The 265,730-nt window shown below is 51.2% G+C and overlaps 14 protein-coding genes across 27 annotated transcripts; 10 read left to right on the top strand and 4 right to left on the bottom strand.

The window, feature by feature from the left end:
• Positions 1-23,392: 23,392 nt before the first annotated feature.
• On the top strand, positions 23,393-28,578 carry ZFP36 (ZFP36 ring finger protein). Its single transcript, XM_081962708.1, has 2 exons — positions 23,393-23,461; positions 27,434-28,578. Exons 1-2 carry the CDS (start codon positions 23,426-23,428, stop codon positions 28,439-28,441), a joined length of 1,044 nt encoding a protein of 347 aa, XP_081818834.1. The 5' UTR covers positions 23,393-23,425; the 3' UTR covers positions 28,442-28,578.
• Positions 28,579-46,636: 18,058 nt separating this feature from the next.
• On the top strand, positions 46,637-105,077 carry PLEKHG2 (pleckstrin homology and RhoGEF domain containing G2). Of its 4 annotated transcripts, XM_081962444.1 has the most exons (20): positions 46,637-46,930; positions 63,734-63,849; positions 83,478-83,555; positions 84,080-84,516; positions 85,016-85,116; positions 89,375-89,441; positions 89,916-89,962; positions 90,352-90,502; positions 91,452-91,583; positions 92,018-92,200; positions 92,435-92,527; positions 94,243-94,329; positions 94,667-94,700; positions 94,831-94,932; positions 96,061-96,162; positions 97,384-97,422; positions 98,484-98,500; positions 99,424-99,708; positions 100,516-101,890; positions 102,808-105,077. In XM_081962444.1, the coding sequence occupies exons 3-20, from the start codon at positions 83,507-83,509 to the stop codon at positions 104,667-104,669; spliced, it is 5,163 nt and encodes a 1,720-aa protein (XP_081818570.1). In that variant the 5' UTR covers positions 46,637-46,930; positions 63,734-63,849; positions 83,478-83,506; the 3' UTR covers positions 104,670-105,077. The 4 variants fall into 4 exon arrangements, with proteins under 4 accessions (XP_081818570.1, XP_081818569.1, XP_081818571.1 ...); XM_081962443.1 differs by lacking the exons at positions 46,637-46,930; positions 63,734-63,849 and adding an exon at positions 72,060-72,472; XM_081962445.1 differs by lacking the exons at positions 46,637-46,930; positions 63,734-63,849 and adding an exon at positions 72,060-72,472 and having other exon boundaries at positions 84,083-84,516.
• LOC309396900 (transmembrane protein 229B-like) lies at positions 46,924-49,487 on the bottom strand. The gene is made up of 2 exons (XM_081962448.1): positions 49,294-49,487; positions 46,924-47,623 (listed from the first exon to the last, which is right to left on the bottom strand). Exon 2 carries the CDS (start codon positions 47,611-47,613, stop codon positions 47,128-47,130), a length of 486 nt encoding a protein of 161 aa, XP_081818574.1. The 5' UTR covers positions 47,614-47,623; positions 49,294-49,487; the 3' UTR covers positions 46,924-47,127.
• LOC309397005 (transmembrane protein 229B-like) lies at positions 52,223-59,025 on the bottom strand. 5 transcript variants are annotated; one of them, XM_081962666.1, is made up of 3 exons: positions 58,909-59,025; positions 54,286-54,376; positions 52,223-52,842 (listed from the first exon to the last, which is right to left on the bottom strand). In XM_081962666.1, the coding sequence occupies exon 3, from the start codon at positions 52,830-52,832 to the stop codon at positions 52,341-52,343; it is 492 nt and encodes a 163-aa protein (XP_081818792.1). In that variant the 5' UTR covers positions 52,833-52,842; positions 54,286-54,376; positions 58,909-59,025; the 3' UTR covers positions 52,223-52,340. The 5 variants fall into 5 exon arrangements, with proteins under 5 accessions (XP_081818792.1, XP_081818793.1, XP_081818794.1 ...); XM_081962667.1 differs by having other exon boundaries at positions 54,286-54,394; positions 58,909-59,011; XM_081962668.1 differs by lacking the exon at positions 58,909-59,025 and adding an exon at positions 58,873-58,895 and having other exon boundaries at positions 54,286-54,394.
• Positions 105,078-108,028: 2,951 nt separating the features above from the next.
• Positions 108,029-124,552, top strand: LOC309397107 (cytoglobin-1-like). The gene is made up of 7 exons (XM_081962830.1): positions 108,029-108,074; positions 108,951-109,006; positions 110,830-111,076; positions 117,886-117,993; positions 119,413-119,533; positions 120,116-120,196; positions 123,560-124,552. The coding sequence occupies exons 3-7, from the start codon at positions 110,853-110,855 to the stop codon at positions 123,791-123,793; spliced, it is 768 nt and encodes a 255-aa protein (XP_081818956.1). The 5' UTR covers positions 108,029-108,074; positions 108,951-109,006; positions 110,830-110,852; the 3' UTR covers positions 123,794-124,552.
• An 863-nt stretch (positions 124,553-125,415) lies between these two features.
• On the top strand, positions 125,416-137,753 carry LOC309397084 (uncharacterized protein). Of its 3 annotated transcripts, none has more exons than XM_081962808.1 (7): positions 125,416-125,501; positions 128,684-128,853; positions 132,667-132,839; positions 134,395-134,442; positions 135,620-136,093; positions 136,757-136,927; positions 137,548-137,753. In XM_081962808.1, the coding sequence occupies exons 3-5, from the start codon at positions 132,684-132,686 to the stop codon at positions 135,965-135,967; spliced, it is 552 nt and encodes a 183-aa protein (XP_081818934.1). In that variant the 5' UTR covers positions 125,416-125,501; positions 128,684-128,853; positions 132,667-132,683; the 3' UTR covers positions 135,968-136,093; positions 136,757-136,927; positions 137,548-137,753. The 3 variants fall into 3 exon arrangements, with proteins under 3 accessions (XP_081818934.1, XP_081818935.1, XP_081818933.1); XM_081962809.1 differs by lacking the exon at positions 125,416-125,501 and adding an exon at positions 137,313-137,454 and having other exon boundaries at positions 128,578-128,853; XM_081962807.1 differs by lacking the exon at positions 125,416-125,501 and having other exon boundaries at positions 128,578-128,853.
• A 1,686-nt stretch (positions 137,754-139,439) lies between these two features.
• On the top strand, positions 139,440-160,951 carry SUPT5H (SPT5 homolog, DSIF elongation factor subunit). 4 transcript variants are annotated; one of them, XM_081962521.1, is made up of 30 exons: positions 139,440-139,569; positions 140,617-140,756; positions 140,898-141,051; positions 141,544-141,609; positions 142,450-142,461; positions 143,150-143,219; positions 143,802-143,870; positions 143,981-144,046; positions 144,232-144,262; positions 144,903-144,971; positions 145,790-146,041; positions 147,215-147,304; positions 147,716-147,786; positions 148,364-148,469; positions 149,082-149,175; positions 149,393-149,529; positions 150,458-150,613; positions 151,242-151,388; positions 152,559-152,705; positions 153,301-153,426; positions 154,053-154,137; positions 154,943-155,047; positions 155,552-155,654; positions 155,822-155,940; positions 156,343-156,439; positions 156,538-156,696; positions 157,938-158,106; positions 159,018-159,221; positions 159,914-160,009; positions 160,458-160,951. In XM_081962521.1, exons 2-30 carry the CDS (start codon positions 140,676-140,678, stop codon positions 160,599-160,601), a joined length of 3,225 nt encoding a protein of 1,074 aa, XP_081818647.1. In that variant the 5' UTR covers positions 139,440-139,569; positions 140,617-140,675; the 3' UTR covers positions 160,602-160,951. The 4 variants fall into 4 exon arrangements, with proteins under 4 accessions (XP_081818647.1, XP_081818649.1, XP_081818650.1 ...); XM_081962522.1 differs by having other exon boundaries at positions 139,461-139,569; positions 140,567-140,756; XM_081962523.1 differs by lacking the exon at positions 142,450-142,461.
• Positions 160,952-161,903: 952 nt separating this feature from the next.
• TIMM50 (translocase of inner mitochondrial membrane 50) lies at positions 161,904-186,970 on the top strand. The gene is made up of 11 exons (XM_081961500.1): positions 161,904-162,173; positions 163,105-163,246; positions 163,801-163,832; positions 173,905-173,926; positions 177,890-177,948; positions 178,319-178,438; positions 178,779-178,883; positions 181,222-181,320; positions 184,877-185,033; positions 185,549-185,655; positions 186,364-186,970. The coding sequence occupies exons 1-11, from the start codon at positions 161,940-161,942 to the stop codon at positions 186,463-186,465; spliced, it is 1,179 nt and encodes a 392-aa protein (XP_081817626.1). The 5' UTR covers positions 161,904-161,939; the 3' UTR covers positions 186,466-186,970.
• A 9,309-nt stretch (positions 186,971-196,279) lies between these two features.
• Positions 196,280-218,046, top strand: DLL3 (delta like canonical Notch ligand 3). Its single transcript, XM_081962336.1, has 9 exons — positions 196,280-196,426; positions 198,243-198,488; positions 200,831-200,891; positions 201,599-201,856; positions 203,970-204,331; positions 211,333-211,549; positions 213,049-213,697; positions 214,901-215,012; positions 215,495-218,046. Exons 1-9 carry the CDS (start codon positions 196,361-196,363, stop codon positions 215,498-215,500), a joined length of 1,977 nt encoding a protein of 658 aa, XP_081818462.1. The 5' UTR covers positions 196,280-196,360; the 3' UTR covers positions 215,501-218,046.
• An 818-nt stretch (positions 218,047-218,864) lies between these two features.
• On the top strand, positions 218,865-226,423 carry LOC309396901 (calcineurin B homologous protein 2-like). Its single transcript, XM_081962449.1, has 7 exons — positions 218,865-219,128; positions 219,831-219,903; positions 221,530-221,610; positions 222,471-222,580; positions 222,872-222,933; positions 223,358-223,480; positions 224,714-226,423. Exons 1-7 carry the CDS (start codon positions 219,059-219,061, stop codon positions 224,765-224,767), a joined length of 573 nt encoding a protein of 190 aa, XP_081818575.1. The 5' UTR covers positions 218,865-219,058; the 3' UTR covers positions 224,768-226,423.
• Positions 226,424-228,637: 2,214 nt separating this feature from the next.
• On the top strand, positions 228,638-236,203 carry LOC309396894 (ras-related protein ORAB-1-like). Of its 2 annotated transcripts, none has more exons than XM_081962436.1 (7): positions 228,638-228,938; positions 230,518-230,645; positions 231,639-231,711; positions 232,400-232,495; positions 233,633-233,728; positions 234,391-234,522; positions 235,168-236,203. In XM_081962436.1, exons 2-7 carry the CDS (start codon positions 230,623-230,625, stop codon positions 235,387-235,389), a joined length of 642 nt encoding a protein of 213 aa, XP_081818562.1. In that variant the 5' UTR covers positions 228,638-228,938; positions 230,518-230,622; the 3' UTR covers positions 235,390-236,203. The 2 variants fall into 2 exon arrangements, with proteins under 2 accessions (XP_081818562.1, XP_081818563.1); XM_081962437.1 differs by having other exon boundaries at positions 228,638-228,821.
• Positions 236,204-239,946: 3,743 nt separating this feature from the next.
• ADAD2 (adenosine deaminase domain containing 2) lies at positions 239,947-252,428 on the bottom strand. Its single transcript, XM_081961646.1, has 19 exons — positions 252,246-252,428; positions 251,776-251,881; positions 251,642-251,699; positions 250,562-250,629; positions 250,328-250,385; positions 250,056-250,120; positions 249,353-249,466; positions 248,325-248,373; positions 247,522-247,596; positions 247,287-247,446; positions 247,134-247,200; positions 245,779-246,209; positions 244,660-244,779; positions 244,408-244,558; positions 243,340-243,504; positions 242,674-242,888; positions 242,333-242,567; positions 240,893-241,025; positions 239,947-240,084 (listed from the first exon to the last, which is right to left on the bottom strand). The coding sequence occupies exons 1-19, from the start codon at positions 252,388-252,390 to the stop codon at positions 239,974-239,976; spliced, it is 2,526 nt and encodes an 841-aa protein (XP_081817772.1). The 5' UTR covers positions 252,391-252,428; the 3' UTR covers positions 239,947-239,973.
• Positions 252,429-253,028: 600 nt separating this feature from the next.
• Positions 253,029-255,418, top strand: COX7A1 (cytochrome c oxidase subunit 7A1). Its single transcript, XM_081962204.1, has 4 exons — positions 253,029-253,184; positions 254,233-254,319; positions 254,830-254,914; positions 255,146-255,418. The coding sequence occupies exons 1-4, from the start codon at positions 253,170-253,172 to the stop codon at positions 255,199-255,201; spliced, it is 243 nt and encodes an 80-aa protein (XP_081818330.1). The 5' UTR covers positions 253,029-253,169; the 3' UTR covers positions 255,202-255,418.
• Positions 255,419-255,423: 5 nt separating this feature from the next.
• Positions 255,424-263,004, bottom strand: LOC309396778 (synaptosomal-associated protein 25-like). The gene is made up of 7 exons (XM_081962203.1): positions 262,472-263,004; positions 260,078-260,119; positions 259,883-259,931; positions 258,854-258,971; positions 258,232-258,360; positions 257,737-257,881; positions 255,424-256,504 (listed from the first exon to the last, which is right to left on the bottom strand). Exons 1-7 carry the CDS (start codon positions 262,541-262,543, stop codon positions 256,436-256,438), a joined length of 624 nt encoding a protein of 207 aa, XP_081818329.1. The 5' UTR covers positions 262,544-263,004; the 3' UTR covers positions 255,424-256,435.
• Between the last annotated feature and the right edge of the window lie 2,726 nt (positions 263,005-265,730).

A 265,730-nucleotide genomic window follows, 5' to 3' on the forward strand; every position in this document is an offset into this window, starting at 1 on the left:
CATGATGATGGTTTGTTGCACAGTCAGCCAGATGTTTAGACTGGATCTGGCGTTTTTATCCAACTCTCCAGTCTTTCCCAAGGACCCGGCAGGGGCAGATGTGGCCGTTTGTTGGTCGCAGGATGGAAGCTGTCCGAGTCAAGCTGCCTTCTGCAATTGACTTGGCTTTGTCAATGCCGACGGTTCTCAGTTATTATTGGGGATATTTTGGTTTTCTTTGGCCAGATCATTATTAAATAAATTTAGGGGGGGGGGGGCAAACTCACACATGTGCACCTCCAGACGGCTTACAACATGACCAAATAGGCAGTCCTCAAATTAAAACAATTAATTTAGTGACCATTCAAAGTTACAATGGCACTGAAAAGGGTGACTTATGACCATTTTTCACACTTATGACCGTTGCAGCATCCCCATGACCAGGTAAATTCTGATTTTGGCAAGTGGCTCATATTTGTGACGGTCGCAGTGATCCCCATTTGCGACCTTCTGACTAGCAGAGTCAATGGGGAAGCCAGGTTCACTCAACAACCGTGTTGCTAACTTAACAACTGCAGTGATTCCCTCAACAACAAAGGCAAGAACGGTCGTACAATGGGACAAAACTCACTCAACAAATGTCTCTCTCAGCAACATAAATTCTGGGCTCAGTGGCGGTCGTAAGTCAAGGACTGCCTGGAATGCCAAATGTCAGCATGGCAACCACAACAGTGTGATGGAAACCCCACCCGGCTGTCATGCTCAGGGACAAGGCGTGCCAGCGGCTGACCCCCTCCTTGGGCAGCTCCGGCAACACGCAGCAGTTGTGCAAGGCAGCCTTTGGTGGCGCCTGCCCTGCCAAAGGATCTGGGGGGGGGAATGGTGGGCCCCTTGGGGACAGGAGCTCTTCCCTTTGGGGCCCCGATCAAAGAGGGGGTGTGTGTGCTGGGCCTCTGACGGAGCTTCTGTTTGTCTCTGGGTTGTTGTGTTTTGAAGGGTGTGTGGGATTACGCAAGCGAAAGCCGTGTGGGTCCGTCTCATGCTCCCGTGTGCTGCCTTTGCCAGCGCAATTTCCTGTCTGCATCGGCCGCTTCCCCACCAGGCAGGGGAGGAAGTCAGCAGTCGCTGGTGCGATAGTCCCTTCTGCGCCGTCACCGGCAGGGCCTTACGCAAGAGGCACAAAAGGAGAAGTGAGCGGGAGGAAGAGAGGAAGCGAAAGGCGCCTTTCCCAGCATTCGGAGGGAAGTGATTTTCTCCTTCCCAGAATCCTCCAGTGCTCAGCCGGCCAGCCTCCCTTTTCCCAGAAGCCTTTGCCTGTCGGGTGGGGAGGGGGGGTGTCCCCTTCTGGAAAAGTCAACGGGATCCACACTGAATTTCAGGCTCTTCTGCTCATTTCATCCATCCATCCATAACGATGAATCTGCTTTACAGGTTGCCCTCAACATACAACGGTTCATTTAATGACCGTTTGAAGTTGCAACAGCACCCAGAAAAGGGACTTAGGACCATTGGGGCATCCCCGGGAATCACACCATCCAAAGTCGGAAACGGTCTCATATTTATGACGATGGCAGTTTCCTGGGGTCCCCCCAGCCCCCTTGATGATTTTCTGTCAATGGGGCAGGCCAGATTCCCTTAACGACCGTTTCACAACTGCAATGATTGACATAACGATGGCGAAGAAGGTGGTAAAACAGGGCAAAGTTCAAAATCTGCATTCATTTTGTGAATCCAACTTAAAAACTGCCTCGCTCAGCGGCAGAACCTTTGGCCTCCATTGTGGCCATAAGTTGAGGACCATCTGTGTCCCCCTCCCTCGCCAACCAGTCCATGTTCCCCACATCACTATCATCCCCCCATAAAAAGGAAGGGGAGAGAGGCCAAAGGCCTGGGGGAAATAGATCCGAGCAGAGATCGGCAACCCAACCGGGATCCGATCCGGATCCAGCCGTGTTTTTAGAATCAAAATCAGGAGAAAGCTGGAAGGGACCTTGGAGGTCTTCTAGTCCAGCCCCCTGCTGTTGGTGGTGGCATAGCTCTGGTCATTGCCCAGAGGGCTGCCTTGCGGTCCCTGGGTTCGGCCCCTAAGCCCTTAACAAAGGGGCCGACCTCTTTTAAGTGACGCAACACCTACGACAATTTTTTACAGGCGATGACACATCCCCTCCAGGCCAGCCTGGCTCAAGGTGCCAGCCTGCTCCATCCAGGGGCTCTGAACGTATCTCGTGTGGGAACAGAAAACCCCCCAAAGTGAAAGGCCAGCCAAAGTTTTTGGCAGTTGGGAACATCCGTTGCGCTTCGAAGGAAGCCAACGGTTCCATTTAAGCCAGGTTTGCCCAAACTTGGCCACTTTAAGACTTGTGGACTTCAACTCCCAGAATTCTCCAGCCAGCAGAGCTTAAAGTGTAGCTTAAGCCACAAGCCTTAAAGTGGCCAAGTTTGGTCAGCCCTGATGGGAAGCCATCCGGGCGGGAAAAGCACCGTTGAGAAAGGACTGGATCAGCCCCTTCCTGCAGGAAGCTACTATAATTTCCAGCTGGGTTTTATTATTCCTGCCTCCTTTTCACGTGTCACGTCCAGCATTTTGACACCAACATTTTCCTGTTGCACACGGTTTTTATATTTGGATGTTTGATGGTTCCCTGCCCAGAATTCCCACTTTGGGTGGAGAAGGGCTCTTCAGAAAAGTGAATAATAAGCGGGCAAACAAATAAAAATTTCTCCAGGTAGTCCTCAGCTTACGACCACAATTGAGCCCCAGAATTTCCACGGTTAAGTGAGACATTTGTTAAATTTCACGACCTTCCTTGCCACCTTACTTGTTAAGTAAATCAGCAGTTGATAAGCTGATAACATGGTTGTTAAGTGAATCTGATTTCACTGTTGACTGCTTGTCGGAAGCTCTCAAAAGAGGATCATGTGACCATGGGACACAGCAATGGTCATAAGTATGAACCGTTTCCCAGGCGTCTGAATTTTAATCACTTGATTACAAGGATGTTGCAAAGGTTATAACTGAAAAAAATGATCATAACTCCCTTTTTTAGTGCTGTTGGAACTCTTTCTTGCGATTTCTCTCTCTTTTTCTCTTTCTTTCTCTCTGTCCTTCCCTCCCTCTTTCTCTCTCTCTCTGTATTTATGTATTTGTTTTCTTGTGTTTATGTAGTATATATACTGGAGGGGGTGAGCCTTTGAGGGCTGCATGCAAGGAAATTTCATTTTGACCTGTGCTGATCGTTGTGCATTTCAAAGTGAGAATGAAGTTATTATTCCAGATCAACCCGGCTAAATGAAGCAAGGCAGGATTCCTTCCCGGGCCCACCTTTTCCAGGAAAAGCTCCTTTTCCCCCTATTTGGCTCAGCCCGAAGCACGGAAGGCTGGCGTGGGAACTTGCCGTTCCAGCGTGCCAAACCCTCCTTGCAACAGGCGGCCCAGGCAATCCCCTCCAAATATTCCCCACTCTTTTGACGCTGCCGGGAGCCTGGCTCGCCTCTCCCCTCCGGCAGCAAAAGGGTTTTTCCAACAGCGGCAGAGCAGCCTGCCAGGGAATTCCCCAGTTCCAAACTGGTCCTCCTCCCCTTCCTCCGAAGCTTTACCCCGCCTGGGACTCAATTCCTGGCAGAGGCTCAGCACCCGGGAAAAAAGCACCCACCTCCCCCTAAATGGGGGAGATCCAGCACGGAATGTAATTATGCTGCTTATTAGCAAGCCAGGAGCCCCCTCCTCCCACCCACCTTTTTGTCCAAAGCTGCAATAGGAGGAGGTGTCACACTAGAGTCCTCGGCTGCCAGGCTGCCAATTCCAATCCGCTCAGGCCTTGGTGGTTACTAGAAAAATGTGTTTATTTAGAAAATGCTCACCACTGCCGGTGCGAAATGATTCTGGGTAGCTAACAACCAACGCACAAGGAAAACACAGCACAACACGACCTCCCCATAAACTGAACACAAAGGGGTCCCCGGTGTGGAAACCCCCCCACTCAACCCCCCCCCCCGTCTCTCCCCTTCTCTCCTTCCCAGAAATCAGGTGGCTTCTTGGCCCTGCTTCCCCCCCCCCCAAAGAGAGACCTCTTACACACCCCAAAGGCTTCTTTGTGCCCTCTTGGGCTCTGGCAGTCTTAAAGCAATACAGGTAGCTTGCAACAGCTCACTTAGTGACTGTTCAGAGTTACAATGACACGGGGAAAAAGGGAGCAATTGTCACACTTAGGATCTTTGCTGCGTCCCCATGGTCAACTGATCAAAATTCAGCCACTTGGCCATTGACTCACATTTATGACGGCTGCAGTATCTCCGGGATCACGGACTCCCTTTTGTGACCTTCTGACAAGCCAGGTCCGCGGGGAAGCCAGGTTCACTTAATGACCAGGTTGCTATCTTAACAACTGCAGTGACTCCCTTTACAAGTGTGGCAAGAAAGGTCGCAAAATGAGGCAAAATTCACTTAACAAAAGGTCTCAGCAACAAAAAATTGTGGTCCTACATTGAGTGTGAATAATTGCGTAGTGGAGGAGGCCGCCCAGATCCCCTTCCTCACCTAGTGGGGCATGACCAAGGGCAGAGTTTGCAGCCCACCCCCTGGGGATTCAGCCCCCCACCATGTCATAACGTTGTTTTTTAAAAAATAAGCTGGGGTAACACAGCCTCACTTCAAGCAATTCACCCCTGCAGAAGGCGTGGTAGCTGCCCCACTCCAAAGTTTGAGGAGGGGGCAGCAGGAAGACCCTCCTTCTGAGCTCTATCAGAAGACTTTCCACACTGTGCTTCTATCTGCAAAGGAGGGGCAACTGCACCTCATCCTTGCCCCCCCCAGGGCTGCCAGAACCTGGAGCCCCAAGTAGCATTTTCAACCTGACCAAAGAGAAGAATTAAGCAGGAGTAGAGAATCGAAGGATTATACCATTGCACTGATCAGAGGTTAATCAACTGAACCCCAGTTTTTATCCTGGCTGACCCCTGACCTCACGGCTCTTCCCCCAATCCCAGAAAAACGGGGTTCCTCAAACCCCTGGGCTGATTATTTGACGCATGCAACACGGATTTGAATTGCATTTAGTTCTTTATTAAATGCATATGCCGCTCGTCTCACTGCCATAATAATATATATCTTAAAAAACCCATTAAAATTGACAACCATGAAATGCCCATCTCCGGGAAATCAATCAGGGTGGCACCCAACAGTTAAACCCGGCGGCAAGTGCTCGGCCAGCGCACGGCTCTCCTGCTGAGCTGCATCCCACATGGACCCCTGGGCGCCCTCTCAGCTCCTTCTTTTCTTGCCGAACTAGGAAACATCCTCAGTGCTGGAGGGGAGTAGAGGAAAGGGGAGGAGGAAAGGGGAGGGAGGGCTGTGGGGTCCTTGGTGCCCTCTGAGCTTGGTGGCTTTCTTGCAGACGTTTCATGACCCAACTAGGGAAAATCATCAGCGTTAGAAGGGAGGGGGGTTTAACCTAACACTGATGATGTTACTTAGTTGAGTCATGAAACGTCTGCAAGAAAACTACCTAAGCTCAGAGAGCAGCCAGGATCCCACAATAATTGTCCTCCTCCGCCTTCTCCTCCTCCTCCTCTTCTCTACAAACTCTCTCCCTTCTAGACTTGATGAGGTTACCTAGTTGGGTCATGAAACGTCTGCAAGAAAACTACCTAAGCTCAGGGACCACCAAGGACCCCACAGTTTAGCCCAGAGCCACCAATACTCTCTTCCATCGGTGAGTATTACGTCTCCAGCGTTCCTGCGACTCCCCTTTGAAGATAGGTGGGTTGGTGTGCACCCCAAACCTTTCACGAGAAGCTACGTCCCCACGGAGACCTTCCTCTACGACCCCCAACTCTCCCCCTTCCTCCATTCCAGATGTCATCTCAACATGGGAAGCACAGGACAACGTGGCAGCCGGAATATCCGGTCAGGCTTAGTCTAGAAAAGATTTACTCAGACTTGAACCTGTGGTTTTCTCCGAGGTCAGTGGGGATTTGGGAAGTTAGGGATTTTTGGGGGGATGTGGGAGTGAAGACGCAGTTTCTCCTGCGTAGTCAGGCTGGTTGGAGCGATGCGGGGAAGCCCTAGGCTCAGCGGGTGACACGTCAGACACGCCTGCCTTTACATGACAAAGGAGACACGTCTGTTGGCTTATGAATCAGTTTCAAGAAAGCTTCAGAGCAAAAGGAAAGCGCTGGAAAGAAGAATAAAACAACAAAACACAAGAAGTGCGATAAATAAAAGGGTTCTCAGGTATTGGACTGTTGGACTTTCGGCCGCAATTGAGCCCCAAAACATATGTTATTAAATGAGAAATTTGTTAAGTGAGTTTTACCCCATTTTATGACTTTCTTGCCATAGTTGTTAACTGAATCACTGCAGTTGTTAAGTGAGGAACAGGGTTGTTAAGTGAATCTGGCTTCCCCCTTGAGTTTGCTTGTCAGAAGGTTGCAAAAAGGGATCACGTGACCCCGGGAACCCTGCGACCGTCATAAGTACGAGTCGGTTGCCAAGCGTCTGAGTTTTGATCACGGGGAGGCTGCAATGGTCGTAAATGTGGAAACCATAAGTCCAATTTTTCAGCGCTGTCGTAACTTGGAATGGTCCCTAAGCGAACCGTCGTAAGTCAACGGCTCCCTGTACCAATCCCTGTGTGATGTGACTCCCTAGAGCCGAACGCTGCATCAGATTTACTCTTCATGGCAGGCCAAGGACCCAAAAGGAAAGTTGGCAGCAGGCCTGACAGGCGGCCTCTCCTCAGAATAAACATGTATCCTGGAAAGAGAATACTATGGGGGTTAACATGAGCATAACTAACCAGACAGGCAGGCAGGCAGGCAGGCACACACACACACACACACACACACAACCCAGATTAGGGAGGGGGCCTCTGGACTCCCAGCCGCCCCTCCAGGAGGCCCAGAAACAGAAAAGTTTTCATTTCAAAATTTGGGAAGTTTCAGCAGAGCCTCCTTTGACTTCTGGAGTCCCACAACCGACTTACGCAGTGCGTGGTTTGCTGTGTCAGTGAGTTCACGTCCCTTTGCTCCTGGGAGTGTCCCAGAGTAAATTCCCTTGATTGGGAAAACCTGTCTGGATCCTTTGGGGAGCTTGTGCCTTTGCGCTTGCGTTAAGTCTGCCTCCCTGTTCCAAGGTCAACCATTTGCTGCCTAAGCAAATTTCCACATAATCTTTACTGACTCCCTCTCGGGAATTCCTTCCATGGCACCTGAAAAACCAGTCCCACCCTGGGCTGCTCCCTTCTTTGACGGCGGTGCCAGCTCCAAATACAGCCAGTCCCCGACTTATGACCAGGCAATGGAGCCCAGGCACCTGAAAGGACGGACACACACACACACACCCCGCCACAGGTCCAAAGTTAAAAGACTCCACCAGGCGAATCCCGAATTTCCATGGCTAAGTGAGATAGAAGTGAATTTTGCTTATTTTGCGATCTTTCTTGTCACGGTTGTTAAGTGAATCACTGCCATTGTTAAGTTGTAACCTGGTTGTTAAGTGAACCCGGCTGCCCTGTTGGTTTTGCCAAAGCTGGCTGAGGAATTCTGGGAGTTGAAGTCCACCAGGGTTAAAGTTGCCATGGTTGCAGATCCCTGCTCTACAGAATTCTTACCTGGGCTCATGACAGAGAAGATTCAGTAAAATAACCGAATAACCGAAGGGACCTTGGAGGTCTTCTAGTCCAACCCTCTGCTCAAGCAGGAGAGACCTAGATGAGGGGTGTCCAACCTCGGAAGCAGAGCTGGCTGGGGAATTCTGGGAGTTGAAGTCTACAAGTCTTAGCATTCCCAAGTTGGATGCCCTTTTTCCTGCACGATTTCAGATGAATAGTTCTCCAATGTAATGCTTCTCTGAACTAAGGAGAAATTTCCTGGCAGGTAGAACAATTAACCAGTGGAACAGCTTGTCTCCAGATGTTGGGAAGGCTCCAACACTGGAGGCTTTCAAGAAGAGATTGGACAACCATGGGTCTGACATGATATAGGGTTGATATAACCCCCTGAGCTGGGGGTTGGACTAGAAGACCTCCAAGGCCCCTTCCCACTGTTATTCTATATTCTAATCTCTTCTTCAAGACCTCCAGTGTTGGAGCATTCCCCGAGGGGGGGCTTAGCCAAGTGGCCCCCAAGTGCACCGTCCCAAAACATTCTGCAAGGAACCAAGTCCCCTCCCTGCCTTGGGATGTCTTCCCTCCCCTTCCCTGCAGCCAGCAGGTAAACAGCTCACCTGAGCCTCCATACACCCTGACCTCACTCTTTGTTCTCCCAGCAAAATCCCCTGGCAGGCAGGCAGGCAGGCAGGCAGGCCGGCCATTAACCCTTTGCTGGCATTCAGCCTGGGCTCCAATTCTCCGCCGGAATCGGTTTGAGTCCCGTCAGCAGAGGAAACATGCGGAGGAGGGATGAGTCAGCCTGGGGCTCCAGCCCAGCCCCCTGCCCTGCAGTTGTTGCAAAACGTGTCCAGCCTTGTGTAAGCCACCCTGGACTGGACGTCCTGTGCAAAGACACACATACACACTTCGAGGCTTTGTGGAAAGATTCCCCAAGGGATATAGGCAGTCCTCGTTTTAGGACCATGATTCAACCCAACATTTTTGTTGTTAAGTGAGACATGTGAAATGTTGATGGGGGAAGCCAGATTCGCTTAACAACTGGGTGGGTCGCTTAAGAACTGCAGGGATTTGCTTCAGATGAAGTGGCAAGGAAGGTCGTAAAACGGGGCTTGAACCACGGTCTCACTTAGCAAGGGGAATTTGGGGGTCAACTGTGATCTGGGCCTTCCCAGACCCCCCTGGCTTTGAGTGGGGATCGGCAGCAAAGGGAGACCTCCTTTCCCCGCGTATTCTGAGGAGGGGGTCTGGGACCAGCAGGGATTCCCAGTCCCCCTTCCCTGCCTTTGATGGGTTTTCCCCCTGCTCCAGCATACGGAAGGTGCGGCATGATTGGGGGTGGGTGGGTGGGTGGGTGAAGGTTCTTCTGAGCGTGTACAGAGTGCCAGTTGAGTAAATGAGGAGCCCTGTGGGGGAGGGGGTTCTCAGCCCCTCATGCTCCTGCCAACAGACCCACGGCTGAGGGGGAACGAGCAGACCGTGTCGGAATGGCAGCCGTGCCCAGAGGCTGGGGAGACCCCTGTCGCTCCCCTGCAAAGTGATGCGATGCTCAGCCGGGTTCCTCCCGGAAGGCTTTGGGCAGCCCTGCGTTACGTCAAGGCTGCAGGCGGAGGAGGATGAGCTCAGGCTCACATGCTCTCCGCTGCCCCTGTCGTGTGCACAAACACACGGGCCACACGCTCAGCCGGTTGCCAGAGGAACCCGGTGCCAGGCAACGTGGCTTCTGCCGAGTCATCACCAGGGAGCCAGCCTGGCAGGAGAAATGGTGCCCTCCTTTCTGCCCGCAGGCAGAAGACTCGCTGCCCTCTTGGGGCTGGGGGCTGAGACCCCCCCTAGGCTCAACTCTCCCACCTTGGGCCACAGAACGGTGGCACTCTGTTCATGCTCAGAGCAATCCCAGCCGTGACAGAACGTGGGCTAGAAAAGAGAGTCTCCTCCACTGACCGCTGCAAACTGAATCCCGAATTTCCATGGCTACGTCAGACAGAAGAGAATGTTGCCTGTTTTGAGACCTTTCTTGTCACGGTTCTTAAGTGAATCACTATCGTTGTTCAATTGTAACCCCGGTTGTTAAGTGAATCCAGCTCCCCTGTTGGTTTTGCTTATCAGGATGCAATAGAGCAGGGGTCTCCAACCTCGGCCACTTGAAGACTGGTGGACTTCAACTCCCAGAATTCCTCAGCCAACCTTGGCCAAGGTCGCAGATCCCTGCAAAATAGATGATCACATGACCCCGAGATGCTGTGGCCGTCTTAAATATGAGTCAATTGCCCAGCATCTGAATTTTGATCACATGACAGCAGGGACCCTGCAATGGTCGTACGTGCGAAAAACAGTCATAAGTCCCTTTTTTCAGTGCCACCATAACTTTGAACTGTGGTCGCTAAAGAGATGCTTGTGAGTCGTCTGAAGAAAGCAGAGAGACTCCACCTTGCAAGCCCAGCCCAACCGGGGGTGGGGGGTGGGGGTGGGGGGTGGGGGTCATCCTTGGACACTCCCAGGCTGGACGTGGCCCCTTCTGACCGCCCGGCAAGGACCCTGCAGTGCCGGCGTGACTCATCGTTGCCGGGAATCCCTTTTCCGTGAAAGCAGCCGCAACCTTGCCCTCTGATCCAGAGGATGTACAACAACACACCGTCACACCTGCCAAAGTCCAGCCTTGCGTGTTGCTGCATAGGGAGCCGTTTCCCTTCTCTCAAGACATGTCTGCAAGAAAACCACCAAATTCAGAGACTCTTCATTTCACACTTTAAGATAAAGTGCCCCTCCACGCTAGGGGTGACATTTTTTTGCCCCTGGTTCTGTGCCCGTGGCTTGGTGGGGAGGTGTCATGTGACCGGGTGGCCATGGCCAAGTTTTCCCCACTTTTTAAAGCATTTTTTTCCTTGCCGGTTTGGGCAAAATAGGTGGGGAAAAAATGCTTTAAAAAGTGGGGGGGAAATGAGGTTTCTTTCTTCACTTTTTAAAGCTTTTTTTTTTTTAACCACCTTAGCATTTTTTGCTACCGGTTGTAGCGAATCGGCCAGAACTGGTAGCATTTCACCCCTGCTCCACTCCCTGTGCATGTCGTTTCTATGACTGGTTCCCAACTGAGCTTCACGGCTTCAGCCGTCTTTGTCCTTTTGCACCCCCCAAGGAAGGGCCACTCACCCTCAGGGCAGGCCCCTCTGTCTTTTCCAACCTCCTTTGAGTAGCTTCCCTCTAACCTCTGACACGAAGGTAGACTGCCTCTCCGCCTGGAGGTTCTGCCCTTGACTAAGACAGGAGAGACCCTGCCAGTGCCCTGAGCATTTTGGCAGCCACGGAGGCACAAGGCCAGCCGAGTGTTCTCCCCAAAAAGGCTGGGCAGGCAGGTGTTTGATGTGGGCGAAATCTCTACCAAGGAGAACTGGCAGGGGTTTTTTTTCTGTGTGATCCCTGGATCCCTTCCAGGCCCGGCTGATCCACCCATTGGGTAACGTGGCCGTTGTGCGGGGCCACCCGTGGATTTCCCCAAGGGAGGCCCCCACCTTGTCTGGCCAGGGAAGTGTCACAGCAAAAGCCTGGCTGGCTGCCAACCCCCCTGGGGTATCTTGGCGGGTGGAGGAGAGGCGCCACTTCCTGGTTCTGGGCACATTCTGGAGCGCCCGGCTGCCACCTTGCCAGGTGTTTGCAACCAGCCCCCGGCATGCCCTGACGCCTCTCTGGGCGAGCTCCGATCGGGATGGCGAGATAAGGCGCAGGGATCAATTGCGAGAAGGGCGGGGGCCACTGGTGCCCTGTCTCTGCCCCTGCTGGGTCAGGAGGAACTGGCGGTGTCTGCGACTCGGGAAGGCCTCTGCCATGGGGCGCAGCTCTGCATGCAAAGTGCCCCAGTGGTTAGAGTGCAGTCCTACAAGCTCCTTCTCCTGACTGCCGGCTGCCTGCAATTTGGCAGTTTGAATCTCACCAGGCTGAAGGTGGACTCAGCCTTCCGGCCTTTCAAGGTGGGTCAAATGAGGAGCCAGGTTGTTGGGGGGCCAGAGGCTGACTCTGTAAACCGCTTAAAGGGGGCCGTAGGGGGCTGAAGCGGTCTATAAGTCTTAAGTGCGATTGCTCTTGCAATTGGGGTGTGACCAGGCAGATCTTTGTTCCTCGCAAGAGACTCCTCATGGCGTACTTGCTTATTCTACATCAGGAATGTCCAGCCTTGGCCACTTTAAGACTTGTGGGCTTAAACTCCCAGATTTTTTTTATATTTTAGCCTGTGGATACTTTGGTCTCGTTTTTGGGACCTGGTGGATTTAAAGTGATCCTTTTCTTTTTTGCCCCTTTTACCGATGATCATTTTGCTATGAGCATCAAAAAAGGCAGTGGGACAAATGGTATAGAAGATGGTTAGAAAGGGGGAGAAAAAGGTGGGACAGAAAAACGCAGACAAATTAAGAATTGCAAAATAGGGTGTTAAGATTATCTGATAGGTAGGAATCGGATATGTGTTATATGGTTAATAACCAGTTAAAAAAGAGGGGGATTAATGGACAGGTAATCTGACTGACTACACATACTTATGTAATGGATATAAAATGTAATTGTTGTAGAATCCAAAAACTATATGGAAATATTTATGCCAGAAATGGCGCACTATGTCCAATGTTTTTAATGTTTCTCTAATAAAAAACTTTTTAAAAAAAGGCCCTGGTGGGGTTCAAATAATTTAACAACCAGTTCTTTGCCCTTTTCCAACCACCTGTTCACCAAATTGCTCAGAAAGTTAACCACAAAGTGGTGCAAAGTGGCTAAATCCCACCACTGAAAAGGGGGGACCTTCTCTGCCTCCTGCGTCCAGGTTTCCCTAGAGAAAACTCTCCCTCTTTCCAGACCCCTAAAAAACCCCTTTCTTTCTTCTGCCTTCCTTTTCCGTCTCTCTCTCTCTACTTCATACAACCCCAGAGTCAGGCCTGGCTTGCATGGCCAGATGCTCCGAATTTAGCACCTTCTTCTCGGTTTTTCCCGAAAGTCACTCCTCCCGCAGCTGCGGCCAAGCGGCCCGTGCAGGAGAGGGACTCTGGCCAAGTCAGGGCGTCTCACAAGAGCTCAGCCACATTCTGGGGGTTATCCAAGCTGGACCAGCCCCAGAGCTCCCAGCCAGCAACCGCAGAGTAACCTGGTTGTGCAATTGCACTGAACCGAAGTGAGGGAAGATGAGGAGCAGGCTCAAAAAATACGAAGCTTGGCCTCTTCTTCAGGATGACGGAGCGGGAAGGGACCCTGGAGGTCTTCTAGTCCAACCCCTTGCTCAGGCAGGAAACCCTTAAAGTTGCCAAGTTGAAGACCTCTGCCCTTAGACCAGGGGTGTCCAAACTTGGCAACTTTAAGACTTGTGGACTTCAACTCCCAGAATTCCCCAGCCAGCAGAGCTGGCTGGGGAATTCTGGGAGTTGAAGTCCACAAGTCTTAAAGTTGCCAAGTTTGGACACCCCTGCCTTAGACCATTTCAGACAAATGGTTGCCCAAACTACTAGTGTTGGAGTGCTCACAGCCTCTGGGGGCAAGCCATCACACTCATTTTCCTCCCCGTTAGGAAATTTCTCCTTTGAGGAACTCTGGCAAGAGGGGTTGTAAAACGGGGCAAAAACTCACTTAACGGCTGTCTGGCTGAGCAGTGGAAAAGCTGAGCTCAATTGTGGTCCTAAGTCCAGCATTGCCTGTCATTTGGAAGCATCTTGCTCGAGCTCAGTTCTTGGGGAGGGGGCTTGCAATGGGTGGTGGGGAAGGGGCAGCTGACGGGGAGCTTGGCGTTCAAAGGGGGCATTTCATTCTTTCTTCCCCTCGGGCGAAATACCTTGTCAGGATTAGCAAACGTGTCTCTGGAGGGAATTATTTCCACCAGAGGAAAATTCAGATCAAAGTTCTTCTCCCTTCTGCCTTGGGATGGGCAGAGGAACTCCTGACTTCCAGCTTCAAGTCCACGTGGCCCGGGGAGGGGGGGGAAATGGGGGAGGGTCTCACCCAGGCCACCAACAGCGCCCCCATCCCTTCCCCACAAAACCATCGTTCTGCAACCTTCCTGCCCCACTTCCTCCTTCCCCTTCTTTTAAAGAAAGCTCTTCCGATCCTCCCTTCTCTTGGGTGTCAAAAGTTTTATCGCCAGCAAGTCTATTTAAGGTTAAGAGCGAAGCTGCTCTGGATGAGGTTGGAAAAAACCCAGACAAGGCTTCAGGTCTGCACTGAAGGCGGCGAAACAGAAGAAGGGGAGGGGGGACCGGAGGCCTGCGTGGGTGGGTGGGCTTGGAGGGGTCAGGAAAATACAGCTTCCCCTGCCCACCCGTTCAGTTCAGGGCGGAAAAGGTTGAGGTTTATATGGTTGGGCTTTTGAAGTCACCTGTAACTGCTCCCCTTCCTTCTCTGGCGCTCAGCCGGCTGCGAGGGTGAGGAGGGGGGCAGAAGCGTTTGGGGAAAGTCCCCTTTGGAGACCGGCCTTATTTTCACCAGGCTCTGAGATTCCGGGGGGGAGGGGAACGTGGCCCCCTGCTCACAGTTGTCTTACCGACACCCCCGCTCTCCCTGGCTGCTGGCGGCTGCTTTGCCGGGGTGGAGAACCAGCGCTGCGGGTTAAGGTCCAGGACTTATGACCACCTTCGAGACCCAGATTTATGCTGCTAAGTGAGAAACTTGTTAGGCCAGTTTTGCCCTATTTTATTCCTTTTTTTTTTTTGCCACTGCAGTTGTTAAATTAGTAACACGGTCGCTAAGTGAATCTGACTTTCCCCTTGAGTTCGTTTGTCAGAAGGTCATCAAAGGGGCTCGCGTGACCCCAGGACACTGACCGTCAGAAGTGCGAGACGGTTGTCCAGTGTCTGAATTTTGCTCATGCGACCGTTGGGAGGCTGCAACGGTCGCAAGTGTGAAAAATGGTCACAATTCACCACTTTCAATGCTGTTGTAACTCTGGACAGTCACTAAATGAACTGTTATAAGTTGTGGACTACCTGCATTCCTACACAGATAGTCCTCGACTTACAATCTTTCGTTTAACGACCGTTCCAAGTTACAAGGGGTCTAAAGCGACGTAGGACCTTTTTCACACTTATGACCAGGGTCATGTGGCCAAAATTTGGAAGATTGCCCACTGACTCATACTTATGACGGTTGCAACAAAACCAGACAAATGCCTGCCCAGAGTTTCCCAGAAGGACTAAAGCAGAGGTGGGGCACGAGGGCCCCTCCCTGATCTGTGGACTTCAATTCCAACCGGCTCAGGAATTCTGGGCGTTGAAGTCCACAGGGCAGGAAGGGGCCATAATACCTCCTCCCCCCTCAACTAAAGCAACTAAAGTTCCCGAGTGTTTTGATAGGCTTTGATTGACACCCATAAAAAGTCAGCTGAAGGCTCCTTTGGCGCCAGGCGTCTTCTGAAGGCGGTCAAAGAAGAACGGCCATAAAATGGGCCAATCCTTAAGACCCGTCTAAGCGAGAATCAGGCCTTCCTGTGTGTGTTTCGTAGCAGAGAGAGGAAGACCTTCCCATTCAGACCAACAATGGAATCTCTGGAATCCTTTGTGGAGGTTGGAATCCACCAGATCAAGATGAACATCAGACCAACAATCCAGAAGTAAACAACTGCCCAATAGGCCCACAGCCTAATAGAGGAATCTCTAAGGAAGACACACACGCAGAGAGGGCAAGAGACCAGAGTATAAACTTGAGAGCAAACCACCCTCCTTACTAGCACTGATGATGTTACCCAGTTTGGCAATGAAACGTCTGCATGGAAACTACCCAGCTCGGAGAGCCCCAGGGACCCCATCGCCCTCCTCCTCTTTCCCCCCACAAACCTCTCCTCTCCTCTAACATGACGTTACCCACTTAGATAACGAAACGTCTGCATGGAAAGGAGCTCGGAGAGCCCCGAGGGCCCACGGGGGTGCAATCAGCCGGGAGGGGGATCTCAAGGGGTCTTGGAGTCCCCCCCCCACCCCCAACGAAGAGCAACTGTCCTGACGGGGACTGCTGAGCCCTCTCTTCTCCGCTATTCTTTATTTACTTCCCTGGTTTTGGGGATTGCCCCATATTTCTCCACACACCGTTGGGAAGAGAGAACGGCTGAACGGGAATAACCTCCAGCTCCCTTCAGAGTATGGCTGCCATCTCAATTTCCTTCTCCCAGAGCTGAGCTGTGGGTTTTGGGGGGGTTTTTTGTGTGTGTGTGTCAAACAATGACCTCTTTTAGGCTCAGGACAAGGGCAAATGTGGGCAGAGAAGCTGGCTTCACATCGTCCCCTCCTCTCTCTCTCTCTCTCTCTCTTTTTTTGCTGGGTAAGGATTTTCCACTCTCCGCTTCCCATGAGTTTGCTCTCTTTTGCCAGATGTGTGTTCTGATTCACCCCAGAACTATGCCGAGAAGACTCAAACGCCTGGCTTCCTCTGTATATACAATATTTTTATTTGCCTTCCTAGGAACGCAGCAGGGGAAATGACCTCTGTGATCGTCAACCCCCTTTTCAGCCTCCTCAGCCACTTGGTGAAATTCCCCCAGGCACCTTCTTTTGCCCCTCCCTTGGGTGGCCCTCTGGATCCAGCTGTTGGCCCTAACCTGCCTTCCCCAAGGTGGGGTCCTCCAGACGGAGCCCTTATCATTTCTTGCTGGTAGGAATCAAGAAATGTGGAGCGGAGGAAGGCAGGAAAACGGGAAAGAGAAAGAAGAAAAGAAAGAAAAGAAGAAAGGAAAGGCGCAGGAGGGCAAAAAGGCAATGACAGAAGGAAAAGTCAGGAAGAAAAAGAAAGAGAGAAAGAAAAAGAGAAGACAAGGAAGGAAGGAAGGAAGGAAGGAAGGAAGGAAGGAAGGAAGGAAGGAAGGAAGGGTGTAGGAGGGCAAAAAGGTGATGACAGAAGGAAAAGTCGGGAAGAAAAAAGAGAGAGAGAAAGAAAGAAAAAGAAAGAAGAAAAGGAAGGAAGGAAGGAAGGAATCCTGGGCCAGGCAGGAAATCTATTATTCAGAACCTGAAGAAGAGAATGAAATCTCCAATCCCACAAGATCAAAGCTAGAGAGAAAACCTGACCCGAATTCAATGTTCTTCAGAGATAAACCCAGACAAATGGCTTAATCCCCCGAAAGAGCCTCTGGCCTCCTTTGAGTTCCCCATAAGGCGAAAGGAGATGCCTTGGGAAGCCCAACCACGGATATCCCTCCACGTTGGTTCCTGGCTTGGCAGGAACAGACCGGCAGCTCTTCTGCCCTTGAAAGGTTCAGGGAGAGAGCAGCAGAGAAGAACCCAAAATGATCCTAGGGAAACTCCTTGACCCAGCAGAGGAGAAAAGGGAATATTTTGAGCCGCCTTCTTAAGGGTGTTTGGTCATAACAGTGGATCGCTGCCCCAAGAGACCCCCCCCCCTCCAATGTCCTTGAACTCTGCTTCCCAAGGAAAGTGGGCAATTGCACCAGGATCCTTTCCAGCTCCTGCTTCACATACGGCACAGCCCCCCCCTCCCTCCCCAAGGCAGCAGCAGCCATCTTCTCTTTGGCCCCCCAAAGCCGCGTTTCAGGAAGCAGAAATGGAGAAGCGCCTCCCCCATGCATCTCTTCCGGGCCGGCGCAGCTTCGGGGACTGCCATTTGGTAGAGAAATGCCTTGCGTGTTCCTCCTCTGAGTCAACTGAACTTTGTTGCTTCCTAAAAATAGCAGGAGCCAGTTGGCCCATGGGCCCAGAGATTTTCCAACCAGGCATTTATCTCCTGGCTACAAGGCCCATCCTTCCCAAGCCGCGGTTCCCTCTCGTTCACGCACCGTGCTTGCTCCAGGGGCCCCTCCGGAGAGCCGGCATGGAAAACAACTTTCCTGGAGCCAGGATTAGGCTGGACTTTTCTTAACCAAGACTCAAAAAAGCTTCTTTCAAGATTGACCAGAGCGGGTTGGAGGTTGCAGCCCACTCGGCTGAACTTGCTGGGGGTATCCTGGGGGTTGTCAACCCATCGAGGTAGGCCAGGTCAGAAAACCAACATTGTGTGAACTCAGAACATCGGAGTTGGAAGGGAACCTGGAAGTCTTCTGTTCCAACCCCAGGAGACTCTCTCTCCCATTTCAGATAAAGTCTATCCATTTTCTTCTTGAAAACCTCCCGTGATGAAACACCCATAACCTCTGGAGTCCCACTCATCCATTGTCCTCATTGTGAGGAAGTTTCTCCTTAATTCCAGGTTGCTTCTCTCCTTGATTAGTTTCCCTCCATCGCTTCTTGCCCTGCCTTGGAGAATAAGTTGTCCTCCCTCCCTCAAACTGCTGGAACTCTATTGTGTAATCCCAGAATGGGGCCTTCCTTCCCCTCCCCGCTCTTATACTTAAAAGAATCAAGGTAGCATGAGCTTGAGTTTCTTTCTCATCAGTTACTGTTTCCTGGACTAAGTTTAGTTTGGTTTACTTTATTGCCATTGCCCCTCCTACTTCAGTGTTCCTATATAACTATAAAAACAAAAACACAAACACACGTCCTTCATATGCTATATAATTGAAATTGAAAACCCCTGATATTGCATTAATATTGCACGTTACCGTAGAATGCAATGTAGTTACTGCCCTGGGATAGAAGCTGCTTTTTCAGCCTATTGGTCCTTGTTTTTATTATCCTGTACCGTCTGCCAGATGGTAATGGTTCCCCAAAAAGAGTGCCCAGGATGAGAAGGATTGTTAAGAATGTTTTGAACTTTCTTAAGGCAGCGGGAGCTATAAAGCTCTTCCAAGGAGGGGAGAGGACAAGGATCCTCTGGGCAACAACGTTGACCCTCTGGAGCGCTCTCCTATCTGCCCCTGTGCAATTGGCAAACCAGACACAGGGGCAGTAAGGTAAAATACCCTCTAAGTCAGCATTTATTTCGCTGTCTGTGCATGCCTTCTTCCAGACCAGGTAATCTCTGCATTCCTGTTCCCCCACCTACCCAGCTTCCCTAGAAGTAACACTCCCCAGTGTATTTTGCCTTTTTTCTTTCACGAGAAGCCCTGCTTATCCAACCCTCTTAATCTCCTCTGCTTCCAAAAGGAGACTGGTCAATAAGTTGGTGCCAACCACCCTCTTAATGTTCATCAGTGTTTTTTCCAACACAGCTACTTTAAGATGTGTGGACTTCAAGTCCCAGAATTCCCCAGCCAGTTTTGATAAGTTTCCATCCGTTCCTTCTTGTCCTGCCCTCTGGTGCTCTGGGGAATAGGCGGGGGTCCCCTTCTCTGCAACAGCCCCTTGAATATTGGAAGGCTGCTACCATGTCACCCCAAACCTCTGTCAGATTGGGTAGGCTGAGGTTGATGGGTTTGCTAAGAGAATAATGGAGTTGGAAGGGACCTTGGAGGTCTTCTAGTCCAGCCAGACGACCTTCTACTGTTTCAGAGAAATGTCTATGGAGATTCTCAGTCATCCAGATCCTGCTTGTCCCAAAGGTGTTTTTTTCCAAGAGGCAACCGGACTTGTTTTTCTTTGAAGACGTTTCACTTCTCATCCAAGAAGCTTCTTCAGCTCCAACTGGATTCAGAGAAATGAGTTCTTCTCAGGCACTCATTCCACCACCAGCCACCTTCTTCCCACAAATACATGTGGAAACTGAGTTTCAGGGATTTTCTGCATTCCAGGCCGTGCAATCAGCTCACCCCCCACCCCCTTTCCCCAAGTCCCCTTCTGGGCCATCCCTGAATCTGAATGTTGCCGTCACCCTCCAGGCCTTTTGCGCTAAGGAAACCATAACAAGTCTAATGCTTGAAGGATATCTCAACCGTTGTGATTCAGGAGGGAGTTCCAGGATGGGGAAGAGTTATCAGGGTGAATCATCCCTTCAACTCAAGGTATGACTCAGACGGCGGAAGCAGAGGTGCCTGCCAGCTCTTGGGCCATCCCACCTCTTGGGTAGGACATCCAGGCCTGCTCCATCACTCAGCCAAGCCAGCAGGTCACCAGGCTGCCCAACGGCTTCTGGCCCCAACAAGAGAAGGAAGTTATGGAGATCCAACCTAGAATTAAGGAGAAATTTCCCAACGGGGGGAGAATGAATCAGTGGAAGGGCTTGTTTCCAGATGTTACAAGGGCTCCATCAGGCCTTCAAGAAGAGACTGGACAGCTATTTGTCTGGAAGGGCAGAGGGAAGAGGGGTCCAACCTTGGCAACTTTAAGGCCTGTGGATTTCAACTCCCAGAATTGAAATCCACGAGTCTTAAAGTTGCCAAGTTGGACACACCCACTCACTAGCATCAGGGGGTTGAACTAGAAGACCTCTAAGGTCCCTTCCAACTCTGCTACTCCCAATTTCCATGTACTTCCTGTGGGCCAGAGTGGACATTCTCTGCTCTACCAGGCTATTCTCATCTTTTTCCTCTCTCTGTGTTAGCCACAGCTTATCTCCCCCACCCCCACCATCACACCCCCACCCCATCCTTTTCTTCTGCCTCTTGCTGGCCTGGAAGCCCCTGGCATCAATCAAGCTGCCTGGCGTATCTCAGCCTGCCCACTTGGGCTGAGCCCTGGCCCGCCAGGCCCCTGGCATCCTTTTGCTGTGGGGCCTCTGCAAAACCCACCACAGGCTCTCTGCCAGGAATTGGGGTGATGCACGTGGAGGCTCCCATTGGGGCAGCCACGGCCCCCTCTGGCCGGCTGGAAGGAAACATCTGCGGAGGCTCCCCATTCTCCAGGCCACAGTTGCCCCAAGGGCGGTTTTCCAAAGAGGCCACTGGACTTCCTTGCCTTTTCCCTCGAAAACATTCCGCTCCTCATCCAAGAAGTTTCTTCAGAACTCGGCTGGGAGACGTTTCCAAGGAGGGACGAAATAAAAGAAGGAAGTCCAGCTGCCTCTTGGGAAAAGCACTTTCAGGACAGGAAGGGAAATGGAAGAAGACGAGGGAAAGCCACCCAGGGAGTCCTCGACCTACAGCAGTTCTCTTAGTAACCGTTTGAAGTTAACAACGGCACTGAAAAAAGGGACTTATGACCATTTTTCACACTTACGACCATTGCAGCCTCCCCCTGATCACGTGATCGAAATTCATACGCTTGGCACCTGGCTCGTGTTTATGACGGTCGCAGTGTCCTGGGGTCCCTTTTGCGACCTTCTGACAAGCCAAGTCAACGGGGAAGACGAATTCACTTAACAACCATGTTACTAACTTATCAACTGCAATTCACTTAACAACCGTGGCATGAAAAGGCGTAAAATGGGGCAAAACCTGCTTAACAAACGTCTCACTTAGCAACAGAAGTGTTGGGCTCAATCACGGTCGTAACTCGAGGACTAACTGGATTACTTTCTTCCTCTTTGAAAATATATAGGAACTTGTTTTGCCCAGCAAGGTGGGCCCTCCAGGGGGGCAGCTCAGGCTGTAAGGCAGAAGGCTCCCCTCCTCCTCCTCCTCCTCCTCTCCCCTTCTTCCCCCTGCCCAAGAGCAGAGAAAGGGGGTGGTGTGTTGGAGAGGAAAAAGGAGAGTTTTCCAAGGAATTCCCTGAATCCCAGAGAAGGCAGCCAGCTTGGACTTACCTTGGAAAGGGTACATTATATTATACAATCGTCGTGATACGTCATGACGCCTTCGGCCAGCCAGCTTTCGTGCCTAAGGCAGGACTGGGGCTCCGGGTGCTTGGCTTCAATTCACTGAGCACTCTTCCCTGCGTAAATCAGGACTAGAACTCACAGCTTCCTGGTTTCTAGTCTGGTGCCTTCTGTAATAAATAAATAAATAAACAAAGAAAGAAACAGACCTGGCGTTCGGTTTCCCAGATTCCTGCCTTCCTAGTCAGGCAGTTTTAATGCTTGAAAGTTAATTTAAAGCAGGTTTCACTGTTACACAAACATCTGACTCACTATTTCTTGATTGCAGATGGAGTGATACTCTCCCAGTTATTGGTGCCCACAATGGTGTGTGTTGAGGTGTGTGTGTGTGTGTGTTTGTGTGAGAGAGAGAGAGATCGCACAACATACCTCCACGGGGTTGAGTCATATTTTCTGCTTCCTGGAGCCAATACACACACACTGTTGTGAGAAAACATTGCAAACGTGCTGAGAAGCGATAGAGAAAGCAGAGTCATCAATTCCATCACAAACCACAAACAAACACTCTGTTTTTCACCCAGAAATAGAAAACCCACCGATGGCCTGTTTTTGTTTCTATCCATCGGGTTCCACCCGCCTCGCCTTCCTTACCGACAACGTTGTGCAAACTCGAGCAGGGAGCCTGAGATTTCGGTGCTCTGGTTCCACGCTTACGGGAAGCCATCGGTTCATGAATCATCTCAAGTCACCTGAGAAGAAGGCATCATCTAAAGGGACTGCAGGCGTTTCAAAACTGAAAGTCCTGCCAGTAACTTTCGGGAAAGGCTGGATTTCCCTCCGGGCATTGAAACCGACTCGGAGGAGGCCGCTTGGCAACACCGGCACCAAAGGCTGGAGGGAAATGAAGGCCGCCCACCCCCGTCTTCAAGCTCATTACAGGGAATTGTGGGAGTTGAAGTCCACCTGTCTTAAAATCCAAAACAGTACCTACCTACCTACCTACCATCTGTCTGTCTGTCTGTCTGTCTGTCTGTCTGTCTCTGTTTGTCTACCTACCTACTTACCTACCTATCATCCAGCTCTCTATCTACCTATCTATCTCTCTACCTATCTGTCTACCGACCTGTCTAACTACCTACCTACCAGCATCTATCTACTACCCATCTACCTATCATCCATCTCTCTCTCTCTCTCTCTCTCTCTCTCTCTATCATCTATTCACCTACCTATCATCATCTATCTCTTTATCTATCTATTCTGTCTATCTATATTCTGTCTGTCTGTCTGTCTATCTATCTATCATCTATCTATCTATCTATCTATCTATCTATCTATCTATCTATCTATCTATCTATCTATCCTGTCAGTCTATCTATCCATCCATCTATTTATCTATCCATCTACCTACCTATCCTCCTCACCTATCCCCCTCTATCTCAAGACGGGGTACAGATTCACAGGTGACCTTCCCACCTACTTCTTTCCAGATATGGACAGGGGTCCCAGAAAGTGAGGCCAGCATATCTAGAGGGAAGTCAGGATAAAACTTACGACTGTTTCAGTGTCCCCAGGGTCACGAGATCAAAATTCAGAATGCTTAGCAACTGGCATGTACTTACGACGGTTGCCATGTCCCCCAATCACGTGATCCCCCTTTTGCGACCTTCTGACAAGCAAAGTCAATGGAGAAGCCGGATTCCTTTAGCAACAGTATTACTAACTGAAGAACTGCACTGATTCACTTAACAATAGCTGCAAAAAAGGTCGTAAAATGGAGCAAAACTCACAGAAGCGGTCTTGCTTAGCATATTTTGGCCTCCATTGTGGTTGGAAATCGAGGACTACCGTAAGCTGCTCGGTGGGAGGCTGACCCAAGAGACCCTGGCAACCTCACCCGAGGGTCTCCTCCAGCCCCTCCAGAAGAGTCTGAGGCCGCATCTTCCCCCCAGGTCGTGGGGGGGGGCTTCGGGCCACTCACAAGTCTGGTTCAGAGGGCAACCACGCCCCCCCCCCGCACTTCCTAGCAACCTGTTTTACAGAGGAACCTTGAGGTCATCTAGCCCAGCCCTCTGCCCAGGGCAGGAATCCTCAGACCATCCCAGGCAAAGGGCTGCCCTGCCACCTCCCACCCACCCCCAGCTCCTGGTGGGAAAGACCCGGCAAGGTAGCAGCTGGAGGGGTGGCGGAGGGGGCCCCGGGGAGGCAGCGCGGGGGAGGGAAGCGCCCATTGCCAGGGGGAGGAGGCGGGGGAGGAGCAAGAGAGGGGCTGGCCGGAAAGCCGCGCCTATAACTGGCTTCTCCCGGCCGCCGCGCCTCAGTTGTCGGTGCTGCTTTCGGTGAGCGGATCACGAGCAGGCGGCACCATGAGCTCCATTCTGGACGTCCGGAACCTCTACCAGGTGAGCGCCCGACGCCTTCCTCCTCCCGCGGGGTCCCAGGGGCGCCTCAGCTCCTGGCCGCCACTGGATGCGCCCATCCTCGGCGTCCTCGTCATCCCGGGCAGGGGATGGGCGCGGCTTTGGATCACGACCGGGAGCTCCGTCGGACCGGGGACGGAAGGCGGGGGGAAAAGCACCGGCGGGCCCCTTGCGAGCCCCCTGGCAGGCGGGCTCCCCGGGGGCCCCGTTAGAAATGCCCCCTTTGGGGCGTTCTGAAAAAGCGACGTTTCTTGCCGAAGCTCAAATAAGGGGCGCAGGGTGGGGGGGGGGGTAGGCAGCCCTGTTGGCTGGGGATCGCGGCCTTTGTAGTCTTAGGGGCAGGGAGGAGGGGAGTGGGGCTGCCTTAACAACGGAGCCGCGGGCTTGGAAGGAGCGACGGTGCCCGACCCCCTGAAGGGAGGGCAATCTCCAGGCTTCGAGCGCGTGGGGAGGGTCGGGGGGGGGAGCTTGGACAGAGGAAGAGCCGCTTCCTCCTTTCCTTTCCTGCCCGGCCGAGGAAGAGAGAAAAACAGGAAGCTCCGCTCGGCTTTTTTTTCTAGGTCAAGGAGTTACGTCGCTGCTGCCGCTTCTCCCCGCCCCGACTCGGGCAGACCGGGCGCAGCCTGCGCGGGGCGGGGCGGGGGGAAGCGGCCCGACTTCGCAGCTCTCCCGAGCGCCCAGCCCCCTTTCTCCATCGGTGGGCCGAAAAAAGGCAGCCCCCAGCGGATTCTCCCCCCAATTTCGTAGGCTGGGGAGGAGGGGGGCAGCAAGGACCCCTCCCCGGTCTGGCGTCTTTCGGGGGTCTTTTGGCGAAATCCCCTTTCGGGATTCAGAGATGCTGGTGATCTGGTATTCCAGCGCCGGCAGATGCTATAAATCAGATGTCAACTCTTGCTCTCCTGCCGTAAAAGAGGAGGGGTCCCACTGTTGAGCCGATGTGGGGCGAGAGCTTGGGGGCCAGTGAAGGAGTCGCTTAAAGCGGGGAGAAATGACCGGGTGTGTGTGTGTGTGTGTGTCTGTGCGGCCCTTTCTCTCATTGTAGCTTTTTCCAGCGGTTGAGGGTCTCGCCTTCTTCGCCTGTCAAATCCGGGTATTTGGGGCTTGTGGGGAGGGGCTTGCTCTCCCCCGAACGGCGCCCCACAAATAGCGGCGTGGGGCGAAAGGCACTCAGACAGCTTTTTAAAAACCAGCTTCAACATAAATCCAGGCAACTTCAGGTTGGATGCCTTTAAAACAGGTTTAAGATTCCTCCAGGAAGTTGGTTAGCGTTAAAGGTGTTTTGGGTTTCGACACTCGCTCGGATGGCCCTGGTGTGTGTGTGTGTGTGTTCCCCCACCCCGTGCACGTTGTGTAAGGTGGGAAAGCACCTAGCAAGAAGCTTTTGTTGTCAAACAGGATTTTTGAGCAATGAGTATGTTTTCTTATTTGCGCGGGGTGTGAAGCCTTTGGCCTTCCGCTGAAAAGCGAATTTGTCGGCGGTGGAAAGCTATTTTTAAAGGCTTCATAAAGTGGGGGGGGGGAAATATGTTTTGGGGGGTCGGCTGGGGTCTTGCGTTAGTTTTGCGTGAGTTTTGCCAGAGCAAGACCCCCACCGCCCCGCCTTCTTTCTGCAGGAATCGAGGAAGGGTTTCCAGCTATCTGTTGTCACCTCCTTGGCAAGCGGTCGGCGTGCCCGTCAGAGGTGGAAGTTTTGTAATAAAATTTTATTGGTTTTTCAAAATTTATAGGGAAAAGGGTAAATGGACAGGTATACAAATTTTGGCAGTTGCAAAGTGTGTGAGGCCCCCCTCCCTCCATACCCATAGCGTACATTTATATATAATGCATTAGTATATAATTGATTATAATCAGCATATTAGTTCTATTATTAAATTCAATCAAATTAAACGTTACAATATAAAATCCAAATATAATTCCATTTTCACTTTCGGTCAATTTATAATAATATGATTTTCATATTTATTTCTGTGATCTGAGTCTTCTTGCTATTGCCCCATCTCCCTCCACTGGCAGAGCTCTGGCCCCTCCCGTGTCCTGCGTGTCCGTTGTAGTGTCTGGTGGTTTCTCTAGGAGTGTTTTATTTTTTTCCATAAAGGCCTGCGCCTCTATGGGTGAATTAATTCTGATTCTTGTCTCCTCCCAGAATATCAGCATACCTTCAGGCATCAACCATCTAAACCACACCCCTTTCTGGTATAATTTATTCGCTAATTGCGAATAATTTTTTCTTTTTTCTCTAATCTTCTTAGGGATCTGCTTCAGAATGGTTATCTCCATATCATGATATGTCAATGCTTGCCCCCTTTGTACACCCAGAATTTCATCTCTTGTGGTTTTTCTAAGGAATTTAATGTGAACCTCCCTGGGTAAATTGTGTGTTCTAGCATAAGCTGAGTTCACTCTATAAACCAGATCTATATCCCACCCCATCTGTTGTTTTTCTTTGTGTGTATAGTCAGCCAGAATGTTTGTCATGATGTCCCTTATATTTTCCCCATCTTCTTCTATAACATTTTGAAATCTAAGATAATAGGACATTCTCTCAAATTCTAATTTCATCTGTTGGATGTCAAGATCTTTGTTCCCTTTCTGCACGGCTTCCACCCCCCCCCTCACCTCCTCCACCCCCCCTTCCACAAGATTCAGTCTTTGTGAGTTCTTATATATTTGGGCTTGATTTTCTTTAATTTCATCTTTCATTTCCCTTAACTGTTTCTTGATTTCCTCCTGGCCCTGTAGAATTTGTTGAAGCATTTGTTGAAAGTCCATCTCTGTAGTCTTATGTTGCATCAGTTCTGTTATCTTTGACTGTGTGGCTGGACTGGATGTTGCGGATGTTGGAGCAGAAGTGGCAAAGCCAGGTTTTCCAGGAGGGGGTCTTTTAGATGCCATCCTTTATAACGTTAAAAGTTCAGTCCAAATATGAAGTAAGCAATTAGAAAAGAAGGGTAGCCAGGTGAATCCGGGAGCAGAATAACCAGGCAGAAGAGAATCTCTCCAATAAGTCTGGCAATAGATAGAAAATTTCCCCTAGAAGGTTAAAAAAATACCAATCCACAAGAGGTTCCTCTGGGAGACACGGAGACAAAGACCGGAAGCCTGAATTTTAAAGGTGGAGTCAGGTTTCAGAGTTCATAAAGACAACGGAAGTGTGCCATCTTGCCCTGCCAGTTTTGGGCACAGAGGCGTAACAAAGTTTTAGAAAGTTCCAAAAGTCCTCAAATCATTGTAATATGTAAAATTAAATTGAAAAGAAAATCATCTCAGCCTAAGTGAGGCTTCATTCGTTGGCTCTCCCCCCTCCTCCTTCCCCGGGGGCTGAGAGCAAAATTGTTTCTTGCCGCTTGTCCAAGGGGGGTCTCACTGAAGTTTTTATGCCCCCTCCCTCACCCCTTTCTCCCTGGCTTGGAGTCGCCAGCCAGCAGCTGTTCCTCTCCGCGGCTCTACCTCGGCCACGGGCCCCTTTAAAAATAACTCCAGCCCAGCCCACCTGCGCTATATTAAGGCTGCTGACGTCACACACACATATACCTCTTGCCACCGACCGACCCCGGCTGCTTTCTGAGCTTCCCTGCCAGCCGGGGGCTTCCAGGGGGGTCTCACTGGACTAGAGCGGGTGGAAGTCCAAAGCCCCGGGATAGGTACTCCCACGGGAGGGGGCCCTGGCTTAGGAAGGAGGCCGATGGCCCCCTGCTGTGGTAGGCTTCAGGGTCTTGAGGCTTGGCGAGGGGGGTGGGTGGGGGCACTGGCCCCCCAACAGAGTGCTTTTCTCCCGCCGCGCTTGAAGACTCTACGCTGCGCAGACGCAAAGGTTGCGCGTTAGTTTGCCAGTTTCTGCCGAGGGAAAGATCCTGTACTCGTGGGTGGGATTGGCTTGGACTTTTGCGCCCGATTCGAGCTGGGGCCGTTTGGCAGGGTCTCTAACCTCTCCCTCTCCTCCTGTCCCCCCCGCAGAACCTGATCAACCTGTCGCTGAGCGAAGAGCTGGACTCGCCCGCCTCCGCCTTCTCCTGCGGCCGCTCGGCCTGCTCCTCCGAGGCGGCGCTGCCGGGCTGCGGGGACTCGGCGGTGTGGTCGCTGCGCAGCCCCTGGAGCCCCAAGGGCGAGCAGCCGCGGCCCCCGCTGCGCCCGGACCGCTCGGTCAGCCTGATCGAAGGCAAGGCGGCCCAGGCGCTGCCGCCCCCGCCGCCGGGCTTCCCGCCGCTCAAGCCGCCCGGCGCGCCCGCCCCGTCGTCCCGCTACAAGACGGAGCTGTGCCGCACCTTCAGCGAGAGCGGCCGCTGCAAGTACGGCGCCAAGTGCCAGTTCGCCCACGGCTCGGCCGAGCTGCGCTCCGTCAGCCGCCACCCCAAGTACAAGACGGAGCTGTGCCACAAGTTCTACCTGCACGGCGAGTGTCCCTACGGCTCCCGCTGCCACTTCATCCACTTCCCCGAGGAGGCGCAGGTCTTCGGCAGCCACGCGGGCGCCTCCCCGCACCTCCTGCGCCAGAGCGTCAGCTTCTCCGGGGTGCCCAGCGCCCGCCGCACCTCCCCGCTGCTCGGCCTGCCCGACCCGGCCTCCTTCGCCCGGGCGCCCTCCGTCTCGCCCCCGCCCGCCTCTGCCGAGCTCCTCTCGCCCGCCTTCGAGCACCTCAACCTGGACCCGCTCGCCCTGGTGGCCTCCTTCGGGGACTCGCTGGCGCCGACCCCCGCCGGGGGCTGCTGCTCCTGCCGCTGCGGGAAGGCGGCCGTCGGGGGCGGCTCGCTCCAGAGCCCCCGGGACTACTTCTCGGCCGCCCCCGGGACGCCCCCGTCGGCCCTGCCCAGAACCCCCTCCTCCAACTCGCTCTCGGACTCCTACAGCAGCTCCAGCAGCCTCAGCGGCTCCGACTCCCCGGTTTTCGACCAGCACCCCGTCGGCGGGCCGGCGGGGACCGCTCACCGCCTGCCCATCTTCAACCGGCTCTCCGTCTCGGAATGAGGGCCCGACGGGACACGTTTCGGCGCTGGCTCTCGGTTGCAACGGAGAGGGCCGCCCTCGGGATGAGATTCCTTCGGAGGGGGGGGGGACTCAAGGGCCACCCACCCTCCCAGCCTGAACTAATGTTTTTCGGGGCTTCTCCTGCTCTTCTAAGTCCTCCTCTTGCCTTTGGGGGAGGGGCTTTTCCTGCCTCCCACCCGCTGGCCTTACTGCCCTCAAGAGGCCTGGGGGCAAAATGGGGGTCCAGTCCATTCAGCTTCCCTTTCACCACTTAGTGCCTTTAAGCAGAGTCTGCAAGGGGACACCAGAGGGGAGGGGCAAATCCTTACCTCCCTCTCCCTCCCTGGGAGTGCCTTATGGGTGTGTGTGTGTGTGTGTGTGTGTGTGTGTTGGGCAGTTAGATAGTTGGATCTTTTAACTATCTCAAAAATTACCATTCAGGGAGCCAGGGAACCAAGATGGGGAGGGGGGGGTCAGTTTAATTTCTCTCTGGTTTTGCACTCTGGCTGGGCTGAGCTGAGAGGGACAGTGGGGTGGATCAGCCTCACAGCCCACCCACCCCAGTTCCCTTCCCTCATCCCTTCCCCTTAAGGAATTCAACTGTAAGGAGAATGTTCCCTTTTTAGGAATTCCCACCTAGAAAAGCCCAGAGAAGTGCAAACAAAGGATGTTTATACTCTTTATTCTAACAGGGTGTTTGCAAGCTTGGTCACTTGAAGATGGTTGGACTTCAACTCCCAGAACTCCACCCGTCTCCAAGAGAGGTTCTAACACCTGAGCATTATGCCAAAGATGAATTGTCCCAGGGAGAAAAGGAAGTGTACTTCTATGTAGCAGCTTTATTTCCTTTTTTTACAAATTCTCCTCCAGTGGTAAGGAGGGGGGAAAAATCTCACACCACAGAAGCCAGATCAAGCCCAGGAAATAAGACTTAGATGACATCCTGGTAGCTCTTAATGTACCTTTTTTAAAAAAAAAAAAAAGCTTTATACTGTGAATATTCTCTCCTTATCTAGTCCTCCAGCAAGAATAGGTTGAGAATTAAGGAGAGATGCTGAATTTTATCTTTTTTTTTTAAATATCTCCCATGTTGTGCCCTCTGGAGCTTTTGAAATAATGGAAGTGTTTTCTCCTTGGGGTGCTCTGAACCCCAATAATTCTGCATCCCCTTGGGGCAAGAGAGAGGTGGTTCTCTCTTCCTCTCCTCCCAAATTCCTCTGCCAGCTCCAGAGGTGTGAAATTGTACCATTTTGGAAAATTGGAAACCGAGTGACGTGTGTCTCCTACCCACCTCCTTGTTCCAGTGGGGTGAAATTAATATTAAGCTTAACCTTGGATTGATCAAACACAAAATCTTGCCTCAATTGCTGTTCCATGGGAAACTCAGATCTGAACCAAACTGGATGTCCGATCCTTCTCCCCTATTCCAAATTGACAAACGCCAGAATTTGTACTTTCTTCCTCGGTCAACCAAGGAAATATTTAGCCCACTCTTCAATTCCATGAAATTAAATCTCTGGGAATGCTGCCCCTTCGTCCCCACTTAGGGGAGGGTGTGGGACTGGCCAATCAGAGGCCAAATGTTCTCTGCCAGCATCAAGAATGAAACTGGCAGGAAGGTTTATTACTTTTTATTACCCACAGCGTGGAAAATGGTGTCCTGTTGCTTCAACGTCTGTTCAATTAGACATTTTGCACTGATGGAGACCAGTTGGGGTGGGGGGAAGGAGGGGGAGGAAGGGTGCCTTTTGTTTCCACGCTGGTCACACCTGCGTGTCATTTTTGTGGTGGGTGTTATTGTTTTTTTTTAATCCTGAAATGTTTACCATGTAATAAGGCAATAACCAAAACCAAACTATTTATAGAGTCTATTTATTCAAACAGAATTTTATATTGTATTTATCTTTTTTGTAATATTCCAGAATAATATATATATATATGTATATATATATAATATCTATATTTTTGTGTGTGAAATATGAAGCAAACAAGATTGTCCTACAATTTTAAAATGGTTCCAAATGCTAGCTTTTTTTCTCTGCTGGAAAAAGAGACTTTGCTACTTCTTCTCCGAATCTCCAAAAGATAATGGTGCAACCAATGAATAACTCAGTTAATAATAAATCTGAGGATCAGAAAATCTCGTCTACTCTTGTGTCTTCGTTGCTGCCCTTTGCATTTTCTCCAAAGTCTCAACATCTTTTTTATAACCTGGTGATCAAAACTGGGTGCAGGATTCCAGGTGTGGCCTTACTAAAGCGGTACTAATACTTCGCATGAATACTTCAGAAAGAAACTTCAGTCAAGTAGAGCGTGTGTCATATTCAGATGGGATTTAAATCCTGACAGCGGAAAAAATGGAGGAAGGGAATCCAGCCAGGGACCCACCCTGAACGGGAATGGAGGAATAGGGAGGGAGGGTGGGGGGAACTCCAGTTTTAGGTGAAGCAGGAATTGCAAAAAGGAGCACATTTCTCCACGCTGGTTTGGCTGCCAACACTCTCCAACACTCTCCGCTTGCAGAGAAAAGAGAGATGCGCCACAGCCTCCCCAGTTAAAGTGAAACAGCTGCGAACTGCAGTAATAAGCAGTTGTGTTTGGCACCCGATGCCTCCTGCGTCAGCAGCTCTCAAGGCAAAGCAGGGTGTGGCGCGAACACATTCCTGCACCCAGCATCGAGCCAGCTGACAAGGGCGCCTGAAAAGGAACGCCCGCATTAGGGTGGCTGGACTGGGAGAACCTGTTGGGTGGCTTTCCTGGCTGCTGGGTGGGCCTCCAAGGTGGCCCCTCCCGGGCAAGAGTGCCTTGTGGCTTGCCAGGTAAAGAAACCGTGCAGACCCTGGATACAGTTGGGTTCCAGAGTGTTCCTTTTTCACTTTTCAAGTCCTGCAGTACCCAGCGGGCACAACCCATCCAGATGAGGCCCAAAGGTGCCTTTCAGCATTACGGATGTTTGTCCAGCTTTGGTTTTCTTGTCTGTGCCCCATCACTGGAGGTTTTCAAGACAGTCATTTGTCCCCAGGCTGAGCAGAGGCTTCTGTCCCTCCAGCAGAAGGAGGTTATGGAGAGCCAACCTAGAATTAAGGAGAAATTTCTGACAGTGAGAACAACTAGCCAGTGGAAGGGCTTCCCTCCCTCACTGGAGCTTTTGAAGAAGAGGTTGGTAAGCTATTTGTCTGGAGTGGTGTAGGGAAGGGGGTCCAGCTTTGGCAACTGTAAAGACTTGGAGACTACTGGGGAATTCTGGGAGTTGGAAGTCCACGGGTCTTAAAGTTGCCATGGTTGGACACCCCAGCAAAGGGTCTCCTGCTTCAGCAGGGGATTGGATTAGTAGACCTCCGAGGTCCCTTCCAATCATGTCACTCTATGGTTAGTGGGGGAAACAGATGGGGTCTGCACCAAATCCATCCAGTATTGGCCAGAGGAGGAGGAGGAGGTGTTTGTCCTACAAAATTCCCATCTCTTTCCTATCTGGAAAGACATCAAGAATTGAGAGTCAATAATTTAGCAAAGGGCACCTTCCCCCAAAGTTAAGCCAAGGTGTTCCAATCTGGCATCCGCACTCTGCATGGCACAAACTCCCACAATCTCTCGGCCAACAGATCCAAATCCCCAAATCCAGAAGGTACCAGATAGGGAAACGCTGGCATGAGTCATGTCAATTCAAAGGGGGTCAATATTTAGATCTGGTCCACACAGAACACGGCCAAGCAAACCATAATTTTACTTTCATTAACAGATTACAGATTAACAGAATAACGGAAGGGACCTTGGAGGTCTTCTAGTCCAATCCCCTGCTCAGGTAGGAAACCCTATAAAATGCCAGACACCTTAGATGCTGGTCCAGTCTCTTCTTAAAAACCTCCAGTGTTGGAGTACCTACAACTTCTTGTGGCAAGCCGTTCCACTGCTTAATTGTTCTCAGTTTTAGGTAATTCCTCCTTAGTTCTCTTCTTGGACAGTTTCCATCCACTGTTTCTTGTCCTGCCTTCGGGAGCTCCGGAAAATAGGTTAACGCCACAATTCGTTTGGTTCTGGGGAAAGGTTAGGCCCAAAGCAAGCGGGACACCCTTGCGTTTCAGCCTGGTGTTAGCTGGAGACACAGCTGGGATTTCAAGATGGGATTTCACAATGTAAACAAATCAAGCCGAGCTGGCAGCCTTGCGTTGGCCAACGTCTCCTTCTCCATCCTGCTCTGAGCTCATTTCCCAGCATGCTGAAGACAGACACAGTGTAGGAGGGATGGTGGGAAATGAGAAGAAAGAATCCATTTCCGCCTTGAAGAAGAGCACGGCGGCATCAGGGATGGGCTTCTGGCCAGGCCAGGAAGAGAAGGGCAGGGTTGGCACCGGCTGGCTTGGGCATTCACCTGAAAATGGGTGGCAGGATGCGAATGGAGGGAACTCACCTGGCTCAGGTGGAAAGCCCAAATCCAGCCCTTTGGGTGTTCTCTTTTGGGGGGAGGTCAGAAGCAGCCTCTTCTCCAAAACCCCTGCAGGCAGGACGAGAAGCGACGGATGGAAGATGATCAAGGAGAGAAGCAACCTGGAAGTATGGAGGAATTTCCTGCCACTGAGGACAATGGTGGTTCAACTTCCCTCCAGAAAGTTGTGGGTCTTCCATTGCTGGAGGATTTTAAGAAGAGATTGGACAACCATTTGTCTGAAACGGTAGAGGGTCTCTTGCCTAAGCATAGGGTTGGACTAGAAGACCTCCAGGGTCCCTTCCAAAGTCCACAAGTCTTACAGTTGCCGAGGCTGGGCAGCCGTTCCGGAGCCTCCTCTGAAGGTGTCCCTTAGAACTCTCCCCTCTGACCCCGTCTGTGCAGCCTCCTTTCAGGGAGAAAGTCTTCCGCAAGGGGCTCTCTGTGTGTGTGTGTACTGAGTTCACACATCACGCCGAGCCACAATGGGGTTGGTTGGCTCCTGGCTAGGTGTGACACCCCATTGTGGCTTGCAGGCTGTCATTTGTGGTTGAATGCATTGAGTTAATCCATCATATTGTGGTCTTCTCGGTGATTAGTGGCAGAGACGATGCTAATGGCTTAGCATGACGTGGGGAACGGGATCCGCAACTAGGATTAACCCGGTTTGCCATCCTTGGAGAAAAATTAACCCACGGATGGATCTCCTGAGTTGAGATCCATTTCTTGGCCTCCCAATTTGGGACCTTTGTATCCTGGATTCAGAGGATAGAAAAATTAGGAAGGGACCTTAGAGGTCTTCTAGTCCAGGGCTCTCCAACCTTGGCCACTTTAAGCCCGGGGGACTTCAACTCCCGTTGGCTGGGGAACTCTGGGGGTTGAAGTCCGCCAGGCTTAAAGGTTGGAGAGCCCTGTTCTAGTCCAACCCCCTGCTCAAGCAGGAGATCCTATACAAGTAGTCCTCAACTTACAGCCGTTTGTTTACTGACCAGTTACAAGATTGAAAAAAGTGACTTCTGACCATTTCCCCCACTTACGACCACGTCACGTTGCAGCCACGTCACAGTGACCTAATCAACATTCGGCTGACTCAGCTGGGAACTGACTCAGAACTTATGACGGTTACAACGTCCTGGAGCCACGTGATCCCCTTCTGCGAACAAGCCAACCCTCCCCCCCCCACCCCCCGGGAAGGCCGGATTCATTTAAGGAGCGTCTTGCCAGCTTAACAAGTGCAGTGATTCTATGCAAGAAAGGTCGTAAAACAGAGCAAAGCTCTGCTTAACAACCATCTCACTTAGTAGCAGCCATTTTGGGCTCGGTTGCGGTCAAACACGGCGGACTTCCTCGCTTGGGGTAAAGTCCGAGTCGGCCAGAGTTGGCTTGTTCATCTGTTATGAATTCTGGAATCGGCATTTCCTCCTCCTGCAAACCGGAGTTTAAGCCTTTCGGGGCCCTTCCGGTTGTGACGCAGGAAGCGGAATCGAAGGGGGGTGGGCTGCAGCACAGGCACAGGACACTCTTTATCTCAAGCTGGGCAGGGGGAGGGAAGTGGGGGGGGCTGGGGGAGGGGAGAGGTGGTGTGCTGGAGAGGAAGGACGGGGTGGGGCATGGGGGGCTGGGAGTATCGGTTGTGACCTGCCTCCGATGAACAGGTCTGGCCAGCCTCCACCCCCACCCCCCACCTGGCACGTTTCGTTCCCAGTCCTCAAGAGGAACCTGTTTGTGCACACAGCGGATGTGTGTGCTTCTTTGTGTGTCTTGCAACCACAAAGTCACTTGCATCACAGCTTGGAAAATATGTGAGCTGCCCAAACGGAAAGGGTGGGGGACAGTGCAGAGTTATTGGGGGGGGGGCTTGTGCCTCAGACAGGTAGCCTTCCACTTCACAACCGCAACTGGAAGCAGAGTTTCCACCGCTAAGCCGGGGGCTTCTTAAAGTGAACAAACAGTGCCCGGTTTTAGAATCGTTTTGCCACGAGTCCCTATGGTTGTTAAGTGAACCACACGGTCGTTAAATGAATCCCACATTAGTTTTGTTTGCCAGAAGGTGACTGGGAAGACGAAGAAGGTGACTGGGAAGACGGGATCCCGGGAGGCTTCAGCTCTCGCCGTAACTGTGAGGACCGATTATATGTCACTTGTTTCAGTGTCGCTGTAACTTCGAGAGGTTGCTAAATGGATGGTCCTATATTGAGGACTACCTGTTAAGGGGCAGTGGGTGGCTGGAAAGGATGCAGAGGGGGAGAGATGGGACAAGAAAATGCCAACAGGGATGGAGAAGGGGGGTGGTGGGCTGGGTGAAAGCAATTGGCCATCGCAGGCAAAGCCAGGTGAGGTACAGGAAATCTAGCTCATTTTGTGACCGTTTGAAGTTACAACGGCACTGGAAAACGGGACTTATGATTGTTTTCCACTTTTGACTGTGGTGGCATCCGTGGTCACGTGATCAAAATTTGCGCACTCGGCCACTGGCATGGCCTCCTGACGGTTGCAGCATCCCGGGGGGGTGGGGGGGGTGGAGTGGTCAGGCGATCCCCTTTTGCAACCGTCCAATGAGTGAAGTCGACAGGTGAAGCTGGATTCCCTTTCCAGCTGCAGCGATTCACTTAAGAACGGCAGTGGTGTGCTGAACAATTGTGGCCAAAACAGGTCGTCAAACGAGACACAACTCATTTAATGCCTCCCTGGGGCTCAGTTGTAGCTGTAAGGTGAGGACTTCCTGTAGAAAGCAGACTCAGCCCCCTGGCTGTCTTGGAGGGGGTCTGCCTGAGCCCCCCTCCCACTGTCCTCCTCGGGGCTTATGCCCAGGGCTCTTCCGTTTCCGGTCCAGCCGAGGCTCCACATTCCGGCCTTGAAAGGAGATCCGGCCTTCAGACTGACCCGCTGGCTGGACAGGAATTAGCACCACATCCTGCCAGGTTGCAGGCCGTGCCAAGGCTGGCCGGCCCTGGAGCAGGGGGGGGGAGGAGGGGGGGAGGACAAGCCGGCCAAGGCTGTCCTGCGTCAGCTGCCTCCCTTCGAGGAATGCAGAAAGTGGGTCAGGGGAGGGGAGGAGGGGGCAGCCGGGCTCTCCAAAGCAAACAGCTGGAGTGCTGCTGCAGCTGCTGCTGCTGGACAGAGAAATGGCCCAGGACTAGTGTCCAGCTTGGCACCAGCCAGATCCTGGCAGACTGGTCCTGGGAGGGGGGGCAGGGGCAGGTTGCCGCCAGGAGGAGGCGGAAAAAGAAGGAAAGAGAAGAAGAAAAGAGAAAAATGAGGAGGGGGAGGAAAAAGAGGAGACACAAGGAGGAGAAAAAAGAGAAAGAAAGAGAAGAGGAAAAAGAGAGACAACAGGAGGAGAAAGAGGAGGAAAATGAAAGAGAAGAAGGAAAGAGAAGGAAAAAGAAAAAGGAGGGGGGAAGATGGGAAGTCATTCTTCATATATGTTTTTGTTTCCCTTTCTTTTTCCTTTGTATCCTTCTACACTTTCGTTTCTCTCTTCCTCTTCTCTAGCTTTAAGTAATACTTGGGACCCTGAAGAAGAGCTGCCCCCCCCAATCCCCCACCCCGCCTGCAAGAAGAGCAAACAAACCAACGGGCTGCGTTTAGACCTGACTTCCTGACGGCTGTTGAGGGTCTCTGGCTGAGGTCCTTGAGGGGAGGGGGGTGCAGGCCACCCTCTCGGCTGCCACAGTTGCCACCCCTCACTGGGGGCGAGAAATGGTTCTTGTGGGCCTTACAAAACCTCCTGTGGGGGGGGGGGCAGAGGGCCGGGGCTCCGATGTTGCTAAGGCCGCTTGAGCAATCTTTGAAATTCAGCCTTGGCCCTTCTTGAAAACTTCCCTGGGCCTCAGTTTTGTGCAACGAGTGTGATAAATTTAGCCGGGTGTTTCCTGGATTGTTGTTTTTTTGGTTGGGGGGTGGGGAGTCCCTGCAGCTGGATTTCTGCTAAGGGAAGCTGGGGGGGGGGGTGCAGAAAGGGAGGGGTGATTAGAGTCGGCTTTCATGGTGCAGCAAAAAGGAAGATTTCTGCTTCTCGGGTCAAGGGGTGGATTTACAGCAGAGGATATAGAATAGAAGAGAGAATGGAAGGGAAGAGAAGAGAAAAATAGAAAAGAAAAGATGGAATGGAATAAGAGAGAACAGAATAGAAAATAGAGAACAGGACAGGACATTTCGCCAAGTGTGATCAGAGACACAAGGAATTTGTCTCTCAATGTCTGGAGGTCTTTTGGGGTGCCAATGGGGTGACCTCTGGTCACAAAGCTTCTCCCGTGGACCCCCAGGGTGGGTCTTTGTGGGGTGGGGGGAGTCGACAACCCTGGCTGTGCCATACAGGTAGTCCTCGACTTGCAACAGGGACAAGAATTTCCACGGTTAAGCAAGACGGTAAGTGAGTCAGGCCCAATTTTATGACAACGTTTGTCAGATTTCTTAAACAGACTGCCACACTCATTAAGTGAGTCATGCGGTCATTAAGTGAGCCCGGCTTGCCCCATGAACTTTGCGTGTCTGAAGGTCTCAAAAGGGGCTCACACGTCCCCAGGACACTTTGACCGTCATAAATAGGAGCCTCTTTTTTTAAAGTTTATTTTTATTTTTAGTCTTATACACACGTTTACAAGTATACATTCTCTTAGTTATTATCCTTATCACATTTCAACACTTTTAAACATTCATTTTTCCATATAAAAAATTAAAATATATGATTGGTATTGCTTTGCTTAGCATCCCATCCACCTATTTTGTTTCCCCCCCACCCAACTTTCCTTTCCTCCCTGCCTCCCTTCTCTCCTTTCTTCTTTCCTTCTTCCCCTTCCTTCCCTCTCTCCTCCTCTTCCTATCCATCCCGTCTTCCCTTCCTTTCCTCTTTCTCCTTCCCCTCTCCTTCCCTCTCTTCCTTTCCTCTTCTAGTGTTCTGGTTGCCTATTTCCCTCTTCCATCTGGTGTATTTTGGGGAGCCTCCAAATTCTGATCACGTGGTCGCTGTGAGGCTGCAACAGTTGTAAGTGTGGAAAACGGTCAACGGTCCCTTTTTTCAGTGCGGTTGCAATTTCACACGGTCACTAAATGAACGGTTGTAAGTCGGGGACCGTCTGTGTTTTGTCCCCCTCCCAATCAATCTCATTCTGGCCGTGCAAAAAGGAGAAACGTCTCCGGAGAGCTTGGCTTTTCTTTCTGTTGTGACAAGCGGCAAGAAGAGCTTCCTGTTGACTGCATAGTGCTGCCCCCCCCACTGCCCCCCCTCCCCCCCTCCCCTGGTCCTGTGGTCCTGCGGTCAAGCCCCCCCGCCCCCCGCATGTGCCAAGCCTTCCGCCGCCTTGTTTTTGCGAAGGATTTTGCTTTGCTGATCTTTGCTTTCGGTTTCCTCCCAGCCCCGACAACGATCAGTGGAAACCAGTGCAGGTTGTCACAGCACATCGTCACACGCACACGCGCGCACACACACACACACAGACGCTCCCGATGAGCCCAGCCACAGCAGAACAAACTGTTCTGACCTGGGGGGGAGGGGGAAAAACCCGAAAAGGAAAGAAAGGAACGCCCAGGGCTGACACAGGCCTCAACCGGGAGCCCCTCCCTCCCTGCCATGCACCCAGCACATCGATGCTGCCCCCGCCTGGTGCCAAAGCCAGCCTGCCTGGCCCTCCAGGGCTCCACCTCTGGCTCCCTCACCCCCTCCCTCACCAAGACCCCGCTTGCGTACAACCGTTCGTTTGGTGACCGAACTTGCAACGGCATTGACTTGGCTTCATCCTAGGAAGGTAGACCAACAGGAGATCCAGGGTGGAGAACTGGGGGGAGGGGGGGAACCCATGTGAAAGAAGGCAAATCTGCCCAGGTTTTCAGGGAAGGCCTTTCAGTGGCACCCCAGATGTCATCAGGAGCCAAGTCACAACCGAGCCCCCTGGCAGCCCTGAGGGCAGGATCCGCATCTGTTTCCTGGCTCAGCAAATGCCACTCTTTGGAACGGGGCTTTTGCCAAAAAGCCAACAGATATTTGGACTTCAGCTTCCAGGATTCTGCCTGGGGAATGCTGGGAATTGAAGTCCACACCTTCTGCCTGGGGAATTCTGGGAGTTAAGTCACCTCTTAATGTGGCCCAGTGTGTGCGTGTGGGGAGAAACCCACTACTTTGAAGCAGCCTCTCCTCCTCCCCCTGAAGTGGAGGAAGGCCCAGCAAGCAACCGGCTCTCCCTTTGGCTGCTCCATCGGCAGCCCGAGAGGATGCCTGGCCCATAGGGGGCGCTGCAGAGAGGCTGCAGGGACGGCACTGCGGCACTAGGTGGCGCCCCTGACTTCCGACCGAAAGCGGCTCGTCTCCGAAGGCAGCAGAGGCGGATTTCAGCGCCCAGAGCATCTTCCCAGCTGCGCCAGGCGCCCCGCCCTCCTCCCGCTCACACGACCCCCAACCCCAACCCGGGTCTCACACCGCCCGAATGGCCCGTCCAGACAGCCGTGCGAGGGACCCACCGCCCCTAATAATCATATGTATCCCTTGGGTTTGGCTGCCGCCCGACCCCCGGGGAGACCTGGAGGGGCTGCAAAGAGGCTGGGGGCAGTTTGGGCCCTTCCTCCCCCAGCTGCCAAGGCCCCCCACCTTCTGGCGCCAGGAACCCCCCCCCCCGGAGCAGCCCCGGAGCCCCCGAGGCCCTGTAGAGAAAGGGGGGAGAAAGGGGGGGGTCTTTGCCTTTTCATGTCTCTGTTGTGTCCGGGCAGATGACGTCAGGGAGTTCCCTCCGTCTGCCGGCATCTGCGCTAGCAACAGCCAGGTCGCGTCTGATTGGCTAAGACGCGACCTGGCTGAGAGCGGGGAAACTCTGGCTTGGGGATTGGCTGGTTCATCTGACAGCTTCGTATAAATAGCTGTCAGATGAACCCTGCATTGATTCTCTCCTGTATTTAACTGTGAACTGTCCTGTTAATAAAAGTTGGTTAATTCTCCTCACGGCTCGGCTCGCCTTTCGTTCGCATCTAACACTGGCGACGAAGGTGGGATACAGCCACTAACCCACCGAAAGCCACCGAGCGTGTCTTCTTGTCACCATCGCACCGGTGACCTGCTTCCTGGCCGGTTTTTCTCCGTTCCTGAAGGAATCATGTCGGCAATGCCAACCTTTGTGCCTTTTGGCTGCGACGGCGAGACGTGGGAAGCGTTCATGGAGCGCTTCGAATGTTACCTCATAGCCAACGGTCGTCGCGACGCTCCAGACGACGAGAAGTGCAGTTTCTTCTTGAGCTGTTGCGGCACTCCAATGTTTAGTGCCGCTCGCTCAATAGCCGCCCCACAGCCCGTTCATTCTCTGGACTGGGCGACACTAACCGAACGCCTGCAGCGCCACTACGCCCCCACTCCGTCCTGGGTGGCGAGGCACTACGCTTTCCGGCGCTGTGTTCAGAAGCCGGAGGAGTCGGTGAGCCAATTCCTCCAGTCGCTTCGCACCGCGGCGATGAGGTGCGAGTTTGCCGACCTAGATCGCAATCTGACGGAACAGTTCGTCAGCGGCGTAAAAGACCTGCGCCTCCGCCGGCGGCTCTTGTCACAGGCGGACATCACGCTGACTGGGGCCATCGAGCAAGCAAGGGCGGCTGAACTCTCCGACGAGTCAATGGCGGAGATGTTCAATCTGCCGCCCCCGCCAGGCCGCACTTGCTTGGTAGACGAACTAGTTCCCTTGCCAAGCGACTATCCGGAGGAGGGAGCGGTGGCGCGCATTGGCCAGTCCGCCAGAAGACGCGCTCCTCAGCGAGCCCGGGAAGCTGTGCCCGCTTGCCTTGGCTGTGGAGGCAACCACGACCGCTCGGGGTGCCCCTTTAAAAACGCTGTTTGCCGCCGCTGCCTGAAGAAGGGACATTTGGCTCAGGTCTGCCGAGCGCAGTTCCCCTTGCCTCAGAGAGCAGAGGACGTCCCGACCACAGCCGCCGTTAAACAGCGACCTGGAGGCCGTGCTGGACGACAGCAGCAGCAGCAGCAGCAGCAGCCTTCGCGCGGAGGCTGCTACGCCGTGGACGCGGACTTCAACGCCAACCCCGCAGAGTTGGCCTTCCACACGGGTGCAGGTGCGGAGCGCATCAAGGCGTCGCTCCTCATTGAGGGCTCCCCCTGCACCATGGAGGTGGACTCGGGGTCGTCCCGATCCCTTTTGTCGTGGACAGAGTTCTCCCGCCTCTGTCCAGGCGTCGCAAAGACCCAGCTGGCCCCTCCAGACGCAACCCTACGGGACTACCAGGGGACTCTAATTCCTACCCTGGGTTGTCACCTGGTGCGGGTGGAATATGGGGACTATTCGGGATGCCTTCCTCTACTTGTAGTGGAAAAGCCTTTGCCGGCCCTACTGGGCCTTGACTGGTTCCCGGCACTGGGCCTATCAGTGCACGGGATTAGACAAGTAGTGGCCACGCCTCCCGACGTGGCCGACGTCCTTGCCAGATTTTCTGATGTGTTTGATGGGCAGCTGGGGGCGTATAAGGGCACGCCCATCTCCTTGAACCTAGACCCCCAGGTTGCCCCCATTAGGCTGAAGGCCCGTAGGGTGCCTTTCGCTTTAAGGGCAAAGGTTGATGCGGAGCTGGACAAGCTTGTCGCGCAGGGAGTCTTGGAGCCGGTGGATTACTCCAAGTGGGAGACCCCTTTGGTCATCCCAGTTAAGGCGGATGGGTCCATTCGCCTCTGCGCCGACTTTAAATCCACCATCAACCTTGCCCTCCAAGCGAACCCCTATCCAGTTCCGGTGGTGCAGCACTTGCTCCACTCTTTGGGGCAGGGCTGCATCTTTGCGAAGCTGGATATGGCGCAGGCCTACCAGCAGCTCCCGGTGGATGACGAGGCGGCGGCTGCGCAGACCATCGTCACCCACCGTGGAGCTTTCCGTTGCCGCCGTTTGCAATTCGGCGTTTCCGTAGCCCCGGGGATCTTCCAGAGCCTCATGGAGCGGCTGCTCCATGGGCTCCCTGGCGTGGTTCCGTACTTCGATGACGTCCTGATCGCCGCTAGCAGCCGATCGGGCCTCATCGAAGTACTGGTGAAGGTCCTCGAGCGTTTCAGGGGCTCGGGTTTAAAGTTAAAGCGCAGCAAATGCTCATTTGCTGTGCCTCGGGTTGACTTCCTGGGATTCACAATTGACGCCCAGGGAATTCACCCCACTCCTTCAAAAGTAGCAGCCATTAGGAACGCCCCCACGCCTGCCTCCAAGACGGAGCTGCAGGCGTTCCTTGGCTTGCTCAATTTCTACGCGCCATTTCTGCCGCATAAGGCGTCACTAGCCGAGCCGCTGCATCGGTTGCTCGACCGATCGGCCGCCTGGCGCTGGGGCAGCCGCGAAGCGCATGCGTTCGCGGCTGTCAAAGACTTGCTGACGTCAGAGGCAGTCCTCGTTCAGTATTCGGACAAGCTGCCTTTGACTCTTGCTTGTGACGCCTCCCCCGTGGGTTTGGGGGCGGTCCTGAGCCATGTGCTGCCCAATGGCTCGGAGGCCCCCATAGCCTTTTATTCCCGGACACTGACTTCTGCGGAACGCAATTACAGCCAGATCGACAAGGAGGCTCTGGCTGCAGTGTCAGGGATTAAAAGGTTCCACGACTACCTCTATGGTCGGCACTTTACTTTGTTTACCGACCATAAGCCACTCCTTGGGCTTTTGGCTGGTAACAAGCCGACCCCTCCCATACTGTCACCGCGCATGACCAGGTGGACAGAGTTCCTAGCTGCATACAGCTATACTCTGCTCTACCGGCCGGGCAAGCATTTAGGGCACGCTGATGCCCTTAGCCGCTGCCCCTTGCCCGTTGCTGACCCCCCGACAGTGCCTTGCCTGTCGGTTTTGGCCATAGCAGATTTGGCTCTGCCACTCTCTTCCGGAGAGGTGGCTTCAAAGTCTAGGGCTGACCCTGACCTCTCTCAGGTCATCCTTTGGGTCCAAAGGGGCTGGCCTGAGGGTCCGGTGCCAGAGCACCTTCGTCCCTTCAGGGCCAGGCAGTTGGAGCTGTCACTGCACAGTGGGTGCCTCCTGTGGGGTGACAGGGTGGTCATTCCACCCAGCCTGCGCCATCAGGTGCTATCTCGCCTTCATGAGGGCCACCCGGGCATAGTGCGCATGAAATGCCTGGCGCGCAGCTATGTCTGGTGGCCTCGCATTGATGACGAGATAGCCGCCTGGGTGGCCGGCTGCTCCTCCTGCCAACATTCCCGACCGGCGCCACCGGCTGCCTGTCCTAGGGAATGGGAATTGCCTCGTGGTCCTTGGTCCCGTCTTCACGTGGATTTCGCGGGCCCCTTCAGAGGCCAGGTCTTCATGGTGGTGGTGGATGCATATTCGCGCTGGGTGGAGCTCATTCTCATGAGGTCCACCACAGCCGAGGCCACGATCAGAGAATTGACTAGGCTTTTCGCCACCCATGGCGTGCCGGACGTCGTTGTCTCTGATAACGGGCCTCAATTTGCATCCACCGCGTTCCAGCTGTTCCTGGCCTCTCAGGGCATCCGCCATGCCCCAGTCGCCCCATACCATCCGGCTAGCAATGGCCGGGCGGAAAGGGCGGTCCGCTCGGCCAAGGAGGCGTTGGGCAGGATGGATGGGGCTGACTGGCCTTCAAGGGTGGCTGCTTACCTCTTGGTACAGCATGCCACTCCTTGCCCCCTGACCGGGAAGTCTCCAGCTGAGCTGCTGATGGGCCGGCGCCTACGGACCACCTTGGATAGGTTGCACCCACTCTATTTTGTAATAAAATTTTATTGGTTTTTCAAAATTTATAGGGAAAAGGGTAAATGGACAGGTATACAAATTTTGGCAGTTGCAAAGTGTGTGAGGCCCCCCTCCCTCCATACCCATAGCGTACATTTATATATAATGCATTAGTATATAATTGATTATAATCAGCATATTAGTTCTATTATTAAATTCAATCAAATTAAACATTACAATATAAAATCCAAATATAATTCCATTTTCACTTTCGGTCAATTTATAATAATATGATTTTCATATTTATTTCTGTGATCTGAGTCTTCTTGCTATTGCCCCATCTCCCTCCACTGGCAGAGCTCTGGCCCCTCCCGTGTCCTGCGTGTCCGTTGTAGTGTCTGGTGGTTTCTCTAGAAGTGTTTTATTTTTTCCCATAAAGGCCTGCGCCTCTATGGGTGAATTAATTCTGATTCTTGTCTCCTCCCAGAATATCAGCATACCTTCAGGCATCAACCATCTAAACCACACCCCTTTCTGGTATAATTTATTCGCTAATTGCGAATAATTTTTTCTTTTTTCTCTAATCTTCTTAGGGATCTGCTTCAGAATGGTTATCTCCATATCATGATATGTCAATGCTTGCCCCCTTTGTACACCCAGAATTTCATCTCTTGTGGTTTTTCTAAGGAATTTAATGTGAACCTCCCTGGGTAAATTGTGTGTTCTAGCATAAGCTGAGTTCACTCTATAAACCAGATCTATATCCCACCCCATCTGTTGTTTTTCTTTGTGTGTATAGTCAGCCAGAATGTTTGTCATGATGTCCCTTATATTTTCCCCATCTTCTTCTATAACATTTTGAAATCTAAGATAATAGGACATTCTCTCAAATTCTAATTTCATCTGTTGGATGTCAAGATCTTTGTTCCCTTTCTGCACAGCTTCCACCACCCCCCTCACCTCCTCCACCCCCCCTTCCACAAGATTCAGTCTTTGTGAGTTCTTATATATTTGGGCTTGATTTTCTTTAATTTCATCTTTCATTTCCCTTAACTGTTTCTTGATTTCCTCCTGGCCCTGTAGAATTTGTTGAAGCATTTGTTGAAAGTCCATCTCTGTAGTCTTATGTTGCATCAGTTCTGTTATCTTTGACTGTGTGGCTGGACTGGATGTTGCGGATGTTGGAGCAGAAGTGGCAAAGCCAGGTTTTCCAGGAGGGGGTCTTTTAGATGCCATCCTTTATAACGTTAAAAGTTCAGTCCAAATATGAAGTAAGCAATTAGAAAAGAAGGGTAGCCAGGTGAATCCGGGAGCAGAATAACCAGGCAGAAGAGAATCTCTCCAATAAGTCTGGCAATAGATAGAAAATTTCCCCTAGAAGGTTAAAAAAATACCAATCCACAAGAGGTTCCTCTGGGAGACACGGAGACAAAGACCGGAAACCTGAATTTTAAAGGTGGAGTCAGGTTTCAGAGTTCATAAAGACAACGGAAGTGTGCCATCTTGCCCTGCCAGTTTTGGGCACAGAGGCGTAACAAAGTTTTAAAAAGTTCCAAAAGTCCTCAAATCATTGTAATATGTAAAATTAAATTGAAAAGAAAATCATCTCAGCCTAAGTGAGGCTTCATTCGTTGGCTCTCCCCCCTCCTCCTTCCCCGGGGGCTGAGAGCAAAATTGTTTCTTGCCGCTTGTCCAAGGGGGGGGGGGAAAACCCCCCTCCCTCCAGCCGCACCTCCAAAATGCTCCGAAAGTTGTTTTAAAGTTTTAAAAGCTGAATCAAATCTTCATGCAAAGTAAGGGATGAAGAGAGAGGCAACCTCACCGCACCGCAGCTGCTTCCTTCAATTGTAGCATTCTCCAGTCGGCTTGTAGCGAGGCGCGAGGCGTGGAAACGCGATGCGCCCTCCGAGCTTGCTCCCCGGTGCCTTGGGCGCGCGAGAGAGCCCCCGCCGGCTGCCGCCGCTGCAGGAGACCTCCGCGATGCCGCCCCTCCGGCAGGACCCCTCTGCGGGGTGTCCTGTGCCCCCCAAGGAGTGGGGAAGCCCACCGGGGAGCCGGAGCGGGCAAAGAGCTGCCCGTCGCCGCCGCCGCCGGAACCGGAACTGTTGCACCCACTCTATTCAAGTGAACAGCCTGGCAACCTGGGGCCCCCTTCCCGCGTGTTCGTCCTGGGCGATACTGTTTGGGCTCAGGCGTTCTCAGGGGCGGTTAGGTGGGTGCCTGCCACCATCACCGCCATAACCGGCCCCTGTTCTTACAGGGTCCAGCTACATGATGGGACCGAATGGCGGCGGCACCTGGATCAACTGAGGCGCCGCCTGCCCAACACCAGCGACAACACCCCTGCAAGGTCGACCATCAACGTCGCTGCGCCTGAGCCCTCCAACGTTCTGTTCCCTGGTGCCCTTCCACCAGAAAACGTCCGCCCGATTCAGCTGCCCAGAGTTTTTCCGTCCTCGGACGCCGCCTGCCGGCCGTCCATTGTTGAGGGGGTGTCGCCCGTTTGGCGTCCCCCTCCGGGGTTCCAAATGGCCTTCCCCGAGTCAGGCCAGGCCTACCAACAAGTGCCCAGCTCAAGCCCGCCTTCGGCCGCGCCCCCTCGGCCCTGCCTACCTGGGCCTGGTTTTCCTCCGTCAGGGGTGGGCCTCCAAGATGGCGCCCGGAGCTCCACTCCCTTGCGGGAGGAGCTTCCACGGACACCACCTTCCTCTCCGACGCCTCCTGCCGAACTGAGGCGTTCTGGGCGGGTCCGGCGCCGCCCAGAATATTTACGTGACTACGTTTGTGCGTCGCTTGCACATGCGCAGTCACTGGGGGGGAAGGAGTGTTGTGTCCGGGCAGATGACGTCAGGGAGTTCCCTCCGTCTGCCGGCATCTGCGCTAGCAACAGCCAGGTCGCGTCTGATTGGCTAAGACGCGACCTGGCTGAGAGCGGGGAAACTCTGGCTTGGGGATTGGCTGGTTCATCTGACAGCTTCGTATAAATAGCTGTCAGATGAACCCTGCATTGATTCTCTCCTGTATTTAACTGTGAACTGTCCTGTTAATAAAAGTTGGTTAATTCTCCTCACGGCTCGGCTCGCCTTTCGTTCGCATCTAACAGTCTCCATTCCCTGCGGATGAGAGGATTTAATTTTCGAATTTCCACGTCTTTTTCTCCCTCCATTTTATTCTCCTGCTTGAGCAGGGGTTGGGCTAGAAGACCTCCAAGGGCCCTTCCAACTCTGCTATTCTGCCCAAATAGTTGCTCTTTAAAAAAAACAAATCCGTGTGTCACGTGGCATCACAAAACCGACCCCAACCACAGTCGCAATTCGTAGCCACATCGGGAGCCTCTCTGCCTTCTCTCTCCATGGAGCTCCAAGGACATCGTCCAGCCAGCCTTCACAACAACCTGGTGAGGTAGGTCAAAGCCAGCCCTGACTTCATTTCCTGGCTCACTCGCCAAGTCCAGCGGCAGCCCCTGCCCAAGTGGGCAGACACGTCCAGCGGCTTTATCCGGCCTGAGAAAGGGTTCCCTGAGGCTGCCAGGAGCAGGCGGCATACAAGGAAGGGCAGTGCCAGGCGCTCCCTGGCTTCTCTGCCCACTGCAGCCGTGGTCAGTCGTGGATCAGCTCGAACTTGGGGAGGGGGCGCTGCTTGGGTTTCCAGACGGGTCCCAGGCGGAGGCGCAGGGTGGGGGCGATGACCAGCCTCTCAAGCAGGAGGGCGCCCACGAACCACAGCAAGCCATGCTCCAGAGCAATGAGGCCCCGGAAGTGGTAGTGGAAGTGGCTGTGGTCCCAGGGACAGGTGCCGAGGCAGCGCAGCAGGTAGCCGGTGCCCAGCTGCCAGAGGTAGATGCAGCCGGTGTAGAGGGTGCAGCGGGTCAGCAGGCAGCAGTCCCCCCGCAGCTGCAGGTAGATGCCCTCCAAGGCCATCCCGCAGGTCCCGTAGACCAGGAGGGAGCAGGCGCTGAGGCCCCCCCGGAAGACCCAGTCCTGATCCAGGATGAGCACCACGAAAAGGATCTCGCAGAAGTAGCCGTGGATGGCGTAGATGTATGCCCGGAAGAGCGGGCTCAGCGCTTCCCCGGTGCCCTCCATGGCTGGCCAGCTGCAGGCAGGAGGAAAAAAATGGGGCAGGTGGGATTTGGCGGCTGGAGGGCAACCCACCCTCCCCTCCGCAGCCCCACAGTCTGCCCAACTGCCCTGGGGGATTCTGGGAGTTGAAGTGCAGAGGTCTCAAAGTGGGCCAGGTTAGAGACTCCTGCTCTAAAGGCTTAGCCGATGGACGGACTTGGGATGGGGAGAGGGGCCACCTATCAGTTTAACAGTCAGTCCATCAATGGCGACAGTGCTCACATCTCACAGCACCACCTCTGCTCTGCTGAGAGGCTCACCCAGCCTTCACGAGGACTAGGCCCTTAGCCCGTGTTTTCCTTCTGAAAAAGATGTCTTCCTGCCAGAGGTTTGTAACCGACATCCTTGGGGGTTCGTTTGCATCTCAACCTTCTTGACCAGTTTATTATTTTCAGAGGAAGGGAGAGAAGACCAGGCAATTATTCCCACCCCTCACCCTGTACCCTCCCTCCCCTTCCTTCCTTTTACTCCCTCCACATCCACATTTGTTTGGGCCTTGAGGGCTAGAGGCCTGGGTCTTCTTTTGTTGTTTTGTTTTGACACCCTGACGAAGGCCTCGGGAGGTGGAGGATCTGGATAAAGAGGTCAGCCGATCCCCGGGTGGGTGGCTTTGCCAGCTAAGGTCGCTCTGCAGCCCAGACTGGTTTCTCTGCCTCCTCCGGCAGCCAGGCAGGTCTGGGCTTCACCCGGCCACCCATTTCCCTTGCGCGACTTCCTTCTTCCCAAGGCTCCGTTGGTGGCCCCACAGGACGGTATTCTCCCTGCGGGAGGAGAGACCTCAGGGTAGAGTGCCCCTATACACAGAGGCTCCACCAGCTCCTTTGAAACCCCTTCCAGTGGCTGCAAAGGTATTACCATCCCTCTACTGTTGGTGGTATCTCTGGAGTTAATCATGGAGTGGCTACTACTCCTTGCTGCGTTTTCATCCTGTCCATCACCGCTTTTCTCCAACAGCTGGAGGTGGCTTACAGGGCCCTTTAGAGTTTTCATGCCCCAACAACGACCCTGGGAGGTAGGCTGGCTTGAGCCAAGGGTCATCACTAAGGGGACGGGTGCCTTGAGCGTAGCCTAACCACGCCACCTCCACGCTGCCCCGATTGTCGAAATGACCTCCTGGCCAACCTTTCCCAGGGCTTTAAAACCAGGCACAGGGGTTCCTTTCCCCTGTTGGATGCTTCCATGGTTGCGCCTGGCAGGATGAAACCTGAAGCCTCTGCGTATCAGAAGAAGGCTGGCAGTGCCACCCGGGTACCCTCTGCGTGGGCAGCATGACCGTTCCATCATCCTCAGCCGGGATGGCTGTAGGAAGTGGAGAGCCTGGGGGACAGCAGCTGAACCCTCCCAGCGGGCATCCCTGCCCTTCCCCTGCCCTCCTCTCTCTCTCCCTCCCTCTCTTCTCTCTCTCTCTCTCTCTCTCTCTCTCTCTCTTTCTTTCTTTCTTTCTTTCTTTCTTTCTCTCTGTTTCCTTCCTTCCTTTTCTTTCCCTTCTCCCTCCCTCCCTCCCTCCCTCCCCTCCTCTCTCTCCTAAGTGCCTAAGCGCCCATCATCCTGGCACTCCAGCTGCTTCCCAAAGGAGAAGCCAGAGGACTGGGTCAGGTGCCAGGCTTGCTCTCCCCCTGCTAGCAGCAGTGGGGGGTGACTTACCCTCCGAAGGGTGCCAGTTCAGTGCCCGGGCTGCCCTCTGTGGCTTTGGAAGGATTGGGCCAGCCAGCCGGAAAGTACCTCCAGTGGCCTCTTCCCCATCAGGAGGGGAATGGTGCCTAGTGATTGGAGCCACAATAAGGGAACTCCTATTTCCACCCCCAGCTTAGTGGGTGAGTCACTTCCTCCTGGGAAGGCCTCAGTTTCCCCATTGTTGTGGCAGGCTCATTAGAGCCAACAGCTGGCCTTTGAAGTCAGGAGGAGGAGGAGGAGGAGGAGGAGGAGGAGGAGGAGGAGGAGGAGGAGGAGGAGGAGGAGGAGGAGCACAGGCAGAGAATGGAGAAGCACTGGGTCCACGGTCAGAGTTCTGAAAACCACAGGGAGGTATTTTATCAAGTCTTTGACTTGCGACCACAACTGGGCCCAACCTTTCCGTGGCTGAGCTTGTCAGAAGGCTGCAAAAGGGGAACACATGAGACCCCCTTTTCAGACTTTCACACTCTGTCTATCTCTACCTATAACCTGTCTGTCTGTCTGTCCCTCCAACTGTCCGTCTGTCTATTGTCTGTCTGTCTACCTATCTATCTACCTTCCTACTTATATCCATCCATCCACCTACCTACCTATCTATCCCATCCATCCATCCATCCATCCATCCATCCATCTTCTATCTATCTATCTATCTATCTATCTATCTATCTATCTATCTATCTATCTATCTATCTATCACCTATCTACCTACCTACCTACACCCACCCATCCCTCCATCCACCTACCTACCTAGCATCTAAAAAATAATCAGTCCTGTTGGCTGTCTGGGCCCGTTTACATGACCCTCAACACTAAATTCTCTGCCCTGGACAAAAGTGGCCAGAGGATAATTCCCCACTGGATTCCTCCTGATCCTTTTGGAACACACATCCCATCTCTCCCAGCCTAGCTTCGGCTGGCCCTTCCCACCCCCCTTCCCCCTTCCCAGCCAGGGCAGGGATCCTTCCCGGGGATCTTGTTCCCAGCTGTGGCTCTCCTGCCCTCTGCCGGCCAACACATACAGTGCACTGGAGGGCCCAGGAGTAAACAGACTTGGGGCATGTGCAGAGTGGATTCCTCTTCCTTCCAGGCACAACCACTCACTCCTTTTGCTTTGCAAAGCAAGACCAAGCAAGAAAGTTTTGGGGGACGTTTAGGCTGAAACCAGAGCCCCCCAGGAGGAATTGAGCTGACCTTGCATGGGGGAAACTGCCAGTAGCCAAACTGGCCACAGAGGAGAAGGAAAATGCCCCCCAGTTAAGCTGTGGATCCCTTCTCTGGATTTTATTTATTTATTTCTTGGATTTCTAGACCGCCCCCTCTCCCAAAAAGGGACTCGGGGCGGATGCAAAGGGATCACCCGATCCTTGTTTGCAAACCACCCACACATCTGGGCCAGGCTTACTTCAACCAATTGAAGGCTTTGCGATGATCCACTCCCGTGGCTGGAATGTCAGGTTGCTCAATTGGTCTTCAATCCAATTTAATCCAATCAAAGTTTTATCCCTGTTCCCTGGCGGTGACACCCTCCCTCCCTGCCCTCATGTCCAGAAGGGGAAGGGGCTAAGAGGGAAGGGGGAGAAATGTTCAGCCCAAGGGGAGGGTCTGTCGAGAGGCGCAGAATTGGGCCAATCCAGAAAGATCTGAGCCCTTGATTTACAACTATTCACTTAGTGTCAGTGTGACATTAAAAAGGTGACTGGATTGTTCACTTAACGACCGGGTTACTAACTTTAACCACTACAGAGATTCACTTAACAACTGTGGCAAGAAAGGTCGTAAAATAGCCCAAATTCATCTAACAAATGTCTTGCTGAGCAGCAAAAATGTTGGCCTCGTAGGTCAAGGACGACCTATAAAAACCAATCAAATTGAATAAGGACCTGCAGAGACAGAATTTGGCTCAAAGATGCCATTTGGATACCTTTGGATGGAGGGCGTCTGTCTGTTCGGCCACAAAGGGACAGCAGGCGGCAACACTAGCCGGATCTCCTGCCCAACCCAGCCCGGCCCAGAAAATTGAGAACCTTGAAGTCATTTGTTTGGCACAGATTTTCACCTCCGTTGCGCAAGTAGGTTTAACTGTTGACCTTTTCGGGACCGGTTGTTTTATTCAACGCTTCGCTTAGCTGGGAGCGATGCGGGACACCTCTAATCCCTCCTCTGTGTGCTCCAGTTTTGTTAATCCACCGTGTCCACCTGACCAGGGTACGCCATGGATTAGGGAGGAAGGAGAGATCCCGACCTGGATATTGCACTGTGCGGTTTCTAAGTTTATGGCTTGTTTGCATGAATCCTTGTTTGAAAAGCGGGGTTTGTTCCTAGCAGTCTGGAGCAAAGCCCAATACTTTTACAGCTCAGCTAAACCGTCATGCCTTAAAGCAGAGGCCTTCAAACTTGGCAACTTTAAGAATTGTGGACTTCAGTCCCCAGAATTCAGCTGTGCTGGCTGGGGAGTTCTGGGAGTTGAAGTCCACAGCTTTTAAAGCTGCCCTGGTTTAGACAGCCCTGCTTTCAAATTAAGCATGAAGCTATTCCAGAATTGGGTCTGCACATCCTCCTAAGCCAAGCTGTGAGTCATTTGGGGTTACCCCTCTTAGGCTGCCCCTCAGACCAGCTCTACTGATTTACAAGGCAGGGTTTCTAAGGGGGCGGAGGAAAATTCTGAAGGGAATTGCAAACTTTTTGGCCAAAAATTGTAGGCAAGCCCCACGCGGCCCAAAACAGGATCAGAACAAAATCTCAGTCAATTCCTCTTTAATTAAAAGTCAGCAACAGGGTTACTCCACTTGGTAGCATTTTTGCCTTTTTCTTTTGGAAGATTTCAGTCCAGTCACAAAAGTTTTGCATTTTTGAAGGGGAGGATCTCCCGGATAGAAACAATAGGGGTCTCCAAAGGCAGAAATGGGGAGGGGTCTCATGGCCAGGAACAGGGGGTGGTCTCCTGGCAAAAGCTGCGGGTGGGTCTTCCAGGAAGAAACAGGGGGAGGGTCCCCCTCCCTCCCTCCCCCCTCCCCAACTCAGTCCTCTTTGAGCGCAAAAGCGACGTGGGGCCGGAGGGTCTTCCTGGCACCGTCCACCCGGAGCCGCAGGACGTTGTGGATGACCAGGGTCTCAAGCAGGATGGAGCCCAGGAACCAGAAGCCGCAGTACTCCAGCGTGACCAGCCCCATGAAGTTGTAGGTGAAGTGGCTGTAGTCCCAGGGGCAGGCGCCGAAGTGGCGCAGCAGCGCGCCCGTGGCGAACTCCCACAGGTAGATGCAGGCGGTGTAGAGCCCAGCCCGCGTGGGCAGGCGGCAGCGGCCCCGCAGGCGCAGATAGAGGAGCTCCAGGATCAGCCCGCAGGTGCCATAGATGAAGGGCGCCCAGGCGCTGCTGCCTCCGCGGAAGCGCCAGTCCCGTGCCGCGGCAAAGTCCCAGGTGGCTGTGAAGAGCACCTCCGCCAGGTACCCGTGCAGGGCATACAGATACCAGCGGCCCAGTGCGCTCAGCGGTTCCACGGCGCTCCCCATGGCTTGGCACCTGCAGGGGGGGAAGGGAGGAGAGAAGAGGGGCAACGGTGGGGGAGGGCATAGCATCCCATCACACAGGAAGTCCTCGACTTTTGAGGGAGCCCAAAATTTCAATTGTTAAGGGAGACGTTTGTTAGGTTTTGCCCCGTTTTACAACATTTCTTGGCTCAGCCGTTAAGCAAATCACTGTGATTGATAAGTTAGTCCCCTGGTTGTTCAGTGAATCTGCCCCCCCCCCCATTGGCTTCATTCATCAAACGGTCGCATGAGGGAATCACACAACAGTCATAACTCTGAGTCTGTTGCCAAGCGGACTCAGAATTCTGATCAGGTCACCCTGGGGATGTGCGGAAGGTCGTAACCATGAGACACGGTCACAAGTCACGTTTTTCAGGGCTGTCGTAAGTTTGAGCAGCTACTAAACGAACTTCAAGCACTTGGCGAAGGACTCATACTTATGACGGTTGCAGCGTCCCAAGGTCACGTGATCCCCCTTTGTGACCTTCCCAGGTGATTCCGACAAGCCAAGTCAACGGAGCAGAGAAGTTGGATTCATTTACCGGCCATGAGATTCGCTTCACAACGGTGGGAAAAGGGAGCAAAACTCATTTAACAACTGCCTTCCTTAGCAACAGAACTTGGGGTTCAATTGCGGTCCTAACTTGAGGACTACCTGTGCTTCACTAATCAGACCCGCTCAGTTGTGCCTTGGGATGGCCTGGGTTTGCCCTTTCCCCCTGCACAACAAGACAGCAAGGTAGGCTCCGTTGCCCTGTTGGTGAGCTGGGCTTCATTTTGGGGGGAGGGGGCTTCTAAATCACCCCAGACCTTCGTCTAGAGAGGGTGGGGGCCCTCAGGGGCTGCCCATCAGCTGCGCTTTTTTTACTTTTATTGCCCATCTCAGTAGCAGGGACTCTGGGCAACTCCTAGCACAATACAAAGAAGGCTAGAAAACGGGGCGTCCAACCTTGGGCCCTTTAAGACTCTGCTGGCTGGGGAATTCTGGGAAAGGAAGCCCACGGATCTTAAAACAAGAAATACAACATTAGAATTAACAGAAAATTAGCTAAGGGGGGGAGCAGCAAACAACAAGGTGGAGTTGGGGTCTTCTATTTAATCCATAGCCACCTCCAGAGCGGCAGTTTCCCAATCTCCATCTGGGCCCCAGGGCTGTTTCTTCAGAATTTCCTGGAGGAATTGGAGGGTCTCCACCATCCCCTCCCACTCCCCCCCCTCCTCAGGAGCATCTGGAGACCAGCTTTCAACAGGTCCCCCCCCCCACTATTGTTTTCATACTTCCCAACCTTCCTGAGCTGGGCCTGTTCAGGCATCTTGTGGCAGGGAGTTCCACTTGCCCATTAGCATTCCTGGTCAGCTTCTTCCTGGAAGCATCCAAAGAGCCTCCCAAACCCACAACCTGCACAAGTTGCATCCATCCATGCAAATTCCTTACCTCCCAGAGATGCTACAGGCTTTGGTTGTGCTAACAGACCCACAAACGAGACGGACGTCCGAAAAGGAAGACCGGCCGCACTGCCACAGCCCTGGAAGGAGAGGTCTCCCTGTGAGCAAAGCAGGACCACGTTTTGTTTTGGGGCGGGGAGGTGTCCGGAGCCTCCCTGTGCCCACAGAGCCTGCCCTACACCCTGCTTGGTGGCTGAGTCACCTGCTTGTTGGGGCCTCTCTTTCTCCGTCCCTGGAAGACACAAAAGTCACCTGGAGCTCACCTGGGCAGGAGGCCGGCTTGGTTCAGCCGGATGCAGCATTTCCTTCTTACCTTTCATCTCAGGCTCGTCCCTCCAGGGACGGAGCCCCGGCAAACAGTCTTTAAAAGAGGTGTAATTAATTGGGCAAAGCCACTGAGTGTCCGGCTTAAGGCCCAGGCTGCTGGGTGCTTTGGGGCACGTCCTGGCAGGGGTGGCATCCGCTTGTCCCCCTGTGCCATGCATTTTGCCTCTGAATTTCTGCCCCAGCCCTCCAGGCTCCTCTGGGGCAGCTGGCTTGGCATCTGCTTGGTGCTTTTGACTTCCCCAGCCAGGCTGGTAAACAGGAAGCATCACCCCAATTGTAGCCTTAGCCCTGAGCCTGCCCCCCCCCCCCCCGTGGGCTTCCGGCTTACAGGTAGTCCTCGACTTACAATCACAAACTCTCTGTTGCTAAGTGAGACTCTTGCTAAGCGGGTTTCGCCCCATTTCACACCCTTTCTTGCCCCAGGTTGTTAAGTGAACCTGCCTTCCCCATTGACTTTGCTGGTCAGAAGGTCGTAAAAGGGAAATCACGGGACTCCTGCACACGGCAACCGTCGTAAGTACGAACCAGTTGCCAAGGAGAGCTAGATGTCTGAACTGCGAGGTCTGAATCCGGAAGGGTGGCAGCTCGTGGCAGAAGCAGCTGTGGACAGGTGCCATTGTGGGTCAGAGTGGGCTGGGGAGGACAGGTAAGCCTGGGAGCAGGTGAAGAAGAGAGGCTGGATACCTGGCAGGATGCTAATTTTGGCAAGGGCAGGTGTTGAATTTTGTTTTTAAAAAGGTGGGGGGGGGGCACGGGGAATGTGGCTGGTGGGGGCGGCTTCATTGGCCTGGAATTTCAGACTGCTCTGAAATCCGGGAAAGGAAAGGGGATCCCCCATAAGGACCGAGGGTGTCCTTCAGGGCCCTGTTGCCAGGGAGGGAAAAGGGAGCTTTGGAGCACTTGTGGTCTTGGCCCACATCAGCCCTTCGAGGTAGGCCAGGGCAGGAAACCACCTGGGCCGGAAATACTGGCTCTGATCCAAATGAATCACGGAATCCAGAGTTCTCCCTCCAGGCACAATTGTCCAGGCTCAGTATTACTCACTTCCCAACACGTGATGTGAATTCATGTCTCTCTGGAGGAGGTTGGATGATGGGAAAGGTAGAAGGAGGGAAAAGAGGAGGAGGAGGAGGAGGGTGGGAGAGCTCAAGGGCCCCATTCCCTTGGGAAGGAAGGGAGGGGGCGGGGGGGGAGGAAGGAAGGAAGAAAGGAGGGGAAGGGAAGGGAGAAACTTAACTACCTGTATCTGACTATGGAAATTCTCCGTCGTCCGGGTCATGCTTGTCCCAAAGGTGCTTTTTCAACTAGACTTTCTGGTTTTTCTTTGAAGATGTTTCTCTTCTCATCCAAGAAGCTTCTTCAGCTCTAACTGGATGGTAGGGAATGGAAGGATTTATACTCCTTGCAGACAGACAGAATGCCCGTGACCGCTGTCCGCAAGGAGTATAAATCCTTCCATTTCCCACCTTCCTAGTCAGAGCTGAAGAGGCTTCTTAGTTGAGAAGTGAAACGTCTTCAAAGAAAATCCAGAAAATCCAGTTGCCTCTTGAAAAAAAAAAGCACCTTTGGGACTACCTGTATATTACTTTTTTTCATGCTTACATCACCTGCCCCAACCGCTTTCCACGTCACCTGCTCTCCTTTTAAATTGCATCACCCTTTCATCACCCTCAGTGGTCAAATAGGTTTTGGGTTATTAAACAGGCCTTATTTAGAACTGTGTATTTCACTGCCAAAATGTCCAAGAAGCTGCATGGATCCCTTCTCACCCTGTGCAGTCTGTTTTTGGGGTGTGTATGTCTCTGTCTCTCTCTGTGTCTCTGTCTCTGTCTCTGTCTCTCTCTCTCTCTCTCTCTCTCTCTCATTTGTTCTTTTTTCTTAAGAAAATTTATAAGGCCGCCCATCTCACTTGCGGTGACTCTGGGCAATTTAGAAGAAATAGGACTTCAAAGATACGGAATTCGTGGGATTTTGAATGGCATCCTGATCTCGTGATCTTTGCAGTGTTGTTTGTGTAGATTTGCCTCAGGAGCTGCTTCAGTTTGTAATTATGTAGTATTGCATTATAGTCATATAAATGGAATTATTGGGTAAGATTTCCCTACCGACCGTATTAATCACCTTGAGACGGAAACACTCAAAATTATAAGGCAGGGGTCTGCAAGCTTGGCAGCTTATGGACTTCAACTCCCAGAATTCCCTAACACGAATGTGTTCTTTTTGAGGCGAATCCCCCTTTGGGACCTGCTGATTCTCTCGCAATCCCTTCCTCTACAATCTCTCGCTCGAGGGAGCAGGAATGGCTGGCTAGAGAATTCTGGGAATTGAAGTCCACAAGTCTTCAAACCACCAAGCTGGGAGACCCCTGTTGTAGGGTAACATCTAAAAGAGATTAAATAATTTTAAATACTCACTGGGTCCTCCCCAAACCTTTAAGGGCAGCCCTCCCCAGCTCTCCCCAGCCCCTCACCATTAACCGATTGTCTTTTTTGGTTCCATGGGGGGCACATACAGAGTGGGCTAATTTGGACTGATCAGTGGGCTCAGCGGTAATTGTAATGGGTGGTGGAAAGCTGGAAGGGGGGGGTGTCCATGTGGTTTAGCAGTCAGATAACCGGATGTGTTTTCAACCTTTTTGGAAAACAACTTTTCCCCAAATGCATAGGAACCAGGATGGTGAGTTTTGCAGGGTTCACTTTTGGCAATTGAGACCCCTGCCCATCAATCGGTGACTGGGGGGCTGTTTCAGCCTCCCCTTAAAGATCTTCCAGGCAAGCGCGCACACATACACTCCCCCCCCCCCCTGAGTCCCATTGTGGAATGAGATGGGCGATTTCTAAATTTGACATAGACATAAATACAACTAAGAAAGATCTCCATCCCATAAAGCTCCGTGTTTTTCAGGCTTGGCCCCTTTCAGATGTGTGGACTTCAACTCCCATGATTCCACATTTTAAAGTCCCATGACATCTGGGGAGTTCTGGGCTTTGTAGTCCACCCACCTTAATGTGCCCAAGCTTGAAGATCAGCTCTGAAGCTCTCCTGGACCAGGTGGAAGGCCTGCTTTCCATGACCCTCTACAGCTGATGGTCCCAAAAACCCTGCCTGGAATCGCCCTGAGGCTGAGGGAGGAGGAGGAGGAGGAATCTCTCAGACCCCCCAAACCTTCCATCCTGCCCGCTCCTTTGCCACAAAGCGATTCAGACCCTTGAGGGGGAGTGTTGAAGGAGGGCTGGAGAGCCCTCAGCCCGTCCTCCAGTTCTCCACTCCAATTCCTGTTTTTTGAAACCCTCCCCACAATCTCCAGTCCACTTTCCTAGACCACCATCGGCAGCTCACAGGTGGGGGGGGCATTTGGTGGCGTTGCGTCTTGCGCACTTTGCACCCAAAGCAAGGAACTGCATTTGGGCTTCCCACGAGACCCTCACTCGCACTGTGCACTGGCCAGGCTCCCGGTTGCTGCTCCTGGGACGCATCCTGGCTGGGTGCCCGGAACTGCAGAGAGGGCCCTCTTTTGCCCCTGAGTGGTGGGGGGTGGGACCACTCCCCAAAGACAGGGAAAGGGTGCAAAGGACCCATCAACGTTATGGGATTTAGTTTACCTTCCCCCACACAATTTGCATTGCTTGTGCGTTGTGTTGCGTTGTGTTGCGTTGCAGTGGTGGTGCTGGGCTTACTGTCCTTTATTCTTTTATATTGGTCTTTTTTAAAAAATTACCCTTAAGCCGCCCTTAAGAGTCAGTGAGAGTGGGGGGGGGGGGGCATATAAACCACCTAAATCAAATAAATAGAATAAAAATAGGTCTACGTTGCGTAGCATGCAGATTGGAAAAAAGATTTTGAGGAGCTTCTGGGGTCATCCTGAGGCTGGAGAGGACCCCACAAGAAACTGAGGGGGGGGGCTCAAACTCTCCCCCTCTCTGATTTATACCAGACCCCCAGCAGCTCAGCCTCGAGGGTGAAAACTTTCTCCCCCTGCCTGGAAAGTCAACGCTAGGGATCTGCACCAAAACTCTCAAAATAGCACATCTGGGATTCTGCCCTCCTGGGCAGCCCTGGCACCCTCCCACCTGGGCTCCTTCCGACGCCCCAACCAAGGTGCCAGCTGGGTCTCGGGAAGCTGGCACCCACTGAAAGGCCCCTGGCATTCAGGATAGATGCCTCGGCCGTTCTCCCTGCTTCCCTCCCTGATCCAGTTGGCATAGAGACCCCCTCCAAGCCCTCCAGCCCTTCCTCGGCTTGTGCCAACCTGCCTGGGCACAGCTCCTCCACTCTGCCTGTTTACCTGGCACCTGCGAGAGCCGAAGGCCCAGGAAGGCAAGCAGTGCTGAAAGATGTGCTGCCTCGGAGCGCCTGGCGTGAGGCTGGCACTGGCCTGCCACACTCGAACCTGGAGGGCAGAGGCGTTTCCTGGGTGGCAGGTGCGGTTTGGCAGCCCCAAAGGTGAGGGAGGAAGGGCCCCGGAGGGAGGGAAGGGCTGGGCACGAGAGCCAGACTATCCTGTGCCCAGACTGACTTCTTTGGAAGTTTCATGCCAGTCCCAGTAAGCTTTACGTGAGGACTAGCAGCTTGGTTCTATTAAAAAGAAGAAGAAACAAGCCAAGCTAAAACCTCAACTGCTAACCCAGATGACGGGGAGGCTCCTTCAGTCTAATATGCAGAAAGCTAACAGTCACACTTTGCCATCCGATAATCCAGCAAGTCCTTGTCTTACAACCATTCTTAACAAATACATTAATTCGCTTAACAACCGTGTCAAGAAAAGTTTGTAAAATGGGGCAAAACCCAGTTGGCTGAGGAATTCTGGGAATGGAAGTCCGCCAGTCTTAAAGTGGCCACAGTTGGAGACCCCTGCTTTAGATAGAGCTCATTCCTTGTTTTCAGCACAAACCCTTAATCTCCACAAAGCCCAGAATAAGCACACTCCCTTGCCTTACGAACTTCTCCTCCCGCCCTCGGTTTCTGCCTTGGATTCCAGATGCCTCCCTCCTCTGGTATGGCAACCCTGGGCATTCTTCGTAGTTACGTCTTTCTTTAAGACATCTGGACTCTCCACTATAAATCGAGATACTAAGGCTGCAGCCATTGAATAATGGGGGAATTCTCACCAAATCAATAATAAAGGACACGCAGAAGGAGAAAAAAAGGGGAGCATGCTAATTTTATTACTTTTGTCCAGGCTTGGTAACTTTTAAGACCTGCGGATTTCAACTCCCAGAATTCCTAGGGCCAGCGGTGCTGTTTTCCCAGGCTGGGGAATTGTGGGAGCTGAAGTCCACGGGGCTTAAAGCTACGAAGTTTGGAGACCCCCGCTGTAATCACTGGACAGGGAAATGGTGGTATATAAATTCAACAAATAAATGAAAAAATATTATGTTAAGCAATGCCAGTGTTCTGGGATTCAGGAAGCATGCATAGAGGGCTTCCTTCTGGGGTTGAGCAGAGAGAGGTGGAGTAGAGACTTTTGGAACCAGGAGCTGAGGTGCTCTGCATTATGAAGTGCCCTACAAACTAATTTTAATTTATCTAACCGCCTCCTCTCGAGTTGTGTGCTGACTTCAGTTCCCACAAGGGCCCTTGACGGCTTGCAAGGCAGCAAAAGAACCCTTGATTCGGCCACCGAGGTGGAAAATATTATCCCCTTTAAACCCCAGAAAAGAGGCTTAAATGCTCTTGTGGCACTTCAATGTGGCAAAGCAATCACAGCCGGCCCCTTAGGAGCAGGTGAACAAGGTGTCTTCCCTCCCTGATTGTGCAATGCAATCTCTTGAGTTGGCCAACCGAGCAGGTTCTCTGGATTAATTCTGCCTTTTATGTCTGATGCAGATGTTATCTTGCCTTTTTTTTGTTGCACCAAAACAGAATAACAGAGTTTGAAGGGGCCTTGGAGGTCCTCTAGTCCAATCCTCTGCTGAAGCAGGAGACCCTCTACCTTTCCAGACTAAGGCCAATCTTTTCTTGAAGACCTCCAGTGATGCAGCCCCCACAACCTCTGGAGGGAAAAGCCCTTCCACTGATTAATTGTCCCCACGGTTAGGAAGTTTCTCCTCAAGGTTTTGATTATGATCTTTAAAGCGCTTCATGGCATAGGACCTAGTTACATGCAGGATCGCATCCTGCCCCACACATCCCTACGACCAATTCGCTCACACAGAGAGGGACTTCTCCGGGTGCCGTCCGCCAAACAGTGTCGGGGGGCGACATCCAGGAGCAGAGCCTTCTCTGTGATGGGCCCAGCCCTGTGGAATGACCTCCCCCGTGACATCAGGATTATTTCCGATCTCCGCTCCTTCCGTGTACAGTTGAAGACCCACCTCTTTCAATCATCCGGCCTGGCTCAACCGTAACCTTTTCATATTCCTCCTGACTGTCTTTTTTAAATTTTAAATTTTTATTGTATATTGGGTTTTTTTATTAGACGGGGCATGTTAATGGTTTTAATTTGTCTTAATGTTTTAATCTATTACCTCCTCCGTGCATGTATGTCTTTGTATATATGTATGTTTATATATGTCTTAGTGTACGCCGCCCCGAGTCCTGCCCGGAAAGGGAGCGGCTAATAAATCCAAATTTATTATTATTATTATTAATTCCAGGTTGCTTCTCTCCTTGCTTAGTTTCCATTGTTTCTTGTCCTGCCTTCTGCCTCTTTGGAAAATAAATTGACCCATCTCTTCCTTGTGGCAGCCCCTCAAATAATGGAAGACTGCTACCATGTCACCCCTGGCCCTTCTTTTCACGAGACTAGACATACCCAATTCTAGTCTTCATATGTTTTGGCCTCCAATCCCCTAATCATCCTTGCTGCTTTTTTCTGCACTCTTTCCAGATTCTCAACATAGCAACGAAAACTGGATACAGTCAGTCATATTGGGGGGGCGTTTTATGCTGGAGCTGGCTGATGGAATAAGAGAGAAGACCCATCCTCCTCATGCACTTGGCTCCTAGTTTTATTTAATTCCTGTTAATTTCAATGTTTTCTATATTTTTAAAAATCATAATAAGCCACCCAGAATTATTTTTGTATAGTGAGGTGTGGGACGTAGAGGAAGAGGATAAAAAGGGAAAAAAGAGACCACTCCCGTTGCAAGAGCAGCTGCAGCTGTCCCAGGGCAAAGCATTAAAAAGGGGGACCCTCCCAGATACCTCCCAAAAGAGCCACGGTGGCCGATAAGGAAACAAAACCCTACCCCAACATTTGCTCCTCCCCCCCCCCTCCTGCCAAAAAAAGTATGAGAAATTTGGAGAAGTTGGACAGTCCAAAGTTGGAGAAATTCATATAGTCCGGAGTTTCCCCAGGGACTCTTGGGAGTTGTAGTTCTACCAGGGGTGGGGCCTCCTCCAGCTCCTCCCCCTGGAGTTTGAGGTTGGGGAGAGGTGCCCTTGCTTGCCACTGGAGGGCGCTGCAGGCTTTGTGGTTGGCTGGATGCTCCCCCATCCACTTGGGAAGGGTCCTGGGTTTTTTTGGGGGGGGGGAGACTTTTCTTTTTGATGAGGTGGATTTGGGAAGGAAACTAACCTGGTTTTTCCAATCTGCTGATTGAAATGTAGATCAGGGGGTTCTGAGCCTCGGTAACTGAGACCTGTGGACTTCAACTCCCAGAATTCCCCAGCCAGCCATGCTGGCTGGCTGGGGAATTCTGGGAGCTGAAGTCCACAAGGTTGGACACTCCTATCATCGGCATTTGTTTGGTCAAAGTTGGGGGGGGGGAATATTTTTAAGAGAGAAGGCGGCTCAGCTGCTCCATGGATTACGTGTTGCCTTTTAAAAAGAAATTAGGAAAGTTCAACTTGATTTTCAAATTACTATTTTTTTTAGTTTTTGTTGCTAAAATAATTTGCTTGTGGGGTTTTTTTGGAGAGAGATTTGTAGGCGAGGAGGCCCAGATGGAAAGGAGGAGGCTGGGCTTCCATTGGGTCTCCGGGAGGCAGAAGAGAAATGTCCGTTCCCTTCCGGAGAGTTTGACGGCAGCTTCTGCCTTCGGAGGGGAGACTCAGCCCACCCCTCCGCCTCTCCCCTTTCCCCTTCCTTCCTTCCCAAAGGCTTCGTACACCTTGGGGAAAGTGAAATATTGAACCCCATATTCGAAGCCCCCCTAAATTCCTTCCTTCCCTTTTCTCTCTATTCTGCCTTGTATTTCCTCCTTCCTTCCTTCCTTCCTTCCTTCCTTCCTTCCTTCCTTCCTTCCTCCCTTCCTTCCTTTTTCTCTCTATTCTGCCTTATATTCCTTCTTGCCTCCCTTTTCCTCTCTATTCTGCCTTGTATTTCCTCCTTTTATTTTTTTCTCTATTCTGCCTTATATTTCCTCCTTCCTTCCTTCCTTCCTTTTTCTCTCTAGTCTGCCTTATATTTCTTCCTTTCTTTCGCCTTCTCTTCCTTCTCCTTTCCTCTTCTTTCTTTCTTTCTTTCTCTTTCTTTCTTCTCTCCTTCCTTCTGTCTCCTCTAATGCTCTCTCTGTGTGTGGTGTGTGTCTCCCCTTCCCTTCCCTGATCCTGGGACGGGCTTCCTAAGTGAGCTGGGCCTGATGAGCCAGGCTTCCCATGGGGCTTTCCCTCCCTTCCCGTCCTCCCCCCACCCTCAGCGTGGGTGTGGGTGTGCTGGGCTGGCCACCTACGCAGCAGATCTCCACTGTGGATGCCATATGATTGTGCTTGTTGTTCCTCGTTGCCATGGTGATGATGTTGGTTTAGCAATCAAACTTTGGATATTTTCCCCGGATCTTGGCTCACAGGGTTTGCAAGGCTGGGCCTGCATTCCCACTGGCTTTTTCCCTGTGGAATTTCCCACGGCTTTCTCCCCACCCGCAGAGTCAGTGCCCTCCTCCAGATGCCTTCAGCGGCATCCACGCCTTGGCCTTTCTGATGCTGCCATGGTTCTCCGAGGGCAGATGCCTGGGGTCAGACTAAATGACCTCCAGGCATCCTTTGGTGAGACTTGCAACCTCTGAACAGCCCTCCTGGCGGTCGTCTCGGCTCCTTCCTCCTTATTCCAGCCCCTGTTGTGGGTCAGCACATCAGAGCCAAGTCTCAGACCAAAATAATCCCTTTTATTTATATTCTTCTTTGAGGTCTTCTCATTTCTTGGCTTGTAAACTGTTTTTTTTTTCCAGACCAAACTTGGAAATGGCGAACTGACCTTGAGACAGGCATTTGCTCTGCCATCTCCCAGCTTTTCCCAGGCCGGGCAGGCTTGACTGCTGTCAGAGAGACGCTTTGGAAGGAGCAGGTAATACTGTCAGGAAAAAGATCCTTTAAACACTTGGCAAAACTCGGGAGTACCAAGCTCCATTCCTTTTTGCTGTATTTAGTCATAGCCTTCCATAGGAAGCTGCCTTTGGGCTAAAATTCCTCCATCTAAGTATATAAATACACACACACACACAATTTTTAGAGTCAACCATCTCATATATGTTGGCTCTCAGCAGCTCACAAAATGAAACCCCCCCCCCCCCCGCAGCAAAATACAATAAACTGAATACAAATAGTCCATAAAACCTATTAAAGGAAGATTATCAAACCTTAAAAACCACAAACCATTTAAAATCCATTCCCCACAAGTAAGACAGCTGTCTAGCAGGGCTCCACATGTACCCAGCACGAAAGGAACGGCAAAACATAAATGCAAGTTATTGTAATTGCCTTTATTTGGAAGTGTTATCTCACAGGAGGCATTGGAAGAATTGCTAGGCAGAATTCCATCTCCCATCTATTTTCCCTGTTTTCTTCTTGTGGAACAGAAATTTGATTCTAGCTCCCTTTCAGTTAATACGTTGCAACGATCCAACATGGATCCTAAAATTTGTTAAATGGATCAGGTTGGGCATAGCTGCCCTTAATTTCTGTGGCAAGGAAGGGAGGGAGGGACAGAAGGAAAGAAAAGGAAGAAAGGAAAGAAAAAAAGGAAGGCAGGGAGGGAGGGAGGGAGGGAGGGAGGGAGGGAGGGAGGGAGGAAGGAAGGAAGGAAGGAAGGAAGGAAGGAAGGAAGGAAGGAAGGAAGGAAGGAAGGGGATGTCTGAGGCAACTTATGAGTTGAGGCATCATAGGATCTGGCTGAGATAGGATTAAAGTGTTACTTTGCAAAACTTTTGATCTTGCTGCAGTTCTAAATTTGGTTGATTCATTTGTTTGCTTGTTTATTCGACTTGTGGTTGTAACTTGAGGATTCCCTGGATCAGGTGGCTCCTTCCTGTTGTAAGGTTGACATGGAGCAGCAGTTCATTTAGTGACCATTCAAAGATACAATGGCACTGAACAATGTGACTTATGACCATTTTTCACACTTCCAAAAGGCAGCCTCCCCGTGGTTACGTGATCACAATTTGGCCACTTGACAACTGACTCACATTTATGACGGTCGCAGTGCCCTGAAATCACATGATCCTCTTTGGCAACCTTCTGATGAGCAAAAGCCACTTAACGTCTGTGTTACTAATTTACCTGCTGCAGCGATTCACTTTACAACGGTGGCAAGAAAAGTTGTGAACGGGGCAAAACTCACTGAACAACTGTCTCGCTCAGCAACATAAATGCTGGGCTCCATTGTGGTCGTAAGTCGAGGACTACATGCATTAAATGAGCTGAACCCCTTTTGGGGGGGAGATGTGAGGCTCCCCACGAGAAAAGCCGTGCCTGATTGGGGGCTTCAGCCTTGCCCTAGATTTCTGCAACTCCCCCCCCCCCGCTACCTCCCCCCCCAAGGGAAAAGCCGGTGAGGCTCCTGGGCAGCCGCAAGACGGCGAAATGCTCTGCTGCGGCCGTCACAACTCTGGTTCCCACGACATCAGGGGCCGCGGGTGAGTAATCTGAGCGCCAGCCGCCTTGGGGATCCGTGCCTTTAAAAGGCAAAAACGGCCCTTTTTCCCCCTTCCAGGAAGACAAAAAAAACCCCCAGAGAAAAAGATCAGCAGGGAAATCAGCCGAATGAGGAGGGTCCCTTGCAGAGAGAGGCCTTTCTCCTGACTTTGGGCCAGGGGGGGAGGGGGGCACCGTCTGGCTCCGGGGGTTTTGGGAAGTGGCCTTCAGGGAACGGCCGGAAGCCTTGACCGCTGGACCAGGTGGCCGGTGGGGGCGCCTGCAGAGCTTAGGAAGGGGAGACCCTGGCTCATTTTTCAAGAGGGCAGCTGGTCCTCCACTTACGACCGCAAGGGAGCCCCAAATTCCTGTTGCTCAGAGAAACGTTTATTAAGTGAGTTTTGTCCCACTTTAGAACCTTTCTTGCCACGGTTGTTAAGTGAATCACTATAGTTGTTAGGAACACGGTCGTTAAGCAAATCTGACCTCCCCATTGATTTTGCTGGTCAGAAGGTCGGCAAGGGGATCATGTGACATCATGTTGCGACCGCCATAAGTACGAGTCAGCTGCCAAGTGTCCAAACTTTAGTTATGTGACCACAGCATTGCTGCAACAATCGTAAGTGTGAAAAATGCCTTTTTCAGTACTGTCTTAACTTTGAACAGTCACTAAACGAATCATTGTAAGTCAGTAGGACAGAAGCTGAAGGAGAAGCAAACTCATAATGTTTCACTTCCCCCCACTTCCCCCCCCTAAAAGAGACAAAGGGGTGGGTGGGCTTCAAGGATTTCCACAGGGAGGTCGTAAAAGGGATGTAGGCTTCTCTGCTCAATGTTTGTTCACCCCTCTTTTAAGGGGGGTTGGTGGGCTTAGTCTGTATGAAATGGATGGGGAGGGAGGGAAGGAAGGAAGGAAGGAGAGGGAAGAAGGAGGAGGAAGGAAGGAAGGAAGGAAGGAAGGAAGGAAAGGAAAGGAAGACGTTAGGAGGGAGGGCTTGCGTTTTTTTAAGACAAAGGAAGAAAGAAAAAGAAAAATATTTTCCTTTTGCAAAAATGAAGCATGGGGTGGGGGGAGTTAATCATTTGGCCCCCGCAAGGCGATAAATGAAAGCCAGACTTTCCTGAACTTCGTACCCTCCAGGTAAGTTGGGTGTCAGCTCCCATCGTTCCCGACCGCCACACCTGTCCGTTGCTCCCTTCCCTTTAAAACTACCCCGGACTTTCCGCCTTCAAAAGTCCCTGCAGAGAATCTGGTTTTCGCTCACACCGAAGCCAAGAATTTAACTTCAGCAATGGAGGCTGTGGGGGTTTTCTTGGGGTTTTTTTTTTTTTTTTTTTTTTGCATTTAGTGCAGGCCCCCCCTGCCCCCCCCCACAGCACCTCGTGTTTTTTGTGACAGCTGTGGTGTCCCCGGGGTCACGTGATCCACTTTTGCGACCATCAGACAAGGATACTCAATGGAGGAGACAGATTCACTTAACAACCGTGTTCCTAACTTATGAAGCAAACAAAGTAATAGCCAAAAGCCAACATGGATTTGTCAAAAACAGATCATGCCAGACTAATCTTATTGCGTTCTTCGACAAAGTGACAAAATTAGTGGACCAGAGGAATGCCGTCGATATAATTTACTTGGACTTCAGTAAGGCTTTTGATAAGGTAGACCATAACCTACTACTAGATAAAGTAGAAGAATGTGGGTTAGACAGCACCACCACCAGATGGATTGGTAATTGGCTGACCAACCGCACTCAACGTGTAGTTCTCAATGGAACTGCATCTACATGGAGGGAAGTATGCAGTGGAGTACCCCAAGGCTCTGTTTTAGGCCCAGTACTCTTCAACATCTTCATCAATGATTTGGATGAGGGGATAAATGGGGAACTCATCAAATTTGCAGATGATACCAAGCTGGCAGGAATAGCCAACACTCCAGAAGATAGGCTTAAGATACAGAAGGATCTTGACAAACTTGAACATTGGGCACTATCTAACAAAATGAAATTCAATGGTGAAAAGAGTAAGGTTCTACATTTAGGCAACAAAAACGGAATGCACAGGTACAGTATAGGTGATACCTTACTCAGTAGTAGTAACTGTGAAAGGGATCTTGGAGTCCTAGTGGACAACCATTTAAATATGAGCCAGCAGTGTGCAGCAGCTGCCAAAAAAGCCAACACAGTTCTAGGCTGCATCAACAGAGGGATAGAATCAAGATCACGTGAAGTGTTAATACCACTTTATAATGCCTTGGTAAGGCCACACTTGGAATACTGCATTCAGTTCTGGTCGCCACGATGTAAAAAAGATGTGGAGACTCTAGAAAGAGTGCAGAGAAGAGCAACAAAGATGATTAGGGGACTGGAGACTAAAACATATGAAGAACGGTTGCAGGAACTGGGTATGTTTAGCTTAAGAGAAAGAAGGATTAGGGGAGACATGATAGCATTATTCCAATATCTCAGAGGTTGCCACAAAGAAGAGGGAGTCAAACTATTCTCCAAAGCACCTGAGGGTAGAACAAGAAGCAATGGGTGGAAACTAATCAAGGAGAGAAGCAACTTAGAACTGAGGAGAAATTTCCTGACAGTAAGAACAATTAATCAGTGGAACAGCTTGCCTCCAGAAGTTGTGAATGCCCCAACACTGGAAGTCTTTAAGAAGATGTTGGATAGCTATTTGTCTGAAACGGTATAGGGTTTCCTGCCTAGGCAGGGGGTTGGACTAGAAGACCTCCAAGGTCCCTTCCAACTCTACTATTGTATTGTATTGTATTGTATTGTATAACTTCGGTATTTCATGAAGAAAAGTCGCAAAATGGAGCAAAACGCATTTAACAAATGTCTCACTTAACAGCAGGAATTGTGGTCGTAACTCAAGGGCTACCTCTATGAAAGAACAGAAAGCTATAAACCCCCCCCCCCCTCAAAGGGACTGCATGGGGCCATGTAATCATGGGCCAGTTTGGGTCATTTGCAGGGGGGTGTCGTGTCTGACCCCAGGAGGCCCACATTCTGTGTGTCCCCCCTCCCCCTGCAGCCCTTCCTTCCTTCCCTCCAGCGGCTGCTATTCTCCCCCACCCCCCCACCCCCCCACCCTCTCCGGCTGCTGAGGATTTGGCCAACACGTGTTTTCTCTCCAAGGCGGAATGGCTTCAGAAAACCAGGCCCCGTGCATTCCTGGGCCGTGACTTCACCATGAGACACCAGGGAGAGTGCAAGACAAGCGGCTGCCTCTGGCTTTGGAGGGTGCCGAGACCGACCGGCAGGGCCTTCCTGGCTTCGCCTCATTTCTCCTGAACCCCAAAACCCGGCTGAGCTTCCTTGGAAAGGGGTCTGCTCCCTCTTGGTCCCAGATGAACAGAGCTGGAAGGGACCTTGGAGGTCTTCTAGACCAACCCCCCTGCTCAAGCAGGAGACCCCTAGACCTTTTTCAGACAAACGGATGTCCAATTTCTTCTTAAAAACCTCCAGTGATGGAGCACCCACAGCTTCTGGTGGCAAGCAGTTCCACTGGTTAATTGTCCTGACTGTCGGGGAAATTCCTCCTTAGTTCCGGCTTGCTTCTCTCTTTGATGAGTTTCTACCCATGGCGTCTTCTCCTGCCTTCGGGTGCTTTGGAGAATAGGTTGACCCCCCCCCCTTCTTGGTGGCTGCCCCTCAAACGTTGGAAGTGCACAGCTGGCTGAGTTGAAGTCCACAAGTCCACAAGATGCCAAGGATGGGGACCCCTGCCCTAGATGGACGGAAACTGGCTCCATTTCCCCAAAAAGGACAGGCGGATGGAGGAGAAATCACGCCTTTCATCCCCCCCTCCGTGGCCCTCCCCATCACTTCTCTCCCTCCCAGCAACCCCCCCCCCCCCAAGAGACTCCAATTCCCCCCTTGGGTTGCTGGCTGTGGATTGCAACCTTCCTGCCCATTTTTCTCCTCCTGGCTGCTTGGAACCGGCTGCTCTAACCACTGCACCCTTGGCCAGCACCGTGCACACCCCGCCCTCCTCCTCCTCGGGCAAGGAAAGGTGAATCGGCCCTTTGTGCTGGGCGGGGAGAGGCTGTGCCAGCCAAGATGCCCTGGTGACGCTCGGCTGGCTGGCAAATCGCAGCTTTCCCCAGCTCACCACAAAGAGCCCGTTCTCTGCCCGGTTCGGCATCCTGGGAGGGAGGGAGGGGGAGCTGCCTGCTCACCCACCCACCCCAAATCGGACCCCATTGTACTTTGCAGCTGATTGACAGAGAGGGCATTATGGGAGGGGCTAAGCCCCCCACCCCGCCTTTCCTTTCCCAGAATCCCCCTCGGGAGGGAGAAGGGCAGCCTTCTCTCCACGGCTCTGTTTTGCAAGCATGTCTGTGCGTTGCACAAGCGGGAGCGAAGGATGGGGCTGTGCCTTCCCTCCCCATCTGGATCCTATTTATTTTCCTTTCCTCTGAGCCGGCTGGGAACTCCTGAGCTGGCAAAATATTACTTTGAATGGCAAAGAGGAGGGGGGGGTCAGCTTCTCCAACCAGGTGCCCAGCCCCCCACCTCCCCCAAGACAGTCAGGGGATTGCAGGCCAAATGCAAAGAACTGTGTTTCCTCGGTGCAATTTACCTGCAGGGGTCCTCAGACCCTTTGAGTTTATTCATCCATTTATGTTTCCCCAAGAGGCTTTTTTTTGGGGGGGGGGGGGTTCTTCCCTGCACCGTGGCCATCTTCCATCTTGCACCCGGCAAGACACCGTCCTCCCCATTGGAGGGAGTTGGGGGCTCAGGGAAGTGTCCTGTTAATCATTAAAGGAATCTGGAAGACCCCCCTTTGGGCCCACCGGGCTGCCCTTCCCCCAGCTCAGCCGAGAATCCCAGGAGCCCCTCCCCTCTGCCCCCTCCCTGCCCCCCCCCTCAGCCCCTGCTCTGCTCAACTGCCGGAGGTGGGGGGGGGCAGAAGCGGCCCCCGGATTCCCAGAGGGCCCCTGGCAGGGGCTTCTCTAGGCTGGAAGCTAAGCAGGGCTGGCCCTGGGGGTCTGCAGGGTGACCAGGACAGCGGAAGACAACAGAGAAATGACCACAAAGTCCCCAATTCTGTTCAAATTCTCAAAACGTGGTACTGGTAGTCTTTGACTTATGGCCACCATTTCAGCCCAACATTTCTGCTACTAAGTGAGACATTTGTTAAGTGAATTTTGCCCCATTTTTATGACCTTTCTTGCTGTTTTTTGTTGAGTGAATCCCTGCCATTGATGAGTTAGTCACACGGTCGTTAAATGAATCCGGCTTCCCCGTGGCCTTTGCTTGTCAGAAGGTCGCAAAAGGGGGACACTGACCGTCATAAATACGAACCAGTTGCCAAGCGCTTGAATTTTGTGACCATGGGGAGGCTCAAACGGTCGTAAGTGTGAAAAACGGTCATCAGTCCGTTTTCAGTGCTGTTGTAACGTTGAACGGTCACTAAATGAACTAAGTCGAGAACTGCCTGTATTTCTGCAACTATCCCCCTCCCTCTTTTTTCTGCTGCCTTTACCCCTCCCCCCCAAGCCCCAATGAGCCCCAGCCCAGAGAGGGGAGGGAGGGGGGGTCAAGAGGCAGAAGAAAGAGGGAGGGGGGGTCAGGAAAGATGCCCTCTGCACCCTCTCAAGTGCCCCCCATTCCTGCTTCTCCAAGGCTCTCGTGGGGCTCCCAACACAGCCACCGTCTCCCCTTGAGGTTCACCCGGAATGAACCCCGTCTTCAAAGAGCAGCACTCCAAGCTACCCAACAGGCTGAGTTGGTTCAACAGGTGAAGCTTCTCCTGAGGCCAGTTACACACGTGTAGAGGCAGATGCCGTTGCGTGTCTCAACAATCCTGCATAGAAGCGTGCATTTGGCGGGGGTGGGGGGGTGGGGGGAAGGGAGTGAAGTTGTGGTTGTTCCATCACTGGAGGTTTTCAAAAAGAGACTGGACAGCCACTTGTCTGAAACGGTCTGGGCCGGCCTCCTGCTTGAGCAGGGGGTTGGACTAGAAGACCTCCAAGGTCCCTTTTGACTGATTCTATTATCCTATAATCCTAGAACATTTAATCAGTGGAAAGGCTTCCTCACCCGGGGGTTTTCAACAGCCTTGTCTGAAATGATCCAGCCTAGGGTCTCCTGCTTCAGCTTGAGCAGGGGGTTGGTCTAGATGGCCTCCAAGGCCCCTTCCAGCTTTATTCTGATGGATTGATTGAAATGATCCAGCTTGAGCAGGGGGTTGGACTAGAAGACCTCCAAGGCCCAGCTCTATTCTTCTAATCGGGGAGCGTCTTAGCCGAAAGTCGCACGGGAGGGGGAGGGGGCTGCTGCCTGAAAGCCCATCCTCCGCCGCCGCCGCCGCCGCCCTCCCCGTCGTTTTTTCTACCTGCGAACAAAGGAGAGTTTTTCACCTGGTCCTCGGGCGATGCCCCTGGGGGACCCGAAGCCCCGCGCTGGGGAGGAAGGGGTTAAAGACCCCCTCCCCCCTCCCCCAACAGGAAACTGCCTGGCAGGAGGGAGTGTGAGAGAATCCCTCTGCCCTCCCCCCTCGCAACGCTTCCCTTCCCACCCCTTTGCCTGCCCCTCCCTCCCCCGCCCCCTTTCCCTGCATCTTCCAGCTGGAATCTGTTGCTCGCCTTGTCTGGGCTGCAGCCGCCGCCAAGCTCCTCTGAACCCCCCTTCCCCCCCGACCCCACCCCAGAATCTCCCCCGGCTCCCCATTCTCCCCTCTCCCACTCCCCCCCCCCGGACCTTGGGAAGAAACGGGGCCGGGAGCTCCGCAAGATGTGAGCCCGAGGGAGGCGGCTGGGGGGGCTGCCTTGGCCCCTTCCCCACCCAGGCTGGGAACGGCGGCGGGGAGCGCGCGGCGATGGAGGGCAGCAGCAGCGGAGCCCGCCTCGGGGGTCGCCGGGGCCATTGCTAGGGGAGTCCCGGGCGTTGCGGAGCCCCGGTCGTGGGAGCGGGCGCCTCCGGGGATGGGTCGGAGCGAGAAGCCGGGGGGCGAATTCTTCTGACTCAGCCCGCCCCCTCCCCCCCCTCGTTGGCAAGGCTTGCCCCGAGGCACCGACCGAGCCCTTCCCAAGCCCGCTCCGGACGGTGAGTAATTGCCCTTGGAAGCGGGGGTTTCCACCGGCCCCATCCCCTGGCTCCCCATTTCCCACCCACCCACCCACCCCCGCGTGGGCTTTGCTCCTGCCGGGGGATTAGTTGACCAGACTTATGTGGAAGGTGTGGGGAGGGTCCCGTGTGATTCCTGGGGTGGAGAAGAGAGGAAGCTCGGGGATGTTTCAAACCCATCCCGACTCTTCCCCCTCCCCACGAATGTCTTCCCCTGGGGGGGGTGTAGATTGGGACCTCTCCAGGGGGCTGCTTCTCCTCCCCTCTGCCTCCTGGACTTTGGGGGGCTTAGCTAAGAGGAGCCACCACCCATCCCCATCAGATGGGGGGCATTTGATTGACAGGCTAGCTAAGGTGTAGACTTTGCCCCCCTCCCCCAAAGAACTGCCTGTCCTAGATGGACCTGCCTGAGCCCCTGGGGGAAGGGAAAGATATTTATGGGTGCTCCAAGAAGCACCCCACATTCTGCCCCCTTCCTTGGTTGTTTCTGCTCCTGGGGGGCCAAGAGGGAGACGGTTGGGATGGATTGTGCACCTCCCGAAGGAAATCCTCAAATCAGCAGGGCTGGGACTGAGAACTTGATCTGGGGGGACTCCTTGCAGGGAAGGCCCCCCCCTGAATTGGGACCCCCAACTTTGCCTCCTCCTCATCTGACATCCTGATGGTCTGGATTCCTGCAGAGCTGGCTAGTTTTTGGAATCCCACCTGAAGATTTACACCTGGTCAAAAGTTTGGGGCTGCCGGAAATGCCCTTTCTGGGGCTGAAAATACAGACAGTCCTCGACTTACGACCACAGTTGTTAAGTGAGACATTTGTCAGGCAAGTTTTGCTCCAGTTTTACGACTTTTCTCATCACTGTTGTTAAGTGAATCACTGCAGTGTTTAAGTTAAAAGCCCAGTTGTTAAGTGAATCTGACCCCCCCATCGACTGCTTGTCAGAAGGTCGCAAAAGGGGATCGCGTGACCCCGGGACAGTCATAAATCAAAGCCAATTGCCCAGCATCTGAATTCGGATTCCATGACTACCAGGATGCTACAGTGGTCGTAAGTGTGAAAAAATGGTCACAAGGCCCTTTTTCAGTGCCGGAACTTCTAATGGTCACTAAGTGAGCGGTTGTAAATCGAAGACCATCTGCAGACCCCGCAGCTGAGGTTCAATCCTCCTGGCTCCATTCTTCCACCAACAAACCTGGGGGGGGTTGGTTTTTTTTTTTTTTTGCAAAGGCTGCCTGCCCCCCCCCCCCCCTCCTCTCCCTCTGCACAGCTTCTTGGCTGCCAGCCCCATCTGGGATCTTCTGTAAATCAGCTTTGTGTAAGTCACTTGGGGCTTACTTTTGGGAGAAAGTGGGGGGGGGGGCTCTCTTGCCTTAGGGAGGGGGGAAGGAGGGGGGCAGGCAGATCTTGCCCCTCGGTGCTCCCAGCTTGGGATGGTCCCTGCTGTGGCATCCAGAGTGAGGAGGTTGGTGCCAATTTTGCAAGACCTGGAAAGCCAGGATCCTGGTTTAAGGCCCAACTCTTCCTCCCAGCCATTGTTCCAAGGAACAGCAGGGAGAGAGAGAGAGGGATTCGGGTTACAGAAATTAAAGGAAAAGGGGGCACTGCCAACCCTTGGGGAGCTAACGGGGGTCGTGCCCTGGTCCCACTCCTCCGGCAAAGAGCAGGGTGCCTTGCCAATTCTTGGTTTCTGGGATTCCAGTCTGGGTTCTGGGACCTCCTGAGCATCCAAAGGGGGGGGTGAAGGGTTCTTTCCTATCGCTTTGGAAGCTCAGGAATCGCTTTTCGCAAAAGTCCTGGGAGTCGTTGCTTTGTGGCGTTGCTAAGTTGCACGGCATTGTTTGGTTGCTTTAAGAGGAGGGGGGGCTTTGAGTGGCCCCGAAGACTGTGAGGAGAAGGGGGGGGGAATCCCTCTCGGACTTAGGTCCACAGGTTGCATGGCTGCCTTCACTTTGTGGCCAGTGGGGCTGCTGGATGGGGATGGATTTTCGGTGGGGAGGAAAAGAAGGGTGGGTATCCGGTGCCTGGGAGAAGCCTGATCCTTTTTGGGGTGCCAGGGGAGGGGAGGGGGCGGGGAAACAAAGAGAAGAAGCGTGGAGAGTCGCCCAAAGTGGGCACGAAGGGGTGTGGTGAAACCTGGAATTTGGCAGAGTGGGTGGCAGCGGCTGCCAGGTGGGCTCCCAGAGAAGCCGAAAGGGGGCAGGGCCAACCTTTGGGGGCAAGCTCTCCTTCCTTTCCCCCTCCTCCTCCTTCTCTGGCCCCCCTCCTTTGGCAGGTTTGATGCTGGGGGGCTGGTGAGGGGCTTCCTTGCAACTCGGTGGGCGTCAGACTGAAGCCTTCCTTGTCAAATTTGTCTCTGAGGGCCCTGCATTCTGCAGAACTCAGAGGCACAGGGGGTCCTCGACTTATGACCACAACCGAGCCCCAAATTCCTGTGAGACTTTCGTTAGGCGAGCATTGCGCCATTTTTACGACCTTTCCTGCCACAGTTGTTAAGTGAATCACCGCAGTTGATGAGTTAGCTAAGTGAACCGGGCTTCCTCCTTGATTTTGGCTTTGTCGGGAGGTCGCAAAAGGGGATCACATGACCAAGGGACGTTGCAACCGTCATAAATGTGAGCCCAGTTGCCCAAGGGTTTGAATTTTGATCATGTGATGCTGCAACGGTTGTTAAGTGTGAAAAACGGTTATAAGTCACTTCTTTCCGTGTTGTAACTTTGACAAAGTTGGAACTTCTCCGTAATAAATCCAGTCAGCCCAAGGAGCATCAAATAACAGAATAACAGAGTTGGAGGGGACCTTGGAGGTCTTCTAGTCCAACCCCCTGCTCAGGCAAGGGACCCCAGACCAGGGGACTCCCACCTGGGCAACTTAAAGACTTGCGGCTGGCTGAGGAACTCTGGGAGTTGAAGTCCGCAAGTCTTTTAAGTTGCCCAGGTTGGAGACCCCCCCTGCCCTAGACTATTCCAGACAAGCCCAGACTCTTCTTAAAAGCCTTTGAATGGCAGCTAAAAGTCGAGAACTGCCTGAACTGTGAAGAAGCCGAAGACTTCATGGGCTGCTGGTAATCTTCTGGGATCTTGTGATCCAATCCAGCAAGACAGGCAAGCAAGAGAAGCCACTTTTCTTTGGATACCAACTGCAGGTGCAGGAAGAGGGGGGCAGGGAGGAAAACTCACCTCCACGCAGTCTTGGGTGTGTGTGTGTTTTTAATGCCAGACGGAGACACGAGCTGTGATGTGTTGTGGATCTCAGGCCAGAGGCTGGGGACGAGCTCAGATTCGTGGTTTATGAGTGGACAAAAAAAAAGAGGGGGGGGAAATCAGCCCGGCACCAATTCAGCCCCCCCCCCCCCCCGTGTTCTGCCGGCAGTTCTGGTGACTCTCCCTTCTTTGGACCTCCCTCCCCCTCGACGGAGTTAGGAGAAATCTTTGGTACTTATTGTTGGAGACATTTATTTCGATGGGAAAAACAGAATTACAATAACAAAATAAAAAGAAGGAAGGAAGGAAGGAATAACAGTATCAGAATAATAGAATTGGAAAGGGACCTTGGAGGTCTTCTAGTCCAACCCCTTGCCCAAGCAGGAGACCTGGCTGGGGAATTCTGGGAGTTGAAGTCCACAAGTCTTAAAGTTCCTAAGGTTGGACACCTCTTATACTCCAGTCCAATCTCTTCTTGAAAACCTCCAGTGATGGAACCCCCACAATTTCTGGTGTCAAGCTGTTCCACTGGTTAATTGTTTTCACTGTCAGGAAATTTCTGCCTAGTTCTAGGTTGCTTCTCTCTTTGGTTAGTTTCCATCCGTTGCTTCTTCTTCTGCCTTCAGGTGCTTTGGAGAATAGCTCCCCCTTCTTTGGGGCAGCCCCTCAAATACTGGCTGGGGAATTGGAGGTTAGAGACTGGATGTGCTCATAACTTTTCCTTTGCATTTCAAACGAAGGTCCATTCATCCCAGGTCATGCTGCCTGTGGAACAGCCCGCCACTGGGACAAGGAGGAGCAGGGTCTTCCTAAGCCTTATTTCAAAATGGTTCAGTTCTCTTATGTTGTGCAAGCGATCCTCACAATAAAGGAGAATATTTGTAGCTCATAGTTGAACTGTGGGGTCCTTGGTGTGCTCTGGTTTCCTTGCAGACGTTTCATGACCCAACTAGATAATATCATCAGTGCTAGAAGAAGTGGTGTTTGCAGAGAAGAGGAGGAAGAAGACTATGGGGTCCTGTAGTTTCATGACCCAGCTAGGTAACATCATCAGTGCTAGCAGTAGAAATCCTGCGACCGGCTTGAAAGGGTGGTAGGGAAAACGTCGGAGATGCCCCTCTTATTGTCCCACTTAGGAGAAAAAAAGTAGGAATGCAGCAGCCGCTGTTGGATCCTGAGACTTGGCAGCTCCTGGATTCCAAAGGCAGAAATTCCTGTGAGATTCCTGTCTTTCCACACCAACTTGATCCCAGCTGACGGAGGGAGGGAGATGGATAGATGTATTGTTTTTGTTTCTCGACTAATCCAGGCCGTCTTTCTCCTCCTTCTTCCACGGCCTCATTCTTTTCTTCCTTTGTTTCTGGCCCTCCCTCCCTCTTCCTCTTCCCTCTCAAACAGCATCAGCTGGAAAGTCCCGGGTTCAGATTTCACCATGAATGCTCCCGCCTGGGAATTCTGGAAGAGGAACACCTCGGGGGGGGGGGGGGGGGGGAGAGGCAGGCACCGAATTGGGGAAAGGACTTCTGTGGAAATAAAGGCCCCTTTGAGGGACTCCTGGAGAGCCTCGCACTCAACATCTGCTCCCGTGCAGGAATCCAGATGGAAAATTCTGCTGGAAGGCGGTCAGCGAAGGGAGCCCTTCGTCTCGCGGGGTCACGGATCCATCCCCCTGTCCGGCTGCTTTTCCTACTAGGAGGAGGAAAACAGAATCTGCCTTTGTCTCCATTAATTCCGTTCTTCCCGTTCTCCGGAACTAGAGAAAACAACTCTTCCCCCAGTTGTCCCAAAGGTGATTTATTTTTTTCTCCCAAAAGGCAACTGGACTTTCTTGCTTTCTTTTTCCTTCCAAAACATTTCACTTATCATCCAAAAGGCTTATTCAATTGTGAGTAGGAGGAAATATGAATCGAAGAAGCTTCTTGGATGGGAAGCGAAATGTTTTCAAAGAAAAATAAACACGGAAATCCGCTTGTCTTTTGGGGCAAAAAAGTACAGATAATCCTCAGTTTATGACCCCCAATTGGACCCAAAAAGTATGTTGGTAAGTGAGAAATGTGTTAAGTGAGTTTTGCCCCATCTTAAAATCTTTCTTGCCACAGTTGTTAAGTGAATTCCTGCAGTTGTTAAGTTAGCAACGCGGTTGTTAAGTGAATCCGGCTTCCCCATTGACTTGGCTTGTCAGAAGGTCGCAAAAGGGGATTGCATGACCCCGGGACACTGCGACCGTCATAAATACGAAGCAGTTGTAAAACATCTGAATGTAAATCACGTGGCCGTAGGGGATGCTGCAAGGGTTGTAAGTGTGAAAAATGTAACAAGTGGCTTTTTCAGTTCAGTTGTAGCTTCAGTCACTAAGTGGACTGTTTTAAGTCAAGGACTGCCTCTCCCTTTGGGACAAGCAGGGCCTGGAGGATTGAGGCTTTCCATAGACATTTCTTCATCCTTCTTTTCTCTGCAACTTCTGCAGAGATTTGAAGGGGCTCTTCAGATGAACAGAGTTGGAAGGGACCTTGGAGATCATCTAGTCCAACCCCCCGCCCAAGCAGGAGACCCTACAAGACTGACAGATGGCAGTCCAATCTCTTCTTGAAAGCCTCCAGGGATGAAGCTCCCACAACTTCCGAAAGCAACTTCTGTTCCATGGGTTGATTGTTCTCACTGTCAGGAAATTCGTCCTCCTTTCTAGGTTGAATCTCTCCTTGGTCAGTTTCCATCCATTCTTCCTTGTCCGGCATTCAGGTGCCTTGGAGAACAGCTTGACCCCTTCCTCCTCTCTGTGGAAGCCCCTCAAATATTGGAAGGCTGCTATCCTGTCTCCCCTGGTCCTTCTCTTCTCCAGACTGGCTGTGCCCAATTCCTGCAACCGTTCATCTTATGTTTTATTCTGTTTTATTCAGGGGTGAAATCAAGCAGGTTCTGACAGATTCTGGAAAAACCGGTTGCGGAAATTTTGAGTAGTTTGGAGAACCGGCAAATGCCACCTTTGGCTGGCCCCAGGAGTGGGGAGGGAATGGGGATTTTGCAGTACCCTTCCCCTGCCATGCCCACCAAGCCACGCCCACAGAACCCGTAGTAAAAACCATTGAATTTCCCCACTGGTTTCATTCTTCTTGGGTCTGCCCTCCTCCGAGCTCCAGTTGCTTCTTTCCATCGCCTTTCTTCTTCCCCAGTTCCTAATTCTCCCCGCTGTCCTCTCCTGACCCCCTCCCAGTTCCTGGGATTCCTCCTTAAAGCGTGGCACCCCAAACCGGACTCCAGATGGGGGCTGGCCCACGCAGAGGAAAAAGGATTAAAGAATTCCCAGGACTTAAATTCTACTCCTGTTGATGCAGCTGAAACAAAAAAGAGCTTCCTTCGCTGTTTTCCAGCCCCTTCGTGCCAGGCCACTGACTCACGGTCTGTTTGCAGCCCCCCCCCCCCCCCCCGCACGATTCCCTGAGCTGGGAGGACTGGGAAGAGGGAGGACGGCATCTTTCCAGCTGCCTAACTCTCGGGATAAATGCCACAGTCCAAGGTGCCACACCTGGAATTGAAGGAGAAGTCTGTTCCTCCTGCAGAGGGATTTTTTTTTAATTTAGATTTTTATCCCGCCTTTATTACTTATCCAAGTAATGAAGTAATTCAAGGTGGCAAACATGCCTCCTCCTCCTCCCTCCTGTTATTTTCCCCATAACAACAACCTTGTGAGGTGGATTGGGCTCAGAGAGTGTGACTGGCCCCAAGCTGTTTTTCATGACTGATCTGGGACTAGAACTCCCAGTCTCCTGGTGATTGGCCCAAAGTCACCCAGCTGGCTTTCATACCTAAGGCAGAACTAGAACTCACCGTCTCCTAGTGTCTAATCCAGACCCAGGTGTATCCGACCTGCAGCCTGTGGTTGCATATGCGTTCCTGCACATCTTGTAATGCAGCCCCACAAGATATAGTAAAAAAACCACCTGAAAACAATAAACTAACATTGTTGTTTATATACATTAAGTGCAATGTACATTTTACAGAAGGCCCAAGCATTGCACGGGACCCAGGAAAGCCAAGAGTCTGGACACCCGTGCACGGCATCAAATGGGTTGTTTTGCACAGACATGACCTCATTCTAGCTGACGGAGGTCCATATTTCCGCTTTCTACTGCTGTTAGGAGAAGCCACAGAAGGCATCTGTCACACAGAAGATAATTTGAACCCCTGGAGGGTTCTCCTGCTTGGAGGCCTCGGGAGTCCCAACAGATGTGGGACAGGCACATCATCTGGAAGGAACGTGGATGAAGCTTTACCAAAGGAAGCTGCTTCCCACCCTCAGCTGGAGAATTCTGGGAGTTGAAATCCACTCTTCTTAAAGCCACCAAGGCTGAAGATCACTGCTCTTGACCAAGGTTCTTCAAATTTGGCAACTTTAAGACTTCTGGACTTCCACTCCCAGAATTCCCTAACAAGAATGCATCCTTTTGGACGTGAATCCCCCCCCCCCTTGGGATTCCTGCTTATTCTCTTGCAGTGCCTTCCTCTACTACCTCTCCGCTCCAGGAGGCAAGAGGGAAGAAAAAGGAATGGCTGGCTGGAGAATTCTGGGAATTGAAGTCCACAAGTTAAAGTTGCCTGGTTTGGAGGCCCCTTCTCTAGAGCAAGGACCGCCCCCCCCCCCCCCCCCCCGCTCTGGAGAGCAACCCTTGCACAGGATTCCCTCCCTGGCTGAGGCCACCAAGGCTGGGAAAGCCCAGAGGACATTATCCAGAAGGAAAAGAATCCTCTTTCTTTCCCAGTAGAGCTTCTGCTTTCCGGAGCATCCAAAGGCTTTAGGTTAGGAGAGGACATTGCCCAGCCCAGTCGCCAAGAAGGCAGAGGACGGGGGGGGGGGGGGGGCTTTTAGGTCGACCAGAAAGGCCCCCTCCCCCACCCCCAGTCCCTTCCTCTGCAAACTCTCTGCCTTTAAACGGCAGGGAAAGGACTCCATTTCATCTTCATTTCCACTCCACCCTGAACCGGCCCTCCTCCTCCTCTCCGCCTTCCCAAGGGAGCCCTTTCGTCTCCCTCCTTTTTCTCGGAGTTCGCCAAGGCTTCCCCCTACCAGCTGCTGGTCGGAGGAATGTCGGAATGTCGCCTTTGTCCAGCTCAAGGCCAAACTGGATTTGGAAAAGCAAAGTAACAGCTTTTTCACAAGCACTTCGCACATCATTCTTCCTCCTCCTCCTCCTCCTCTTCTCCTCTTTCAGGAGCTCTTTCCTGCCATCAGTTCTTCTCACACTGAGCAACTTCGGGTAGCCTCTTGCAAGCAAGGCCCAGGTTGAAGGGGGCTTCCCTGCCCCCTCCTCAAATGGCGATGTTTACCTGGAGGAGCCTTGAGCCCAACTGCAAAACTGGGATGGTTTTTTTTAAAAAAATTCCTTTGAACCTTTCTTTGTTTTTTCTTTTTTGGGGTCCCACCACAGAGCCCTACTCCTTATAAGCATCCAGCACTTACTTACTTACTTACTTCCTTCCTTCCTTCCTTCCTTCCTTCCTTCCTTCCTTCCTTCCTTCCTTCCTTCTTTCTTTCTTTCTTTCTTTCTTTCTTTCTTTCTTTCTTTCTTTCTTTCTTTCTTTCTTTCTCTTTCCCCATTTAGCATTTTGGTAACCCCACCCTCCCTCCCTGACATGGTTGATGATCCCAAGGTGGGTCATGAAATGTCTGCAAGAAAACCACTAAGCTCAGAGAGCTCCAAGGACCCCCAAATCCAACTCTGGGCCACAAAGGCTCTCTTCTACTGGAGCCCCACCACGGGGGTAGCCGATTCAGGGGAAGCGAAGGCCCAGGAAGGTTCAATTTGCCTGGAAAGAAAAGTTTCAGGGGTTGGGATGTCCTGTCCCACGTCTGGAGGACGGGGGCAGAGGGAGGAGAAGAGCTCAGGATGAGGCGCTGGATAGCAAGGAAACCAGCATCCTTTCTTGTTTATTTTTAATGTTGGGAAATGAAAAAAAAAAAACTCTTGTGCAGGAGGGTACAATTTAATTTATGTAAATCAGCAACAACTGCTCCTTTTCCCACACTCCGGCCAGCGGAGAGCAAGGTGAGACAATATGAAAATGCAAACAGAACTCAGACATCCGTTGAAGCCAAACGGGCCGGCCGAGAAGGGTATTTTTGGCCCTGGCTGATGAATCAGGAAGTTGGTGTCTGGGCAGCCCCCTTTGGAGAGAGTCACCGAGGGGGGCTGAGTCCCAGTCAGCATCCCACCCCTCGGGCCAAAGCTTTTGAGGAAAGGAAAGGAATGGAATTGAGTCCCAGGTTTCTGTTGCTAAGTGAGTTTGGCTCCGTTTTACAACCTTTCTTGCCACCGTTGTTCAGTGAATCAACATCATTGTTAAGTTAGCGACATGGTTGTTAAGTGAATCTGGCTGCCCCGTTGATTTTGCTCGTCAGAAGGTCGCCAAAGGGGATCACGTGACCCCAGGACACCACAAGCATCATAAATACAAGTCAGTTGCCAGGCATCCAAATTCTGATCGCGTGACCAGGGGGGTTTGCAACAGTTAAGTGTGAAAAAGGGTCATAGGTCACTATTTTCAGTGCCGTTGTAACTTCGGACGGACACTGGACCGGGGTTCTGGCAGTCACTACTGCCGGTTGACTTGTAGGCGCACCGCACGGACATGCGCTGTGCAATAAAACCTGTCCTGCGCAGAAGCAAAAAACGGAGAAGCGGTTTGGGGGCGGGGCAGGCCTGGGTCACTGGCGGTTCCAGCCACCAAGCCCCTCCCAGTCCGCCTGACCCGGCCCGAGCTGCTAGGATCCCACCACCACTGCACTAAACGAATGGTTGTAAGTTGAGGCCTGTCTGTAAGTGAGGTTCTCCGTCTTTTCAGCTGATGCCCTGAAGTCAGAGAGCCACTTTTGACGCTGGTTTTATTCCGCTTCCTCTAAGCCTTCAGGAATGGACCCTTTTGCAGTTGTTCATGGGTTTTCCTTCCCACAATCCTCCTGGGGCCATAGGAGTGTTGCAGCCCCAGCACATCTGGAGACGGACTTATCCCCCAGACCTGATAAGGACACAGAAGAGAGAGCTGTGGCCGTGTGTCTTCTCACCCAAGTGGCCCACTGCACAGCCAAGCTGGCACCAAGCTGCGCAGCTGGCATCGCTGAAAAGATGCACAGAGTTGTGACCCAGATGTTAAAGTGCTGATAGCCAAAGGGATAACTAGCCCCCCGTTGCTGTCCTTTCTGTGGTCCTTTGGCCCATCTGGGGGGCAGGGTGGTCTTCTCGACCTCCGGAGTTGGCAAAAGGCTGCCCCTGACTCCTCCCGCAGGGGGGTGGGCGTGTGGTGGCTTTCTTGCCCCTTTGGGCTTGAACTGGGCCTGGGTTGCTCAGCCAGGGGCGCCAGGAGACCCAGCCCAGGAGATCCGATGCCTGGCGGTCCTTTTCTCCTCCAGGAATCCTGCGCTGGCTCCTTTCAGATCCTGCCTTCAATGGATTCTTTTGTTGTCTGGGCCTAGAGAACTCTGCTTAAAACGAGAATGCCTGGGTGTGTGTGTGCGTTTCTGGATACACAATTGAAGCGACACAACATTCATTTGTCATATGGCACTTCCACCTCTTATTTCAGTAAAAAAGAGGAGCACGGGGGTAAAATGCCAAAGATAGAATATAAAGTCTGAAATCTTAACAGGAAGATGAAAAACATATGTCGAAATTGCAAATATAACTTGGTTTGTCGCAGCTGGGAAATCTCCAGGACGGGCTCTGTTTTGACACGCTGGAGACTTTGGGCTGTGCAACACGGCAACCTGTTTGTGTCTCTCTCTCCCCCCCCCCAGGAGAAGTGCCCGGGGACCCCAGCCTCACCATGCCCGAAGGTGCCCGCCGGGGCAGCACCAAGGAAAGAGGCAACCCAGGTTAGTGCATGCTCCCATGTTGCATTCACCCAGATGCCTGGGAAAGGGAGAAGGGTCCATGGGGCGGAGGGGGGGGAACAGAACCCCTTCCCCAAATCTTTGCTCCGATTCTGGTTTGCCTTCCAGGATTTGTGCGTGGCTATTGTGGCCGTTGCAGACCTTACTTTCTTCCTCCCCCCTTTGGAGAGCTCTGACGGGAGGGAGGTGGAGAGCAGAGAAGGGGCAGAGTGCGGGTGGGTGGGGGGGTTCCCTTTCTTTGCATGCTGCACCTCCCAGCATGCCTTGCGAGAGAAACCACAGCTTTGAAAGGTGAGAAAAAAACCCACAAAGGATGTGAAGAGGCAGGAAGCAGCTTTTTTATTCTTCTAAGGGTGAAAAGAGCCGGAGGGGGTGGGGGGAAACTAGTTGCCTTCCCTACCTCCAAGTGGGCTCCTTACCTGTGCCTCCCCCCCACAACATTCGTGGCTGCGAGGCCCGGGGTCTTTGGGGGAAGTGACTGCAGACCCTGTTGCTTCCTCCCCCAGCAGCCCCCAGGCCCTCCTCTACCTCCTCCCTGGCCGGAATCGGGACCAAGATGGCGTCGGACCCCATCCTGGGCAGCTGCACCTCGGTGAACACCGTCTGCTCGGACAGCGACCGCCCCGTCAGCCTCAGCTCTTCGGCCTCCTCCGCCTCTTTGCAGGACGGCCCCAGTGCCTTCGGCGGCAGCACCGGGCTGGGGGGCTGCCCCCCTCCTTACTCCCAGCAAAACGGCAGCGACATCAGCCTGGATCTGACCCCTGTGACGCTGCTGGACCGGCTGGAAGACACCCTGGGCGATGGGCAGCAGTGCTGCGGCTGGGCACCGGGTCCCGGCCGGGCCAAAGAACGGCGGATCAAGCTGTCCCATCTGGACCGGGTGGTGCTGGAGATTGTGGAAACGGAGCAGGCTTACGTCCGGGACCTCAGGAGCATCGTGGAGGTAGGAGGGCAGGAGTGGAGTGGGGGGAAGGGAGGGCAGGAGGAGAACTTTGGGGCTCACAAAGGAGCTTTGGAGCATACAAGCATGCAACTCCAGACTCTTTAAAGCAGCTGCATCCTCTCCCGGATCGCTGGCAATGGCTCAGTTCCTGGAAATTGAGATTCTGGGAGTTGATGCCCACCCATCCTAAAAGATGCCAGGGTTGAGCAGCATTGGCCTAAAATGGCATAATTCTTTGCCTGGCTTTGCAACAGCCCTGCAATGGGCCAGGCCGGGGGGGGAGAAAGAACAGCTTACTGCAAAAGCTGTGCTGTTCCAGCAGCTCCCCTCCCCCCATTCAGCAACCCAGCCTCTGTGCGTTTGTGTGTGTGTGTGTGTGTGTGTGTGTGTGTCTGTCTGTCTGTTTGTCTGTCTGTGTACCTGCCTTCTCTCCCAGACCAGCTAAGGGTCTTTGCATGGGTTGTCTGATGTCGTCCCCCCCTCTTTTCTTTCTGCACAGGATTACCTGGGCTGCATTATCGACTGCGGACAGGTGTCTCTGAAACCGGAGCAAGTCGGCGCTTTGTTTTGCAACATTGAGGACATTTACGAGTTCAACAGGTGAGACAAGTTCAACAGGTGCAGGGGGACCTCTCTTGGCTCAGGCTGGGGAGGGGTCGGTTGGTCTTGGGAGTTCAGGGCAGGGCCAAATGTAGGTATGTTTATTTATTTATCCAATTTATTGGACACCCATCTTACCACAGGATAACTCTGGGCAGCTTACAGTACAGGTAATCCTCGACTTACGACCCCAATTGAGCCCCAAACTTCTGTTGCTAAGCGAGACAATTGTTAAATGAATTTGGCCCCGTTTTACGATCTTCCTTGCCACGGTTGTTAAGTGAACCACTTGCATTAGTACTTTGCAGTTAAATTAGTAACACAGTCATTAAGTGAATCTGGCTTCCCCATTGATTTTGCTTGTCAGAAGGGTGAGGACTAGGAAGGTCACAAAGGAAGATGCCTTGATCCCCCTGGGACACTGCAACCATCATACTGTGCTTCCCCGAAAATAAGGCAGGCTCTTCTTTTCTTTTGACCCCCCAAAATAAATAAGCGCTTGGTCTTATTTTCAGGGAGGTCTCATTATTTTTGAGGTGCAGGAGGCGGCTGTCGTGGTCTCCTCATGGCTGCTGCTGGGTTGCAATATTTTGGGGGAGGGCTTATTTTAGCGCATGCGCTCAAAGGCCCAATTGGGCTTATTGTCCCGGGAGGTCTTGTTTTCAGGGAAAACAGGGTATGTCCATGCCAGTTGCCCGAGTGACCACATCAGGGGGTGGGTTGCTACCAGCTACTAGCATTAATGCTGGTTCAGTATGCAAAAAAAATTGTGCGCTCCGCATGCATGCACATTTGCACCTAAGAAGGTCTGCGCATGCGCACAACGTTAGAAAAGGGGAAAAAATAAATGTTTGCAATAAGGTTTGTTCTGCGCATGCAGAATCAAGATGGCGGCACCGCCGATAGAGGCGGCTGGGGGGCGGGGCTGGCCAAGGTATCCCCTACTCGGCCGATCCGAACTGGTAGGAACCCACTTCTGGTCCACATTTTGATCACCTGACCAGGGGGATGCTGCAATAGTTGTAAGTGTGAAAAATGGTCATTAATAGTTTTTTTCAGTGCTGTTGTGTCTTTGAACGGTCACTAAACGAACTGTTGAAAGTCGAGGACTGCCTGTGTTAAAAAATAAAACTATATAAAATGTTTATGATGATTTTCCTGGGCTGAAGGAGGAAGGCCTGGCCCCAGTCTTATTTTCCTTTGCCCGCCAGACAATCCCCCTCCCCACCCCTCCTCTAAGTTTTTAATATCCCACCAGGATCTCATCTGAGTTCCTGGCAGCCTCCTTGTTTTCCTGGTGGTTTTTTTTTTTCCCTTTCCTTTTTGGGTTTTTTTCCTGGTGGCCCTCAGCTGAGCAGGCCTTTCTTCTGCTTTTCATTTTTGGTGAAGGGCCTGGAATTCAGCAAGGAAGGGCTGCGCATAAATATTTTAAGACAATGTCTCATAAAACGGGATCTCGAATAAGTCAACCTAATAACTTCTGGGGGATTTATGGCCATGTGAATCGGCTTAGGACCAGCGCCAAGACTTTTCTGGGACGGGGGAAAAGGCGGCCATCCGGCTCACAGGGAGAGTCATCAAGAAGCTTTCCTTAGAAGACTTTGTGGTCCTGAGTCACCTGGAGTAGGAAAAGGCAATTGACAGGGTGATGTAGCCAGGAGGAGAAATAAATTCTGTGGCCGAGAAGAAAAATAATTCCTCCAACAAGAGAAATAATTTCCCTGCCAGAAGATTTCCAAAGGAAGCCTTAAGGTTACAAGAAGCGTGGCGACTTAGCATGCCAGGCGCCTCTGATGCCAGCCTCGTCCGAAACCTGGGAACCCAAGTCCCACCATGGTGGCTGTTTTCCCCCAAAGATAGAACACGTTGAGTGGCCTTGGAAGACATTGAAAAACCTCTTCCAGTATCCCCAGCTTCTTCCCTCCCACTGTGGGGTTCTCTGAGCCAGGGATTTTCATTCAGAAGGTCCCCAAGGAAGGTTGGCCGGACTGCCCACATTTTGCCCATCTTCTGCAGCAGAGGGAAAATGGCTTGCAAGATTGACACGGGTGCAAAACATACGAAAAACAAATGTGGAAATTGGGTATGTCCAGGTTAATGAAAAGAAGGATTAAGAGTGATATGATAGAAATCTTCCAATATTTGAGGGGCTGCTACAGAGAAGAAGGGGGTCAAGCTCTTCTCCAAAGCAGCAGAAGGCGGGACAGGAAGCAACGGATGGAAACTAACCAAGGAGAGAAGCAACCTGGAATTAAGGAGGAGTTTCCTAACAGGGAGGACAATCAATCAGTGGAAGGGCTTCCCTCCAGAAGTTGCGGGGGCTCCAACACTGGAGGTTTTTAAGAAGAGTCTGCACAGCCATTTGTCTCCTGCTTGAGCCAGGGGGTTGGACTAGAAGACCTCCAAGGTCCCTTCCAGCTCTCATATCCTGTTATTCTGTCTCCAGCTGCTTCCAGAATTCCTTCACTTTCAAAGTGCTAAAAATCCATGCACCGTCCTTAACCTGGGAGAAAAGTCCACTCATGCATCTCTCCCCAGCCTGCTTGCAGACCCAGCCGGACCCCTGCCCGTTTTTTCCAAGAAGAGGGATGGCAAAACCCACTCCGTGTCTGACCTTGAATCTGGAGGGTAACTGTGGTGGTTTTGACCCTGAGCAGCTCGGGCGGATTTAAGCGTGTCTCATTCCTGGGCAGGCCGAGGAGGAGACAGAAGTCCTGCTAAAGGTGCATGGATGGATGCAGAGTTTGCCAGGGCTGCCTTGAACCTCGGTCAGCTGCGAAGGGCGAAAAATATTGGAGGGACCCCCGGTTGATGGCAGGCATGAACCGATCCTGAGTTAATTCTCCAACACTTTTTCTTTCCCAATTGTATTCTTGCAAGAAGAATAAACGGGAGAGGAATACCGAATCCAGAGTCCCCCCTCCTACCCACCCTCCCTCCCTCCCTGCCTGAGGGTGGTGTGTTTAATTCCTCTCCCTCCCTCATCCTGCCGTTGCAGAAGATCTCTTGTTTTCCTTGCTTCAGCATTTTGCTTTCCTGTTCGTAGAAATACACTCCCTGACTTGAAGGCACGGCTGGTGCCTGGCTCTGAAACAGCACCTTCCTTTCCAAGGAAGGAGAGGGAGGAGAAAGAAAGAAAGAAAGAAAGAAAGAAAGAAAGAAAGAAAGAAAGAAAGAAAGAAAGAAAGAAAGAAAGAAAGAAAGAAGGAAGGGAGAGAAAGAAAGGGAGGTAGGGAGGTAAAGAAAGAAAGAAAGAAAGAAAGAAAGAAAGAAAGAAAGAAGAAAGAAAGAAAGAAAGAAAGACGGAAGAAAGAGAAGGAAGGAAAGAAAGAAAGTCTACAGATCAAATTGGACCCAGGAGATGCAGCCCACCCATAACGGGGGTCTTTTGCCCTGAGTTCATTTTCTCAGCTGGCTGATCTGATCTGTCACCTGCTTTTGCAGTGGTGAAGCAGGAGAGCACGATGGGGGGGTGGGGGGGAAGAGATGTTGTCAACTTGGCATTAGCTGAGCCTGTAATTTGAGCAGACTGGGGGTGGGGGGACTGAGGGGCTGAGAAAGGGGAGCAGGAGGTGGGGGAGATGGTGTAGGGGGGGAGATGGAGGCTTGGAAAGACGCAGAAGGAAGCTGGGGGGGGGGGGTTAGAGCAGCAGGGAAAGGTGATCTGAAGGGGGGGTGGGGGCAGACTCTCTATTTAAAATGGGGAGGGGGGAGTCAGATAAGGGAGTATTGCAGACAGAAGTTTCCCCAATGAGACTGTCTGGCTCCTTGCCAGCTCCTTGGTTTATTTTTAGTCTGCCCCCCCCCAGCCCCCCTCTCCTTTTTTCTGCCTCCTGCTGATTTTTTGCCTTTTAAAACCTGGCCGGTGGCCAAGAGCTCCATCCATGCTCCGGACTTCCCATCTGGGAGGGTTTTGGTGGGGAGGCACCAACCGATGGGATACGCAGGGGAAGAGGAGGGACGGAGCCGGTTGGGGGGTCCCTTCCTTCCACCGAAGCCCCTTCCCACTAATCCTTCAGCCCAGAGACACCCCCCTCCCCCTCCTTCACAGGAAGCCTCTGGCTGCTCTGCCTCGAAGCACATTCATCCTCCGTTTGTGTTCGCAGGGATCCACAAACGCTTGGCTGGTCACCTCTGCTGAATCAGCAGGGCCGGTTGCAGGCGAGGCAGAAGGCGCCTTCAGCAAGGGGGGGGGGCTTAACCTGTGGCAAATCTCCTCCTTTATGCCCCCTTTCCATTCTTTTCTCTCCTGGGACAGTGAGCTGCTGGAAGATCTGGAGAGGAACACCAGTGCCCACTCAATCGCACACTGCTTTGTGCAAAGGGTAAGTGCCTCACTCTTCCTCCCCCTCCCCCACCCCCTCCCCCTCCCCCTCCTCCTCCCCCTCCCCCTCCCCCTCTAGAGAAGACAGGATAGCAGCCTTCCAATATCTCAGGGGTTGCCACAAAGAAGAGGGAGTCAAGCTATTCTCCAAGGCACCTGAGGACAGAACAAGAAGCAATGGGTGGAAACTAATCAAGGAGAGAAGCAACTTAGAACTGAGGAGGAATTTCCTGACAGTGAGAACAATTAATCAGTGGAACAGAAGTTGCCTCCAGAAGTTGTGAATGCCCCAACACTGGAAGTCTTTAAGAAGATGTTGGATAGCCATTTGTCTGAAAAAGTATAGGGGGTTGGGCTGGAAGACCTCCAAGGTCCCTTCCGACTCTACTATTGTATGGTATTCTCTAGCAGGCAGAGAAATCGCCTTCTCCTTGTGCGCTGCAATACATTTGATGCTGTTCATTTCATTTTGCAGAGCGAAGAATTTGACATCTACACTTTGTACTGCATGAACTACCCCAAGTAAGTCTACAATCCCTCGCAAATCATTAAAGCGTGAATCTCCTCCTTCCCTGTGTGGTTTTCAGCACAATCTGGGTGGATCCCCCCCCTCCCCCAGTCCAAGATTCTCCAAACTCCACCACTTTAAGACCTGAGGACTTCATCTCCCAGAATTCCTCACTCAGTCACGCTGGCTGGGGCACTTTGGGAGCTGAAGTCCTCAGGTCTTAAAAGTTGCCACGTTTGGAGACCTCTGTAAGTCCAGTCCCTCCAGCAGAGTTTCTCAACCTTCCTTGTTTTATAACGTCTGGACTACAACTCCCAGAATGCCCCAGCCAGCTAGGCAAAGTTATGAATCTCCGCTTCTCCCCTTCCTTCCTTCCTTCCTTCTCTCCCCTCCCCATGGCAAGCTCCGTCTCGGTGCTCCGGCAGTGCATGGAGGATGAATCCCTGGCAAAGTTCTTCCGGGAGAGGCAGGCCACTCTCTCGCACTCGCTGCCCCTGGAGACGTACCTTCTCAAGCCGGTCCAGCGAATTCTGAAGTACCATCTGCTGCTGCAGGTTAGTGGCGCCACTTCAGGGTCCTTGGCGGTCTCTGAGCTCGGTTGTTTTCTTGCAGACATTTCACGACCCAACTAGGTAACATCATCAGTGCTAGAAGAGAGTGGGGTTTGTACAGTGGAGGAGAATGGGAGGGGGAGGAGAGTGGGATCCCTAGGGCTCTCTGAGCTTGCTTGGTTTTCTTGAAGACATTTCATGACCCAACTAGGTAATATCATCAGTTTTTCTGAGGAAGGGGTTTGCTTTCTGTATCTATACAGTATCTTGCCTTGCAGTCTATGCAGCCTATGCCCAGGTAAGCAGGGATTAACACCAAACAAACAATCAAGCAGAAAACAATATCCTAAGCAAGGAATCATGGGGAAAACATACACCAATCCTTGGAGGGCAAGCTGCTGTATGAAAACAAAGAGCAAACCCTTATCAGATTCTTCTTCATTTTAATTTCTTATATTTATGTACCTATGTATTTATTTATTTCTTACATTTATATGCTTCTCATCTTCCCAAGAGGTGACTATGATTTATGAATTTATTACACTGCAAGTCATCCAGAGCAGGGTGGGGGGGTTCCTGTGGGAAACGGTAACGGTTTCCTCGCACACACGTTTTGTGTTCCTTGCACCTCTGCCGTTCGCTGTTAGTGGTTGTGTGCATGCGTGAAGACCATTAAAAGCTAAGAAACAAAATGCCAGCAATGGCAACAGAGACCGGGGAGGCGGTTTGGGCGCGTGGCCAGCCTGGGTTGCTGCCGGTTCTGCGACCCAGCCCAGATGACCCCCACCGGTTAAGCTGAATTGAGCCGAACTGGGAAGAACCCATCTCTGATCCAGAGTTGCTCCCAAGCCAGAAATGAGACCCTGTACAAAAAGTCAGTTGGGTGCAGGATTTAACTTTCTGGACTGGAAACCATTCTTGAAAATTACGGTTGGGTGTCTTTCCTCTGCAGGAACTGGCCAAGCATTACGACAAGAGCAGTCCTGGCTACGACTCGGTGGAAGAGGCCAGCATCACCATGACGGCCGTGGCTTGGTACATCAACGACATGAAGCGGAAGCAGGAGCATGCCAGTCGGCTGCAGGTGCGGAGGGAAAGGTTCAACCTTTGGGGTTTGGGAAGGGCCAGCTCTCCTGGGCTGCCAGGAGGGAGGAGACTCCTGGAGGGCAGTTCCTGCCTTTGTGGGGTCCTGGGTGCTCCCTGAGCTTCTGGCAGACGTTTCATGACCCCACTGGATAACATCATCAGTGCTAGAAGGGAGGGGAGTATGTGAAGAGGAGGAGCAGGAGGAGGAGAGCACCTTGGTGTTATCTGAGCTTGGTGGTTTTCTTGCAGACATTTCATGGCCCAGCTAGGTGGCCTCATCAGTGCTAGAAGGAAGGGTATTTTCTATGTGCAAGGAAGCCACTTGTCTATCAACAGGCAGCAGGGACCCTTCCAAGAGGTCTCCAGTGACTCAGTGTGACCCAAGGGACTCCCCCTCCCCTCTTCCTAAACTGACCTCTCTCCCCCTCCTAGGAGATCCAGGGGTTGCTGGCCGGCTGGACTGGTCCGGAGCTGGGGGCCTTTGGGGAGCTGATCCTGGAGGGTCAGTTCCGGGTGCCACGAGCCCGCAAGGAGAGGGTCTTCTTCCTGCTCAGCAAAGTCCTGCTCATCGCCAAGCGGCGCGGGGAGACCCTCCTCTACAAGAGCCACATCTTTGTAAGGGGGAGTCTGGGGGGGAGGGGGAGGATTGGGACCAGTTAGATCTGGGCTTCTCAACCTGGGCATGCTGCCTGGGGAATTCTGGGAGTTGTAGTTTACCCAGATTAAAGTTGCATGCTACCTGGGGAATTCTGGGAGTTGTAGTCCTCCCAGTTCAAAGTCCCTGAGGCTGAGTTGGACTTTGGAGGGGGGGGGGGTCGTTTTCAGTGATGTTCCCCTCTGGCTTTGCAGTGCTGCAACCTGGCGCTCCAGGAGAACACCAAGGACCCTCTGAGCTTCAAAATCTCGGACCTCTCCATTCCCAAACAGCAGCACACGATCCAGGTGAGACGCCCAGCGCCCACAGCAGCCGATGCAAGACTTCTGTGACACCTCTAGGAGACGGTTGCCCATGGAAAGCAATTTGGGGAAGGGTCTGAGCTCAGATCTCAGTGAAATGGGGGGTAGAATGCCTTTCTTCCTGGGAAATCAGAGGGTGGGGATGATTCAGATGTTCCCTCATTGGCAGCTGCAGGTCCCGTAATTGGGGGGGAAGACCTCGAGGGATGGGGGTACCTGATTAGGAATGGACGGATAAGGGGGGACTCGGCCCTCGGCTGCATAACGGTGGAGGAAAAAAGCTCATAACGGACCCTCCTTAGTTTCTCAGGCTGCCCAGGAGACTCGTACTTTCAGACTTGTAAGGTTCTCTTCAGGTAGTTTTACAAGCCTCTCACCTGGTTGTGTTTCCTGTCTGGATTACCCGGGAAAGCTGGCAGATCCCAGGAAGCCACTCTGCTGCCCTTGATCCCATCGTCTTAATCCTAATCTTGCCCTGAGCCTTAAACGGTTTTATTTCACCCTTTTACAACATTTCCTGCTTAAATGGAACCCTGGCCTGCCTGTTGCGGATCAACTGATCCACATTAATCCTGGGTAGATTCCTATATATCTTTGGAGGAAGATCCGAGGCTGCCGGTCCTCAGCCCCTCGTCAGCCAAGCAAGGTTCTCAAAACATTTGAAGTTTGTTCAACTGCAAATTATCAATTTATAGGTAGTCCTTGACTTACAACTGCAACTGGTCCCCGTTGCTAAGCAAGATGGTTGTTAAGTGCATTTTGCCCCATTTTGCGACCTTTCTCGCCAGCGTTGTTAAGTGAATCCCTGCAGCTGTTACGTTAATCACAGAGTTGTAAAGTGTATCTGGCTGTTGTGGCCCTCCCCGCCAGCAGCCAGTGCAGCTGGCAGCAGTCGGACAGTGAGGAGGCTGGGGCAAAGCTTGGGCCAGTCCTGGAGGCTGGGGAAGGCTCGGACGCAGAGACGGAGCCGAGGCCGTCTGGCAGTTCTCAGCTGCCATTGGAGCTCGACAGCAGTGAGGCAGAGGAACAGCTGGAGCCTGTTCCCAGTGTGCACATGTGCAGAGCTGCCAGAAGCAAGGAAGAACTCAGAAATCAGGGTCGACTTGGGAGTAAAGCCACAGGTGGATGTTGAATGGCCCCTCCCATAGGAAATCAGAGAGGAGCGAAAGGGGAGGGGGCTTTTGCAGGAAACAATTCGTTCGGCCGGTCCTTAGATCCGTTTCAGGAGTGTGAAGATCTGTCCGTGAACCTCAGAGACTCTGTGCCCAGACTTTCATTTGGGAAATATTTCCCTGGCCGCTTCCCAAGAGAGATAAGGCCCGTAGTCCTAAATATCCCTTGGGGAGGCAGTGTGCCAGGGGGGGAATCCACCTCCGTTTCATAAAAGGGGTTTTGCCTCCTGCCTTTTGGGGGAGCCTCGGTCAGGAGACGGGCTCCCCAGAAGGTCCCAAGTCCCATCACCCTGCAGCTGGCGTAAGTACATGCCAGTTGCCAAGCTTCCAAGCTTTGATCAGGCGACTGTAGAAGATGCTGCGAGGGTCAGTTGTGTGAAAAGTGGCCCTCGGTCCCTTTCTTGGGTGCTGCTGTGACTTCGAATGGTCCTTAAACGCATCGCTGTAAGGCGAGGAATTCCCTGTAAATGTTTCTGGATTCTGGGCTGCAGAAACGGCCTCCACACCTTCCTTGCTCCGCTGTTGCAGGTGAGGAACCAGGAGGAGAAGCGACTGTGGATTCATTACCTGAAACGTTTGATTGTGGAAAATCACCCGGCCTCCATTCCCCAGAAGGTAAAGGGGGAGGGGGCTTCTCTGAACCTGGGCTCTTAATGGAAGCCTAGAGGGGTAGTCCTCGAATTACGACCACCGTTTGGATTTGGAAAGCTGGTTGTAAGCCGTGGCGTTTATAGCAAGGGGTCTCCAACCTTGGCAACTCCCAGAATTCCCCAGCCAGCTTTGCTTTCTGGGAGTTGAAGTCCGCCAGGCTTAAAGTTGCCAAGGTTGGAGGCCCCTAGCAAATAGAATAGAATAGAATTAGAATTAGAATTCTAACTTGGCCACTTTCAGAGGGGTGGACTTCAACTCCCAGAATTCTTGCTCCTGATGGTTTCTTTCCTTCTCTTTCCAGGCCAAGCAAGTCCTCCTGGAGAACAGCTTCCAGGGTAAGAGTCTGGGGGTCCACCAGCCCACGGCCCCATTTCCAGCCGTCTGTTCTTGCATGGGGGGGTGGGGGGGGAGGATAGGTCTCTGGCCATTTCCTTTCCGAGTGACGGGTTCTCCCCCTCTCGCCAGGCTCCCCAGACGTGGTCTTCAGCCCCGAGACCCCCAAGAGGCCCCTGCCTTCTCCTCCGCTGGACGAGTCCAGGGCCAGCCTGCGTGGCCGGAGGCAGTCAGGTGAGGCGGGATCAGCAGTTGGACAGGCATCTCCGCAGGGTCTTCCTTCCGGGATGGTCAAGAGTTCCTTGACCCACCTGGTGGACGGAGGGTTCCTGAGAGCCTCCCCCCGCCCCCCCGAAACAGGTACAGGTAGTCCTCGGCTTACAACAATTCATTTAGTGACCGTCCAAATTTACAACGGAACTGAAAAATGTGACTTATGACCATTTTTCAAAGTTACGACCATTTGCAGCATCCCCGTGGTCAGAATTCAAACGCTTGGCAACTGGCTCCTATTTATGACGGTCGCAGCATCCTGGGGTCACGTGGTCCCCTTTTGCGACCTTCTGACAAGCCAAGTCAATGGGGGAGCCGGATTCACTTAACAGCGATGTTACTAATTTATCAACTGCAGTGCTTCGCTTAACAACCGTGGCAAGAAAGTTTTTACTTAACAAATGTTTTGCTTAACAACAGAAATTTTGGGCAACGGCTGCAAGTATGAAAAATAGTCGTAAATCACTTTTTTCAGTGTAACTTGAAACGGTCACTAAAGGAACTGTTGTAAGTTGAGGACTCCCTAGAGGGGACTTGGCCTAACCGTGGAGCCTGTAGGAACTTCGATAGTTTTCAGCTTCTCATTTTTAAGACGAGGAGCCAAAAAAGAGGCCTCCAATCAGCCTTCTGAGTTCAGAAAGACCCTGGACTACAATTCCCAGAATTCCCTTGAGCCTTGTTGGCTAAGAATGATGGGAGATGTAGTCTTGATACTTCCTCTGGCTGACTTAGAAGAGAGTTCCTCAGTTTTAGCAACTCTACACGCCACAATGAATCGTTGGTTCGCATAACAACTGTGGCATTTGCTTTACGACCGTTACAAGAAAGGTCAGAAAAATCGGGTCAGCCATGGGGGGGGGGAACCTGATTCATGACCGTCCCAATTTACAACCATGATGCGCAGGCTCTGTGACGGTTGTAAATCAAGGAATCCCTGTAAACGGGTGAGCTATTTGCATTCCAAAACCCGAAAGCCAGAATTCCTGAAGGGTCGTATTTAGATGCTGGGCTTAAATGGGGCTGGGGGTCCTAGGACCATCCTTGCTGAGGTTGGGCGGGGGGATTCGATCTCAGAACCTCCTCTTTCAGAGCCTCCGGAGACCATGTACAGCCCCGAGAGAATCCGGCGGAGCTGTCCCATTTTACAGCTGGAGAAAAGCGGCTCTTATCGCCGAGGCCGCAGGCAGTCAGGTGAGCTACCTGGAGAAAGGGGCGGGGCTGCACAAGGTGGGCGGGACTCCAGCCTATCCTCAGGCAGACGAGCCCTTCCCAAAGCAGGGTGTGTGTCCTGCAGCGGGACACCAGGGGGCGCCAGCAGACCACGAGACCTGCTCATCCTCCTGGTTCGGATGTCCTTATTTTGTGACTGAAAGGGTCACTGAACGAAGCCAGGGGCAGATAGTCGGGGGCAGAAAGCGTCCGAGGGAGCCTCCCAGAGGAAGCTGTTCCAGATAGCGTCTGCCTGATCCAGATAGCGTCCCTGGAGAAGCCTCAGCATGCTGTTCTGTCTTCTTGTTTCTCAACCTTGGCTACTTGAAGAGAGCTGGGTTTCAACTCCCAGAATTCCCCAGACAAAATCATAGCAGTTCTATAGCTTTAATTAAATTTAAATTTAATGTAATTTATTTATAACCAATTTTGTTGCATTTATTTTGTACAATGACAATAAAGGCTATATTATTTAATGGCCTCTATCTTGGAGTTCATGGATCTTCACGTTGGCTGGGGAATTCTGGGAATTGAAGTTCACCCATCTTCAAGCTGCCCAGCTGGAGAAATACTGCGTTAGACACTATACGGGTCATCCTCAACTTACAACCATCTCTCTAGCAACCATTCCAAGTTTAGTGTCACTCAAAAAAAGTCACTGACGACCGGTCCTCACCCTTATGTCCATTGCAGCGTCCGAGAGTCACGTGGTCACCATTTGGTACCTTCTCCGACTGCTTCCCACAAGTAAAGTCAGTGGGGAAGGCAGGTCAGCTTAACGACCACAATTCACTTAAGAACTTCGGCGAAAAAGATCGTAAAGCCCACTCACTTTACAACCTCCTAACTTAGCAGTGGAGTTTATGGTCCCAGTGATGGTCGTAGGGCAGAGATCTTCAAACTTGGCAAACTTTAAGACTTGTGGACTCCAACTCCCAGAATTCAGCAAAGCTGGCTGGGGAATTCTGGGAGTTGAAGCCCACAAGTCTTAAAGTTGCCAGGTTTGGGGACCCCGTCATAAGTTGAGGACTCATTTTTCCCTACCGAGACAATGCTGCCTTAACAGCATTCCAAAATGTTTTATTCTTTTATCAAATCTTAACCTCTCCTCCTCTCTTCATGCCGATTTAGAGGTGAGTTAATGTAATGCTAACCCCAATACTAACCATCATGCTAACTCTAACCCTGTTGCCTTCCTTGTAGAACCAGCCAAGAAATCTCAGATTATATTTCATCCAGCAAGTAAGACCCTTTTTTCCTCCTGAATTCTGGGTGTTTATTTGGGGTGAATGTTTTTGGCACGGGCTCAAAATCCAGCTGCCTGGCAACCGATTCATACTTAGGACCGTGGCTGCCTCCCAAGGCCACATTGGGACCTTCTGACGAGCGAAGTCAAAGGGGAAGTCAGATTCACTTAACAACCGGATAATTAACTTAACAACTGCAGTGATTCGCTTAACAACTGTGTCAAGATAGGCCGTAAAACAGGACAAAACTAACAAATGTTTTGCTTAACGATAGAAATGTTGGGCTCAATTGTGGTCGTAAGTCGAGGACCACCTGCATTACAGAGAGTCCTCGACTTAGGACTGCGACTGCAAGTGGAATTTCTGTCGCTAGACAGTTGTTAAGTGAGTCCCATCCTTTTCTTGCTGCGATCCTTAAGTAAACCACACAGCCATTAAGCAAGTCCAACTTCCCCCATTGACTTCGCTTACCAGAATCCAAGGAAGGTCACAAATGAGGACCCCGGGGGCTCTGCAGCCATCCCATAAATTCTGAACATGTTACCACAGGGTTGCTACCATGGTTGTAAGTGCGAGGACCAGCCACAAATCATTTTTCTTCCTCCAAACTTTGCAAGACATGGTCGTATGCCGAGGACTCCGTATCTCTCCAAAGTCTTGGTTAGCAGGGGCAAAGAGAAACGTCCCCGAAGCTTCCGGTGGCTTCCAGGAAGGCTTCTCCCTTCCACAGAAATGTGGAGCGTCTTCTTTTGTGACTCATTCGTTTTTAAAAAATGGCTTTGAGGCTGAGAGCGGATCTGTTGCGAGACAGCCGGCAACTCCGGAGAGTTATAAAGCCTGGCAATCTAAGTGAAACACTCGGAGGAATTGGGCCGCCACCCATAGAAAGCATCTGCCAGGGTGGCGCGGCTCCAGGGGATTGATGCAAGCGCTTCCTTCGCCCAATCTTGAATTTCCCACGAAAAATGAAATGCCTCTGATGAGAGTTTTTCTTTTTTTTCCTTGTCTTGTCTTTCCTCTCCTGATCTCGTCTTTTACACGCTGGGACCTTTTCAGATGGGGCCAGGTTAAAGGTAAGTTCTCCGGGTGTGACCTGTGGTTGTTCCGGAGGGATGGGGGGGGGACAGGGACACATTTCTTAGGGTTCCTAAGGGGTTCCCAAAACACCCCCAACAAAATAAAACTCCGAGCCTTGAGTTCCCTCAAAGTTCCACTTTATTAGAGAAGTCCTGTTGGCACATCTGGGAAAACCCAATTCTGAAAGCTTCCAGGTTTTCCCACCCAGTTGAACGTTCAAGACCCTGCCCCAAACACCCACAAGTCCATCCCGTGGCCCAATCTCCCACTGCCACGAAGACAGAGTCCACCCATCCAGTTCCAGCCAGGTGCAGAGACAATGGATGACCTTGACTTTCTAAGAAGAATGTTGTTATGGCTCCATACCACTCAAGTGGCAGGCCTGAAGTCCAAACGAAAAGATGGCTTGCAGGCATGACAGGATGATTTGTTTTCCTTGATATTTTATTTTATTATCTTGTTTCGTTTTATATTCAACCATTTCTATTTTTCCTTTGCTCTGTTTTGTCCCAAGAAAGGAGCCTTCCCGAAATTGGTTTACATCAGGGAATAACAGAAAGCAAAAAAAAAGAACTTTTTCTTTTAAGTGGATGATTATAATTGAATAAAACATTGCCATTCCAAAGAGGAGTTATTGAATCTCTAGCCAACAGTAGAGACCATTGTTAGTATCTTGATTTAGTCCTTGAGTTGAGTGGCTTAGAACTGGGAAAGAGACAAAAGAAAAAGCACCAAGTATAGACGATTGTAAAATTCATGGAGTGAGGCGAGGGAATTGCACCGTAAAATGTTATTCTCCATGCATGTTATTGTTTTATATCTCTCTTCGTTTGTGGCCATGTGGGGATTCTAGGCTGGTGCCTCTTTTCACTCCGCCCCCGTCTCTGCCCTTCCTTCTCCTGCCCCTCCATCTTTGCAGCACGCAGACAGCGAGGGAGACCTCTTTCCCGCCAGCGAGCCCCTCCTCTCCTCCAGCAGCTCATGCACGCTGGCCTCGGCCAAACCAGAGGAGGAGGCCGAACCCTCGGATCTGGAAGCGGAGGAGGCCGAGTTCTCCCTGGCACAAGACCCACTTACCACGAACCTCTCCATCACCGAGGAGATCCTGGAGCTGCTTAGCCAGAGGGGCCTGGACAAGGAAACTGGAAGGGAAGGGGGGTTTTGGAGAGAAAATGGCTCGGACGCTCCTAGCTCGGCTCTGCAGGTAATCGCTCGGTGGGGGTGACCGAATCTCACCAGGCTCAAAGTCGACTCAGCCTTCCGTCCTTCTGAGGTCCGTAAAATGAGGACCCAGGTTGTTGGGGGCAAGAGGCTGACTCCATAAACCTCTTAGAAAGGGCTATAGAAGCACTGTGAAGCGGTGTATAAGTGCTATTAATAATTATTGTTATTATTTATTAAATTATTATTTATTAACGTGAAGTCTGTTCCTGATAAGCCACGGAAGAGAGGGGGACCCTCATAGGCAAGTATTTAAGTATTTCTCAACCCTGGCAACTTCAAATCCCAGAATCCCCCAGCCCTCCTCCCACCGCTCGCTCTGCTGGCTGGGGAATTCTGGGAACTGAAGTCCACCCACCTTCAGGTTGCCAAGAAAGCCTGCCATAGAGTGTGACTTCCAGGTCCCAACCCCGCAGAGCGACAAGGATGCCACGTGCAGGGACTCTGGGGAGAATATTCAGCGTATGCTCAGAAACCCTGTTAACGTTTCCTTCAAGAAGGCAAGGAAGACCAGGGGCCACTGCCTTCCCTCCAAGAGTCCTGCTTGATGAAAAGGGTTCCTGAAGGATAAGCAGCTGGCCCAAAGGGAGGTCCTCCAGAGGGGGTCTCCGAGGGGGGTTTCTCCAGCTGCCTCTCCTGGGGAGAAGTGGGGGGGGGTCGAAGCCCCTGGGGGGAGGGTCACTCAGGGGAGGGGAAGCTGGTTTGAAGCCGCCCCAGAGAGAGAGAAGGGGGGCCAGGGGGTCCTTGGGGTTGTCTTAATGTCTGTCCTTCTCTTCTGCCCCACGGTCAGGATCCCCTCTCGCCCAAGGATGATGTGGAAGAACAGGAGGGCAAAATGGAAGAGGAGGAGGAGGAGGAGGAGAACGGAGTCTTCCAGGAGGAGCCCCCCCCTCTCCCTCCCCAAGGGAGCCCCCTCCAAGAAGAGCTGCTCCCCACACTCCCCCACCCCTTCGGCAGCGACTCTTCTGAAGAGGAAGACCTCCACCGAGCGCGGGAATCCTCCGCTCCCTCCCCTCTGCACATCCTGGAAGGCCTCCCCATGGAGGAGACCAGCAGCTCAGCCTCCATGGGGCAGGAGACCGGCCAGGAGGAAAGCCCCACCTCTTCCACCAGGCCTCGCTCCTGCCCCATAACCTCCACGGGCAGCTTCGGCAGCGAGGAGCCAAACACGGAGGTGGACTCTGACCCCACCAGGGACGGCTGGCCGCTGCTGGAGAAGATCCAGAGCTACTGCCAAAGTGTGGAAGGGGCCACGAAGGGCCGGCCGGAGGGCGCCAAGGAAGAGGGGCTCCCTCCTGTTCCCGCCGGGGTGGTGCGAGAATCCGTCCTGCGGTTCAACAGCATCTCCAAGCGGCCGGAGCCTCCGGGAGAAGAAGAGGGAGGAGCCCAGCGTAGAAGGCTCCGCCCTCAATCTGGCCAGCTAAGCCGGAGCCGGAGTCAATCCTGCGGCAGCCAACATCCGTCTGTCCCCCCAAAACCCTCCGGACGGAGTCGGGCGCTCACAACAACCGAGCGGAACCATTCGGACCCTGCGCAGACTGAGAGTCCCGAGGGGGCGGAGAAGGCCCCCCCCTCTGATGCTCCCCCAGAAGCTTCGGGCGGAGAAAGAAAGCAGCGGGAGCCGAGCCATGGATCGGAGGAGGGTCTCGCTGAGCCCGGGTTCCAATCCTGTGCGGAGATCCGGCGGGTTTGGCAGGAGAAGGAGCAGAGCGCTAAGGACGCCCACAATAAGGGGGCTCCGGGGCTCCGGCGGAGAGTCTTCTGCTCCCCCGACCGGCCCCCCTACGCAGAGCCCCTCTGCATCCTGGAGGACTCGGACTTGGAGGAGCCTCTGCGGGGTCCCAGAAAGGGAGCGGAGCCCCCCCCGGGGCAGGCGAGGGACGGGTGGGCGAAGGAGGGGCTCCCTGCCCCTGCGGACTTCCTGCCTGCCCTGGGCCTCTATCCGACGGGCGACGGGGAGCCCTGCCTTCTGGAGAACTCCGAGCGGATCATCAGCAAAGTCCAGGCCTTGGCCAGGATGTACAGCGAGAAGATCAGCCGGCTGAAGTCCCAGAAGTGGACCTTGGAGAGGCCTGGTGGGCGGCCCCGGGACCCCCACCCGAAGGCCCTGGGCAGGGGCCAGGGAGCCCTGCAGGAGAGCCGGCCAGGAGAGAGCCTCCCCCAGTGTGAGTCGACCCTCCCTCCCACCCAACCCTTGGGGGGCGTCCTGCCTTCCCCTCCCTCCCCTCCCCTCCCCTGCTGCCCAGCCGGGCAGAGTCTCTCTAGGGCCCAGTTCATAACATGGAGTGAACTGGGCAATCGGGCACGAAGGTTACACATCTCCTGCACCCCTGGGCATTAGATTGCCTCTTCCTTCCTTCCTTCCTTCCTTTTTTCTTTCTTTCCTTCCTTCCTTTCTCTCTCTCTCTCTCTTGTTTAGTCTTTCTCTATTCTCCCTCTCTCTTTCTTCCTTTCTTTTTCTTTCTTTCTCTCTTTCTCTTTTACTTTAGTTTAGTCTTTCTCTATTCTCTCTCACACACTCTTTCTTTTCCTTCCTTTTGTCTTTCTTCCTTTCCTTCCTTCCTTCCTTTTTCTCTTGTTTAGTCTTTCTCTATTCTCTCTCTCTCTCTTTTTCTTTCTTTCTTTCTCTTTTACTTTTGTTTAGTCTTTCTTTATTCTCTCTCTTACACACACTCTTTCTTTCTTTCCTCCTTCTGACTTTCTTTCATTCTTTCTCTTTTAGTCTTTCCATTCTCTTCCTCCCTCCCTCCCTCTCTCTCTCAATCTTTCCTCTTCTTTTGTTCCTCCTTTCATACCTCTCTCTCCCCCCCTTCCGTTATTTTCCATATTTATAAGCTGCCCATCCCCCTCAAAAGATACCCATAGGGACACATTGCTTTGCTTAACAACTTCAGCTTTTGTTTAATGGCCACTGTAAAAAAAATGGTCAGGTGGGTGCCTCAACCTAACAGAAATTCTGGGCCTCATTCTGGTCGTAAGTCGAGGACCCCGTGATTAGATGAGATTCAGCAGCTGCTCTCGTTGGTCTCCCCTCAAGGAAGCCGCCTTTCATTTTTGCCTCCTGCCTCTCTCTCCCCTCCAGGTGAGCCCCAAATCTACGGCCACCTGCTCATCCACGAGGCCCTGCCACACGTGATCGGCGTCCAGGAAACCACGCCTCTGGTGGCTGCCACGCCTGAGACGGCCGTGGTGCTGCACAGCGACCGACCCTGCCGGCTTCTGTCTCCGGAGCTCCTGGCCTCACTGCAGCCCCACCTGCAGGAACCGCGGCCCCCTCCCTCAGGGGCCCCCTCAGTGGGTGGGGGAGGGGGGAGCCCCAGGGGTCTCTCATGGACAGGGGGCCCTTCCCCCTCCCTGGCTCCCAGCCCCCAGAAGGGCCCCCCCGCATCTTCCAAAGCCTCACACTGGATGGAGCCGGGGGAGGAAAGCAGCCAAGGAAGCCCCTGTGAGCTGGGCTGGAATACGCAGGGGGGCAGTCGGCCTTCGGAGCCCAGGCTGCACCCCGAGATTTCTGTGGGTGCAGAGCAGGCCAGCCCCGCCCTCCAACCGCAGCCACGTCCCAGTGACCACAATTCCGACCCTCTTTCCCTCCCTTGGGAGCCCCCCAAGGCCAGGACACCCAACTGCCCCATTTTCTGCCTGCCGGAGGGGCCCTTGGCCCCAGCACTGGGAAGGGGCCACTCCCCACTGAACGCTGGGGGGAGAAGCCATTCCCCCCCTTTTCCGGAGAGTGAGGGACCCGTCCGAGAGGCAAAAGGGCTCAACCAGGAAGCCTTTGGGATGCCGCTTGGGGGGCCCCACCAGCGCCCCCCAACTCCTGCTGCTGCTTCTGAACCCAGCAAAGCCCCCGGGCCCCGTGGCTCCTCTGCCGAGGGGGCGCCCTCCCCACCCCAGGAGCCCCTTCCTGCTGCCCCTTCGGAACTGCCGGCCGGGCTGGAGTCGGCCGTGTGCATCGGGGGGCAATGCCCCAGGGTGCCACTCCCCAAATTCCTCCCCTCGTCCCCCGTCCGCCGATGCCTCTCGTCCAGCGCGGCTGCCATCTCCAGGTACATCGCCGCCTCCTGCATCTCTCAAAGTTTGGCCAAGAGGAACGGCGCCCCTCCCTCCGAGGAGCCCCAGGGGCCCTGGCTGCCAGCCGACCCCCTGGCCTCCCTCCCCAAGGCAGCCCCCAGGAGGCACCGGAACCCGGGAAGGCCAGAGATGGTGGTCTCCTCCTCCTCCTCCTCTCAGTGCATCGGCCCTGGGCCCCTCTCCCCCTCCCCATGCAGGCCCCCCTTGTCAGGCCCCCCAGCCCTTGAACGCTGCCCCCGCTTCTCCTCTGCCTCGGCCCCCAACTCTCGTGTGCAGTCCCCCGTGAGGCCCAGGATGTGTTCGCCCCCTCCAGGAGGGCCCCAGCCCTGCGCTTTCCGGCCTCTGGGGGTCCACCCGCAGAGGCAGCCCCCCGTCCTCATGGCCCACCCAGAGCCCTGGACGCCTGGCCTCTCTTGTCCCACGGCCTGCTTGAGAAGCCAAAGGACCCTCCTGCCATCCGAAGAGCCAGCCTCCAACGGGGGGCACCAGGAATCCCCGGGCGCCGAGGCCTCATCAGGAAGTGGCCCCCACGAACTGGGCAGCATCCGGTGGCCGAACGTGCCGAACCTGTGTTTGAAATACGTCAACCAAGAGGGCTGGGCAGGCGGCTCCCCGAGACTGCAGCTTGAGATGGGGGAGCACTGCCCCAAGCGGGGAGCCCCCTCGGGCCTGGAGACGGCGGCTCGGGTGCCCGAGAAGGGTCCTCAGAAGGCCAGTTACTCCACCACCGTCAACATCCAGATTGGGGGCAGCGGTCGGATCTCCTCCTTTAGTAACGCTCAGGTCAGCCTGACGCATCCTCTCTCGGCCACGCTGGAGCAGCGGAGGGTCAACGGCGGTGGGGCCGAGACGTCCCCAAAACCGGGCACCTGAAGCCATGAGGCTGGACGTGCCAGCGGAGCCCCACGTCCTGACGGTGCTGGCTGGAACCGGCCCTGACCACGCGGTCCAACGAGAGGGCGGAGGTGCAGGTGGTTGGTGACCACCGGCCAAGAGATTGTCTTCTGGGCACAGACTCCGGAAGATCCCGAGAAGAGATCTCACCTCCTTCCTCCTTGCCAGATCGAGCCTCTGCCGGTCTCAGCGCCTTGAGAGGGAGAACCAGAAGGCCAGGAAGGGACCAAACTGGGTTCACTGGTGGACGCAGGGAGGCCGGGCGAGGGTGAAGCAAGCCAAACCCTCTTCCGAAGGGGCAGGTTTGCCAGTTGGGAATTCTCAATTGTGTCGCTTCCCTTTTTACTGGTTCCGAGTCTTTTGGAAAAGAGACAACTGTCACACAAAGGCCTCTGGGTGCATTTGTGGGTGAAGGGGGGGAGGGGGGGGCGTCTGTGGCTTTGGGGGTCCTCCACCCAATCTGGAGCACTTGGCAGGGGGGGGGGGAACCACAGGCCCTGGCATTTCAGCCATTTGGGAGTTTGGCACCTTGGCATCTCCAGATCCAAAAAGGGGTGTTTGGAAGTACAGGTGATCCTCAACTTACGACCACAACGGAGCCCCAAATTTCCTTTGCTAAATGAGACGGTTGTTAAGTGAGCTTTGTCCCATTCTGCGACTGTATATGGCGCAGTTGTTAAGTGAATCAGGCTTTCCCATTGCTTTTGCAGCTGCTTTGCTCTGTAGACCTGCCAGGTTTCCCGCTGTGCCGCTGAAGCCGTTGAAATCCGTTGCTGGGTCCCCGGTTCAGCTTGGCGCCTGTCCCGGAGACTCCCGGCTTGGAATCCGGAATCCTTTTCCATCAAGCCCAGATGCTCATCCGGGGGCCGGTGGGGCTGCGGGCGGCCTTTGCCAAGGAAGCATCCCGGCATCTCCCACCCAAAGGGGGAATTGCAGCTTTTGGACATACTTTGGAATCGAAGGGGAAGCTCGGAGCTAGAACTGCTCTAGAACCCCTTTCACAGGGATGCAGACCGGGGAGGGTTTCTCTGCTGGCGTTACTGCGTGCGCGGTTGCCTTTAAATAGGTCTGCGCATGCGCAGAACATTAAACATGCCGCGGCAACCGGGGAAGCGGTTTGGGGGCGTGGTGACTCTGCTGTCCTTACCGGTTGGGTGACCCGGTCGCCGTTTCCAGTAGCGCTTTGCCCGAGCTTTTAGCAGCCCACCTCTCCTCTCGGCCGACGCCAGCAGCCATAAATAACGACATTATTTACGGGAGAAAAGAGGCAGCCCCAAAATACGTTTCCCTTGTGCGGGAGAACTTGACGTTGGAGGGAATGGGCAGTTCAACGTAACCTTAGCCGTCCTTTTTGAGGGGTCCTTGGGGCGCTCAGCTTGGTGGTTTTCTTGCAGACGTCTCATTACCAAACTAGGTAATAGCATCAGTGAGAAGGGAATGGGTTTGCACTGATGACGTTCCCTTCTTTGGTAATGAAATGTCTGCAAGAAAACCAAGTTCCAAGGTCATCAAGGATCTCACAGTCTTCCTCCTCCTCTTTGCAAACCACTCTCCCTCCTAGCATGGATGATGTTACCTAATTGGGTCATGAAACGTCTGCAAGATGCCAGGGTTTTTTCCAGATCCAAAATTGGAACCATACACCCCACTAGGAATAAAAGGGCCAATATGGGCGCATATTTATGGAAAAACCAAATCCCATACCAAGGTAATTTTCTTGGGGTTGTTGGTTTGCAAAGCCTCTTTGGAGCCCCAGAAGGATTCTAACAGCTGTGCAGAAGGACAAGGAAGAAGGTTTTCGTTGCCTTCATCCAATATTTGGAAGCCTCGGCTTCAGTTTTCTCAAAGGAAACAAAATGTGCAGAAAATGCGTGGAAAGTGACTCTTTGGGCCGAGAGAGACGGGGTTTAGTCATCGTAACAATCAGCAGAATTTTCTCTTCTGGGAAAGAAGGAAGAAGCCGATTAGCAAGAGGCGGGTGGATGTCATCTGCAGACAGGCACCCGTGGGAATCCCCTCCAAGGACTTAGGGGAGCTCAAACAGGGAAATTGTCTTTTGGAGGAAAGATATAATTTCATTTATCTGCAGCAAACAGTCTGCAGAGCAAGAGCGTTTCTCCACATTGGCCATTTTAACTCCAGAATTCCCCAGCCAAGGTTCATGGACTTTGACTCCCAGAATTGGGTCTGCTCTCCCCCTGATCTGTAGCAGGGAGTGCAGAGTTATAAAGAGCCACGTCTCCCCTTCCCCAGTCTGCCCGCCTGCAGCCCTGCCCATGCCATCTGGCTCCAGTTGCCTGGCCTCAGCCCTCCCCGACTGCCAAGGGTGGCCCTTTTCCATCCAAGGGAGCCCACGGGGGTCCGAAAATAGGGGTACCCAGGTTTTTTGCATCAGGTTTATATACAGTGTAAAGCACTGATGATGTTCCCTAGTTGGGTCATGAAACGTCTGCAAGAAAACAGCCAAGCTCAGAGAGCCCCAAGGACCCCACAGCTCTCCTCCTCCTCCTCCTCCTCCTCCTCTCCCTTCTAGCATTGATAATGTTCCCTAGTTGAGTCATGAAACGTCTGCAAGCACTAATGGCCCCACTGCTCTCTCCTCTTCCCCTTCTCCTCCTGTCCAAAACCCTAACCCTAACCCCCACTCCTTCCTAGCACTGATGAGGTTCCCTCGTTGGGTCATGAAATGTCTGTAAACAGACAACCAAGTTCCAAGACCCCACAATTCTCTTCTTCCTCGCTGCAAACCCTTCTAGCACGGATGACGTTGCCAGGTTTGGTAATGAGACGTCTGCAAGAAAAACAACTCCGCTCAAAGAACCCCAGTCCATCCCGGAGCGACACAGATTCTCTTCTACTGGAACGATGTTGTCTATTCCACGAGATCTTTGCATTGCTGCCAATACTTTGGGGAGTTTTGGGAGATGGGATGCAACTGAGCCGTTAAGCCCCTTCCCTCCCTGTAGTTGTAGACCCCAGTCCTAAAATCTCCCAGCCAAGAGGAAGGGGGGGTCAAACTGCTTGGCTCGCCTTGAACGCTCCCCCCCCCCCACCAGCTACCTAGGAGCGCAGCTTTTTTGTAATGGGCTCTGCCGATCTGCTTTCCCTGCTGAGTTGTCTTCCCTGTGGGGATGGGTCATGGGTGAGCCACGATGGGCCTGAGCTCCCCCCCCTCCCACCCCCGAGATCAGAGGGTTCTTCCCAGGCAGTGCAGCCCTTCAGCCTGTCTAAGGCCACGGAGGGGAGGAAGGCGGCAGGAGCAGCCCAGAGGTTTTCCCCACCCGGGCTGGAGGGCTTCCGGTGGCTTCTTCCCCAAAGGCCAAAGAGCAGGAGGCCAGGAGCAGCCAACAGGCAGCCTGGGAACGCCGGGAGCCCTGGAACTGGGTGCGAAGGAGGCTACGTGCTTCAGGACACTAGGCAGTAGGAGGGTGGCCGCGGCTTTCAAGAGTCACTTGGTTGCATTAAAGTGATTAGAGCCAATTGAGAGAAGAGTAAGGCTCTTTCTTTCTTTCTTTCTTTCTTTCTTTCTTTCTTTCTTTCTTTCTTTCTTTCTTTCTTTTTCTTTCTCCTTCCCCCCCTTCCTCTGCTTTTCTTCTTTCCTCTGCCTCCCCTCTCTCTTTTTCTTTTACTTTTTTCCCCTTCCATCTCCCTTCCTTTCTTCCTCCTTCCCTTCCTCTGCCTTCCTTCCTCCCTTTTCCCTTTTCTTTTTCTTTCACTTTTTCCTCCCTACATTCCTTCAGAAAAAGAGAGAGAGAGAGAGAGAGAAAGGAAAGAAAGAAAGAAAAGAAAGAAAGAGCCCAAAGTCACCCAGAGCTCTACGTCTTCCAGCTCCTAGCCCAGCCCTTTAATTACAGGACCAAACCAGCACACCAATCTTCCCAGTGAGCTGGAAAAACTAGAATTCTCCTGGTGCAACTTCTGCACAAGCCCCCTTTCACTCCCCCCTCCCACTCCCCCAGAGCTTTGGGGAAGCAGGCCTCGACCTCCCCGAAGCTGGAAAGTTAGCAGGAGAGGCAGCTGTCTTGCCCCTCGGCCCATCTGAGCTGGGTGATGCCCCAGATTTGAGGCAGGGGAGGTGAGTTTGTGGGAGGGGGAGAAAGACCTAAACCAGGCAGACTTTAGGATCCGGAGGATGCCTGCCTGTGCTCCAGGCTGCCTGGGGTGCACCTGGCTGGGAATCGCAGAAGAGCCAAGAGTGTGAAGGGGGAGGGACTCACACAAGCCGGGTGCGAAAGCTTTGCTCTTCTCTCTCTGCAAAAGGCATCTCCTCGCACTCGGCTCTCCTGCCTGGACCTCCCAAGGACCCGCTTCCATTGGTAAGTAGGCGCTTGTCAAATCTTCCTTCTTTGGGGCAGAGGGGCTTCCCCAGTGGAGGGGGTGGCTATAAGCCTCTTTTGGGACCCCTCGCAAACGAAAGGAGGGGAGAGGAGAATGCAAAGATGGAAGGGACCTTGGAGGTCTTCTAGTCCAGCCCCCTGCTCAAGCAGGAGACCCTAGACCAGGAATGTCCAACCTTGGGACTTTAAGACTTCTGGACATCAACTCCCAGAATTGATGGCTAGGGGATTCTGGGAGTTGAGGACCACAAGTCTTAAAACTTCCCAAGGTTGGACACTCGTACTCCATAACATTCCAGACAAGTGGCTGTCCGGTCTCTCCGTGAAAGCCTCCAGGGATGGAGCTCCCCCAACTTCTGGAGGCAAGCAGTTCCCCCGGTTAATTGTTCTAACAGTCAGGAAATCTCTCCTTCGTCCTCAGTTGCTTCTCTCCTTGATTGGTTTCCATCCGTTGCTTCTTGTCCTGCCTTCAGGGGCTTTGGAGAGTAGACTGGGGCAGCCCCCCAGGTATTGGAAGATGCTATCATGTCAGCCCTAGCTGGCTGGAGAATTCTGGGAGTTGAAGTCCACAAGTCTTAAAGTTGCCAAGTTTTGGGACCCCTGATATAAACGGACAGAAAACCACACCCTCTTGTAGCGCAGATGATGTTATCTAGCTGGGTCATGAAATGTCTGCAAGAAAACCACCCAGCTCAGAGAGCCCCCCCCCCCCCCCCAGTCTTCCTCCTCCTCCTCTTGGCAAACCCCTTTCCCTTTTGCATTGATGATGTTACCTACCTGGGTCATGAAAAAACCACCCAGCTCAGAGAGCATCAAGGACCCTACGGTTGTCTTCCTCTTCCTCCTCCTCTTCCCTTTCCACCTTTTCCATGATCCCCCAAACCCTCCATTCCTGCCGTGTTATTTTGAGGCTGCTTTGCCGGTTTCAGATGTTCCTTGGCTGGGCTGCTGGCGGCTGGATTTTGACCCCCAACCTGCTTGAGATAAAACAGACCCACAGTAAAAAAATAGGAAAAGGAGAAACAAGATGCTACTGAGATTGAATCACGGGGGGGGGGGGGAATAAGTAGGTTTTCCTCAAGGGTGGAAGGATGGCCAGCTCGACTTGGACACGTTGACCTTGGCTCTTTTGGGAAAGAACGAACTCGGGTTGATTGAGTGAAGCGCATGGTGGTTGAGTTTGCATTTTGAAGTGAGGGCCACAGGTGGCATGCCGAACCCTCTTTGCTGCCACACCAGCCGTCGCCCTGAGCCACCGTGCATGCATGTGACCCTACCACCAGCCAGCTGATTTTCAGGTCTCTGCCGGGCATGCACAGGGCGCATACAAGACATGCGTGCATGCTTCAGGGAGGCCTGCTAGGTCCCAAATGGCGCCCTCCCCGTGGCCCGTTTTTGGTCCCAGGAGCCTTCAGGGAGGCCTGCTGGGGGGGCGGGGGTGTCATGCACACATGCACGGGGAGGTGGGGGAGCACGTGGGGGAGTCGCACACATGATGGGTGTGGGCATGATGGACACTTTCACACAAGGACAAAAAGGTTAGCCATCACTGCTCTAGGCCGATGTTTCTCACTTGACCCCTAAAAGACTTGTGGACTTCATCTCCCAGAATTCCTGAGAGCTGGCTGGGGGATTCTGGGAGTTGAAGTCCACGCATCTTAAAGGGACCAAGGTTGACAAACACCAGCGCATGCAGTCAAACAGTAGCTGTATCTCTCCCCACCCCCACCCCTCCCAAGCCGAGATCTGAAGATCCCCTTGTCTGATCCTGGTTTATTCCATCCCTGTCTTTGTTGTTGAAGGCTGGGAAAATCCTGTGCTGCAGATGGGATGCACCTTATCCAGCCCGGGGGACGCAGCAGATCCAGCCGTCTGTGAAGACAGGAGGGGCTCAGCGCTGGCTCTGGATGTGGAAGGGGCGGAGGGCAGCCATGGGGAGGAGGAGGAGGAAGCGTTTCCCCCCTCCCAGGCCCAGAAGGAGTGGATCCGGCAGTCCTGGAGCGTTCTCCATAAGAACATAGCCAGAGTGGGCATCATTCTCTTCATTGGGTAAGCCACGGTTTCTCTCTCTGCAACGGAGCATCCCAGGCAGCCCAACATAAGCCACCAAGGTGCAACGGAGGAGCTGCTTGGGGAAGGGTCTTGGCTGACGTGGCTGTCGGGGTCTTGCCCAGGTCATAAATGTTGGTGGAGATTGTCCGTCATCCAGGGTTGCCCCAAAGGGGCTTTTCCCAAAAGGACTTTGTTTTCCCACGAAGACGTTTCGCTTCTCACCCAAGGAGCTTCTTCCGTTCTGACTTAATGAGTGGGAAGATTTACTAACGGAAGAAGCTCCGTGGGTGAGAAGCGAAACGTCTTCAAGGGAAAACAAAGTCCGCTCCCCTTTGGAAAAAGCAATTTTGGGACGACGGTCGGAAGTGTGAAAAGCAGTCATCAGTCCCTGTTTTTCAGTGCTGTTGTAAACGTTGAGTAGTCACTAAATAAATGGTTGCAAGGTGAGGAATTGTAAAACTCTTCTCTGTTGCTGCCTCTGCATCTTCCCCAAAGATCTGGGGGGCTTCCCCCACCCCACTGAAGGTGTCCCCAGAAGACCTGGCTGTTCTCCCAGGCCTCGGGGGGGGGGGGCAAGCGCTTGTCCCTCCCTCTCTTCATCCCTCCCTCCCTTCCTCCCTTCATCCCTCCCTCCCTTCATCCATCTCTTCCTCCCTCCTTTCATCCCTCCCTCCCTCCGTCTAACCCATCCGGCTTCTCTTCCTTTCCAAATTCTAAGCCACCCACGGAGGTTGGCCGTCCAGGGAGGGAATCTCTAAATCTAATTTAATGAAATAAATAGTGTTTCTCCGGGGGGGGGGGACTCCACTCTGCAAGATGATTTGTCCCAAAGATGCGTCCCTTGGGATCGGCAGCCTCGTGGGCTTCCCAACCAAGGGCATTCTCCGCGCCAGGGCAAGCAGAGGATTGGCCCCTGGCTTCCGTCTCAGGGAGAGGCCTAGGGTCAACCAGGATGCCCCTTTAAAGAACCCCCTCCCCCCCTTTGATGCAGGAGCTTCCACCTTGGTTCTCCCTTGCGAGAAGTTTTACATCCAGAGATCTGTCATTCTTTGCACTGTTCCCGCCTGCACTTAAAACATTATCAGAATCCACACATAGGCAGAAGACCTATGCTCTTTCTCCCCCGCCTCCCCCGCAGGAATCTCTCCACAAAACACACAACCTTTCATCCACACTGGCTTTTGCAGGGTCTGTTTTGTGTCCCGCAAACTCAAGGTGACCTGGAGGAGGGAGGGAGAGAAATGGGGGCAGAAGCGCCAGACAGGGATACAAGCATCAGCCGGCAGAAGGACGCTGGCTGAAGCCAAGGCCCAGAAACGGGCAGGAGGGAGGCAGCTCGGAGAGCATCCCCTGCCTGGAGCAGGTTTGGGATGGAGGCAGGGGTGGAGAACAGGTGGGCTACAGCTTAGGGGGGCCTGGATTGGCCAAGGGCTGGGTTTGGGGGTTCAACAGAAGAGGATCTTTGTAGCTCGGGGTTGAACTGGGGGGTCCTCGGTGCTCTCCGTGCTTGGTGGGTTTCTTGCAGGCGCTTCATGACCCAGGTAACATCATCGGTAATAGAAGAGAGGAGGAGGAGGAGGAGGAAGAAGGAGAAGGAGGAGGAGGTGTCAGGGTCAGAGGACAACTGTGAGGTCTTTGGTGGTCTCTGCACTTTGTTTTTTTCTTGCAGACTTTGCACGACCCAACTAGGTAACATCATCAGTGCTAAAAGGGATAGAAGCTTCTATCTGGGTCATGAAATGTCTGCAAGAAAACCATTGAGCTCAGAGAGCACCAAGTACCCCATCATCCTCTTCCTCCTCCTCCTCTTTCCCCTCTTTCCCTTCTCCTTCATTCCACAGCCCCATTCCCTCCTAGCACTGATGATGTTATCTACTTGGGTCATGAAAGGTCTGCAAGAAAACCACCAAGTTCAGAGAGCACCAAGGGCCCCACCGTCCCCCTCCTGTTCGGGCCAGTCGTACCGCCCATGGACCCAGGAAACCTTTGCACAGCGTCTCCCAGCAGGGCTAATCTCACGCTGACTGGCGAGTGAGCGAAGAGTCTCTGCAAACTTGTTCCTGGCTCAGCGTGGATCAACCCTGGATGAGAATTTGCCCGGAGACTCTGCTGTGGCCCAGTTTCCAGATGTTCAGCCAGCAGCTCTACAATCTTTTGGGAAGGGAACCGCTGTTTGCCAAGGACAAAGGCTGAAAGAGAAAGAAGGAAGGCGAGGAAGCTGAGGCCCTCCTTCTACAGCCACCTCCTCCCTTGCTGGCTCTCTCTTACGATTGTTTTTCTTCTTCTTCGTTTTATTCTTTCCAAAATTAAAATACAAACTCCAAAAGGAGAAAAAGAAAAAAGGAAACAAGAGCACAATTAAACTAAACAAGGCAAGAAAAACATGTCCATTAAAAAATAAAAATGCACACAGATTGTGTGTGTCCCCCCCCACTGACAAATATATTTCAATAATAATCGTTCTCCCTCCCTTGCAAAGCTCTCTTGTGCCCCGTTTTGGCTTCGCCCCATGGGGTCTAGCTGGCTTAACGCCTCTCCTGCCCCCTGGCACCATAAGGGAGGCAGCGGCAGGGAGGAGAGCAGCCCCAGCCTCTCTTTTCTCGGGCTTCTGTGAAAGCCTCCTGCCTACCTCCCACCCCAGGTGCCTTCCCTTCTTTTGCAGGCTAAGGTGCCCACCTGAGCTGATGGGTTTTGTTTAGAAGCCGAGGGGGCTGGCATCAGCTTTTCACGTGGCTGCGCCATTCAAAAGCTCCTGGCTAATTAAAATCAGAGCAAAATAGATGAACGCCCTAAACTACAAGCCAGGTGCCTTTATGCTTCCTGAATGGCGTTCTTTCTAAGGGATGGTTCCAAAGGAGAATTGCTGAAGGAGCCTGACTTGGCAAGTCCTCTGGATCTTTTTTGTTTTGCGTCCCTGGAAATCCAGTTTGTTCCTGCTGGCAGAAGAGAAAACATCAAAGCATAGAACGTAGAATAACAGAGTTGGAAGGGACCTTGGAGGTCTTCCAACCCGGTGCTCAAACACGAGACCCTCTGCCATTTCAGACAAGTGGCTGTCTCTTCTTAAAAGCCTTCAAAGGAAGGGAGGGAGGGAGATCACTGATGATGTTACCTAGATGGGTCATGAAACATCTGCAAGAAAACCACCAAGCTCAGAGAGCACCAAGGTGGAGGGAGGAAAGGAAGGAAGGAAGGAAGGAAGGAAGGAATAACAGAATAACAGAGTTGGAGGTCTTCTAGTCCAACCCTCTGCTTGAGCAGGAGACCCTCTACCATTTCAGAAAAAGGGTTGTCCTTGTTACAAAAGATGCCCGGGTAGAACTATGCCAATTGTCTTTCAGCCAACCAGCCACAGAATTTTTGATAGGGACCACAGCCATAAAAAGTGAGTTTTTCAGGATCATAAAAAAGAACGTTTTTTTAAAAAAAATTGTTAAGTTTGTTGTTAACAACAGAGTCTCTCGAAGGTTGGGTGGCCAAAACCCTTCCCCCTGCTTACAGCCATTTGCCTGCAAAGGGCCCAGAAGGGTACTGGCACCAAGGGTACAGAGAGGCCTTGACTTATAACCACTTGTTTAGTGACCAGGCAAAGTTACAACGGCAATGGAAAAGGTGACTTATGACCATTTTCTCACACGTATAACTGTTGCAGCATCCCCACAGTGATGTTATCGAAATTCAGACGTTTGGCAACTGATTCACATTTATGACGGTTGCAGAGTCCCCTCCCCCCCAGGGTCACGCAATCCCCTTTCACTTAACAACCGTGTTACAAACTTTAACTGCAGCAATTCACTGAACAACGGTGGTAAAGAAAGGTGGTAAAATGGGGCAAAACTCTTGTAACAACTATCTCACTTAGTAATGGAAATTTAAGGTTCAATTGTGGTCGTAAGTCAAGGACTGCCTGTATTTTGTGTTATTCAGAGAGAACATTTGACAAATGATTTCAGTTCTGGATCCAGTCCTTGCTTCCAAATTGGCCTTGGAGGGGTCTCGACGTTGCCCCCAGATTCTTAATTCAGTCCCACCGAGACAGAGGGCTGAGTCGTAAAGCGAGAACGACCTCATTTGAAACTCTCACTTCATCATGGCTCCTTCGGGCATCAGAATAATTGGCCCCATTTATATGCTACCCAAATGCCAGCGGCTCTAAATTTTCCCGTGATGAAAAACCCATCCCTTTTCAGCGCCGGCTTCTCTCTCTCTCCCCCTTCTCCATCTTCAATGCAGTTTCCTCCCACGAAGAGAGCCACAAATCCACCAAAGTGGCCCTCCAAAATTAATGGCATCTTTTTAAGGGGCTACATCCACCACTACATCCCAAGGCTGATCACGTCTCCCGACATTGTGGAGTAGACCCAATGGGATTCGTCTTAAGCCTCTTTTAATGAAATCACAACATTCAAAGAATTTGATTGAATGCGATGGCCTGTTTGTTATTTAGTCAAGGCCAAGCGGTTGCAGAAAGAGTTCTGGGGAAGAGTCAACGCTTCACACACCCTTTTGCACTTCGGAATCGTGTGTCACAACAACATTGCGGTGCCTTTGTTTGTTTTCGTTGGGGTAAGAACAATAGAGACAGCTTTCTCGACGCATTGCAATTCTGCAGAAAAGTTCCCAATTTAACCTTTTCCACGGGAATTGTATTAAAAGGCCCACCATCAAAAAAAAAAAAGCACAAAAAAGAATGTTCTTCCTGAGCCAACTCGGAAAGCTCAGACGGCCCAAAGAGCTGCTGATTCAGTTCTACAAATATATTCTGGAGTCTGTCATCTGCACCTCTGCGACTGCCTGCTTTGGCCCAGCAACCAAACAGGATGGGTACAGGACTCCATCGGATAGTCAGGATGGCAGAAAAAAGAGATGCCACCAGCCGGCCTTCCATGGAAGCCCTGTCTCTTGCACAGCTCAGAAGGAGGGCTGAGAAATACCCACAGAGCCCTCACATCCTGGACCTCAACTGTTTCAAATTCTGCATGCCAAAACATCTGGACACAGTTATTTCCCCCACCCCACCCCACGCTGTCCCTCTGCTCAACAACTAATTATCACAACACCCATCTTATGCTCTGGGATATCAAATCATTCGTAGGGCTCTGTTACCTATTTCCCTTTAGCATCTTATGACTATCATCTTGTTATTTCTACCGTATCTTATGATTTATGTTGATTGCTTTCATTGAGTATCTTACGACTGTCAGGGAGTGTTATACCTTATGATTTATGGCGATTGTATTTTATGATTATGATCATTATTTATCACTTGTTGCTTACATGTACAATGAGAGCTTCTGCACTGGAAACAAATTCCTTGTGTGTCCAATCACGCTTGGCCAGTAAATAATTATCTACTCTACTCTACTCTGTTCTGCATTCTATTTTATTCCACCCTATTCCATTCATTTATTCATATTCTGTTGTGCTCCGTTCCATTGCTCTTCTCTTCTCTTCTCCTCTCCTCTATTCTGCCTTATATTCTATTCAATCCCATTATTTTTCATTTATTCATATTCTGTTCTGTTCCATTGCTCTTCTCTTCCCTCCCCTCCCCTCCCCTTCCCAACTTAACCCTTACCAGGATGGGTGAGGGAAAGGGACGGGAGATGGGAAGTGAGATTTGAAATCTTGGGGCCCGCCTGGCATCAAAAACAACCAATGAACGGATCATCAGGTTCAGGGCCAAGCAATCTCAAATGTTCTTAGGGATTTCACGGGCACTTCAATCCCCAGGGAGCCTTTCCAGCTTGGCTGCCTTTGCGCTGCTGTTTTAACATGTGATTTTCAGATTGTGTTGGCATGGCTTTTGTTTGAAGAGAGTTTTAAACATCCTGGGATCACAATGACAAAGGCCAGAATAAACATTCCTTAATTGTAATCCTTGTGCTTACAAACATCCTGGCAAACATCTCAGAAGGGACCCTCCCCACTTTCTGGGATGGTAAAGATCAGGTCGAGGGTGGGGGTGGGGTGGGGGAGAGAAATGAATTTTAAGGCTTTCAAGTTGCTAATAAAGGAGAATATTTAGCAATGGTGACTTAACCTAGTTTGGGAAATGAAAACTACCAAGGCCAGAGAACACCAAGCAGCAAAGCCCTCCCTGCAAAGTTTGCTTAAGGTAACCTTGCAATAAAGATAGTATTTTTAGTATATAAATACAAGTTTATATATTTATTTTTATATATTTATATACTATTTATACTATAGGAATACTAGTTTATATACCTATTTATATTTATATACTATTTATAGTATGGAAATACTAGTGGCTTATGGCCGTTTCTCGCAATTATGACCTTTGCAGCATCCCCCTGGCCACGTAATAAAAATTCAGATGCAACTAACTCATATTTATGACGGTACGCCAGGATCCCCCTTTTGCGACCTTCTGACAAGCAAAGTCAATGGGAGGTTCACTTCACGACCATGTGACTAACTTTAACCACTGCAGAGATTCACTTAACTTGGCAAGAAAGGTCGTAAAATGGGGCAAAACGTCCTTAACAATTGTCTCGTCTAGCAGCTGAAATTTTGGGGTCAATTGTGGTGATACGTCGAGGACTTCCTGAACATCTCTTGCCCCCATCGCCTTTAGTCCCAGAAACTGGGGAGGGTCCCGTGATGTTTGCCAGGCCCCTTTTGCTACTGTGGGCTCAGCGGTCTCTTATCGCTTCTCTAGGCGGCTCCTCCTCCTCCTCCTCCTGCTGTCTTTTGGGGACCTCACAGGTTGGAGGAAGAAACCCCCATTTCCCCAAAGACCCTCCCAAGGAACTGGCTCTCTGGACCGTCTCCTCTTTCTTCCCCAGACTCTTTGAAACCCACCCGGAGTGTAAAGACGTCTTTTTCCTCTTCCATGACATGGACGATCTGCAGCAGCTGAAGATGAGTAAGGAACTGCAAGCTCATGGCCTCAGGTGGGTCTGGGGTCCTCTTTGGGCCAGGCTTTGGGGCAATGGTGAAATGCATTTTCTTTTACTACCGGTTCTGTGGGCGTGGCCTGGTGGGCTTGGCAGGGGAAGGATACTGCAATATCTCCATCTCCACCCCACTCTGGGCCCAACCAGAGGTGGCATTTGCCGGTTCTCCAAACTCTCAAAATTTCCTCTACCGGTTCTCCAGAACCTGTCAGAACCTGCTGGATTTCACCCCTGCTTCAGGGCCTCCTCCATCCAAATGGCAGGACCACCTGGACTGAGAGTCCATCGTCCCCACCATTTAGAGATGGTTCTCAGGGGATGCTTGGATCCTTCGTTGTGGCCGTGGGCAACACAAGGGCATGTGCATCCTTCCATGACCTAGGAAGAAGGAAAAAATTCCTGACAAGAAGGACAGTTAAACAGTGGAACAGAAGTTGCCTCCAGAAATTATGGGTACTCCCTCACTGGAGGTCTTCAAGAAGAGGCTGGAGAGCCATTTGTCCAGAACGACATAAGGCAGGGACTTATGGACCTGTGGACTTCAACTCCCAGAACTCCCCAGCCAACATCTTCATAAGCATTTACAATGGGAGGAATTCAACTCCCAAAATTCCCTAGCTAACATGTTAATAAACTTTTATGATGGGTGGATTTCAACTCCCAGAATTCCCCAGCCGGCATGCAGTTGGGATGTTATGGTGGTCTTTGGCAGAGGGTTGGGGAGGGGAGTCTCCTTTTTCCCCCTTTTCTTTCTTTTTTCTGCCTTTTATCTTCCCCATGGGCTTGACATTTGGCTGCTGCAACACGGATCTTCCCAGGGGTTTTTTTTGGGGGGGAGAGGAAGGGTGCATGTGGCATCCATTATCATCTGGTTTTATCTCTTGAACTTTATGGCTTCTTGGGGGATTAAAATAATCCTTGAAAGCCAAGTAAGGAATTAGCATATTTAGGCCAGTCTTCCTCAACCTTGGCTGCTTGTAGAGGGGGGGACTTCGACTCCCAGAATTCCTCAGCCAATTCTGTTAAGTGTTGCTCTGCTGGCTGGGGAATTCTGGGAGTTGAAGTCCCCCCCTCTACAAGCAGCCAAGATTGAGAAACACAAGTCTAAACTCTGCAAGGATTACCTCAGTGCTTTGGGACCTCCAAGTTCCTTTCCTCCAGCCATTTCCCTCCCCACAGACCCTCTACGGAGCCATGGATGGAATTCCTTTCTTTTGCTTTCCTAGACGTTTCCCATAATTTGGAGAATCCCTCTCTCCTCCCTTCTTACGCAAGGCTGAATCCGAACTTCCATCCTGCCCAGAACTTTGCTGTGGGTCATCGTAGATTTCCTAGGAATGGGGGCCTTGCCTCCCACAGAGGACAAAAACATTCAAAAAACAGAGGTCTCCTCTCTTCTCCTCTCGCCCTCCCCAGAGTGATGTCCTTCATTGAGAAGAGCGTGGCCCGGCTGGACCAAGAAGACAAACTGGAGCTCCTGGCTTTTGAGCTGGGAAAGAACCATTTCCATTATAAAGCTCCCCCCAACTACTACGAGGTGAGAGGAAGGGAAACAGGGAATGGGGAAACTTGCCACAGCGACCTTGCTGCAGGACAATTTAATAATTCAATTTCCTGCAATTGTTTAAATAAAGAGAAATTACTTTAATTTTTGCCATTCACATTTCCTTCTGTTAATCCTATTAAGGCAGAGGCATTGCAGGTGAGGAGTCTCCCCCTGTCCTCCATCAAAGCCATGCAGATGGATTGCTTTTGGGGGGTTTCTTTAGACTTTTTCTTTTTGCCTGATTGCTCTTGCTAAGAAAGGAAGAGATTGCAGCACAAAAACCAGGGAAGGAGACAAATGAAAAATGACCAAACCTAAACCCTTGTAAAATTCTTGGTGTGAGGCGAGGGAATTGCGCCATAAAATTTTATTCTCTTTTCTCAGATGTTATTGTAGAACCACGACTGTATCTCTTAAAATGTCTGTGGCCTGTAACACATATATTTTAAAGCAATCCAATGGCTATAAAAGTTGCTAGTAATTCACAGCAGGTAATCCACTTCTCTGTCTTTCTTTCCCAAAATTACCGTCGTTTCTTTGCCCTTTTATATTTTTCTTTTCTTTTTTTCTCAGTACATTGGAATTCAATTCATCCAGGCTGTTCGGCCAATTCTCAAAGAAGATTGGACTCTGGAAGTGGAGAAGGCCTGGGAGGTAAGGAGAATTTGGAAGGTAAGCAGGGATTAACACCAGACAAACAATCAAGCGGAAAGTATCCTTATTCCACTGTATTCCATCCAAACTGGCAGAGCAAGTGACTGTATATAAACAGGACACAAACTCCACATTCACTGATGATGTTACTTAGTTGGGTTATGAAACATCTGCCAGCAAACCACCAAGCTCAGAGACCACTAAGGACCCCACAGTCCTCCTCCTCCTCCTGTACACAAACCTCCCTCCCTTGTAGCACTGATGATGTTACCTAGTTGGGTTATGCAACATTTTCAAGGAAGCAACTAGGTTCAGAGAACACCAAGAATCATTTGTGGTCAGAAGTCGAGGGCTGCCTGAATTACATTTAGAGTTATTTTTAAAATTGCCTTCTCTTTAATCTCCCCCCCCCCGATTGTTCCCAAGGGTCTCTTCAGATACCTGGCAGCTGTGATGCGCAGGGGCTTCCATAACGAAGGAAAGAGACTGGGGGCCAGACCCCTTCTTCCCCCACAGACAGCCAGCGTGGAATGCGCTCCAGACCAAATCTGAAGAAGGTCTCATTCCTGGACGTGGCTTGTTTAAGGATCTCTTTGGACTTCCTGCTAGGAGATCCTGATGCTGGCCAAGGAAGGTCCATTACTGCTTTGTGGTCCTTGCAGAGACTACATTTCACCCTTCCGCTTGTCCGGCTACAGCAATCCCTCAGCTGCACCCCCAAAGCCCTGAGCTTCTCCTCCAACACAAGAAGGCAAAGCGTGACATTGTGTACATCTTGGAAAGGCTTGGATGGAAGCCAATCTTGCCGCGTGTGTCCCATCAAGCATCTCTCGGCATCCGTAGAATTTGCCTGGTTATCGCCATTCCTTCCCAATCTTCCAGAAATACAATCTCAGAGTGGAAAACGTTGGAGACGGGATGGGGCCTGTCCTCCTTGGGAGAGGCCAAGATCTTGTCTGGTCGGGCATGGTTTGTCCCGTGCTCAAGATTTGGGTCTCTCCTGAAGGCGACAGATGTCACCTGAGATGCTCTGGAGGCCTCACCTGAGATGTTCCTGGGACAGGTCAGCCCCTGGGCTGCTTCTCTACCTTGTTTTGCTCCTGGACCCTGGCGTGGAACTTCCCAGGTCATCTCGGGAGGATCACTGCCATGAGATTAAAAGGATGCTAAGACTCCGGAAAGAGTGCAGAGAAGAGCGACCAAGATGATTAGGGGGCTGGAGGCTAAAACATACAACAAACGGTTGTAGGAATTGGGCATGTCTAGTTTGACGAAGAGAAGGACTAGGGGTGACTTGGTAGCAGCCTTCCAATATCTAAGGGGCTTCCACAGAGAAGAGGGGGGTGTCCATCTGTTCTCCAAAGCCCCTGAAGGGAGGACAAGAAGCAATGGATGGAACTAATCCAGGAAAGAAGCAACCTGGAACTAAGGAGGAATTTCCTGACATTGAGGACAATTAACCACTGGAACCCCTTGCCACCAGAAGTTGTGGGGTGCTCCATCACTGGAGGTTTTTAAGAAGAGACTGGATAGTTGCTTGTCTGGAGTGAAAGATGATCTTCTGCCCGAGCAAGGGGTTGGACTAGAAGACCTCCAAGGTCCCTTCCAACTCTTTCCACTATTTCTCTCTTCTCGTTTTCAACAGGCAGCCTCCGCCTGACACTTGGGAGCTGGTAACCGCTCTTTGATTCTCTTCTCTTCTTTGCATCTTTTATTACCTGTGTGCACACAGACCGCTTTGTACCCCAATTCGCTCGTGAGGCAAGTAATTAGGTTGCTTTTGAAGGCCTCTGTTTCCTCCTCCTGCGTGGCTTGTTCTCCACACCGCCTCTGATCCTGGCTCCTTTCTGCCCCCCCCTTTGACGTTCTCTGTAAAGCAGCCACCGTGGCGTGGTCATTCCTTCATCCTCTCTCCCTTCAAAAGGGGCCTCTCTCCAAGGTCAGAGGGGGGGGAGCCTCTCCTTTCAGAACAAGCTCTCTCATCGCAACCCCAAAACGCATTACAGGTAGTCCTCGACTTACAACGGTTCCCTTAGTGACCATTCAAAGTTATAACAGCACTGAAAAAAGGGATTTGTTGCCGTTTTTCACACTCACAACCCTTGTGTCATCCTGAGGGTCACACGATCCAAATTCAGACACTTGGCCATTGATTTGTGTTTATGACAGCTGCAGCGTCCCATGAACCTGTGAAGTTGTGGGAGCTTCATCCCTGGAAGCTCCCAAGAAGAGACTGGACCGCCATCGCTCAGCAATGGTGCAGGGTCTGCTGGGCAGGGGGGATGGACTGGATGACCTATAACAGTCATGGCAACCCTTTTAGAGACCAAGCGCCCAAACTGCAACCCAAAACCCAGTTATTTGTCGCAAAGGGCCAACATGGCAATTTAACCTGAACAATGAGGTTTTACTACCTAAAATAATGATAAACAAGGCAGAGTCCAGATAATTGTTCTAAGAAAAATGTGTTAAATGCAGTCTTATGCCTATTCATTTTTTTCTGCTTTTGAAATATTATGTTTAGCAACAATAAAAAAGAAACACTTTTGGAATATCATTTCTCTCTTTTTCCCTCTTTCTCTCTCTCTTTCCCTCCCTCCTCTCCCCCCTCACTTTTTCCCTTCCTCTCCCTCTCTCACACTCTCTCTTTCCCTTCCTCCCTCCTCTCCTCTCTCTTTCTCTTTCCCTCCCTCCCCCCTCTCTTTCCCTTCCTCCCTCTCCCCCTCTCTTTCTCTCCCTCTTTCCCTTCCTCTCCCTCTCTTCCTCTCTTTCCCTCCCTCCCTCTCCCCCTCTTTTTCTCTCTTTCCCTTCCTCTCTCTCCCCCTCTCTTTCTCTCTCTCTCTCTTTCTCTCTCTCTTTCACTCTCTCTTTCCCTCCCTCCCTCTCCCTCTCTTTCCCTCCCTCTTGCTGATCCTTGTTCCTTGCTGCGTTTGAGCTAGTGTCAAACACAGATTCCATTGTATGCTGTTCTAACACAACTCCACACTTCTTAGACAACCACTTCGGCTGTTTTGGTTCCCCCCCAGCATCTTTCCAACAGGGACTTTTTTTAAAAAATTCGTAGTTTTCTTTGACCTGAGTTGGTCTGCCAGTGTATCTTTTGGCTGTGATCCTTTTCTCAATTGCCGTTTGGGTCCACTACAAATGAGTATCCAAAAGCGTCTTTCTCAACCCTGGCAGCTTGAAGATGCGTGGACTTCAATTCCCAGAACTCCCCAGCCAGCTCTGCTAAGTGTTGCTCTGCTGACTGGGGAATTCTGGGAGTTGAAGTCCACACATCTTCAAGCTGCCAAGATTGAGAAATACTGACCTAAATACAAATCCCCATTGCAACGCTTAGCTTTGTTTTTCCTTCTGCTTTAGAATCTTATCTTAGAGAGAGGGGGAAAAAACGGAAGAAGGAAAAAGGAGAGGCAGCTGATTAAAATAGTTTTTGCTCAGTTCTGGTTCAGGATTAGCCCGCTGGGGCTGAGGAAACTGCATTCCATTTCTGGAGCTGTTTATCAGGTTGGTTGCCTTTTTCCTCAGAAAGAACTCATCCCTCCACTCCCTGCTCATTTTTTTTCACAACCACCTGGTGCTTCTGGATATTCCTAAAATCCTGCAAGTGTCCCTTGGATCGTAGCTGTAATCTCGGTCTATGCAAACCTTGCACGTACAAAGGGCGTCCAGTTTTCTCACGCAACATTCTATAAATCAGCTTTCCACAATCTTGGCCGACCTAAGAGGTCTGGACTTCAACTCCCAGGATTCTCTTAGCCAGCAGCCCTGATGAATTGCTGGCTGGGGAATCCTGGGAATTGAACTCCACACCTCTTCAAATGGCCAAGATTGAGAAGCCTGGCTTTAGATGATCTGCTAGCCCTTGGGCCTCATTCAAAAAACTGGAGGCATCAGGTGCCAACTTGGTGTGGGAATAAAATATATTTTATTCTTTGCACTGTTTCCATCCTTAAACATTAACAGAATCCACTATGCAGTGTTTCTGCTAGAAAATTGACAGTCAAACTGAAAGTAAGTGAATGAAGTAAAAATAGCAAATGAAGGGAAATTTTTTATCCAATGTTCCTTGCATCCCCAAATAGTTTACTCAGATCTAATCCACATATCAAAGGAGAAGCTCTGTAAACACAAATAGAGTTAATTAAAATGGTCTCCCAGCTGAACGCATGTTCAGAAGAATAAAACATCATAGATGACATGTGTTTATACACACCACGCCCCTCCAATGTCACCCTAGAAGCAGCATAGACACAATTCCACACCCAGGACAAGCTCCCCTATACAACAACCTTGCTCTACCCCATTTCTCTGTAGCTGCCCCTAAAGGAAAGCGCTTTGCCTTTGGGAATAAATATTTCCTTACAGCTGTCTAGATTTCATTTTTATTTATTCTTGCGCCAACCTGGCTCGAGTTGGAACCCCAAATTATTCTTCTGACACTGGTCAATAGGAGCCTCCCCCTTTGTCTGACTTCTGAATCAAGCTTGCTTTCGGTCGGATAAACTCATCCAACAGGCACAAACCTAGTTACATCCTGGTCAACTTTGTACTCATTCCTACCGCTAAGATGGCTAAATCGGTCTCTAAATCACCCAGTAATTTGCTGGTCTCTGTGTGGCAGAAATGGAAAGGAAAATTCAGGCGGCCATGACTAAAAGGGAGACTTGGGTGGGATTGGATGGATAGCTTCAAAGTGGTGTGCAATTGCGCAACCTCTCCCGAGAGCCCAGTAGAAGACCCTCTCTCTTTGCAGGCCCACCCGAAGGAGCTGACCATTCCCCTTTTGGCAAGACCACTGCTGGGGGCCGAGGTTAGGGGTCTCCCCACCAATGTGGCTCAACATCTGTTGACTTGAAAATGACTTGCTGGCTTGAAATGTTGTCCAACAAAGCCGTTGGCAGGAAGAGATACAAGTGTATTATGGGATGCATTAGCAGCTGTCAACCCTTTCTTGGGACCAGCCAGCAAATATTTGGAAACCTCCCCTGGTTTTAATTCTGCACAGCCACTTCAGCGTCACAAAGGGGGGGGGGGCGAGAGCCTGCCTCATCCTGGGTGTAGAACACGGTTAGCGTTTTTTTAGCCTGGTCACAATTCTGAGAATGCCGAGGCACGGGGCAGAGAGGTTGTGAAGGAACCGTGAGAAGCCTTGGAGGTCTTGGCCAGCCAGGGAAAGGGAGAAGATCTTTGGGGACGATACAATGCCTGGGATCCTTGTTTCCCTAAAATCCACCCATCGGGACCAAAACTTGTGACCTCCTTGCGGGATTCCTGTTGCCCTCACAGAGCCTACGGAAGAGAGGTACTTTGGGCTGGGCTTGGAAAGAGGTGGTGGGTCAATGGACCAGTGGAAGGGCTTTCCCCCAGACGTTGTGGGGCTCCATCACTGGAGGTCTTTAAGAAGAGACTGGACGGGCACTTGTTTGAAATGGTGTAGGGTCCCCTGCTTGAGAAGGACTAGAGACCTTGAAGGTCCCTTCCAAGACTTGGAAAGCTTCTTACAAGAACAGATAACACGGGTGGGTGACGTCCTTACAGCTCTTCTGGCTTTCCATAGCTGTTGTCATCGTTATTTTTATTGCTGGGATTTAAAAAATAGTAATAATAGAAGAATCCACTGGAAAAGCCAGAAAGGCTACAAATTGATAGTGAGACCCTTGAGAGGTTGTAAAAATAGCTCTTTCTCGTTGCACAGTGAAAATGTAGTTTGGAGACAGAACAACAAGAGTTGGAAGGGACCTTGGAGGTCTTCCAGCCCAACCCCCTGCTCAAGCAGGAGGTCCTGTACAATACAATAATACAAGAGTAGAGTTGGAAGGTCTTCTAGTCCAACCCCCTGCCTAGGCAGGAAACCCTATACCATTTCAGACAAATGGCTATCCAGCATCTTCTTAAAGACTTCCAGTGTTGGAGCATCAATAACCTCTGGAGGCAAATTCTGTTCCTCTGATTAATTGTTCTGTCAGGAAATTTCTCCTCAGTTCTAAGTTGCTTCTCTTCTTAATTAGTTTCCACCCATTGCTTCTTGTCCTGCCCTCAGATGCTTTGGAGAATAGCTTGACTCCCTCTTCTCTGTGGCAGCCCCTGAGATATTGAAACACTGCTATTGTGTCTCCTCTAGTCCTTCTTTTCATTAAACTAGACCTACCCAGTTCCTGCAACCGTTCTTCATATGTTTTAGTCTCCAGTCCCCTAATCATCTTTGTTGCTCTTCTCTGCACTCTTTCTAGAGTCTCCACATCTTTTCTACATCGTGGCGACCAAAACTGAATGCAGTATTCCAAGTGTGGTCTTACCAAGGCATTATAAAGTGGTATTAACACTTCACGTGATCTTGATTCTATCCCTCTGTTGATGCAGCCTAGAACTGTGTTGGCTTGTTTGGCAGCTGCTGCACACTGCTGGCTCATATTTAAATGGTTGTCCACTAGGACTCCAAGATCCCTTTCACAGTTACTACTACTGAGTAAGGTATCACCTATACTGTACCTGTGCATTCCGTTTTTGTTGCCTAAATGTAGAACCTTACTCTTTTCACCATTGAATTTCATTTTATTAGATAGTGCCCAATGTTCAAGTTTGTCAAGATCCTTCTGTATCTTAAGCCTATCTTCTGGAGTGTTGGCTATTCCTGCCAGCTTGGTGTCATCTGCAAATTTGATGAGTTCCCCATTTATCCCCTCATCCAAATCATTGATGAAGATGTTGAAGAGTACTGGGCCTAAAACAGAGCCTTGGGGTACTCCACTGCATACTTCCCTCCATGTAGATGCAGTTCCATTGAGAACTACACGTTGAGTGCGGTTGGTCAGCCAGTTACGAATCCATCTGGTGGTGATGCTGTCTAACCCACATTCTTCTACTTCATCTAGTAGTAGGTTATGGTCTACCTTATCAAAAGCCTTACTGAAGTCCAAGTAAACTACATTTTTTGTTTGTTTCTTCCTTCTCTATCTTTCTTTCATTTCTTTTAAGCCGGATCTTTCTTGCTCAGATAGGAACACATTGGAGACTTATTTCAACCTATCTGAGATGCCTCCTGATCAGAGTCATGTGTGGGAGGAACTAAAACCACCGGCAGGATAGGTTTATGGGCCGTTAGTCACCCCAAACGGAAGTAACAGGCATAGGTGACTGCCCAAAGAACAACAGCAATGTATTAATTGGATATAATTCAGACGCTGCCTGACTGCAGGAGAGAGACACGGGGTAGGTCACGCTAAAGAAAAGTAAGAGTAATTTTTTTAAAAAAGAAAGAGTTCCTAAGCATCCGGAAGGGAAATTCAGAGTTGCAGAAGCCAAATGCTATTCTTATAAACATAGGTATACCCCTAAGGAGAAATTTCCTGACAATGAGAACAATTAATCAGTGGAATGACTTCCCTCCAGAAATTGTGGGTGCTCCAGTATTGGAAGTTTCCAAGAAGAGAAATGGGACAGCCATTTGTCTGAAATTTTCCACTTGAGTTATTTTCCCAATTCTGTTATTCTTCCAGGCAGCAAAAGGAGGAGAGAGGGAGGATACAGAATAACAGAGTTGGAAGGGATCTTGAAGCTCTTCTAGACTAACTCCTTGCTCAAGCAGGAGCTCTAGACCAGGCTGTCCAATCTTGGCAGTTTAGTACTTGTGGACTTCAACTCTCTCAATTCCTCCGTCAACCATGTGCTTCCAATATTTGAGAGGCTGCCGCAAAGAAGAGGGGGTCAACCTGTTCTTCAAAAAACCTGAAGCAACGAATGGAAAATAATCTAGGAGAGGAGCAACCTGGAACTAAGGAGAGATTTCCTAACAGTGAGAATGTTTTCAAGAAGAGACTGGATAGTTGCTTGTCTGGAGTGAAAGATGATCTTCTGCCCGAGGAAGGGGTTGGACTAGAAGACGTCCAAGGTCCCTTCCAACTCTGTTATTCTTTCCACCATTTCTTTCTTCTCGTTTTCTTCTTTCTGCTCATTGTATATTCTTGCACTGATGTCTGCTTGATCCCCTAAGTCAAAAGTCTCCAACCTTGGCAACTTTAAGATTTGTAGACTTTATCTCCATATCTAAAGGGTCACCCAATCAACCCACATTATAAAGCAGGGGTCCCCAAACATGGCAAATGGAAGACTTGTGGCTGGGGAATTCTGGGAGTTGAAGTCCACAAGTCTTCCCGTTGCCATGTTTGGAGAGCCCCACTTTATAAGGTAGGTTGATCTGGTGACTCCTTAGATAGGAATTCTGGGAGATGAAGTCCACAAGTCTTCTGCGTGATCTAAGCCACTCAAGTTCCTTTGGCCTTTTGAAGAAGAATCTGTGGGCAGGAAGGCCAGCCAAGCAAACTAGTGGTTTCTTAAAAAGCATCATGGTCATCACATGGGCTGCTGGCAAATTAATCAAACTTGAGAGATCCCTGACCTCTTGGCAATTCAAGGAATTGGCCTGAGATAGGAAGAGGCCAAGCCGAAGGGGTGCAATCCAATTCTTATTTTTTATTTTTTTGGCAGGAAGAGGCTGCAGTTTCAGGCAAGGCTTGAGAAGGTGGGAGATCCGATGCCGCTCCTTCTAAGTCGTGTCAGTCAGCTGGAAAATTTGGGAGTGGGTCTCAAAGATCCTGGGATCCAGAGATCTTCCTGAAAGGATTCTGCAAAGATTCTCCGAAGAACTTTTCTGGAAGGTGGGTGGAAGTTTTCTTGGGGGGGGGGGCGAGGAAAAAACGAGGAAGGGACGGATCTGGACCTGGTGGTCTGCATGGCCTTTTTGAGTGGGGGGGGATGTATGGAGAGAGAAGTTAGGGTCTTTTATTGCCGGAAATGTTTTCTTTAGAAAACTCCCACTCACCCCCTCTTGTTCCATCTAAGATTTGGCTTGGGAGGAAAAAAGCATTTTCAAAAGAAATGTAGAAAAATGTGTAGAGGGACAGGAAGAATGCAAATTTATTGCAACCGTCTAAGGTCCCTAATGTTTCTTGCTGTCAAGGAAAATAAGTTGAAATGGGGAAAGATGGGGATAATGTTGGAAAAAAATATTGTTTTTCCCGTTCAGGGTGCACTAGGCGCACTCCCGGTCAATTCCCCCTTCCCGGATTGCAGGAAGCCCACCCAGTGTACAAAAACACATCTGGAGTTGCGTGGATGAAACTTCAGCAGACTTCCATGCAGAAACAGGATTCTAGGCAGGGAGATCTGAAAATGAAGGAAAAGATTTTATTGATTTCTTAATTGAGAGGATTTATGTGGCCACCCACTCACTCTGGGCAGCTTATGTCTCTGGAGATTCTCAATCATTCCAGGTCCTAGTTGTCCCAAAGGTGCTTTTTTCAAGAGGCAACAGGGCTTTCTTGGGTTTTTTCCTTGAAGAGCTTTCACTTCTCACCCAAGAAGCTTCTTCAATTCTAACTGCAAGGATTGACTGCCAATCCTTCCATTCTCCACCATTCGATCAGAATCGAAAAAGCTGCTTGCACAAGAAGCGAAATGTCTTCAAGGAAAAGAAAACGAAGAAAGTCCAGTCACCTCTTGAAAAAGCACCTCTGGGCGGCTTACAAACAATAAAACTCCCAATATAAAAGAATAAAATAGAGTAAGCCCTCCACCCCTCCTGGCAACAACACCCAATCAACACACAAAACATGAAGGGCAGGCGGGGAGTTTAAGAAGACACTGACCCCCGACTCCATTTTCTGTTACTCTGTGTGAAGGAGCCACCAGGAAGAAAACGGAGACGGTCAGTTTGGGTTGCTCCGAAGACCTTTGCAAATCCCCATCTTTATCCCTTTTTATGAAGCCAAGGGAAGGAAAGGAGAGGAGGAAAGCAGGACAACGGGGGATTCTAGGGTGCATCCTGAGCCCGTTTGGTGTAGTAGTTAAGGGGGTGGCCAAGGAAACAGGAAAGACGGTGAGTTCTAGTTCTGCCCGAGGCATGAAAGCCGGCTGGGTGACTCTGAGCAAGACCCTCTCTCTTTCTCTGCCCAACCTACCCCACAAGGTGGCTGTTGTAGGGGGGGAAAAGAAGGAGGAAGGAGTATTATGTAAGTTTGCCACCTTGAGATACTTATTATGTCATAAAAGTAGGAAAGCAATTTAACAAATGAAGGAAGAAGGCTTTGTAAGCCGCTCAGAGTTAGCCCGTAGGGACATGGGTGGCCAATAAAGTTTACAACTAAAATAGAAATAAATAAACAAACCTTGAAGAAGAAGGAAAGCCTGAAGGTGCCCCTCATGATCTCTGGTTGCTAAACCGATTATATCCCCACCCAACCGCTTCTCTTCGGTTTCCACATCTGGACCTTCTGATGTATGGGTTTTTTTTAAAAGAAAAATGCCCCTCCCAGCAATGCGCTCCCCACTAGGGACCATGCCCGGCGCCAAGTGTTTTGCACTTGTCCAACGCAGCTGCGTTACATCCGTCCGGAATGAGCTTTGATTAAAAGCTTCTGTTCCTTCTCTGCTTGCCTGACTCGGGAAAATCCTGGAAGCCCTTTAAAATCTTTCCCTCCGATTAATCTGGCCATCTCTGGTCGCCTTTGCTGGATTTTGATCTCAAACTATTTGGAATTCTCGCAGGTTTCAAATTGGTTTGCAAAGAGAGGAGTAGCGGAGCATGTAAAGCAGGCGTCTCTGGGCCCACTCAGGATGGAAATGGGCCCAATGGGTGTGTTTGTGTGTTTTTGTGTAGAGTTTCGCTTTTGACAACAGGCCTTCTTCTGCAGATATCAAATGAAGAGAGCAGAATTTTAATTTATGCAATTAGCACAACCGTTTGAAAGAGTTTGGGTGCAATTATGCTTCTTTTTCCTCTTTCCTAGTACAGGTAGCTCTTGACTTACAACCATTCGCATAGCGACCATTCAAAGTTACAACGGCACTGAAAAAAATAGACGTATGGCTGTTTTTCACACTTATGACCAGGATTAGGTCATCAAAATTCAGATGTTTGGCAAATGGCATGTGTTGATTTTGTAATAAATAACACTTTGCAAAATGGGGCAAAACTCACTTAAAAACTGCCTAGCTTAACCACAGAAATGTTGGTCATAAGTTGAGGACTACCTGTGTATAAAAACAGCCTTTATTAAAGGCCTAGCGGGAGCATTAAACTGCTTAAATCACAAAGCCAGGTAAAGGTTCATTCCTCCCTGGCTTAAGGGGGTTAATCTCACAGCTAATGGACTAATCTGCCAACTACATTTCCAGCACTGCCCTGCTAGATTAAAACATTAAAGGGTCATCCATGTATACACCAAGGAGCTACTTCCCAAATAACAAAGAGAAATTAAAGCAATAATTCATGGAGACGATTCGAGCCCTTTCTCCCACTGCTTGCCAGACTCAACCTGCCCACCCCCCTCACCCAGCATGGCACTGAACTGGAGGCAAACACGTCATATTGCAAAAAAGTTTTTTTGTTTTGCTTTTTCACCCTACATTGTCAATCAATCAATCAGTCAATCAGATCAGTGCTGAAAGGGACCTTGGAGGTCTTCTAGTCCAACCCTCTTCCCAAGCGGGAGACCCGCTACCATTGCAGACAAATGTCTGTCCAGGCTCTTCTTAAAAACCCCCAGTGATGAAGCACCCACAACTTCTGGTGGCAAGCAGTTCCACTGGTTAATTGTCCTCCTTAATTCCAGGTTGCTTCTCTCCTTGATTGGTTTCCATCCGTTGTTTCTTGTCCTGCCCTCGGGTGCTTTGGAAAATAAGTTAATAACACACCAGCTGCATAAAAAACTTGATTTATTAACTTTTATTTATTATTTATTACCTATCAGAGATAGCAGGAATATCTGCAGACTTCCGAGGAAGGATCCAGGCTCAATAGAAGTCTCTTCTCAGCCAAGCTAAAAAAACAACATGGGAGTTTAACCGGGAGGGGAGGAAGACGGAGCTGTCAATAAAACCAATAATTGAAGAATGTTTGGGTCACAGATGGGGCAGGGGGGGGGGTGAACTATCTGTTCATCTTTTTCCTCAAAATTACAGCTCCCTCCATTTCGAGGGGAGCCTGTGTATTGATCCACGGCTCCCTAAGGACGCTTCTAGAAGCTGTCCCAGTTTAATCCAGTTTGAAACTAGTTTAATTATTCTGCTTTTCCTACGCTGAGCCAGGAAGTGCTGCAGTTGTGATGATGGTGGGAACGGCAAATACACCAGCTTATGGCTGTCCTGAACTGTCTCGGAACTGCACAGCCCACCCTGTATTTTCTTCACCATCTTTTGGAGGGGGGGGTGTCTCCAAACATGGCCACTTTAAGACGTGTGGACTTCAAGTGGCCGTGTTGGAGCCCCCCCCCCAACTCCAAAAGATGGTATTCACAATTTATGAAGGAACAGTTGCATGATCCACTTCAACGGACCAAGTTGGGGTCCAGCTGTGGAAGTGTGGGAAGGAGAAGTGATGGGCCGTGTTGTTTTCTTTTGTCTTGGCCATTCCTGCTGATCGTAGGCAAGGTCATCCAGACCCCTCTAACCACGTGGCTGTACCCATGCAGAGCTTTGGTCCCCTGAGATGAAGCCCAGGATGGGCCGTGCCCCCAGATCTTCCTCCCCGCCTGGTCTCTACCAAGTCCTCTGGGCCATGGCCATCATGGGCCTCTCTGCCAGCAGACCATTCTTGTGCCAGCAGGAATCTATCAGGCTTCTGGACACCTTCATGAAAGAGATGGTGAGTGGACATCAAGCGTCCTTGCCCCCCACTCCCCTCAGAAGACAACCGAAGGGCGCCTCAAGCCTAACTGCAACACAAACTGGGTTTGGGAGTTATCTTGAAGTCCTGGCTTGTTTAATAGTGGGTTATTGAATGCACTGCAGGTGCACGAGATGTTTCAAAAAGCTAAATTGAGACGGCCAAAGAAGGACTACAAACAATATTCTATAAACCCTAAACCTTAAACCAGGGCTCAGGTATCACCATGGTTACGTTTGCATGGCTCCCTAGCCCACAGGCCACTAGATTTAAGGGTGGACTCCTGCTCGTAGCGTCTTAGTAGGGTGCATGTTTCACAAGGAAATAGAAGAGAATATTTGTAAGTCGGGGTTGAACTGTGGGTGCAGTGTCCTTGGTGCTCTCTGAGCTGGGTGGTTTTGTAGCAGACATTTCATGACCCATCTAGGGACTGTCATCAGTGCTAGAACAGAGTGGTTGAGGAGGAGGAGGAGGAGGAGGAGGAGGAGGAGGAGGAGGAGGAGGAGGAGGAGGAGGAGGAGAAGGAGAAGAAGAAGAAGAAGAAGAAGAAGAAGAAGAAGAAGAAGAAGAAGAAGAAGAAGAAGAAGAAGAAGAAGAAGAAGAAGAAGAAGAAGACTCCTCTGGGGTTCTTGGTGCTCTCTGAACTGGGTGGTTTTCTTGCAGACATTTCATGACCCAACTAGAGAATGTCATCAGTGCTAGAGTGGAGTTGAGGAAGAGGAGGAGGTGGTGGTGGTGGAATTATTGTGGAGTCGTTAGTGCTCCCTGAGCTGGGTTGTTTGATGGGCCAACTACATAACATCTTCAAGGCTACAACACTGATGATGTTATCTAGTTGGGTCATGAAACGTCTGCAAGAAAATCACCCGGCTCAGAGCGCACCACGGAGCCCACAGGCCAAAGCCCTCGGTTGTCCCCAAAGAGAAAATTAATCCGTGCATCTTTGAAGGCCTTCCAGTGTCTCCATCCAGACTCCTTGGCCCACCAGCGTGGAGATGAGACAATTTACAACCGCACAGCCCCTTCATCTTGGTCCCGTAGCCAACAAAGGCAGGACGGCCTGTTCTTCCTTGCCTTCTTTGATGCTCTTCCCTGCCAACATTCTTGCTGGTCTCTCTGGAGAGCACCACGGGCGAGATCCTGGCTTGGGATCAACCGTAGCCAGAGCCGCCTCAGTTCCTTTGAAAGGCTTTGGAGCCGGGTTTCTGCCCAACTAGGATTTTGGGTGTCAGGGACACATTACGAATGTTCAGGGCGGAGATTTCCATTTTCCCGGATTTGGGGATGTTGGTTTATTTATTTTCTTTCGTTGTTTTTTTAAATCTGTGCAATTATTTTAGGATGAAGGTCATCACCTCTGTGTGTCTTGCTTTAAAATGGGTTGGGGGGAAGCCATGCGACCAATTTTCAGCAGGAGGAATCCAGACAAGATCTGGAGGTGTCGGAAAGAACTTAGGGTGTCCACTGCAGCACCGGGTTCGAAAGCTGCCCATCAGCCCAGCCCTTAACGTCCTCCTGTTCCTTCCCTCTCCAGGGCAATTCCAGCAGCATCGGGCCTCTCTACACCCCAGAGGACGTCACGGTAGGTGCTTCATGGGTGCCTCACGGGTGAAATGGGACTTTGATAGGAATCCTGGGAATTGAAGTCCACAAGTCTTAAGTTGCCACGGTTGGACATCCCTGCTCTAAGCGCTTGGCGCTCTCGGAGCTTGGTTGTTTGCTTGCAGGTGTTTCATGACCCACCTAGGTAACAATGCTGGAAGGGACAGGAGGATTGTGGAGAGGAGGAGGGAGGGGGAGGGGGAGGACAAGGAGGAGAGGAAGAGGAGGAGGAGTAGATGGAGAGGGGAGGAGGAGGGAGAGGAGGAAGAGAGGACGGGGAGGAGAGGAAGAGGAGGACGGGTAGATGAAGAGGAGGGAGGAGGAGGGAGGAGAGGAAGAGGAGGACGGGTAGATGAAGAGGAGGGAGGAGGAGGGAGGAGAGGAGGAGGACAAGGAGGAGAGGAAGAGAAGGATGCGTAGTTGAAGAGGAGGAGAGGGGAGGAGGGAGGAGGAGGAGGGAGAGGAGGAAGAGAGGACGGGGAGGAGAGGAGGAGGAGGAGGAGAGGAGGAGGAGGAGGAGGACAACAACCTGGGGATCCTTCATGCTCTCTTAAGATTGGTTCTTTTCTTGCAGACGTTTTATTACCCAGCTAAGGGACATCATTAGTGCTAGAAGGGAGCAGGGTTTGCTATGACTCGCCCTGTCAGTGTGGCTGGAAGTATTCTTGAGGGTCCCGTGATTAGACTGTGGTTTGCCTCCACTGGGGTCTTGTTTTGCTTCCTGATTATTGGTCTGCTGTTAATCTTGGAGTTATTCCCTGCTTTCTGGCTTTTGATTGCTGGGGAGGAGATGTGCTGGGTCCTTTTGTTTCCTTCTGGGCTTTTTGATGGTCTCTTTTGAGTGGTGTGTAGCAGGGGTGGGTTGCGGCTGGCATTACTGCCGGTTTGCTATGTGTGCGCTTTGCTCGCCCTACTGGTGTGAACCGGTAACAACCCACCTCTGGTGTGCAGAGGTTCTTTATCTAGGTGTGTCTGTGGATGCCAATTTGTCTGAGCACAGCTTTGTACTCTTCTGGCTCCTTTGATCGGGAGGGGAGGCAGGGGGGATTGGGATATTGACCCCGGGGAGCTGAGGACCTCTGACTCCCCCTCTCCCCCACTCAGCCCCAAAGCTCTTCCTGACCCTTCACTCCTGCCACCTGGTGTCTGTCTCGTAGGTCTGCTACGCCAACAACCTCGATTGCTTCTACCTGGAACTGCACGTCATCCAGGACGAGCAGGAGGAGCCCTCCGAGACCCTCTCCCGGCTCATCCTGCGCCTGGAGCAGCTGAGAAAGAAGCTGCAGAGGACTGGCCAAGTCAGCCATTGTGCCACCTACCCACCGTGCCACGCTCACCCAGAAAAGCCAGCCGTAGTTTTCCTAAGGAGGCTCCTGAATATGTTTCAGTGGAGATGCAGTACGAAAGACTTCTACCCAAGTCCAGGGCCTGGAAGCACCACCCTCATCCCCTGGGCCACCTCTTCTCTTCCCACGTCTGCGGTGATGGACCACCAGTCTAGCTGAAGTTAAAAACGATCCGGTGCCACTCTGGGAGGCTGCCTCCAACCTGCAGGGAGGAGGGCTTCTTCCAGGCTGATGAGCTGATCAGGCATGACGGACGGAGAGATCTTGGACCTGTTGACCATCCAGGTGAATGGAGGAAAGAGAGCCAGGAATTCTGGCAACCATGCCCTGACACAAGGGCTGCTGGGCCTTGTGAGAAATTTCATACCCAGATATATTTTATTCTTTATACCGTTCCCATCTTCCCCTTAAAACATTAACAGAATCCACAATGGGAATCCGAGATAATAGATAAGTGGCAGTCAAGATGAAAATAAGTAAATCAAGTTGAAAAAGCAAACGGGGATGAAAAGCCTTTACTCAAACTTCCTCAACCTGCCCAAATGAATTTCTCAGACCTAATCCACATATCAAAGGAGACGGTCTGCAAACGCAATTAGAGTTCATTAAATCTCTCCACAGAACTGCATATTCATAAGAATACATATTTACACACACAAATGCAAACACATATACACGCCCCCTCAAGGGTCACCCTAGAATCGGCACATAGACACTTCCACGCCCTGGACAAGCTCCCCTATAAACTGCTGCTGCTGTGCCTCATTTTGCAGATTAACAGAGTTGGAAGGGACCTTGTAGGTCATCTACTCCAACCCCTGCCCAAGCAGGAGACCTTACACCATTCTCTGCAGCCGTCCCTAAAGGAAACCTGTTTTGCTTTTAGGAACAAATATTTCTTCTTTCCAGACGGTTGTCTGGATCTCATTTTTATTTAATCTTGTGCAGCCCCTGCCCAAGTTGGGACTCCTACTTATTCTTCTGACAGCATCTTCTGCACCTCTTGGTGGGTGAAGGAAGAAGCCGGTGAGCCCCCAGGGCTTGGAAATAAACGGCTGAGCGGCCCAGCCTCTGCCGGAAAATTGAAGAATGGCGTCTTCTCCCAGCATTCCCAAGCAGGTAAGGACCCACCTGTAGGGCAGGGGGCAGAATACAGAATAATAGAGTCTGAAGGAACCTTAGAGATCTTCTAGTCCAACCTTGCCCTGCTCGAGCAGGAGACCCTATACCATTTCCCACAAGTCCAGCCTCTTCTTAAAAGCCTCCAGTGATGGAGCCCTCATAACTTCCGGATGCAAGTGATTCCACTGGTTAATTCACTGGTTGAATCATCAAACGATTCAACTGCAGTTTTTCAGTGCTGTTGTACCTTCGGATGGTCACTGAATGAATGGTTGTAAATTGAGGAATACCTGTACTGCTTGTGGAGAATGTTTCTTCCAAACAGAGCTTTTATCTTCCCCCCCCCCTTGAGAAATTCCATCAGACAAAATGTTCCCTTTAGAAAATAAAGAGCCAGAAGTCCGCAGCGAGGACACCTCTAAGTCCGTGAGATAGCAGACGGGGCCTGTATCTTCCCCTAAAGAATTCGGGAAGGTCTTTATGGGCTTCAGAAGTTTATTTCCCCAAGAAAACTCATCCTCCAGGTAGCTGTGTTTGGTTTGTCAAAGGCAGGAGGGAGGGGAGGAAAGCTATTGCATGCTTGCATTCCTGTGAATTTTCTTTCTCTCTTTTACCAGGTGGAAGGAGGATTAAAAGAACAGAGGATAAAAATGAATGATTTGTGACTTGGTCAGCTCTCTGCCAATTCCCAAGAGCTATCCTTCAATGACTACTGGGAAAAAATTGTTTATGTCTTTCTTTTGTTGCAAATTTTGTCATCGGACTTCAGTCCAACAAACCAGATGGACTTACAGAAGCTGTGTAAACAATAATGCCAATAAAACCAAAGGAAAACAAACAAATATTTTTATATCACATACAACTATAACAACAATAAAACAATAGTGATCCCATCGATCAGCAGATCAATAGGCATATCAAGAAAAAAAGAGGGAGTTGAGGTACTGTGGAACCAAATTGCTCAAGGTTTATGTCACGTTTTGGTGTCCCACGTAAGAAAAGCCAGCTGACAATGTATACATTTGCATCAAGAACTTGGAGATGGTTGGGAATAAATAAGGTCGTCCATGATTTACTGGCTGGGAAATTCTGGGAGTTGAAGTCCATAAGTCTGAAAAGTTCCTGCGGTTACCCCCGTCTTAGATTCTGATTCAACCCTATCCAAGAGGAATCATACTACTATGATCCAACTGGGGTTATTGGTATACCAAGGTCTAAATGTAACCTCATTGCCCCCCCCCCCCCCGCTAATCGGGTGGCGATCCCCTAGTCCAGTTGCTGGTTGGGGATGATGTGTACTGTGACCTCACTTCAGGAGGACATTTCTTGAGGAAGGCTGATCTAAAGAAAAAGGAGGAGGGGGTAGTAGAGATCATGCTACTGCTTTCTGTATTTTATCTGGGTTTTTGAATTGACCGCAAGAGTTGAGCTTCCTGAAGGGTGGTACAGGTGCCCTGTGGAAGGAATGGCTTTCCGAGGAGATGCTGCCTTCGAGAAGCCCAACCTCCATAAGCCCAGGCTCCCACAAAAAAGCAGCTGCAAACGCCCTCACACTCGTTTTGTTCCCCATCTTTGCTGGACTGGCGTCCTGCTCTTTCTCTAGCAACTAAAAGGTGGTCTTGGTGCAGTGCTCCCCACAGTGACCCTGTGTGGTGGACCAGGGTGGAGGAAGGCAGCTGGTTCCAAGCCCCTCCGGGTTGAGGGGACGACCCCTCCGGGTTGAGGGGACGACTGTTCAGTGGAACAGCTTGCCTCCAGAAGTTGTGAATGCCCCAACACTGGAAGTCTTTAAGAAGATGTTGGATAGCTATTTGTCTGAAACGGTATAGGGTTTCCTGCCTAGGCAGGGGGTTGGACTAGAAGACCTCCAAGGTCCCTTCCAACTCTACTATTGTATTGTATTGTATTACTTACCCTCAACCCCCTTCCAAGCAGCCCCCAGAGGGTCATGATTGGCCAACTTCCACGAGGAGTTTGCCATTCCTTTCCATTCCCTTTCTTTCTCTTTCCTTCCTTCCCTCCCTCTCTTCTTTCTTTTTCATTTATTTCTTACATGTATTTATTTATCGTATTTATTACATTTTATTTATTATGTTTAATAATTGACATTATTTATTCAATATTGGACCCTAACTCCCATCATCCCCAGCTGTCGGAGAGGCGGCTGCGGCTGATGGGAACTGCCACCTGCCACTCCTCCCCCAGCACGAGGGACGCTCATCCCGGTCCAGATGGCATCCAGCCACTGCATCCGAGCTCTGCCATTGGCTGGGACGTTTCCCCAAGGTAGCCAATGAGCACCCTATACGTCAACGGCCCGCCGGCTGGAAAACAGAATCTCCGCCTATTTCGGGCTTGGGTTCCTAGGAGCGAGCGAGGCGACAGGCGCGGCTTAGAGCGGCACGTTGTGATGTCATCCGCCGCAGACACGCGGGAGTCTCCTGTCGAATCAGCACCCCGGATCACCCCATGACGCGCTCTTCTCGGGGGTCTCGCGAGACTTCGCGGAATCTCCGCGTTAGGAGGCGGCGGCGGCCTCTGTTTTGCTTCGAGGCGCCTCTGTTCGCCCCTCTCGGGAAGCAGGAAGCCGGGCGAGGCACCCCGATCGCCGGGGACGCCGGCCGAGCGACCGAGATCTGGTAAGCGGCGCCCAGGACTACCGGGGCGACCTTTGATCCCTGGGGATCCCCTCCCCCCGGGGGAATTCCCCGCCCGCGTGGCAGCCCTCTTGGATTACAGCTCCCATCGTCCCCAGCCGCTCGCCCGATGCTCCCCAAGGGCCCTGGCCTACAGTCCCCATTCTCCCCGGTCTCCTCTCCGAACCACAAGTCCTATCCTCCCCGGCGGAACGGCCCCCGCCCTCTCGGGCCGAGACTGCGATGCCCATCATCCCCAGCCGCCAGGCTCCTCCCAGCCAGTGGATGCTGGGCCTCCCCTCCCTCAAAGGGCGTTTTGATTTTGGGGTATTGATTTCAATATCGATACGGTCCCCTAAGTGACAACATAAACACTCAGTAATACTTCTTTAAAAAGTATAAATATTAAGTATTAACCTTTGACCCTTCAGCGCTTTTCCCCCACTGCCATCGGCTGGAAACCAGGAGCCCAGAGGGCGGTGGGTGGGAGTGCGCTTGGCTGTTTATTTGTCTGCTTATTTCAATCATCCCACCTTGATTGTTTTCTGTGAACATGTCTAATATTCCCCTTTCCTCCTGTTTTCCCCACCACAACAACCCTGCAAAGTGGGCTGGGCTGAGAGAGAAAGGGACTGGCCCCAGATCACCCAGCTCATTTTCATGGCTAGGGCAGGACTAGAACTCACCATCTCTCACTTTCTAACCTGGTGCTTTAACCACTAGATCAGGGGTGCCCTTTGCAGCTTGGCGGCCTGGCTGAGGAGGGGGGAACTGGGCTGTGTGAGCAGCCTAACTTGTGCAAGTTTCACCCCGGGCCCGCCGCTTGTACAAGGGCTGCACGTGCACGAATGCTGACCTGCCACTCAACACGGCCCAATTCTGAAGAGGTCACGGCCTGATAGTGGGCGGGGGGTTGGGGGACCCCTGCAGTAGACCAAACTGGCTCATTGCCGTATCCTTCACTGAGTGAGAGAAAACTGTGGAATTCCTTTGCACCCAGGGCCCTTCTCCTGTCCTGTCCCAGTCTGAGCCAGTCCCCTTCCCCATCAGGCACATCAGAATTTTCCCTCTGGGCTTCTCTTCCTCCGTGGTCAGAGAGAGCAGTCAAGATGTCCGACAGCGAAGACAGCAACTTCTCCGAAGACGAGAGCGAGCGCAGCAGTGAGCCAGAGGAGGTGGAGGAGAATGAGGTGATGCTGAGCCACTAAGGGCTGGGAACTGGGATTCAGGGCTCCCCTTTGGCAAACTTGGGGACCAACCCTTATCTTCCCAGGGAAGCTGCTTCCGTTGAGCTTTAGTTTAGCCAGACTGGTTCTCCCTCGTCCCTGCAGGCAGAAGAGAGGGCCAGCGTCGTAGGAAGTGAGAAAGAAGAAGTGGAGGAGGAAGAAGAGGAGGAAGAGGAAGAGTATGACGAGGAGGAAGATGAAGATGATGATCGGCCTGCAAAAAAACCCAGACACGGAGGCTTCATTTTGGACGAAGCTGGTAAAAACGCCCTGCCTTCATGGTTGGGGTTTGATAGAGCAGAATACAGGGAGTCCTCAAACTTACAACAGTTTACTTAATGACCGTTCAAAGTTACAAAGGCACTGAAAAATGTGACATGACTGTTTTTCATGCTTATGACCATTGCAGTATGGTCACATGTTCAAAATTCGGACGCTGGGCAATTGACTCATATTTATGATGGTTGCTGTGTCGACCTTTTGCGACCTTTTGACAAGCAAAGTCAACAGGGAAGCCAGATTCACTTAACGGCCGGGTGACTAACTTATCAACTGCAACCATTCGCTTAACAACTGTGGCAAGAAAGTCCATTAAATGGGGGGGGGGGGGAATTCACTTAACTGTCTTGCATAGCAACAAAAATTTTGGGCTCAATTTTGGTCATAAGTCGAGGGCTACCGGTATGGAGAAAGAAACCAAGTTCTTACTGCTTCTCACAGTGCAGGTTTCTCCTGTTCTCTTTGTTTCCAGATGTTGATGATGAGTATGAAGACGAAGATCAGTGGGAGGACGGAGCAGAGGACATCCTGGAGAAAGGTAGGGTTGACCGGCTTCCTGTGCTGAAATCTGAGATCCAGAGAGCTCTAGATGTCAGGATCGATCAAGACCTTGCAAAGTGTACAACTCTGGCATACTTTTTCCTCTTAGGTTCCGGTAGTGATGGGGTTTCTGATCTCTTCCACCTACCTTCCCCACTGGGCACTCCCTTCACAGGCAGGATTAAAACCTTCAGGAGGCTGGTTGGGGTTTTGGGAGCACAATCTCAGCGCCTGTGACTTTCAGCAGTGGCCTCCCACTGGCTGAAAGAACTTTGAATAGGTTTTCCTTTTCCTCCTATTACGATTGGGGGCTTCTTAAAGTCGGTTGACCTATGACTACTTTTCAAAAGGTTTTGTCTTTTTCTTTGCTTCCTCCTATCAGAGCTAGAAACAGCTTCTTCTCCCCTCTGGGATGCCTCCACCCTCTTCCCAACCCATAAAAACCAAATACTTCTATGAAGCCACAAAGGCTGGGTTAAAATTACAAATAAGTCTTTGCTTGCGGAGTTGCACAGGGTCCATTTTGCACGGCAGCTGACAATGCAAGAGGCGCCAACTGAGCGCCTCTGAGACACCCCCCCATCCGGGTCCCAGCCCTTGCCCCCCTTCCCCAAGGCTGTCCCTACCCCTATCCCCAGCGCTTCCCTCCCCTCTCGCCACTTCCTTTGCGTTTCCGTGCATCTCATTCGCTTCTGCTTGGTTTGTGCCTCATCTTAATTTTGTTCCTTCCGCTTTTCTGTTCCCCATTCACCTCCACCCTGTGATTGGTTTTGATGATATTATTTGGCTCATACTGTCCGCCTTTCCACCACCACCACCACCTCCTCCTCCCGAGCAGAAGAAATCGAAGGTAAGACAGTTTTTTGTTTTCCTCCTCTCCATTCCAGCTCCACCAGCTGCCTTCCTTCTCTGCTTCGTTACAGCCAGGTGGGACAGAATGAATGGGGGAGGGGAAGAGCACCCCACCCGCGGGCTTAGCTGCTGCAGATAGCGCAGGGATCCTCGGGGTCAGGGTGTCCAGTGGTCCAGGCGTTCAGAAGCCATCTGCAAGATCTGCAGCTGAGATTCTTGGTTCATGTCCTTGAGTGCCAATGTATCTCTGTGCATAGGAAAAGAGTCTGGTTTCAACCCAGTTGCTTCTCTTTGCATGCCTCTTTTCTATGCGCAGGGACTTGGGGTGTGTAAACATCCCCTCGTAAACAATTATGCAAGCCTGCTGTTGCTTTTCGGCCTCCCCTGAATGTCCTGAGGAGGCCACTGGAGCATCTCTGCATAGAAACAAGGCAGCCCAGCTGCAGTTATCAGTAGCTTTCTGGGGGATTGCAAGAGCTGCAAAAGTCTTTTTTTCCTACCTTCTTCCTTCTTTCCTCCTTTTTCCTGGCTTTTTGGGTAAGCGTTCTAGACTTTGCAGAGAGCAGTGGGCTATCCCAGCCACCAGACTTCAGGTCTGGAGACTGCTGGTCCTTCCTTCTCGGCATTCTCTTCAAAATTGCCCACTGCTTCTCCTGCCCTTTGCCAACTCCTATCTTTCTTCTTAGCCTCCAACATCGACAATGTGGTGCTGGACGAAGACCGCTCCGGAGCCCGAAGACTGCAGAACCTGTGGAGGTAATAGGAAAGGGGCATTCCAAGGGGGTGGGGGCTGACTCTTCTGGGCTCCCTACCTGAGGTTGCCACGTTTGGGGAACCCTGGATTAAATAGATGACCTTACTCGTTTATATAGCCCATCACTATCTCAGCTATTTCTTCGTTAACTTTAATACTATATTTATTGTCTTACTTTTAATCTATAATATTGGTTTAGCAGATTAGAAGCTGCCCAGGGTCATGTGAAAGAGAGCTGGATGGCAAATAATTTAATAAAATACAATAACAGCCTAGAACACCCACGTATGTGAATAGCCCCCAGTCATAGGGGGACTTAACAACCACGTGGTTCATTCCTGTTACAAACTCTGTTTATATATAGCACCACAGAGCAAAGAATACAGTCACCATGTGCTTTACTGCTCAACTGTTTTACTGTAACAGGAAGCAAGATCTACTTGGAACAAAAGAGCATAGAGTATATATCATAGATCCAAACTTGTAAACACTGCCATCTACTGGCTGAATACTATTGTGGTGGTTCCAACAATTCCTCTTTTTTCCCCTACTACTCTGCTCTCTGTCTCTCCCACTTTCTTCAGGGACCAAAGAGAAGAAGAGCTGGGCGAGTATTACATGAAGAAATACGCCAAGTCTTCCGTGGGCGAGACGTGAGTAGGAGCATCTCCTCGGCTAAGAGTCCCCTTCAGTCTCTGATCAGCGGCCCCGTTTCCTGGGTTCTTACGGCCTTTCAGCTTTCTTCTTCCTTTGGTCTCTCTAGTGTGTATGGCGGCTCCGACGAGCTTTCTGATGACATCACACAACAGCAGCTACTTCCGGGAGTCAAGTAAGAGGCGACGGGTTTTACCTGCAGGGTGTGTGTGTACGAGGAGAGTTCGTTAGGGGCAGGGAGCAATGGTGGTGGTAACTGAAGGAGCCCACCAAGATGCTTTGGGTCAGACAAAGGAGCACAAAGGAGCTTGGGGGTTGGCACAAAGCAACCTTACGGGCTTCTTTTTCCCTCCCATTCAGGGACCCCAATCTTTGGACGGTGAAATGTAAGGTAAGTCTTGACGTGGGACAAGATTAGCGCCCCCCCCCCCCCCCCAGTGGGGGGAACAGTGCAATGGAGGGGTTTGGTTGAGTAATAACAGTTCCCACACCTTCCCTCCCCATGTCTCCTTGGTCTTACTGTTTTTCTTTTATGTTTTAAGTATATATATATGTGTGTGTGTGTGTGTATGTGTGTGTATATGTATATCTGTATGTATGTATGCATATATGTAAAACTTAGCTGCCCAGAGTCACCCTGTGGATAAGATGGGCAGCCAATAAATGTAATAAACAAACGAACTCGGTTATCCTGATGAAGGGGCTGCTTTGACTTCAGGTCAGGTGGCAGGAAGCACGGTGGCTCACGGGGTTAGGACGCTGGGTTGGAGCTTAGCAAGCCCTGTTTGAGACCCGAGTGCTGCTGCGGTGGGGTGAGCTCCCGTCATTGGCTCCAGTTCCCTTGATGTGGACAGGAATAGAGTTCCCATTGGCGTCCCCCAGGCACTGTTGCTGTCACCGGCTAATCCTTTAGACCCCGAAGCGCCTTAAACGGTGCCTGTGGCATGAAGGGCGGGGGTGAGGTCAGGTGGCCCCCGGGCTGTGCTGGAGCCCTGATTGCCACCACTGCTTCTCTTGTCTTCCCCCTCCAGATTGGAGAGGAGCGTTCCACCGCCATTGCCCTGATGAGGAAGTTCATCGCCTACCAGTTCACGGACACAGTGAGTGGGGTGGGAAGTGGGGGAAGAAGGAGGATTTCGTGTGCCTGATTTGGCTTTGTCCTGGGGGGGGGCGGGGGGGGGCTATGGGAGGCCCAGGGGTGAAATCCAGCAGGGTCCGACAGGTTCTGGAGAACCGGTAGTGGAAACTTTGAGTAGTTTGGAGAATAGGCAAATGTCACCTCTGGCTGGCCCCAGGAGTGGGGAGGGAATGGGGATTTTGCATTATCCTTCCCCTGCCACGCCCACAGAACCGGTAGTAAAAAAAAAGTTGAATTTCACCCTGTCCATTCATAAGCCCCCCCGGGTCTTGGGCCTTTCTTGGCCTGGCTGCTCGGCTGTAGAATCTTTCCCGAATCCTCTGGCTACATGTAGGGTTGTGGCTAAGACCTCGGGAGAGGACAGAGGGCCTTATCCTGTTTTAAAAGATCTATGGAGAAAAAAACCAGAGAGGTCAATCCTCATACACAGGAGCCTTTGACTCCCCCAGTGCCTTATTTTTAATGATATCCAGCCGTTACAATAAGGCAGCAAACAAACACAATGCTCCTTCATCATCAACTTTTCCCCACAACAACAACAACCCTGTGAGGTGGATTGGGCAGAGAGAGGGGGGGGGGGACTGGCCCAAAATTGTCCAGCTGGCTTTCATGCCTAAGGCAGGACTAGAACTCACCATCTCCTGGTGACAGACCTAAAGTCCCTTGCATCCGCTGTCTCGTGCATTTGACCTTTTGGGTATTTCTGGCAATAAGAGCGGGGAAGGCTTCTGGCCGCTGAGTGGTGTAGCTTCCCTCCTGCCTGCCGGTGTGTCTTCGCAGCCCTTGCAGATCAAGTCAGTGGTGGCTCCTGAGCACGTGAAGGGCTACATCTACGTGGAGGCCTACAAGCAGACCCACGTGAAGCAGGCCATCGAGGGGGTGGGCAACCTCCGGATGGGCTACTGGAACCAGCAGATGGTGCCCATCAAGGAGATGACTGACGTCCTGAAGGTGGTGAAGGAGATGACCAACCTCAAGCCCAAATCTTGGGTGCGGCTCAAGAGGGGCATCTACAAAAGTGACATCGCTCAGGTGAGCCGGGTTTCGAGGGGGCCTCTTTCAGAGGGAAAGGGGGGAGAACTTCAGCCCTTCTCAGAAGGCCAAAAACAACTCCCCCTCCCCAATAAAAAGGAGATATTTCCGGCGTGGGGGTGGGGGGACTTACTGGGAAGAAGGAAAAGAGATTGGTTAGGGATCTACAGGTAGTCCTTGACTTACAACAGTTCAATTTGTGGCCGTTCAAATGGCACTGAAAAGAGTGACTTACGACCATTTCTCACACTTACGACCGTTGCAGGATCTCCACGGTCACATGATTTACATTCGGAGGCTTGAAAATTAACTCACAAGTTACGACGGTCGCAGTGTCCCGGGGTTACGCGATCCCTTTTTGCGGCCTTCCAACGAGCCAAGTCACTGGGGGAGCCCAATCCACTTAACAACGGTGTTACTAGTTTGAGAACTGCAGCGATTCACTTAACGATTGTGGCCAGAAAGGTCGTAAAATGAGGCGAACATCACTTAACAAGTTTCTCACTTAGCATAACAAATTCTGGGCTCCATTGTGGTCGTAAGGCGAGGACCCCCTCGGTGTGTGTGTCTGTGTGTGTGAGATTTCCCCTCAGAGGCCTTCCGCACTGCCACTTCCTCCTCCTTTTTTGAAAAACTTATTTAATTTCATACATATAATGACAAGTATACCATTACAAATGAACAGAAATTATTTTGTATTGTCCATTATTATATCACTCCCTCAACCAAGAACAGCTGTCCTTTGCTCTTCTGCTTTCAGTGCACCATACCGCCATCTTATCTCCTCTCCTCCTGTCTACCTTTTTTCTTCCCTCTTCCATGCCTCTCTTCCCCACTTTCCCCTTCTTTCTCCTCTTTCCACTCCTTCTTTCTCTCCTCCTTCTCCTCTCCCTTCTATTTCCCCCCCTCCTGTCTCCTCTCTTTCTCCTTACCTCTACCTTTCCTTTCCACTCTCTCCAATTAATTCACATGGTGGATTTCAGCACCTGATCACACTTCATTTAATATTTGCTGGTATTGATAATGACATTCCAATAAACATCTTTCGTATTTATAGTTTTACTTACATCTCTTTTTAGTGATACACATATTTCAAAATTCCACTATTTGACACACACCCCAAGCCTATTTTTTTTTGACAATGTGTGAGCCACTTCCTTCTTTTGTTGCTAGGTAGATTACGTGGAGCCCAGCCAGAATCAGATCTCACTCAAGATGATTCCGCGCATCGATTTCGATCGCATCAAAGCTCGCATGAGCCAGGTAGGTGATGTGCGGCCTCACAGGAGGACCTCGGGATTTAAATACATTGAACCTTTTTAATGTTCTGCTGAGCCTCCGTTTTTCCTCTCTTAATCCTTGTTACTGTTTGGTCTTCCGTTTTGTAAAACAGTTGCAGCCTTACTTGGAATATTATTTCAAATATCCTCGCATCCTTCCCAACTCCAATCCTCCGCCTGCGTATTTACTGCAGTTGAATCCTTGTTTTCTGTTCTCCAAATCAACTGAGGCGGTTAGGAAGAGAGAGAAAGAAAACCGAAGTCAGAGTGCTAGAGAAGCCCTTGTCAAACAATAAAATGCAAAAAGCTAAATAACAAGCTTTGGTCCTCGCCCCTTTTCCAAAGATTTAAGTTTTTGGCTAATGGTTGGTGTGAATCTTTTTTCCGTTTGCAGAAAGATTGGGTGGCGAAATGTAAGAAATTCAAGCGTCCCCCCCAGCGTCTCTTTGATGCGGAAAAGATCCGGTGAGTGAGTTATGCCCTTTGCAGCATCCCCGTGGTGTTATATGTGATCAGAATTCAGGGGCTTGGCAACTGGTTCGAACTTACGTTGGTCGCAGGGTCCCAGGGTCACGCCCTTTTGCGACCTCGTGACAAGTCAAGTCAACGGGGAAGTCTGATTCACTTAGCAGCCAAGTTACTAACTTAGTCACTGCACTGGTTCACTTAACAAAAAGTGGCAAGAAAGGTGGTAAAACTCGGGGAAAACTCAACAAATGTCTCAGTTAACAGCAAACGTTGGGCTCAGTTGTCGTAAGTTGAGGACTACCTGTATATCTAGCCTCTGTGGGACATGATAGCATCTTCCACTATTTAGAAGGGCTGCCCCAAATAAGAAGGGGGTCAAGTGCCTTGCCTGAGCAAGGGGTTGGACTGGAAGACCTCAAAGGTCCCTTCCAACTCTGCTTGGGGAGAAGCTGCTCTGGGTTGACTTGTCCTGGTCTGCTTTGGCTTAACTCAGCCTTGTTGGGGGGGGGGGCAGCTGTGTGGACACACACCCCGGTGGGGGCTTTTCCACCAAAGCTCTGTTCCCCCCTTCCAGATCTTTGGGTGGTGACGTGGCCTCCGACGGGGATTTCCTCATCTTCGAAGGGAATCGCTACAGCCGGAAAGGCTTCCTCTTCAAGAGCTTTGCCATGCTGGCTGTGGTGAGGAGGGGGCTGCTTGGAGGGGCGGGATTCTTCTTCGGAGTCTGGGATGGGGGGGGGGGGTTTGAGGCCCATGGACCAATATTTTACGCACCGATATGCACATTGTCCGTTTTCATCGAGTCCCTTGTTCAATTTTCATCTTTTCATGCCGAATGTTTTTAATGCTGGGGGATGTCATCAAGGCTAGAAGGGTGTGGAGTTTCTGTAATGGAGGCAGGGGGGGAGGGGGACTCCGGGGTTCTCGGTTTTCTTGCAGACGTTGCAGTACCAAACGAGATCACACCATCAGTGCCACTACTGAGTATACTAACCACTAGTGTATCAACAGAGAGCTTCAAGGAGCCTTCAGTCTTTTTCCTCCTCCTCCTCCTCCTTTCCACAAACCCACCTCTCCTAGCACTGATGGTGTTACCTAGTTGGGTAATTAAATGACTGCAAGGAAACCACCAAGCTGAGAAAGAGTAACAAGGACCCCACCGGGCATCCTGAGTCACAGGGATTCCCTTCTATCAGCCAGCCTGGGGTCCAGTTCTGGATCCTGTCCCGAGGGTCCTCTCTGGGTTAATGTCCCCTCCCCCTCCCCAATCGCTGGCTCTTTTTCTGACCCAGATCACCGATGGAGTGAAGCCCACTTTGTCCGAGCTGGAGAAGTTTGAGGACCAGCCCGAAGGGATCGACTTGGAGGTGGTGACCGAGAGCACCGGTGCGTCCCCTGCCGCCTTCTCCTGCCTTTTGCCCCTCCTCCCGAGGGGAGGCTGCCTTGATGTGGCAGCTCCTTCGGGGCTCCTGGGAAGGGGACATCATCGGGGGCCCCGTGTGTTCAGCTGGGAGCAGGCCACCTTTCCTGGCTCCCGGTTAAGGGCCAGCCCCTCTGCTTGTCGGACGGCGCATCTTCACGCTTCCTGTTGTGGTTTCTTCAGGGAAGGAACGGGAACACAACTTTCAGCCGGGAGACAACGTGGAGGTGTGCGAAGGGGAGTTGATCAACCTGCAGGGGAAGATCCTGAGCGTGGACGGGAACAAGATCACCATCATGCCCAGGCACGAAGACCTCAAGGTAGGGGCCTCTGGACCATTTTGTCAGGGTGCCAAAGAGCATCCAAAAGTCAACCAGAGTCCCAGGCAAAGGATTGCTCAGTTCCAATTGATGAAGAGAGCCACGTTGGCACATCTGGGAAAAGCCGAATCTGAAAGCTTCCCGGTTTTCCTCACCCAGTTGAGAGTTCAAGATCTCCCCCCCCCCTTCCACAAGCCCATCCCATGCTCCAATCTCCCACTGCCACCCTGGCAGCTTTACAAAAAGGCTCTCGGAAAACAGTTCACCATTCTGGCTGGGGGGCCTCAGGAGAAGAGGAGCCCTACTTCAGCCGTGGGGCTGAGAACCAGTTGCCCCCCCCCCCTCCCCAAGGGCTGCGTCCCGGCCCTGAGCAATGGGCAGTTCCTGTCTGGCCTGGAAGGCAAACCTGGGTTAACCCGAGTCCGTCTTCTCAACCAGGATTGGTCCACTGGGCTGTCTTCCAGGGCTTTTGAGCAGGAGAAAAGTCGTAGCGCCTGCTCCTTTGGACGACGTGCTTTCCTTGTATCAATGACAGTCCGATTCTTAGAGCCTCCTGCCCCCCCCCCCCCCCGAGGAAGCCTCATTTGCCTTGGGGTGTTTTATGTGAAGCCTTCATGTAAGTCAGTGCCTGCTAAGCTTAGCAGCTTTTAAGGTGTGTGGACTTAAACTCCCAGAATTCCCCAGCCAGATGAGTGGACTTTCTATTCCCAGAAATTGAAGTTGAAATCTACATATCTTAAAAGTTGCCAAGGCTGAAAAATTCTGCTGCAAGGGGAGGCCCTTGGCATTTCTATGACCTCTGACCTCTCCTCTGCAAGGACCAGACCCTCCTTTCCCATCCAACAAACAAAGACAGACCCCCACCCCTTATTTGCAGGGAGTGCTCTTGTCCCCCATCCTCTGCTCTTTTGTTCCCCTCCCCCTCCAGGATATGCTGGAGTTCCCAGCTCAGGAGCTGCGCAAATACTTCAAAATGGGGGACCACGTGAAGGTCATCGCCGGGCGCTTTGAGGGCGACACGGGGCTGATTGTCCGCGTGGAGGAGAACTTTGTCATCCTTTTTTCTGACCTGACGATGCACGAGGTGAGTGGCCGAGGGGCCCCGCAAAATTCGTGGTCTGCGAGGCATTTGCTCTTGAATTATGGGTCCGGCTCGGGAGGTCGGAGCGGAGGAGAAAGGGAGCGGAGGAGCGTGGGCTCCTTGGGGCTTTCTGAGGCTGGCTGTGTCTTTGCAGACGTTTCACAACCCAACTAGGGAACATTATCAGTGCTAGAAGGGAGTGGGGTTTGTTTATATACTAGGAGCTTGCCCTATGTGTGTAGGTGGGGTGATGGTTTGTTTGTTTTTTTGGTCGTGAAACAGAGCAAACCCCACTCCCTTCTAACCCTGATGATGCTCCTTAGTTGGGTAATAAAATGTCTGCAGGAAAACCATCAGGCTCAGAGAGGCACCAGGGACCTCACAGTCTTCCTCCTCCTCTTCTGCCTCTTCTCCATAACCCCCCTCCTTCTAGCACCGATGATGTTCCCTAGTTGGGTCATGAAATGTCTGGAAGAAAACAAAAAGAACACCAACGACCCCACAGTTGTCATCTTGCTCCTCTTCCCCTCCTCCTCTCCACAAACCCCACTCCCTTCTGATGATGTTATGTGGTTTGGTCACAAAACGTCTGCAAGGAACATTGAACTCCTGTTTCTCTCCACCTCCACAGCTCAAAGTTCTTCCACGAGACCTTCAACTCTGCTCCGAGACCGCCTCTGGTGTGGACGTGGGGGGCCAGCACGAGCTGGGAGAACTAGTGTTGCTGGACCCCCAGACGGTCGGGGTCATTGTGCGTCTCGAACGCGAGACCTTCCAGGTGGGTGGGCGACACCTCCAGAATGTGAAGAGTTCAGATTCAGAAACTGCAGCTTCCTGGCTGTCTCCCCAGTTTGGCATGAGCTTAATTTCCAAATATCCAGTGCCGTAAAAACAGGAATTGTCACGCTAGATCCTGCCAATACCTTAAAGCCGTATTTCTCAAGCTTGGCCATTCTAAGAGAAACTCCAGCAGAGCTGGCTGGGGAATTCTGGGAGTTGAAGTCTGAAAATGGCCAAATGTTAACTCATAAAGTTGCCATGGTGAGGAAAGGGGGGGGGGGAGGGCATTCCATGCATACCTTTGACTAGAGTCAGATCTCAAGATTACTACAGCAGGGTTGTGAGGTGTGCACCTCATTGGGGAATGTGATTTATGACACAGACTGAGGGGAGGAAAGAAATGGGCAAAATTCAGCCATAATTCAAGTGAGGTCAGATCTGACTGCAATGGGGGTATTGCCGAAATGGTGTTCCTAATAAATGACTGGATTTCTTTTGAAACATGGCTCGAGGCTCATGAATTAATTAGGGCATCTTTCGGAAACCCGACAGACAGTCAGATCTGACCTCATTTTAATTATGACTGAACTTTGCCCCTGAAACCTGACACCAAGCTTCAGAAACACTGTTTTAAAAAAAAGCTTTTTTGAAATGGTAGTTGCTCCATGCCCCGTTTAAGGCAGTCAACCCGCCTGGGTTGGTGCTCAGAAGGCATTTGCATGGGAAGGGGGCAAGCTCTCGTGCTCCCAATGGAAAACCTGGCATCTCTGAAATTAATAATAATAATAATAATAATAATAATAATAGTAATAGTAATAGTAATAGTAATAGTAATAGTAACGCCCTGCAGAGGTGTATGGTCTCCCCTCCCTCCCACTCCCGAGCCGGAAAGTTTCAGCTTGCCGAGTGACGCGGTGAAGGTGAGGGAGGGGCAGCTGCTTTGCAGAGCGAGATGGGCAGCCTGTACATTGAATGACTGAATCCGTGCGGAATTCCCTTTCCTGCTTCGGCGTTTGTCGCAAGGCAGAGCAGCTGGTTTTGGGTCCCTCAGCTGAGCTCCTCCAATCGATGACCCTGAGGCCCCCGGGGGCTTCGCAGGTGTCCCCTGGGGACCTCCCCTGCCTCCTGGCTCTCTCAGCCTGTCTCTCTCCTCCTCCTCCTCACTCAGGTCCTCAGCATGAACAACCAGCTGGTGACCGTGCGGCACCAGGCGGTGAATCGGAAGAAGGACAATCGCTTTGCGGTCTCCCTGGACTCGGAGCAGAACAATATCCACGTGAAGGACATTGTGAAGGTCATCGAAGGGTCTCATTCGGTGAGCCACCCCCCAGGGCGGACGTTGAACTGTGTGGGCGCAGCAGGGGGAGGAAGCTTTCTCTCTGACTGCCTTCATCCCTTTGGTGGAAAGAGGAGCTGGGGAGGGCGGCAGATGGTATCTGAGGGGCTGCCAGAGAGATGAGGAAGAGGCCACCTTGTCCTCCAGGGCCCCCGGAGGCAGGAGGAGAAGCAACGGAGGGAAACCGATCCAGGAGAGAAACAACCTGGAATTGAGGAGAAACTTCCCAACAGGGAGGAGGACATTTAACCAGTGGGACAAAAGTTGCCTCCAGAAGTTGTGGCTGCTCCAACACGGAGGATTTTAAGAAGAAACTGGATTCAGGGTTTCCTACTTGAGCAGGGGGCTGGACTAGAGGACCTCCGAGGTCCCTCCCAGCTCTTTTATTCTGTTACTCACCCCTGGGGAGTGGAAGGCACAAGTGGCCTGAATTTTGATCTCCTGGCTGTGGGGACGCTGCTGTGGCTATAAGTGCAAGGACCTTTTCTAGGCCATTTTTTCCAGGGTGGATGTAACTAAAGGAGCTGTAAGTCAAGGAGGGCTTGTGACTCGTGGCTCCTCTGCCTCCTTCCAGGGCCGCGAGGGGGAGATTCGGCACCTCTTCCGGGGCTTTGCTTTCCTGCACTGTAAGAAGCTGGTGGAGAACGGAGGGATGTTTGTGTGCAAGACGAAGCATTTGATTCTGGCCGGGGGCTCCAAGGTGAGGCAGCCCCTTCCCCCCGCTGGCCCTGAGCGACTTGCGTGGGAGGGGCGGGGATGCCCATCCCAGGCCAGCCCTGGCAGCCTTCCCAAAAGTGGCCTGGAACGGCCTGGATCCCGTCCTTCTCGGGGAGCTTGGGGGAGGGGGGTGGGGGGAGGGGCGACCTAGGCAAATGGTAGGTGAAGTCCACATATTGATTGATTATCTATATCAGGGGTGTCCAAACTTGGGAACTTTAAGACTTGTGGACTTCAACTCCCAGAATTCCCCAGCCAGCTATGCTGGGAGTTGAAGTCCACAAGTCTTAAAGTTCCCAAGTTTGGACACCCCTGATCTATATTATTTTAACAAATAACTCAAGGTGGCCAACATGCCCAATACACTTTCCTCCTCCTATTTGCCCCACAACAACAACCCTGCGAGGCGGGTTGTGCTTAGAGAGGAACTGACCCAAAGTCACCTGACGGCTTTCATCTCTCAGGCAGGACTAGAATTCACTGTCTCCTGGTGATTGGCCCAAAGTCACCCGGCCACCTTTTATGCTTAAGGCGGGACTAGAACTCGCGGCCTCCCGCTCTCTGTCCTTGTGCCTCCACCCCTAGACCAAACTGAGCTTCCTTTTGCAGCCCCGGGATGTCACCAACGTCACGGCGGGGGGCTTCGTGCCCATGAGTCCACGGATGAACAGCCCAATGCACCCCAGCTCTGGAGGTGGGTGGAAGGAGGGAGCCGCCTCGGGCCTCGTGGGGTGGGGCGGGGGTTCCCCACCATCCTTCCCCCTCCCTGGGAGGGCAGCCATTGCAGCAGCCAGAAGAAAAGGAAGAAGCCATCTCAATCCTCCCCACCCTTTGAGCTGAGCGTCCAGTTTTGGGTGTCAAAACAGCGCCTACACCAAGGTCCTTCCCTGGGAGTTATAACCGACTGTGTTTTTCGGACTATCAGACGCACTGAGATTTCGAAGAGGTAAGTAAGAAAAAAATGTTTTTGCCTTCCCCAGAAGCACCCTGCAGGCTTCAGCAGGGCTGGGGGAAGGCAAAAACGCCCCTTGGAAAACAGCCTGTTTTTCGCAAAAACCCATTTTGGCCTTCCCCCAGCCCTGCTGAAGCCTGCAGGGTGCTTCCGGGGCTTGGGGGAAGGCAAAAAGGCCTCAGTTTTTGCGAAAAATGGCCCCGCTTTTTGCAAAAATGCGGCGCTTTGGGAAGCTAAAAATGGCTGTACTCGGTGTATAAGATGCACCAACATTTCCACGCTCTTTTAGGGTGGAAAAATGTGCGTCTTACACTCCGAAAAATACGGTAGGTGCCCATCTGAGATTGGCATTGCCCAGATCAAATGGCAATATCCTCCCAAGAGGAGGCGAGGAAAGGCATTAGATGGGCTGCCCCAGCAAGAGGAGAGTGGCACTCACACCTGTCTTTAGCAAAGGGCCACCATGCACACAATCTCCTCCCCCCCCCCAAGGAGCCCCCCGGGAGGTCCTTCCTCTTTGCACACCTGCTTTTTTTACCTTCTGCAGGGCCACGGGGCGGCTTTGGCGGGGGCGGAATGAACCGAGGCCGTGGGCGCAGGGATAACGACCTCATTGGACAGACGGTGCGGATTTCTCGAGGGTCTTACAAAGGTGAGAAGACACCACTGGCGAGGGGTTGTGGGCCGTTGTTTTTTTGGTCCACTGTTATGCAGATCGTCACCGTTGTTAAGAGAATCATACGGTCCTTAAGTGAACCCGGCTCCCTCCATTGACTTTGCCCTGTCAGAAGCTGGCTGGGAAGGTTGTGTTACCCTGATAGCTCACCTGTAGCCAGGGGTGAAAGGTCCGGTCCCAATGTTAAAGGTCCAGTGAAGCGGGTGTTTTGCTGCTCGTGCCTACCTGGACGAATCTTCTCCATTAAAATTAGCGCCTGGAAGGACAGGTAGGCAATTATTAACCCTTTCCGACCTGTGAACGTCAACTCCCAGAGGTTCAGAAGTTGCAAAGGGTTCATAATTGCCCACCCATCTCCTAGGAGTTAGAAGAGCGTCAACAGAATTGGACTTAGCTCATTTGCCACTACTACGTAGAGATTCCAGGCTGCCCCCTCATTTGACGCCTGCCCTGTGGAACCTCCCCGCTCGTCTTTTCCAGGCTACATCGGCATGGTCAAGGATGCCACGGAATCCACCGCCAGGGTAGAGCTGCACTCCACCTGCCAGACCATCTCGGTGGATCGGGAACATCTGACGATCGTGTAAGAGCTGATTTGAGATGTGGAGGGAGGGAGGGAGAGCCCCCCCCCCCCGGTGCTTGGTTTCAGAAATGTCCTCTGGGTAGGACAGGAGCCCCTCTGGGCTGAGCCGAATGGGGTGATCTGCCTGCTTTCTGGGACCCAACTCATTCGCTCCCCTCCTCCTGCAGAGATTCCAAAAAGCCATCTGGCATGCCCTCTGGCTATGGGCGCACCCCCATGTACGGCTCTCAGACGCCTATGTACGGCTCAGGTTCCCGTACGCCCATGTACGGAACCCAGCACGATGGTGAGTAGGAGAAAGCGGGGGCAACTGTCTGGCCAGGAGCGGGCGGTGGGTTTCTTAGCATCTGACCTGCTGGCTATCCCGAAATGTCTCTTTCCCCCTTCGCCTGTGTTTGAAGAAGGAGGCCGTTGAATTCCCTCACCTGAGGACATTGTGTGTGAGGGTGGGCTGCCTGAAAATCAGCTGGCACCTGAGCTGATGGTGCCCTGCCCCTTTAAGACCTCTGCCTAGGCTGCCCAGCAACAAGCAACTATAAAAGCCAGACAGAAAAGCATCTGGATTTGGTGGATGTTGTTGTGTAGGAGTAGGAGTAGTAGGAATAGTAATAGTAGGTGGTGTGTAGCAGTGCGAGGGGAATTCATTCAACACAATAACTGACTAACTAATAACACGCCGTTTTTTCAGGAAACCGGACCCCGCACTATGGTTCCCAAACACCCTTACATGATGGCAGCCGGACACCCGCCCAGAGCGGCGCCTGGGATCCCAACACCCCTTCAAGGTAGGGCTTCCGGTCCTGTGGAGGAGGGAGTCAGGGCTTGGGGGGGGGGGGGCTCTTGGCACAGGGCCCGGGGGCTGAACTGGATACTTTTTCTACAGGCCAGAGGAAGAGTTTGACTACGGATTCAATGATGAGCCCACGCCTTCTCCCCAAGGCTATGGGGGAACCCCCAACCCCCAGACCCCAGGCTACCCAGAGCCTTCTTCCCCGCAGGTTAATCCTCCATACAACCCTCAGACTCCTGGAACCCCAGCCATGTAAGTGTCCCCGTGCTGAAATCGCTTGGCTGGAGGGTGGCCAATGGGTTGGGTGGCTAACTCCGGAAAGGCTCAGGGGACCCTCCTCTTACAGTCACCCTGGGGGGTTTCCATAGGACTCTACTGACAGAAGAGAATCTCTGTGGCTTCTTGGTGCCCTCTGAGCTTGGAGGGTTTTTTGCAGGCGTTTCACGGCCCAGGTGTCTGGGTGCCTAATAGCATCCGAAAGTAAATCAGAGTCCGAGGCAAAGGATTCCTCAAAGTTCCAAGGGAACATTTATGAAGAGAGCCATGTTGGCACATCGGGGAAAAGCCGAATCTGAAGGCTTCCCGGTTTTCCCCACCCAGTTGAAAGTTCAAGATCTTGCCCCCACACCCACAAGTCCATCCCATGGTCCAATCATCCCCTGCCATGCTGGCAGTTCCACCCACCCAGTTCCGGTCAGGTGCAAAGACAAAGGATGACCTTGGCCTCCCAGAAAGAATGTTGTTATGGCTACATCGCATCTAGCTCCATACAGTCCCTTCTCCCTCCCATTCTCCCACCATAGGAAATGCAGAGTAGAATAATAGAAAGTGTGGCGGGCCCAAGATCCACAAAAAAGGATGGCTGCAGGCCTGACACCAAGTGGGTAACCTTATCAGTGTTAGAAGGGAGTGGGGTTTGTGGGATGAAGGAGAAGCAGGAGGAGAAGGAGGCAAGTAAGGGGAGAGGAGGAGGAGGAGGAGGAGGAGGAGGAGGCTCTACAGGGTTCTCAGAGCTTGGTGGTTTTCTTGCAGGCATTTCGTTACTTCACTAGGGACCCTCGTCTGTGCTAGAAGGGAGGGGGGTTCGTGGAGCAAAGGAGAAAGAAGGGGAGGAAGGAGAGGAGGAGGAGGAGGACTGTGGGGTCCTTGGTCCTTTCTTAGAGGTGCAAGGGAGTTTAGAAGGGAGGGGTGTTTGCTCCTTCCACCCACAATGTTTCCTAGTTGGGTCATGAAATGACTGCAAAAAAAGGGAGGAGAGGAAAGAGAGAGAGAGAGAGAGAGAGAGAGATAAAAGGAAAGGAAAAAGAAAACCATCAAACTTAGAGAGCACCAATGACCTCACAAAAAAGTCTCCCATTGAGAGCCCCCCCCCAGGAGGTTCCCCTTTACAGCTGCTGATTTTCGGACTGTACCAGATCAGAGGAGGGGAGGGGAGGGGAGGGGAGTGAGATGATGTTGTGGCCGTTTGAAGAAAGCCTCTTGTCTTGGCAAAGGTACAACACAGAGCAGTTCTCTCCGTATGCCGTCCCGTCTCCTCAGGGCTCCTACCAGCCGAGTCCCAGCCCTCAAAGTTTCCACCAAGTGGCGCCTAGTCCTGTGGGCTACCAGAACACCCACTCCCCTGCCAGCTACCACCCGACTCCTTCACCAATGGCTTACCAGGTACGCTCGATAAAGCCAGCCAATGGCACTTCTCTCCCTCTGGGCCTTTAGAACAGCTCTGCAGCCTCACCTTGGGAACAATGCTTTTAACTTTTGGAAAACTCTTTGATTTTTAATCATTTACTGTATGCCGCCCAGAGTCCCTCTGTAAAGGAGATGAATCTTTTTAAAATTTGAAAAAGGAACAGATGGGGCACCCTTTGGAAAGGCATCTTTGCTGATTCTCCTAGGACATAAAGTGGCATAAAGTGGTTGAGTAAAAGCCCAGCCAATGAAAAGGTGGGAATCAGGTTGCCACTGTACCTGTCACCTACCACAATTAAGTAGCTGCCTAGAACCAGCCGGTTCTGACCCGTCTCTTCAAACACAGGAAGCCTTCTGTAATTAATCAACTATTCCTTTATTAGGAGCACCAGCAGTCCCAGAAAAGTTTCTCTCTCACAGCAGGCTAAGAAGTCTGTCCGGGAGGGAGATTCATAGTTGTCCAGCATACCTATTCATCTCCAGCCTCTGCCTTTTATCCCCAGAGCTAGGGTGGGGCTTCGCTAGCAGGGCTGGCTCTTCCTTCCCAAAGACCGGCCCATAGATTTCCACTGTTCTCCTCTCCTCTGCCTTCTGTCAGACACTGGGCCCAGCTGTTCCTCCTCTTCCTCATCAGCCACCTCCAGACCTGGGGGCTGTTGACTCTCCACCTGAGGGCTGACGGATGGGCCAGGCTCCGCCTCTGTCGCTCTCTCGCTCTCTCTGCCAGCTTCGTTCCCTCTTCCCCCTCGGAGCTCTCAGGCTGCCCTGATGCTGACCCTGACCCCCACACTGCCTCCTCCTCTTCCTCTGATTCGGCTGCTGGAGGGGCCGCTGGCCGACAGGCCACAACAACATCCCTGATTTTCTCCCTCTCTCTCTCCCTCCAGGCTAGCCCCAGCCCCAGCCCGGTGGGCTTTAGCCCTATGACCCCGGGGGCTCCTTCCCCAGGGGCCTATAACCCTCACACCCCAGGCTCTGGGATTGAGCAGAGCTCCAGCGATTGGGTCACCACCGATATCGAGGTCAAAGTGAGCGACTCGTACATGGACAGCCTTGTTATGGGGAAGACCGGGGTCATCCGAAGCGTGAATGTAAGTGGCTGGGCAGAGGAGGCCGCTTGCGAAAGGGGCAAAGAGTCTAAAGGGAAAACCCCCGAAAGGAGGACATTTTGGGGGGGGGAGGTCCTGTCTTTGGGTCTGGTTACCTCTGAGTTGAGGGCTCTCAATTCCACTACAGGTGGTCCTTGACTTACGGCCCCCATTGAGCCCAAAATTCCCAATGCTGAGCGAGCCAGCAAAGTGAACTTTGCCACGTTTTATGACCGTTCTTGCCGTTGTTAAGTGAATCCCTGTCATTAACCTAATCACACGGTTGTGAAGTGAATCGGCTTCCCCAACAGCCAGATTTTGATCACGTGACTACCGAGATGTGGTCGTAAGTGTGAAAAGCATTCATCGGTCACTTTTTCCCAGTGCTGTTATAACTTTGAATGGTCCCTAAACGAATTGAGGACTACCTGTAATCCAGAAGGAACAACGTAGGGCCAGCCCAGGGGGACCCCAAGGAAGGCCGGCTGTATCTTCGCAACTAGCCCTCCCTGGCTCTCCTCCATCTTTACGGCTACCGTTTCATGTTGATCCAGCAGCCGAGGGGAAATGATTCTGTTCTCCCCAGAGTTAGGTGAGCTTTCCTGTGGTTGACGCTTCCATCTTGTCACCTGGGTGGTTTTCTTTCTTTTCCCCCTCCCCCCTCCCTTTCTCCCCTCCCTCGCTTGCCCTGCTAGGGTGGGATGTGTTCGGTCTACGTCAAGAAATGTGAAAAGGTGGTCAGCATTTCAAGTGAATACCTGGAACCTGTCATACCTGCCAAGAATGATAAGGTAGGCCGAAGCTTTCTCCCCCAGGCAGCCTTGGGTTGGTCTGTCTGTCTATCATCTAGCTAATCTAATCCATCCTTCCACTCAACTTTATCTGTCTGTCTGTCTGTCTAGGTATGTATGTATCTTCTATCTATCTATCTATCTATCTATCATCTATCTATCTATCTATCTATCTATCATCTGTCTATTCTAATCCATCCATCTATCCATCCACTCAACTTTGTCTATCGTCTGTCTGTCTGTCTGTCTGTCTGTCTGTCTGTCTGTCTGTCTGTCTATGTAATCTAATCTACCACCCATCAATTCACCTTTATCTGTCTATCTATCATCTAACTAATCTAATCTAATCTACCTGTGTCTGCTCCTCTCTGTGGCTGCCTTGGAGCAAAAGGCTTGGGGAAGCCTCACTTTTTAGCCAAGTAGCTCTGAGTTTTCTCCTGCCTTGCAGGTCAAAGTCCTCTTGGGAGAAGACCGTGAAGCAACGGGGATGTTGCTGAGCATTGATGTGGAAGACGGCATCATCCGCATGAACCTAGAAGAGCAGATCCGAATTCTCAACTTGCGCTTCCTGGGCAAACTCGTAGAAGCTTAGCAGTGCTGAGAACAAGAGTGGGGTGTAATTAGGGGGCTTAGTTATGTTTTCTTCCCTCTTTTTTCACGTAGCCGGTTGCCTCCCGACTGCACCCCAAGGCTTTGTACAGATTTGCTCCAGAGGAAAGTTTATATTTTTGGGGGTGCGTGTTCGAGTTTCTTCCTGCCGCCTATTTTCCCCCAGCGCTGCGGGTGACTGCTTGGGTGAGGGACAATCTAGCCATGGTGTTATGAAGAAGAGCTGCCTCCAGTGGAGCACCGTGCCCCCTCTTCCGTAGCACTTTATGGCCTCTTCGGCACCAAAACATCCAACCTGTAGCTTGTTTTAATAAAAGCATCTCATAAAGATTCCATATTGTGAATTCCTACTTACAGAAATCTTGAATTTGTCTGTCTGTCTACCTTACTGACTTATGCAGGTAGTTCTTAGCTTAAAACCACAAGTTAGGCCAAAATTTATGCTCTTAGTTGAGTTTTGACCCATTTTACGACATTTCTTGCCACATTTGTTAAGCGAATCACTGCAGGTGTCAAGTAACATGGATATAAGTGCATCTGGCTTCCCCATTATCAGAAGGTGGCAGGACAGTCATAAATATGAGTCAGTTTCCAAGTTTTTATCATGTCACGGTGGGGATGCTGCAACCGTCATAAGTGTGAAAAACAGTCCTAAGTCACTTGCAATTCAAGCGGCCACTAAATGGACTGTTGTAAGTCAAGGACTATCCATGCTTCCCAACTCAACTAGGGCAATTCTGGTGAATTTATAATCAAAGCAATAAGATAAAAATTTTAATTTAATAAGTATTTAGATGCAATAAGCGCTAACTGTGGAAGCTTTGGCTCTATATCGTGTGAAAATCGAGGGCTGGTTTCAGTTTTTCTTTTTAAAGGCACGTGTCTTGCTCTTCGCACGTGCTTTGCTGTCCCTGCGGCTCTTTAACCTTGCCACTTTCCGGAAAGACCAGAAGGGAAGAAAAGATCCCGCCCTTTCGCGTTCTAGCCAATGGGAACTGCGGTCGCTTATTTCAATAAAAGCTTCGCGGGTCTTCACGCCCCCTTGAGTCACGATTGGTCAGAGAAACCTGGGCGGTGTAGAGCTGGCTCGCGGATTGGGTACCATGACAAATCCTGCTTCTGTGATTGGGCGAAGCGCTCGAAGGGGCGGGCAGTCCGGCTACGCAAGTATGGATGCTGCGGAAGGAAAGTCCGCTTTTCGCTCTCTGATTGGCCGCCTCCTTTCCCCCCCCCCCGCCGAAGCGCGCCCCCGACACCCCCGCCCCCTCGCTCCTGATTGGGCAAGGGCTGGCGCAGGCGCGAGAGGCGCCCCCGAGCAAAGATGTCCGCGGTGGTGGCGGCCGCTCGTGTTCTGTCTGAGGCGGCGCTGACAGGCGGGCGGCGGGCGCTGCGGGGCGGCGGTGGCTGCCGGCGGTGGAAGCGGGGCGGCGCCTGGGCGCTGCCCGGTCGGACGTGGAGTTCGGGGGCTCCGCCGGGCGTCCCTCCTCAGGCGAAGGCGGCGGGGCCGGGGCTGACCGGAGCCGTCCTGAGGGAAGTGGCCCAGCAGCAGAAGAAGGTGAGGGCCGGGCAGGCCAGCCCAGACCGTCGGGGGCCGCCGCGACCCTCCCGTGGCGGTTGGGCGGCCGTCATGGGGCCTCCGCAAGGGTCAAGCCTCAGGGGCCGGAGAGCCCGGGTTGGGGCTTCCGGCCTCGCCTGCTGGAAGCTCGGAGGGTTAGCCATAGGTGAGGCCAGTGCAGAAGGGGCAGACCAGACGCCCACCGGCCTTAGGGGGAGCTCAGAGACGGAGCTTCAGGGAGCATCAGAGTTGAAGTCCTGAGTTGGGCATCCCTTCATTCAAAAGTACAGGTAGTCCTCGACTTACAGCCATTCGTTTAGTGACCAAAGCTACAATGGCCATGAAAAAAGTGATTTATATCCGGTTTTCCCACTCACGACCCTTGCCACAGCCTCATGGTCTCATGATCAAAATTCAGCCATTTGGCAACTGATTCATATTTACGACGGTCGCAGTGTCCCCAGGGTCACAAAGAAGCTACCTTTGCCGACCTTCTGACAAGCAAAGTCAACAGGGAAGCCAGATTCATTTACAACTCCACTGGGGGGGAAAATGATATGACGGTTTTTCACGCTTACAACCGTTGCGGTGGGCCGTGTGAAAACGGTGGTCACATGACCATAATTCAGCCATTTGGCAACTGGCTCTTATTTATGATGGTTGCAGTGATCATGTGATCACGGGATCCCCTTTTGTGACTGAAAAGCAAAGTCAATGGGGAAGCCAAATTCACTTATCAACTATGTTACTAAGTAGCTGCACTTAATGTTGATAAGAAAGATTGTAAAATGAGGCAAAAATCACTTAACAACTGTCTCACCACCTAAAATGTTGGCCTCAATTGTGGTCATAAGTGGAGGACTACCAGTACATGGTTTCTGCAGTTGTGCCCTGCCTCCATTTAGCCCTTTCTCTCTCTCTCCCCTTCCAGTCAACGGGAGAAGAAGATGGGAAAGGCTCCGATGAACAACAAGAGAAGACGAAAAAGCAGAACCCTGCCTATACAAAGAGACTGCTGCAGATAGTAGGCCTTCTCGGAGCTGGCAACGGCGTAGCAATTATCTACATCTTTGGTAAGTCAGCTTTCAGCCTATGATTTCATGGCAAGCCCAAGATAAAATCAGTACCGGTCAGTGCATTGTATCGAAGTTCTGTTCTCTGGCTTATGATTGGTACCACAATCTGAATTGTTGCAGTTGTACCCTGGGACCAGGCCTCTGCATAATATCTTCCAGTTAACAGTGTGTATGTTGATGGAGTTGATATGTTGATGTTCTGTTTCTGTTTGAAATCAAAATATACATGACAGTGCTCTGAAGGTGAAGAGTTGAATAGTTTATTGCCAAGATGGTTGTTTTAAGTCTTTAAGATACTGGTTGGATCTTCTTTGTTGGCATTAGTGATTCTTTGGTCAGTCCAGAAGATTGATTGATGGGAAGAATTGTATGTAGTTTTATTTCTCTATCCTAAACCTAGTTCCGTTACTGCTAGGAAGTGTGATGGGGTGAGATCCTCAAGATTCATATGCACATCTCCCCAGGCTATTAAATGGCTCCCTATTTCTCATTGTTGACAAATATTTCTCATTCTTTCACTCACTCACTCACCCTTTCTCTTTTTTCGTCAGGTCGTAATTCCGTGGATGAAAATGGTGCGAAGGTAGGATGCCTTATTATCTAAAAGAAGTTTTCTTGTTAACTAGGTGGCTGCCACTAGAGGTCGTTCAGTGTTCAGAAGATTCTGGGCAGTGTAAAGTCAGATGTTGTAGCCTGTTTTATCAGAAGCACAGAAAAGATTAATTTGAGCTCCAAATAAGTTTAGTGTTGGTAAAAACTGACTAGGAAAAGCAAACGATGAAATGTGATGAAAGCCAACATCACAAGGATTATATATCACTGTAGAGCAGGCGTGTCTAACCTTGGCAACTTTAAACTTGTGGACCCCAACTCCCAGAATTCCCCAGCATGGGGAATTCTGGAAGTTGAAATCCACAGATCTTAAAGTTGCCAAGGTTAGACCACCCTGCTGTAGAGAAAAACTCCTTTGCAGGTAAGCTTCCAAAATAGCAATCATCTGTTTTTCATTATTGTGGTTGGTCCTTTAGATGGCAGCAGCTCTGAAAGGCCACAACTGGGAATGGAAGTTTTTCAAGATCACCAAGAGACCTTGATTAGACTTGAGCCCATTTATTCCATGTTGACATCCAGCATTCTAGCACTGGCCTTGTGCAGTGAGTGTGGCAGAAATTGCTGAGCTCCAAAAATAACAGCTCAAACTCCCAACCTCAAATCTGCCCGCTCAGCAGTCCTAGCAGGACTTCACAGTTGCAAAAAGAAAGAAAGAGGTTGTGTGAGTGGTGACTCTCTTAGTGGCATGTTTGCAATGTTCCACTTACAATGGCACTGAAAAAAGTGGCTGACAAGCAGGAATAACTGCTGCAGCATCTCCAGGGTGGCATAATCAGAATTCAAGCACTTGACAACCAGCGTGTCTTTACAATGGTGGCACTGTTCGCGCGTGTGTGTGTGTGTGTGTGTGTGTGTGTGTGTGTGTCACATGATCGCCATTTGCAACCTTCCCAGCCAGCTTCAACAATCAGAATCAATGGGGGGAAGCCAGGTTCACTTAACGACTGTGTTGATTCACTTAACAAACACTGTGATTTGCTTAACAATGGCAAAAAAAGATCTTAAAATCAGGCCTCGCTTACCAAACAAAGTGCTGCTTAGTCCTGGAAATTCTGGTCCCGTTGTTGCGTTCGCATGTTGAGGACTACCTGTAATTTGCTTTTCTTTGCTTAATACATTGTCGAAAAAGAAAAATGGCTACCGGTATTTTCTTATTTATATTTTATTTGTATCCCCCTTTTATTATTTTTAAAAATTTAACTCAGTGAACATATCCAATACACCTTTCTCCTCCTATTTTCCTCACCACAACAATCCTATGAGGCAGGTTTGACTGAGAGAGTGATAGGCCCAAAGTCACCCACCTGGCTTTCATGCCTAAGACAGGACTAGAACTCACCGTCTCCCGCTTTGTAGCCTTAACCACCAGACCAAACTGCTGCTCTTATACTTTCCTGTACAATCTGTGATGATTTGTTCCTCGTTTTTGTAGCTTTTATATCCCCACACACACACACACAAACACTAGCAAATAGCCATGCCTCCTTCTACAAAATACCTCTAGGGATGCTCCGTTTCTCCTCATCCCGATTCCGAACAAAATATGTGCAACTTGCAGAATAGCCAATCGTAACTTGGAAGAGGAAAAAACGCTTCCCTTTCACGGAGCACAGAATGTAATCAGGCCAGCTTCCCAAATCTCTTTTGTGCCACCGAGACAATATTTGGGTGATGATTTCCTGTGACATGATAACTCAGCCTTCAGCCTAGGACAGGCCATGGGGAAAAGTCTGAAGCCAAGTTCCCACAGATGTTTTGTGGTCCTGATTACAGCAGGCACATGTTGCCAGGGATGTGTGAAAGGGGTCCCGGCTGATGGGCGCTTGATGTACCTGTTGTCATGGGGGGGGGCTAAGAGGGAAGGGCCTGCACGTCAGGGGAGCGCTACACATTTGTGATGAGGTTGTATTTGCTTGAGAAAGTTTCTCTCATGCTTCCAACATTTTGTCCAGATGTGGGGTTTGTTCTTTCATGGGTGAATTTCAGGGAAACAATGTCCTTAGCCTTTTGTTCAGCACAATAGATGGAAAGAGGGAAGTGCTTAAAGTTGATATTATGCTTGTCCATTCTGCATTATTCGATGATTTTTTTAATCTAACAAAATCTTAGGTCAGTAGTGACTGCAGCTCTGTCTATGGTCTGATCCTGGCATCAATACAGAAGGGAGGGTTTTTTTGTATTCGTTATCCTTTCCGTCTTTCACCTGATCCAGTCTAGTTTCTTATCGACATTGTTGAAATACACACACAGAAAAACAAAATACCACAATAGAATTCAGCATGTGTGCATAAATGTCCTCCCCACCCCCTCAGCAACAATTATGTACAAAGCGTTGCAGCCTAAATCTTTAAGCATCATTTTTGTTATAAAAGGTATTTATTATTGAGCAGGGAAATGCAAGCAGCTTCTGCAGTTGTACAGTGCTTCTACATTTTAAATTTGTGATCTGTCTTTTCTGTTTATTTCCCCAAGTTGGTGCTTTCTAAACTTGTCTGGGGTGACAGCATCTGGATTCTGTAGCCGGCACACTTATCTTACAGGGGTCATTTTTTAATTGTTGATTCCTAAAGAGATGCTCTCTGGTTCCCTTGGTGTGAATTGCAAGCCACGCAGATGAGGGAAGATTCTTTGATCTGTAGCACAAGTCCCAAGTGCCCTTGAGGAAACAAAGTGTGAATTGCTAGTGGCTTTACACATCCCTGAGGCATTTTGAAGGGCAGACTTAAAATACACCCACCCACTATCCCCAACACCTCTTTTAAGGCCCTGATTTCCTGATTGCCTTTCTCTTATACTGGCAGCTTTGAAGTTAGGAGCTGCCATTCTTCACCTTGTTGTAAACAACAACCTGAATTATCCTCGGAGGTGAGGACATCATACTGCACTACCCCAGAGGAAGAGAGGACTTCTTAAATCACCCTGGGTGAATGACCCTTCTCCCCCCGCCCCCCATCAGTCACCCAAACCTGAGCACGTTCCTTTCATGCTGCCCCTGGGCCTTCGTTTCTTCTCACCGTTATGGGCTTTGGGTCAGCTTATGGCCGGCACATGCCATCTGCTTTGGGCTGTTTGCACTAACAAGCACAATTCCGGCACAATTGGCAACTGTCTGAGAAGTAGTCTCCGTGGGGAGGAAGCAGGTTGGAGCACGGAGCCCCTGCCTTAGCTCTTTCCCCTTGAGTGCAGGCAAAGGGACGTTTATTCAATTTACTTATTTGGATCCCGCCTTTATTGTTTTGACAAAAAATATTCCCCCTTGTGAATGTTGTTTGAGGTGGGTTGGGCTGACAGTGAGAGACTGGCTGGACTCATGCAGCCTGCTTTCCTGGCTAAGGCGGGACTCAAACTCACCGTCACCTGGTGATTGGCACAAAGTCACCTAAGGTGGACTAGAACTCACCATTGCCTGGTGATTGGCCCAAAGTCATGCATAAGGCAGGACTAGAACTTCCCATCTCCTGGTGATTGGCCCAAAATCACCCAGCCAGCTTTCTTGGCTAAGGCACAGGACTTGATCTTAACTTTCCCGCTTTCTAGCCTGATGCCTTAACTACCCTCATGTTGTGGTGACCCACCCCATTCCCAGTGCATAGTTACAAATGTTTGGCTTTTAAGTGGGCTTTCTCTCCCCCCGCCTCCCCTTTCAAAATCAAATGTTAAGAAGGGAGAACTGTGTCCGAACGATTCCTTATGAAACCTCTATTTTTCAGCTCCTGTGTCCCCATTATGTTTTGGATAATTAGCAGATGTATGGTAATCCAGCTCAATTCCCCTAGAATTATCTTGTTAATATGAGAGATAATTACAGCGTTAGCTAGAGTAAGTAAAGAACTTACGTAAGTTATTCTCTTATAGAAGTGGATGTGGAATATTCTCTTCTATCGGTAGCTTATCTCAAATAGTCTTAAGTTGGACATGTGTGTCTCAAACCTGAGCCCCTCTTTTGGGGGGAAAGCGAAAGGGGCCGGATGTCTAGAATTCTTACAAATGGCCTTGCTTTGAAGTAGCCCCTGCCTCTCCCCGCCTGCCCCTTTCCGTCCTGCTCTGGGGCCATAAGAAGGCCCCTTTGGTTTGGCTAATGACCCTTTCTCAGCCTGCCTGTCGCATTCATGCGAATGGCCACAGTGAGGCGTGATGGCAAATGTGCCTGGTCTGAGGACCCCGGCTGGCACACTTCACAACTTCCCGCAAGTCGCATGGCATCGCTTGGGCTCAGGGGGATCCGTCTGGGCCCATTTCGGCCTAAGTGGTTGCAAAAGGGCCCCCGGCTTTGATCTTCCTTTCTTTCCCACGCTTTTCTTTGGCTTCCGTGTGTTGAGAAGTGTGGAGCCGCTCAAAGAGGCTTCTTGATCTTTTTTTATTACAAATTTCCTTTCTCACTCTCCCCATTTGCATTGATCTCCCGGCCTCAGTCTTGGAAACAAAACGTTGGCAACTTCTGAAAAGCCGTGCTTAGGGCAGAGTAAGTGAGCCACCCTGGGAAAATCCTGAAGCCCTTCTGCTTCTTAGTACCCTCATTGCCTCTTGGACGTTTGGGGAGAATGCCTTGATATTGTTCTCAAGGAGAGAGGCAACCTGGGAATTAAGGAGAAACGTCTTAACAGTCAGGACAATTAACCAGTGGAACGGCTTGCCCCCAAACGTTGTGGGTGCTTCATCGCTGGAGGTCTTTAAGAAGAGACTGGAGAGCCACCTGTCTGAGGAGGGATAGGATCTCCTGCTTGATCAGGGGGCTGGACTAGAAGACCTCCAAGGTCCCTTCTAGCTCTATTCTGATTCTGCTTTGCATAGGGAGCTGAGTGGTGTGTTCCTGACTCTTTCTTTTATTTGGGGCTGGCGTTTTGGAACCTCGTGTCCTTTCTGGTTGTTGGAGAAGACTCTTGAGAGTCCCCTGTCCTTCAAGGAGATCCAATCAGTCATTCCGAAAGGAAATCAACCCTGACTCTCCCTTGGGAGGACAGATCCTGAAGCTGAAGCTCAAATACTTCAGCCACCAAATGAGAAGAGAGAACTCCTTGGAAAAGACCCTGATGTTGGGAGAGATGGAAGGCGAAAGGAGAAGGGGATGGCAGAGGAGGAGATGGTTAGATAGTGTCATCGATGCAATGAACGTGGATTTGGGCAAACTGTGGAGGACAGAGGGTCCTGCGGTCCATTGTTTTCAAAGAGTTGAACACGACTTAGCAACAGTGACAATGAAATCCTTTCTCGCCCTCTTAGAAACTCCTGTGTTCAAGAGTCTGTTTCGTTTAGCAGATGTGGGCCTCTGGAGGGAGGATTGCAGTGTCTAAGACACGTAGATATCCCAGCTCTTTCTCTCCAGGTGGGGCCGTTGAGCTTCAAACTTCTGACTGAGATGTTGGTAGAAAGCAGAGAAAACGACATTCCCTGGAAATTAAAGCTGATTTGCCAGGGATATTTGCTTTACACACGGCTGCCTCCTTCCTGAATTCAACCGGGCCCCTCTGGGCTTCCAAGTCCACGTATCCCTAGGAAAACCATTTTATCCGGTTGGGTCCTGCGTGCCGGATGGCAGGGAGGGCAGTGGGGACAGACAACGCTGTTGCTTCCAGGGCTCAGTACTTGCAGGGAAGGGAGACTTTTTTTCGGTTGAGATACTTCTCAGCTGCATGGAATCCCTTGTTGACTGTGCTCCGGTGTCCCTGCACGGATCCTGCATTCCAGATCACGTGGCCCCAGGGATGCTGCCCCGGTTGTAAGTGTGAGAAACAGTCCCAAGTCCCTTTAATTTCAGTGCCTAAACAAATGGCCGCAAGTCGAGAGGAGTCCCCGCGTGGTTCTTTTGCAAGACTTTAGACCAGCAGAAGAGAAATCGGGAACCCTAAATTCTGGCCCAATTGAGGGGCCCTGTTTCCCTCGAGACGGCATCTCTGCAGCAGCTCCACATGTCCTCCGGTTAACAAGTTTGCAGATGAAGCCAACTTGGACACGGGTCAGTTGGGTAAATCTGGCAGCGGTGGCTGGATTTGGTTAAGGCGGGTGGGAGGGGAAGAGCCCCCCCAGGCAGCTGCCATTGTGTGGTCGGACACGGCCTGTTCTCCATTGTCAGCCTCAGTTTCCTGCCCTGTCAAGTTGATGCTCCGTTGCCTGGAACAAAGCAGGCCAGGCCTTGGGCTCTGACTGGTGCATTTTTCCGTCTCTTCGTCTTGGCCTCTTCCTTCCGCCTCGCTTTACATAATCCGAAATTTCGCGGCCCAAGAAGTAAAACAGAACAATGGCTCGTGAACTGGCGTGTGTCCCTCAGCCAGGGATTAGCTGGGTTTCACGCGGCCCTCGGTCCAGGAGCATTTGGGAAGGTAGAGCCCGAGATGATTAAAACCATCGCCCTGTCCTTTTGTAAACAGTATCTGCCGTGGGATTGATCCCAGCCCTGCCGGGGTTGGAGCGGAGGAGTTTTAGAAGCCATCCGGATTCCTTGAAAGGGTTTTGCAGTTTAAGCCAACAGCTGCTTTCCTTCTGCACCTGTAGCTGAAAAGAATAAACTTCTTGCTGTCCTGATAGGATGGCTCTGTATTCACGCACTCATGCACGATCAGATGGGGTGGGGGGGGAACCATTGTTGTTTTAAGATCTACTAAGACCTATTGTCACTTTGTGTGGGGGAGTCTTTGGGGCTCAAACAGCTGGTGCTTTCAAAACCAGGCAGACTTGAAAGGCTGCATTAGCCAGCGAGTCTTCCTGGGCTCTGGGGAGAGAGCTGGTTCAGCCTCACTTCAGAGTATTAGAGTGGGATCATTTTGACCCAAAGATAACAGACTTTGCAAAGCTGAAATGCAGCACCTTCCAAGTTGGCTGCGGGCAGATTAAATCCGTACTCGAGCAGTGCTGCTTAACAAACTGGCCACCCCTCCGCTGTCTTTTTTCCACTTTTGATTCTTGCCTCCTTTGAATCTGAATCAAATTGCGCCACTCTCAGTTGTAAAAGAGTAAAGGAAATAACACAGCCGTTGTTGGTAGGTGACAACGCGAAAAACCTTTGCGGTCTTTGAAATCAGTAAGAGAAATGGGGGGTCCAGGTCTGTTATAAAAAGGGGTGCCCATTTTTTAAAAAAATATTGTCTCTCTTCTTCCTGCTCCCCCACTTGTTCATTCCTCTTGGGCAGGGGTCTCCAAGCTTGGCAACTGTAAGACTTGCAGACTTCAACTCCCAGAATTCCCCAGCCAGCCCAGCACAGCTGTGAGTTGAAATTCACAAATCTTAAAAGCTTCTGGCTGGGGAATTCTGGGAGTTGAAGTCCGTAAGTCTTAAAGTTGCCAAGGTTGGCAGGCCCTGCTTTTGGTCCCCCACTTTGGTGGGGCTGAGGTTTGCAGGTGCTGATCCTCAGAAGGGGTCCTCTACAGGGGGTGGCACGCATGCCCCACCTTGCAACAACAAGATTGGCTCCTGGCTTTTCGTAAGCCTTTTGAAACTTGAATTGTTTGGGACGGCCTGGGAAGAATGGAACGACGTCATCCGTTTATTATGATGGCTGTGGTTGGCTCGCTTTCCTTTTGCCGTTTTTAGTTGTATATTGCTTGGTGACTGTGATTTGGTTGCTGGCCAACCAATGGTGGGTGCCATTAACTATTTAGACTCTGGTGGTAAGAAATCCGAAGGACCTCTGTTTCGGCAGCTTTTGAACCTTTGGGTATTTGAGTGGCTCTTCTTAAGTTTTAACCTGAACACAAAATCAGCCTTCAGTTTAAGGCAGGCTAGGAAAAAGAAGTGATATTGAACAGAATAGAGCTGGGAGGGTCCTTGGAGGTCTTCTCGTCCAGCCTCCCACTCAAGCAGAACAACCTATACCATTTCAGATAAGTGACTGTCTGGTCTCTTCTTCAAAACCTCCCGTGATGGAGCATCCATGGTTTCTGAAGGCAGCTTCTGTTCCCCGATTAATTGTCCTGTCAAGAAATTCCTCCTTCTCTCCTGCAATCGTTTCCACCAGGGTCCGCCTCAAGGCGAATGAAGTTGGTCCAGTACATTGAAGGAGGTTTCCAGGTCGAGCATCACCCTATAAAAGCTGCTTTGACTCTGGAGGGTCTTGGGCCGAGGGTCCTGCATGATCTCCACTTGCTGGCTGGGGACACAGAAGAGCTGCTTCTTACCCCTTTGCCACAACAGTCCAGTCTGGAGGTGTGAAGGCCATTTGGCTGGTGCACCAAAACCCATGGCTTGTGCAAACACCCACGTTGTTTTTTTTTAAAAAAAACAGCGCAATAAGGGTTGCTTGCTTGTGGAAGAAGATGGCTAAGGCCCCTCGCTCTGACCAGACACGTCCTTGTTCCTTCCCCGGGGCTGCTTGTGAGGGCATTCGGTCAAGGATTCTGCTCCCCAAAATCCTTGTTGTCCCTTTGGCAGATTGTGAAGCCCAAGGCTCCGAGCTACCAAGGTTCACGTCTGCCCCATGCTCACGTGTGGGTCTCTAGGAGGGGCTGCTCAGGAGCCCCCTCTCACCTGCCTTACATCGAAACTCACCTGGACAAACCACTTCTTTTTCCCCAGAGCATTCAGTTCAGATAGTCCTCGGCTTATGGCCACAACAGAACCCAACATTTCTGTTGCTAAGTGAAACATTGGTCAAGTAAATATTGCCCCTTTTTGCACCCTTTCTTGCCACAGTTGTTAAATGAATCACTGCAGTTGTTAAGTGAACCTGGCTTCTCCATCGAATCTGCTGGTCAGAAGGTTGCAAAAGTGGATCACATGACCTTGGACACTGCAACCGTCATAAATACGAAGCACCCGAATTTTGATCTTGTGACCACGGGGATGCTGCAATGGTCGTAAGTGTGAAAATCGCGAGTCCCTTTTTTTAGTGCTGTTGTGACTTTGATCCATCACTAAATGAACTGTTGCAAATCGAGCATCTGCAGGAACACTGGAGCAAGGACACTGTGGATTTCAACCCCCAGAATGGGCTCTGCTGGCTGGGGAATTCTGGGAGTCGAAGTCCAGAAGTCTTAAAGTGGCCAGGTTTGGACGCCTTAAAGAGTCCTGGAGAACAAACAAACAAACAAAGCTCCTCTGTCTGGTGGTGAATTCCTGTGTTAGGCCAAGGCATCGTTTCCCTCTCCCCCCTCAGTGTCTGAGTCTCCATCATATCCTGGGTTTCTTTCCTTTCCTTTCCATTAAATTAGGTTCCTGCATGGGAATAAAGCTATCCCCCAATTAAACACGGCCTCCCACATCCCATCTTCCTTCCTGCCATCTGTTTTGACCTGGGCAGTCTTCCGCTGACCTGTTTGCCTGGCCAGTGTGAACTCGGAGTCGCAGCCCCGATGCTGCCCCCAGGAACGTTTTGTACACAGGAAAGGAAGGAAAGGAATGGTAGCAGCTACCCGCCTGCCTCTCGCTCCACCCTGAGCACTGCAGCCCTAAGGCAGCCTTTCCCAACTGAGTCCCCTCATGGTGTGATGAGGGCAGTTATATCTGAGCACATCTGGCGGTGCCACGTGGGTTGGAGAAGGCAGCTGCAGAGCCAGTTTGGTTTAGTGGTGAAGGCGCCAGGCTAGAAAGTAGGAGGCAGGGAGTTATAGTCCAGCCTTAGGCATGAAAGCCAGCTGGGTGACTTTGGACCAATTATCAGGAGGTGGTGAGTTCTAGTCCTGCTTTAGCTATGGAAGCCGGCTAGGTGACTTTAGGGTAGTCACCAGGTGACTGGGAGTTCTAGTCCCACCTTAGTCATGAAATCCAGCCACGTAAACCTGGCCAGTTCCCCTATCTCAGCCCAACACCAACACTACCCCAGTGTTGCTATAGTGGAGAAAGGAGGAGGAGGAGGAAGGAGTGTTAGATAGGTTCACCTCCTTGACTTATTTGTAAAAATAAAGGTGGGCTAGAAATAAACAGACAGACAGGTGTGTTGCTGTGTGTCTCTTGTTCCCTCCTCCCTGCCCCCATTTTGGGATATGCAGTGTCCCCTTGGAATCAAAATAAACACACCGTTTTCTCTCAAAAGCACCTTTGGGACAACTATGGATGACTGAGAATCTCCACCGATAAATTGTTCTCTCTCTCTCTCTCTCTCTTTTTCTTTCAGATTCCTGATGAATTTGATGACGGTAAGTAGACAAGACCGGGGTCTTGAAAATTTCCTTGATGGGCTCCGGCCAGCAGGTTGAGTTGAGGGTCAAGAATGGGAGCAAAGGGATTGCCGAAGTAAATCTAGAGTTGCCACCCTTATCCAAGGAAAACACAACTGGAATGTTTACTGCATATTATTTGCAGTTGCGGAATTTAGTCTCCTGGCTGCATTTCTTGAGAGCAAAAAGAGAAATTATTTTTCAGCTAATCAATATGTTTCACTGTCTAAGTCCCTAGGCTGGGTCCAGCCGGCCTCCGCTGAATTGCGCTAGAAACCACTCTGCGAAGGGATTAAGCTCTTTGAACCAGAAGCTGGGTCGCTGCAGCTGTGACCTGGTGCCCTCGGCTCTTAATCACCTTTTCAAAAAGTGAATATGCCTTTAATGCGGCGGGCAGAAATAACCGGAATCGCTTTCCCCTTGCCATCGGCTGCACGGCGAGGGGGTTTCTGCCCCCAAAGCAACGGGCCCCTTTTCAAAAGCAGACGGTGGGGCAGATCTTTGCAGGACAGGAAGCTCTGTCCCTCAAACCAGCTAGGGTCTCCCCCCCCCCCACTCCCCCGCTCCTTGCCTGCCCTCGCACATAGCTGGAGGCCAACATCCCTGGATAATGGGGAAGACTGAAGACCTTGGAGGGGGCCGGGGTGGCGCGTCCCCAGGGTGGCTGAAGCATGTCACGAGCATTCCAGATGTCCCTCTGACGAGAGGGGCAGCTGGGGAAGCCGGTTTGGGGTCTTGACATCTTTGGGTTGCTTCGGAGGTTGCAGAGTCTCTCCTTTTGCAGCAGATTCTGCCACGGCTTCTCCCCATTGGCCCCGCAGGTGGGGTTGGGGCATCTTTCTTTGCTTTGCTTTAAAGCAGGGGCCTCCCAACTTGGCAACGTTAAGCCTTGTGGACTTCACCTCCCAGAATTCCTCAGCCAGCTAAAGTCCACAAGTCTTAAAGTTGCCCTGTTGGGAGACCTCTGCTTTATAAGGTCTGGTGACCCCCTTAGATAAGAACTCTGGCAGTTGGAGTCCAGCCATCTCAAAGGCCCCGAGGTTAAGCATCGCCAAGTTCACAGATGGCACAACTCTCATCGGTTGACCTCAGAGTTGGTTGGAGAGGAGCAGTATCAAAGCTGAATGATAGACCTCTAGAGCTGGAAGGGACTTTGGCTTTGGTTTTGTAGTCCAGCCCCCTGTTCAAGGCAGGAGCCTTATTCCATGCCAGTCAAATGGTGGCCCTGTCTATTCTTGTAAAGGATGGGGCACCCACAGCTTCTGAGGGCAAGCATTCCGCTGTTTCCTTGTTCTCTCTTTCTCCTCCCCGATCGTGTCTCTCTTTGTTAAGCTTCCATTAATTGTATAAAGGGAGTGGCTCTTTTCATCATTCGAAATGCCCCATTGGAGAATTCCAGCTTCCCTTTCCCCAAAAGGTGGGGCCTGCTGCAAAATTGAAGGAAGAATCCAATCTGGGTTGGTCATCAGGACCCAGGGAACGCCAGCATGGGCTCCAGCACGAGTCCAAAAGCCCGGAAGACAAAACCTGGTCTGAACCGGTGACCGACCCACCTTGGATTCTGCCACATTGTCCTGGGAGACGTAAATCCATTTCGCTCTGACGGAAGAGTCGTCGTATTCTCAGCTTTGGGAACGGGAGGAGGGGGGGGGGCAGGAGTTGCCATGTGGGGCAGAGGGCCAGATGGAACCTGGCCGCGGCTTCCCCAAAGCAGATTGTGGTGGAACGCTTCGGACAAGAGTGGGGAGGGGGGTCCGGGGCGGATGGGGGAGTTTCTTTGGGGGAGGCGCAAAAGGCCGCCTTCCTCGGCTCCTTTCATCCAGGCATATGCGCTGGCATATTAAAAGGCATAGCTTCATTGTCATCCCTCCCCCCCCCATACATTTCCTCCCCTCCCCACCTTTCCCTTCCTTCCAGATGTTCAGCTAACCCATCTCTCCTTGGTGGGAAAAGCTGCCCACCTGGCAGGGAACCCCGGTGTGCTCTTTTCCTTCCGGGGTTGTTTAATTCACAGAGGCTTTCAGGGGAGAATGAAAGAATCCCTTACCAAAGCTGAGAGGTTATTTAGCTTTTCCTGCAAAAATCACCTTTAGTCAGAATAAGAGCCAGAAGGGGCCTTGAAGGTCTTCTAGTCCAACCCTCTGCTCAAGCAGGAAAACCTATGCCATTTCAGACAGGTGGCTGCCCAGCCTTTCCTTAAAACCTCCCAGGGATGAAGTGTGATATGACAGCATCTTCCAGAATGTGAGGGGCTGCCACAAAGAGGAGGGGGTCAACTTATATTCCAAAGCACCTGAAGGCAGGAAGAAAAGCGACAGATGGAAACTAATCAAGGAGAGAAGCAATCTGGAATTAAGAAGAAACTTCCTAAGAATGAGAACAATTAACCGGTGGAACAGCTTGCCACCAGAGGTTGTGGGTGCTCCAACACTGGAGGCTTTTAAGAAGAGTCTGGACAGCCACCTGTTTGAAACGGCAGAGGCTCTGCTGCTTGAGCAGAGGGTTGGACTAGAAGACCTCCAAGGCCCCTTCCAGCTCTATTCTGATTGATTCATGTCAATGTCATTTCTGCCTGCTGCAGCTCAATATTTGGGAGGGAGGGAGGGAGGGGGGTTGAGAGGGTGCCTCTTCCTGGGATTCCACCAAGGCTCCCTCCAGTTGAGAGGAATCCTCGCCCCACCCGCCAGCCCCTCCTCCTCCTCCTCCTCCTCCTCCTCCTCCTCCTCCTCCTCCTCCAGCCCAGCTGCTCTGCTCCCATTACCATAACAATGTGCCCCAAATTACACCCCATTCAACAGGCCTCCTTTGATTGATTAACTTGGAGCTTCTGTTTGAATAACCCTGGCGGTTGAAATGGGGAAGCTGTAATCTCGGAGGGATGCTTAACAGGGCTGGTGGGAGGCTGCGGTCTCGCTCACACGCTCTTTCTTCCCCAGCCTGACCTCTGCTTAAGCAAGCTGGTCCTCGGAGAATCCCTTGTGTGTTGGGGGGGGGGGGGTAGCGCTGCAGCCCACATATGTTCCAGCAACATCAGAGGGTTTGGGGGGGTGGGGGGGGCAGAGAAGAAACCAGGTTGGAGCTGCAGCCTTGAGGAATCATGGCTGATAAAGAGTCCGTCTTCAGCTCAGGAACTACACTGGCCCCCAAATGTACTTCTTTCTTCTTCTCCCCCCCCCCTTTCTTCCTTCTGGGGACTCACAGGTAGACCTCGACTTACGATCACACTTGGGATCATTATTTCCTTTGCTAAGCAAGGCTGGTGTTAAGTGAGTCGGTCCTGATTTTGCAACCTTTTCCCCATGGTTGTTAAATGAATCGCTGCTGCAGTTTAAGTGGGCAGAGCAGTCATTAAACAAATGCGGCTTCCCGCCTTGGCTTTGCTTCTGACGGACGGTCGCAAATGGTGATCACACAACCCCCCCCCTCCCCCGGACGCTACAACCGTTGTAAATGCATATCAATTGCCAAGCCCCTGAATTTTGGTCACATGGCCACAGGGATGCTGCAATGCTCTTAAATGTGAGGACTGGTCATGTCACCTTTTTTTTAAACACCCTTGTAACTTGGAATGGCCACGAAAAGACTGGTGGTACGTCTAGGACCCCCTGTGTTTTTATTCCACTTGAGACCACAAAGCATAAAGGTTGATGCTTTAAATGCTAGCGGCTCCCTCATTCCCTGCCCAGAAAAATACCTGCTTAAAAAGCAGAAATCGTACTGCTGGTTTTTGAGGGCATTAAAAGGGATTTCTTGTAGCTTGGAACCAGCTTCCGTTGTACATGCCAGCACCCAGGAGCGAAAAGCGAATCGGACTGGGTGCCTGTCGGGTTATATTTAGAGGTTGGATCTGCAGAGTAATGGGTCTGGGATCCAGGTTCCATCCGCAATAGGAGAGGTGCTTTCCCTGGTTCTGCAACATGTTTTCTTCCCTTTGGCTTACAGATGTGGTCATCCTTCAACAGCTGCGAAGGTCATACAAGTATTTCAAAGATTATAGTCAGGTGAGTGTCCTCTTTCATCCATTTTAGGGAGGTTTTGGAACAGTAGTGTCCAAACGTGGCGACTTTCAAGACTTGTGGACTTCAATTCCCAGAATTCCCCAGCCAGCCTGCACAGTCCACAGATCTTAAAATGGCCAAGATTGGACAACTCTCTTTTTTAGATTTTTTTCCAAATTTTCCCAAATGAAAAACGACACCATAATGAATTTATATGCGAGTTGGCTTTAAAGCTTTCTGGTCTCCTACCCAATCCTGGTGAATTTTTTTCCCTCTTGGTCCAAACTAGGGATAAAAACATAGCATCCCACTCTTTCCCCCCAACCCGTTCTGCCCCTTCGCCTCTTCTGATGGCCTCGGTTTCTTTTTCCAGATGATCATGGAGCCCACCAGCCCTAAGTTGCTGCCGGATCCCTTGAAGGAACCGTATTACCAGCCGCCTTACACCCTGGTCATCGAACTCACCGATGTCCTCCTGCACCCTGAATGGTCGGTCTGTATCCTTTCCAGGAATTGGGGTTGGGGGCAGCGCATTCCCCTCAGAGCCAAGGGGCACGACAGGCACTTGGTTGACACACTGTCCCACCTATCAACAGTTTGAATTGTGTGGGGCTTGGTGCTTTTCTTGCAGACGTTTCATTACCAAACTAGGTAACATCATCAGGGTTAGAAGGGAGCAGGGTGATTTTACCGAGTTAATGAAACGTCTGTAAGAAAAAGCATCAGAGTATCTGCCGGGGACTGATGGGGTTTAGTTGATAATTGTCCTTTCTGCCTAGCTGGTGTTAGCTTTCTCTCAAGGCCTCTCTTCTCTCTCTCTGTCCTGTCCTCAGTTAGTGACTGGCTGGCGCTTCAAAAAGAGGCCGGGCATCGACAACCTCTTCCAGCAGTTGGCACCTCTCTACGAAATCGTCATTTTCACCTCAGAGACGGGCATGGTGAGCGCTCCAGGGATGGGCCCTGCCAGCTGGCCAAGCGGTGCTCGGCTCTTCTTCTCTCCCCCGTTTGAAAGAGGCTTTGAGTATGCAGAATGAACTTGTCACCTCTATTGAAATTAAAATCTATTATTTATTTTTAACTTAAGCCCTGAATAGATTCTTTTAGTTCAGAAGCCTCCAAACTGGGCAACCTTTAAGACTTGTGGACTTCAAACTCCCAGAATCCCCCAGCCAGCCAGAACTCTGGGAGTTTGAAGTCCCCAAGCCTTAAAGTTGCCCTTTAGCTAAAACTCCCTTACAGTTTCGACCACTGCTGGACCAGCAAACACTGTTCCAGGTATGACTGAACTGAGATTTGTGCCCAGCTGGGGGAACTGGGCATGAAAGTCCCAGCAAAGGAAGGGAAGGGGGCTCCAGCTTGTCTCAGGCCGGCCCGGACTTTGTGTCCAATGCCCATGCTGGCCACACAGATGCAGAGTGACCACAGGGGATAACCTTAGACCAGGTCAGGCCATCGAGAGAGAGAGGGAAGGAGGGGAAGGTTAGCACAGCTGGTTAGCCCATAGCCCTGACCCTCTCCTCCCTTCCACGCTCCTCCTTTCTCACGCTTGAGTGGTGGCAGTGGGGTCTCTCCCGGGGAGCGTGCCACGGCTCATTTGAATGAGAATGGCCCCCTCCCTGCGCCTTGCAGCCTATTGAATCCGAAGCATTGCTGTGCTAATTGAGTGGGCCTGTCTTTGGGGAGAAAGCAGCACCCCGGTCTTCACCCCCAAGGCCAGGAGCCACTCAGGGAAAAGGCTCCCAGCACCCACCTCTGCCTTCTGGGCACTTAGTTAACTCCTGGGGTCCAGCTAGGTCACAATTCACAAGAGCTCCTTGCTTCTCTGTTAACCCCTGAGAAAACATACATAGTCAAGAGAATATCTTAAATATTCTGAATAATCTAAGAATACAGAGAGTCCTCAACTTAACGACTATAATTGAGCCCCAACATTCCTGTTGCTAAGTGAAACATTTGTTATGTGAATTTTGCCCCATTTTATGACCTTTCCTACCACTGTTGTTAAGTAGTTAAGTTAGTACGGTTGTTAAGTGAATCTGACTTTCCCATTGTCCTTCCTTGTCAGAAAGTCGCAAAAGGATCACATGACCCCCGGGACTCTGCGACCGTCATAAATATGACTCAGTTCCCAAGCGTCCGAATTTTGATCCAATGACCATGGGGATGGGGATGCAATGGCCGTCAGTGTAGAAAATGGCCATCAGTCACTTTTTTTCAGTGCCGTCGTAACTTTGAACGGTCACTAAGTGAACTGTCGTAAGTCGAGGACTACCTGTAGGAGGCGACCAGGCTGAGTCCGAGGGACAGAGGGAGGGAGGGATCAAACGCATCGTCAGTCTCGCGTCCCTTCGTGCCCACAAGAGATCTCACTCCAGCCCCCCTTGACTTCCCCTGACTCTTCTCTGCCGCCAATTTGCTTTGACCGTTAGTAGTTCAGATTCTTGTGAAGAGCGTAAAGCTTTCTATTCACTTGAAGTGCCTGGACTTCCTGGTTTCCCCTGCTTGACCAACAGCTGAGAAATTGTAAGAATGTCTTAGTTAGTCTAAGGGTCCTCGTAGGTCAGAGGTCTTCAAACTTGGCCCCTTTAAGACGTGTGGATTTCAACTCCCAGAATTCTCCAGCCAGCAGAGAGCAAGGCTGAAATCCACACGCCTTAAAGGGGCCACGTTTGAAGACCTCGGTCGCAGACATTCTGCTTAGGGCTGCCACTTTTAACCGGTGTGGGTGAATATTGCCGCCTGGGTGATGAGCGTATCTCCCGCTTGACTTAATTTATTCTTATTTGTTTATTAAACTTATATGCCGCCCGTCTCACTGTGCAGCCACTGTGATCCAACTTCTCTAAGAAGGAAGGCGCAGGGTTAGCTCTGCACCCTCCTCCAAAGGGCTTTCCTGACAGCGCACAGCAGTGGCGGGTTGAAGGCGGTACGCCCCAGGTACCAGAGCCTGCCCGGAGCACCGGATACCGTACTCCTCACCAGTCTTTTAAGTCTTCGCTGCTTCCACGCACACGCACAGCGCGTACAGCACCTGCGCAATGCTCCGCTGAGCAGCTGGAGTGTCGTGGAGGCTCGCGGAGGCGCTGAGGCGCATGCGCGTGCTGCCCGCGTCCGGTTGGAACAGGATCTGGAACCCCCCATTGGCGCACAGAGATCCTCACTCATTTGAGCCGAGGCTGCTGGTGGCCCCTCCCTCGCCATCTTCGGAAGTCCTTTTAGAACCGTTCCTGGCTGGTCATTCCCTCCTGCCTACTCTCTCTCTCTCTCCTCTCCCAGACAGCCTTCCCCCTCATCGACAGCGTGGATCCCCACGGCTTCATCTCCTACCGGCTCTTCCGAGACGCCACGCGCTACATGGATGGGCATCACGTGAAGGTAGGGCTGCAGCACGGTCGGGAGAGCCGCGTGGCCCCGCGTGGGAGGGGCCCAGGGGTCCTTTGCGGTGGCTTTACAGCCGCTCGGAGCTGAGGAGCCAAAGGAGGAGACCTGCCAAATCCCTGTGCCCCTTGAAAAGGAGGTGATACCTGGGAAACAAGGATACTGCCCTTCCTCTTTCTTTGCCTTCTGCTGTTTTTAATTGGTTTTAGGCTGCTTTTGGGGACTCTGATTCTGGCTTTGGCTGTCCTGTTACGATGTGCGGTAGATTCTCCACATTTATCGGGGCACAGAGAGTCCTCGGCCACAGTGGAGCCAAAATTCCTATCGCTAAGCGAGGCAGGCGTTACGTGGGGTTTTGCCCCATTTTCACACTTTCTTACCACGATTCTTAAGCGAATGACAAGATGGCTTTCTCTTTGGTGTTTGAATAATACACAGCAGGGACACAAGTAACTGGGTATTAGCATCCCTGAGAATTGGTTTATTTTATTTTATTTATTTATTTGTATCCCACAGCGGACATATCCAATCCAAGGCCCTCCTCCTATTTTGCCCCAATCATAACCCTGTGAGGTGGGTTGGGCTGAGAGAGACCGGGGGGGGGAGGGGGGGGCTGGCCCTAAGCCACCCAATTGTCTTTCATGCCTAAACCAGGACTAGAACTCACCATCACGTGGCCCAAATCCCCCAGCCAGCTTCCAGGGCTTAGGTGAGACTAGAACTCACTGTCTCCTGGTCATTGGCCCAGAGACACTTAGCCAGCTTTCATGCCTAAGGCAGGACTAGAACTTCCCTTCTCCCACTTTCTAGCCTGGCACCTTATAACCACTAGACAAAGTGGTTGACCAGGAGCTCAGCTGCTCCGTCTCCCAAATGCACAGTTGGAGGATTCGCTTCCGTTGAGTCCCGCAGGGCTTTCCTCCCAGGACCCCAAACCTCCCTGAGGACCCCGGGCCTTTTTTGCCCTTGGGGCCCACTCTTGGCATCCCAGAATGCCTCCCCCCTCGACCTCCGCTGCCTGTTGCCTCTCTGGATGAGCCAGCAGCTGCCTTGGCCACGTGCTCCACAAGGCGAGTCCCCTGGGCCAGCTCTCCACAATAGAGGGAGGATGGCTTAACTGCTGGGCTCCCTCGGACTGGGGGGGGGGGGGTCAAAGCTGCCTTCTGTCTGTCTTCTGCTCTGCCCCCCCCCCCCCGTCACCTCCCATCTGCTGCTGGTGGGGAGCCTTCTCCCTATCTTAATTGTTTGGATTCTCCCCCCCCCCCCTTCCCCAAGTAAGCCTTGCGGGGCAGAGGGGGGGGGGAGGTTTTGTCTTCCTGGGAGAAGCAGCCTCACTCTGGGGCGGTTGCATTAAAGATGGAAAAAGAGACACTTGAGCCCAAATCCTTTTTTCTTTCCTTTTCCTTTTCTTCTCCTCCCCTCCTCTCTTCTCTTCTCTTCTCTTCTCCCAGCCAGGTGGATCCTACATATTAAATGTTAGATTTATTTCATCACTTTTTTCTGGAGCTTTTTTTTTTGTACGCTATTTTTTTCTTTTTTTGTCGTTCTGTTGAATGCATGCTTTTGTTTTGTTTTGTTTGTTTGTCTTTCTGGTTTGGTTTCATCTTTTATGATAAAATGATAAATAATACAAAAGGAAGAAGCCGGCCAGGCAATTAAAGATAGCTTGAAAGGAGGCCTTTTCTACTGTGCCGGGGAGGAGGAGGAGGAGGGGGAGCAGATTTCTTCCCAGTTCTTTCCCAGAGCTTTGTCTTTGTACTGAAAATAAAGATTTGGAGGTCGGAGCGATTTGTTGAACAGCCAAGTCTGCTCTAATCCAGCAAGGCAACCAAAGTGAATGGGAAGGGGGGGGGGAGGGGGGGTTGACAATCCCACAGAAAACTGATTGATTGAAGGACTTAATGACTAACTTCCAGTTACCTATCATTGTGTGGAATCTGTAGTTTATTGTTTTGTTTTCTTTAGAGCCTGGGACCTTGGAATATTTTGTACATGAAAAAGTAGACATCGCTTCTTTAAAAGCTGAGCTTATAATTTCCCTTATTTATTTTAAAGCTCAGACAGTAAGCACATCTCTCCAATCAAGCGGAGTGTGTGAGTGATTATAGACTTACAATACAATACAATAGTAGAGTTGGAAGGGACCTTGGAGGTCTTCTAGTCCAACCCCCTGCCTAGGAAGGAAACCCTATACCGTTTCAGACAGATGGCTATCCAACATCTTCTTAAAGACTTCCAGTGTTGGGGCATTCACAACTTCTGGAGGCAAATTGTCCCACTGATTAATTGTTCTAACTGTCAGGAAATTTCTCCTCAGTTCTAAGGTGCTTCTCTCCTCGATTAGTTTCCACCCATTGCTTCTTGTTCTACCCTCAGGTGCCTTGGAGAATAGCTTGACTCCCTCTTCTTTGTGGCAACCCCTGAGATATTGGAACACTGCTATCATGTCTCCCCTAGTCCTTCTTTTCATTAAACTAGACCTACCCAGTTCTTGCAACCATTATGTTTTAGTCTCCAGTCCCCTAGTCAGCTTTGTTGCTCTTCTCTGCACAGTTCTCTTCTCTTCTCAGTTCATTACTAGGATTTTTTTAAAAGGTCATTTTAACATAGTGGCTGCATCCGGTCCAAAGAACCTCACTCGCGATGCAGCCTTGCATGAGCCAGGAGTCTCAACACGAAAAATATTGTACAGAATTTCTCCAAATTGAACTCGATTGAAACGAGGCAGGAGGGAAAATGGGGGAAGGATGTGGGAATTTCCCTGCCAGGAGCATCGAAGGCCGGACTCCCTTTGAATGCCCTTGGCCCACACGGAAGGAGGGGGAAGCGCACGCACTCTCTGGCTCCCTTCCTTTGCTCATCCAGCTGGACTTTTCTGAAAGCGCTACAGGAGCCACAGGGGGCTCAGGGCCACAGGGCTGGCTAGCACCCTAAAAGCCCCCCCCCCGAGTTAATTTCCCCAGTCATTTTATATTTTTCCTTGCCTTTACACTTTCAATTGTGTATTCCCTGTTTATGCTTTGATGTTTTATCTGTGCAGCACCCAGAGTCTCTCTGGGAAGGAGATGGGCGGTTTTAAAAGTAGAGAGAGAAAGAGATGAGAGAGAGAGAGAGAGAGAGAGAGAGAGAGAGATCATTTTTGCTGGCTGGGTGTAATTCTGGGAGTTAAAGTCCACTCATCTTAAAGTTACCAAGGTTGGTTGAATGATGATGGATGATTGGACGGATGGACGGATGGATAGACAGAGACAGATAACATGTTGATTGGATGGATGGATGAATAGATAGATGATAGAAAGATAGCTAGACAGATGGACAGACAGACAGGCAACATAAGTTGGATGGATGGACAGACAGATGACATGGATGGATGGATAGATGGATGGATAGAGGATAGATAGATGGATGGATGATGGACAGACAGAGAAGACATAAAGATTGATTAATCGGATGGATGGATGGTCGGATGGAAGGACAGAGAGAGAAGGATGAATGGACGGATGGAGCACAAATGGTCAGAGGTTCCACCTGCTGCTCTCCTTGCTCCCCTCAGGACATCTCCTGCCTGAACAGGGACCCGTCCAAGGTGGTGGTGGTGGATTGCAAGAAGGAGGCCTTCCACCTGCAGCCCTTCAACGGCCTGGCCCTCAAGAAGTGGGACGGGAACTCTGACGACCGCACCCTCTTCGACCTCTCGGCCTTCCTCAAAAGTGAGCCCTGGGCAAAACACGAACTTTGGATGTTGGTTTCCGCCAATTAACGCCATTTGTAGTTATAGCCATGTCTGGCATTTGTCAAGTTGGCACATTCTTTTTTAAAAAAGGAGGTGGTTATTTTATTTTGTATTTGATTGCCCTGAAAAAATTTGGAAATGGACACCTTCTCTTCCCCCCCTCTTTCCCCCTCCCTCTTTCCCTAGCTTTATTCCCATTTATATTTTACATTGTGATAACCTTTAAAAAAGCCAGCAGAGGCCTCGGTCTCAAGGAAGCCAGCAGGGGAACCAGAGGAGGCCCTCCCCTTGAGCCCTCTCCCTTCCCAGCCGTATTTCCCAGAAGATCCAGAGGGAGCTTTGGGGCCCCTGCCTGGCCAGGATTCGTCCTGGAGGATCCCAGGTGCAGATGGCAGAGGGAGAGGGGCTTGTGCCAAGAAAGCCAGTCTGTCGGGTTGCTTGCTTCGCCCGGTCTTTGGGCCGGAGCTCATTTGTGGTCCTTCTCGTCTGCAGCCATCGCCATGAACGGCGTGGAAGACGTTCGCTCTGTGCTGGAGAACTATTCCTTGGAAGAAGATCCGCTGGAGGCTTTCAAACGCAGGCAGTCCCAGCTGGAGCAGGTGAGAGAGAGAGAGAGAGAGAGAAGGGGGACGGGGAATCTCAGGCCGTCCTTGGCGTACAGCCACAGTTCACAGGGGGTCCTTGGTGGTCTCTGAGCTGGGGTCAGTCCTGAGCTACGAAGATTCTCCTGCATTAAAACTACAGTGCAGCCCAAAATTTCTGTCACTGACCAAGACGGTTGCTAAATGAGTTGCTTCTCATGACCTTTTTTCCACTGTTGTTAAGTGAATCCCTGTAGTCATTAAGTGAATCCGGCTTCCCCCACCGACTGGCTTGTTGGGAGACGGCTGAGAAGGTCGCAGAAGGGGATGGCGTGACACACCCCCCCCCCCCCAGGGCAGAGTAGCCGTCACCAGTACCTGCCAGTTGCCAAGCGTGCAAATTTTGCTCAGGCGACCCTCCTGGGGAGACTGCAATGGTCCCAACTCTGAAAAATGGTCATGAGCCACTTTCCCCAGTGCCGTCATAACTGTGAACGGTCACTAAATAAACGGGGCTAAGTCAAGGCCTACCTGTATCATGCCCGCTGGGGAATCCTGGGAAGTCCAGGGGTCTTCAAATTGCCAAGGTTGGAGACCCCTGGTTTAATCCCTCGGGGGGGGGGGATGGGACACAGGGCTGCCACGGCTTCTGAGACCCCCGGGTGGGCCGCGGAGGGGGATGCATGGCGGGGCTGATGGCAGTGCCGGGGTCTGTGCCCCTCCCAGGAGGAACAGCAGCGGCTCTCGGACCTCACCCAGCACAAGAAGCAGCAGCTCTTCCTGGGCGCCCTGGCCAGCCGGCTGTGGCCTCGCTCCAAGCAGCAGTGACCCTGGAGCCCCTCAGGACCAGCCGCCCCCATCCACGAATGGACTTCTCAGCCGCTCTTGCCCCTCGGACCCCTGGCCTGGTGGGGAGGGGCCTTCTTGGGGAGGCTGCAGCAGGAGGGGCACAGACTTCGGCCCAACCTGGACATGGATCGTGGGCTGCAACCTGCCACTCCCTGCCCCCCCGAGGCCCCCTTCGGCAGCAACATCGTTTCTTGAGACCAAGACTCTGGTGGGTGAAAGGGTCCCTCGGCCCTGGGAGGGGGGGGCTGCGGGGGGGCCGGGGGGCCAAGCCATCACCTACCCAGGAAATGGGCCTGACTGCAGCGGCAACTAAAAGGAGGGGAAACTCCAGCCAGGGAAGGAGGAGGAGTTGGCTTCTCCAGTGGCTCTCCTCCCTTCTTGTCGTGTTCCCGTCGGGGGAGAGACGGTGCCGTTGCTCAGCCTGTTGGGGTGAATGGAAAGGAATGTTGGGCTCACTCCAAATAAATGGCCATCTTTATAAGAACGATGCTCCTGCTACGTCAGTCTCCTCGGGGGCCCTCGGGGGGGGGGGTTCCTTGCAGATGTTTCATCATCCGTGTTGGGAGGGATTTTTCAGAGTGGAGCAAGAAGAGGAGGAGGACTGGGGGGTCCTTGGTGCTCTCTGAGCTGGGTGGTTTCTTTGCAGATGTTTGATGACTCCAGTGGGGAACATCATCCGTTCGAGAAGGGAGGGAGGCTTGTGGAGAGGAGGAGGAGGAGGAGGAGGAGGAAGAAAATGACTGGGGTCCATGGGACTCCCTGGCCTTGGTTGCTTCCTTGCAGGCTTTTTCCTACCCAACTAGATACCGCTGTCAGTGCTGGGAAGGAGTGGGGTTGCCTGCGCCAGGCCTTGTTTCTGCACGACTCGAGGGGGAGGAGGGGAGGAGGAGGAGGAAGGCCAGGCAGGGTTCTCCATCAAGCTGACGTCCGAATTCTCCTGCCCTGTGAGTTGAGTGCCTGTATCTGTTCAGCCTCCTCCCCCCCCCCCCCAATATCTCCCCACTGAAAAACCACTTGCAGCTCTTTGTCTTGAAGCCGAGGCCAGCCGTAAACAGGAAAGGAAAGCAGCTGGAATGGGCTGGGGGTGGGTGGGTGGGGGCTTTGTTTCCCATGCATAAACATGGCAGCAGAGTTTCAGTCGGAACGGTTCCTTCCCTCACACTGAGGCAGGGGGGTCTCCAAACAGAATTCCCCAGCCAGCTCTTCTGGGAACGGAAGTCTACCCTGGTCTTAAGGTTGCTAGCTTAGAACTTCAGGTGGGCAGAAACCTGGAAGGAGACCGGCCAAGATCCCTTCTTGCTGGCTTCCACGTTGCCACCTTTATTTTTCCCTTCATTGGGCCATTCGAGGCCTGGAAGGACGGAAGGAGACCTCGGTTTCCCTTTGCAATGAGCCTTCACTGCCTGTCAGGACCACCAGAAGGTGGTGGGGGTGGGGGGGATGAGGGAGACCTCCGGGACGTCTCCCCTGGCGTGGCTACTGCTGCAGGGACGCAGAACCGGGGCACCACAACAGCCTTGCAAAGACTGGAGGAGAAGCTGCTCTGCAAGGGTTTTCAGGGAAGGGTTTTCAGGGCTCTGGCAGTTGGGAGAAGAGGAGGCCGTGGGCGGGGGGGGGGGGGGGGCTTGCAGGAGCCCAGGAGCAGGTCAGATGGAGCTGGGAGGTCATCCAGATGTGGCAGCTGGGTAGATGTTTCTTAGCCCTGGAAATAAGGGAGGGGGTCTTGGTAATTATTTGGAGGTGGGGAGGCTGTTCATGTATATGCTGGATCCGCCATCATCATCATCATCATCATCATCCTTTTTTTCTCCTCCTCCTCTTCCTCCTCCCCCCTTGAAGTAAACAAGTAAATCCCAAGGTTGCCAAGGCTTGTCTCATTGCTTCCTGTTTGGCCTGGATAATAGATCCGCTTCCTGGACCTTTTGACGTTACCTCACCCTTCCCCTCCACCTTTCCGGGAAGAGGAGGAGGGGAAGAGGGAGCCCAGACGGCTGGGGTGAGGGGCTGCTGCGGCTGCAAAGGTTCCCCTTCGCAAAACAAGGATGGCGAGAGGCCCCGTGTGGCTCCATCAGCATCAGGATGATGGGCAGGTGTCATAAAAGCTGGGGGGGGGGGAAATGTCCTTCAAGCAGAGCCTGGAAGGCCCCTTGGGGGGGGATGCTGGGGGGGGGTAGAAGAGGGGACCATCCAGAGGCCCAGCCACTGAGGATCCCCTGCGTGTCTGCTTCAGAATGGCTCTCCTGTGATCTACTGGGAGCTTCCCAGTAATCCTTCCTTCTGCCCTATAAGATCCGGGTCTCCGAAGAAACCAAGACTGGAGGACTTGACTGGATCTTTGCTGGACCAGGCTGAGAGACCCGTGGCCAGGGAGCCTTCAGAAGGCCCCAAAGGTCCTTCCAGGGAGCTGCTTAGCAACCGTTGTAAAGTCAGGTGCAGCTCATTGAACCACTGGCTTGCTCGGCCATGAAAACGCTGCCCTCCATTGTGGCTGTAAGTCGAGGACTAGCTGTGTAGGTAAAGTCCCTTACAGCAGCACAATGACAGCCTGAAGAGGGGGGTCCTTGGTGCGCTCTGAGCCGGTTTTCTTGCAGACGTTTCGTGACCCAACTAGGTAACATCATCAGTGCTAGGAAGTTAACTGCACTCCTTACTGGCACTGATGATGTTACCTAGTTGGGTCATGGAACATCTGCAAGGAAACCGCTCTGCCCAGAGAGCACCAGGGACCCCTCATGCCGTCCCTCAGCTATTCTCCTTTGCTACGAGGCTGAAAGGCGGCTCCGGTGGCATCGTGTCACGTGGGTCAGAAGGATAAATAAACCTGCTGCTCCCCAGCCCTTCAATCGCCGGAAGGCCGGGGCAAAAGATTGTCTGGGTCAAACCATTTCCAACCTCCTAATCACAGCTCTGCGTTTCCTAAAATAACGGGGAGGGGGGCGGCCTCTCTCTCCTCTTCTGAGGGGCCTCAGCCGTTCCCTCCCCAGGCCCAAGCTGCGGTTGGCAGACAAGCTGGAGACAAAACGCCCAGCATTTCCTCCTATTCATTGGGAGTGGAGGCGGCCTGTGCCCCCCCCTCCCTCCTGGGCACAGGCACAAACACACACACACACACACAGCCTGCTTGGAAGAGAAAAGGGAAGGGGAAGAGGGTCCGCAGGTGGAGGGGGCTGGAGGATTTGGAAGGGGGGGAAGCACCCCGGCATTCTGGCAACAGAGCAGATCCAGATGGAATCGACCAGAACAGTGTGATCCTGTGAATATCACCTGGAGGCCTCTTAGTCCTCTCCCCATAATCTAGCCAAGTCTGTGGGTCTGTGGAGACTCGGCCATCCGGGTCAGGGCTGTGGCAAAGGTGCTTTTTCAAAACGCAACTGGGCTTCCTTGTTTTTTTCCTTGAAGACATTTTGCTCCTGATCCAAGAAGCTTCTTCAGTTCTTTACTTGTGGTTGTTGTTGTTATTTTATTGAGAATAAAGTTAAAATACAAAATAGAAAACCAAATAAAAATCCAAGAAGACATGAAAGAAAAAAAAGTGATCAGAACATTGAAAAAAAAAGGTGCTTTATGGACCTCCGCTCCTTTCGTATTAAGCTTAAGACCCACCTATTCCAAGCAGCTGGCCTGGCTCAACTTTGATCTAACCATATCGTTCCTGACGGGTTTTTAATTGGGTATTTTAATTATATTTAATTATTTAGGGGTTTTTAAATACTGTATTCTAATTGTTTTTTATTCATCATCCGACCTCCTCCTTGTGTATGTCTCGATATATGTCTCTGTTATATGTTTGTCTCGTCTACATATTTATTTCATATGTTTTGTTGTACGCCGCCCCGAGTCCTTCGGGAGAGGGTGCGGCTAAGAAATAAATATTTATTATTTATTATTATTATATTATAAATATATTCTCCCCTCTAGTCTAGTTGAATTCTAATTAATGTATTACTACGTTAGTTCCCACTGGACACAGGCCCTCCCCCAATTTTTAAACTATGGCATCTATTCATTTGGTTTTTTAAAAAAAGTTTTTATTTTATTTTAAAACAAACAAAATATACCTAAAAAAATATCATCAGTTCCATTTCTATTTAGCATTTCGTTTGGCCACAAACATTTGTGCCTCATCACCGCTTTCAATTGCATATAAAATCAGTAGTTTTCAACCCAATATCCATTAGTACATTGATTATCATTGTAAATCATAGATTCAGTTTACTCTTATAATTTCTTCCTTTTAAACATGTATTCTAAGGATTAAATTCATATATATGCTAACTATCTGTCACATCATTGTAAATCTATAAAATAGTAACATATCTTAATGGTATCATCTATCTTATTTTGATATTTCTTGCAGTATATATGAAAAAAGAATTCACCAACATATATTTGTATATCATTACTTTCAATTATATGTAAAATCATAAATATCAGGTGTATATAAATACATATTTATTATTGTATCGCAAATAATCAACTACAGTTATTATTTTTTAATTTAAAAAAAGATATTCTCAATATTCAATTCATACCAAAATTCCATTACTTTGTTATAACATCTATTCATTTGTTAACCTCTCTTTTATAGGTTGCGTTAGTGACAAAATAGTTAACGGGGAAAACAATAATAGTAACACAGAACACAAAAGTTTCAAAACTTGTTAACAAACGGTTATTGTAATCCACTGGTATAAAATTCACCACGGCATCCTAACTATCCCAGTTCATCCAAAAAGTTTTTTAAAAATTAGATCGTCCTGGGACAAAAATCCATGTTTGTTTCCTAATATCCCCTGAAGGAATGAATTAGAACATTCAGTCTAGAACGGAAGAAGCTCCTTAGATGAGAAGCAAAACGTCTTCAAGGCAAAAACCAAGAGCCCAGCTGCCTTTGGGGAAAACCCCTTTGAAACTCAGGATCTGTAGGTTCCTGAAGGGCAGGGACCCTTTCCCCCTTCCCCAACACCACAGGACGCCAGGGGCAAATTGGGCTGCCTCTCGTGCCAGGTCTTGGTGCCCGTCGAGGGAAAGCTGGTGGAGGGACCAGGGCTTCCATGGAAAACCCCAGCCTTCGCCAGAGCAACTCCTGGCCCCTCTAACTCTGCCCCTGGGTGGGCAGAGCAAAGGGCAGCTCCCTCCCTGGCCTAAGGCTACACACGGGGGGGGGGGGGTTTCCACAGTTGCGTCTCCTTGCTGCTGCCCCCTCCCCTCCTTTGAGACCCCTCTCGGCTTATTTCAGAGAACCCGGAAGCCAAAAGCAAGAGCTGTAAATTCCCCCTTGCTGACATCCCTTGGAAGGAGGGCGCAGGGGTGCTGTGTTGGAAAGTTGGCCCCAAGAGAATTTCATGCCATGCTGTGCCAGCCCTGATCTCTTAGCTTGGGGGGGAGGGGGGAGAACATCGCTGCAGTCTTGGAGGAAGGAAGATGCTCCAAAAATGTGGACAGCCCAGGTGTTGGGGTCCCTGGTGCTTGGTGGTCCTTTTGCAGGCCCAAGTAGGCAGTTTCATCAGTGCTAGAAGAGAGTGGAGTTTGCAGAGGAGGAGGACGAGGAAGCAGGAGGAAGAAAAAGGAGGAAAATGAGGAGGAAGCCGAGGAGGAGGAAGAAGAAAGAGGAGGAGGAGGAAGAAGAAAAGAAAGGAGGAGGAGGAAGAAGAAGAGGAGGAGGAGGAGGAAGAAGAAGAAAGAGGAGGAGGATGCTTTCTGAGGCTTGGTTGTTTTCTTGCAGACATTTCAGGACCCAAGTAGGCAATCTTATCAGTGCCAGAAGAGAAAGGAGTTTGCAGGGGGGAGGAGGGAGGGAGGGAGACCACCACTTTGCTGCTGCTCGGTGGTGGAGGCACAAAGCGCCACTTGCCAAGAGTGCCACTCGGAGAGCCAACCAACCCAGCAAAAACTGCCAGGCCTTCCTTGATCCTCCACTCCATTTGTTTGTTGCCAAACAGAGGAGCTTTTAAACATGGCCGTTTTCTGGTCCTTCACGTCCCAAAGGAAAAAGGGCCTTTTCTTGTCGGGCTTTAATTGCCCTCGTCCTTCTGCGCTGGCAGTGCCAATATTTTGACATGCCCAGTGCCTAATGCAAGACTAATGCTTGTTTACACCCCTGGCGTGGCGGAGGAAGGGAAGCCAGCCCTGGCATCAATGGGCCCATTGAAAGCGGTTCGTCTGCTCTCCCGGGAGAAGGCCAGTCTTGCTGACGCTAAGCAGGGGAGACCATCCCAGCAGGGTTGGGCAGCCGCCCGGTCAGCCTTGCCAGGCAGACCAGAAGGGAAAGGTGACCGGTGAGCTAATTCCATTTTGTCTGTAATGCGACTCTTTCGCCCCACGTCTCTTACACAGCTGGAGAAACTAGGGAGGGTGGGTCCCTTCTGAGATGCAAGTAGTTGGTGCTCCATCGCTGGAGGTCTTCAAGAAAAGATTGGACAAGCGTTTATCTGAGATGGGATGATGAAGACTCCTGCCTTGGGCAGGGGTTGGACTAGAGGACCTCCAATGTCCCCTGCCGCCTTAGGATTCAGCACAGTCTTAAAGTAGCCAAGATTGGACAGCAGAGTTTGGCAAGCTGACCGAGAGGAAAAGGAGCCTGCAGTTTGGCCCTAATGCCAGAAAGGGCCCCTCTTCCCACACAGCCCACCACCCTATTTTCCCTGCCTCCCCGGCCAGCTCCCCCCCCCTGCCTTGGGAAAAGCAGCCCAACCAATTAGCTTTCCTTGGACCCAACAAAGCTCAGGAGCTTGTCTCTTCCCCCCCCCCCACTGTTCCTGGAGGGGCTTCTGTCCTTGCCTGGGAAACAGGTGTGTTTTTCCTCTCAGCCTGGAGGATCCTCCTTCTCCCCACCAAGTGTCCAGGTGTGAATGTGTGAGTGTGCCTCTCCCTCCCCTCCCCTTGCATTTCACACTCTGCAGGCACATGGCAGGAATTTGAGTCCCCCCTCCCTTCTCTCCCCCCTCTTCTGACACCTTTCCTGTTGCTTCTGACACCTCCGTCTGGCAAATGCATTTGGAGGGGGGGGGGAGGACAGAAAGCCTGTCCTGGGAAAATGATTAAGGCCTTCTGGGGAGGAGGGCAGGGAGGGGGAGAAATCCCTGACCTTTGGAGAATGGCTGAGTTCCTTCCAGGGAAGCTGCTGGCCAAAAAGAGACCTGGAATTCCCTGATATGTCCTTCGTTTGGGGATGATCTTCCTTCCTTTTTAAAGTTTCTGGTCCTCAAGATGATGGGACTCAGAGCAAGGTACAGAAACTTGTGGATAGGTTCTGTTCCAAGCTCAAGGGTACTAACCCTCCCTCCCAAAAAAAGAGCTGAAATGGACATCCCCAGTCCTGTATTTGTGAGAGTTGTCTGGGATGGTATAATATCTCCTGCCTTGGATAGGGGGTTGGACTAGAAGACCTCCAAGGTCCCTTCCAGCCACAGAAGATTCCCTGATTCAGTGAGAAAATGGTGGGGGGAAGTTAGCTGCTCAGAGTTGCCTTGAACTGCGATATGGGCAGCAAATACAATGGATGAGAAAGAGAGATGAAGAAAGAAAAGATACAGAAAGTAGATGATACATAGATAGAAGATATGACAGACAGATAGATAGATAGATAGATAGAAAGAAGATCCTTCCTTCCTTGGTTTCTTTTCTGCACTATGGGCTGGTGTGGAAACCTGATTTTGCTCTCGGTAGCTGATGCAAAGCCCCTCACCCTGCACTGAGGGGGCAAAACCCCCTTTCTGTTTGAAGGAAAGAAAGAAATGTGGAAGAAGAGAAGCAGCTGCCTGGGCTTTCTACAGCGGGGAAGACCCAGTCTGGATTTCCAGGCTGCTGGTCAAACTGGGAAAGTGTTTTTGCTCTGGGAAAAGTCTGAAGTCCAACCTCACAGTGGCTGCAAAGGAAGCATCCATGTAGGTGATGAGTTCTTCCTCCAGCCCTTTTAAGGTAGAATTTAAATCTCAACCTGTTTCTCCACTGACCCAACTAGCTTACGGCATCAATGCTAGGAATGAGTGAGATTGCTGTCTGGTTTGTCTCCCTCCAACACTGATGAAGTTGCCTAGTTGGGTCATGAAACGCCTGCAAGAAAACCACCAAGCTCAATGTACCACGGTTGTCCTCCTCCTCCTCTTCCTCCTCCCCCTCTTCCTCCCCACTCCCCCCCTCCTCTTGAGGGCGTTTGTAGTTCTTCCTATTCTCTTACTTTAAAATGTTGCCCTGATAGGAAGGATGGGCATTAGCAAAATAAATGTACACCATTCATGTTTTATTTTTCGATTTCTATTTATTTATTTTCACAGGAAAAGTTGATGGTGACAATTTAATCCTAATGAGGTAGCAACAATCATCCTGGTATGTAAGGATATGGAACTGATTTTGAGCCTCTCCTGCAATCTTCAATAGGATTCCAACCAGGCTCTTAATTGAGATTCATAATGTGCCATTAATTAATAGGGGGGACCCCCGTTGGCCCTGCTAGCTTCCTTGATTAATTTAAATATCACCCCACCCCCAGGAGTGATACTGTACAGGCTTAGCATCCTTTGGGGCCAGAAAGAGAGGAGGGGATTGAAGTCTCACCTATCAGCCCATCACAAATCTTATTTTACAAATTTGTACTCGGTTAACCAAGTGAGTTTGGGGGAGAAGAACCGCATGGCTTTGAACACAGCTGACTGCATCAGCCCCCCCACCTCATTTCAACGTCCATGGCCCCCCAAAGGGGGGGGGAGAAAGACTCCGGAGGGGGGCAGGTGTTGCTATTAGCATACAGCTGATGCCGCCCCTCCCCAGCCCTTTCACGGGAGCAAAACCGCCCCTCCCAGCCGACCCCCCCATCGGCTCTTTTAGTGCTTGGAGGGGAGTCTTTGTGAAGTCGCCTCGGGTTGCAAGAAGGGGCCTTTGCCCGGAAGGGACCCCACTTCCCCGGCCTCAATAGCGAATTCGCTCCGGTTCTGGGACTCGCGCCCGCTGAGTCGCACAAGCGATTTGCACACAAGGCACCAAGAGGCTGCGAGTGCAAGACACCGGGGAGGGGGGGGGGGCTCTGCTGAACCCGGGCTTGTTAAAGCAGAAAGAGACGGGGGGGGGGGGTCTGTCCCGCACAGGAACTGTCGACGGTGGCTTAGCAGCCTTTGCAATAGGCCAGGCTGAAGCCAAGATGGAGGGGGGGGGATGAGGGGAGCGGGGGGGGGCAGACATGGCATGAAACAGACCCCCCTTTGCAGGAACCAGGGGTGCCCTGGAGTTGTGGCCGGAGGTCACAGAGCAGACCCTCCAACTTTTCAGCCTCCCTCCCCCTCTCCCACCCACCCCAAAACCCGCTTCACTTTGGGGGCGCCTTTCCCTCTTCTGCAGCCGCCCTCTTGCAACGAGACGGGGCTCAAAGGAGGAAGAGGAAGCGGGGCGTTTCGGGGGCAGCACCGGCTCTTCGCGAACCAAGCCAAGCCAGGGCTGCCTGGCGGACAGGAATTCGGCAGGTGCCGCTTCTGCAGCCCTTTCCTTGGAAAGCCGCACCGGTTGGGTTGCTGCCTGCCAGAAGTGGCAGAGGGGCTGCAGGGACGGCGGGGCTGCCAGCACTTGGGGAGGCATCGACCCCCGGAGCAGAGAAGCAGAGGAGTTCGGGTGGGGGGCTTCGCCACCCTCTCCCCGGGGCCAAAGGGGAGCCCCGCGCCTTCCCCGACGCAAAGCAGGGCAGCAGCCGGAGGGCGGGGCCTGGGCGCGGCCAGGGGAGGGGAGGGGGCTCGGGGGGCGGGGCGGCGGCGTCCGGCCGATAAAAGGCGGGCCGGGGTCGTCCTCCGCCACTCCTGCCCGTCTCTCGGCGCTTCTCCTGCCCCGCGGTCGCCTCTCCGCCTCCACCGCGCCTCTTCGGATCGCTCTGGCCCCCGCAGGCAGCTCCATGGCCCCCAGCCTCGCCGCCGCCGCCGCCCCGCTCCTGTTGCTCCTGCTGCTCGGCGCCCCGCCGGTAAGTGCGCTGCGCGGCCCGCGATCCTCGCTCGGGATGCGCTCAGGAGGCAACTCCGCCCGGCGGTCGCAAAGCCCGAGGCGCCCCTCCAGGAGCTGCGCAGCCCGGATGGGATGGAGAAACGACCGCTCCCATCGTTCCCAGCCGGCTGCGCCCCCGGAGCCTCTGCGCTCCCTCTCTGGATGCCGCCCTCGGGGTCCTGAGCCCGGAATCCGGGCGAGCCGCGCAGCCAGCTCTCCGCGTGGTTTAAGCAGGAGTCCCGCGCGTGCCCCCCGACCTCCCCCCCCCGGAGTTTCCTGCAGGGCAGGGCGGGGCGGGAGTGGGGGCGCTGAAGAAGCCGCGGGAGGGAGGAGGCACCTTTCGGACTGCTGCTTGTTGAGGGGGGGCGCTTGGGCCCCTCCACGAAGGAAAAGAGAAATAAAGAAGGAGGAAGGAAAGAAGGAAAGAAGGAAGGAAGGAAGAGACTTGGAGGAACGACTGCAAAGTCTGGTGATAGAAGGAAGTTGTGAAAGCGATTTCAGGCATCCTGCAGGGATAAAGTTCCGTGCCTGCAATCCCCGCAGGGTGGCTATCCTGACTCGGCCTACCTTGCAGGGCTGCCCTCCCTACTCCCACCCCTTTTGCGATGCTCTCAAGAGCCACCTGCTGAGCCCTCCTGCCCTGCCCTGAGAAGCTGCCTCCGCTGGCATCCTGGCATTTACAGCTCTGTGTGCATGTGTTTTTTTTTTAACCTTGTTGCTGCAGGTGCCTCCCCAGACTAGCCCCCCCGCCCCCTCTCCCCTTTAATAAGCTAAAGTTCAAGCGTTTTTATCAAAGTTTGGAGGAATTTTCGCAGTTTTAAGCTCAGGTTTCCTTCCGTGGGCATCACCCAGCTCAAAGTTAAAGCGAGCAATGAAGGGCAACAGGAAAGAGGCCAACGGGGCTGGAGGGTGAGGGTCCTCCCCAGATTCCACCACTACCTAATTGTGACCCTCATTCCCCCCCCCCCAGCCCTTGCAAACAGCCAGTCTCCTTCGTTTCCTCCTGCAAATTCTGCAACCTGTCAATCAAACCAATTTCGTTGTATTTAAGTACAATGACAATAAAGATTATACTATATCAAACAGAAAGACTTCTGGAGAAATTTATCAAAAAGATGAAAGCTGAACCGATTATTAAAGGATTAGACAGCCACTTGACCAGGATGGTATGAAAACTCCTGCCTTGGTCAGAGGGTTGGACTAGAGGATCTCTAAGATCTCTTCCAGCCCTCAAGGACCATATTTTATGTTCTCAAAATCTAAAAATCTTTGTGAGTTTGCCTCTAACAATCAGACCAGAATCCAGGAAGGCTGATTGTGGGATTGGATTAATCTTGGTTACTTATTTATTTTTATCTATTTATTTATTCAATTTATATTTCTATAGCCACCCAACTCAACCCGGTGACACTGTTGCTAGAACCTTCTTTGCTTTTGGCTAAAATGTTTGATTTAAAACATTTCATTTTGCTGCAGAATTTAAGGCAGCCATTTGGGGGTGGGAAACTGCAGGAATGTCTGTCTGTCTGTCTATCTATCTATCTAGTTACATTTCTTTTCCAACCATCTGGTATCCAACGACTCTTTAAACCTGGATTTGTAGGTTTGTGGTTTTTAATGTGGTGTGAGCTGGGAATCCTGGCTTGGCGTCTGTAAAGAAGGTTTAATGGTTTAGCATCTAACCAAAGGGAGCTGTCCTCTCTTGGGGTGACCCAGGGACGGGGCGAAAGATGACCGATGGAGGAAGGATTCCCAGGCGCAGCTGACATGCTCAATTCCCTTTTTTCCCCAAACAGGCTGAGCCGGCGGGAGTCTTCGAACTCCAGGTGCATTCCTTCACCACCAGCAACCCCCAGAAATTCTGCTGGGGAGCCCAGCCCTGCCACCTCTTTTTCCGGGTCTGCCTCAAACACGCCCAGGCTGTGGTCTCCCCAGAGCCCCCCTGCACCTTCGGGGCAGCCCTGAGCAGCATCGTCCCCGCAGAACGTCATGCTGTGGCTGCCAGTGGACTCATCCGTGTTCCCTTCCACTTCAAGTGGCCGGTGAGATACCCTTCCGCATCCCCCTCCCCCCTCTCTTGCCTTCTATTGTCTTCTCCTACAGCAAACATGGAAAACGGGTGTGTGTTTTATTCATTTTTTTATTATTATTAGGAAATTTATTCGCTGCCTGTCACGTAGCCAAAGAGTCTGGATTTGGGACCATGTTCCTCCCACGGGCCTTCTTGGTGCCATTTCCTGATCCTCTTTCCTTGCTTCTTTGTGGTCCCTATCACTTCTCATGGGGGGGTGGAGTTGTCCTTCGATTTGGGGTGCTTTTGTGGCTTGGAATGTGGGGATCAGAGTTCTATGCGCAACACAAAAGTGGAAGAAGGGAAGGGGCGGTGGGAGGTGGGTCTTACCACTGTTTGGAGAAGTCAGCGCATCTCTTAATTTTCTTCAAAGGTTGGGGGTCAGGCCCTTGCCCTGCCTTACTGCATGATTTGGGGGAGGGTCAGTTGGCATGGGCTAAACTCTCTTGACCAGGCAAAAATGTAAGCTTCCCTTTTCTGCCCTGAAGCACAAAAGTCGGCTGGGTGACTATGTCAATCAGCAGGAGACTGGGAGTTCTAGTCCTGCCTTAGCCATGAAAGCCAGCTAGGTGACTTTGGGCCAGCCACGCCCTCTCAGCCCAACCATTTCGCAGAGTTGTTATTGCGGGAAAAAATAGGAGGAGGAAGTTAGAGATGTTTGCCGCCTTAAGTTGTAAAAACTTCTGCTTCCTTTTTCAACCCCGTCTTTCCGTCCCTGGGAAGGAAGGAAGGAAGATTGGGGGGGGGGGAGTGTGTGCGTGTGTGTGTGTTTCTGCTCACACTTGGAAGCAGCTGATTCCTTTGTGCAGAGTGGCGTCTTCACAATACGACAATCTTCACTTGTCTAAAGGTGGATTTACGCCAATCCTTGAGTTCCCAACTAGGCGTGGAAACTTCACTCTCCTTCCAGGCTCCTGGCATCTTTGCTTGGTCCTTGTGTATGGCGTTTTCTTTGCTGTGGGCAGAGGGTGATTTGTCTCGAGTGGCAAATCTTAATAAAAGGGGAAAAAAACTTTATTAACTCTTGCCAGGAATGTATTTTAGTGGTTCCTCATCTTGGGAATTAACTTGGTTTACCTTTCGGTGAAGATGGTGAGGCGCTGCCCCCTAGTGGGGCAAGCAGGAAACTTACCGGTCTCCAGACAGTTTTGTTAACTTACGGTAGTTTAGTTCAGGGGTGTCCACTTTTGGTGCGTGCTGGCTGGGGACTTCTGGGAGTTGAAGATCACAAGTCTTAACGTTGCCAAGAATGGACACCTCTGCATTAGTCAATGGTTGCCATGTTTCATAAACCCAGACATTTGCTCTGAGCAAACCATGTTTCAGCCAATGATGGCTTAGTGTCTTTGGAACCAACATAGCCTTTCTCTGGTTTGTTGCTGATGTTTTGCACTCCACAATGGACAGACAATTCATCATGTTACGTCCTCAATCTAGAGTTTGTCCACCTCAACAAAGTTGGCTTACAATAATACAGGTAGCTCTCAACTTAAAATATACCTCATTTAGTGGCCATTCAAAGTTACGACAGCACACACAAAAAGTCACTTATGACCGTTTCCCCCACACTTATGACTGTTGCGGCATCCTTGTGGTCAAAATTCAGACGATTGACAACTGACTCATGCTTATAACGGTTGCTGTGTCCTGGGGTCCCGTGATCCCCTTTTGCAACTTTCTGACGTAAATAGAGAAACTGGATTCACTTAACGACCGGGTTCCTAACTTAATAGCTGCAGTGATTCACTCAATGACTGTGGCAAGAAAAAAACAGTCCAGTTGCCTCTGGTAAAAACACAGTCCAATTGAAAGAGCAAAGAAAAACGAAAAGAAGGATTAGGGAAAATATGGCAGGATTCTTCCAATATTTCAGGAAGAAGAGGGGGTGGATTTATTTTTCAAAGCACTCGGAGGCAGGACAAGAAGCAACGGATGGAAACTAACCAAGGAGAGAAGCAACCTGGAATTGAGGAAAAAATTATTTAATCGTGAGAACAATCAATCAGTGCAATGGCTTCCTTCCAGAAGTTGTGGATGCTTCAGAACTGCAGGTTTTTAAGAAGAAATCAAACAGCCGTTCGTCTGGAATGGTAGAGGGACTCCTGCCTGAGCAGGGGGTTGGACTAGAAGACCTCCCAGGTCCCTTCCAACTGTGATTCTGTTAAAAGGCAGCGTTTTGGCTCATGTCAGAAGAGCCTCTAACAGGAGCCAGGACAATGATTGTAGAGTCTGAATTGTTGTTACTTGTCTCTTTCCTCCTTTCAGGATTTTGTAACATTTTTCTCTCTTTCTTTTCTTCCTTTTTCCCCCCAGGGCACTTTTTCCCTCATTATTGAATCCTGGAGGGCTGAATCCGGCAGAGAGCCATCCACAGGTAAGCTGCCCCTGCCCCATCCCCTTTTGTGGGTTCTTCACACCCAGTTTGTGATCAAACTGTAAATATTGTTGGAACTAAACTGCAGGTATAAAAACACATTTCTGTTCCTAACAAGTTTTGAAATGAAAGTTTCCTTTATTTTTTTTAAAAGACTAATAGATTGTGGGGCCCTTGGTGCTCTCTGAGCTTGGTGGTTTTCATGCAGATATTTCATTACCCAACTAGGGAACATCATCAGTGCTAGGAGGGAGTGGGCTCTACTCTCATTTTAAATCAAACATATCAACTGCAAGACTTGTTGGTTGGGCGATTGATTCTTTTTATTATTGCAGGCCGTAATTCAACAGGTTGGGTTGGGCATCAGCTTGCCAATCAAATGGTATTTTTTCCAAATAACACCGAGAGAAAATAGGAGTTGCCATTCCCATTTGATTATCCCTATATCAATGCAACTTTTAAGAATGTGTGGATTTCAGCTCCCAGAATCCCCTAGCCAAAGTCATAGCAATTCTCCAGCTTTAATAGCCTGTATCAGTGTTTCCCAACCATAACAACTTTAAGATCTGTGGGACTACAAATCTTTAAAGTTGCAAAGATTGGGAAAGATTAGCTTGGAGGGGGTTAGCTGCTTTCTGGTGGGGTCTCCCTGCCTCCCTTTCCTTTCTAAGGGTCTGCTGACCCTCTGTTCGCTTTTCTTCGTCCAGAGGACCCCCAGAGGCTGATCAGCCGGTTGGCAACTCGACGTCGTCTGGCGGTGGGCGAGGAGTGGTCCCAAGATGTGCAGCTGGGCGACCAGAGCGAGCTGCGCTACTCCTACCACGTCACCTGCGATGAGCACTACTACGGGGAGAGCTGCTCTGATTACTGCCGACCGCGGGACGACACCTTCGGCCACTACACCTGTGATGAGCTGGGCCACCGCATCTGCCTGGGTGGATGGCAGGGAGACTATTGCTCAGAACGTGAGTAGCCAGGAAGGGACAGCCCCCCACCCCACCCCCCAGGGGCTTCAGCTTCCTGGCCTGTCCCCCCTTTGGACCCTGAAACCAAGCCCCCAGACTCATTAGAGTCCTTGTCTCCGAACTTGGCAAACTTTAAGACTTGTGGACTTCAACTCCCAGAATTCCTCAGCCAATACTGACTGAGGAATTCTGGGAGTTGAAGTCCAGAAGTCTTAAAGATTTGCCAAGTTTGGAGACCTCTGCCTTAGACGTAGCCCCCAGGCCTAGGTGAGCTTTTAGACAAGTCCCCCAGCCCCATTTGAGGCCTTGAACAAATCCCCCAGCCCCAATTGACATCTTAGACCCAGCCTCCAGCCTAGCTGATCCCTTAAACATAGCTCCTAGACTCAATTGAGCCCTTAGACATAGTTCACAGGCCCGTTTTGGCCTTAGACAAACCCCCCTGACCCAATTGAGCCCTCAGATGTAGCCCCCCCAGAGCACCAATTTGCCCTTAGAACATAGCCCCCAGACCCAAATGACTCCTTTGACATAACCCTTAGGGCCACCTGAGCCCTTAAGGCGTCAACTGACCCCTACAGATGGACTGGGGGGGGGTCTTTTGTGCCACCACGAGAGACCAGAGCAGCTCTGTGTGGCTGGTGCTTTACCTGAGCTGTGGAAGGCTGCAGGTGAGATCCCAGCAGAGGGGACAGGTACTTGGGGGGGGGGGGGGACACTAGACAAGATGCTGCCCTTTTTTTAACTTTTGAAAAGGCCACATTCTGCACCAAAAGCCAAAAGATCCTTTCCTTGGACTTAAAAAAAAAACAGGTAAAAGCCCCCACAGGTGATGCAAAAGGAGCCTCAGGTGTAAACAAATTCCACGTAAAATGGCAGTCAGGTTTGGTTTCTTAGGTGGCCACCCCAAATTTGTGATTGAATTGAAGTTTAAAAAAAAAACACCATCCGGGTGAAGGAAGTGATGAAGTCCTTCCATCTTTTTCCTTCCCCCAGGGATGCTGCTATTTTTTTGGGGGGGGGGGAGATAAATATGTCTTTGAATGACGCACCCATACTTTCTGGAGGCAAGTAGTTCCACTGGTGAATTGGCCTCACTGTCAGGAAGTTTCTCCTTAGTTCTAAGTCGGATCTCACCTTGATAAGTTTCCACCTGTTGCTTCTTGGCTCTCCGGGATCCCTGCTCCCCGATCCCTGACATACCCACAGGACATGCAGGAAAGCTGAGAGGAGGGTGGAGGGGCAAAGGGATACCCCCAAAGCCTTCACCCCGGGGAAGGGGAGGCCAGATGTGGAGAGAGAGATCTGCTCAGTGCCATTTTGGCCAGCCCCTCTCCGTGGGAATAGATCTCGGCTAAAGGATGCCCCCTCCTCCACCACCCCAGAGGCTTAATGGAGGGGCAAAGCAGGGGTGAAATCCTCCCAGTTCGGCCCAGTTCAGCCGAACTGGTAGGGATGATTGTCCCTGGTTCTGCGAACTGGTAGTAAAAAAAAAAAAGCTGTGAGCTGCGCGATCCTTGGAGGCTTTCCCCCCGCTTTTTAAAACATTTTAAAAATGCTTTAAAAAGCTTTTTTAAAAGCTGAAAGTGAAAAAAAGTTGACCATGCCCACCCAGTCACATGACCCCCCTCCACCAAGCCACGCCCACAGAACCAGCCGGGGGTGGGGGTGGGGGAATAGATTTCACCCCTGGGACAGAGCCTCCCCTTGGGGCCTTGACACAGGGAGGGGCTGCACGGGGAGGGGGGGAGTTAGGGAGGGTCAGGCGAGCATTTTGCGTGCTCCCTTTGTTCCAGGGAAGCCCCTCGGCCGAGGGAGGAAGCCGGTGGGTGGATGGATTCCATGTGGGTGCTGGGCTGCCCCCTTTCTCCCCACGACCTCCACTTTTGCTCCCAAGAGGACGGGGGGGGGGAGTGGTCCAGCCCCATCAGGCCACCCGACGGTCCCATGCTTTGGGGGCAGGGCCAACTGGTACGGTTGGAGCCAGATAGCAATGCCAAGGTTGGCACAACTGCTGTCTTGCCAGCAGGAAAAGCAACTCTCTCTCTCTCTCTCTGCCCCCCCCCCAATGTTTCCCCCCTCCCTGCTCACCTCCCCCCTTCCTCCCTTGCAGCCATCTGCCTGGCCGAGTGCAGCCGCAGCCACGGCTACTGTGAGAAGCCCGGCGAGTGCAAGTGCCGGATCGGCTGGCAGGGCCCCTCCTGCGACGAGTGCGTGCGCTACCCTGGCTGCCTGCACGGCTCCTGCCTGCAGCCCTGGCAGTGCAATTGCCAGGAGGGCTGGGGGGGCCTCTTCTGCAACCAGGACCTCAACTACTGCACCAACCACCAGCCGTGCCAGAACGGGGCCACCTGCACCAACACGGGCCAAGGGAGCTACACCTGCACCTGCCTGGCAGGCTATGTGGGGAACAACTGCGAGGTGGAAGTCAACGAATGCGACAGCAGCCCTTGCAGGAACGGAGGCAGCTGCAGCGTCAGTATTGCCCTGCCCCCTCCACCCCTGCCCTCTGACCCTCCTCCCCTCCCACCCACCCCGGGCAAGTCCTAGGCCTTCAAAGCAGAGGGGTGGAGGTCTGGGCTGGGCCCACGAGAGGGGCCTCTGGAGCAGGGGTCTCCAGCCTTGGCAACTTTAAGCCTGGAGGACTTCAACTCCCAGAATTCCTCAGCCAACACTGACTGAGGAATTCTGGGAGTTGAAGTCCAGAAGTGTTAAAAGTTTGCCAAGTTTGGAGACCTCTGCCTCTGGCATAGCCCCCAGGCCTAGGCGAGACCTTAGACAAGTCCCCCAGCCCCATTTGAGGCCTTGAACAAATCCCCCAGCCCCAACTGACATCTTAGACCCAGCCTCCAGCCTAGCTGACCCCTTATACATGGCCCCTAGACTCAATTGAGCCCTTAGACAAACTGTAGCTCCCAGCCCCGTTTTGGCCTTAGACAAACCCCCAGACTCAAAAGGTCCAGCAGTGGACTTCCGCCGTAGCCGCCTAACGTTGCCTCTTGGGATGGGAGAATTGTACGTTGAATTCATCAATTTACGGAATTCGGGGGTGCTGGCTGGGGGATTCTGGGAGTTGAAGTCCACCAAAGTTGCAAAGCAATTCTCGGCTTTGAGGCAGCGATGGGGAGCTCAACCCCCTCTTGGTGTCTCCTTTCGTTCTCAACGTTTTGAAGGGGGTGCCAGAAAAATGGGGGGGGGGTTTAAGATCCCACACCAGTCTCGGCCCCCAAAGCTGCCCCACCCCCCAGGATTGGAGAGGGCAGCCCCTGGGAATGGATTCCCTCCTCGGGGTCCAGGAGGAAGAAGGCACAAGGCTCTGCAAGGTTTTGGGGGTGCTTCGCCTCCCCGAATTCCTCACTCGAAAACAGAACTATAAGTTGGGGGGGGTCAGAAGCACCGAGCGTTTCCTGTCACATCCAAAGCACATCTTGAAACCCTCAGATTTTCAGAAGAGTTGGGGGGCGAGGAGGAGGAGGAGGAGGAGGAGGGGGAGGAGGAGGAGGAGGAGGAGGAGGAGGAGAGAAGGAACACATTTGGGGGGGCGGCACAGCAAGGCTGCTTGGCCTGCAACCAGAGAAGCAGGGAAGACTGGTGGGGTGTCACTTTCTGGAGAATCTTTGGGGGGGGGGGTTCTTATGCCCAATACACACGTCAGGTAGGTCCCCAGCTGCTTTCCAGAGCTGCTCTGCCCTGGCCCTCCCACAGCACTCGGGCAGCCTAGCTCCACACCCTGGCAGGAGGAACGGAAAAAGAATTTGCATTCACTGCTGTGGCGGTTGTAACCACCCACCGGGAGCAACTGTCTAGGGTGACTCTGCCCCATCTCTCCCCTTGCCCGAATGACCCCGACTCTTCTCTGTTGGTTGACCTCTTCCTGCGCCTGGTCTTAAGGTGGGGAGGGGGAGGACGGCATGAAGGGATGGGAGACCACTAAGTAATGCAGCAGGGCTGGGAAAAACAAAACGATGTCGCAGAAGAAGGGCATGTTGAGTGGTGTAGTGGCCCAAATGCAAACTTGGGTTAAAGGAGGAAGGTTTAGGGAGGGACTGGGGGTCCTATTCTGTTTCTAGCCATTCTCAGACTTCTGTGAAGTGTTTCCACCTGCATTCAGGGTCCTTCCCTTTCTTTCTTTCTTTCTTTCTTTCTTTCTTTCTTTCTTTCTTTTTTCTTCTTTCTTTCTTTCTTTCTTCTTTCTTTCTTTTTTCTTTCTCTTTCTTTTTTTCTTTCTTTCTTTCTTTCTTTCTTTCTTTCTTTCTTTCTTTCTTTCTTTCTTTCTTTCTTTCTTTCTTCTTTCTTTCCTTTTTGCTCCAGTGACTGAGGCTGGTAGTCTGCAGCTCACCAAGGACAGCTAGCAATGTCCTGTGGTTTATTTATTTATTCATTATTTGTAAATAACTCAAGTCAGCAAGCATACCTAATCCTCCTCCTATTTTCCCCCTCAACAACAACCCTGTGAGGTGGGCCGGGCTGAGAGAGGACGACTGACCCGAAGTCACCCACCGAGTGTCCCTGCTCCCTGCGGTCTCCCCCTCCCTTCACTCCAGCCCCTCCTCACCCTCGCGGCCTTCCTCTTAACTGGCACCGGTTTTCTAGACGCGTGGAAGAGGGGCGTTTAACCTGTGGCATCAAGAGCCGCACACCAGCTGACCCCAAACCAGTTCAGTCCTTCCGTTCCCCACCAGTCAGGGAGGGCAGAAGCAGCTTCTTGGGTGAGAAGCAAAAGGTTTTCAAAAGGGGGAAAAGAAGCAAGGAAGCCAAGTTGCCTTTTTCGGGGGGGCAAGGGGGGAGCACTTTTGGCACAACCAGGACCTGAATGGCTGAGAACCTCCACAGATGCTCGTTTGGGAAACTGAAATGGCCAAAGACGGGTGGGGGGTGTTGTGTGCAGGCCAGGTGGGATGCTGTTAATTCTTGGAGACTAGGAGCCCACTCAGGTAGGTAGGTAGGTAGATGCAGATAGATAGGTAGGTAGGTAGGTAGGTAGGTAGGTAGGTAGGTAGATAGATAGATAGATAGATAGATAGATAGATAGATAGATAGATAGATAGAAGACCTCATGACACTAAACCAAGCATTTAATCCAGGGGTCTCCAAACTTGGCAACTTGAAGACGTGTGGACTTTTAAGACTTGAAGGCCTGATTTAAAGGGACATGAGCCTTGGGGGTCTTCTGGGGAAGGGGCCAAGAGCAGAGAAAGGCCAGTCTTGTGGGGTGGAGTGGGGTGGGGCCCTGGGAACAGGAGGCTTAGCTACTCTTCCAGTGAGCACAGAGCTTTTGGGGGTCACCTGGCTGCAAAGGGGGGGACCAGTCTAAACGAAGGGGGTCTTGACTTGTTCAGGGCTGCTTCGGGGCCCCAGTGAGCCTCCCCAGTTGGCCTTTGACCTTCTCTCTTAAGAAGGGATCCAGTAATTTTCAGCAAGGAAAACAAAGAATTAAGGAAGTCACAGCACCTAAAGCTGGGCCAGCTTGTTGTCCTGGACTTACGACCGAGCCAGAGCCCCAAATGTTGCAGCTAAGCAAGGTGGTTGTTAAGGGAGCTTTGCTCCATTTTACGACCTTTCTGGCCATGCTTCTTAAGCGAATCACTGCCGTCGTTCAATGAGTCCCACGGTGGCTAAGTGAATCGGGTTTTGACTTCAAAAGAAGATGCAGTCACCTCGGGACACTGACTGTCATAAATATGAGCCAGTTGCCGAGCGTCTGAAATCTGATCACATAACCGTGGGGATGTGGCAACGGTCGTAAGTGAAAAACGGCCATAAGTCACTTTTTTCAGGGCCGTTTTAACTTTGAACAGTCACTAAATGAACTGCTATAAATTGAGAACTGCCTGTATGGCGGGGGAGGGGGGGATCACAAAAAACATATACAGCAAATCTATGTTTTATAATGAAATATAGGAACTGCTGGGTGCCGGAAAGGAAGAGCCCACCCCTCCCTCCCCTCCCTGGTCCGACTTGAACAGAAAATAACAGAATTGCAGAGTTGGAAAGGACCACAGAGGTCATCTAGTCCAGCCCCCCTGCTTGAGCAGGCGATTATATACCATGTGTGGGAGGGCCAGGCAAACCTGGAAGGGCTCTGTGGGGAAAGGCAGGACGAGGGCCTGGGGGTGCAGATTCAGGGACCCTCCCCCCAAAGAGGTTTGCAGAAGGGAGGGGGCCGGAGCAGCGATCCCTGCAAGAGAGCCAGGAACAGCTGGTGGGACCCTCCACAGCAGTGCAGTGGGCCAGATGTGGGGGATTCCCCTCCTGACTTTGCACTCAGCCTAAGTTTGGGAGACCCCAGAGGGGGCCGATGGAGCACAATTGAAAGAATCCCCGGGAGCCAATAGCCTGATTCCAAGTGGACAATTAATTGCCACCATTTCGGGAACCAGACATAAGAACAGGACCCGGGAGGAAGGAAATGTATATTATACAGATCGTCCTCAACTTTTGTCCATAATTGAGCCCCCAAATCTGCTGCTGCTAAGTGAGACAGTGGTTGAGTTTTGCCCCATTTTATGACCTTTCTCACCACGGTGGTTAACCAAATCACTGCAGTTGTCAAGTTATTCCCACGGTCGTTAAGCGAATCAGGCTTCCCCATGGACCTGGCTTTTCAGAAGATCGCAGAAGGGATTCACGCGACTGTCATAAATACAAATCAGTCCAAATGTTGGTCACGTGACGGCAGGGACTCTGCAACGGGCGCAAGTGTGAAAAACGGTCATAGGTCACTTTTTCAGTGCCGCTGTGACTTTGAACGGTTGCTGTGTGAACTCTTGTAAGTCCAGGGCTGGCTGCACAAGACGGGCCAAGAAGAAGGCAGACCGCTCTCTGCCTTAAGATCTCACGGACGGCAGGATAACAAGGCTCGGAAGAGGCCCTGGAGGTCTTCTAGTCCAACCCCTGAGGAGGCCCTCAGCCAGCAGTGTCTGTGGAGAGTCTCAGCCATTCCTGGTTGCCCCAAAGGTGCTTTTTCAAGAGGCCAGGTGTTCCTCTGGTTTAATTCCTCTCAGGGTCAGGAAATTCTAGGTTGGGTCTCTCTTAATTGAAGCTTCCATCGATTATTTTTTCTCCTGCCTTCAGGGACCCTTCGGGTGGAGGTGGGGGCAAGACAGAGGACACACTTGGGCACCGTCTTTGCTAGGGCAGGGGTCTCCAACCTTGGCCTCTTTAAGCCTGGAGGACGTCAACTCCCACAACTCACTTGGGCATCATCTTGAAGTCCTCTGGGAGATTTCTGGGAGTTGACGTCCCCCAGGCTTAAAGTGGCCAAGGTTGGAGACCCCAGCCCTAGACATTCTCCAGCACGATCTAGGACTGTAATAAAGAGGGACTTCATTTGATTTCTCCAGAGGCAACTGGACTGACTGGTGTTTCTTTGAAGAAACTTCTTGGATCAGAAGGAAAATATCTTCAAAGCAGAACCAGAGAGTCCAGTTGCCTGTTGGAAAAAAAACCCTTTGGGACTAGGCTGTCTGGTGGTTGTGTTATTTCAACTTCAACTCCCGGAATTCCCCAGCCAGGTCCACAAGTCTTCAACCTCCACTCCAGTCCAAGGCTGGGGGATTCTGGGAGTGGGAGTTGCCAAGGTCGGAGCCTCCTGCCCTCCACCACTCCAGACAGATGATTGTCTGATCTCTTCTTGGAAACCCCCAGTGACGGAGCACCTTCACCTCCTGGAGGGAGGCCAGAATTGTTCCCACTATCAATGGCAGCTGTGGTCCCCTTTGATGCCTTGCTCCGATGTCACAAGGACCCTCCCCTCTTTGTTCAGGGAGGCGCATGGGAAAAGGGGTGTCCCAGAAAGCGGGGGCGGGGCGGGGGGTTGCTCCTGAATATCCCTGCAACCCTCCTTGGTCCTTCTCAGCAGCTTTCACAGTTCTACTCCAGCCTTGAGAAGTGGCATCCTAGCTAGAGTTCCTTCTGCTATGGAGTGAACCTTCTGCTGGGAGAGAGGGAGGTTTAGAAAATGTGGGGGCAGCTTCTCCTATGGTGGGAAGATTCCCCTTGCTCCCCCAGCCCACAATTAGCTCCCCCACCCAAGAGATCAACATGCAAGAAAGGAAAAAATATGCATTTCGGATGGAAACACAAGTGGAGGGAACACCCCTCCTATCTCTCTCTCGGGGGTTAAGTTTAGGACGTTGGATTGGGAAGGGGGGGACCCCAAACTGCCTGGCTGACCGCTGTGGACTGCACCCCCCTCTGAGGAGCCTGTGGGATGTTCACTTTTCTTGCTTTGGGTGGTGTGAGTGAGAGCTATTTGCCCAAGAGGCGATGCCAGCTGATTTGTGCCCATCTCTGGGCACATTGTGTGATGGGGCAGGTCCACTCCTTTGATGTCAACCTGGGCAGGGAGAACATTTTTCATCTCCCTGCCCAGGCTCTAAATTTGGGGGGAAGCCGAAGGGACCTTTAAACAGAGGACAGGTTCTCCCCCCCCCCCAAATATTTGTACTGCTGAGTTGAGTTGGTGCTCTCTTGTATGTTTGTTTTCCTAAAGACGTTTCATGACCCAACTAGGGAACATCATCAGTGCTGAAAGGGAGTGAGAGTTGTGGGAGGAGGAGGAGGACTGTGAGGTCCTTGGTGCTCTCTGAGATTTTACAGAGTGGAGGAGAAGGAGATGGGGAGGAGGAGGAGGACTGCAGGGTCCTTGGTGCCCTCTGAGCTTGGCTGCTTTCTTGCAGACATTTCATGACCCAACTAGGTAACGCTATCAGTGCTATAGTCGTATGCCTGTCCAATTGGTCTTGAGATGGAGGAAGTGAGTCGGAGCCAACGATTGTTTGGGCGCATATTTTGGCTCTCCGTGTGTCCTCCTTTTCAGCTTTTGCTGCCTCGGGGACAATCAAACTAAGAGGAGTGGGAGTAAGAACATAGAGCCAGGCGGTTGGGGGGGACCCTGGAGGTCTTCTGGTCCAACCCCCTGCTCAAGCAGGAGACCTACACCATTCCTGGACAAATGGCTCTTCTGGAAAACCTCCAGTGTTGGAGAACCCACCATTTCAAGAGGCCAGGTGTTCCGCCGGTTAATTGTTCTCAGGGTCAGGCAATTCTAGGTCGGGTCTCTCCTGACTGAAGCTATCATCCATTACTTTTTCTCCTGCCTTCAGGACCCGTAGGGTGGAGGTGGGGGCAGGACAGAAAACACAGCCGTCTCTCTTGGGCACCGTCTTTGCTAGGGCTGGGGTCTCCAACCTTGGCCTCTTTAAGCCTGGAGGACGTCAACTCCCACAATTCACTTGGGCATCATCTTGAAGTCCTCTGGGAGGACTTCAACTCCCAGAATTCCTCAGCCAGTTGATGTCCTCCAGGCTGAAAGTGGCCAAGGTTGGAGACCCCAGCCCTAGATATTCTCCAGCACAATCTAGGACTGAGCGGCTTCATTTGATCTCTCCAGGAGGCAGGCCCCCTCCCCTTGCATCCTCTTCCAGCTTTGGGCAGAAAGCGCTGACAGTTGATGGTCTCCTCCTTCTCTGCAGGACCTGGAGAATGACTACAAGTGCACCTGCCCACAAGGTTTCTACGGCAAGACCTGCGAAATCAGCGCCATGACTTGTGCCGACGGGCCATGTTTCAATGGGGGCACCTGCACGGAGAGACCCTTAGGGGGCTACACGTGCCGCTGCCCCCTGAACTACCATGGCTCTAACTGTGAGAAGAAGATAGACAGGTGCAGCAACAACCCTTGTTTGAATGGTAAGTATGAAGGAGAAGGTCCTAGGTTGATCTTCTGAGAAGGTGAAGGTCCTAAGTTGATCTTCTGAGAAGGAGAAGGTCCTAAGTTGATCTTCTGAGAAGGAGAAGGTCCTAGGTTGATCTTCTGAGAAGGAAAAGGTCCTAGGTTGATCTTCTGAGAAGGAAAAGGTCCTAGGTTGATCTTGGTGTGTCATGGTGATGGATCTCTCTAGGAAAGAGGAGGAACGGTTCCTGTTTCAGGAAGGACTTCACAAATGTGCCCAATCTCCTAAGGAGAGGACCTCTGTAGACAGCCCACCTTTGTTGTCTTCTCGTTGCTTCAAATTATGAATGTCCACCTCAAGGGCATCTCCAGCGATGGTTTGTTTCCAACTTTTGCAAGCAGAGGCAGCTATGGGGAACACAATAGAGTGGACTAACCTACATTTGGTTCTGTTAACTGTTGGATCTGCTGTAGACCTGCCTGTCTAACCCATTAACTGCAGCGTCTTCCAAGGCCAGAACCAGCAATGGTCTCCTTGTGCTCAGGACTCCACGTAGATAACGGAATAACAGAAACGCAGAGTTGGAGGGGACCTTGGAGATCTTCTAGTCCAACCTCCTGCCCAAGCAGGAAACCCTAAACCACCACAGTCCAACTTTGGAACTTTAAGACTCGTGGACTTCCTAGGGTTCAGGGAGTCTTAAAGCTTGTGGGAGTCCACAAGTCTTAAAGCTCCCAAGGTTGGACACCTTTACATTCCTGACAAATTCCTTGAACACCTCCAGTGATGGAGCACCCACAACTTCTGAAGACAAGCAGTTCCCCTGGTTGATTGTCCTGACTGTCAGGAAGTGTCTCCTAGGATGTTTCTCTCCTGGATTAGTTTCCATCCGTTGCTTCTTGTGTTGCCTTCAGGGGCTTTGGAGAACAGGTTGACCCCCTTCTTCCTTGTGGAAGATCTCTTGGTAGGGTCTCTTTCCATCCCTTCATTTTTGCATCCTATGTCAGGGTTCCAAAGAGCATCCAAAAGTCAATCGGAGTCCGAGGCAAAGTATTGCTCCGAGTTCCAATTTATGAAGAGAGCCATGTTGGCACATCTGGGAAAACCCAAATCTGAAAGCTTCCCGGTTTTCCATCCCATGGCCCAATCTCCCACTGCCACGCTGGCAGCTTCCACCCATCCAGTTCCGGTCAGGTGCAGAGACAAAGGATGACCTTGGCTTTCCAGAAAGAATTTTGTTATGGCTTCATAGCATCTAACTCGGTACAATGCCCCCCTCCCATTTTCCCACCATAGAAAATGCATAGCATAATAATAGGAAGTGTGGCAGGCCCAAGATCCAAAGGAAAAGATTACTGCAGGCCTGACATCCTGAGTGGACAGCCCAGGTGGGGACACACTCCGTGCCGCCTCTTGCCCCGTCCCCCAGTGCCCAGGCCGAGAGGGCTGCAGGTCAGCCACTGCTAGGCATGGGTTCACGGACCTCAGCAACCGTCTCCCTTCTTTCAATCGCAGGTGGCCGCTGCCTGGACCTTGGCCGGAGCGTCTTCTGCAAGTGCCGCCCGGGCTTTGCCGGCTCCCGCTGCGAACTGAACGTCGACGACTGCGCGTGCAACCCCTGCGCTAACGGGGGCACCTGCATCGACGGCCCCAACTCCTACTCCTGCTCCTGCACCCTGGGCTACGGGGGGAAGGACTGCAGCGTTCGCATGGACGCCTGCATCTCCAGCCCCTGCCAGAACAGCGGCACCTGCTACACTCACTTCTCTGGCCACGTCTGCGAGTGTCCCAGCGGCTTCATGGGCTCCAGCTGCGAGTTCCGTGTCCAGCTGCCCACGGCCGTCAGCAGCCCCTGGGTGGCCGAGGGACCTTTCCCCACCGCCCTGGCCATCTCCTTCGCTCTGGGGCTGCTGACCTTGCTGTTGGCCGCCTGCGCCATCCTGGTGCTGCTTCGACACATGAGGAACGGGCCTCACCCACTGAAAAGCCGTGTCTGCAACGACCTGGCGGCCGTCAACAACTTCCGAGATCGGGAGAGCCGCCTCCTTTCGCGCGGCTGCTTTAAGGTCTCCAACAAGGAAGGGCGGTTTGATGGCGACCGCTTCAACTGCAAGAGGAAACTCCTGGACCAGAGTTACGAGTCCATCTGCAAGAAGCCTGACAAGTAAGTGGCCCCGTTACGAGCCAGGAACCTGGAGGGGGGGCAGCCCAGGCTGGCCAGTCCTGGGAGGGGTGGGCGGCAGTGGAGAATGGGATCAGCAAATGATCCATGTGCTGTGTTCAAATCACATGAAGGAAAGCAAAACCATTCAGATTAACCCTTCAAGCCCAGAAGTTCGTGTTTGCATGCTGAGCCTGACTTGGGGGGGGGGGGGGCTGTTACAAGCTATGATGGCTTGTGACTCTATGGCATTCAAGGGATGTGGTGAGTTGCCTGCCAAGCTATTGCAGGTATTTCCAGGGCCTTCTCCAAGCTGGTACCCTCCAGAACTACTGGTTCCTCTTCCCCGCATAATGCTCGCTGCTAAATTGGGTGAGCCTCCTCCTCCTCCTCCTCCTCCTCCTCCTCCTCCTCCTCCTCCTCCCTACACTTCAGAATCTTAACCTCCTGGAATGGCAGAATCTGGAGGCGGAGTCAAGAGAGGCTGCAGCCTAGCATCCTCCGTAGCCACAAGCGAACTAAGTCCAACCTCTCTCGATTGCCATTCACCCTGATCTAACCAAACAGGCGCGGATCACTAGTCGGGCAGATTGGTGCGCGTGAACTCTTTTTTATTGGATCTCCAAGTGGAGACCTGATCTTTGGCGGCTGATGATAATATTTGAGAAGGAGGCATCCTCTTTTGTAGGCAGATGGTGGCGAAACAGACGACAGGATATCTCCTTTACGGGAGGGGTCTCCAACCTTGGCCACTTTAAGCCTGGAGGACTTCAACTCCCAGAATTCCCCAGCCGGCAAAGCTTAAAGTGGCCAAGATTGGAGACCCCTGCTTTACGGGACATCTCAAGGAAAGGCTACTCAACCACCTGGCTGGGTACCAGCAAGAGTTTGACCCGGGGGGGGGGGGGGCTGTAAGGGAGCCCCCGGCTCTCGGTTCAAAGCTTGAAAAAAACCCCATCCTTGATCAGGTCTTATTCACAAGAAGGACGTTTTCTCATTTGTTGACTCGAGCAAAGCTTGTCTTCTTTATCATCGTGCAGAGAAGCTGCACATCCAACGGAGCGGTGTTTCCATCCCAGGCTTCCTTCTTGATGTCCCCGCGGAGACCCCCCCCTCCAGATTTTGCCTTTGTGACCCCGAATTGTGGCGGGGAAGAGCACCGTATCCTCACTCCACCGTCTGCTTGTTTCCCCCCCACCCCCGTAGTAAACCGTCGGAGCCCAGCTGGCCTGTTGTGGCGGAGTGTCCGAAGGACGGTGCTTACCACCCGATCTACATCATCCCCGGCCAGGTGGAGCCCTGCGTTTACGCCACGGAGGTAAGGCACCGATGCTCCCCTGGGACTCAGGGGGGTCCATTGGGGCTAATCTCAGCCTTTCAAAGGAAGCTGGAAAGAATCAGGCCCTGCAGAGACTCAAGAGGGTTTATATATATATATTTGGGCATACCAGGGATTGTAACACAAATACATACCTATTTCCCTGGCTCAGCTGATAAGGAGGAGAGCCTGTGGCTTAGTGGCTAATACAACTGCCTAATATGTAATACAGCCCTGGTTCGAATCCCAGTAAGGGTATGGCTAGCTGATGAGAGCTAAATAGTTTGAAATAGATCTATACTAATCTCCCTTTATTTATTTATCAGCACAAATACAACACACACACACACACACACACACACATATATATATATATTAGAAGCTCTATTCTGCTTCTAATCCGGGAGCATCTTAGCCAAAAGTTCTATCTTCTATGTTTTGCCAGGGTCTGATGTTCTTGTTTCTTTCCTTCTCTTTTCTAGGTCTAAAGATGATCTACCCACCCAGCCTCGGAACCTGGCCTTTGTCCCGTTTTGTTTTAATGTTTTTCAGCTAAAGGAATGTTTACAGATTGCGCACACACTGCAGAGACCCCATGGGCCGCCGTGCTAATGATTATTTTTGAAATCTCTATAGTATTATAAGAAAGACTCCTTTTTTAAAGGAAGATATTTAATATTTATTCTTGCTGCTATTTTTATAGTTATTGTTAATATTATTATTATTAGTATTGGCATCGAGAACAAGAGAGAGAAGTGTTGGATCTGACCAGAACGGATATGACCAAGAGATTGGAAAAAAAATGCAAATGGAAAGCTGAGTTTCAAAGAAATTTGTCTTTTGGGGGGGGGGGGGGCAAAAGAAGAGAAGCTGATTTGGGAAAGGAAGGAAGATGGGAAAGAAAGAAAACTGCACTAGGATTATCTTAACGGGAATAAAAGGCAGGTCCTTTCCCTATATAAGTGCTGGAACTAAAGTCATTTTTGTGAAAATTCCTTTTTTTGCCCCCCCTGGGATCAGTTTGGTGGGATTTTTCCTGGAAAAAAGAAAAATGTTAGCCAGGATAGGAAGCTGTTGGTATTGGCATTAGATTCCTGCTCTGCTTTTCATCCAAATCATCCAATATTAAGCAGAAAAGTTTGGTTTGGTAGCCAAGAACTTTGCAGCCCCAGCTCAGGAATACACGAACGAAGGCCATCTACAATCAACTTACAACCATCTGTTTATGATGTTACACGGCACGGGAAAAAGTGACTTATGACCATTTCCCACAGTTACAACCACTGCAGCAGCCCCCGTGGTTGTCGGATCGAAGTTCAGATGCTTGGCAACTGACTCACACCTACGACAGTCGCAGTGTCCCAGGGTCACATGATCTTCCGTTTGTGACTTTCCAATGTCTTGCAAAGTCACCGGGGATGCCAGATTCACTTAACAACCGTGTGACTAACTTAACAACTGCAGAGATTCAGTTAACAACTGGCGAGAGAGGTTGTGAAAGGAGGCAAAATTCATGTAACAAATCTCTCACTTGGCAGCAGAAATGTTTTTGGGCTCAATTGTGGTTGTAAGTCAAGGACTGTCGGTACTCACCAGGCAAGATGGGTGGCATAAAAGTCTAATAAGTAAATTAAGTAAGTAAGTAAATATTCTTCCTGATGGGCAGCGCACAGGGCCTTTTCCCTGGTTATGCCACCCTTTGCCACAGGAGGGCAGCACCGGAAAGCAGCAGAGGTTCTATCGCTCCCCTAGAGACCCAACCATCATTTCTTGTCCTGCTGGATGACCTCTGCATTCCCCAGAAAGCCAGCCTGCACCTACTCGCTCTAGACCTGCAGAAGATTTCGGCTCTGCCACCTGGCTTGGGAAGGTTTCTCTCATCCGTTTAAAACAAAAAGGGGATTATAATGTTTTCAAGAGGAGACTGAGCCAAACTGGAATAGCGATAGAAAATTTGCAGGGGGGGGTGTATTTCCTCCCCCCTCCCTTGTTGCAATAGCAATGAGTAAACATATTTCAGGAAGAGCTTGTGATTGGTTCTGGTACTGGTCAAAAGTTCCTGAGCTCTGGATATGCTCAGAGTCACCCTGGTCCTTACTTCTTTCTTAGCATGCTAGCTTCCATCCCTAGTTTGCCCGTGTTTTCAGTTCCGTGATCTCAGGGTCCGAATCCAAAACTGAATTGTGGAAACAAATCAAAGAAAAACCACCCAGATTCTGCCCATCTGGAACCTCCCCACCCCCGCCTTAAGAGTTTCCTGGGTGTGGAGGATGGGAATTTGAATTGAATGGATTGTGCAGAATTCGTACAAAGGGCTCCTTCAGTTTTACTTTTGCCTTAAGTGCTTTTCTACAAAATTTCCACAACCGCAACCAATAGAATCTCTGGAGGGTTACATTAAAAAATCAGGTGCACTTTGTAAGTTGCTTTTCCCTTGTTCTAATTTTGTTTCAACATGTTGGGTTGTTGTTGTTGTTGTTTTTTGAGAAGGGACCTTGCCTTTTTCTGTTCACCAGTTATAGAAAAGTTGAGATATTTGTTTTTCAAAAAGGGTATTTTGGGGAATGAAAACCGAAGTATGAAGAGACAGAATTGCATACTTTTAAAAGCACCAGTCATGTAGCAACTCTTAATTTAATTCGAATCCCAATGGCCTCTGCCTTCTTGGTTTATTTGAAGATTTAAATGTGTCGCTTCTGATGGCAAAAATCAGGAATTTTAAAACTCCCAAGGAGAGCAGCCATTATTTTTTAAGTTATCTCCCCCTCCCTTATATTTCTTCTTTTAATTTAAAAACAAACAAGAACTATTATTGTACAGTATACAATAAATAAGAAAATCCTGCTGGAGATAATTATATTCATATTTATGTTGTGCATTGTGTATATTTATGTGTCTTGTCAGTGTATCTTTTCCCAGTTTCTGTAACTATTTTGTGTGGTGGGTTTTTTTTAAATGTAAGGTGTTTTCTCGCAAAAGAAAGTTATATAAAATATCTATTTTGCGCAAGATGTAATCCGTCTGATGCTCTTTTCTGTTCTGATGGGTGGCGGGGGGGGGCTCGCAAAGCTCCCCCCCCCCCTTCAGGCTGTTCCATCTTCCATTGCTGGGAATGACTTAGCCCAGCAAATCTCTGCAGTTCCTGCTTTGCTTAGGGAGAGAGCAAAAGTGGGACTTCCACCTTCTCCTCTAAGCAACCCAGTTGGGATTCCAGGAAGAAGCTTCGATTCCAGTTCTGGCTTGTTTGGAAACTCAGTCCGCAAATTCTGTGGCTGCTCCCTTAAGTGGGTTGTTTGCCTGCAGATGTTTCATAACCCAACTAGGTAATTGCATCAGTGCTTAGATGGTATGGAGATCCTCCCCTCCACCCTTCTCCTCCTCCTCCTCCTCCCACCACCACCACCTGTTCTTCTCCTTCTTCCTCTCCTCCTCCACCTTCTTTTTCTTCTCCTCCTTCCCTTTCCCCTCCTCCTCCTCCTCCTCCTCCTCCTCCTCCTCCTCCTCCTTTAGTTTATCCAACTTTTCTCCAAACTCCACCCACAGCCACCACCCTGGCAGGGAAGAGTTGCCCCGAGCCCCCCCCCCCAGCCCACTTGCCTCACCCTTGGGAAGCAGATAAAGCCCCCCAGCTACGGGTCTCTTCCGCCAATCCATCTCCCCCCCCCCCGCTTCCTCCACTTCTGGGCCGGCAGCCGCTCTCTTTCCAGCCCGCCCCTCGGGAGCGAAAGCCTCCAGGAAGCCCCCGGTCGCAGGGCTCAGAGCCCCCGTTTCCTTCCCTGCGCAGCGCAGAGACGCGACCCCCTTTTCCCCCGACCGGCCACGGGGCGGAGATCGGCCGAGGGGGGGACGGAGCCCCGTAGGCGGGTGGCGGCCGCCAACTGGGGCGGGGAGCTTGGGAGGAAGCCAAGCGGGGCGGGGCGGGACGGCCGCCCCCAGGTAGCCGCCCCCCGACCCGACCCGACCCCGCGGCGGCGCCTCCGCTTCCCGAGGCCGTCCGAAGCCTCGGCTGCTCCTCCTCCTCCTCCTCCCCAGCCTGGGGGGTCGCGATGGGCGCGCAGGGCTCGCAGGAGCCGCGGCCGGTGCCGGAGCAGGAGGCGATCATGGCTGAGACCGGCTGTAAGGCGCTGAGCCCCCTCGCCCCCTCCCCTCCCCTCCCCTCCCCTCCGGCGGCAGAAGCTCTTCGGGCTCCCCCCCCCCCCGGCACCCAGCCAGCTATAAAAGTTTCCCAGCCGGGCGGGGAAGGGCTGCCTGGGGAGGGGGTCCCGCTGGCTGCACCGGGCGGCCCGAGGGATATATAGGGGGGGGGGAGCAGAGAAATCAGGCTGCCGGTTGGGTGGGCGACGCGGGGAGGGGGCGGCCCGTTGCCTGCCACGACTTTTAAGCCCGCGCGGACTACTTTGTGTCGAAGCGAATCAGCCGGGTTTCCTCCTTCCCCCGCGGCACAACTGGTCCGAGAGACCCTCTCAACCCCCCCCCCCAAAGAGGTTACCTGGGGCCACGGGATTCCCTGGCCGCTTGAAAGGGCTCTCTTGCCCCCCAGCCAAGCCATTGACCCCCCCTCCCCCTGCCCGCTTCTACCCCCCAGCAAAAGGTCCTCCTGAACCGGCCCTCCACTCTCCCCCTCCCCCCTCCCCAATAAATCCACACCCCTCCCCCCCCAATGCAACAGGGGAAAATGCTCTTCCCTGTGAATACAGCCAGGCTCTCCCCCCTCCCCAAATCAACCTCTGCAGCCCCCAGTCGGTTCACCTGCCAAACTCTGGGAAGGAGGCAGGATTTCCTGCAATGGATCACGGAATCCTCTCTTGTTTTGCCCAGTTTCGGAAGCCAGCCTTGCCCGCCTCTACCAGCGCTTCCAGGCCCTGGACAGGGACGACAAGGGCTACCTGAAGTAAGTGGGGAGGGGAGGGGGGAAAGGGGGCGGGGGGGGCTCTGGAGCCGCAAGGCACATCAACAAAGCTTGAGCCTTTCTTATCGCTGCATGGAGTCCGTCCGTCCCCCCGCCCCCCGTTTTCCTAACCACAATATCAGTTCACATGTGCCTGAAATGTGCCGCTAGCCATTTCTTAGGGTTAGTTTCAAACAAGCCATCTTCCAACCATGGGTTACGATGTGTGGCAGGGTGAGGTTGTGAAAAGTGCAAGCAGAAAGCCAGGAGGATAAACCACAAGTGTGAAAAACCAAATTCTCTTGAGCAACAGTTGTTTTTAGCCCTTTTAAAAACGGAGAAAACAAGTTGCACTACTCGTGAAAAAGTTGGTGAAAGCAGCAGAAAAAAAGCACAAGGAAGAAATCAGTTCTCCTGGTTTGAAGCCGAAATATTAAAATTAAAAACCTCAAAATAACTTCAGGAAAAAATAACAATGCAAATCTATTCAAATGAAAACTATGAAAATGAAAAATATTAAAATAACTCCAAGAGAAAATAAGAGAAATATAAAGACAGTCCTTCTCGACTCACAACCGTTTGCTTAGTGACTGAACAACAGCACTGAAAAAAGTGAGTTATGACCATTTTTCACACTTACGACCGTTTCAGCATCCCCGTGATTAAAATTTGGATGCTTGGCAACTGACTCATATTTACGATGGTCGCGGTGTCCCCGGGCTCGCGTGATTCTCTTTGGAAACCTTCTGACACGCAAAGTCAAAGGGGAAGCCAGATTCACTTAACAGCCATGTGATTCACTTAATGACTGCAGTGGTCCACTTAACTCTGGTGAGAAAGTGCGTAAAATGGGGCAAACCTCACTTAACAATGATCTCGCTTAGCAACATAAATTTTGTAGTCCATTTGGTCGAGGACTACCTGTAATCATTCTTATCTAATGGTGCTATTTTTATTTTTTAATAAGATGCAGCCCAAGATGAATGTTTTCCAAGATTCCCCTTAAAAGGCCACTTCGCAACTTCTCTTTTTTATGAAGGATTTCCCCCCCTTTCCACCCGGCCTTGTTTGTCTCTATAAATTGAGGCCCCTGGAAAGAAGCTGCTTTTTTCAGCAGTCTCCAGAAACAAACTCTGGCACCCTAGTTGCAAACAAAGCCTCCACCGCAGGTGGCAATCGGCAGGAAAAGAGCAGATTCTGGAAGGAAGCCGCCTGTAGATGAGCATCTCAAAATACCCCTTTGTTTTGGAAACAGGAAATTTAGTTCAGCTCTATTTTATTACAGTGACCGACTGACCATCTGCATTTGATTATTTGCGTATCCAGTTCCCACCCTGTGTTTCTCTCATTCGCCACTCTCAGCAAAACAGCCAAACCTATTAGAAAATGCAATTCATTCCAATGTGAAGCTACAGCTTAATCTTGGCCATTTTAAGTCTTGTAGACGCCCAGAATTCTCCAGGTAGCTTTGCCTGAAGACTTGTGGATTTCATTACCCAGAATTCCAAAGCTGGCTGGGGAATTTGGGGAGTTGGCCGCCTGCAGGACTTAAAGTGGCCAAGGCTGGACCTCTCCCGTGTCTTCATCGGTGGCTGTGGAGTCACTTTTCCCCTCTTTTGCTCTCGATAGCCGATGCGATCTGGAAGGGATCGGCCAGCTGGCGGTGAATCCTATCGGAGACCGCATCATCAACGCCTTCTTCCCGGATGGGTGAGTCTGTCTGGGGCAACCTCCAAAGTCCAGGCAGGGAGGAGGGGCCGGGCACGGCTGGCCCAGGGTTCTTATGCCCTGCCCTCATCAAAGGAAGTGGACTCTGCACCACCTGCGGCTGAGTTTTGTTTACAAGCAGGCACAGGAAGGGCAGAGAGGCAGGGACGCTAAGGGGCCATAGAAGAGAAGGGACTCTTTGTGGCTCAGGGTTGAACTGGGAGGCCCTTGGGGCTCTCTGAGACGTTTCATGACCCAACTAGTGACATCATCAGTGTGAGAAGGGAGTGGGGTTTACAGGGAGGAGGAAGACTTTGGGGGTCCTTGGTGCTCTCTGAGCTTGGTGCTTTTCTTCCAGATGTTTTATGACCAAACTAGATAATATCCTCAGTGCTAGGAGGGAGTGGGGTTGGGGGGGGGGAGAGGAGGAGGAGGAGGGTGGTGATTTTCCTACAAATGTTTCATGACCCAACTAGGGAACATCATCAGTGCTAGGAGGGAATGAGATTTGGAGAAGGGGGAGGAGGGGGGGTCGTTGGTGCAGTCCGAGCGTGGTGCTTTTCTTGCAGATGTTTCACTGCCAACTAGGGAACATCAGGGCTGGAAGGGAGAGGGGTTTGTGGAGAGACGGAGGGGTCCTCTGGGCTTGCTGATTTTCTTGCAGACATTCCATCACCCAACTAGGGAACATCATCAGTGCTAGGAGGAAGTGTTGATATACAAGTAGCTTGCTTGCAGACAGCAGACTTCACTCCCTTCTATTCTCATTCTACTTATTCTTCTGATCTGGTAATATCCCCAGATGAGGCACATTCTTAGAAAGACACCCCCCCCCCAAAATGCCGGGTCTTGTTTTCCCCCAGGGGTGAGGAAGCGGACTTCCGCTCCTTTGCTCGCGTGCTCGCTCACTTCCGGCCACTGGAGGCACCTGGCAACCCCGAGGACATCAACAGCCACCTTAGCAAGCTGAAGTGTGAGTATGAAACATATTGGCTGCCTTGAATTATTTGTAAAAATAATAAGGGCAGAATACAAATGAATAAAATGGATGAACGAATGAACAGATGAATGACTGAACAGATGAATGACTGAACAGATGAATGACTGAACAGATGAATAAACGAACGGATGAATGAATGAATGAATGAATGAACAAACGAATAACTGACTCAGTCTTGTGAGAGTCGGCATTGTATTTCCAGTACTTTAAACTTCTGACTGTCATCCTTGGTTCTAATTCTTGCTTTTTCTGATTCTGGAAAAGTCGCTTTTCAGTTATACGACCAAGATAAGGACGGCAAGATCTCACGGGCTGAAATGCTGCAGGTAATTAATTGCTGGGTGATCTGTTCTCCAAGGCCCCCAAAGGCAGGACAAGAAACAATGGGTGGAAACTAACCAAGGAGAGAAGCAACCAAGAATTAAGGAGACATTTCCTGACAGTGAGAACAATGAAGCAGTGGAACAGGTTGCCACCAGAAGTTCTAAGATGCTCCATCCTCCCCTTGCAGTGAAAAACAGATTGGGCCGCCTCCGAGTTCAAATCCACCCCTGTGAAAATAGTAAAGGGCTAACTTGCACCACGAAGAGAGTCCAGAAGGGACTCTCTCCTTAATGGAGGGTCGGTCCTTCCCTGTAAAGTCCCAAGTTTGGCCTTCCTTCATCAACAGGCGAGCTAAGAGGTGGGAATCCGTGACCCACCCGCTCTCTCTGGCTGCACTCAGCTTCGGCTGTCTCTCTTCGCACCCAGGTCTTGAGAATGATGGTGGGCCTCCAGGTGACCAACGACCAGCTGGAAAACATCACGGACCGGACCATCCAGGAGGCCGACAGAGATGGAGACAACGCCATCTCCTTTGAGGAGTTTGCCAAGGTCGGTTGGATACCCCCCCCCCAAAAAAGGGACAGTTTTAGGGGGAGCAGATGCAGAGAGGCTGGGAAGGGGGAGGCAGCTGTTTCACTCCTCAGATGGTCCTCAATGAACGACCATTTCTTTAAGGACCGTTCGAACTTACAACACCACTTGGGGGGGGGAGGCACCTCGCACTTACGACCATTCCCATGATCCCATGATCAGAATTGGGAGGCTTGCCAACCAGGGTGTATTTATAATGGTTGCAGCATCCCGGGGTCACGCAATCACCGTTTCCGACCTTCCTAATCATGGGATTCGCTTAAAGGCTGCAGTGATTCACTTAACAACTGTGGCAAAAAAACCCAGATGGTGAGATCAGTTGCAACTCACTTAACAACCGTGCGGCTTAGCAATGGACCTTCTGGTCATAAGGGGTCTTAAGTTAAAGGCTACCTGTCATTGTCTGGCTTGACCAACATGGTGCCATCCAGATGTGCTCGGACCACAACATCAGGAACACCCAGGCATTCCTGCAGAATTTTGAGGAGGAGTCAACTATAGAAAGCAAAAAGCCTAGAAATCTAATTTTCAGCTGAGGTCTGGACGGCCAGAATGGCAATGGGAGAACTTTGTGCCTATTTTGGAAATATTAGCATGGAAAGATGGTCCTAAAGCAGGAGGCTCCAACCTTGGCCACATTTAAGACTTGTGGACTCCCAGAATTCCCCAACTTTTAAGACCTCTGAACTTCAATTCTGTTTTGCTGACTGGGGAATTCTGGGAGTTGAAGTCCACAAGTCTTAAAGTGGCCAAGGCTACACAACCCTCTTCTGAAGCTGAATGCAGGTAGTCCCTGACTTAGTTCGCTTAGTGACCGTTCAAAGTTACAATGGCACTGGAAAAAGGGACTTAGGATCCTTTTTCACACTTACAACCTTTGTGGCATCTCACAATCACATGATCAAAATTTAGATGCTTGGCAACTGACTCATAATTACAACGGTTGCATTTCCCCCGGGTCATGTGACCTTCTGGCAAGCCAAGTCAACAGGGAAGCCAGATTCACTTAACAACGGGGTGACTAACTTATCAACTGTAGTGATTCGCTTAACAACTGTGGCAAGAGAGGTCATAACACGGGGCAAAGCTCACTTAACAAGTGTCTCATTCAGCAATGGAAGTGTTGGACGAAGACCTCCTGTACATCAAGGGGAGGTTTTCCTAAAATCACCCTCTCTGGTTTTTTTGCAGTCGGTGGAAAAGCTGAATATTGAGGGGAAGATGAGTCTCCGAATCCTGAAATGAGGGGGGTCCAAAGGGGTCCCAAAAAAAGGATTTCATGGTGAAGGGCGAGGAAAAAGAGCCTCCGGAATCGGATCCGATCTCTCGTGGGTTCCTGAGTGTGCACAGAAAGCTTGATTCAGAGATGCGACCCACGTGTTCGGACAACTGACGCTTGCAGCTTGGCCTGCTGGACAAGACTTAGATCTCCACTTAGGAATTAAGAGAACTGCGATCCAAAAATAAGCCATTTATTTAATGGTTGAGGTGTTTTATGGTAATCCTCGACTTATGACCATTTGTTTAGTGTCTGTTCAAAATTACAACTGCACTGGAAAAAAAAATTCTCCCCTCACAGCAATTCCCAGGATCACCTGATCGAATTCAGGCGCTTGATGACTGATTCGTGTTTACGACGGTTGAAGCGTCCTGGGGTCACATTATCCTCTTTGGCCGCCACCTGATCAGCAAAGTCAATGGGGGAGGGGGGAGCCAGATTTGCTTAACGACCGTGTGTCTGCCTTAACAACTGCAGGGATTCACTTAACAACTGTGGTACTCAATTTAACACCCGCGGCAATTCAGTTAACAACTGTGACCAGAAAAGTTGTAAAATTTTGCAAAATCCATTTCACAACTGTCTTGCTTAGCAAGGGAAATTTGGCGCTCGACCGTGGTCATAAGTCAAGGACCAGCCGTGTTTTGTGTGTTTGCGTGTAGGGCAGGGGCTTGGATCTGCTTCACATAATGGGAAAGCTGTGTTGAATGGATGACTTGTGCAGAAATATAGAATAGAATAGAGCTTGAAGGGACCTTGGAGGTCTTCTAGTCTAACCCCCCGCTCAAGTAGGAAACCCCAAACCATTTCAGACAAGTGGCTGTCCAGTCTCTTCTTAAAAACCTCCAATGATGGAGCACCCACAACTTCTGGTGGCAAGTAGTTCCACTGGTTAATTGTTCTCAGGGTCAGAAAATTTCTCCTTATTTCTAGGTTGCTTCTCTCCTTGGTTATTTTCCACCCATTGCTTCTTGTTCTGCCCTCAGGTGCTTTGGAGAATAGCTTGACTCCCTCTTCTTTGGGGCAGCCCCTGAGATATTGGAAGGCTGCTATCCTGTGCCCCCTAATTCTTCTTTTCTTTAGCCAAACCCAAATCCTGCAGCCGTTCTTCCTATGTTTTAGCCTCCAGGTCTTTGGTCATCTTAGTTGCTCTTCTCTGCACTTTTTCCAAGGTCCCCTGCTTGGGCGGGGAGGTTGGACTAGATGACCTACAAGGCCCCTTCCAACTCTGTTAATCTGTTAGAATCTTTTTTGGTTGCAGTAGTCCAGGTGGGGCCTTACTAAGACTTTACAAAGCGGCACTAAGGATTCACGGGATCTTGCTGTTGTTTATTGCTGTTTGTTGGATTGCAATGGATCCAGAAATAAAAGGTGCATGAAAGGAATTCCACAATTTACAACCATTTGTTTCGTGAGGGATGAAAGTTACAACAGCGCTGAAAAAGTGAATTACAGCCAGTCCTCACCTTTATGACCGTTGCAGGATCCTGGAGCATGTGATCACTATTTGTGACTTTCCCAGCCACTTCAGACAAGCAAAGTCAGGGGGGAAATGGCCACTAAGTGAGGCCAGCAAAATTCCATGCATTATGTAGATTAATTAAATGCTTCATTAGCCTGGATACATTTCTTTTCTTTTTTGTATTTCTAACTTTCCTCCCACTTTTCTGACTCTCCGGCTCCCAAAACACGACCGGCAGTTCTCGACTTGCCATTGTTCATTTAATGACCGTTCATAGTTGAAAAAAGGGACTTGTGACAGGTCCTCGCGCTTACGATTGTTGCCACATACCCACCAGTCCTCGTGCTTGCGACCGCTGCAGTCCCACAATCAAACTTTGCACGCTTGGCAAGGATCGGAGGGTCCCGGGATCACACGGTCCCCATTTGTGACCTTCGCAGCTGGTTTCTCACAAGCAAAATCAATGGGGGAAACAAGATTCACTTAAGGACCGCAGGATGCACTTAACAAAAGGTGTGCCCCCTCCTCACCATACCAACGGGCTCCGAATCCAATGACAACGTCCGTTTTACTCTGCGGATTCATGGAGAGCTAACTCTAAACCTAAGTGGAATTTTCCCCAAAGGGATTTTCCCATGTATTTTGCCAGGAAATGTACATGAGACCGTCTCCCTTTCTCCTCTTTTCTCTCTCCTCTATTTATCTCTCTTTCTCCCTGTCTTTTTCTCCTTTCTTTCATCTCTCTTTTTCTCTCCTCTCTCTCCTCTCTTTCTTTCTCTCATTTCCCTTTCTCCTCTCTTCTCTTTCTCTCTCTCCTTCTCTTCTCTTTTTCTCCCGTCTTTCTCTGTCTTTCTCTCTTTTTCTCTCCTCTCTTTCTCTCCTCTCTCTCTGTCTTTCTCTCCTCTTTCCTCTCTCCTCTATTTTTCTTTCTCTTTTTCTCTCCTCTCTTTCTTTCTCTCTTTCTCTCCCTGTAAATGCACAGACAGGGTCAAACAACCACAGAGGAAGCTCTAACAAACTTTTAGCTGCCAGGAACGTTCGCCCACCGGCTCTCAACAGCCCTGGCAAACACCACATTCCAGACCAGGGGCCGGAGGGGGGGGGGGGGCTGGCAGGGGCTGAACTGCCAACTGCCCAAGTTACTCCCAGCCAAGAATTTGCAAGTGGGGGTTAGGATGGGGTGGAGATTTTCCCTGAATTTCTTTCAGGAAGGAGAAGACGGCCAAGGCCCCCAGCATGCTGAGCTGCAAAACCCCCAAGAAACTGACTTTGCTATGGGCTGAATGCTCTCCCACCTATTGCACAGCAGTCCAATGAATTTTATTCATTAGATGGGTAGATTGTTTTTATAAATAATTCATGGTGGTGAATGTACATAATGTTCCTTCCTCCTATTTTCCCACAACAACATCCCTGTGAGGTGGGTTGAACTGAGAGGAGGGATTGGCCCAGCCGGCTTTTGTGCCTAAGGCGGGACTAGAATTCACCGTCTCCTGGTTTGTACCCCAGCATCTTAAACCACCACACCAAACCACCTGGACTTGCTTTCTCTTACCCCCCCAAAAACCAATCCTGCAAGGTGGGCTGGGCTATGTTCCCCAGACAGCTTTTCATTGCTCTGGGGTGGGGCAGGGTGGAATAGACCCCGAACCCCCTCTGGGCCAGCCCACCCCTTAGCCCCCAGCTAAGTGAAGGGCACCCTGTGAGTTTGGCCCTTGCCCACTGTACCAACCCTCCCCCCCCTTCACAGAAGGCATTTTTGCAACACCTCAAGCCCCTCTTCAGGGGGAGGGGGTCGCCCCACCTTTCTCTCCCTCCCTCCTCAACAGGGGCAAGAATCCTGCACAGGAGAGATGATTCGGAATCTAGAATAGAACTTTTGGAGGTCATCTAGGCCAGCCCTCTGCTCAAGCAGGAGACCCTACCCCATTTCAGGCAAGTGCTGTCCAGTCCCTTCTTCAAAGCCTCCAGTGATGGAGCCCCCCCCCCCAACAACTTCTGGTGGCAAGCCGTTCCACCGGTGAATTGTCCTCAATGCAAAGCAATCTCCTTTGCAGACCCCCCCCCCGGTAAGCACCAGTCCAGAAGAAGGGAAAGCTCCCCCCATCCACCCACCCCTTCCCGGTTCCTGGATGCGTCTCCCCGCGCCTGCATGCCCACCCCATCACCCCACCGCTGCCCCTCCCGGGAGACGCCCCCTCCCCACCTGCGCGATGCATAGAGCTGACCAGCTGATGCTCCCCCCCCCCACTGCAGGCCGGCTCTGCACGGTCTCATGACGTCATTCCCGGGGCTGGCCAATGGCCGCACGCCCAGCTGGAGCCCCCCCGGCCTCCCCCCCCCCGCTGCAGGACAGCCGGGCCGGGGACGGAGCGCGCCAGCTGCCGCTGCTGCTGTTTTAGGGGCGGGGGTCGCGAGGGGCTCTTTGTCTCCATTGCGGAGCCGCCGCCGTCACGTTGCATCGGGGCCCGGTCGGGGCTCCACTCCGGCATGGCCGGCCTGAGCAGCAGCAGCAGCAGCCCCCCAGGAAGGAGCCCCCCACGCCCCCCACCCGGCAGGTAGGGTAGCCCCCCCTCCCGGCTTGTCCGGCGGAGCCCGACCCGAGCATCCTCCGCGGACCTCCGCCTTTGCGGAGCGCCTCTCTGGCCCCGCTCCAGAAAAGGGAAAAAAAACAGGTAAGGCTGCCCTTGCCAGCTTCCCTTTGGGCGACCCCAGACCCAATAGAAAGGGGGAGTCAAACTGGGCTGGGTCTTTCCAAGGGGGGATCGTTGGACTGCAGGAGGATGGATGGATGGGGAGGGGGAATCAGCAGGGAGGGCCCCAAATCTGTTTTTCCTGAACCCCAAGCCTTGGCTGGGGGGTGGGACCCTGCTCGTTTTAGAGAGGAGGGTCTTTATTGGTGGAGATGTGGGGTGTGGGTTGCCCCCCAGGCCTTGCAACAAGGCCCAGAATTTAGGCCCAGAACAGCCCCCCCCCCCTGATAAATTTGCATCTCCCAAGGCTTGGGTGGGGAATCCCAGAATGGAAAATGGGTGGATTAAATCAATCTATGGGGCTGCTCACTTTAATGTGGGTGGGGGGGATTCCTCTTGGGTCTGTCCCAAGGAAATGCAAAGAGACACCATGCATCTGAGGTTAGTTGGAACTCCTCCTAATCTGAATTCAAAAACAAGGATGCAGGATAACAAGCGTTGGAAGGGACCTTGGAGGTCATCTAGTCCAACCCCAGACCCTAGGCAGGAATGACCAACCTGGGGACTTTCAATTCCCCAGCCAATTGTCTCTTGAAAAAGCACCCTTGGGGATTAAATTCCATGAAATGTTTAAAAAAAGCGGGGGGGGGGAGCATGAAAAGAGCCCAGTTACAGCAACAGCCAATCCTGAGATTATATCAAGTAACTATCAAGAGAGTTACTGGACATGTGCAAAGTGCTTCCCTCTCTCGCTACAGTCCTTCTTTGGATGGGCTTACAAAACTTGGCCAAAGGTCCAAGTTTTTGCATTTCTAAATCGGTGAGACTGGGTGGAAATGGGCTGCAGTTCTGGAGGCCAATTAAAAATAAAGAATGGAGCACAAGCCCCAAGGGGATTTCTTGATTTTTTTTCCCCCTTAGCTAGAAGCTCCCAATTTGGGTGGGGGGGAGAGAGAAAAGGAAGACAGAACTGAGCCCGAATCAGAAATTAGAACAGCAATAAAAAGAAAAGCATTGGTGATCCATAAGGAACGATGTGTGTGTGCTGGCTGGGGAATTCTGGGAGTTGAAGTCCACGTTGGAAATCCCTGGTCTAGTCTAACGAAGAGAAAGTCTAGGGGAGACGTGATATCATCTTCCAATATTTGAGGGGTTGCCCTAAAGAAGAGGGGGCTCCACTTATTCTCCAAGGCACCTGAGGGCAGGCCAAGAAGCAATGGGTGGAAACTAAGCAAGGAGAGAAGCAACCTAGAACTAAGGAGAAATTTCCTGATAGTGAGAACAATTAATTGTCTTCAGAAGTTACGGATGCTTCATCACTCGAGTTTTTCAAGAAGACAGCCATTTGTCTGAACTAGAGTCTCCTGCTTAATCAGAGGGTCAGACTACAAGACCTCCAGGGTACCCCCCCCCCAACAGTGTTATTCTGGATTAAATTTTAAAATGCTTTCCATTCAGCATTACTTCCTGGTGGTGCTGTAACGTAGGTAGCCATGCTTCAAATGTTTATTTATTTTTTTAATTTAAAAGTTACCGATATAAAAACCTTGCACCCACACAGACTTACCTGCCCCAAAGCCAGTCACAACAGAAGAAGCTGACGCCGCTTCCTTGGCAAACTCAAGCGGGTGGGAAGGCTGGATTTTGGGAAGGAATTTTGGTGACCATGTCAACCATCAGCCCAGAATAGTAAGTATTCTGCAACCGAGAAGGATCCGTTGCCTGGAGGGTCTTACCTGCATCCCGCTAAGCTCAGGATGATGGAAAAGGAATCCAACGTGTGAGATGGGCAAGGCAATTGAATGAAGTAGAGAATAAATAAGGGCTTACAGCATGGGTGTCCAAACTTGGCAACTTTAAGACTTGTGGACTTCAACTCCTGGGGAATTCTGGGAGTTGAAGTCCACAAGTCTTAAAGTTGCCAAGTTTGGACACCCCTGGCTTACAGGTACCTTCCACACAGTTGAGCTCAAAATGTATGTTGCTAAGCGAGTTGTTCAGTGAGTTTTGCCCCATTTGGGGACCTTGCTTGCCCTTAGTTGTTGTTAAGTGAATCACTACAGTTGTTAAGTTTGTAACACGGTTGTTAAATGAATCTGGGTTCCCCATTGGCTTTGCTTGTGCAAAGGTCGCAAAAGTTGGTCAGGTGACCCCCGCGACCGTCATAAATATGAGTTCTTACCAAGCATCTGAATTTTGGTCACTTGACCATGGGGATGCTGCAGCGGTCACTAAACTGACAGTCATAAGTCAAGGGCTACCTGTATTTCTGGGCTAGCCCTCATTTGGCCATTTCCAACCAGATCCTGGATTTTTGACTGCAACAGATGAGACAGTCACAAAAAATTTAAACCCGTCCAATTAAAAAGAAACATATAAAGCCAGGGTTTTTTGCAATACAGGTGGTCCTCGACTTACGACCACAATCTATCTGCTAAGCAAGGTGGTTGGTTTTTACAATTCTTTTAGCCACGGTCATTAAGTGAGTCTGGCTTCACAGCTGGCTTTCAGAAGCCAGCTATGAAGGTCGCAGACAGTGATCTCGTAACCACAGCGCATTGCAACCATTGTAAATACAGATGCCCGTATTCTGTTAGTAAACAAATGGTCATAAGTCGAGGACTCCTTCCACATATTGAAACGCTGAGCCCTTCTTGTCTCTTTTTCCTTCCTCCGCAACAGCGATTATTTATTTAAGTTGCTGCTCATCGGAGATTCCGGAGTGGGGAAATCCTGCCTCCTCCTACGATTTGCGGTAAGAGGGGGATTTTGGGTGGAAACTGCTGGGGGAGGGTAAGCAGGATTCAAACTCAGGGTCTCGTTTTCAGGGCCGAGGTTGAGTTTGGGTCTAGAGGAGGAAAAGGCTTCTAAGAAAATGCTCAGGGGACTTTTTGCAATCCTGACGTCAGTGGGGCTGGAGGGCAAGACCACAAGAGATCTGACACAGATTCAGACCATCTGTCCATCAAATCTCTCTGGGATAAGGAACGGGGGGGGGGGCGCCTGGACAGGGGTCAGATAAACAATCCAGATGATGGCCACTTTGAGGACCATCCCTCACCTCCAACCAAATCCCAGATGCTCAAGAAGCAACTGGGCTTTTTCCTTGAAGACGTTTCGCTTCTCATCCCAGAAGCTGCTTCAGGGTCTGAACTTCATGAACTGAAGAACCTCACAAGGATAAGAAGTGAAATGTCTTCGAGGAAAAAAACCAAGAAAGTCCCATTGTCTTTTTGGGGAAAAAAATATACTTTTGGGACAACCATGACCTGGAGGGTTGAGAATTCCCCACTCACACTCCTCGTACCTGTTTCTAAGGGGGGCTTTCGAGGGCTCCCCGATTTCAAGAAGGTATGGAGCCCACCAGCCCTGAAGCCTTGGGCAAGTTCTTAGAAGAACATCTACGCTGCTCTTAGACCTCAGATGGTCCTTTTCCTTCCCAGGATGACACCTACACGGACAGTTACATTAGCACCATCGGAGTGGACTTCAAAATCCGGACCATCGAGCTGGAAGGAAGGACCATCAAGTTGCAAATTGTGAGTATCTCCAGGGGATTAGAAGAGAGGTTGAGAAGCAGGTCTTCTGCTGTCCCCCCCCCCCTTTCTTTAGATGCCTGGTGTAACTTCTGCATAACTAGGCAGAGAACAGAACTAGAGTTGGTTCTTCTTGCCCTTCACTTGGAAAACTGTAGCTGCTAAAAGTTCTTACTCAGGAGTTACTCCTGGGATGGAAAACCAATTAATCAAGATGGCTGTTATATATGTGATTGTTGTGAAATTCGGCACTTTATCAATGCGTAGGAATTCTATAAAATGCCCAAAATAGGATGTCAGACTTTGAAATATTTACTATTTCATGCATTTCCAAGGCATCCCACGCAAGGCCAAAAATGGAAACCGGCAAAGTATAAAATACTCCTGCTAGAAGCCCATTCCATACATTCCTTGTTGCAACAAAAGAATGGTCACTATTGGTCTTTTTCTCCTGCTTTTTTTCAGTCTTTCTTAGTCTTGTACTTTTTCATTTCTTGTTACATTTTCATATATGTCTTTTCAATACAATCCTTGACTTACAACAGTGTATTTAGTCACTATTCAAAGGAGGAACTTCTGGTCTTCCATGTTAACTGCTGCCGCAAGAGAAGAGTCTCAGTTTTGACCACCGTGCTGACGGCCTCTGCTTCGCTTACTTGCTATCGGCTGCCATAGAAACGGGGAGGGTGGGGCATGGTATTTGGGATGGGAATAAATGGTACAGCAGGTGATATGGAAAAGGGAGTTTTCTTCTCAACATCTTCGGCGCATACTGGTGGCCGGTGTTTGGACCTGGTCAAGGCCAACCGCCCTGCATAGCAACCTGATGATGCCTTTTGGAGATGCAACCCACATGAGGGGTCGTTGGAGGGAGGGGGCTGGGTTATCATTTGATATGTATTTGTTCACGCCTTTCTGGCTCAGATCTTGCTTTACTTTCGCTGCTATCTTTTCATAACCAGTAAAAGTATTTTAATTCCATGGACAATGGAGTTGGGAGTTTTCTTTCTTGGTTATTGATGGAGGCACGCCTGACACCTGCAGATGGGACCTGGAGGTCTCCTTTGCCAAGGGAGCTTCACCCAGATCATCTCGGTCGGTTCCACTGCCCAGGGCCCCTCACCTTTCTTTTCTCCCCAGTGGGACACGGCTGGCCAGGAGCGCTTCCGGACCATCACCTCCAGCTACTACCGAGGGGCACACGGAATCATCATTGTCTACGATGTGACGGACCAGGTGAGGCTGGTGCTTCTCCATGGCAGGAAGAGAAGAAGCATTGTTAGGCTGCCTCCATCCACGGAGTCTCCTGCTCGAACCTGAGCTAGAAGGGGGGACTCCCAACTTGACAACTTTTAAGACTTGTGGACTAATTTGGGCTGAGGAATTGTGGGAGTTGAAGTCCACAAGTCTTAAAATTGCCATATTTTCTCAGCTTCTACAAGTACAGCTAATCCTTGACATACGACCACAATTGAGCCCAACATTTCTATTGTTAAGCGAGACAGTGAGTTTTGCCCCATTTTGAAACCTTTCTTGTCAGTTGTCACAGTTGTTAAATCACCATAGTTAAGTTAGTGACACAATTGTAAAATGTGACTTCTCCATTGACATATGTATAGTGTGTGTATGTATGTATATGTATGATGTATGTGTTTGTATGTGTATCTATATCTACCCATCCATCCATCACTATATCATTATCACTAGCTATATCTCTATCCATCCATACATCCATGTCTATCTGTCTGTCTATCTACCCCATCCATCCATCCATCCATCCATCCATCCACACACACACAACTTTTGTCTAAGGACAAAACGGGTGTCTGAATTAGGTGCCAGTGAAGCGATAACTCCAAATGCAGGTATTTTATGGCCTCTCTTCCTCCTGCTTCTAGGATTCGTTCAACAACATGCATCTTTGGCTGGAGGAAATTACTCGCTACGCCAGCGAGAACGTCAACAAGCTGATTGTGGGGAACAAGAGTGATCTTTCCAGCAAGAAAGCAGTGGATTACACAACTGCCAAGGTGCATTTGGGGAGGGAGGGGGAGGGATGGTTTTGATCCACCAGCGTTGACGTGAAAGAGATCCAGATGTGGTTGAAGGGAACTGCCAACCTACGACCCTGCTCAACCACAACTCCCAGTAGTAAGTCAGGGGCAAGACATTGGCGTTATCTGAAGTTGTAAGTCTCCCATCTTTACACCACGTAAAAATGTAAATATCTTGACCAAATGAACAGATTTTATATCAAATGCATACAAAGATTGCAGGTCTGTACCAGGAGACGGTGAGTTCTAGTCCTGCCTTAGCCATGAAAGGCCGCTGGGCGATTTTGGCCCAAACACCAGGAAATGGGGAATTCTAGTCCCGCCTTACGACATAAAAGCCAGATGGGTGGTTTGGGGCCAGTCTCTATCTCTATCTCAGCCCAACTCACTTCACAGGGTGGTCGTTATGGGGGACAGAGGAGGAGGAAGGAATGTTGGATAGGTTTGAGTTATTTTAAAAATAAAAAACAGGTTATAAATAAACAAACAAATAAGTAGCTCTGGGGAGACCCGTCAAAGTTTGGTAGCCGAGCAACCGGTCATTCAGTGAGGCCTATCCATTAAGCGAGGACCGTAAGGAGCTTTTTATCCATGTTCTTACTCTGCCCTCTCCGGATGCAGGAATACGCCGACTCGCTGGCCGTGCCCTTCCTGGAGACCAGCGCCAAGAATGCCACCAACGTCGAGCAGGCTTTCTTGACCATGGCGGCCGAGATCAAGAACAGGGTCAGCAGTGGCCTGGCCCAGAACAGCAGCCACAAATCGGCCGTCCACATCCAGAGTGGCCCGTTACGGCAAGATGGTGCGGGGGCCACCGAAGACGGGGGCAGAGGATGCTGCTAAGAGGTCGCCGTCCATGGAGGGCAGAGTTTGGGGGGTGCCCGGGAAGGGGGCCATGCCAGCCCTGGGAAGCCCCCCCACCCCACCCCCACCTCGCCTGCAGACTCGGAATCTCAAAATGGAGCATCTGAATGTAACATCGCCTTCGGTGCTGGCTTTGTTCCACTTTTCTGGACTTTGGACCTTTGTCCTTAATCCACCTCTTCCTACACCAGGCTCTTTCGCCACCAAAGGGCTGACCACTGTCCTGTCCAGCCGTGGTCATCTCGCCCTCCAGAAAGCGGCCAAGTTGGAGCACACATTCAGAAGAACCTCACTGTCCCTCTTCCCTACAACATACGTTTCCTGCTTCAGCAGGGGGTTGGACTAGAAGACCTCCAAGGTCCCTCTCAACTCTGTTATTCTGTTATACATACCGCATGTCCTCCGTTACATTTCACGTTGGGGATCGCAGCCCACTCCTCTTGTTTATTTTAACACTGCCCCCCCCGCTTATTTCATGGTTGAAGACCCTTAGGGGACCCCCGAAAAGATAGTCACCCCTCCTCTCTCCACCCCCTTTTCCTCACTTGGGGGAACAAAAATCATATGGCAAATATTTCTCGATAGTTCTAACGGCCGTGATCCCCTAACTCGGGAATGTTTTGAATTTGCTCCCTCCCCCTTTCCATCATTTGCCGGCTTCCCCAGGATTTAAGATTCCCTAAGGAAAAAAAGCTAAGGTTTTCAATTAAAAAATGGTAGGAATGCATGGTTCTACTTAACATACATCAATACTTTTTTTCAAGCTAGGCCATTTCCAGATGTGTGGACTTTAAATTCCCAGAATTCCCCAGCCAGTCTGGCTGGGGAGTTCTGGGAATTGAAGTTCACACATTTGGAAATGGCCTAGCTTGATTTTTCTTGTGTAAATTTGCCCAAAAATGGAAGCACCCCCAAATTTATGGGAAGAATATTGATTCAGAAAACCCCAGAATTCTCACAAACCTTTTCTTGGGAATAAAAGTCCTAAACTCAGCAAGATAAATACCAGCCAGGAGAAAAACAGATATTTAATCCCTGTTCAGCAGATCTACAAACCTCAGATTCACACCCCTTTTGAATACTAACATAGCCATTTTTTTTTAACCTACCAACCACTTTTCCTCGGTATTTTTGCACCACAAGGGTGCAAAGAAAGTCATTTTAGTCATATTTAGGTTTTTATTTCCAGCTCATTTGCCTTGTTTTTTCCTGCCTCCAAGAAATCATAAGACTGAATGAGTCAGAGAGTTTAAAACTTCTCCCCAGCAGAGTGACTTCATGGCTTGTTTAACCTCCTTGTTTTAAAAAGAAAAAGAAAAAAGATCTTTTTAAAGTCCAGGCGCTGGTCTGAATCGTACTTTAGCAGAGCGACACGCTAAGCCCTAAACAACAAACCGAGGTTACAGATGAAAAGCCAACTTTAAGAGAAAGTGCAATTGCATGGTTTGTAACTACTCGGGTTAAGGGTTTTTTGCAAATCCATCAGCCAGCACCTCAGGCAAGATTGTTGCTCGGAGGATGAGGGCTGTGTAAACAGGAAGGGAAAGAGCCACACACGTATTCTGCTCATCACATGGAAGCGAGAGAAGTTTTGTGAGAGCTGCAAATTTATACATGCAAAATGCTTCTCTTTCATTCAGGTCCTTAGATTTAGGATCCGTATTCCTCTAATCTGCCCACAAAGCCGAATTGTTGGAAAGATTTATTGCTACTGTGTAAACTTTTAAGTTTTTCATCCCAAATGTTGTTGTGCTGCATTTAATGAAGACGTGAAGTCAGGTTTCAACCTTTAAGAGGTGTGGACTTCAACTCCCAGAATTCCCCAGTTGACGTGCTTTTAAGATGTGTGGACCCAGCAATTCTGACTGGGGAATTCTGGGAAGTCCATCCCTCTTAATGTGGCCAAGGTTGAAAAATTCTGCTTTATGTGGTTTCAAACACAGTTTTAAGATTTGCTCAAGCAACTGCAGTCTGTAGGTCTTAAAGCATCCTTTAAGAATAGGGGATTCTGGGACTTCATGGCCAGTTGGGGAATTCTGGGAATTGAAGTCCAGATCTTTCAAAGTGAGGAGCAATACAGACTTTGCTAGAGAAGATCTCCTGAAGGCTTAAGAAACCTTTGTCTTTTGTTGAGAGCGACAGTGGATCCCAGAGAGATTCTGGCAGGTAAGGAAGTCCCACTGGAACCACGTAATCTGGCCACTTTACCTTCCGTGGCACGAGAGCCGTTTTGCATCCATTAATGCAGCTGGTTCACAGGCCAATTGGGAGCACAAGTTGGGGGGAGGACGGGACCGTGCGGGTGGACCCCATTTGCATGACTTCTGATCTAACTGTCCCCTTTTTAGATCCGCTATGATTTTAGACCACCCAAATCTCATGTCCTCCCATCCCTTTAAAAACCCTTGTAGTAACCGATGCTGTCGCCCTTGGCCCCTTAACCATGTTGTATGTGTTCAATAAACCCATTTCTCCCCCAGCCTGGCTCTCTCTAGGTCAGTAAGGGAGAAATCCGAGGGTCTCCCCTGGGTCTGCAAAAGTGGGGCTGGCTGGGAGGGTGAGGGTGCGGGGGGGGGGGGGGGCTGGATCCTGATTTAAGGTCATTCAACCCCAAGGGCTTCTCCTCTGGGTTTCCTGCAGCAATGCAGGCACTCCTGGTTTGCAAGCCATCCTCCCCTCCCCAGTACAGCCCTATCCACCCATTTATCCACCCATCTAATTATCATCTATCTTATCCATCATCTTTCATCATTTTATATCTATCTATCATGGATTATCAAATAAATCCATCTATCCAATCATTCATCCATCCACCCATCCGCATCAAGCATCATTCTATATCCATCTATCCATACTCTGCCTATCTATCATCTATCTATCTATCTATCTATCTATCTATCTATCTATCTATCTATCTATCTATCTATCATCTATCTATCTAATCTTCTATCTATCTATCCCATCTATCTATCTGCCTGTCTGTCTATCATCTATCATATCTATCATATCCATCCATCCAATCCATCCATCCATCCATCATCTATTTATCATCCATCCACCCATCCATCCATCCATCCATCTCTATCTATCCTCTATTTTCTATTCTTTTATATCTATATTTAATCTTCTCTTTTCTCTTCTCTATCTTCCTATCCATGCATCATGTTTTCTCTCTCTTCCATCCATCCACTTATCATCTCTCTTCACTGTCTCTTATCCATCATCCATCCATCCATCCATCCATCCATCCATCCATCCATCCATTTTTATACAGCCCGCCCACCACACAGAGCACAATTATAATGTGAAAACTGGGGTCCCCAGCTGAAATCCTAACCCAATCGCTCGTCTTGCGATTCCTGCCCCTCCAATTTCAGGCAAGCTGAATGCTTCCACCAAGCAGCTTGGCTCTTCCTCTTGAATTCGCATAATTCTTCTCCCCATTTACCTGTTACTCCCCACCCCTGGATTGGCCCTAATTCCAGACCTCCACGCTTTTTGGACTACCCCCACATCCACAAGGGGAGAAGCTGTTGAAAGTATCCACACCTGCTTGCTAAGCCCAGTTTGCTTATTTACGATTTATTGAAAGAAACACAATGGAGAGGGTCTCACCATGTATTCAGACAAAGCCAAACAAACCACAGTTGGGCTTTGCGTGACTTCCAAGAAGGTCACACTGCTGGGTAGCATTTAGGAGCGAGGCACCAGGAATGTCTGAAACCAACACTTTGTAAATTGGATGGTGGGCAGCCAAGTTTGGTCTACAAAAACAGCAGCCGAGAAAACACATTTCCGAACGAGCATCAATAAATAACATATATCTAAAAAAATAATAATCTACATGCATTGAAATTGCCCCAAGGGCAATTCTAAAACTTAACAAGAGGTGTAAAACTGAAACTACCAAGATTATAGCATGCTATAGCAAGCACCCTGCTTGCTTCATCTGGATCCTACTGTTAACTCTGAAAGAATGGAAGAGTTCCATCTGCAGAAGGTAAACGTACGTGAATATATTTTGTATAGCTTTAAAAGAAAACATTCCACCCGCAACACCATTCAAAATTTGCTCTTTGGAAGCATCTGGGATTTGCCAAAGAAAGTGCAGCTGTTTATGCATGCTATTCTGCTCTCACCTATTGGTGTGACTTTGTCGTGTGTTAAGTGACACACCAGTGCAAAACATAACAGATCTAGCTTCTAGATCAGGGGTCTCCAGGCTTGGCACCTTTTAAGACTTCTGGACTTCAACTCCCAGAAGCTGGTTGGGGAATTCTGGGAGTTGAAGTCCACAAGTCTTAAAGGTGCCGAGTTTGGAGTCCCCCGTTCTATGTTTCTGCTCACCAACAGAGTTTCATTTTATCTGCACATTAGGCCTGAAACCAAAACTGTAGTTCACAAAACTTTCGGCTTGTTGAAATCAGCTAGTTTTACAAGACTTGGGTTGAAGCTTACAAACATCAACAATCCTATAATCGGGGGAACAAAATCGAAAACCAGATCTCACTGGAACTTGCTCCTATCCATTGGCTGGAGGGATCTTCAGCTGCCCAGACCAGTCTATCTGCAAAAACTGTCCACCAACTGCTTTTGAGGCCACTTGCTCAAATCCCGCACACTCAAGTGGCTGTGTAGCTGGAGCTTTGCCCGCTGGTAAGTTGTGGCTTGGACCTGGTGAGAGAGGAAAAGAGAAGCAAACGTTGAGTATCTCTTGAAGATTCTTCTTAGGCTTTTGTTTCCCAACCTTGGCCACTTTAAGAGCTGTGGACTTCCTGTCCCAGAATTCCTCAGCCAACATTAAAGTCTAGAAATCTTAGACAAATGCTGGCTGGGGAATTCTGGGAGAGGAGGTCGACAGCTCTTAAAGTGGCCAAGGTTGAGAAACAAAAGTCTAAGAGGATCATTCAAGAGAGACTCAACTTGGGGGTCCACCTTCGTTGATCCAAGAAGCAAAAGGCCACATTGACTGGAGAAAATGGTACATGCATTTGCTCAACCATGGTTTCTTGAATTAGCCCTCCTCCCCAAAGGAGAGGAAGTCCACCCCTCCTAAAGTTGCCAAGTTTGAGAAACACTAGAAAGAAAGTTCAAAAGATACTCAATCTGAGGTCGACCTTCCTTGACTCAGGAAACAAACAGAGGATTCACACTGACTGGTGAAAACCATACAAGCATTTGCTTAATCGTGGCTTCTTGAATTAGGTCACCTCTCAAAGAGAGGAAGTCTACCCCTCTTAAAATTACCAAGTTTGAGAAACGTAGTCTAGGAGGAACATTCAAGAAATACTCAACTTGAGGTCCTTAAATCAAGAGACAAAGGACTCATGCTGATCGGTGAAAACCATGCAAGCATTTGCTTAACCATGGTTTCTTGAATTAGGTCCACCAAAGGTGGGATTGCATGTACAATGCATTAAACCACAAACAAACCATTCCTGTGGAGAGACCTGAAGGATGGAGGTCAGATTCAAAGATTCACCTTGGCTTCATGATATGTGGATAGCGACATCAGGTCCTCTCTCATCATCTCCCGGGCCACCTTTCTGAAGGATTTCAACATGGCGGCCTTACAGAGCCGGCTAGGTCGTGACTCGCCTCCTGGGTTTGCAATGCTGGGGGAAAAAACAGAGGAACAAGAGTTGGATGGGACCTTGGAGATAATAATAATAATAAAAAATAATAAATATTTATTTCTTAGCCGCACCCTCTCCCGAAGGACTCGGGGCGGCGTACAATAAAACATATGAAATAAATATATAGACAAGACATACATATTACAAAAACATATACCAAGACATGTACAAGGAGGAGGTCGGCTAATGAATAAAAACAATAAAATACAATGTTTAAAAACCCCTAAATAATTGAATACAATTAAAATACCCAAATAAAAACCCGTCAGGAGCGATATAGTTAGATCAAAGTTGAGCCAGGCCAGCTACTTGGAATAGGTGGGTCTTGAGCTTTATACGAAAGGAGCGGAGGTCAGAGGTATTCCTAATATCCGGAGGGAGGTCATTCCACAGGGCTGGGCCCGCCACAGAGAAGGCTCTACTCCTAGGCGCTGCCCCTCGACACTGTCTGGTGGACGGCACCTGGAGGAGGCCCTCTCTGTGCGAGCGGATTGGTCGCAGGGATGTATGGGGCAGAATACGATCCCGCAAGTAACTAGGTCCTGAGCCATGGAGCGCTTTAAAGATTGTTATCCAAACCTTGAAACGCACCCGATAGACCACAGGAAGCCAGTGCAGCTCGCGCAAGAACGGTGTCACATGGGAGTACCTAGTACTTCCCATAATTACCCGCGCGGCTGCGTTCTGGACCAACTGTAGCCTCCGGGTGCATTTCAAGGGAAGCCCCATGTAGAGAGCGTTACAGTAGTCCAAGCGAGACGTCACCAGCGCATGAGTGACTGTGCGTAAGGCGTCCCGGTCCAGTAGGGGGCGCAATTGGCGCACCAGGCGAACCTGGTGGAACGCCCCCCTTGCCACGGCTGTCACATGGTCATCCATGGACAGCCGGGCATCCAGGAGGACGCCCAAATTGCGCGCCCGCTCCACTAGATCTTCTAGTCCAACCCCCTGCTCAAGCAGGATACCCTACACCATTTCAGACAAATGGGTGTCCAATATCTTCTTTAAAACCTCCATTGTGGAAGGACCTGGAGTGAATCTTTTAGCCAGGGAACAAAAACTCTTGAGCCCATTCTTTTCCAATCCTATGGATTGGAATCAATCTCGTCAATCCCAAATCAATCTCCAATCCATCCAACTCACCCCAAAGTTCATCTCCTCAACCCCAAATCAACCATCCTAAATCAAATTCAACCACCCAGCCAGCAGAGACTAATCTTGGGTCTCCCCCAGCCCCCTGCCCCCGTTGCCTCCCCCAGCCCTCAAAAGCTCCTCGAGGCACTCACTCCCTTTCGGCCTTCCCAACAGCTCCGTCCACACATTCCAGCCCCTCGTCTCCTGTGCACCAGTTGAGACTCAGCGAGCCGCATTGGGGCGGGGGTCCGCCAGGGGCCGCCAGGGGCCCTTCGAAGAGGTAGACCTTCTTGTGAGCGTACGGCTGGGGGACTCCGTCCTCCGGTCCCAGCTGCACACTCTCGTTCAGGACCTGATTGAGAATGTCGCAGTTGGGGTAAGGGTCAGCTGAAAACGGAGAAGTCCAAGAGTGACAAGAGAGAGAGAAGACGGTTCATGGCAACATCACACAGTCCTCGATTTACGACCACAGCCCAACGTATCCGATAATCACCTAGGACAATGCTGGTGATGTACACGGGATGCAGGAAGTGGCTGAGCAGGGCTCCTTGGACCCCAAGGACAGTCCAGCGGGTCAGCTTGTCGCTGCCAGAGGCACAGTAGACGTGGGCAGACAGCAGGGTGGGGCTGCAATAGGAGACGGCCTTCAGCTGCCCTCGGACGCGGACGTGCAGATCGACCGAAGAGTTGGACTTCAGCAAGGGGGTGCTGGGAGCAAGCAAAGGCGGGGGGGGGGATCAGCATGGCGGAAAAGAGTGCAAATATTACATCGACAAAAATGTCCCTACCCCCAAAATTCTGAGCTCGCCAGAAGGCTTCCACCCAGTGGTGGTTGCAGGCAGTTCGGCCCAGTACGGGCATACTGGTGCCTGCTGGGAGCACCTGGTACCATTCTGGTCCGGTGGTCCGGAGGGCCCAGCCTGTATTGGAGCTCTTTGGCGCTTCCGTGCATGTGCATGGAGCGTAACTTCAAGGCGAGTTTATCCATCCCTGCACAATCAAGAACTGGATTCGGTTTCTATCCTATCATTTAAAAACTGGAAGATGAACGACGGAGTTCTTGGCTGCGTCAGTCAACACCCACCCCGGACTGATCCGATCCCCTTTTCCCACCCCTCAATGGCTCCGGACCCTGCCCCAGCGTTCCCACGGCACTCACAGGAGTTTCTTCACTGCTCCGTGCGGCATTTGGCTCAGGTAGAGGTGCAGGTGGCATCGGGGCTTCAATCTGAGGTGCCCCCCATCTTCCGCCTGGCAAAAGATGCCCTGTTCAAACGCAGCCGGATCTTGGCTGCAGCACAGCAGGAGCTGCTTGTAAAAATATCTGAGGACAGAGAAGAGTAAATAAGCAAGGGCAGCAATGGGAAGGAAGGAGGAGGAGGAGGAGGAGGGGGAGGGAAAAGAAGAAAGGGTAAAGCAGAGAAAGTAAGGGTGGGGAATTAAGAGCAGGAGAGAGGAGAAGGAGGAGGAGGAGAGAGGAGGAGTGGGGGAAAGAGAGGGGAAGGAGGAAGGGGAGGGGGAAAGGCATATATATATATATATATATATATATATATATATATATATATATATATATATATATATATATATAAAGAGAGAGACTAATGATGAATAGACAAATGTTAAATAGCAACTATAAAAATGTATACTTGTGAATGAACTTGAATGGGAAAAATAAAAAACCTTTTTAAAAGGTTATATATTCAACTATATATTCAACAGGGACCGAAGCAGCCCAACCCCATCAAAGAACTACAGGTAGTTCCTGACTTACAACAGTCCGTTTAGTAACTGTTCAAAATTACAAGGCCGCTGGAAAAAGTGACTTACGGCCGTTTTTCACATTTAGGAGCGTGGGGTCACATGGTACACACTCAGATGCTTGGCAACCGACTCACATTTACGACGGCTGCAGTATCCCAGGGACATGTGCTCTCCTTGTGTGACCAAAGTCAACGGGGAAGCCAGATTCACTTAACTGCCGTGTTCCTAACAGGGGTTCACTTAACAACTGTGGCCATGGAGGTCCTAAAATGAGGCGGAACTCACTTTGCAACTGCCTCGCTTAGCAACAAAGTGTTGGGCTCAATCACGGTCATAAGTCGAAGACTCCCTATAGAAGGGAGAGTCATCTCAGCCTGGGCCCATCTCTCTTTTGCTTTCTCAAATCCAGGGGGGCTTCTGGGCAGGGAGGGGTGGGGTGGGCTGGGGTGGGCTGGGGTCTTACCTCATCAGGGCTCGACGGGCCACCACCAGACCATGCATGTCGTGGACTCTCCGGCCATCAAATTCCATCCAGCCGTCGTAGCAGACGTCTCCTGTGCCCAGGGCCACCAGTTCGTAAGCCTCCTTGCAGGAGCCCTGGCTATCGGCCACCTCTTCAAAGGAAGTGGGGTTTGTTTCCTTTAGCTTAAGTCTGATCCCGTGACCACGGGGCTGACCCTTTGGGGCCGCCCTCCAAACCCCAACTGGGGCTCACCTCGCTCCAGGATGAACGCCGCCACGTTGCCCACACAGTCGCGATAGGCCGGCTGTTCCATGAGAAGCATTTCACACACAATTTGGGTGATTGCTGCGCATCGCTCTTGATGGAAGGATTCTGGGGAAGGAAGACCGGAAGTGGATCAGGCTGCTCATTCTTGGCTCATGGCCTTGTAGCGGGGATTCACCTGTCCTTGCGCTCCCCAAGATCGGTCCAGAGTGAGGGAGAGGGAGCAAGGAGCAGAATAGCCACTGCCCTTAGGTGTACAGTATACACCGCTTCACAATGCTTTCCAGCCCTCTCTCAGCGGTTTACAGAGTCAGCCTCTTGCTCCCCAACAATCTGGGTCCTCATTTGATCCACCTCGGAAGGATAAGCTGATCAGGACCGAACTCTAGACTGTGGGCAGATTTTGCCTGCAATACTGCATTCTAACCACTGTGCACCAAGGAGGGAAAGGAAGGAAGGGCAATAGCATTTAGACTTATTTACCGCTTAAGCAGTTTATGGAGTCTGCATTTTGCCCCCAACAATCTGGGTCCTCACTGTACCCACCTAGGAAGGACGGAAGGCTGAGACAACCGTGAGCCTGGTGAGATTTGAACTGCCAAATTGCAGTCAGCAGAAGTAGCCTGCAGTACTGCACTCTAACCACTGCGCCACCACGGCTCTTGAGGAAGGGGAGGAGAGGAGGAGGAGGAGGGCTGTGGGATCCTTGGTGCTCTCTGAGCTTGGTGGCTTTCTTGCAGACCTTTCTTGACCCAACTAGGCAACTTCATCAGTGCTTCCCCAATACTGTGCATTTTATCAGCACGTTGTTATTTTCTTTCCTCTTAAACGTTCAACCTGGGGTGTGCAGCCCTCTGCCCCCCCCCACACGTTAACATCCCCCCACCCTTCTTTAAATTCCAAGAGAATGGAACACGTTGCAAGTTTTCCTGATCACTCAACACGCAAGTTGCAATTCGGGGACCCCTGCAGCGGGTCTTCCAAGAGTCGGGGGCGCTGCATGCAAGCCCCCCGCCCCATTACCGGCCTCTCTGCACTTCCCACCTGTCCTCGGAGCATCCCAACTCCCCCCCCCCCCAGACCCCATTACCACCCAGCAGCGGCCACCTCTCGCTGCAGCCTCCCGGGGACGGTCCAGATGTTCCTGGGCGCAAGGTGGGAGCGGCTGCTCCTTCCAGGATGGGGGGCTCCGCCTCGGCCCTTTGCAGGAGGAGGGTGTAAGGCTCACTTCCCCGCAGTCTGCACCCTCCATTCCTCCCCCCTCTTTTTCCCCACCTCTTTTTCCTGCAATTTCTGCAATTTCGCTAGGGCGGCGTTGCAAATTGCAAATTGGAAGGTGGGTGGCCTTCAACTCCCAGAATCCCCGAGCCAAGAGGTGGCTGCCGGGGAGTGGGCAGAAGTGGGGGGCACCCGGCCACCCGCCGGGCCAGGGAGCGGCGCCTGCGGAGGGCGCCCGGTTGCAACAGGTGGCGAGAGCGGCGCCTTTATAGGCGCGGCCGGGCGTCTTCTGGGGAGGGGCCTGACTGACCACACCCCTCCTTCCCAAGGAAGGGAGCCTGGGGGAAGGGATCTCCTGTGCTCCCCCAGCAGCCAATCAGGAGCCCGGATCCTCTGGCTGCCTAGCCAAGGCGCCCCCGCCGGATGGAGCGCTTTGCAAGCTGCTCCTAATGTGATGCAGGCGGGGCTCCAACTTGGAAGCCCCCTCCCCCCTTAAGAAAGGCACTCTCCGAGGGGTCTCTTGGGGGATTTCGGGGATGGCTCCAGGCGATCAGAAACGTCGGCGGGTCGAATCCCTAGTACAGGTCTCCTTTGTGAGCAGGTGGGTTGGACTAGATGACCTCCAAGGTCCCTTCCAACTCTGTTACTCTTACATTGCTTCTCAAGCTTGGGAGCTCCAAGGCTGGACTTCAACTCACAGAATTCCCCCAGCCAGCCAGCCAGCCTTTGAACCTGAAGAGGGGTGGACTTCCAAATTCTTCTTCTCTCTCTCTTTTTTTTTTTTGGCAAGCTTTCCTGAAAATGTTGCAGTTTTTTTTAAAAACAACCCTAAACGATCAAGATAATAGTTATTTTCAACATTCCAGCCCCAAAAAAAGACATCAGGGATTTATGTAGAGTGTTTATTAGATGTGTTTATTCTCATTTTCCTCTGCTAAGCAAGCTTTCCTTTGCCCCAGGCTTCCGGGCTGGACAATTTCCTCTCTTTTTTCATGTTTAAATACAATAAAGTATAAAAAAATCAAAAGAATCAGCAAAGGGAGATTGGCAGTTTTCCCACCTGGCAGCTACATCGCCCGGCTGCTACCTTACGCCAAGCATATTCCGATTCCGCTTAGCAACGGAAAGTTTGAGCTCAGCTATGGCCGTAAGTCAAGGACTACCTAGCATTTTCAAGAACTCCTTTGAACCTGTTATTCTAGCCGGCCACGGGTGGCAAATGGGTTTAGCAGTGAGGGTCTCACCACGGAGATCCACGGAGAGGATTCAAATCTTCCTGGGTGGAGGGAGGAGGAATTAATGGTTGGCCGTCTGCGGAGACCGTTGCTGGAAATACCCCGGCTGAGGACGATGGGTTTTCTTCCGGTCTCTCTCGCCTTCAGCGGGCCATCAGGGGCAGGGGTGGCGGGGGTCCTTCTGATTGGGGGACACGTATAAGATCCCCCTCTGGGCCCTGCAGGGGTGGTAAGGGGAGACGCCCACGGGAGGCTCTGCCCCACAGCCCACAGAGAAGTTGCTGAAGAGGGAAACCTGGATTTGAACCAGCAGCTGCCGCCCCTACGGATGAAGAGGACAGTCAAGAGGGGAAAGTGGCCCACACTGCAGAGAGGGTAGGTAGCAAAGCAAACCCACCTGCCTGTCCGTCACGCACTGCAGCTGGAAGTGGCGTCCCAGGAGGGGCTCCAGGGCTCCCACGAAGGTCCTGAGCTGGGGAAAAGAGACCATGGAAGGAGGGGGGGGTCAGGGAAGAGACACTCAGCAATTCTGGGGGTGGGGGGACCCCTACACCTCCCCTCCTTGCAGCTAAGAAACCCTCCCACCCAGACCCAGCCGATTTGAAAGATCTGCCTAGCATTATGACACCTCCTCGACTTACGACCTCCATTGCTAAGCATGGCAGTTGCTAAGTGAGCTTTGCCCCATGTTAACAACCATTCTTGCCATGTCGTTAAGTGAGTCGTGGCAGTTGTTAAGTTAGCAACACGGTTGTTGAGTGAATCTGGCTTCCCCATTGACTTTGCTTGTCAGACCGTCACAAAAGTGGATCACGGGACCCCTGGAACCGTCATAACTACAAGTCAGTGGCCAAGCATCCAAATTTACAAACTTACCAACATTTGTCTAGTGACTGAAGTTACAACAGCGCTGGGAAAAAAAGTGACTTATGACCTGTCCTCACCCTTATGACCGGTCCTCACACTTAGGACTGTTGCAGCATCCCCATGGTCAGTTGATCAAAGCTCGGCACGCAGCCTGGTTGCAAAATCTCGAGGTCACGTGATCACCATTTGTGACTCTCCCAGCGGTTTCCAACAAGCAATATTAAGAGGGGAAGCCGGACTCACTTAGCGACCAAGTGATTCCAACAAGAGACTGATTCGGCCGTATTCTGCAGAGCCTCAATTCTTGGAAAGTGAAGGAAAAATAACAGGTACCTGGTAACTCTGCCTGCAGGAGGAAATAATCTCAGCTTTTTCAAAAGCCCTGCAATTAAGAAAAGGAAGCAAAAGGTTAATTAACGGAAAGGCGGAATCATTTTGGCTTTCTCTGAGATTGATTTTAAAACTGGACTTTACCAGTTCATCCTCTTTTAAGACCAAGATTCCTAGTTAAGCTAAACCGAGCGATCTTCTCCCTGCAGGAGCATCCTGAAGCCCCTTTGGCCAGATCATAATTTTTAATTCTTATTTATTATTTAATCTTATTTATTAATTAAATTTGTGCAGTCCAGCTCAACTCCAAGGAGGAACAAGGCATAATTTGATATTGTAAGCTGCCCAGAATTGTTGCACAGGAAATGTGTAGCAAATAAATTTCATAATAAAATAAAATAATTGGAGTCCTGGCGCCTCATCCGGGGTGGCCGTATGCTGCGAACCCCTCTTTTCCCAAAGAAACCACCACGATGGGCTGCAGTCTTACAACTTGCTCTTCTAAAAGCCAAGCCAACCGCCTTCTCCTTCTGACCCTTCAAAGTTGCACGGCCTGCCAGCCTCTTGCCCCCCAGCAACCTTGGCCCTCATTTGACCCACCTCGGAAGGAGGGAAGGCTGAGTCGGCCTTGAGCCGGTCAGGATCAAACTCCTGGCAGTAAGCACAGTTAGCAATAGCTCTTAGACTTATCTAGCGCTTCCCAGAGCTTTCCACCCCCCCCCGCTCTCTGAGTCGGCCTCTTGCCCCCCCCCCCCCAACAATCTGGGTGTCTTCATTTGACCCCCCCTCGGAAGGACGGAAGGCTGAGTCAACCTGGAGCCTGGTGAGGTTTGAACTGCCAAACTGCAGCTGGGAGTCAGCTGAAGTAGCCTGCAGTCCTGCCCTCTAACCACTGGGCCACCGCGGCTCTCGGGGATCATTTAACCCAGATTTCAAGATATCCTTGTTCCAGAGCAACTCAGCCATTTTCCCTTTATAAATGCCTGCTTCAAATTCCCGTAAAAGTCGGGGTCCCCTTTTTTCTGGGTCACCTGTCAATATTGTATTTGGTGCGCAGGAAGAGCGCAGCCCCAAAGAATTTCTTCGGACTGTTCAAGGTTTCAACGCAACCACCGCAGGTTCCGTGTTTTCCCCATTCTTTCTCCCTGGAAGAAGAGAGAAAAACCCCGCTGCAGTTTTGGTAGAATATCTCTGGAGGTAGTCCTCAACTTACGACCGTTTGTTTAGTGACCATTTGAAAAAAGTGTCTTCCGCCTGTTCCTCACACTTACAACCATCAGGGGGGCCCCACGATCACGTGATCAAATGCATGTTGTCACGTGGGCTTACAAGGGTTGCAGTGACAATCGAGGTCAATGGAGGAACCGGATTCACTTAATGACTGCATGATTCACTTAACAACCACAGGGATTTGCTTAACAACCGTAGCCACAAAAGGTTGCAAAATTGGATTCACTTCACCACTATCTTGCTTAGCAGCGGAGATTCCAGTCATAAATCGAGGGCTGCAGCTTTCCAACAGCTACGGGGTGTAGTTGAAGATGCGTGGACTTCAATTCCCAGAATTCCCCATGCTGGGAGTTGAGGTCCACACAACTCAAAGGGGCTAAGGTTGAGACCCCCTGGATGGAAGGTCCCATGTCCACCATCCCCTCTCCTCTGTCCCCACCCCCACCCACCACCCACCCGACTGCCAGAGCCCCCCCCCCCCCCGTCTTCTCACTGGCATTTTACCAGAACTGGAAGTTACTGAGATTGGTGAAAGTTGGCCAATGACGGTTCAATTCGGGCACCAAGTTCTGCGAGAAGGAGAGAGAAAAAAATAGATGACTAGAGAGACACCAGGCACAGCAGGTTGTGTCAGAAGAACAGAGGGACCTTAGAGGTCTTCTAGTCCAACCCCCTTGATAAACCCAACCTGGGTTCTTGGTGAGAGGACCCGGCCAAAGAGCAAGACTACAATAACAATGAACCTGTTGTCGCCCTTAGGAGGGAGGCTTACGCACCGTCAGGTCGGAAGGGAAGAGATGCCAATAGGGACAGCATCGCTGGATGTCGCTGGGCCTATGGAGGGAAAGGGTGAAGGCCAGGATGCCAAGGGTAGGGATCCCTTTCTCAACTTCCCTTGAGGAAACTCCATTTCCCAGGGTGCCCCTGGTGGCAGCCATGACGGTCGAAAGAGGGCTGGAAGAGTTACAGGAGAGGGCGGAGTTTTGTTTCTGATGGGAGCAACAACTCACCATAATCCATGGATGGTCCAGTTCTTTGCCATCTCGGACATGACACAGTCATACTTCCTCGGTAGAGACTTCGAGCGAAAGAGTAAAAAGAGAAGAAGAAATAACATTGTAGGGGTCTTAGTGCCCTCTGAGTTGGGTGGTTTCCTTACAGACGTTTCATGACCCAACTAGGTAACATCATCAGTTCTAGAAGGGAAGGGGATTTGTGGAAAGGAGGGGGAGAGAAGGAGGAGGAAAGAGCGGGAAGGAGAACTGAGCACTCTGAGCTTGGTTTATTTGCAGATGTTTCATGACCCAAATAGGTAACTCCATCAATGCTAGAAGGAAGTGGGGTTTGTAGAGAGGAGGAGGAGGAGGAAGAGGAGGAGGAGGAGGAGAGGAGGAGGAGGAAGGAGAAGAGGAGGAGGGAAAGAGGAACAGGAGGAGAAAGGAGGACCGTGAGGTCCTTGGTGCTTCCTGAGTTGGGGGATTTTCTTGCAGACATTGCATGACCCAACTAGGTAACATCATCAGTGCTAGAAGGGAGGTTTGTGGAGAGGAGGACAACTGAGGGATCTTTGGAGCACTCTGAGCTTTATGGCTTTCTTGCAGACATTTCATGACCCAATTAAATTACTCAATCAGTGCTAAAGAGAAGCACCAAAGCCCTGATGATGTTACCTAGTTGGGTCATGAAACGTCTGCAAGAAAACCACCAAGCTCAGAGAGCGCCCAGTTCAGTCCTGAGCTGCACATATTTCTCTTCAATTGGTAAAAATAAAATTGATACTCTCTTTCCTCTCCTGATTCACCCAGGAATCCCAAAATCCAACGCACACACAGCCCTTATCCCAGTCCAACCTGAAGGTCATTTCAAAAACGGATGGTCCCTTTGACTTGGCCCTCCCTTCTCTGGGAAAACGCGAGGACTGTGGCCCATTCTCATCCCGAAACCCTCCAACGTTGGAGCAGCCCCCACGACGTCTGCAGGCAATCCGTTCCACTCATTAATTAACGGTTGTAATCCAGTCCCAGGTGAGCTCTTTGGAGGGTGATGGGTTGGGACCTCCTCTTTGGAAGAAAACCAGGTTGTCCACTCACCACGCAGAAGGAACTGGGCCACATCTGGACAAAGATCAGGCATTTCCAAGGACAGGGCCTGTGGGAAAAGCCAACCCCTTGGTCACTCTGCCTTGGGGTTCCTCACCCTCACCCTTGCAAGGTACCCCACCTACCTGGAGTAGTCTTCCTCCGACTTCTCCCATACCTTCTCAGAGCTCAAGAGGTACAAGAACGAGCTGGTGCAGAGGAAGCCCAGCATGGCCCAGCTCAAAGGCATGTCTGCAAGGAAAGCAGATGGGGGTCAAGAGCATAGCCGGTCATCTCCTGGCACCCCACCGGGTCAGGAGATCTCATGTTCTTCAGAGGCTCAGGAAGAGCCGTTGGCTCCAAGAAGACAACAAAGAAGGTGGCCAAGTTGATGAGAAGTCACAGGTTCCTGGTAGATTGCAATTTGGTTGGTGAAGTCTTCCTGGAAAGTTACAGGGTGCCCAAAATCCTAGATGACCTCTGGCCGACAGTGATGGTTCACTGCTGCAGCCCCTTGGTCCCCGTTGGCCAAGGTTCACCTTCTCTCCCCCCACACCAACACATAGAGCAGCATACCTGATGCCACCACGTCTGTCCCCTCCAAGATCCAACTTACTTTGCAAGCAGAAGCACCCAGCTGCTTTCACTTCTGCACAGATGGGGAGGAAGCAGGGTTCAGCAGCGACCCACACCCAACCCCCGTGGGGCCTCACATCCTCCTGAAACGGTGGGCTGGTAGAAGAGGTAGAGGGACACCTCATGGCTTCACAGAATGGCTTAAAGCACAATTGCTCAGCCTCGGCCACTTAAAGTGGACTTCAACTCCCAGAGTTCCCCACTCAGCAGGACACTAATGATAGGGATGGTTCCCTTAATCCGGGATTCCTCAACCTTAAAAGCTTTTAAGACACGCCTGCTTTTACAGTCCTTTTTGCCGCGGTGGTTAAGAGAAGCTGGAGAGGACCTTGGAGGTCATATAGACCAACCCCTGCTCAAGCAGGAGACCCTACGACGGGTATGTCCAACCTTGGCCATTTTAAAGAACTGTGAACTTCAACTCCCAGAATTCCCCAGCTAGCATGCGGTGGCTGAGGAATTCTGGGAGTAGAAGTCCACAAGTCTTAAAGTGGCCCCTTTTGGAGACCCCTTGCTTGTGTGGGGAATTCTGGGAGATGAAGTCCACAAATCTTACAGTTGGACTCCCCTGCCCTATGCCGTTCCAGACAAATGGCTTTTCATTTGGAAACCGAGCTGATTAATTGCGGTGGGGGTCCTTAAAACTGGTACCGAGGGGAGAAGATCCCCCTGGCCATCCCCTATTCCTCCTTCGGGTGGCAGGGAGGACGTTCAGTTGCAACTAGTATTTTGACCTTCCCAGCTTCCCTTACTCCTGGCATCTGCTCAAGCCACTTCCAGCTGTCTCCACCCCCGTCAGCTGTTTTGGCACTACTAGGAGTAGTATCCTTGGAGAGGCCCCCGCAGAGGACGAGGCCCACCTCAAGTGACAGAGCAAAGGAGAGAGAAGCAGAGCCAGGAGAAAATGAGATCCTTGCTGGTAAAAACAGAATTTGGGGTGGGGGGAGCAAAAAAAAACAAGCCAGCTAATTGCAGCCCCCTCCCCTATAGGGCTCAGGGCTGCTCCTCAGTGGTTGAGCAAAAAAACAAAACTGCCCTTTGGCCGTGCAATTTGCACAAGCAAAAGTTTTGGAGGAGTGACAGTTCTCTGTTGTAGCTCTGACTCTGGGTTGGTGGGAGACGAGGCAGCTGTCCACATCTGGCTGATCAAAAGAAAGGCATTTCAATTCTGCTTTTCGGTCCCCCCCCCCCCCCCGGCGTGTGTGTGTGGAATTCCCCAGAAATGCAAGTGGCTGTGAGGGGGTGGGTTTTTTTTGCACATATTGACTTGCAAAAAGCAGAAGTTGGAAAAAATTATGCGGGACAACTGGATCCTTTGACAGCCAAGTCCCTTCTAACTTTTTCGGAGGGTTTGTGAGTTGCTTGCACACTTCGTTTCCTTTCCCAAACCTTTACTTTTGGCCTACCCCTCTGCCCCCCACAGAAGAGACATTGCACAGTTGCAATCAAGTCACCAACTGCTCCTCTGGCCGCATTTTCTTTTTTAACCTGAGAAGCTGCGGAAAGGAAATGATTTATGTTGTTTTTTGCTATGGCCCCTAAGTCCAAGACGGCTTTTTCCCGTCTCAGATGTTTTTGGGGGAGGCATTGGGGTGGTGGGAAAGTAAATGAGGGGGGAGCAACCCCCCATAATAATAGCATGGGATAGATTGGGGGACTGCCCACAAGTTTCCTGCCTGAGAAGGGGCTGGACTAGAAGACCTCCAAGGTCCCTTCCAGCTTCTATTCTATTCCTTATTCCCCATTCTATTCTATTCTATTCTATTCTTATTCCTATTATATTCCATTCCATTCCCCGTCCTGTCCTGTTCTATTCTATTCTCTATATTCTATATTTGATTTTATGTATTCTATTCTATATATCATTCTGTTCTGTTCTGTTCTTTCTCCTTGATGGATTTGTATTGAAAAGAAAGAAAGAATTTTTGGGGGGCCCAAATCTTTATTAGAGCTTCTTTTGGTTACAGGTGAGTCGCTTACGGTCCCTTCCATGCTTCACCACTTCCAGCCGGCAAATGGGAAACAAAATCCGTGAATATCAGAAGCTTTTCCAGGTGAGGCTTCGGCTGCCTCCCCACAACCCTTGCTAGGACCCCATTTGCGGCTGCCAGGCCCTCTTGTATCAGAATTTCCGTTGCTGAGCGAGGCAGTTGTTAAACGAGTCACACTCGATTTGACACCCTTTTTTTGCCACAGTTGTTAAGCGAATCAGGCTTCCCCCGTTGAGTTTGCTTGGGGGAATCTAGTTGGCCAGGTCACAAGTGATGATTGTAGGATTCGGCACTATCCGGCTTTTATGCCCAAGGCAGGACTAGAACTCCCGTTCTCCTGGTGATTGGCCCAAAGTCACCCAGCTGAATTTCATGACTAAGACAGGACTAGAACTCCCTGTCACCTGGTTTCTGGTGTGGCAGATCAGACTGCTTCTAGGTCTATTTGGGGGGCTACTCAGCAGCCCGGGAGCAGTTGGGAGCGCCTCAAAGGGGGGCTTCTCAGCCTGAGCCCTTTTAAGAGGTGTGGACACCACCGAATTAAGTGGGGGGTCTCTCGTGCTCCCACCCCAGGCGGACAACGATTTGCCGGTGCACCTGAAAAGAGGGATGTCCGATCTGGTGATGTATCGTGTCACCATGGTCATCGGAACCTTGGGTGAGTGAAGTCAACCCTTCCCCATCTGGGCTTCGGGGGCTGGAAGATGGGGGAGGACCTGCAGAGGGGCAAAGGGAGGGGCGGGGGGGGAAAAATGCTGCGACGGACATAAGTGTGAAAACCGGCCATTGGTTGTCTGTTTCAGTGCTGCGTCAGCTCACGAAACAAACGGTTGTAAGTTGAGAACCAGCTGGGGTTTAACTCCGCCTGTTCTTGAATATTTCTCTCCAGGCGTTAGCTATGCGGTCTACTGCATCTATGACCTTGGAAGAATCAAGAAGCAATGAGAAGGAGGAAGCTGGGAGTGCGAGGCCAGACCCTCCTGGGACCCCTCACCCCACCCCACCCCACCCCTGCTCCTGCTTAGGTAACTCCGGAAGCGGAGAAGAGCAAGAGCTGTTTTCAGGGTGCTTGCAAGATGGAAGGAGCAAGGAAAGGTCTGGGGGTTTTTCAAAAGTGTATGCGATGCCCAGAGCGACACGAATAAACAAATGCCACAAAGACCATGATTTGCCTGGACTTTAAAACCCATCACGCACGTCGTAAGTCAGAAACAGATTTTAAAAAAATACGGAAAGGAAAACAGGCACAGTGTTGAAATCCACAGTGACATGTAAGCCAAGCCACATTTCCAGGGATGGTGCACAGGCTGGGCACGGGGAGGGGGGCTGCCTTCTTGCACTTGCTGGCCAGGGTCCTTCTCTGTGTCCGGCCAACGTCCCCATGGGGCCATGCCAGCCTTGCCCGGTCTGGTGCCTGGCCATGCGGGCAACTTGGTTCTCTCCTCCTTTGCCCTCGGACAGACCCTGGAGGAAGGTTGGGTGGAGGCTAAATATAAATTAAAACGCTGGACTGCTGGGTTTTTTTAATGGACCCGCTTCTAGCAAAGTCATTGGGTTGATAGCTCAGAGGAGGTCAGCCCTGTCTCTTTCGGCATTCACCCCCATCTCTGTTTGGATGACCTCAAGTGTCCCACCAGGGCTCTTGGCTTCCCCAAGCTCTGTAGCCTTCAGCTACAGAAACATTCTTGGCCCCACTAAGTCAAATGGGGGGGGGGGGTGTGTGTATTTAATTTTGCCATTGGGCTGAAAAATAGCCATTCCTAGCTTTTTCCTGTGGGGAATCTGGAAAGCGGCCTAGTCAGTTTCTCAGAGAAGTTCCTTCCCTCTTCAACAGAGCGGTTTTTCCAGCCAGGTGGCTGCTCATCGGCCACCTGAGCCATTAAAGAGGAAGTGGGCTGGGTGGCACCGAGACAGCAGAGAAACACACACACACACACACACCCGTGGCCAAAGCTCAGGTTAGGCCCCCCTCCCTTGCCATTGGTGTGGGCATCACTTTAGCAACCAGGAAGCATGCACGTTGGTTCAGAAAACGGATGAGATTCACGCAGGAAACTTGGTTTAAATCGCTTGGATTGGAAGGCATCCACTCCGGAGCTGAGGATGAAAGTTGGTATCTGTGGTTGCATTTGGCGAAGGAGGGCGGGTGCGGGGGGGGGAGCGAGGGGCTGGAGTGGCCTCAGGCTTTCTTCAGCATCTTGGTGGTCTGGTTGTTGGCTTCGTTGATGCTGATCACATTGGCAATGGCCTATGGGGGAAGACGAAGAAGAAAATGGAGAAACATTGCACAGGGGGTTGGACTAGAAGACCTTAAGGAGCCCTTCCAACTCTGTTATTCTGTATTCTACCTAAATGGCTGTCAACTTCACCAGTTGGCTTTTTAAATAATAAAGCAACATCGCCCTCTGCTGTTGAAGCAAGAAATAGCCGCAGCAGGTAAGTCCTCGACTTACGATCGCAATTGAGACCAAAATTTCTGCTGCTCAGTAAGGCAGTTGTTAGTGAGTTGCGCTCCATTCTACGACATTTCTTGTAACCGTTGTTAAAGTGAAACACTGCTATTGTTAAGTGAATCTGCCTCTCCCATTGGCTCCGCTTCTCAGAAGGTCGCAAAAGAGGATCACATGACCCTGGGATACGGCGACCGTCATAAATATGTCAGTTGACCAAACTTCTGAATTTGGATCACGTGACCACAGGGATGGTGCAAAGGTCACACGTGTACAAAGTGGTCATCAATCACTTTTTTCAGTGAGGTTGCAACTTCCAGTGGTCACTAATTGAATGGTTTTAAGCACGCAAATCAAATCAAATCCAACCAATCAATAAATGTTATCGTTTTTTTTCCAGAATGTTGAGCAAAGGAAGAATACCAGTGCCCCCCCCCTCCAATAAATTAACAGGACAGAGCAAAACAGGTCTTCTCCATCAGAGCCGTGGTCTATCGCTTTGCACCATCAGCCCTCCCTCCATCCTGCAACCCCACGTGTTACACCAAGGCAACATTTTAAAAGAATCACTATTAATTCTCACTCGCCCCCATTCCTGTCTCCAATACATGCCTGTGTTTTTCCTCCCTGCCCCCCCCCCAAAAAATCTGAGCAGTTGCCATGAGTTAAAAAAATAAATCCTGGCTGCAAAGACACTATTCCTGGGTGGCTCTGAAAAGGCCCTTTCCAATAGCATTGGTGGAGGGATAGCTTGCCATTGGGTACATCAAACTTGGCTTGCAGTTGGACTGAGGTTTCCCAACCTTGGCAAACAGATGCGTGGATTTCAACCTGAAGTCCAGGCGTCTTAAAGTTTCCAAGGTTAGAAACAGCCTTGATCTATTCTAGATTGTGGTTTTTCTTTTCATTTCCTTTTCTAAAGTTGCTGGGTGGCCACTAGCCTGCGGCGTTTATTCAAGGTATGAATTTGGATGTGACATTTACGATCCTAATGAATTGCGCCTTAACCCTGGCTGGGAACATGACCCACCTTCTCTTTGATATTCTCCACCTGCTTGCTCTGGACATCGATTTCGTTGCTCATGTCCACCGCCATGCTGCGCAGGTTACTCAGCATGCTGTCCACCTGGGTCAGATTCTGCTCCAACTCCTCCTCCACGTCGTCCTTCATTATCCTGGGCAAGAACAGACGGGCAGGGAGCCATTCGGAGCACATTCCTCACACAAGGACGGATTCTGGGAGACTTGGAATTAGGATTCACAGGGGACAAGCTTGCTCGTGTTAGCAAGGAGTGACCATGGCATTCAAGAGTCCCCCACCCTCCTCCTCCTCCTCTTTCTCATTCCCCTCTTCCTCTCCACAAACCCCACTCCCTTCTAGCACTGATGATGTTACTTGGTTGGGTCATGAATCGTCTGCAAGAAAACCACCAAGCCCAGAGAGCATCCCACAGTCCTCCTCCCTTCCTCCTCCTCCTCCTCCTCCTCCTCCTCCTCCTCCTCCTCCTGCCGCCCTTTGCCCTACCTCTGGATGAAGGGCCCGCTCATCGTCATCTGTGTCCCTGCCGTCATCATGATGGGCTGTTGTGACACCACGTTCTGGCCGTTGCCAGAGGCCGCCTTACTGGCCTCCATGGCCTTCATGTTCTTTAACCTGGAGGGGAAGAGAGAGAAAACACTTTGGCTGTCCTCCTCGCTTGCACCCTCACTGAGCCTCCCTGCTAGAGTCCAGGAGGGTCAAAGAAGTCAAGATGGCAGCCACCACCAAGCACTCCAAGGCTGATCCCCTTTTTTTTAGGCTGCCATCTTTCCTTCCCTGCCCTGTAGACGCTTCTCTAGAATAACCCTTGTCCCCCCAAGGCCCCCCCCTTCTTTGGAGGGCAAGAGAGAAGGACAATCCATGAAGGCAAGGGAACCACAAGCAGGGAACCTCAAGGAAGAGGAGGAAAGCCTCCTTATGCAGGAGCAGTCTATCTGCAAACACACACTTTGAGAAATCCCGGAGTGAAGCAGCTGGCTCCGATCCAGAACTGTCTACTTAGCTGATGTGTTGCGTACACATGCAGCCAAGATGCCACCATGGCTTGCATCGTGCTTAAACCACGAATCCTGGCTTAACTGTTTCCCACGACCACCGGAGAACTCACTTGGCGCAGGGGCAGACGAAAAGGCCGCAACACTTGGCCATGTCGCTGAGGTTCTTCTCGGCTTCCTTCATGTCTTGGATAATCTGCTCTAAGCCATCCTCAATGCGGTCCAGCTGCTCTGAGGGGGAGAGGGAAGGCCATGAACATGGGGCTCGGGAAGGGTCCTCCCGAGGGCATCTATACAGGAGGGGGGGTTGCGTCCAAAGAATCAGGATGGAGACGATCATCGTGCAAATTTTAGGACCGTTTTTTCCTGTGGTCATTAAGTGAATCACCCCAGCGGTTAATGCTCAACCTGCCAGCTAGAATTAATTTAATTAATTAAAGCTCCACCTCTTTTTTGCTTGCCCGGCACCTGTCACCCCAGAATTTCCATCGCTAAGCAAGGCGGTTGTTCTGTTAAGTGAATCATGCAGTCATTAAGTGAATCCAGCTTTCCTCCATTGACTTTGCTTGTCAGAAACTGGCCAGGAACATCGCCAATGGCCTTCCCACAACCCCAAGATACTGCAACCATCCTAAGTACATGCCAGTTGCCAAGGTCCAAATTTTGATCACTTAACCGTGGAAACTTGTGATGGTCATAAGGGCAAGGACCTCCTCATTAATTGATTGTGATGGGCCTACATTTATTTTGCTTTCTTCTCTGATATCATTGAACCAGCCCGAATTGTACAATTGCAGTGGTGTATTAAAATTAGGACAGAAACACAGATTAACAACGAGGCAGCTCAAATTTTACGCTGTCATAAGGTGCTTTGATTTAATATGTGAGTATAATTGTGGTTTATAAGGGGTCTTCAACTTTGGTGACTTTAAGACTGGTGGACTTCAACTCCCAGAATTCTTCAGCTGGCCGAGGCATTCTGGGAGTTGAAGTCCACCAGTCTTAAAGTTGCTACGGTTGGAGATCCCTGGTTTATAAGACTTGGGTGCATTACATAAACCATGGTTAAAGAAGCTGCAATTGCTGGATGATGCGGGGATCATCCAGCAATCTGCACACTGCGATAAATCCTCAGAATTTACCCCCTTGGTCATCCAGCATAACCAGAGTTCGAATCCCAGCATCTTTGCTCTGTTGGAAAATCAGAAATAAACAAGAATGAACAATGGCTTGGCTCAAATTCCAAGAAACGGGCGTCTCATTTCTCTCCCCCCCCCCCCCAATGATCTAGTCATAAACAAGCCATTCATTCCTTCCTCCCTCACTTAGTCTCTTACCTCATCCACCAGCTGCAACATTCGCCTGGTACTTTCCAAAGACTGCAAAAAGGAAAGAAGAAAGAAAGAAAGAAAGAAAGAAAGAAAGAAAGAAAGAAAGAAAGAAAGAAAGAAAGAAAGAAAGAAAGAGGAATCCAACATTAGGAAAGAAAAACAGTCATTATCCTTCTGTATTGTCTGTTTCAGAAGAGTGGACTAAAAATAATAATAATCTGTTTTTTAACTAAGAATCCTGGAAACTCTGTTGCAGACATCCCAAAAATTTCAGATTTAAAAAAATAGGGTTAATTTTTTTAAAAAAGAGTCCGTTTTTGCAGCCTCCTCTGCATATTTTTCTCATTAATTGGAAGTGAAAAATATTATGCATAATCAGCCCTAAAGCTCTCTGTCAGGACCTACCAATTGATTTCAAAAAGAAAAATCCAGCCAATATTCCAGCTCAACATATATAAGTAGTCCTCAACTTACAATGACAATCGAGCCTGATATTTCTGTTGCTAAGCGAGACATTTTTTCCAGTGAATTTTGCCCTATTTGTACAACCTTTCTTGCCACTGTTGTTAAGTGAATCACTGCAGTTGTTAAATGAATCACTGCAGTTGTTAAATGAATCCAGCTTCCTCGACTTTGCTGGTCAGGAGGTCACAAAAGGAGATCAGGTGATATTGGCACACAGCAACGGTCATAACTATGAAGCGGTTGCTAAGCCTCTGAATGTTGATCACTTGACTACAGGGACACTACGATGGTCGTAGGTGTGAAAAACGGCCATGTCACTTTTTTTCAATTCTATTGTAACTTTAAACTGACATTAACTTTTCTGTCATATGTTGAGTACTATCTAGGAGTGGCATGGTGGCCTAGAGATGGAGCTCTTGCTTCACACTCGGGAGGCTGTGAGTTTGATCCTAGGTAGAGGCAGATATTTCTCTCTCTGGGCATAATGAGAATATATCTGCTGAATATAACTCAGCATTGGCAACAGGGAAGGGCATCCGGCCAGTAAAATACTCTGCTAGCTCCATTCAGTTGCTCAGACTGCACCCCGCAAGGGATTACGGGGTCGTTAAATGAAGATGATGTTGAGAATTATCTGTATACTGTTCAGATTCTAGATTTCATTCAATCTTCATTAATTTAAATTTCTGTCCAGCCCTTAATAAAATAAATCTGGATTTCAGTCCTTCCTTGTGGTTTTCCCTCTCTGATGTTAAGAGAAAATTCTGCTGAATCTTTAATTAGAAGCTTTTTGCTGGAGACCCCTGCCATTAATTGGTATTTGTTCCAGGCAGCAGCGTGACTGGTAAACTGTTGATTAAACTGCTGTTTAATTGCCCTGCAACTGGATGGCTTTAATTACAATTTTCTTTATTTTTCTTTCCTTGTGTTAAAAAAACCAGCACCCTTCTGCTAATCGAAAAATCAGAAAATGCAAGCATCTCAAAGGAGCCATTAACCAGTTATTTGCTAGTCAAGCTCCAACGTTGTGAAATACAAATTATTTCCAGGCTGAGGAAGCTGCTTATTTCAAAGGAGCAAAATATTAATTAAACCTGCAGGAGTCCTGACAAACCGCCTAGCATTGAATAATTCAATCCTGCAATTTATTTAATTTGAGGATGGTGGGAGGAACCAAAACCCCGGGTCGGGTCAGGGGACGGGTATCCAGGCAGCCTCCAACTTACAACCACAATTGAGCCTTCAATTTCTGCTGCTAAACAAAAGTTGTTAAGTAAGTTTTGTCCCATTATATGACCTTTCTTGCCCCAGCTGCTAAGTGAATCACTGCATTTGTTAGATTAGCCACACGGTTGTTAAGTGAACCTGGCTTGTCAGAAGGTCACAAAAAGGGAACACGTGACCCCGGGACACTGCGCCATAATTATGAGTTAGTTGACGAGTGTCCAAAATTTGATCATGTGACCTTGGGGACGAACCATCATAAGTGTGAAAAATGGGACATTTTCCCGTTGTAACTACGAATGGTCACTAAATGAATGGTTGTAAGTCAAGGACTTCCTGTAACAATTTGGGAGTTTTGTTCCCTGGCTTTTGTTTGCAAAAAGCAAATAAATTCAGGAAGGAAGGAAGGAAGGAAGGGAGAGGAGGAAGGGAAGGAGGGAAAAAGGAAGGAAGGAAGGAGGGAGGAAAGGGGAGAGAAAGGAGGGAGGGGGGAAGGAGGAAGGAAAGGGGGGGAGAAGGAATGGAGGGAGGGTGGGGAGAGGGAGGGAGGGAGGAGTGCCAAGAAGAAATATGGGGTTGAACCAAGCAAGATGCTTCCCGCCCTGCCAGGTGCCCTGTTGGTCCTCTGCCCCATTTCTGGCAAGGGCAAGGGCCATCCTGTTCAGGGGAAGGGGCTTGGAGGTTCTTGCCCCCCTTGGCAAAGCCCCAGACCTCATTGTTGATGTGATGGATCCGTTGCTCCAGCTCTTCCGACTCGGATCCTGCCACCCTGTGGGCTGCCATGCTGGGACCCCCCTGGACAGCGCAGAGGGAGAGGGTGCCCTCAGAAGGACCAGTGTCTCCTGCAAAAGAAAATGGGGGTGGGGTGGGGGGAAGAAATGTCTTTTGGGTGATCTACCATGCCTTTCCCCAATCTTGGCCACTTTAGGCGAGTGGACTTCAATTCTCAGAATTCCCCAGCTGGCATGGGGAATTCAAAAAGGACCTTATAATCATGAGGACTAGAGACTTGCTTTAAAAAAAATTAAATCCCAGGCTCCTTGAGTTTTTGTACCAAGCACTAGAAAGTGGGGTTGTTTATTTATTTATTACGTTGATAGACGTGCCCATTTCATAGATGTGACTCTAGGCACACACACAAACACACACAGACACACACAAACCCCACCCCACCCCTCAAAGCGAACCATCCAAACGATTGAAAAGGAAATAATGGAAATACAAGGAAAAAAGAACCTGGCATCAAATAAAACGAAACCTGCAGAACTGCCACCTGGGCACCACTGAAATTATGAGACCTGTGTTTATGCCTGGATGGATGGATACGCGCCCCCCACCCACCCCCACCCCCACCCCATGCCCTTGAAGTGCCTGCTCTCAGAGTCCTCTGCCTGCAAAACCCCCGGGGGCACCGAGTGGCACAACTTTTCAGCCGCCACGCGGCTCTCGCTCCGGGTCGCAGTCCCCACTTTGCGCTTGCTCTCTCTACATACTGTCGCTGTTCCCCACCCCAAGAAGAGGCACCCAAGCAGGGGGGGCAGCGCAGCCACCCACCCACCACCGCAAGCAGCCCCTTCTTCCCCGCCCGCCCTCAGAATCTCCCGCACCGGATCCCAAGCGTGCAATAAATGCCGCGTGGGGAAAAAGCGCAGCTGTCGCTGGTCGAGATCCAGGAACAGCCGCGCTCCCCCACTCCCGCCCCCAGGTCCCCCGCCAGAAGCCCAGGTCTTCCCCACCTTCTGCTGCCTCACTCCCCTCTCCACCCACAGAGCATCCCCGGCCCCGCCTTGCAGAGCAGGTGCTGCCTTTGTGCGCGCCTCTTGCGCCAAGAGGCGGAGGAGGGGGAGAAGGCACAGAGCCGACCCCCCCTTCCCTGCAACCAAAGATAGCACTTGGGGGGAGGAAAGGAGGGTCCTCCCTTTCCCAGGGATGCCTCCGGGGTTGCTGTCACCTGCCACGAAGGAGGGTTGCAAAACAAAAAACTTTGCTTATTTATAGCTGCGAACTTGGGAAGCTGCCTGTGGCAAGACAATGCTTTGCTCCGGGGTGTGGGAAGAGAGTGAAGGGGGTGGGAGGGGAGGGGGGTCTCTCTCCCATCTGCTACCTTCCCCAAGCAACCTTGTGGGGGTGGCAAAACCGCCCCCTCCCCTTTTTGACAGTTCTTCCACCTCTTGGCTCAGATGAGTTTGCAAAACAAAGACAAAGTCATTGCAAGGTGGGGACAGCAAAGGGGCCCACTCAGGAGGGGCATCCTTCATGGGGGGGCATGCCCCACAGTTGTTAGGCGGCTTTTGTCCCATTTTAGGACCTTTCCTGCCACCGTTGTTAAGCAAATCCCTGTTAGAGAAGAGGTCTTCAAACCAAGTGTCCAAATTTTGATCCAATGACCATGGGGATGCTGCAATGGCCGTCAGTGTGGAAAATGGTCATCAGTCACTTTTTTTCAGTGCCGTCGTAACTTTGAACGGTCACTAAGTGAACTGTCGTAAGTCGAGGACTACCTGTAGGAGGCGACCAGGCTGAGCCCGAGGGACAGAGGGAGGGAGGGATCAAACGCATCATCAGTCTCGCGTCCCTTCGTGCCCACAAGAGATCTCACTCCAGCCCCCCTTGACTTCCCCTGACTATTCTCTGCCGCCAATTTGCTTTGACCGTTAGTAGTTCAGATTCTTGTGAAGAGCGTAAAGCTTTCTATTCACTTGAAGTGCCTGGACTTCCTGGTTTCCCCTGCTTGACCAACAGCTGAGAAATTGTAAGAATGTCTTAGTTAGTCTAAGGGTCCTCGTAGGTCAGAGGTCTTCAAACTTGGCCCCTTTAAGACGTGTGGATTTCAACTCCCAGAATTCTCCAGCCAGCAGAGAGCGAGGCTGAAATCCACACGCCTTAAAGGGGCCACGTTTGAAGACTCCGGAGTTAGAGAAACAGCTGAGAAGTAAATCCGGCTTCCCCATAGACTCGCCTGGTTGGACGGTCGCAAAAGGGATTCACGTAACCCTGGAACCCTGCGGCCGTCATAAATATGAGTCGGTGCCAAACTTCTGAATTTTGATCGGGCGGCCACAGGGAGGCCGCAACGGTCATAAGTGTGAACAAACCGCCACAAGTCCCTTTTTGCAGTGCGGTTGTAACTTTGAATGGTCACTAAATGAACAGTTGTAAGTCGAGAACCGCCTGCATATAGACTGTGACTATCTCTTCCTAGCCTTCCAAAGTCCAGACTCGGCTTGGCTTGACTGCTGCTTCTTTATCCTTGATGGTTTTCCTAAGAAGCAGAATTTTTTAAAATTGTGAATTCCAAGGCTGTTTGATCTACCCTAAAGGACCTGCAAGAAACATTATACAGGCAATCCTTGACATAACCATTCATTTAGTGACGGTCCTTAGTCTCAGAAAAGTGACTTATGATCATTCCTCACACTTACGACCCCTTGCAGCATTCCCCACCATCACATGACCAAAATTCGGGCACTTTGCAACTAGCATATATTTACATCTCCGGATCTCCATTTGGTGACCTTCCCAGCAGACATCTGACCAGGAGAGAGAAGCTGGGATTCGCTTAACAGCCATGGGACTCACTTCAAAACCCCAGAAATTCACTTAAAAGCTGTGACCAAAATGGTCGTAAAATCAGACCTGGAATGGAGTTCTCTGTGGTCATCCCAAAGGTGCTTTTTTCCAAGAGGCAACTAACTAAACTTTCTGGTTTTTTTCTTTGAAGGCGTTTCGCTTCTCATCCAAGAGGCTTCTTCAGCTCTGAGTGAAGAATTCCATTTTCCACCATCCAGTCAGAGCTGAAGAAGCTTCTTGGATGAGAAGCGAAACGTCTTCAAAGAAAAACCAGTTGCCTTTTGAAAAAAATACCTTTGGGACAACCATGACCTAGACGACGGAGAATCTCCATAGACAAATTGCGGTCATAACTCAAGGACCGGCTAAGAAGCAGCAGGCTCTGGGGATCTGGCACTCG

This window comes from Natrix helvetica (assembly GCF_964273705.1).
Source record: "Natrix helvetica genome assembly, chromosome: 9".
In the NCBI taxonomy this organism is placed as follows: domain Eukaryota; kingdom Metazoa; phylum Chordata; class Lepidosauria; order Squamata; family Natricidae; genus Natrix; species Natrix helvetica.

Excerpts from the sequence above, each read along its gene's own strand:
- LOC309397084 (XM_081962808.1), top strand. The coding sequence starts at position 132,684 with ATGAAGCCCAGGATGGGCCGTGCCCCCAGATCTTCCTCCCCGCCTGGT. Across the intron at positions 132,840-134,394 it reads ACACCTTCATGAAAGAGATG|GGCAATTCCAGCAGCATCGG; the intron begins GTGAGTGGACAT and ends TTCCCTCTCCAG. Across the intron at positions 134,443-135,619 it reads ACACCCCAGAGGACGTCACG|GTCTGCTACGCCAACAACCT; the intron begins GTAGGTGCTTCA and ends TCTGTCTCGTAG.
- LOC309396900 (XM_081962448.1), bottom strand. The coding sequence starts at position 47,613 with ATGGAGGGCACCGGGGAAGCGCTGAGCCCGCTCTTCCGGGCATACATC.
- LOC309396894 (XM_081962436.1), top strand. The coding sequence starts at position 230,623 with ATGTCAACCATCAGCCCAGAATA. Across the intron at positions 230,646-231,638 it reads TCAACCATCAGCCCAGAATA|CGATTATTTATTTAAGTTGC; the intron begins GTAAGTATTCTG and ends CCTCCGCAACAG. Across the intron at positions 234,523-235,167 it reads TGGATTACACAACTGCCAAG|GAATACGCCGACTCGCTGGC; the intron begins GTGCATTTGGGG and ends CTCCGGATGCAG.
- PLEKHG2 (XM_081962444.1), top strand. The coding sequence starts at position 83,507 with ATGCCCGAAGGTGCCCGCCGGGGCAGCACCAAGGAAAGAGGCAACCCA. Across the intron at positions 94,330-94,666 it reads CGGCCTCCATTCCCCAGAAG|GCCAAGCAAGTCCTCCTGGA; the intron begins GTAAAGGGGGAG and ends TTCTCTTTCCAG. Across the intron at positions 96,163-97,383 it reads CCGAGGCCGCAGGCAGTCAG|AACCAGCCAAGAAATCTCAG; the intron begins GTGAGCTACCTG and ends CCTTCCTTGTAG.
- ADAD2 (XM_081961646.1), bottom strand. The coding sequence starts at position 252,390 with ATGAGGTGTCCCTCTACCTCTTCTACCAGCCCACCGTTTCAGGAGGAT. Across the intron at positions 249,467-250,055 it reads CTCAGTAACTTCCAGTTCTG|GGAGAAAGAATGGGGAAAAC; the intron begins GTAAAATGCCAG and ends CTCTTCTTCCAG. Across the intron at positions 242,889-243,339 it reads GGAGCAGTGAAGAAACTCCT|CACCCCCTTGCTGAAGTCCA; the intron begins GTGAGTGCCGTG and ends GCTTGCTCCCAG.
- ZFP36 (XM_081962708.1), top strand. The coding sequence starts at position 23,426 with ATGAGCTCCATTCTGGACGTCCGGAACCTCTACCAG. Across the intron at positions 23,462-27,433 it reads ACGTCCGGAACCTCTACCAG|AACCTGATCAACCTGTCGCT; the intron begins GTGAGCGCCCGA and ends TCCCCCCCGCAG.
- LOC309396778 (XM_081962203.1), bottom strand. The coding sequence starts at position 262,543 with ATGGCAGCCCACAGGGTGGCAGGATCCGAGTCGGAAGAGCTGGAGCAA. Across the intron at positions 258,361-258,853 it reads TTCGTCTGCCCCTGCGCCAA|GTTAAAGAACATGAAGGCCA; the intron begins GTGAGTTCTCCG and ends CTTCCCCTCCAG. Across the intron at positions 257,882-258,231 it reads AGCGGGCCCTTCATCCAGAG|GATAATGAAGGACGACGTGG; the intron begins GTAGGGCAAAGG and ends GTTCTTGCCCAG.
- TIMM50 (XM_081961500.1), top strand. The coding sequence starts at position 161,940 with ATGTCCGCGGTGGTGGCGGCCGCTCGTGTTCTGTCTGAGGCGGCGCTG. Across the intron at positions 173,927-177,889 it reads TCCTGATGAATTTGATGACG|ATGTGGTCATCCTTCAACAG; the intron begins GTAAGTAGACAA and ends TTTGGCTTACAG. Across the intron at positions 178,884-181,221 it reads TCACCTCAGAGACGGGCATG|ACAGCCTTCCCCCTCATCGA; the intron begins GTGAGCGCTCCA and ends CTCCTCTCCCAG.
- LOC309396901 (XM_081962449.1), top strand. The coding sequence starts at position 219,059 with ATGGGCGCGCAGGGCTCGCAGGAGCCGCGGCCGGTGCCGGAGCAGGAG. Across the intron at positions 219,904-221,529 it reads GACGACAAGGGCTACCTGAA|CCGATGCGATCTGGAAGGGA; the intron begins GTAAGTGGGGAG and ends TGCTCTCGATAG. Across the intron at positions 221,611-222,470 it reads AACGCCTTCTTCCCGGATGG|GGGTGAGGAAGCGGACTTCC; the intron begins GTGAGTCTGTCT and ends GTTTTCCCCCAG.
- DLL3 (XM_081962336.1), top strand. The coding sequence starts at position 196,361 with ATGGCCCCCAGCCTCGCCGCCGCCGCCGCCCCGCTCCTGTTGCTCCTG. Across the intron at positions 198,489-200,830 it reads CCTTCCACTTCAAGTGGCCG|GGCACTTTTTCCCTCATTAT; the intron begins GTGAGATACCCT and ends TTTTCCCCCCAG. Across the intron at positions 211,550-213,048 it reads CAACAACCCTTGTTTGAATG|GTGGCCGCTGCCTGGACCTT; the intron begins GTAAGTATGAAG and ends TTTCAATCGCAG.
- SUPT5H (XM_081962521.1), top strand. The coding sequence starts at position 140,676 with ATGTCCGACAGCGAAGACAGCAACTTCTCCGAAGACGAGAGCGAGCGC. Across the intron at positions 154,138-154,942 it reads AATGCACCCCAGCTCTGGAG|GGCCACGGGGCGGCTTTGGC; the intron begins GTGGGTGGAAGG and ends TACCTTCTGCAG. Across the intron at positions 156,440-156,537 it reads GATCCCAACACCCCTTCAAG|GCCAGAGGAAGAGTTTGACT; the intron begins GTAGGGCTTCCG and ends CTTTTTCTACAG.
- LOC309397107 (XM_081962830.1), top strand. The coding sequence starts at position 110,853 with ATGGGATGCACCTTATCCAGCCCGGGGGACGCAGCAGATCCAGCCGTC. Across the intron at positions 111,077-117,885 it reads GGCATCATTCTCTTCATTGG|ACTCTTTGAAACCCACCCGG; the intron begins GTAAGCCACGGT and ends TTTCTTCCCCAG. Across the intron at positions 119,534-120,115 it reads CTCCCCCCAACTACTACGAG|TACATTGGAATTCAATTCAT; the intron begins GTGAGAGGAAGG and ends TTTTTTTCTCAG.
- COX7A1 (XM_081962204.1), top strand. Across the intron at positions 254,320-254,829 it reads AATATCAGAAGCTTTTCCAG|GCGGACAACGATTTGCCGGT; the intron begins GTGAGGCTTCGG and ends CTCCCACCCCAG. Across the intron at positions 254,915-255,145 it reads CATGGTCATCGGAACCTTGG|GCGTTAGCTATGCGGTCTAC; the intron begins GTGAGTGAAGTC and ends ATTTCTCTCCAG.
- LOC309397005 (XM_081962666.1), bottom strand. The coding sequence starts at position 52,832 with ATGGGGAGCGCCGTGGAACCGCTGAGCGCACTGGGCCGCTGGTATCTG.